The 288358-nt window shown below is 39.2% G+C and overlaps 3 protein-coding genes across 4 annotated transcripts; 1 reads left to right on the forward strand and 2 right to left on the reverse strand.

Moving 5' to 3' along the window:
- Positions 1-102002: 102002 nt before the first annotated feature.
- uchl5 (ubiquitin C-terminal hydrolase L5) lies at positions 102003-121618 on the reverse strand. Its single transcript, XM_002939086.5, has 11 exons — positions 121468-121618; positions 119523-119586; positions 118960-119065; positions 117438-117563; positions 115859-115920; positions 112981-113111; positions 111267-111330; positions 110834-110936; positions 109886-109999; positions 109029-109127; positions 102003-104888 (listed from the first exon to the last, which is right to left on the reverse strand). Exons 1-11 carry the CDS (start codon positions 121541-121543, stop codon positions 104844-104846), a joined length of 990 nt encoding a protein of 329 aa, XP_002939132.1. The 5' UTR covers positions 121544-121618; the 3' UTR covers positions 102003-104843.
- Positions 121619-121944: 326 nt separating this feature from the next.
- Positions 121945-137944, forward strand: ro60 (Ro60, Y RNA binding protein). Of its 2 annotated transcripts, none has more exons than XM_004913783.4 (9): positions 121945-122381; positions 125034-125632; positions 126201-126421; positions 126858-127004; positions 128894-129031; positions 132975-133091; positions 133359-133472; positions 133672-133818; positions 134941-137944. In XM_004913783.4, the coding sequence occupies exons 2-9, from the start codon at positions 125053-125055 to the stop codon at positions 135091-135093; spliced, it is 1617 nt and encodes a 538-aa protein (XP_004913840.2). In that variant the 5' UTR covers positions 121945-122381; positions 125034-125052; the 3' UTR covers positions 135094-137944. The 2 variants fall into 2 exon arrangements, with proteins under 2 accessions (XP_004913840.2, XP_002939107.2); XM_002939061.5 differs by having other exon boundaries at positions 125037-125632.
- Positions 137945-141492: 3548 nt separating this feature from the next.
- Positions 141493-225287, reverse strand: notch2 (notch 2). The gene is made up of 34 exons (XM_002939080.5): positions 224734-225287; positions 201599-201680; positions 181702-181961; positions 180750-181085; positions 178819-178941; positions 177513-177746; positions 175523-175678; positions 173546-173734; positions 172421-172534; positions 164883-164996; positions 164523-164756; positions 162542-162652; positions 161543-161735; positions 161237-161382; positions 160777-160890; positions 157202-157321; positions 156756-156908; positions 156008-156236; positions 155406-155607; positions 154649-154802; positions 154006-154190; positions 153705-153837; positions 153224-153469; positions 152297-152409; positions 150954-151465; positions 150187-150537; positions 149751-149893; positions 149289-149499; positions 148334-148430; positions 147950-148118; positions 147029-147330; positions 145101-145248; positions 144002-144099; positions 141493-143728 (listed from the first exon to the last, which is right to left on the reverse strand). Exons 1-34 carry the CDS (start codon positions 224792-224794, stop codon positions 142394-142396), a joined length of 7368 nt encoding a protein of 2455 aa, XP_002939126.3. The 5' UTR covers positions 224795-225287; the 3' UTR covers positions 141493-142393.
- Positions 225288-288358: the final 63071 nt, after the last annotated feature.

A 288358-nucleotide genomic window follows, 5' to 3' on the forward strand; every position in this document is an offset into this window, starting at 1 on the left:
CATAGGGCTCAATGGCACTCTGCAGCTCCAACCCGGCCCAAGGAAAGTCTCCCATAGGGCTCAATGGCACTCTGCAGCTCCAACCTGGCCCAAGGAAAGTCTCCCATAGGGCTCAATGGCACTCTGCAGCTCCAACCCGGCCCAAGGAAAGTCTCCCATAGGGCTCAATGGCACTCTGCAGCTCCAACCTGACCCAAGGAAAGTCTCCCATAGGAATCAATGGCACTCTGCAGCTCCAACCCAAGGCAAAGTCATGATAACAAAGCTTTAATGAAACCAAAACTTTCGTACTAGTGCGACAAATACAATTTTGTCACATAAAATTTGTGCAAAGTGCGAAAAAGTCGCACAAATTAACAAAAAAAAACACAGAAAATACGCACAGTACAAAAACTTAGAAAAAATACCATTTTTTTGTATTTGGAAACAATCGTACTTTGATAAATGTGCCCCCAAGTGTGAACAAATTTTACTGCGTGCATTTAAAATTTAGCAGAATAATTTTCTAATAAATATTGGAAAATGTAAATGTTTGTTTTCCATTTAAGACTTTCATGACCTTTCCCCGTAAGTGTTTTCACTTCAGTTAACAATCGCTTTTGCATCATTATATCAGTATATTTCTATACATGGGTTCATCTCTTATTACTAATATTAAAAGCCCAGGGTGGCTTGTTGTTCAAGGATTTAGTTTGCGAGCTGAATTATCTCTGAGTTACATAATCAACATTGGAATGTTTTCAGCATGTTTGTGAAAATATTCAGTGGAAAATGATGTTTAGCTAGAGATTTATTTTATAATGTTCAAATGAAATTATGCATGTGTTTTTGATTTAAGAAATTAGATTTCTCAGCAAGTGCAAACTTTTTGCATGTAAATGCTGCATTAAAGATAGCAAATTCTTCTTTAGGCCACACCTGCTTTTTGACTGTTCCCCTTTGACCACACCCATTTAAGGTCACACCATTTAAGGTCAAGTTTCAATTAACAAAAAACAGAAGATAAATATGGTGCATGTTATACACAGAATTGTGGGGTAGGTGAGCCAAAACAATTAGTTCATTTTTGAACTTATAACTGCAGGAAGGGGGGACTCTGTTTGGGGACACTTTTCCCCTGGTCCTGAAAAGCGGCCCATCCCTTGGAAATGGGACTGATGGAAACCCTATACTGCATGGTTTAACTCAATACTAGATGCAAGGTCACAGAATAATCATCATGGTGTGCAAAATACATCTAATTTCAGCACGCGTTAGCATTGCATGCTGTGGATTTAATATCAATATACTTTTATTGGGGGGGAAGTTGGCAACTCTAAATAAACACAGACTAAACACAAGAAGGCTCATTCACAATTCCTACACAATGGGTAAATTACCATTTTTTTATTGTCTTTAGAATCGATCATGGCCTGCAGTAGACCACGCTGGATTCTAAAGGGGTGGGCAGGGGGTGGGATGTATATGTCCTCCCCTCCTGCCCCTATATCGTTCTTCATTCTGAGACACAATGTAGTGGCAGGACACACTGCGGCTGCTTTCATGCAGGCAATAAGAATAGGACTAGCTGCACAATCTGACACAATATGACATTTTCAACCAGTACTTAGCGGAGTGCAATGTAGAGAGGGGGGGGGGTGCAATTTCTCTATAGATAAATACAAAGGTCCCTTAGTGCTCTTGCACTTGCACCCCCCCCCCATGTCATACATGACCCCTAACATATTCTCATAATGAATAGAATTACACCCTAAGGACTTATATGTAGGGAGTGGTACCTTTAAAATAGTGTTATATTTTGCACAATCCATGAAAGAATCCAAGAAGAAGTAAAAAAAAATTTTCACACCTAAACATTCCTTTTTTAGCTATGTTACCTGACAAATACACATCAGTTGCAGCTTCTAGTTATTGGTACGGCAGCTTGAGCAATCCTTCCATTTATCAACATCAGATTTAGCAGCAACAACACCGAAGCATCCAGTTTAGCTGTCAAAAAAAAGCTCCTAATGAGGTTTAGTCACCCTCCCAGTGCATTCTCATATTGCTTCTTAAAATTAGTAAAAGGATGGTAGTTACTCACCTGTGAATCACAGGTTTGTGACAAGATTTCTCTTTCTTAATTACACTGGGACACTTTCAGGCAGATGTATAAAATGTTTAGCAGCTCACCAGAAAAGTTCTGCCAGATAAATTAAGTTTAGATTTCCTTTAATATTTCACATAACCTGCAGGGCATATGAAGGAACAGGACAATTTACAAAAGGTAATCTGAGTGGAACTGCAGTCGAGTATGTGACTGAGTATGGCAGTGACCTCAAATGCTTTGTCCTGCCTGCACATTTCTGCTCTACTTCAACTACCTATGGCTTACTTATAAACACTGGGCAATTTGCAAATGGGCAGTAACTAATGGCAACCAATCAAATGTTTGCTTTCATTGGTCAGCCTGAAGCTGGCTGAAAAAAAACAATCAATGATTGATTGCTATGGGTTGTTGAACATTTGCAATTTTGCCCTGTGTATTTACATTAGCCCCCTTGTGTCTGAAGACTCTGTTACAGCTAAACAATGGGGATGGGTACCCCTGTATCAGTATCGATACCTTAATATGTTATTATTCAAATTGAAATCTGCCCTTCACCCTAAATCCATTATGGTTGAACAAATGTCATAAATAGTGGAACATTCGCCAGACCTATTTTGCCACTTTCTCTGGACCAACAAAGTATTGCCTTTCATGGCATTTACTGGAGCTAATAAAGTGAGGGTAAGCCATTACTGGTACTTGTGTCATTGAAAGATGATTGCTGTTGCTCAATAATAATATTTACATGAAGTATCACTTCTTAGGGTAAGGACACGGGACAGGTTGTCACCTGCACTAAATTGTCTCCCCCATGGGCAACATAATGTTCAAAAATAACTTTGTATTGCAATCAAAAGGAATTACCATTAGTAAAATACCTCTCGCACAATTGTGTTAAATTGCCTGGGGGGCATTTTTGTACAAAAATACATGTTCATGTTTCTGCCCTGAAATCCAACCCTGTGTGCAGTCACGGGGCAGAAGAAAATGGAGCACGTTTTCTAAATAATGCAATCTAGATGCCCCTTCAGAGACATTGCATCACATGCCTGTGGGTTACACCAGGTCTAGAGTGGTATAAACTAATTGTAAGAATTAAACAAAAATACACACCTTCATATATATATATATATATATATATATAAACATGTCATGTTAGCTCTTGGTGATAGATATTAATCCATCTGTGTTAATCCATCTGTAATAACACCATGCCAACTCACATAAGAATAGCAAAGATACATTTTACACACCTTTGTTAATGTAACATGAACAAAAGAAAGCATAATTTAAACAAAAATCGCTGTTCCAGAGTAATTGTGAGCACATGGTGCATCACAACAAAAAAATCAGAAGCAAGTTGGGGCTAGCATTTTCAGAGTGGGGGGTTGCATCACTTTCTGCTTGTGGTGTCATGAAAGTGTTAATGTGTGATTCTTTTGGCACAAGTAAGCTGTACCTATTGATGCAACTTGCTGTGGGAAACTTGGCATAGTAAGTTAGGTTGAAAAAAGACATACGTCCATCACGTTCAACCATAATGCCTATATATAACCTGCCTAACTTCTAGTTGATCCAGAGGAAGGCAAAAAACCCCATCTGAAGCCTCTCTAATTTGCCGCAGAGGGGAAAAAGACTCCAAGATGGCAATCAGACCCGTCCCTGGATCAGCTTGTACTAAGAGCTATCTCCCATAATCCTGTATTCCCTCACTTATACTGAAAGCTATCCCCCCTACCCCTGTATTCCCTCACTTGTACTGAGAGCTATCTCCCCTACCCCTGTATTCCCTCACTTGTACTGAGAGCTATCTCCCCTACCCCTGTATTCCCTCACTTGTACTGAGAGCTATCTCCCATAACCCTGTATTCCCTCACTTGTACTGAGAGCTATCTCCCCTACCCCTGTATTCCCTCACTTGTACTGAGAGCTATCTCCCATACCCCTGTATTCCCTCACTTGTACTGAGAGCTATCTCCCATAACCCTGTATTCCCTCACTTGTACTGAGAGCTATCTCCCCTACCCCTGTATTCCCTCACTTGTACTGAGAGCTATCTCCCCTACCCCTGTATTCCCTCACTTGTACTGAGAGCTATCTCCCCTACCCCTGTATTCCCTCACTTGTACTGAGAGCTATCTCCCATAACCCTGTATGTCCTCACTTATACTGAGAGCTATCTCCCATACCCCTGCATTCCCTCACTTGTACTAAGAGCTATCACCCATACCCCTGTATTCCCTCACTTGTACTAAGAGCTATCTCCCCTACCCCTGTATTCCCTCACTTGTACTGAGAGCTATCTCCCCTACCCCTGTATTCCCTCACTTGTACTGAGAGCTATCTCCCATAACCCTGTATTCCCTCACTTGTACTGAGAGCTATCTCCCATAACCCTGTATTCCCTCACTTGTACTGAGAGCTATCTCCCATAACCCTGTATTCCCTCACTTGTACTGAGAGCTATCTCCCATACCCCTGTATTCCCTCACTTGTACTGAGAGCTATCTCCCATACCCCTGTATTCCCTCACTTGTACTGAGAGCTATCTCCCATAACCCTGTATTCCCTCACTTATACTGAGAGCTATCTCCCATACCCCTGTATTCCCTCACTTGTACTGAGAGCTATCTCCCATAACCCTGTATTCCCTCACTTGTACTGAGAGCTATCTCCCATACCCCTGTATTCCCTCACTTGTACTGAGAGCTATCTCCCATAACCCTGTATTCCCTCACTTGTACTGAGAGCTATCTCCCCTACCCCTGTATTCCCTCACTTGTACTGAGAGCTATCTCCCATACCCCTGTATTCCCTCACTTGTACTGAGAGCTATCTCCCATAACCCTGTATTCCCTCACTTGTACTGAGAGCTATCTCCCCTACCCCTGTATTCCCTCACTTGTACTGAGAGCTATCTCCCATAACCCTGTATTCCCTCACTTGTACTGAGAGCTATCTCCCATAACCCTGTATGTCCTCACTTATACTGAGAGCTATCTCCCATAACCCCTGCATTCCCTCATTTGTACTGAGAGCTATCTCCCATAACCCTGTATTCCCTCACTTATACTGAAAGCTATCTCCCATACCCCTGTATTCCCTCACTTGTACTGAGAGCTATCTCCCATAACCCTGTATTCCCTCATTTGTACTGAGAGCTATCTCCCATAACCCTGTATTCCCTCATTTGTACTGAGAGCTATCCCCCATACCCCTGTATTCCCTCACTTATACTGAAAGCTATCTCCCATACCCCTGTATTCCCTCACTTGTACTGAGAGCTATCTCCCATAACCCTGTATTCCCTCACTTATACTGAAAGCTATCTCCCATAACCCTGTATTCCCTCATTTGTACTGAGAGCTATCTCCCATAACCCTGCATTCCCTCACTTGTACTGAGAGCTATCTCCTCTACCCCTGTATTCCCTCACTTGCTAAGAATCCATCCAGCCCCTTCTTAAAGCTATATAATGTATGAGCCAGCACGACTGATTCGGGGAGGGAATTCCATTACTGCTACATTCAGGGTGGTGGTAGCACTGGGTTCCCCAGAACTAATAGGTGCACTTACACACAATTCAGTAAAAGAGGCAAACTGAAGCGCACAAGATAGTGTCTGCATAGGAAGGGATAAGGGGGTATATAACTTATGGGGAGAAAAACATAGACATTGTAAAAATGAGCAACATTCCCTGCCTACAGGCTAAAGCTACACTACATTAGATATGAACTGCATAGCAACCAGCAATTTACTTCCAGTTCTGTCAGTCCATCAGACAGAAGAAAAAACAGTAGTAGACAAATCCCTATCTGGTGCTGTCGGAGCAATTGGACTAAGGGTGTGACAACAATACACAGGCAGGTAGGAGAATGAAAGGTAGAATCACTAGTGGTGCAAAGTTGCACCCCACCGTTGTTCTAGACTTGCACCTGCTACCCCAGGCCAGTGCTCCTTTCTGTATTGCACACACTGTTTTTGGACACATTCCAGCACCCAGACAAACCTGTTAGCCCAGCGTTTTGTTAAATGGATTGTTACCCTTGGGTGCCCTGTTTACATATTCTTTGCTCTCTCATCTATGATTAATAGTGTTTGCTGTTCTAAATATAGGATTAGGTTTCAACACCCACACTATATTTGGAATAAATTAACAATTAATTTAATATTCACTTTTTTATATATATTTTGGGAGGACTTTTGTGAATTTTGTGGATGCCATGCTTTATATTAGTTGTTCTAATATAATGTAAAGCTGGCCATACACGTGGCGATCTCACGATGTTTCGTACGACCGTCGGTCGCACGAAACATCGTCAGATCCGCCACACACCATTCAGGGCTGAATCGGCAGGTAAGGAGGTAGAAACAATAGGATTTCTACCTCCTTCTGCCGATTCAGCTCTGAAGGGAGAATTTTGGTCAGGCGCCTTCTATGGCGCCCGATCAAAATTTTCTAACTTGGCCGATCGGCGAGCCGACCGATTTCAGCAGCTTCCTGCGATATCGGTCGGCTCGCTGACATGCCATACACGCACCGATTATCGTACGAAACGAGGTTTCGTACGATAATATCGGTGCGTGTATGGCCACCTTAACTGTTGTACTACAAAGACTTTTACATCTATGGTACTGGTATGGGATCTGATATCTGGAAACCCATTATCCATAAAGCTCTGAATTATGGGAAGCCCATCCCCCGTAGATTCCATTTAAATCAAATAATGTAATTTTTTAAAAATGATTTCCCTTTTCTCTGTAATAGTAAAACTGAACTTTGTACTGGATCCCAACCAAGATATAATTAATCCTTATTGGAGGCAAAACAATCATATTAGGTCAAACTAACTGTATAGTTATGGTATTGAGATCCAAATTACGGCAAGACCCCTTATCCAGAAAACCCCAGGTCCCAAGCATTCTGGATAGCAGGTCCCATACCTGTATAGGAATACACTGGTATTAGCCTTATCATATGTTAACAAAACAGTAGTATGTGAATGGCATCCCTGCTAGCGATCATAGACCCAAGTTTATTTTTGGAGAACATAGAGCCAGTCCCTACACTCGGTGTGGGTTGTGCATTTCAGTTGTCCCCCAACATGAAGATGGGGGACAAGGGGCTTGCAAATCCCAGGACCCCACTTAGGTTTGACAGGTCTAATCTTCAGTACCAGCCAAATTCAAATTTGCATACCTTCCCCAGGCCATTCCTCATTAATGCAGGTAGCACTGTATTCATGGTGAAAGGGCCATTCTGGACTGCAAAGAACCGAGCCCATGACTGCTTGCTGCAGGATTTGGTATATAAGTAAGGGATTTTGCATTCTGCTCCCTGCCCCACCAAATATATATGACCCCTAATGTTTTTGGATTGTTGTTTTACATAAATATACAATTTTTATTTTCCTTTTCATTGCTTTTGTTTTGCGAAGCAATGTATTTATTCAATCTTTTTTGTTGAAAAAGAACTAAGAGTTGAAATACTGTGCTAGAGTTGTTTTTTTATGTGGATACACTTCACTTCAACAGTGGAACTGATTTCCTGCCTGTGACAAATGGAGCATGTACCCAGCACTGAAAGAAAACAGGGTCACACTGCTGTGATTTGATACAGATATCATCACACACTCATGGATCCATGCATTGCACTCACAGGTGAAAAGTGTAAAAAAAGACCAGTACTCTATGCTTCACCTTCCACTTCATTATAATGGTATTTGCAGCTGTATTTGTGGCCTTTGTTTAAGGGAAATTTAATAAAAATGTTGTTGTTTTTTTGTTTTTCTTAACAGATATGTGGGGTCATTTACCAGTGCCCCATTGGATGTACAAAAGCACTAAGGATTGCAAAATTACAGTTATTAGTGCACATTCATTGGGCACTTGTGTTGGGTTAAAAATCCAGAGTGAGCGGCAGAGTGCAGCCCTATTTGATGCAAGAATATGGGAAAGGCAGCCCTGTACTTACAGCCTTCCATGGGAATCTTCTGCACTATGTAACTACATGCTTCCTCTGGCCTTCCCCTGCTGAATGCAGGCAGCTGTATTCATCAGAAAGTGCATTCTGAAGAGCAGGGACCTCTCTTTGAGAGTACTCAGGATAGGACTAAATTCAAAACATGGCAACTTGGGTTTTTTGTACTTTGCACAGCTGCAACTGCATCTAAAACATATAACCTACTCATTGTAGTTTTTCTTCCTTGTTATGTGTAGAAGTAATTCCCTACAAGTCTTTGGGAGTCACGTTTTAAATGCAGGACAGGGTGAAATGGGCCACAATGTTTTCTGCACCCTTGCACTTTTAAAAATTGCTGCAGACCCCTGCGCTAAGAATTAAGGACAAAGACATGAATTGCAACTCTCCTAGCCTATGTCAGGCAGTAAGGATAGGGGTGCCTTGTGCCCACTAATGCTGGGCTCTGGAGCTCACACCAGATGTTTTTCCACTACATTGTTCAAAGTGGAGCATCACCTCAAGTCAAAAGTGAATGAGCACAGAGAGGTACACTTTTTGCATCTCTTAGTTCTCTTGCTCTGCACATGGGCAGTAACAAATGACCATTTGTATGTTCTATTTCTTCCTAATAAGTTCAAACTCACTGTAACTTTAATAGCATGGTGGGTCAGTGACACCGCTTCCCATCATCCTCCATGCCCTACCTTTACCTGAGCTGTCCTAGAACAGAGGCGTGGGAAACCACATACCAGATCAGATCATCAGAATTGTATAGTGAGTGTGTAACCATAATGTTTATTCTCATGGAATACAAAGAAGCAATTAAAACTGTTGCATCAAGGTGCCTAGCAGAATCATTTGTAATATCACTTTTGTTATTTTTAACCTTAAATGCATTCACTTTTAATTGTATTTGTTTCACTAATATGGCACAGTGCCACTTTTTCGTATACACAATGATGAAAAATGATACAGCTAGTTAATAAGTTAATGAATCAGTATAAAATTGCGCTATATATTATTACATACAAGCAGCTAGTTTTTTTGCATTTACTGGTATATATCCCTGGGTGGTAGTGTATTTGGTAATATGGGGCTATAGATCCAACCTAACTGCCTTGGAGGTTATACATGAGGCAGGGTAAGTGGGCAGGTTCGGCAAGTAAGTGAAGGTTGGGTGTGAGTTGTGACAGAGGTAGGGGTAGTGGGCCTTGAGGATGGGTACCAGTGGGCCCGGACACCATAATCCAACCCTGTCTGGTTCCTTTACCTAGCAACCTGCAGCAATCAGAATAGAATTTAAACTAATGAAAGATGTTTAATAAGAACAAACTAAATATGAACCGTCACATTTGATCTGTAAAAGTTTAAAAAAAAGGAAACTTCTCCTTTAATAGTGGATTTAATCTAATGATGAAAGTGCTTTCATAAAGAGCTAAACTGGCATTGGGTGCAAATATAGTATTCCACCATTTGCTGTAAGGCCCCGTATGTTAGGTGTAATGTAAACAATCTTTCCCCTAAAATATCCACATTTCAAATTGAGAGTTGAGACTTATTAGCTGAAAAGCTCTAGTTTCTTGAAAGGAGATAAATGATGTGTTATTGACAAATGAGCTGTACATGTCTTGAAGAATAATGCTGTTATATTACAATATGATAGCAATTAATGTTATAATGTTTTTGACAGTTTATTCTAGAGGGAATAATGAGAGGACCCGTTTCAGTGCTAAAGTTAATCATATCTATGTTTACAGAACATTTGGTTTCTTTAGGAACATTTTGAGGGAACATATACATTTCCAATTGCATTTACTAACAAAATAGGGTAGCAAAAATTGGCTATACAGTAGAGCACTGCTCAAAAAAGAGTTTATTGTCCACACAACATGTGCCTTTACGGTTAGTGCTGTTGAACTGACTGAATTCTACAGCAGTAGACCAGATACTAATTCAGTATTTTCAGAAATAATTGTCATTAGATACCTGAACTTCAATATCCCAGCACATATGTGACTAACCATAACCAGCATTAGCTTTTACAGCAAATACTAATGTATTATTAGGCACCTGGTTACAAAGCAGGTCTGACCAGGATGTGCCAGGTATTGTGCCACAATAACCCTCTTGGTGTCATGATAGCCATCCAAGTGTTACTTTGTAATCCAGGCACACTTCTGGATGCGAAGTGGGTTCAACCATACTGCATAATACTTTCAGTCCTACATGCTACTTTTGGATTGTACATTTGCCTGTTTTTCTAACCAGTGTTTACTAACATTCGCCTACATATAATCACTGTTGCACACATTCTGTTGTATGGTAAATGCAGTTTTGCTGGATTTATGAGAATTAATGTCGCTCTGCTGGTAAAAACACTATATATATTTATATTTCCTCTTAAGTGCCTTTCCCCTTCATATAAACAGTTCCAGCTTGGCCACCATGATATCCTCTATCCTTTATTTGCTATTCTTCTCTGAGTTGTCTGAAATAGACTTTTCCTGTACTGGAGACCAAACCTGCAAATATCATTGATTTATTAAGGGGAATAATTACCAGCTTTCTTAATTTATTTCTAACTTTTTTAATATTAGTCTCATAATTATTTTATGCAGTTATATTCCTAGGTCCTCCTGGGATTCAGCACCTTCTCTCTACTGATGGTGTTAGTAACCTGCATATTTTTCAACTCTACTAAATTTCATCTGCTCCTTAGATAGACAGATTGCAATTTTGGCCAGAACAACGTAGTAACATAGGAAGTACTGTTGCCAAATACATGAATAACTTAGTAGCAGGACCATAAAAAGGAAGATTTCTGTGCAGTCTATAACTATGACTATGCAATGCAGTTGCACTAAACCTAGGACTGCCTATGGGTGATAGCGCATGGCTAAGGTTATATATAAGAAGTCCAGTGTCTAGGCAATTGGCCAGCAAGCATTATCCAGCAAAAGAGTAGGTCATAAAAGGTAGGGGAAACAAGAGAATCTCTCTCATGAATAGTGGAACATCCATCCTTGCAGTATTATGTAGATCTAGATTGATGCAGATCTAGACTGATGTGTACAACTTAAAGGGGTTGTTTGCTATTAAATTAACTTTTAGTATGACATAGATATTTGTGATTGGTTTTGATTTTTGTGGTTTTTCAGATATTTAGCTTTTTGTTCAGCAGCTCTCCAGTTTGGAATTTCAGCAGCTATCTGGCTATTATGGTCTTGTTTATCTTAGCAACCAGGCAGGGGTTTGAATGAGACAGGAATATGAATAGGAAAGGGGCTGAATAAAAAGATAAGAAATAAAAAGTAACAACAATAATAATAACATTGTAAGCTTACAAAGCAATCGTTTTTTTGGCTGCCTGAGCCAGAGACCCCCATTTAAAAGATGGAAAGATTCTATAACTTACTGAAAGTCAATGTAAATGTTTATGCATCTATCATAGTACTAGACAAAAGGAAATATCCAATATGTCCAATGTCTAATATGTCTCCTGGCAAGATGTGGTTGATTTTTATCATTAGAGTATTATAATTGGGTGGGGGTTAAACAATAACCTTGCTTGTATGGGAAATCTAAAAATATTTCCAAAACAAGGTGTAACTGTGTGCTTTTCCGGATGTACGTTGTTTAATCAGACCTGTAATAAAAAAAAATTAGGTTAAATTAAAAAAAGAGGTGTGTACATAAGATTAAATATTAGAGTGTGCCTTGCTTCCTCTAGAATCCTACAAGAATAGCAAAAGAGGGAGTAACTGTGTACTCTTCTGGCAATAGGACATAGTATAATTATGTGCTGCAAATTCAGCAATAACAATGTATTAACCCATATGAAACTGAATTAACACTGTTGACTTAATGGCTAACATGCTGAAGTGACTGTGCTAAAGCTACCAAGGCAATACAAGTCAAAGTTTTTATATGTAGTATTTAAAAAATGCCAATTAGACCTATTTCATAGCTTGGCAGTGGAATACAAGAGCTAGTATTTTTTAGCCATAATATACAACATTTTACTTCTTTCTGTTTACATGATTTCTGCATCCCCTTTTTGGGATGAGGTCAGTTGCCAATAGCAAAACTGCTACCTGTAGAACAAGATATACAACTGAGCAGCAATAAGAATAATATAAAACAAACAATCCCCATATGTTTCTTTTTATATGGTAAACCTTTTTGCATTCAGCTGGAACATAGAGGCATGGGGGAAAGTGGGTGGCACATTGGCATCCCTTGCATACCCCTAGTTTGCTCGTCATTCAGAGCACACAAGCCAAGTGTGTACCAGGGAGGTAAAGCACTAAGGAGCCATGTGCTTACTCCCTGATATGATAACATTTAAGTACAGGTCTCCCTTGTACTTTCCAGTTTTGTGCTCTGCACCTTGCCCTTTTTTTTTTAATTTATTTTGGTGTTGGGCATGAGGCTCTAAAGGCACACATTTTGCAACCCTTAGCACTTATGCACTCATACCTAGCCACAGTCTGCAAGTAGTTATAGGATTTTGTATATGAACTGTGCATTTTTGTTGCAAATAAATAAACAATGTTTAAATATGTGTAAGCTAGAGGTTTTACATGATGTTGTCATGGCCTTTGTCTAACCTCACAATGAAATATGTGAAATAATAAATGCTAAAAGCGGCATTGCAACACTGGCACGGTGTAGTTGTTGGCCAAATGTATAGTTTAACACAAGAGCTAATAATGCTTGCAAGGAGACCCACATATGGTGAAATAACACAGGAAAAGGCAATTAAAGTGATATATTGACATTTTCTAAATCTTTTGTTCCTGTCCTATATAATGATGAATAAATTGCAAACCAATGATCATATTGATCAAATTAACCTATCAACTCAATCAAATCAATAGCTTACTTGATCAATCAACATTCCAGCAATGTTTGAATGACTGGAAGTCCTGGATCTGTGATAACCCGACCCTGAGAGAATGGCAACCAGATTATTTAGGGAAATTAATTAATGAAGAAATAAAATTCTATTGGGAGAGGACTACATCTGTCTGAATAGGCCCCTTTCAGAATCTGATTGTTGGGCCAAGGGCCAAAAAATCAGATTAGCAAATTAATTTGTTACTCAATGTATGTGGGAAAATCTGTGTTTATTGTACACAATTAATTTAAAATGGAGTAGTGTTTGATGTTTACTCTGGTATTATGTACATCAAGATCCACCTTGGGATATATTACCCATCATGGCTGTACAGGTGCTTATCTGAACATCTGGATATCTGACTTTAAATATTCAAGCAAAGAGGTAAAGAGATAAAGCAAAGCTTGGCAAGCAGAGCACTGTACAGAAATGTGTACAGGTTGAAGACATAAATAAAATAAAAAAGGTCACCTAAGACTATCGAGCACATACTATACATATCCTGTTTGTCATTGGTTCCCAAAATGTGTGCCCCATTACCAGGTAGCACCCAGAGCAGCAGGTGGGGGGTCCAGATTAAAGGCAAGTTAAGGCAAGGTTTAGGGAGAATGCCTATTTGCTCTCCTACATACTGTTTAAACACATATGTTTAGCTCCAGCTATTCATGGAATTAAAACAGAAAGAGAGAAGTTTTGATATCTTAAAGGAGAACTAAACCCTAAAAATATACATGGCTAGAAATGTAATATATTATATATTGTACTTACTGCGCCAGCCTAAAGTTTTAGCAACTCTGTAGTAGCAGATCTTCACTGCTAATGGGCTAAAAGGCCCAAAGCATAATGTACAACATTTCTAGCCTATTTATTTAGTAAAGCTTATTTATTATAAGCTTTATTATATGTGACCTTACTATGAACTACGGGAGCCCAGAATAAATGTTAAAATGGGAGCTTAAACTGAAAAAGTCAGAAAATCACTGCTGCATGTGGCATTGCAGACTTAAAGCAAAGACCCGTTAGTATTAAGAAATACTTTTCCTAATACAAATGCCAAAAGTCATGAGGAAATTATGACTTTCCAAAAATAACCACTGCATGAAATATTGCTTTCATCTACAAATGAACCCTTTTTATTTTGAAGACAAAATTCCTTTGAGCATAGAGTAATTTAATAAGTGTTTAGTGCTGATTTGATAATAGGACCACACAAACAGTTCTGTTACATCGCATGCAACATTTCCTTATAGCAGAAAGCAAGCATCTTAGCCAATCATCCCATCAGTTCAGCGAGGGCTATAAACAGTAAAGGGCCAATTCAAAGCAGCATTTGTTGTATAATGTGCTATAGACTGCAAACTAAATTGCCAGCAATAACTCAAGTACGGAATGCCAAAAGTATGTTTATAATCTATAACTGCAGCAGTTGTAATTTCTAAAGGTTGAGGGCTGTCTAACATGTCTGACCTTAGTATTTAAATCGCATCACTGGAAAGACACAGAGAAATAGTAGCGGTGAGAGCAGAATTGATGGAATTATTGGTGAGAGCAGAGTGAATGGAATTACTTCTTAATGAATGCATTGTTTTTATCACATTTATCTGATTTTCGGAAGAAACCTTCTCTCAGCTCCAGTCTATTCTTTCTCTTAACTTCAGTCTTCTCTTGACTTTGGTCTATAAACTCATAAAAGTGCTGAGAAAACATGTGTTTCCTCTCACATGTGCTTTGCTCTACTGCAGAGCACATTTGGAGATTGTATAATATAAACTGTGCGAGTTTTAAAGAGCTAAAGGGCCATGACAGGGTTAGAAATAGGGAAATTAAGAGATTGCAATTGTAGGGGTTGTAGTTGTAGTAGGTTGTAGTGCAGTGTTTCAAGCCTCCTTTGCTTTGGGGAGCTTCAGACAGTCCTCCCCTAGCATTGGGGCAGTGCCTCAAAGTGACTTTAGGGTTAGTATCAAGTCACAGCTGTCAGTGGTGCTCCCCTAGGGAAGAGCCGGTGATAGAGGTACAAAGTATGGGAAGGCAGGGCTCCTCCTGCAGGCAACTTCACACCACTTCAGAGAGCCAAAGTAATGCGTAGGCCTTTCCACCAACTCATATTGTTGCCCGTGGAAAGGCATTTGGGAGCAGTTAGTCGCTTGCGGTAGCAGAGATCTATCGTGGGCTACTAAGGGCATTAGCCTAAGGGTTGAGGGTCAGGGATACAGGGAACTGAGCATCCTTGCTATTTGCTAAGGTTTCTACTGCTTTCCAGCAAGACAGGAAGAGCCAAATGTGCCGTTGCCATAAACAAATGGAAAAATACATAAACAGAACTTTTTTGTGTGTACATTCCATCAGTGCATAGGTGTGCTTACAAGCAGTTTCTGACATTTTTCTTATTTTGAGCCAGGGCTAAACCTGAAATTTCTCACAGAGCCACGGGTTACCATTTACAAACAATTCCTTTACTTCTGTTTATGGAGAATGATTACTAAGAGATAATATATTAGCATGTCTCATACACATGTAAAACATATATAATTGTTATGTGGAAGCAGTAAATGCTCTGCTACTTTACATGTACAAGAGGAATATCTCGGTACTGCTCATCGAAAAGCAAAAAAATTCTAAGTGCAGTTATACTGAGCCTTCATCTGCTTTCATAACAATCCAATCTATCTTAATAGAAGAAGAGAAAGAAATTTTATATGTATATACCAAGCCCTTTTGTAAAGAAAGGGTTAATTAAAATGGCTGCTCCTGAATGCACTGAAAGGCAGTCTAAGTCACACATAGATATATAAAAACAACACCTCTATTGTTTCATGAAAGGCATAGCCTGCGTTCCATCTCTCCCAAGTGTGCTTAACATATCCTTTGCTGCAGGGAAGCATAGAGAAAGAATACAAAAAAGATTGTTATAGTTATTTCCCTGCAGGGCTTATACATATCTGGTGTCACATAATTCACTGCAGTGTCAAGGAAGTGGCTAAATATAGCATTGCTGCTTTTCTTCTTCTTTTTTTTCTGTCTGACTGGTCAGATTACTTCACTCTGTCTAAATATAGCTGTGTTTATTGGCGGCTGAGACGGCCTGGCCCAGCGTTGGAAGAGGTACATCTGGATGCCTGGTTTCAAATAAATTCAACTGATCATTTTCAGGTGGAGAAAGATATTTTTGAAGCAGTGTTTTCTGCCAGAAATATAAAAGGGAATAAAGAGGTGGATGAGAACCCAGCATCCATATCTCCTTGTTAAACAAACAGCATGAATAATCCATTAGACCATGTGAAGATACTATGCCCAGGATGTTATATACTATGGTTCCTGCAGGAAACGGCATAAGCCTTTGAGGATAGAATATCAGATATAAGTCCAGTTCCTCTATTAATTTTTTTTGCAAAGATATTAATGACTGAACATTTAAATGCATGATTGACATTCACTGGAACCATTCCTGCTTGGATAGTGATTGTAAATGGTATTTAACTAAGAGTAAAGAACATGCTGCAACCATAAAGAGTGTATTTGATATAAATCAACATTTTAGTCATAGTGTATTAAATGGTCAGACTAATAAAACACCTCACTAGTGGAGAAATTGCAGTGCCTGCCATTGTCTGCTGTCTTGGCCAAACCCATTCCATGTACAAGTCAATGGAAACAGGTAATGGCGTTACTTGTTGGACATTGGCAAAAGAACCCGAGGAACACCTGGTGCCCTTAATGGCCCCTTCAACAGCAGCTTATCTGCCAATGTATAGGACCTACTGAAGGGCTGGTCTAATTGGTATATAGCCAAAAATTAGACTGATTTGATAATTCCATCAGATGAGGAGCAATTTGGCCTGAATGGACAATCTGATAGTTGGCCCTGTGGACAACCATGAGATTAGCTGGATTTGGTCCATAATGTAGGTGACTAAATCAGGACCAGATCCATTCATTTGGTTAACTCACCAAACAACATCCTTCATTTATAAAGCACTTTCCTCCTGCTGTGGGCCTAAGCCATCCTAAATTTCCATTGGCCTTCTCTTCTATCACAAGACAGGTCCTGTACTGTACCACCATAGCAATCCATGGCACAGAAATTAGCTTTGATCAACCTACTACAGAGAAATTGAAAGTAAAAGTCTAATTTCTGTGAATAACTGCACTGGTTTGGTTGCAATGACAGGCAGTGAGGGGCATTTTGTCTTCATGGTTCACCCCAAGATGGCAACAGTGGACAATATGCCCCATGTGCCATAGCTCTTTAAAAAGGCCAATTTTTTATCTGTGTTAGTAAAGTAAACCTTTTGAGTTTAATATGTAATGGGCTAACTTTCCCACTTCAGAATAACTATAAGTCTAGGGAAAAAATGTGTAAATATGTTATTTAATGCCACTTGTAGATAAAGCAATCTTAGCATGCCTTGCTGGGAACAAACATTTGCTCTTTAGAATATAGTTATTACGGTTTGATAGTTATTTATTGTTATAGATAGTTAACAGGAGTGTATTTTAATCAGTCCTAGTTAGCCATATGCTCTCTCTAGTTATACATTGCCAGGAAAAGATTCAAAGGTAACTCTCGAGAGACTGGATTAAAAAAATAAGATATGGTTGTGTATGAAAATCAATATTTCCACTGGTAATCAAATACTGACCAGACGAAACTGAGAAGAAATTAAATATAACTACTGTGTAAAGCAAATCAGATATGCGTTAAGTAATTGTTTGCTAATAAACATAGAACAGGCTGTTAAATGGAAAGCAAATGTTTTGTGCAAAATATTCCACAAAGACAAGTGCTGACTGGTCCTGTAAATGGAATGCCATTATCTGGGGCATGGGTCAGATCTCCGATTGCTGATATCTTAGTGCTACTGTGCTGCTTAATGGCAGGTGATGGATATATAAGAATAATGCTCAGTCTAGAGCCGACCAGGTGATGAGCTGTCTCACTGTCACCACCATGTATGCCATAGGCAGAGCTTTCCCCTTACATCTCTGGGGGAAGCAGAACAGGCAGCTAGGGGCATGCCCAGTAAGTGATATACCTCAGGTACCATTGTCTCAGGAGGACTGCCAACAACATTACTTATTGTCACCCATAGTTCACCTGTTGTAGTATAAGGCTGCGGATATCCGTCGACTCATCAATCGCCCAGGTTTAAAGATTTTGATCAGGCGCCATTGAAGGCAAAAATCTATGTTCAGGGCTGAATCGGCAGGTAGAATTTCTATTGTTTCTACCTCCATATCCAACAATTCAGCCCTGAATGTCAGTGGCGGGTGGGAACGATCTTTCGTGCGACCAATGGTCGCACAAATGATGGTTATTGCTTCGTGTATGGCCGCCTTTACTGGTAAAGCATATGATTTGTTGCTACAATTTGTGCATTTTGTAAATGAGCCTTTTGGACAATTGAGATATTTTCCCAGTGTTAACATAGCACTTTACAATCCTCTTCTAACAAGGATTATTATTATTGCTGGTATGGGACCTGTTATCAAGAATGCTTGGGACCTAGGGTTTTTCAGATAAGGGATCTTTCCATAATTTGGATTACCTTAAGTCTACTAAAAAATAATTTAAACATTAAATAAACCTAATAGGATTGTTTTGCCCCCATTAAGGATTAATAATATCTTAGTTTGGATCAAGTACAAGGTACTTTTTAGTATTCACGTTTTATTACTACAGAGAAAAAGGGAATAATTTTTTAAAATGTAAATTATTTGATTATAATGGAGTCTATGGAAGATGCCCTTCCTGTAATTCAGAGCTTTCTGGATAACGGATTTCCGGATAATGGATCCCATACCAGTAGTATTAGTAGTGGTAGTAGTATAATTATTATGATTATTATTTATTATTATCATTATTATTATTGACATGTATTTATTAAGAGCCAACAAATAGCCATTTCAGTTTTGGAAAGGTTATGTTTTTCCATGTCATCTATTAACTGAGCTGTTCCTCTTGGCACAATTAGCCTATGGAGGCTTTCTTGCTTTACCATTTTAAAGCTGTAACAGCCCTTTCAGCAATGTATAACTGTATTGCCCAGTCCTCTGCAGTTTTTTTACGTAATATGTTCTAATCCCATATTTCATTGATTCTGATGTCAGTGGAACGGTGACTACACAGATGACTCTTATCTCATCAAATTATTCTTACATTATTCCATTCAACACCATTTTATGATTTCATGTAACTTATTGCCCAACTTTGGCACAGCAGAAGTAGCCTGTGGGAATCCAGTCTTGAAGTACCGTAAATAACTGAAATCCGTAGCAGATGCTTTTTCCAGTCATAAGAACAAAATCTTAAATATTAAATGGGAAAAGAGGATCACAAACCGAAATGTGTTTTTTTCGCCTAATTTTATCTTTCTTATAGTTCTGTCATCCACAGGGAATATATATATATATATAAAACAGTCCACACGACAGCACCACACTCCAAAATCCGCTGCTCTGCAGCTGCCCCTGTGCACGGGATATCATATAAATATCAAAATAAAACAGCCAGCACCAAGGGTCTTTGTATTTCAAAAAATCTCTTGTGTATTATAATTGCATGTACAACCGACGTTTCGGTCCCTTTTGAGACCAAAAGGGACCGAAACGTCGGTTGTACATGCAATTATAATATACAAGAGATTTTTTGAAACACAAAAACCCTTGGTGCTGGCTGTTTTATTTTGATATATATATATATATATATATTTTTTTTTTTTTTTTTTTTTTTTTTTAAACAGACACACCTAATTTCGCAAATTTATAGGAAACCATGAAAATCTTTGAATGTGCTCACTGGGATCCCACCCTCCTTGGTTCACAGTTCTATGCAACCTCACGTTGTTCCATTGTAAAGGGATGGATTCTGAGGCTTGAAGTGCCTCTGCTTTCCATAGTAGGGGATGCACAGATTCTGTGGAAAGAAGAGGGAATTCCTTTACAGGAAAAGGGTGATTGTAGGGATGCAAGGATGAGCTCATGTCAGAAAAAGGGTTCTCTCATCTCTGCCCCTAAAGTTAATCTCTCTCTGTCTTTCTATGGGCCAAATATTAATAGATGTTTCCAGCTATGACAGTAATATCCACAGAGTAACCAAAGTGACAGTAGGGCCCAAGGATTACGGAACTATTAGGTTGGGGTCATTTTAAGCCTTGTCATGAATTAAAGAATGTTGCCCTCTTTTGCCAACCACAGCCTGATCCAGTGATGGCAATAGCAGTGTAAAACCCTATGACACACACATTGTGAACAAAAAGTCTATGTAATACACAAGAGCCATGAATATGCTGTAAATGTATCCTTATAGTATCCTTATATTTTACCAAAGAAGATAATCTATTCACTATAAACATCACAAACCCAAACATTCTTTCATCAAAAGATGTTCGGGCATATTTATTACAAGCCAGCATCACCAGTGATGTTGCCCATAGCAATCAATCATCAATTAGAATTGAACAGTCACCTACATGTTAGAAAAAAAAAGCAAAGATCTGATTGGTTGCTATGGTCAACATCACCAGTTATGTTGGCTTACACAAACTATAATAAATATGCCCTTTAATGTAAATGTTATGTTTAGAATCTCTGCAATGTTATACTGGCACTAGGAGTATTAGAATTGACTGTACCTATGTATACCCAATTCTAAATGTGTGCATCAAGCAAGCACAATAGTAGAAAACTGTTATTGAGACACCTGCCATAAAAAACACACTATTACATATATTTGGATAAATATTGATAGAAATGTAAATACTAATTATTGAGCCTATACATGCGAGAATACATAGCACCAGTACAAAGGTGGCCATATTTGGGCCAGTCCTGTATGGTATCTGACAAAATATGGTATGGCCACCTTACTTCACTACGTTCAATCAGGCCCACAACCTAAACAAACAGACCTGAAGGAAGTAGGGGGCTGTGGCTCTTTATTTCCTCATCTTCCTTCAAGCACTGGAATACATGGTACATCATAAGATATCATTTTCAAACCTGCACAAATAATGAATCATGGTACAGCCTGGCCCAATAGACACCATTTTTTACTAAATAATTAAAATTTTCTTTTTCTCTGTAATAATAAAACAGTACCCTGTACTTGATCCTAATTAAGATATAATTAATCCTTATTAGGGCAACCCCTATTGGCTTTATTTAACGTGTAAATTATTTTTTAGCAGGTTTAAAGTATGGTGATCCAAATTACCAGGCCCCAGGCATTCTGGACAATTGGTTACATACCTGTAATTTGTCTGGTATGATTTTTATCAGCACATGTAGAGTATGGCCAGCTTAGGTTTCTTATAAGATAGATAAAATAGATTAAAACCCTTTCAAAAGCTGCATTTTTGTACAATACATATTAAGCAAAAAACAGTTTGTACAAGTAGATGGGATTTTGTCTAAATCTAAAGTGCAGCCTAATGTTCCAGAATAAAAACATACAGTAACGAGTAAGGGAGAACGGCATAACAAGTGCTATATCCTTTTTGTTCCTTGCTGACACACAGCCTAGGTGCGTTTTACATCATTAGCAGGAATCTTACTGGCGAAATCAAGGACACAACAAGAGCTGAACTAACAATACGTAAGCCTGCAGAACTGTGCACATATTGGCTTTTCCCACTGGGAATTCCTTTTGTAAAGTTATCATAAATACTCAATTTGAGTCAATGCCAGTGTTAAAACATTGCATTGATATTCAAAAACGTATTAATTTACAATTTAATATTACGTACATTCCTTTCTATAGTTTTTATGGTTTGTTTTTATATTGTTTTAGCCTTTGCCTCTCACCTCACATCACCCTACACCGCATTTAGAGATAATAAACTGAATATAAGTTCTGCAAATTAATAAAATAGTATAGTATAAAGGTGGCCATATTTGGGCCAGTCCTGTATGGTATCTGACAAAATATGGTATAACCATAAACATTACATTGATATTCAAAAATGTATTAATTTACAATTCAGTATTACTTACATTCTAGTTCTGCATTTTTCTTGAGGTTCTAGAGTAGACAAACATAATGATTGACAACAGTAAATTGATCTGCACTCCTAATCACAGTTTATATATATATATTTATTTATTTATTTTTATTATTATTATTTGTTAACATTGCATCTTTGCCTTTATGACTGTTACATTTTTATTTATTGGTAAAACTCAATAAAAAAAATTAAAACAATGTTACTGCTACTTGCAGACATGACCAAGTGAAGCAAACTTGGCTATTCAGAGTTTTCTTTTAATAAATTTTTGATAAATCACCCTTTTAGGTATAGTGATCCAAATTTCAGAAGGATACCTTTTGTGGAAAACTCCAGGTTCCAAGCATTGCAGATAACAGATCCTATACCTGTATGGTACAGTGCATTGTGAAAGCTACATATATATACAGTATATATATATATATTTCAGCTTAATTATGGTATATAATAGGATTTTTTTTATTATTTATGCTCCTTTTTTCCCAGTAAACTGCTAAAAGAAATACTTCTACACAACTACACCCGGCGGTCAATTTCCCTCTGACATCATCAGTGACATTTACATCTGAGAACAGTACATGTGCACTGCGAAGTTCATGCAGTGAAGAATGCAGGCTTACACAGGCAGAATTTACTTTGATAAAAAGTTCTGCTTCGATTGAGCACTGCAATGGTTAAGCTGAGCTCAGGAGAGGAGGTTAGGAGAAAAACATGTTTTTCCAGTAGAGTGCACAGCAGGGCAGAGTTTCTATGGAAACCAGCATTGCTATCTCTTCATTGGCTGATAAACTTGAGGGTGTGTTTAGTAACCTGAGTTGGGAAGAACTAATCGTGCTCAGTAGCCAAGAGCCAAATCAAATTCCTAAGGGAGGTGGCCAAAGGGATGCTGTAGCCTTATTATTAACATTTTAAGAACTGAAGTGGCAGGTATTTAAATATTTCAAAGAGGCTGTTCACTGATTACAGTTTTTGTGTCGGTGGGGGGCATATACAAGTCATTTAATAAATCACAGCTTTTCAAAACAGTAAATCATTATGTAATCAACCCGACAGAATTGTTTTGCCATTATTATGGATTCATGCAGTTTAGCAGTTGATTTATCAAGATCTGGCTTCTTGCCACAAATGTTTTTTTCATGTTAAAATTCACAATTCAAATTAATTGTTTAATTAAGGGTTTCCAAAACTCAAATGTTCAATATTTATTAAGTGTGAAATTTTAAATGTACAACTTAGGCATGTAAAAGCTTGCAAGTTTAAGGGCTGATTCATCAAAGTACGAGTTTGAATCCCAAAATGGGTAAAATTCGGATTAGATACAATAATTTCTGATGATCGCAAATATCACGAAAATGCTTACGAAAAAATCATATTATTCACAATAATATCGCACTGGCAATCCGAAAGTCACAAAATTTTTGTATCCGAATGATCGTAAACAGCAGGAAAACCTTTCTGACTTTGATCCTTCTGTAAATGATTTTGGAAGCCTCCCATAGGAATCAATGGCACTCTGCAGCTTCAACCTGGCCCAAGGAAAGTCTCCCATAGGACTCAATGGCACTCTGCAGCTCCAACCTGGCCCAGGGAAAGCCTCCCATAGGGCTCAATGGTACTCTGCAGCTCCAACCCGGCCCAAGGCAAGTCTCCCATAGGGCTCAATGGCACTCTGCAGCTCCAACCTGGCCCAAGGAAAGTCTCCCATAGGGCTCAATGGCACTCTGCAGCTCCAACCTGGCCCAAGGAAAGTCTCCCATAGGGCTCAATGGCACTCTGCAGCTCCAACCCGGCCCAAGGAAAGTCTCCCATAGGGCTCAATGGCACTCTGCAGCTCCAACCCGGCCCAAGGAAAGTCTCCCATAGGACTCAATGGCACTCTGCAGCTCCAACCTGGCCCAAGGAAAGTCTCCCATAGGGCTCAATGGCACTCTGCAGCTCCAACCTGGCCCAAGGCAAGTCTCCCATAGGGCTCAATGGCACTCTGCAGCTCCAACCTGGCCCAAGGAAAGTCTCCCATAGGGCTCAATGGCACTCTGCAGCTCCAACCCGGCCCAAGGAAAGTCTCCCATAGGGCTCAATGGCACTCTGCAGCTCCAACCTGGCCCAAGGCAAGTCTCCCATAGGGCTCAATGGCACTCTGCAGCTCCAACCTGGCCCAAGGAAAGTCTCCCATAGGGCTCAATGGCACTCTGCAGCTCCAACCTGGCCCAAGGCAAGTCTCCCATAGGGCTCAATGGCACTCTGCAGCTCCAACCCGGCCCAAGGAAAGTCTCCCATAGGGCTCAATGGCACTCTGCAGCTCCAACCCGGCCCAAGGAAAGTCTCCCATAGGGCTCAATGGCACTCTGCAGCTCCAACCCGGCCCAATTAAAGTCTCCCATAGGGCTCAATGGCACTCTGCAGCTCCAACCCGGCCCAAGGAAAGTCTCCCATAGGGCTCAATGGCACTCTGCAGCTCCAACCTGGCCCAAGGAAAGTCACGATACTAAAGCTTGAATGAATCCGAAACTTTTGTACTCGGCGCGACAATACGATTTTGGCGCACAAATAAACGAAAAAGTCGCAAAAAATACGCACAGTCCAAACAAATAGGATTTTTTGGTATTCCGTACCTGTTGTACTTTAATAAATAGTGTGTCAATGAGAATTGTCCTAGCAAAAGTTAAGTTGTTTTTGAGTTTTTATATTCAAGTTCTTTTTAATAAATCAGATTATTCAAGCTTGGTAAGTATTGGAGTTTATTCAAATTGGAAAAATTATTCCTCTTTTATTATTAAAGAGAAAAGGGAAATAGTTGGAATAAAAAATTTGAATTATTAGCTTAAAATGGAGTCTATGGGAAATGAACTTCCTGTAATTCAGAGCTTTGTGGATAGCAGGTTTACAGAAAAGGAATCCCATACCTGTACCTTATTCCTGAGTAAAATCACACTGTTGTTGTAAATGAAAGAGGTGAATAGTTTGCTCATTCATCTCCGTGGGATTCGGAGTGCAGTTTCCATTCTGGCCAATCTAACATGCAAACAGACCCTGCAAATGTTTGATTTGGCCACCTGCCCTTTCAGTTTCACCAGATATCGTCGTGCAATTTTAAGACGTGCGTTCCTGTTTTCAAAGAACAAATTTATCTCCCAAACTAGTTCTCTACGTGTCATATCATTTACTTGAAATCACCTCTTCTCGTAACTTGCAAAAGCTGATGGAACTTTGCAATCTGTCCTGTCAGAAGGGAGCAAGTAAATGTACGCAGCAAAGGCAGAATTCCTTTCAGCTGTAAACATAAGTAACACGATAAGGGAGCTGTGCAGAGAGGGTTTGCATCTGGTGTTGAAATAATGGAGTAATATTGGGCAAAATACATAAGAGGTAACACTTTGTACTGGTTTTCAGAAAGACATCCAAAGTGGAATTTACAATCACGTAATGGGTTTTAGATAATGTGTCAAAGAACCAGAAAGTACCTGAATTGTGTGCTCCAGACTGGCACCCAGAGAAGGTATAATCTATGTTGTACGAAATCCTCCTTCTAGTATCAAATGCAATAAGAACACTTTGTCCGGGCTATGTTTGAGCGTTTGTCTTTTTGCTTAACACATAACAAGTCTGGTCAATTTTTATTAATAGTTTTTTTCATGTATGTTTGAGCAGTATTGGCTTTTTGTACTTTGGCTATCTTCAGCTCCTGCAACCATAAACATAAAGTATAGAGAGCTTATAATCACATTCTAGGTGACAGTTTGATGAGGAATGCAGGACTTCTTTAATAATTGGCAAATTCAGTGACACCCTAGGCACCGGACCTAAATCACCCCCTAGTAGGCCGCATACCCCCTTACGCACCAACTCCATCACTGGATTTCCGCAGGAACTCTCTAGCGTGGCTGGGAGGATTTTTTAATATTTTTCCAAAAAAAGAAAATCTATATAGAAAATATGTATAGGCACTTGAGGGCCAACCCCCTAAAAGCTTCCATCCTAGGCAAAGGCCCTTAGGTAATATTATATATATAAATATGCCCCTGATAATTGGGACATTTGTGCAGGGCCCTCCAGGATAAAGAGCACATGCCCTTTCATCTACATCTTCAAACTGGTACAGGAATCTATAGTGTCTAACCCATACAGTTACAGGAGAAGGAAAGTCACAATCACTTTCATTCCTTTCAATTCCCTACTGACTAAAGAAGTCCTGATTAGCTTCAACCTATGCTCTGAGGAGAGGAAAAATTAATCCTAGAACCCATGAAGTTGGGTGCAGTCCTGGTCCAGTGGAAATGGTACACTGATGAGGTGCTAATTATTTGGAACAAATAAAAACTAAATAATAATATAATTTACCCTCATTTGTAGATTGTAAGCTCTTTTGGGCAGGGCCCTCTTCACCTTTTGTATCGGTTATTGATTGCTTTATATGTTACTCTGTATGTCCAATGTATGAAACCCACTTATTGTACAGCGCTGCGGAATATGTTGGCACTTTATAATAAATGTTATTAATAATAATAATAATACATTCAGACCAGATTCAATAGATTTTCTTGCTATTTATAAAATTTATAGATAAAGGACATATCAAGCCCCATTTTAAACCTGTAGATGTCAGCAGTTATGTATTAGCCTCAAGCAGAATTTAGAAAGGGAGGATATGCTTGAGTATAAGAGTAAAATGGCTGGAAAAAGGACATAGTGGGAAATATGGAAAGGAGAATAAGTTTGACCAGTGTTTTGTGACTCAAAATAATCCCAAAAAAAATTGACTAGGAATACTGTAGGGAAACATTGGAGTGTTCTTAATCTAGGTGAACAAATTCTCCCCCGAAAAAACAGAAGTCATTTTTCAGAGGCCCCCAATCTAAAATAAAAATTGCTACATACGTGCACCTTCGGTAAGATTTCTTTAAAAAAAGAATATGTACCAAGGTTTCTATCCATGTGGCATTTGCAAATCATTTAGATTTAGTTAAAAAGTAAATGTTACAGCACCATATAGCATAATATAGATTTTAGCCTCAGGGCATTTTTAATAGGATAAATATGTAATGTTGCACTGTTTCAAAGAACTTGAGTGCATGAAGTCATTGGAGCCACTAATAAACTTTTTGAGCTCAAATGTATGGGACATGGCAGTTTTGGATCATGGTTATCACCATGAAATGGGGCCGAATGAGAGCAACGGAGGGAAGTAAGGCATGAGAGTGTTAGGAGCCCCCCATTCTTTCTTTCTCTTGCAAGGCAGGATTGGCTGAATTATTCCTGGAACAAAGACCTAAGGGTGGGCCTAGAAGTTGAACTTACCAATTCCTTCCAGGGATGCAGGATGGTGCAGGACCTCCCTCCCTACAGGTGGCAGAGTTGGAAGTTACTATATGGATGGTGTTGTTTAACTACACCTCCCACTGCCAAGTGTAAGTGCAAAATGGATTAAAGAAACATATGGATACCAGAAGCTCTTGCAAAACAACTAAATAACTTATTGGTAAAGATACAGAATAATTTTGCAGGGTTCAGCGAAAATACTCACATCACATGAGGAGTTATAGCAAGGTAGACTCAATAGATGGTAAAATAGATTCTGCACCACTGTGGAAAGTATTGGGAAATAGTCTTTTGTCCTTAGGATGTCCACTTTATTTTACCAGATCCAAAACAGCCGACGGTGGTTCAGATATAAGCACTAGCCTGATACCTGTGTCTTAACCGTGGTCCCTACAATAAGGCTGGAGAGCCTGTAAAGAAGACTAATCCTCTACTTTCCTAGCTGGGGCCAGAAACTGCTCTTACTAAATAAGTCTAACTGTCTCACATTGCTAAATGTACTATAACAGGAGATATCCTGCGCTTACTGTTCCCTCGTTCACGGGGTCCCTGCTCCCCGACTTCTCTAAGGGTATTTATCCCCTTAGGGCCTAACCTTCTGTGCCGTGGGGATCCCAGGCTTCCTGGAGACATCAACTTAGGTCAGATGCTGCAGGCCAAGAAGGATGAACCACCCCTTTCCTAACACTATAATAAAGGGTGGTAGGGTTTGGTCTAGCCTTGGGCCAATAATACGGTATATATTAATACCAAATGGTTACATCAACCCTTGCTCAGTAACAAGGAGAAAAGGAAAGCTAGGGTTTAAAGCAATAGGGGCGCATTAACCCTATGGGTTCCTACACATGTTTTCTCTGCATCTACTTTCACTTATATAGTGTGAGTTTGTGGCACATGTGTGTGTATATATTTTAAAATGCTACACTATATTTTCATTTTTCTTTCCAAATTTGCTCTTATTTGGAGCTTTTCAGTGACAGAAAGTTTTAAATTTGGAAAAATCCTTGCCTTGCCTATAGGATTAAAAGTGATCCAGATGGCACAGCAGTCCATCTCTGGTCTGTGTTTGCTGAGGGTAACTGCTTTATGTTCTATAATTGTGGCTTCATTTAAATTTCTCATTGTAATGGGGAAACAACTTTTTCAGACGCCATCCATCCTGTCTGGTCAGTGAACTTAAACAGACACTGCATGGTTTATTTACCTAGCAACCTAGTTATGTTGAATAGAAAGTACTGGGTTATTCATATAATGTAATCTATTTCAGTTCATTGTACTTCAATACATTATTGACAAACTTTCCAATACTTTGCAACTATGGGTTACCTGTGTGTGCGTTGCTGTTCCCTATTAATATGACACGCTATGAGGATTGTTCGTTATGACAAGCCGTGATACAGTGATTCATCCTACATTCTCTCATATGATTCATACACTTGAAAACACCTTTAATGTAGGTCACTAACCATTGGTAGGGTGACGTATTATTAGATAATTCATTTAAAGATGGTCTTATTCTTCATGGATTGAGGATTAATCACAGTTAGGAACCTTATTTTGTACAAGAATGGACCGCCAGTGCTCAAAAAATCTATTACAACTATTAACTAAATATAGCACTAATAAGGTTTCTGAATGTACATACAGGTATTATTAGAGTGCCCCCCCCACCCACACACACAACCCTTAAGCAATCTTGTCCCCTACCATGCTGTCACTGCCACACGCTTGCACACGTTCTCCTCACCCTCCCGTGTGTTGACCAGGTTCCCTAGGGCGCCTGCCCGGCATGGCCCAGCACGGAGATTAGGGTGCACTGAGCAAGGCTCCTATGGTATTGTATTTGAGAGAGTACACTTAAATAGATATCAAACCAATACAATGGTTAGTGACTGTCAAATGCAATGAAAAGACCAACATCATTTATATGTGTGAAGTTCATTCATAAAGCTTATTTTGTGCAATGCAGGGTTACTAATCCTATATCTGTAACCATTTTGGTGTAAAATATTCATATCTACTCTACTCTATCAGTAATTATAGAAACACATCCCCAAATGTTCCTGCTTATTAGAGCTTTGTTTATGGAAAAACATATATGTATATAGTTGCATTGTATTACTACGCACAAGCCATAAGCAAACGCAAGTCACTTTGAAAGCAAATAGACTGTGGTATTCCATTAAGACCCTATCTGTCTGTAACCCCAATTGAAGTGGGCACACCCCACTAACTTATTTGAAGGCCATTATAACATACACTTTTCCTCAATTTATGGCAGAATTCTCCATGGGCTTAAAGGGGTTGTTCACCTTCAATGTCCACATCTTATTAAACCACCAACAATGGCTAATGTCTCGCTTTTGCAATGGCACAGGCAAACAGACTCAGCATATCACAAATCTAACATAATGTTATGTTAAATTTGCAGCACTCTGACAGGCCCAGGAAGTAATGTCAGACTGATGGGAGACACAGCCAATAGGAGTTAAGCCTGCTGCCAGTACTATGCGTGACATCATAAGGAAGTAAGAAGTGTTTATTGGGGTCACTGACCACCCCCCAGGATAGGGTCTGTGCAGAAATGAAGGATCATCAGAGGGATGATTCTGAGGTGCACATTGTTTGTTATATACAGTATGTATATGGCAAAGGTATGGTTTATGGCTATTAATGTGTATTTTCTCTCTATAACTAATCAATTCTTTTGGCTTTCAGTACCACCTCTATGCTGACGATACTCAGATCTATCTTTCCTCTTCTGATCTCAACCCAGAGCTTCTAACTCGCGTCTCTTCCTGCCTGTCTGCTATCTCCACTTGGATGTCCCAACGTTACCTTAAATTAAACCTCTCTAAAACTGAATTGGTTCTCTTTCCCCCATCCAACGCCCACATTGTTCCCGAGGTATCTATAACGGTTAACAATTCTACCATCACCCCATCTTCCCAGGCCCCGTGCCTTGGGGTTATCCTTGATTCTGCCCTGTCCTTCACTCCCCATATCCAATCACTTATCAAATCATGTCACTTTCACCTAAGAAATATCTCCAAAATCCGATCATTTATTACCCATGTTGCTGCCAAAATTCTTATTCATTCTTATTCACTCTTTTATAATATCTCGCCTGGACTACTGTAACTCCCTATTAATTGGCCTTCCCCTCCAAAGACTGTCCCCTCTCCAGTCCATAATGAATACTGCTGCCAGGCTCATACACCTCTCCAACCGCTCCTCCTCTGCCATGCCACTCTGCCAATCCCTGCACTGGCTTCCCCTACCATCCAGGATAAAATTCAAACTCCTGACTCAAAGACATTCAAAGCAGTTCATATCTCTGCCCCACCCTACATCTCTGAACTTATCTCTAGGTACCATCCAACCCGCTTGTTACCCCCCTACTGACCTGCTCCTCAACTCCTCTCTCATTCCCTCCTCACACACTCGCATTCAAGACTTTGCAAGGGCTGCCCCCCTTCTCTGGAATTCGCTCCCACAAACTATCAGACTTTCTCCCAATCTCTCTGCCTTCAAGAGATCTCTAAAAACACATTTATTCAGAAAAGCTTACCCTAATCTAGTTTAGCAATACCCTGTGCCCCACCTCTCACAACTCTGGTCATGCCCATTCCCACACCTTGTGTCTCGACCCTTTCTCCTTGTAGATTGTAAGCTCTTTTGGGCAGGGCTCTCTTCACCTCTTATATTGGTTATTGATTGCTTTATATGTTACTCTGTATGTCCAATGTATGAAACCCACTTATTGTACAGCGCTGCGGAATATGTTGGCGCTTTATAAATAAATGTTAATAATAAATAATAATAATAATACCCATTCCCTAGTTTGTATGTCATTGAGAAGAGCAAGTTAGGGAGTGCCAATGGGTGCAACCTGTAACAGAGCCCTGTCCTTAACAGCTGCCCTATGAACCCAGATCCCAAATCTGCTGCTAAGTACAGAGAGTAGCCAGACACTGGAGATAAATGCTTTTTATGAGCACTACGGGGTGCGCTTTTGTGCTTATGTGTGTCTGTATTTAAAAGAGGAAACTATCTCTTTCATATAGCAAGCTTTCCCAAGCTTTCCCAACCAGCAAGTTGGACAGTCCTGTATTTTCTATTTTTTTTTTTTCAATGTATAAGCCAATTTCTGGTACAGCGCTGTGGAATATGTTGGCACTTTATAAATACATGTTGTTCATAATAATAATAATAATAATTATTATTTTAAATGGAACATTATTATTTCTTTCATGACCTGAGAGGTGCTATAGCTAGAACACAAGGGCTGAAGTATTACTACTATTGTAGATTTACAGGCTCTAGTGGTACATATAGGTTCAGATTTACTTCTTTAAATGGAAGCAGTGAAGAAAATAAGTTTGCTGAATAGAAAGCTCGCCCATAGACTTACATTACATTGAAATTAACGTATTATTCTTTCTTTTTTTTTAAACATAATACCCCATAGGAAAGAATTTGACTAGTTAAAGCGAATTATATAATTCTATAGTTTGTCAAGCAGGAAATGCATTTTTTCAATTTAGCAAACTGGTAATGTACAAAGAAAGTACATGTTATATAATGTAGCTTTAAATTTGTTGTTATATAATAAAGGTATTATTAGAAAAAAAGGAATGCAGAACATTCTTGTTTATACTGCTACCATGTACCCTCCCCATAACAGTATAAGGTAGCGATCTGGTGAAGCTCATGTAACTGTTTCTTGGACATCAGAGAAACCCCAAATATGTAATGTCTGTCTTTAGCCTTGGGGCTTAAAACAACCCACTTCCGCAAGCAAAGATCTGTTATCGGCATATTACATAATTATGCAGTAAATACAGCAGATTTCACATAATAGCTCGCAGTGCCAAGTCCCAAAATAGCACCTATCTTTCACACAAAAACTGGTGCCTTCTTGCTGCCGTGTGAGATGAACCAGGCCCGAGTACAGAGGCCGAAGGAACAATGCAAGACTTGTTCTATGCTAATTCACATGTTGTGATGTCAGTACCTTCCCTAAAACTCTGGTCAAGGTCATGAGTTTCAAAAAAAGGAAAGTGCGCAAGACGACAGAGCTAAAATAGAAAGAATAAAAGACTTCCCTGTCCAGAGTGCACATATCTTCCCTAGCGTTATCTCTTTCTAATGTTATGGTACAGAATGCAGACAGTCGCTTTTGCCAAAGATAATGTTTCACCAACACAAGAATTTACAATTCCCGTTTTGTTCTCTTTTCCCTAAAATCAACTCACTGCATCTTGCATAAGCTTTAACTCTGGGATGCCCAACTTGCATCCCAACTACAGCTCCCAGCATCTTCAGCTCCTTTTAAGCCACTGAAAAATTTGGGGGGCTGTAGTTCAGGAACAGCTGGAGAGAGGATTAAATAAGGGGGATGCTTAACTTAAACTTAACTTAAAATGCAGGGTCTGACTTTACGAGGCAATTACTAGTTGGCTTCATTGTGTATGTGTGTTTATAATTTAACTGCAAATTGCATTTCTTAGTTAGTAGGGCTAATTTATCATAGTGCTGAACTTGGGGTTGGGATACAGGGCAGAGTTTTGTATGTGCCAAATGGAGCAAGAGCTATGGGCACAATGGAGCTCAATACTTAAGGCCTGCCATAGGCAGACATTTAGTTAGCCCAGCAGCCTACTGTATTAAGCTGGCTGTGGGTCATGGCCGGCGGACCAATAGGGATTCATTAGTTCAGGTGTAAGGCATAAGGTAATTACCTTGCTATTGGTCAGCTACCTGTCGGATGAGGTGACTAAGCGGGGACAGGTTTGAGCCAGTTTGCCTCAGGGAGGTCTGGGACTTGCAGCTTTATCCCACCCGCCCACCATTGACTCAATCTTCATTGGTGGTTATTGCTATATTATATGCTATGAATGTTAATTGATTTTTATATTACAGATTTAAATTTATTGTCACAGCTTTATTTGGCAGTTTTTGAACATGTCCAGGTCTGTGTGTGGTGGATTCACAAGCTGGTGAGTTTATTCACAGGACCACCGGTAGCCCATGGCTTCAGTGGAACTCCCGGTGGCTTATGACTCCTGTTTTAAGTTATCTTTTCATGCCTGTTGCACTTCATTAGCAGCAGTTGGCATATTGTAATAATGATATGTTAATAAATAATAAAGCTGTGGCCTTTTTCTTCCCAATATGTGTCTGTGTGCATTTGTTATTATGGGAAGATTTGGCCACAATGGTGGTCCTTTAGCGGCCAAATACAGGGCTGTGTTGCGCTTTGTAACCATTGGGGCTTCCTACCTAGCAAGCCATTCAGAGAGGGTGTCTAAGGAGATGTACAAGTGCCACTCCCAGCCTACCCCCAAGAATACAGATTTGCCAATCACAGGCAGCTATGTATTCATAGGAAACATGCAGGTTTTTCACTTGATACTGCTGCACAAAGACCTGCATCTAAGGCGCAACCTGCAGGGCAGGGATAATGTGCAAATAACAAATCCCTAGCAACTACACTGTCTACTGTAAGTTTAACTTTTCTCTCTCTTTAAACTGGATTATTCTTTCTGCATTTTTTAATTTATTTTCTCTTTTTTCATCCTTATCTTGCCCTGTGTAGTGTAAGTTTGACTTTGGTCTCACCTCTTACCTCACGCAGTGTCACTTGGTTTAATTTAGTAACATAGTTGATAATTGCACAACAAAACCATGCCTGGCAAAAAAATTTGCTCATTACTATCACTGGTGACTTTTATATTGACTTTTATATTGATTTATTTGGCTGGATAAAGTTACGGAAAGGCCATCTCCCATAGACTGCATTTTAATCCTTTTTCTCTGTAATAAAAAACAGTATCTTGTACTTGATCCCAACTAAGGTATAATTAATCTCTATTAGAGCCAAAACAATACTATTGGGTTTAAATACTGTTTAAATAATTTTCTTAGTAGACTTAGGGGCTGATTTACTAATCCACGAATCTGAATCCAAATGAGAAAAATTCGGATTGGAAAACGAACATTTTGCGACGTTTTCGTATTTTTTGCGATTTTTTCGTCGCCGTTACGACTTTCCCGTAAATTGTCGCGACTTTTTCGGAACCGGTACGACTTGCGCGAATTGTCGCGACTTTTTCATAGCCATTACGACTTTCGAGAATTGTCGCGACTTTTTCATTGCCATTATGCCTTTGGAGAATTGTCGCAACTTTTTCATAGCCATTACAACTTTCGCGAATTGTCGCAACTTTCGTATTGAGAGCTCGAAAAAGTCGTGACAATTCGCGAAAAAGTCGCAAAGTACCGATCATTACGAAAAAAACGCATTCGGACGCTTTTCGGACGTTCGTGGATTAGTAAATGTGCCCCTTAATGTAGGAGATCTGAATTACAGAAAGACCCCTTATCCGGAAAACCTCAGGTCCCGAGCATTCTGAATAACGGGTGCTATACCTGTACCAATAATATTATAACAAAGGGCATTTTAAGTACATTAACAAATAAGTAGTTATAGAATGCAGGCGATAGAATTAGAAGGTCCTGCAGTTGATTAATATATTTTGTTCCTTTTTCCTAACTCATACTAGCCCACTGACCTCCACAACTTTCAGCCTGAGTCTCAAGAACTAACTCTCCTTATACATTTTACTCTTACGGGCAGATTTATCAAAATGTGAGTTTAGAGCTTAATACATAAAAACTCACCCACGTTCTGTTCATTCCTATGGGACTTTAAGAATCACATTTATCAATGGGCGAAAGTAAGAACTCCCCATTTGATAAATATGCTTCTAAAAGAGAAATAATAATAGAAATAAATAGAACATGGGTGAGTTTTTATGTATTAAGCTCTAAACTCACATTTTGATAAAATGTATGGTTATATAACCTTAATTTATTTCTGTTCTCTATTTGGGCTGCTGGACTCACACAGAGCAAAGCAGGAAACAAATTGTTTTTTGAAGTATGTTTTTTTTGTCTGTTATGTCAGATTTTATTGAATTCCTGGCTTGTGTAATGTGTGTAAAACAGATGTTCAGATAGGGAAATAGCTCATTAAACCCCTGGGATCACACACAAAAGCCAAATCTGCTTTGCTTGCTGTGCCCCTGCCCTGTATTGCTCAGTGTCCCATTCTTTTCTCATTTGGGAAGGAGTCAGTCTGACTGAGAGTCATGTTGCCATAAGTCAGACACAAAATGTCTAGGGAAGTGTCATCAACACAGAAAAATATATACAAACACAGGTAGCATTTATAGCACTGAAGTCCTGGGCTACAAGGGTCAAGAAGTGATGCTATATATATATATATATATATATATATAAGCTGATATTGTAAACTATGTTGCATATACAAGATCACCTCACTCATAAGAATAGGTGAGTCTAGATACCATGGACTGTTAAAACCTCAAAAAAATGGCCCCTCTAAATAAAATTCAGGTTTTATTCTATTTGGATTGGATTATTCCAGTCTTGCAGAAAGAAATAAAGTACCGGCCAATTTCACCAGCAAATCCATATCCACTGTAAACACAAGTCTAAAACAAGCAGAAATTTGGAGCAAACCTGCTACAGCTGTACAAACTTCAGGAAACTTTCAATATCCTGTTTACTTGGGTAAAATTCCTTTTAACATATGCCATGGAAATTAGGTAAGGTATTTATTATCTCTGTTTGCTTTGCACCAAGTGATAATAGAGAGAAAAATGTATTTAATTTGTGCTTAGTCCGTTTTGTAAGAGTTTTAACTGCAAACAATATTCTTTTTTTTACTCTTTTGCTGCGATGCATCAAGTACTCATTACAAATGAATTAATATCCCTTTATCTGTACAATTGTTAGTACTGTTGTAATATTTTCCCCATTTAAATCCCTTTTTTTCTACACATGTTTCAATAGTTCTGTGTTTTTTTCTGTTACAATAGGCATTCATATTTTATCTATTTTAAATGTTTACCAATGTCTTTGTATGCCTTAAGCTGGTCTTACACAAAGAAACAATATTTTAGAAGATAAAGGTTATTTAAGATGGCAATACATACTCATATTTACTTGGTTATTTTGGCCTATTCATTCTGGGCATACATGGCAGGTGGGTAGCTATCTGGTTGCAACCTGCAGCATCTGCATTCATTCAGCCCAGTGAATTTAGTGTTGAGGGGTTAATTCATATTTTTTTTATTTAAGATATGGTGGGAGGTTTGGAGCCGTGAGAGATAAAACATCAAAGCATCTCTTTAAATCAGGGGTGGCAGAAACATCGATCGCAGTCTAAAAGTCGATCCCCAGTGGATTTATGGTGGACCACGTTGAAGCCGGGAAATGCGGCAGTGTGTCGGTTCCACGCATTTATTGGGTATGCCTTCGTATGCTGCATGGCGTACGTACGTGGGGAGGAGCCAAAGGTCAATCGTCAGGGGAAAAAGTCTGGGCACCCCTGCTTTAAATTGTATAGAATGGCAAATCCTCAACAACTGGCAATTCTCATGCAGGTAGAGTGGTAGAAAGATTTGCATTCAAAGATCAACCCATCAGTTCCAATGGCTCTTTGCAAGTTTGACTTTCCAAATGTTTTAATCAACAAAACAAATATGTGAGTATAACTGATAAATAGAAAATGTTAAATAGAATTTGCATTTTGACTTTTGATAAATCTTTCTTGGGATGTCCCTTTTAGGCCAATGCCAGTTTTAAAGGAAAATAACTTTCCCATATAATATGTATTGTGAGCATGTAAAGTGGTATGTGCAGAGTGGCGCTCTCTAGATAAACTAACGTACAATGTATATACATTTGAATCCCATGCATGTGCTTATCGCTGTGCCTCTCTCACACAGATAAAGCCGCGGTGAGTTCATGGCCTGTGCTGGAGCAATTGTTTTATCATTCAGCCCTGCCATCAGGTTTCATGTTGTTCCCTGCAGGTGTGTGTGTGTTTTTGTACAACTGCTAAGTGATTGCTTACGCACAATGTTGTCTTGTTGGCAACGCACCGAGCCTGTGTTTTCATCCAGATCCCAGTAGAAGAGGTGATAGTGACTCTTGTCACTTCCCAACAAAGCTGATTTGTAATTTGTTTGGCTCAGGGTTCAGAGGGAGCCGCTACATTTAAACTTGCTGCTTCATCTTTTTACTTTAGAACATTTATTTGAGATGAGTGATTACCTGATATCTGATTTACAAAAAAAAACATACACAAGCCTAGCTGTACTAAATATGCAGGGATGCACAGATATGTAGTTCAAGCTTGAAAATTTTGTTCCCCTGATAAAGTTCTTTTCAGACGAAATGCATTGGGCTGAATTCTGTAATGTTTGATGATTGTGTGTAATACACTGCAAATTGTAAGTGCATTATTTTATTCTTATAAAACTTTCTTCCAGATATGTAGTATGCCTTACATAGATTATGCTATAAAAGTACCCACAATGCCTCCTATCCCTTAGTCCAAACATACTGATAATTACTTTAAATGATTAAGTTGCCCATACACTGCCCAATATAAGCTGCCTCTACAGGTTGAGTGATATCTGTCCACAAATCAGTCAGATATATATTGGGAGGGTTTAAAACTCATATCAGGAGAGAACTGTGTTGGCAGTGTTGGCGTGTGGTACTTTCCAATGGGTCTACATAGACCCTATAATAGGATCCAATCATTGGCCCAGCACATATTGAGCAAAGATTTACTGTCTTGGTGATATCACAGTAATAGTTCATCAATGAGTTCATGGCCAGCATTACCCAGACATTCATATAAAGGAATTACAGCATAAGAGAAGACGGCTGTGCAGCAGGATATCCCAGGCATTGGCTTGGTTATTACAAGACCACATAAGCATACAGGGATATTAGGGAATAACCTTGCCATTTAGCCCCCACCTGAGTTTTCTGTGGCAAAGCATCCCAAACTGGGTAAAATAAGAAATTAATTTTAGTTACAAAAATGTAGCAGCATTCCATTTGCCATATAAAAACAGTGCATACAAGGGCTGATTTATATAGGAGCTAAGTTGCACAATTGCAGTTGCAAATAGGAATCAATCAGGTTTTAACTTTAACTACTGAAATTCTAGGCCAGAGACATGCACATTACTCCTTAATGTCTCTGTGGCCAATTATGCACCCAGAATGGCTGGTATAATACAGATACCACCTAATAATTAACAGTCATATATACAAACTTGCAGGCAGTCTGTTTTGATCTCCCTATTAAGGTGGCCACACACGTGGCGATCTGACGATGTTGTCGCACAAAACATTGTCAGATCCACCACACACCGTCAGGGCTGAAACAGCAGATAAGGAGGTAGAAACAATAGGATTTCTACCTCCTTCTGCCGATTCAGCCCTGACGGCAGATTTTGGTCAGGCGCCTTCTATGGCGCCCGATCAAAATCTTTTAACCGTTCCGATCGGCGAGTCGACCGATATCAGCAGCTTCCTGCAATATCGGTCGACTCGCCGACATGCCATACAAGCACCGAATATCGTACGAAACGAGGTTTCGTACGATAGTATCGGTGCATGTATGGCCAGCTTTAGTCTCTCTCCCTAACCAATATGGTTCTTTTGATAGTCCCACCCCCTCTTTCACTGATGACATCTAAGGAGATTGAAACTGTCTGCAAGTTTGTATATATGGCTCTTGGGCTGTATCTGTGCTATTAAACCAGTAGTTCTGGATGGAACTGGAACCAACGCTTTTATTGTTATCACATTACACCCTTGGTTTTCTGTTCTTCATCAGATGTCATAAGGCTATTAAACAGAGAAAGGACAGAGAATTAAATGTTCCATAGTAATGCTTCTATTATAACTGAAGATCCACGAAATGCTAAATGCTTGTGTGCCTTACATAAAATTGTCCTGTGTTCAATGATAAAAGCAGTAGAGATCTAGTTTCTTTTAGGTAAGAAAGGAAGTATAGAGTTATGAGTGCACATTATTTAAATGAATGCATTCTAGCAATATGTTCCACATTTAGTTTGGTTTTTATATCATAGCATGTCACTGAGATATGTGGCATTTCCCTCATAAATCAGTTTTTATATCTGTTATTATGTTTTTTTTATACAGTGCCAACATATTCCACAGCACTTTACAGAGCATATATATCATTCAGCACTCTGCCCCAGTGGAGCTTTCAATCTAATATCACAATCATATTCACACACTATGGTCAGTTTTATCAGGAACTAATTAACCTGCCTGTATGTTTCAAGAGTGTGGGAATAGACTGAAGCACAAGGAAGAAACTCACTCAAGCACCCGGAGAACATACAAAATCGTTGCACATTGAGCCCTAAACTAGAATCCAGCCTAGGATGTCCACATTGCAAGGCAGCAATGCCAACCCTTGTGCGTAACAGTAATACACGCTGGACATGCTGGACAAAATGTACAATTTATTTGTATTTTTCTAAAATAATTATTCCCCATCCCTTGTATAAAATCCTTTTTCCATGTAGGAATATCTGTTATTTAACTGAATTTCCCCTTTTAATAAAGGGGGCATTTACTAACACTTGAATTTTTCAAATCAGGTATTTTAGTGCCAAAATACAATTATGTAACAGAAAAAAACAAATACACCATCTAAAATGTGCCGAGATCATGTAGAAGTCAATGGCAGATGCCCCTTTTACAACTGGAAGATCTTTCTTTGCTTCATAGTTTTGGAGGTTTGGGGGTTTTTTGATATTGTCGTTTGTGTGACAATACAAAAAAATTGCAGTTTTTGTGCAACAATTTGAAAAAGTCACGATTTGTGCTTTTTATCTTTTGATAAATGACTGACATTTGTGTAAAGGAGTGTACTATTGGTTTAAAAAATTCTAAAACCATGAAAATCAGAATGTTGATAAATGCATTGCTACTAAATCTGTCTGGATTTTCTGGGGCCACACACACAGTGAATACAAGTTTTTTCCTTGGGCCAGTGCTGCTTTTAGGAAAACAAAATGCACAAGCCCACCACCATTTTACTTTCCTTTTACACTGCATGCACAGTAAAGTAAAACCGAAAATATTAAATTCTACTGAGAAAGCCCAAGCCTTGGAGCCCTGGGGATTAAGCAAGATGGTGGCAGGCACACTATTAGTTTTTACCCTGGGTCTATGGTTCTAAAAGGAGCATTGGAACCCAGGGAATAAAATCTAAGCAACTGCATTCACTGGGGAATCCTAACATATTCATTTTTGTGGCTATTAACCCCCTTTTTTAAAAGGTACACCATTGTTGCCAACAGCTTCTACATTCTTCATTCCAGCTGGACAACACTCATCTATTGCAATAAGGTCAGACTCATAATCCTACAGTCTCTCACTGGCTGTAGATACTGTAAATATACAACCTAACTGGAAAGCCCCAAGTACAACATACAGGTACAGTATGTGCTTTAGATAGGTATCTCTGATGGATACTTTAGTTGAGTTAAGGCCCCCATATACGGGCCGATAGAGGCTGCCGATATCAGTCCCTTGGACCGACTCGACAGCTTATCGGCCCGTGTAGGGGCAGAAACGAGGGCCTGGCCGACCGATATCTGGCCTGAAATTGGGCAGATATCGATCAGCCAGGTTAGAAAATTCAGTCGGATCGGGGACCGCATCGGCTCGTTGAGGCAGTCCCCGAACCGACTGCCCCATTGCTGCTGTTAGAATTCGATCGTTTGGCCTACATGTTACCCGATATCGCCCACCCGTAGGTAGGGTAGGGACATCGCCAAGCGAGCGGATCTGCCCGTGTATGGGCAGCTTTATTCTTTCAGTGCATTTTTTTCACAATTACAAAATATGGAAAAACAACAATTTTGGTAACTGTTCTTCACAGGATATGCACATATAAGTACTTGTTGTGCCACTGCAGATTATCCCACTAATTACATATGATTTCTGTCTCCTGTGTGAGCCCCAGACAGTGCGCAGAACAGCTGCTTAATGAGGACAATTATAGGCGTGATACCTTTGTATCTGATGTATTTTCTAACAGATCAGACAATGGCAGGGCTCTCGCTTGCGGCAGCTGACAGTCACACACAGAGCATCCTTTTTACTGAATGACTTTTGATAAAGAAAATAGGCCACTCAGAAACCTGACCTAGATCTAATTCCAGACATTTTGTCTGATACAGTTTGTTGTTCCAGATTTTGAAGTATGTTTCTGCGGAAGGTACGAGATACATGCTGGAACATGTGTAACTACTGAACATGGCAGAAATGCACTCAAAATGCAGATAACAAACCCACGGGGTTGTGCAAATATCAGTTGCATACAAGTATTAGTGTATGGAAGAGGGCCACACTCAGATGTTAATGTGTCGGTGAGCCACACAAGCAGGAAGAAAGTTCTTGGGCGTTCTTGGGGATGCCAAATAAGTGCTGTGATAGGCTATTTGGCAGCCCCATGTGGGCAACTAGCCTGCAGGAGGTGCTGCTTGGAGTAAAACTGTGTTCTGTGCTCCAAGCCAGAGATTTAAAAGTGGCCACCTACTTTTAGGACACTGGGAGCAACATCAAAGGAGGAGGTGGTGAGCTAACAAGCCACCTGTTGGGAATCATTGGTGTATGGGAAGATTGGCCCTATTACATATCTTCAACACCCCTAAGCATTCCCCCCCAAGCAGGCAGCTATGTTTCATTCCCACACTTCCCTGCTACTTGCTTTATTTACTCTGAACATTTTTTGTGAAGTTTAAATGGTTAATATTTGTATTTCAAGTTGCACTCTATAGTTTTGTAACAATTTGTTTTTTGTTGTTTGCGCTTCTGTTTGATGCAAGAAGAAGCATTTTTCATCAGAATATTTCTGTTAATTATAAGTGACTTCTCACCAGCCATTAACAAACAGTAGGCTATTTTAGGAAAGCACATGTAATGATATTTATGTCTCCTGACTACACTATTTAGATAAGATAAAGTAATTAGTATACAGATTTTTTTCATGTTTGGACGGCAGCTTGATTAATTGATAGCACAGATATTAATCAGCCCCAAGCGAGACATAACACTGTCACTTACCTTGCGCAAGAACATTTAAAACTATGTTCCTTAGATGTGGATCTGAAAAGACTAAACACCAAGGAAATAGGTAATGCATTTTACATTTAAACGGATATTACAATTATAGATCTTCCTCCTTTTTTAAATATTTATCCGGAAAGCTACGGATAGCAGTAAAGCTTGGGGGAGGGTGGCTTTACCTAGGCTCAATCCATGCAGGAGCCCAAATGTCCTTTTGATTAAGAGTTAGGGGGAGCCAAGGGGGGGTCAAGTGGCCATCTTACTGTAAGGTTAGGGTTAATTTTGCCACCATAGGGGACAGCAAGGTTCCCTACTGCCCTTCCTAGTTTGGGGTGTTTTTGTTGTTTTAGTTCTTTATTTACATAGTTGTTACTTATGTGACCTGTTGTACAATAGTTTGTTAGTCAGTAAGTGGGAAGAGGCCAGGTAAATTATTAGCCCCTCCCCCCTTTATTATGCTAATTGTCACCACATGCAGGCAGGCCCTTGTTTTCCTGGGAGGAGAGGCATATCTTGGTGGAGACCCCTAAGGTGGGTGACCATTATGGTGGATGGAGTCCATATAAATATTCTGTAATGGGACAGTGAGCTCCAGCTTTGAGCACATGCCCTGTAGCACATGGCTAGCAGAGTCCCAATGGGTGGCACATCCTCTGAGTTATTTGTGGCAGACTGGGGCTCTGGTATTGTCGTAATGTTATGTTTTATAATGTTCAATGCCTTTGTTTACTAAAATTGTGTAAAGATATGCAATGGGGCAGATTTATCAAAATATTAACCAGTGAGTAAAATTTAGAGTTTACCATTTAATACATACTCTTCTAGATAGAAATTGGGTAGGATTTTCTGTAGTGAGCTTTAATGTTACCAGTGCTGTAATCTCAATAAAGCTGCACCCAGTTTTGGAGCACTCACCCAGCACCTGATCTGGGAACCAGCACTTATATTGTAGTGTCACCCACTGTGACCTACAGCACTTATATTTGCCTATTTGTGTCTGTAAGTTATCCTCCTTTGACTCTTAAATTATTGCAGCTGTATTTATCTTGTATCTATCTGTATTTATTGTTATACTTTGTATTTATCTATTATTATCTTAATAATCCCCTGTTTGTATTAATGTATTCTACTGTACAGCGCTGTGTACATAAGTAGAGATTTATAAATAAAGATATACATACATACATACATACATTCCAGTATAATAATGTCAGTCATTTTATTAGGTAGTCAGGCTAGAGAGAGGAGGCAGAGGGCAATACCTGGGTCAAGGTATTTAATATTTGTTGCCCTTTTAATTAGCACTGGGCAGATTTTTGTTACTAAATTGTTTTGTTTCCATATTGTAAAATGGCTATGTAGATGTTTTCTTTGCCTTCCTAATTTTTTATGTAAATGACTGTGGGTACTGGATGGTTCAGGGTTTGGGTATGTAGGAAATTCATATCTGTGACCATATCTGCCTGTGTATGATGCATAAGCAGATAAGGAAGTGAACAGAAGCCGCAGATCCTTTTCCTGTTCTGGTTGTTTTGACTGTCTGTCCTAATGGTAAGAACAATGTACAGTGGTACACCACTCTCCATCTGTCCCACAGGATGTCTGTATCATGCTAGACATGCTGCTGCTGGGACTGAGTCAGATTTCTTTCAAAGCCACACACTCTCCCCATCATATCAGCTTGAGGAAAGAAATGCCCTGCTCACTGTACCAATCTGCCCAATGGATTCTGCCCAGATCTGTACAGTACACAATGTGCTTGTCTCAAAAATAGTTTTTTCCTCTTAAAAAAGCCATAACTGATGGGGAGGGAGGATCACCCTGTAAGATCAAGACAAAAATCTGGGTGCCCTATTTCCTCAAGAATATCCACTTGCCAGGGAGGAGCCAAAGGGGGTTATGTAATTAAAGGTACTATGCCCAGGAGCAGTAACCTTTAGCGACCAATCAGGAGGTAGAATTTACTTTTTACTGTTTAAAAGCAGACATCTAATTGGTTGCTATGGGTTACTGCTCCTGGGCACACAGACTGCCTTTTATTACACATGAGGGTAGGTCACTATGCACTTGATGAGTGTGGGTCACATTTTTATTTTCATTGTACCTAGATAATTTCCATCTGTAAAAGTCCAGTATAAATGTGTGCTTAGGACTTACTTTTGTCCTGGTCCTGCACCCATTGCAAAAGCACTAAAACCTGTGCCATCATGTGGATTAGTACATAGACCAGACACTTCAAACTTGATTTTAGTTTTTTCCAACACTAAAACTAAAAGATTTGAATTGTAGTTTAGAAACTTGTAATGTCTGATATTTATGAAGGGGAAAAAAAACCAAAAAATTGAATGTAAACTTCGGCATCTTAAAGCTTGTGTGTTTATGTAGTCAATGGGGGTTATCCGAGCAAAGTCATATTTTTAATTCGAGATTTTTGAGTTTTTAAAAAAAATGTGGAGATTGTAAATTTGCAAATTCAAGATATTCGAGTTTTTTCTACATGAACTTGCAGCTTCTGGCGAATCTTCTTATTCTAATTTTTATGGGTTTTGCATTTAATAAATCTTAAAAATTCATCCAAGTTTCATAAACTTGAATTTGAATTCCTGATATTTGCTGCAAAAAAACTTGAATTGTGGTGAAAACTCAAATTCAAATATTTTTTTTTCATAAATAAGTGGACATTTGAGATTTTCAAATTTGAAAGAAACTTGAAAATTTAAATGCAGAATGCAGATTTTCTCCTCATGAACAGCTGGACTGTACCAACCATGTCCTTGAATAGTTCTGTCCTAAACTGACACATTTGCTTTATGTCATTTAATGAAATGATCTGCCAGACTGGAATCAAAGGTGAGTCTTAATATGAATCCAATACATTCAGGTTAAGGCTAATCCTTATTAAGCATAAATCAATGGAGAGAGAAACAGCTTCCTATTGGATAAACCAACTGACCAGTAACTTAAGTGTTATAAAGTGTTGCACAGGAATTTCATATTCATATTCAGATGACACCTAATCCTTGGGGAACCAGAATGCCAGCTTTTGATGGCTTCAAATCAGCATGTTATCCTTTATATTACTTAGTATGAGCAGACAGAAAGACTGTAGTTGACAATGACCTGTCGCTTTTTCATATTAAATGCTATTTGAAAACATCTCTCTTTTGGAGCTACTAGTACTGGATCCAGTAAATGCTGCTCTAGAGGAATATACTGTGCTTATGATATCACCAGGCTGTCTGGCTGCAGAAGACTAAAGTCCTTAGTTCCCCAGACAGGGAATAATGCTTATTTCATGGGAAGCTCAAACAGTAGGGGCATTACCAGTTCAGTAACAAGTTAACTGGGACGCATGCACACTGGATAAAACACATTTCCACCATAACTGGATGTGCATGATCAGGCATGTGCATCAGGCATGTTGCTCGATTGAATCATTATCATGGGTATTTGACAGGAGTGGGCATGGAAACTGTCACATGAGAACCTTGTTTAACTACATCATCACTTACGTAAAGTAGATTTACGTAGGAGTCACTTACAGGAATTCACACACTATTTTATCTGTGTTTAAAAAAAGCAGTAACATCTCACTAGTGAATATCTCACATCATAATATTGATGCTTTGCTGTCAAGCTGACTTATTAAGGCCAACACTATACTATAGGCACTATACATCAAACCTTTAGATAGTAGTTCTTGTTATAAATAAGCATTACATTAAGTGCCAAAATCTGAATTCATTTTTCTCTAATTTTAATTCTGCCAGGTGTCAGCAAGGTGAGAAACCTGCAGCTTATTCCTTATTTCTGTTTTAAATCCTACTATTTTGGGAGTAAAGGCAGGATTTAACATGGGATCCATTATCTTGAAACCCATTATCAAGAAAGCTATGAATTACTGGAAAGCAATCTCCCATAGATTCCTTTATAATCAAATAATTCACATTACATAATACAATGTTCACAATAAAGCAGTACCTGTATTTGGTCCTAAATAAAATATAATTAATCCTTATTAGAGGCAAAACAATCCTACTAGGTTTATTGAATGTTTAAATTATTTTTTAGTAGACTTGAGGTATGGAGATCCAAATTATGGAAATATCCCTAATTTATCCAACCACCCTGTTGTAGTATTCGGAGCTCTTCTTCTGTGTCCAGTGGAACCAATTTAAAATAAAATGTTTATAGGTTTGATCTAATGTTTTTTCTTTGAGAAATTAAATTTAGGAATTGTAGTATCAATAATGAATTCATAATTTAGCTTTCAGATAGAAAGTCCAGTTGATTATTCTGGTGAAAAGGGATGTTTGTCCATGATGGGTACAGCTGGGTACCCATTATGGAAAGGACAATTCAAGGTTTGTTCGTGTACAAAGTGTGGGAGACAAAAACATGGTGCTTGTTAGGGTGAGGACACACAGAACTACTAGTAGCAGCTACTTGTCACAGCTACAAAAATAGATAATGCTGTTCATTTACTGATAACTGTCTCTATGTATGTTTTAGCAGAGGCAATTCTCAATATTGTCTATGGCAGGGTATTTTCTGGGGTTAGTAGCCATGAGAAGTAGTTGCTAAGTAGCTCCATGTGTCCTAAAACCTAGGGTAATGTCCCACAGAGAGAGAGTAGTCATCTGTGATAGATTTCTGCTACTGCTAGTGACTAACCTCTCTAAAATGCCTTTCCAAGGGGAACTGACAGTGGAAAGGTCTATGAATCCCTTTGGTTTTACAATGTTGCACAAAGTTGCCTGCAGGAGGAAACTTTGTGTGACTTCAGAAAAGCATAGGCCTTTCTATCAGCGATTACCTTTGTTGCTGGTGGAAATGCATTTTGGAAAGATTAGTCGCCCATAGTAGCAGACATCTATCGACTAATCTCACTGTGGGATGGCAGTGGCACATGGGGAGATTAGTCACCCTTCTTTGCAAATCGGGCACTGTTGCTCAAATAATTTGTAAGTCTGCTGGCATCATTTCTAAAGCAGAAACATAATTTCCGGGGTTTGCCCTGTGATTGATGTGCGCGCCCTATCCCTTTGGTGCATCTGACCTGCGTGATTGTTTCTCTTTTCAAAATAACCATGATCATCAATTATTGTTGAAAAGTTTCTATTAATTCAATGAACAATGTCACCTGCAGTTTGATAGTATACATATATGCGCAGAGAGTGCAGCCCTATACATACATTTTTGCATCCAGCTAGTACTGGGGTAATGGTAACTGGCTCTACAACAGCCAGAATGCAGCCGATTCTCTTTTTCTCTTCCCATGCCTCACAGCTCTCGCTTTTTTTCTCTTGTCTCTTGTATTTCCCCTTTCTGAACAGGCAATTCTTTATTACATTTGCTGATAGCTTGCCAGGAGCAAAATAAGGAAGGGTGGTTCCAGAAAGCTGGCTTTGTTTACATTTAATCAGTCATCCCAGTGGGAGTGTACAGTAATCCCCCATCAGTCAACATACACCCATCACTTGTGTGTTTAGAAAACACTGAGGTGTCCTCTGTCACACTATATAACTATGACTTTCATTTATGATCTCATCATTCTTGGCTATATATACTCAATTAAAAAGTAATTAACTGTTATGTGTAATCCCCTAGTGTTTGAATCCCTCAGACCAGATTGATAAGAGATGCATTGGCAGCATAGTGGTGAAATGGTTAGCACAGGTGCCTTGCTGGGGCCCAAGGTTCAGTTCCAGTCATGACACTATCTGCAGTTTCCTGATACAATTGAACATAGTGTGTGTGTGACAGTAACAGAGATGTTAAACTGTAAGCTCCACCAGAGCAGTTGTAAAATTCAATAAGAAATATCCAAGACTCCAAATTTTAACCAAGGTTTTTCTTTTTATTTACACAATTTCACACTTTTGATTTCTTTCCTAAACTATCCTTCACTCCTCTGCTTCTTCCCCTGTCTTCCCCTTCTTCCCCAAGGAATGAAGGATTTTTCTGAGAGAGGAAGTCTGATACTGAAGAACATGTTTATACAAAAATAGTCAAGAAATCCTGTGTTTCGTTTGATAGAGGACTGCTTATGGCTGTATTTACATAGACCTTTCTGATAAAGCTTACTTAGTTTTTACCTTTCCTTCTACATATAACATTTGTATTATTAATAATAGCAACAGTAATCACCCAACAGCTCCTTTACACAGTGAATTATGTAAAAGTGCTGGGAATATGTCACCACTATATAAATATGGAATAGTTACAATACATAACAAAATACTATAATGATGTAAGCCAGAAGCAGGTACACCTGATTTGCTATTTTCCGATTAGCCTGCAAGACATAAGTTTGATATGTAAGTTTGATAACTTTTATTTTTTTTAATTATATTTTCATGCTGTTTAGAGTTTTATTTGTTTACATATATTTTTAAAGCACACTGTAATTGATAAATATTCATGTTTAGCAACTGATTCTGCAGAGAATATACTTGCAAAATGGCAAAAGCACTTTAGCCTTGGGTGTCAGACTGGCCATCTGACTTCTTCCTCTTGCAGGGACAGCTTTCAAAGGCAAAGACAATTGTTGGGGTCAACTTTTCACGGTAATAGGGAATCTGAAACAGGGCCGGTCCCTTTAAATTGAGAACTGATGGTAACCTGAGGTTAGTCACACACAGATACAAACAAGGAACAAGGGAGAAAAACATAAAGCAAAGAACAAACAGTGCAATTATCTGTTAGTTACTCTCTTACTCATTTGAAGAGGTACATGAACTTAGTATCAGCACAGGAGTGGAACGGGGACACCATCAGAGTTAATTTCTTTTATACAAAGTAGATGCTGTACTGAGGTAATAATAAATGTTTTTTTAGGGCCAATAAGATTTTTTTTTACTTATTGGTCTGCTTGTCAAGGAGCAGACCAGAAACATGTGGTGCCTTGTTATGCCAATATGGCACATATTCCCCTCGCCTCAAGCAAAATGTCTGCATACATTGGCAACTCTGAATAAACCCTTGTGCTGGAGCGATCTAATGATAACACAAAACCAAATGAATGATCTTTTTCTATATTCCTGCACATACAAATACATTGGTTTCCATAGATGGTAAAAAAAAAAATCTGAAACAATTATGAAAAAGGTTGAAAATTTTACTGCAAAAAATAGATATACTGTACTTTTAGATTTATTGTGGCAATAGTTAACTTTTCCAAAAAAAGCCATATGAAACTGCAGTTCTAGACTCTCCACGGGGATGGGGATTTGCTAATTAATCCTAGTATGCCACAAAGAAGATTAAAAGTGATTTGGATATAAATAGATTCTCTATTACACTTTCCACAGCAGCTGCTGCTTTGGGAAATGTTGCTAAAGTCAAACAAAGATGAAGTGCGTAAGAGTGCGATGATGTACAGAAGTTGTTAAGAGCATGTGATACACAGTATATATATCCACACCAGCAGTGGGGCATTAGCATGAAACGCAGCAGGCACTTAGCTCCTTACTTGTAATGCCAGTGATTCCATCTTGCCTCTGCCTATCCCCTTTTATGTTATAAATGGCACTAAAGTTTGCCCAAGTACAGTTATCCATAGAAACCAATAAGATGTTTGCTTTTAAACAGGTGACCAGTAACTGTTACCTGCTGATTGGCTGCTATAGGTTACTGCACCTGGGCAAACTTAGTGCCTTTCATTACATCACTTCCTATATGTTTTATTATATTTGCTCCTATCATATCATCTCCCATGTAGCTGTATACTAGAAATCTCCATACCATGACTGCCCAACTAAGGGTGAAATACAACTTCTGTGGTTGTACGAGTGATCACTGCAATAAGGGTCGGACTGGCCACCGGGATACCTGGAAAAATCTTGCTGGGCCCCAATCCTTTTTGGCCATGCCACCTTCCCACAAACCGCCCACATGCATGCAACCTTGCAACTTTAAGATGGCCGTGTGTTTCACTGTGGAACATGACCGTCTTTAATTGTTTTCTCTGGTGGTGTGGAGAAGTGGGCAGGGGTAAGAGTTTTGGATGCGGCAGTGGCCAGGTGTTCGGCCCTTGATTTTGCTGCCCAGTGGGCCCTGGGTACCCCAATCTGACACTGAGTGCAATGTCAGACATAATTTCCCATCTTAATGCCGAGACAGGTGCAAAAATCTGTACTTGGCCTGATGAGAGATATTGGAAGTTCTAGCACACCACTTAGATCTTTTATAGATACTATAGTTTCTTTTGTTGGCTCTTTTGAAACACAGGCTTCAAAATTTCAATTATCTCATCAGTGACTTAAAGTGGGACTGGTTCACAAAATTGGAGAAAATGGTGCCAGCTACCATGATATTCTCATTCACACGTTGTATGAAACGCTCAAATAACAGGATTTCAATGCCAAAAACAAAATGCAAATGTGCCAAGGGAATGGATGTGTGGCCAGTGAAAGAGACCAAACTAAAAATTTGACTATTAAGTGAGCAACACAAAACTGACACCAAGAACACTAAATAGAAAACAAAACAAGGTTTATGATCAGACAAAACGTATATATCCTATAATTTGTTCACAGTTTATGATTATTAAGCATACTGAATTCCCATTTTAAGCCTTATGGAACTAGTAGCTCATTAAACTGTCTTGTACCTTGGGAACCAGTACCAACATTGCATTCCTGAGGAATTATTGATAGGCCAGCTCTGGACTGGATTTTTATGTTCTGTGCCCAGCTGCCCCTAAAGGTACAAAATTTGGTCACATGAGCATTTCATAAAGGACCTGCTTTTATTATAGCTGCTCGATATGTTTGCCTTTAGCTTTATGTCACACTGGGAGGACATTCAATGCTACTTTTACTTAGAAATAGGTTTATGGTTTCGATGACAGACTACAGATCCCAGAGAAAACAATGATATGTATTCAGCTCGTTTACAGTTAACAACTGCTAATCTCCTTGTTCAGCACAGATGATTGCTGGTACATGACAAACAATATTGTGTTTCTTTAAGTCATTTCTTCTGAGCTCTGGGGATCACTAAAGTCTGTTAAATTCAGTTCCACCTTTCTACACCTAGCAAAGCTCTATGGAAACCACTGGCAACAGACGAAGTCAGGCCGTGTTTTTTTCTCTACAGTTTGTATTAGCAATTACATGCTTAACCTTTTCATTAAGTACGGCCAGCCCAGTGTTAACCACTTACTAAGCACTAAGTGCACCTTTAGAAGGATGTGGGTGGAATGGAAAACTTGCAGACCATGTGCAAGCAAGATATTTTCAGTCATAGAAAGCCATTATTTATTGTAAGCGTATAACCTGATTTTCAGCTCAAGAAAAAATAACATTTGATGATAACATTTGCCCCTTAATCACCTAATTTAAAATTTTTTTAAATACTAAAGTTTAAGGTTACCCTGTATAAAGTTGGGCACATTTCCCCCACCCAAACAGCATCATTTGTACTGTTTGCCAGCACCTTCACATTTTTTTAAAACAAATTGCAGCTTTCACATGTTTGCACAGATTCTTATTTAATGTAAAGTCCAACTTGGATTGAGCACTGTAAGAGTTAAGCTGAGCTCAGGAAAGGAAGTTAGGACAGGGAATAGGAGCGGACAGCTAGAGCCGAGTTTCAATGGGAACCAGCAATGCCATCTCTTCATTGGTGGCTAGACTGGAGGGGCGTGTTTAGTAATCTGAGCTAAAAAGATTCACTGCCATAGCTTGGAAGTGAGCATGCCCAGTAGCCAACAGCCCAAGTAAATTCCCAAGGGAGGGGGCCAAGTCAGTTAGAGGAGGAAAAGCAATCCTAAGTGACTAGGGGATGCTGCAGTCTTACTATTAACTCTTTAACAACCAGAATGGCAGATGTTAAAGATTTTGAAGAGGCTGTTTGCAGATTAATTTTTTTGTGGGGGGTTTACATGTCCCTTAAGGCTGCCCTTTTATGATGTAAGGGAGTCCCTGAATAAATGCTGAATTAAAAGTGCTATTTTAACCCTTTAGCAGGGGTATGGACAGGATTGTCTTTAGCTTGCTTTTAAACTTTCATCAGATTTTTTTATCCAGCATGAGCGTGGGCAGACCCCCTCTTGAGGGAGGATCTAGGCAAATGGCAGCTACTGACAGACTCCTAGGGATATGTTTATAAAAGTGATAAAGTATTTTAGGCCAAAACATTGGTGTAAAATTGAATCACATACTTACAATTCTCACAATCTGAATAAAAAGCATGAATCACTGCCATTGAAATAATCCATAACAAAGTGCTAATTGGCCTATATATATATAAAGGTGTGTATCTTTTTACACCAGACTGGCATCTAAAAATATCCTATTATTTTACTAATCCAAGTTTCTAATACTAGTTAACCTATTGAAGACAAAAACACAAATTCTGGTGGCAAATAATTACTGGCATAAAAAGTGGTGTAAAATGCTATGTAAAAAGAGACGTTATTCACTTTTGTTCAAGGCCTCTTGGTGGTGCACTTCAGTTCAGTATACATACAAGGGCAAAAAGCAGGTATTTAACTTTAAGATAAGGGTGAAGCCAGTTAAAAGGTTACATGGCTGCATGCTTGTATGTATAAAGGAGTCTTTACAAAAGTGAAAGCGGCAAATATAGGCCAGCCAGGCTGGGAGTGTACTAAGGAACTGTAGAAGCAAAGAGTCAGAGTTAATCTTTTTCCTATTCTACATTGGTTTGTGAAATATTCATGATATGCAGAGCAACTTTCCCCACTCAGAATTTACTGTTCATGGGAACTTAACTTTACTAGGCAATTTACAACAATGTATTATAAGTTCAGCTCTAGATGTCCATCTCCAAAACCATAAATAGACAACAAAATAATATTCAGTACCTCCTAGGGACCTAGGCTATGCAAACTGAATATCTATATCATAACTAGATAATTTCAGCTGGCTTCACCCTCAGCTTAAAGTTGACTTTATCTCAACTGTATTTCTGTTTTAAAGGAAAAAGAAAGTCAAAGTCACTTGGGGGTGCCAAAATGTTAGGCTCCCCCAAGTGACTTTGACCACCTACCTTTTACCCGGGCTGGTGCCCCTGTGAGGAGGGAACAGCACCAGCCCGGGGTAGCTGCAGCGATTCCTGATTCGCTGCGCGCGCATGCGCAGTAGAGTGAAAAGCCGAACTTGAACATTAAAGTCAGCTTTTCACTCTACTGCGCATGCGCCCACCGCTGGCATTTCAGCAACAGAAGCCGGAAGCAGGAAGCGATCCGCTCCAGGTGCCCCGGGCTGGTGCTGTTTTCTCCTAACAGGGGCACCAGCCCGGGGTACAAGGTAAGGGATTAAAGTCACTTGGGGGTGCCTAACATTTTGGCACCCCCAAGTGATTTTGCCTTTCGTTTTCCTTTAATGTTTTATTATTTATTTCTATCATTTATTATTTTTTATTGTAAGTCAACTTATGCAATTAATGTCTAAGTTGTACAAGATAATTGTTTACATCCTCTAGAGATATGTAAGGGCCAAAAAAGCAATTTGTTGCATTTGGTGATGTCTTCAGTAATGTTTTTGTGTGCCTTTTTGCCCTTTTTTCCCTTTGGGCCTTTATTGTCTTTCTTTTGATATAATACATTTTAATCAGTTTCATTTGGAGTGTGCTATGTGTGCACCACAAAGTGTGCGCCACAAAGGAAGCGAAACGGTTGCTCTGATCATATACTGGGCTAGTATAGTATAGTATAGTAGTATAGTACTTTATTAGGATAACATTAAAATCCAAATTTGCTGGCTAACTTGTTGCAGTTAGATCCAAAAATAGTAAACAACATAAGAACTCTCCACATAAATTTTTCTGCCAAAGGACTTTACTGTAAGTCATGTTATTTGGGTGAGATCCCAGCAGACATTTTAAGGACAAGCCCTTTATCAAGTGCTTTTACAAAGTTGATGAAAGGGCTTGCCTCTGGAACGTCTGCTGGAATCTTACCCAAATAAGATAGTTACATAGTTAGTTACATAGTTACATAGGGTTGAAAAAAGACCAGTGTCCATCAAGTTCAACCCATCCAAGTAAACCCAGCACACCTAACCCACACCCACCAAACTATACACTCACGTACATAAATTATACATACAACCACTAGTACTAACTGTAGATATTAGTATCACAATAGCCTTGGATATTCTGATTGTTCAAGAACTCATCCAGGCCCCTCTTAAAGGCATTAACAGAATCTGTCATTACCACATCACTAGGAAGGGCATTCCACAACCTCACTGCCCTCACCGTGAAAAACCACCTACGCTGCTTCAAATGGAAGCTCCGTTCCTCTAATCTAAAGGGGTGACCTCTGGTGCGTTGATTGTTTTTATGGGAAAAAAGAACATCCCCCATCTGCCTATAATCCCCTCTAATGTACTTGTACAGAGTAATCATGTCCCCTCGCAAGCGCCTCTTTTCCAGAGAAAACAACCTCAACCTCGACAGTCTAACCTCATAGTTTAAATCTTCCATCCCCTTAACCAGTTTAGTTGCAGTCTCTGCACTCTCTCCAGCTCATTAATATCCTTCTTAAGGACTGGAGCCTAAAACTGCACTGCATACTCAAGGTGAGGCCTTACCAGGGACCTATAAAGGGGCAAAATTATGTTGAGTCAATGCCCTTTTTTATACAAGACAGAACTTTATTTGCTTTAGTAGCCACAGAATGACACTGCCTGGCATTAGACAACTTGTTATCTACAAAAATCCTTCTCCATTAAGGATACCCCCAACACACTACCATTCAGTAGATAGTTTGCGTTTATATTATTCCTACCAAAATGCATAACTTTGCACTTGTCAACATTGAACCTCATTTTCCATTTTGCTGCCCAGTTATCTAATTTTGTCAAATCGCTCTGCAAAGCGGCAGCATCCTGCATGGAACTTATAGTTTTGCACAATTTTGTGTCATCAGCAAAAATAGAAACAGTACTGTCTATGCCCACCTCCAGGTCATTAATAAACAAGTTAAAAAGCAAAGGCCCAAGGACTGACCCCTGCGGTACTCCACTAACCACACTGGTCCAATTAGAAAATGTTCCATTTACCACCACTCTTTGTACTCTATCCTTCAGCCAGTTCTCTATCCAATTACAAATATTATGTTCTAGGCCAATATTCCTTAATTTGATCATTAACCTTCTGTGAGGTACTGTATCAAACGCTTTAGCAAAGTCCAAGTAGATGACATCAACTGCCATTCCAGCATCGAGGTTCCTACTCACCTCCTCATAAAAGGCGACTAAATTAGTCTGGCAAGATCTGTTACACATAAAACCATGCTGGCACAAACTAATAGTATTGTGAACTGCAATGTATTCAAGTACCCTATCCCTTATTACCCCTTCCAAAAGTTTTCCTACTACTGATGTCAGACTAACAGGCCTATAGTTTTCAGGCTGAGAACGGGATCCCTTTTTAAATAACGGCACCACATTAGCAATCCGCCAGTCTCTCGGCACCATGCCAGACCTCAACGAATCCTGGAAAATTAAGTGAAGAGATTTGGCAATCACAGCGCTCAGCTCATTTAATACCCTGGGATGAATCCCATCCGGCCCTGGACCTTTGTTTACCTTTACATGTTCAAGTCTCTTTTGAATTTCCTCCCGAGTGACCCATGCGCCAGTAGCTAAAATACTAGAACTGGGCATATTAAAAGGGAAGCCTTCATTATCTGGCTCCTCAGATGTATAGACAGAAAAATAAGAGTTCAAAATTTCAGCTTTTTCCCCGTTCTCATCAACCAACTTACCCCCCCGTGTTAATAAGGTTCCCACCCCTTCTTGCTTAATTTTTTTACTATTCACATAATTAAAAAATAATTTGTGATTCTTTTTACTCCTAGCTGCAATATCCCTTTCCATCTCTATTTTAGCTTGCCATGCTTTATTTGCTTCCTTGTACCTGATGAAAGTTTCTGCTGTCCCAGCTAACTTGAATGCCCTAAAAGCACGTTTTTTCTTACCAACCTCGACAATAACACTTTTATTCAGCCATAAAGGTTTTGCTTTGCGATGCCTCTCCTTGCTTACAAGGGGGATATACTGTTGTGTATACCTGAAAAGTAATGTTTTAAAGATGTTCCATTTTCCTTCTGTGTCTAACCCTATGAAAAGCCTTTCCCAGTTGACACATTGCAGAGATGCCCTTATACTGGCAAAGTCTGCACATCTAAAATTGAGCGTTTTATGACTTAAAGGGGACGTTCACCTTTAAATAAACATTTAGTATGTTAGAATGAACAATTCTTATCAATGTTTTAGTTGGTCTTCATTTTTTATTTTTGATGGTTTTTGAATTATTTGCCTTATTCTTCTGGCTCTTTACGGATTTCAAATGGGGGTCACTGACCCCAGCAGCCAAAAAACTATAGCTCACTGAAGCTGCAACTTTATTGTTTTTGTTACTTTCTATTACTTATCTTTCTATTCAGACCTTGTCTACTGATGTCCCAGTCTCTAATTCACATTACTGTTGTTGCTAGCATAATATGGACCCTAGCAACCAGATAGCTGCTGATATTCTATGCTTGGAGAGCTGCTGAACAAATAGTTAAATAATTGAAAAAAAAACACACACATAATGAAAAATGTAGACCAAATGCAAAGTGTTTCTAAATATCACATTCTACATTATACTAATATAAAGGTGAAGTATTTATGTGCAAAGTGCTTATGTCGTTTACTATTTTTGGATTATACTTTGGCTTATTCTTGCAGTAGAGCAAGCATTGATCGCCTCCCTACAATCAATCATTTTAATAATAAAAACAAAGCTTTTTTTCATATTGTTGGACAAGTTGAGTGCATTAGATATACAGGTATAGAATCCATTATCTGGAAACACCATTTTATTCAAATAATTTAAAATTTTACAAATGATTTCCTTTTTCTCTGTAATAATAAAACAGCACCTCACACTTGAGCCCAACTAACACAGTTAATCCTTATTGGAAGCAATACAAGTCTATTTGATTTATTTAATGTTTAAATGATTTTTATGCAGATTTAAAGCATGGAGATTCAAACGACAGAAAGCTTCATTCAGGTCTTGAGCTGGATAACAGATCCCATACCTGTATTATGCTCCGGTATGATTGTGAAATCGAAGAATTTCTGTATTTATATAAACACATAGAGAAGAATAAAGTTACCTTGTGTGTTCATTAATCTCCCCCCCAGACATCTGAATGTTTATATCTATTTTTGCTTCTTTCTGTTCTCATCTCAGTGCCCAAAGGGACATTTACCCTAAATATGTGTATATATTTAGCTGCTGGATGTCCCAGGGTGTCTAAATGCCCGCATCAAAAGACCATTATGAAATTAGCTTGTGGTAAAAACATCTGTCAGTCTGCCACTTTAACACAATGCATTCTTTTCTCCAGCACACAATGAACAACTGTCTGCCTGTGGCTGCAGAATTCCAGGTAAAAATAGAAGAAGACACACTCTAATTTATTCCTTAAGAAAAAAAAAAGGAGACACAAAAAACAACTTTTGTAAAAAGGGTAAATGAAGGAAATGCTGCAAATCTGTACTTCCCCTCTGCCCAAACAGATCATATCCCACACAGGGCCTCCCAGCAGACTCTATATACAGAGGGCCAACCCTAGGTATCTGTTATTCTTATTATTATCATCACTGTTTACATAAAATAACAATTCAAACTGAAAAGAGATATCAGTCCAACTATTCCAGCGTATCCCCAAATCCCCTTTCTATAATGAAACCAGCGCCATTGTGTTTCAGACTAACTATTTATTATGGCAACTAAACACTGTGCCTGCATATTTAATTACATTAATCAAATTTCAAAATCAGTGCCCAAGCCTTTCTAAAAGGAACTTCACCAATGATTTATTTTCAGCCATATCTTTTTAGAGACATTCAGCTGATTTGTAGAAATACAAATAACTTCATTTTTGATGGTTAAAGGATTGGTTCAACTTTAAGTAAACTTTTGTATGTCATAGAATGGCCAGTTCTAAACAACTTTTCAATTGGTCGTTACTATTTATTTTTTTTATAGTTTTTGGATGATGTTCCTTTTTTCTAACTTTTTCCAACTTTCAAATGGGGTCGCTGACCCCGGCAGCCAAAATATCTATTGCTACAATTTTATTGTTATGTTACTTTTTGTTACGTATTTTTCTATTCAGGTCCTCTCCTATAACTATATCAGTCTTTCATTTAAACCACTCCCTGGTTGCTAAGGTAATTTAAACCCTGGCAACCAGAAAACTGCTAAAATTCCAAACTGGAGAGTTACTGAACAAATAGCTAAATAATTAAAAAATCAGAATAGTTTGCAATTGTTCTTTATACTAAAATTGAACTTCAAGATGAACAACAGTCCGAGCCAGTTTAAATATATACAATGTTACCTGGCAGTTATCATTGCTTCAGGGTGTAAGGGTGATATCATGGATAGTTTGGATTATGTAATTGTACACAAAGCAGTTGTTTTATTTGTTTATAAACTGTGACACATGTTATTTGTTTATAAGGAAAACGCAAACCTCAAAAAAAACAAATAACATTTTATGAGGATGTAAATTATGTTTACTATATAACATCAGTTGTTTAAAGTAAGATATTTCCTCTTCCCTTTTTATTTAAAAGTAACCCTTTTATGGAACACCCTTCAAATGCAGGATTATACACAGGGTGCCTACGTGCTGGCAATTTGGCATACATCCCTCTGCAAAACAATTATATTGTGGCTAGCTGACTGACTAGCAGTCTTAGGGCTCTGGCACACGAGGGAGATTAGTCGCCCGCGACAAATCTCCCTTGTTGCGGGCGACTAATCTCCCCGATATGACATCCCACCGTAAATCGCCGGTGGGATGGCATACGCAGTGCCGCAATTTCCCTGAAATCGCAGAAGTTTCCTCTCGAGGCAACTTCCGAGATTTTGGGAAATCGCGGCGTCGTGTTTGCTCAACATGTTTCTCTCCAATGTTGATCAATACGTCCCAAAGCATAGGGCCCACTTCTCTGTGCCTGCATTTTGTAGGCAAGCAAAGAGAAGCAGATCCACTACTATAAGCTACCTGCTCAAAAATACCTGCTTTAGTGTTTTTGGGCCGATCTCCACTCTTCGTAGCTGCACTTAGGCCGACACTGTGCCTTTCAGTGCAGCCATACACATGAGTGTATAGAATCTGCTTTTCTCTGTCTGCCTACAGAATGCAGGCACAGAGAATTGAACCTTACGCTTCGCATTCCCTTGCCCTTAAACTTTCAAGAATTTTCCCCTTGTAGATAAAGCAGCAGCAACCAAAGTTGCAAACAAAAGACCTGTCCTCATACAGGGGCCACACACTTGTTAGTGTCCTGCCAATGGTAGTCTAGTAACTGGGTATTGACATTCCTAACAGTGGGTCACTATTCACCATTTGCAGCTTTGCAGGCAACAGGTCATTCTCAATGGTAATATTAAGGCCCCAGTTTCTGGCAGCGGCAGCTCCAGCCCTGCCAGGCTCAGACTGTAAGATGCCATAGACAGTCACTATTTATTGGGTTGGTGGTGGTGTTTGAAATGCCAGGGTCTATTGTGAATCCCAGTCCACACCTGGCACCTCCTTTACTTCTTTCTTACTCCCAGCATTGCTTAGGTACGTCTTCTACCAGTGGCCAATCGGATTGCTCCCCTACTGGTGACATCACCAATGGGCAGAAACAATACATACAAGTGGAGCAGCATGGGGAGGCAGCTCTGGAAGTAATTACCCTAATAAATCATTTATTACCTGTTCTATGTTTCCATATAGGGGTCGCCCATTAGTTTCTCTATAAATTTTAATCTTCTGTTCCCATAACAGGGCCATTATCCCATAACAGGGCCATTAACACCACAGTCTAGAGTTCACATTTTCACCTTTTAGCTATAAATGATGTATTTTATGCATAAGGCTGTTGTAGCAGCCAGGGTATACAGGAGCTCTTTCTCACATCATATGTCTCTACATATATTTACAATGCTCCTTGTGGGGTGTTCATGAGTAGTGGTGGTGAAATGGCAAAAAATTTGCAAAATGCGGCTAGCTCATGACTTGTTTTATGCAACCGCAACTTAATTGATATAGGCGTAAGTTTTTGGACATTGCATGACCTATTCCTCGCTCTGCAAATTTTTGTCGCAGTGAATTTTTGCAACCGTTTCGTGAAAAAAATCATCAATGCTGAAATGCAGAATTTTGCAGCAAATCCAAACCTGCTAAAAAAATTCACTCATCTCTATTCCTGAGCTGAATAAGCCTGGAATGAGCTGATCTGCATGCTTGTATAACTGCCAGGGTACATCCAGTACACAGTGTTGCTAACTACAGGGCAAGGAATGGCTAACATGAAAAAGATGAGTAGCTATAAGGGACAATTGCAGAAACATAGATTTTCCCTACAATAGAGCAGTTGTGCCTCTGGGCAGGCCCTGTAACATTTATGTCAAAAAAATTATTATATCAGATATAGTTAACTTTAAGCAGATTGTGTTCTTTTACCTTAGGTCAATGTCACTTGAGGAACTTTCTGTGCATAACTTCATGGCATTTTGTAAAAGGGATATAAAGGAATTTGAAATGGTGCAAAATAAATGGTGTAAGGTTTATGATGAATTTGAACACGTTTTTTTATATATGTTCTTAGAAAAAAAAGCTTCCAAAGAAACATTGACCAAAATCGTATTCCCCTTAGTAAAGCAAAGTTCCAATATTTCCTCTTTTGTTTTTATGATACAGCAGCGCCATTGTCTCATGAACCTGCCATGTAAAGCAATATTACAGAAGCTTGGGGAAAATGAGATTTATATCTCTCTTACAAGAGCCTAGGAATCGGCATTACAGATAATTCCATTTTTTAATCGAAGGAGCGCTCCGGCACTTTCCTGTTGGACACCTTCCACAGAAAAAAAATCCTGGCCTTCCTGTTTTGTCCATATAATTCTCACAGCATTGGCATAACATTAAAGAGATACACTTAAATTACAGAATTGAGCCCTCATCCGGAAAACCCAAGGTCCCGAGCATTCTGGATAACAAGTCCCATACCTGTAGTCCCCAAGACAACTATTTCCATAATGGTAGTTGCCGTTGTTCCATGTGCAATGACTCCATGCTATTATTATATTTTTTTACCTACAGCAACAATTACTAGTGGTCTTCAGTCCATGTTTGTCATGCTAAAATATCCTTGAAAAGCTTTCCATACAACAGTTAGCATTGGTATCAGTCTGCATGGTTATTGTTTCCAAGACAACTCTTGGAAGTTGTCATATTGCTATGGTAAGACCTCCATGGCACCAGTTTTCTACAATGGATGATCAGTTACCTTATAAAAAGAGAGAATTATATGGCACTGGCTGTTCAGAGCCCCATTTTTGCTCAAAATGTACAGTTCTCCTTTAATTACAGATATAAAAAGAAGAACAGGTAAGTACAAATATGGGACCTGTTATCCAGAATGTTCAAGACCTGGGCTTTTTCTTTTTGTAATTTGGATCTCCATACCTTAAGTCTACTGAAAATTAATTTAAACATTAATTTAAACTAGCAGCTCATTAAAGGGCTTGTTCACCTTTAAGTTAACTCTTAGTATGTTATAGAATGTCCTATTCCCAGCAACTTTGCAATCGCTATTGATTATGTATTTTGTATACTTTTCCTGACATTTTCTTCCTAATTGTCATTTTCTTCTGCCTCTTTCCAAGTTTCAAATGGGGGTCACTGACCCCAGCAGCTAAAAGCTATTTCTTTGTGAAGCTACAGTTTTATTGTTATTGTTACTTTTTGTTGCTTATCTATCTTTTTCCAGGTCTCCTCTATTCATCCTACAATCTTTCATTCAAACCACTGCCTGGTTGCTTGAGTAACTAAACCCTAGCAACCAGATAGCCACAAAATTTTACAATGAAAAGCTGCTAAATAACTAAGAAATCACGCAAAAAAATGAAAACCAATTGCAAATAGTCTTAGAATATGAATGTCTACATCATACTAAAAGTTACTTTAAAGATAAACTACCCCTTTCAAATTACAAGCCAGAAACAGAATGCAACAGCAACACTTAAATGGATACAAACATTGCCCTTAATGTTGTTCATTAAAGGTGCTTTAATCCAAACATGCTCCTCAAACCAGATAACAGACGTGCAAACATAATACGCTGATACAAACATACAAATGCCTAAATTCTCATTGGAAACAGGTACCGTAATTTATAAAGAGATGAGAATAGCAGCAAGGAAAATAAAGCAATGATACAGAGAATACTGATAAACGAATATCACAGAATTCAAGCTCATAAATGAATACTGTATATTCTTATTAATTAAACCCAATAGGATTGTTTGGCCTCCAATAAGGATTAATTATATCTTAATTGATATCAAGTACAAGGTACTGTTTTATTATTACGGAGAAAAGGTAATCATTTGTAATATTTTAATTATTTTATTATAATGAAGTCTATGGGAGATGTCCTTTCCATAATTCAGAGCATTCTGGATAATGGGTTTCCAGACACCTGTATAATATTTAGGGCATACCTTTAATCCATGCACTACTAGTATTTGCCATTTGCTGTCCTGTTGTCTACGCTAAACACTGTTGATTATGAGAGTGTGTAGCTAATTCTAATTTGGCCCCATGTGACCAAATATCCTCATAGCTTGGGACCGAGGGGCGCCATGGTATTATGGCAGCATGCCCATCTTCTGGCCACAATATACCTGTACATAATAAGTCAACAATTTAAGCTCTGGGGAATTCTTGCTGAGGAAAACAATGGCCCAAGCATATTACAGCTAGACTACGTATTATGCAAAGGATGTGCAATGTGTTTCCTATGGAAAGAGCTAGGAGTGTGGCCAGCAGTCTCAGTCACAGTGACACATTACAATGCTCTAAATGAATAACTGCAACAATACTAGCAAAGCTTTAGTCATCTGCAAATGGGTTGCCATGATGTGATGTGCCAGTAAAGAGTAAGGGAAATATTTATATGGTGCCATGGGTCTGTAGTCTATTAGACCTATTGGTCTAAAATGATTTTCACACAGGACTTCTTATGGTTTGCTGTTCAAGTCTGGCATTGGATGCCTTCTGACAAAAGTAGGGCCATATAGCATACTTTATAAACATGTGTTTCTATACAAAGAATACAGGGTCCAGATTTCGAAAATCCATAATTGTACAACTAGAACAAATATCAACTAGGTCAAATATCAGATATTGAAAAGTTGAAAGCTGAAAAGCTTATGTTAAATGCCATGGCACCAACATTATGGGGACCAAGCAAACAAATAGCAGTGGCACTCAAGAGCTTCAAATGGGACTAGCCCTTAAAATTATTTATTGCGGAAAAAACATGCAACGTTTCGAGGCAAAACTGCCCCTTTGTCAAGCATTATGGGGCACATCTATCAATATTTGAATTCTCTAGCTTCGCCCCATTGACTTCTATGTGAGCTATTTAGGTTTTCAACTTTTTCCACTTAATAAGTTTTAAAAATTTAGTGAGTTAGTTTTGGAAATCTGGATTTGAGATTTGTTGCAAAAACCTTGTATTGCAGTAAACAAAAAAATCAAATTCGAATGTTGATAAATCTGCCCCTATGTCTGACTTTTACTACATTTGCTAGATATAAGAGAATAATAAAATGTTTTCATTAACTATGGGCTACACCAGGGATCCCCAAACTTTTTTACTCGTGACCCACACTCAGATATAAAGAGTGTTGGTGAGCTACATAAGCATGAAAAAATTCTTTGGGGATGCCAAATAAGGGCTGGGATCAGCTATTTGGTAGCCTCACGTTGGACAACTAGCCTGCAGGAGGCTCTGCATGGAGTAAAGCTCTGTGTCTGGGCTTTCAAATCTTGTCTCCGAGCCAGAAATTTTGGAGGCCGCAGGGAACAACATCAAAGGGGGTGATGGGCAACATATTGCTCATAAGCTACTGGTTGGGGATCACTGAGCTAGACGATACCAATTCTAGTTTAAGAGCATACAATTCTATATAGTGATAGCTTTATGTAGCCAAAGCACTACACATAGTATACTGGAACACTGGGATCAGCCTTATTATCACCTTGATATTTCCACTGCAAATTCTGAACTGAAGAGGTGTCTGCATGCCTAACAGAGACTATGCTCAGTTCATTCATTTCTTCCCACTCCACGCTAAAATAAGATATAGTTCTAACTATTCTGATTTTATTTTTATTGGCGCTAGTAGGGAAGGCTAAACAAACAATGAATCACATGTAGGATTTGGAATACAGCCTTAAGATTACAGCAACCAAGAAGAGATGACTGTGTGCCATTCCACAGGGACTGGGGCAAGGAGAAGTCACAGCCTCCCATTTTCTACTACATGTCACAAGCCAACTTCAGGACAGAAATAGAAGCGGGTGAGATCTCTGACGCAAGCAACACCTAAATCTGTCATTAGAAAGGGAAGTGGGTATAATTATAGAACTGGCATGTGACTTAGCTGGCGAGCTTGTACGTGTGGAACAGGGTTAGTCTCAAAGCATGAGCAGCCCCTCGTTTTCTTAATGGGGCTATTTTATCATTGCATTACGACACCATGGGTCATTAAAACGCATATTCATATGATCACAAATATATGACTCCTTTGAGCAATGGACTTCCAGGCACATTGTCATTATTCTTTCCTACCATGTTGTCAGATAACACCAATTATGGCATTTCTCAGAAGGAGCTTTACTGTGAGCCATAAAACAAAAAAGAATAGAAATATAATAAGCCTGGATTTCTAAAAGTCAAGGATGAGACTTTAGTGTTAAATCACAAAGTCAAATAAGTAGCATTTTTGTGAATCTTAACACAGACCTTATGAATTCCGGTCCCATATTGTAGTTTTCTACTCATACCAAGGTAATTTATGTATTGAAAGTTGTTATTTAAGTGAAACCGTTCTAGTTTCAGTGTTAACCAGAGCAGCAAATACGCATTCACCCCAAGTCCAACTGTAAATAGCCTTTACACTAAGCCCCCATTTTGGACTCCCTTAACAATGCATGATCTAAAGCCACACAATCTTTCGTAATGTCATGTGTATTTTTCCATATATTCATGGTATGGCCCCAATTAATTGAATGAATAAAACTGAATAAAACAAATACTTTAGAAATGTATGCAGCTGACCTGAATGAATGAGAGTTCACTCATCTCGCATTGATGCTGTAAAGGAAAATAAATCCATAAAGAATAGTATATATGCACAGATCATGTTTGCAGACAAACTCACACACATCAGGGAAAGAATCTTATGTCAGTGCCCAACACCACAAATGTGTTGCACACTAAGTAATATAAGAAATACTGTACTGATATATTATACAAGCTAGATCCATTAAATCTAAGTGCAAAGTTATGCACTTTGGTAGGAATAATATAAACGCGAACTATCTACTGAATGGTAGTGTGTTGGGGGGATCCTTAATGGAGAAGGATCTAGGGGTTTTTGTAGATCACAAGTTGTCTAATTCCAGGCAGTGTCATTCTGTGGCTACTAAAGCAAATAAAGTGCTGTATAAAAAAGGGCATTGACTCAAGGGATGAGAACATAATTTTGCCCCTTTATAGGTCCCTGGTAAGGCCTCACCTTGAGTATGCAGTGCAGTTTTGGGCTCTAGTCCTTAAGAAGGATATTAATGAGCTGGAGAGAGTGCAGAGACGTGCAGCTAAACTGGTAAAGGGGATGGAAGATTTAAACTATGAGGTTAGACTGTCGAGGTTGAGGTTGTTTTCTCTGGAAAAGAGGCGCTTGCGAGGGGACATGATTACTCTGTACAAGTACATTAGAGGGGATTATAGGCAGATGGGGGATGTTCTTTTTTCCCATAAAAACAATCAACGCACCAGAGGTCACCCCTTTAGATTAGAGGAACGGAGCTTCCATTTGAAGCAGCGTAGGTGGTTTTTCACGGTGAGGGCAGTGAGGTTGTGGAATGCCCTTCCTAGAGATGTGGTAATGGGGGATCCTGTTAATGCCTTTAAGAGGGGCCTAGATGAGTTTTTGAACAATCAGAATATCCAAGGCTATTGTGATACTAATATCTACAGTTAGTACTAGTGGTTGTATATATAGTTTATGTATGTGAATGTATAGATTGGTAGGTGTGGGTTAGGTGTGCTGGCACTGCTGGGTTTACTTGGATGGGTTGAACTTGATGGACACTAGTCTTTTTTCAACCCTATGTAACTATGTAACTATGTAACTATGTAACCCAACATCCCATGAGTGATTAAGGTGAATGTTACACTTTCTTGGCGTAAAATTAAATACAGTTGTTAAATAATTATGGCCCTAGGTAACCTATGTTACCATTATGACAATGCAAAAAAATACATTTTTGAATGTGGGCAAGGGAGGCTGGCATCACAGAAGCCACCTCTTCTTTACCCTTCAAATAACTGTTCCACTGAGACACCATCTGTATAAACAAACCCATAAAAGGAGCAGTTTGTTATACAGCGGCTATTCAGTGGACTTATTTTGGTTGTGCTCAGAAGAATTGGAACAAGTTTTGCAAAGTAGGTGTAATGGTGGCCATACACGGGCCGACTATAGCTGCCGATATCGGTCCCTTGGACCGATTCGGCAGCTAATCGGCCTGTGTATGGGGAGAGCAGATCGGCCTGGCCGACCGATATCTGGCCTGAAATTGGCCAGATCTCGATCGGCCAGGTTAGAAAATCTGGTTGGATCGGGGACCGCATCGGCTCGTTGATGCGGTCCCCGATCCGACTGCCCCATAGCCGCCCACATAATCCGATCGTCTGGCCCCAGGGCCAAACGATCGGATTATTATTTTTTTTACCTAAATGGTCCCCGATATCGCCCACCCGTAGGTGGGGATATCGGGGGAAGATCCGCTCGCTTGGCGACATCGCCAAGCGAGCGGATCTGCTCGTGTATGGCCACCTTAAGTTATAGTTAACATTTTCAACCTGGGGATTGCATAACTTCTGACACCAGGGGGTTAAACGTTATTAGAATGTAAACCTTATGCTGCAAGTCTTTTGTAGGAACCCTGGGTGGTGGTAACTGCAGGGTGCCAAGTATCAATAGTAAACTTGCCCAGGGTTCATCAAAGCTTGATGGGCACATTGGCGCTTAGCACATGAGTGCATGACGTGTGTTTGGACGCAATCACCTTTAGCAAATGCAGCAAATGCAGCTATGTTTGTAAATGTTTGTAATGTTTCAGCTTAAAGCTGCCTTTGTTCTGAATGTCCTGTACAACAGCAGACTGCACTTGTATTGCGCCATGTGGACTTACCTTGCTGCTGTAATGAATTCTGAACAATTCACTACTCCATATGCTGTCTCTATATATTGGACAGTACATTTACTTTCCAGTTGCACATGAACTAGGGTCATTGCTTCGCAGTGCTGATAATTACATTTACCATTGTTTACTATGCATTGCTGTTTATATTACTGCATAGCTGGTATGCTCTCGATCAATTATTGAGTTATTATAAAACACATTGACAAGTGACTTTGAGCCTACAATTATTTTTATCAAATTCCTGTATCTGGGTAATTTAACTTAAGTTAATGATGCTGAGTTTATTCAATTCTAAAGGTTGTAGCTGTAAAAAACAAGTACATGTAATCCCCCATACTGGGGATTAGCATCAATATATTTTTTTTCTAAATCCTGTTAATTTATCAATATCTGCCCAAAGATTAATAAATAATGTTTTATATATACTGATCATTTTGATGTACAGCTCATTTGTGTGCTGCTGAGCCAAGAGCGTAGAACGTATAAAATCTGAATGTCTCAAAAACCACTACATTTCTACTGGCACCAAAGTTCTGGCCTTATCACTAAATATAGAAAATGTATATAAGCACTCATAGTACACTTCATAATTCTTCTGTTGGGGATTTAGGTCCCTTTAATTTGTAGGGTGAAATAAAAAGCAGTGCAAATGGCTGTGTGGGTGCTGCCGGTGCCCACCTATATGAAGGTGCTACATACATACATACATACATACATAGATTCTCTTTGTTTATGATTATCACCTTGTGTAGTCATTGCTGAAGGAAAACTATACTCCTGCAAAATGTAGGTCTCTATAAAAATATATAGGATAAAACAGCTCATATCTGAAACCCTGCTTTATTTAAATAAACTGTTTTAATAAAAATATACTTTTTAGTAGTATGTGCTATTGGGTAATCCTAATAAGAAAAAGGGCCACCTCCTGGGATCATACAATTCATGGTGCACACACACAAACCAAGGACACACATATATGTTAGGTCGCATGAGCCAATTAATGGACAAAGTTCTATCTTTTACTCCCAAACTACTTCCCGTGACAGTTATAGCTGCATTATTTCTAGTCAGGTGATCTCTCTGAGGAAGATTCCAGGTTGGTGAGATTCTTTAATAGGCCACTTAGTATGATATAAACTATCTTCTGGTTAAGTATTCATTCTGGGGGTATAGTTTTCCTTTAACCACTGAACTGCAGTGTGCATCAGGCAGCTCAAGCAGAATTTCTCAGCTAGGAATTGCCAGGAAATATGACTTAGATATACAGTATGACTTGAATCATGTCTGTAATGTAAGCGGTATGGGGAAGCTTTGGGCAGAAAGCATGTGGTGGAATTTTATTCAGTAGTGGGTTGTATGGAAGGACATTTAACCGGAGCCAAAACCTGAAGTGCCGCCGGTATCAGGAAGCTCAGAATGGCATTAGCTGATTGGACATTCCCGTCTCCTGACATTTTGTAAAGAGAAATCTCCTCCTAGCAAAAACTAATGGGGTATGCAAGTTTTTACAGTACATCAGTGGATAAAGGCAAGAGACGTAGGTTTTTATTTCATTGTTCAAGCCATTATAATAATAGTGGAGCACCAAATGTGGAAAGCAAGCAGCTGTCTTGGTGCCCCCTCATGGCCACAGGAATACCAGCCAGTCACTAAGGACTACGATCTTAACCACAGGTCATGGTTCTGAAATAACAAACTCGAGCACTATTTCGTTTCTCCGAATTTAAAAAAAAAAAAGCACTTAAATACGAGTAAATCGTACTGCTTGTTGATATGATGTTTATTCATAGGAACCGTTTGTTCATTTCATTCCTTTTATGATCAGAGCTCTGGCGCATTAAACATGTTTAAACAGATGACTTTGGCGTGGCCTTTAACTCAGTAATCTCTTTTAACTGCAAACCTTAAAAATAGCAAGAATAAAAGGCTGTGTGCTGCCTGCGTAGCTTCTTCACAGAAGTCATAATATTTTATTGCGTCTATGGCTTGCAGAGCTCACTCTCACTATAATATTTACCTTAGGGTTTTGTACACAATAAGCCATATGGAAGGTTGGAAATGATTGCCCCTTCTTTCTAAACTCAGCTTATTATAAATGGTTCTTTTTCCAAAGTTTCAGCTTGAAGATGACAAAGGTAAATATATATAAACTGAGCCTGATATGAATGAGACTGAAAGGAGGGTGTTGCTACAATATTCTCACATCGGATAAATTAACCTGCTAACATCTCAGTCTAGTGTTATTCTACACAATAGCATCTTTGAATTCAGTATATACTTTACAACATAACCCTATGACATGTAAAGACGTTGTGATTTTATACCTCTAATACCACTATATAACAATATTACAGTAGACCTGTGCAATAAAATGCCTGCTGCTAAATCTTATAAGACTATGTAACAATAGCATCGCCTCATCTCTGTCTCGGCAGAGCATGGGTTACCCAGAGTACCCAGATACATCTGGTTCACCAATTCATTGCTGTCAAGATGTCAAATACCTACCAGGGTTTGATTACAGTCTGCAGTTGTCATGGATACCTACCCACTAGCAAGTCCTCTTCCTTGACTTCAGCTGAGCTTCAGTTTACTAAGGCCTCCCAAACCTTAAAGTTTTAGCAACACCCTTAGTGGAGGCCAGGACCTAAAATTGTCCCCCTACGTTTACATTGGCAGGAAAACCTTCTGATAGACTTGTATTAATGAAAAACATGTACAGGACATTCCTATAGCTGGATGAGGCTACAACCCTTCCCATGCCACTTCCCTTGCAAATGATATCAGAATCACCTTAGAGATTTGTAACTTGTGCATAGGGACACCAGGAGAGCATAATATATTTTTGTATTTATAGAATTATACATTACCAGTATATCAACATCTCCTCTCCACAGACCCTCTGACACCCACCTATGCAGCCACCCATAATTGCACTCTGAGGTGATTGGATTAGAATATAGTACAAATGTTGCTAAGGTGCAATTTTACTCTGAGGCACAAAAGGACTTTTTTTTTCAAGTTTGTATCCATGTATTTAGCAATGCATGGGGGGTTTTGTATTTTCTGACTGAAAAGCTTTCAGTAGCAGGTAATTTTTCTTTTATTTCCAAATTACTATGTGTCCTGAAGGAAAACAAAAACATTAAGCTTTCGTTATAGCAGAGAGAATATAAAAGTGGAAGGCTACTTAACAGAGAGTTTAAGGGCTTAACTGCCAATAAGTAGTGACATTGTTCTAGAATGTGAACAGATTAAGGCCAGTTGAAGTGCTTCTCCTTTGAATAAATATTACATTACAGACATTACTTTCAGCCCCTGTGGTCCTGTGGCTACAAAGTCTCACGTGTACTTCATGACTGCAAAATACAGTCTACCTCCAGCACACTGTGAGGACAAAAATAGAGCTTAAAGTTACACTAATCACAAAGGCATGGGGGCCATACTTGCTCCTGGCCACTTGAGGCAACTCCAGGGCACTCTTATGAATCAAGCCTAGCTACTTATATAAACACTAGGGAACCATGCCACCTGCCAGTAATTCCAAGATTCCCTTAGTGGTTTGCCCCAAGAAAGTGAAACCAAAGTGTTGATGCTAGTACTACTTAATTTATACTGCAAAAAATTAATAATAATAATAATCAACATATCCAACAAACATGTAATATTGATTGAGAGCCATTGTGACCCCTGCCTATTGGTAGTCAGTTTGCACCAACATGTGAATTCTGGACTAATGTTTGATGTTACCAGCATGGCTTTACATTCCTAATGTCTTGTGTACATGATACACTTATGTAATAATAGGTGCAGAGTTTGCTCCATGTCTAGTAATCCATAGTAACCAATCAGCAGTTAGCCTTTACCTGTCACCTATTTGAAAATAAACATGTGTTTGCTATGGGTTACCAGACCCTGGAGGAAATACTTTCTTAAGATCATCATTCAGCAAACCAGATATATTTGTTTTTGGATTCTTTTGAACTGGCATGAGAAAAATAAAACTTAACTTGAACTGGAAAATATTTCTGGATAAACAACATTCCATATAGGGTTTAACTTCAACATGTATTTTAAGAATGTATGCTTTTGGGCACTTTGCACAGAAAGCATGGTGGGCAGGGTTTCTGTATTCCAGCTTGGCACTATCTGCAAGGAATTTGTATGTGTCCCCAGTGTCTGTGGGAGTACCCTGGTTTCTTCCCATATTTCAGATACATACAGGCAAGTTAATTGGCCCCTGATAAAATTGGCCCTGTTGTGTGTGAATGTTATAGGGACCTTAAATTGTAAGCTCCACTGGGGCAGGGACTGATGTAAATTATGTAGAATCTCTGTAAAGCAATGCACAAATGTTTCAGTGCTATGTAAATAGCAGGAAATAAATACAATTTTAATGTATTGTTCTGTTAGTTTCCATTTATCTGTATGAAGAGTTTATAATAGTATATGTATTATTTATCATTACAGTTTTTACATTGCAAGGGCTGGTATCCTGTTAAATACAATATTGCTCAGTATATAATGTATTATTTTGTTGTTGTTTCTTTGAATCAATATACTGAATTGGTGCAATTTGACATTTAATACACATTTTTGTTAATTAATATACCTTACCTACATATATAATGGAGAAAGACAAGATACCTTATATTTAATTAACTAGAGGTCCTGAGAGTTAGGATTTTCTTTGCAATGTTGGAACATATAAGGAGTCATTTTCGACCACATGTGTAAGAAAAGTGCAATTTTCCCATTTCAGCATTGTTACTCTTGCTGGGGGGGGGCAGGTTGCACCTCACTCAATTGCAACTATATGTTAAGATTAGCATCATTGTGCGCACTTTGTTGTGAATCAAACACAATTACGCTGAATGTTTTCTAAGTCTGATTGGTCCTTCTGCATCAATAGGCACAACTGCACTTGCTTCGGAATGGAAGGCAGAAAGGACTGAGAGGTGCCAAACACAACTATATGGAAGTGCAAAGAGCCCCAAGACTAACATTAGGTTTAAGTAGCTCCTGCTCCTCTCTAGTTAGAGCAAGGTTACATAAGACTCTCTGTCTTAGCTTTGCTCCTGCTATAGTTTTGTAAGTAAAGTGTCTCCATGCTGAATCACACAAATATGACCCTACGGCAGAATAATGTGGGGCTTAAACAGGAACAAGAGCTTTATTGCTGAACAGAACATTCAATGGAAATGATGCAAATCAATAGAGTAGTGAGTAGTGATGAGTGAGTCTGTCCCTTTTCACTTCATCGAAAAAATTGTGAAACCATGGAAAAATATGCAAAATTAAGAAAAAATTGGCAAAAAAGGAGCAGGTGACTTTTTTGACACAACTGCGCCTACTTTGACGCGACTGCGCCTTTTTTTGGATGTGGCCGCAACCTTTGCGTCTTTTTTTTACAAAAAAGTAAAGAAACTATTCACCAATGGCAAAATTTGGAAATTTGCTGTGAATCCATGTCTGCCGAAAAAATTCGCTCATCACTAACTATATTCATTTAACAGTGCCATCTGCCATTTGGCTCAACTGGCAGGCCAGGCATCATAAAATTACGTTAGAGAGCAAAGAAAAGCTTTCTGATGTTGCTGTGATTAGCACTAAAGACTTTTCTCTGCTAACTAACTTAATTTTCTGACCAGTCAGTCTCCTGAAATGAACAGCAGATGGCACTGTTATTTCAAATGCATAATATTACTATTGCAAATACAGCTAGTACCTTAAAAATAAAAATAAATTGTAAACGTTCTCTCTGAGCAATGAAAGCTACTTTGTCTTGCAGGTTTTAGATCCCCCTTTAACCCCCTTGCAGATATGCTAAATAAAAAAACAGACATATTTATATTTTATAATATATATATATATATAATATCATTTTACAAGTATTTACCTAAAATTTGAACATATAAAATGAAAGACTAGAAGAAAGTAACAACATTTACACTGAACAGCATACAATGGAGACTACAGGAGGGTAACTATAGATGTGAAATCCTTATAGTCATCTATACCTCTAGGGTGTATTGGCTGTTATGGAGTTGGTGAAAATTCAGATATTTACTCTGATATATATATTTTATTCTTGATTTCAGCTTTGGGGTATTTCCTAACTTGCATCTAGTTTAATCTTAATAGTGGATTTTATCCTCCATATTTATCTAAGAATATAGTGCTGAATACAGGGAAATATGTAGAATCCTAGACTGATACCTTCCTGTGTTATACAATGGTGCCATACTGAATAAAGTACTATCCAGGAAACCTGCCACATTAAATAATACATTGGCACTGACCTTTAAATAAACCATTGTGCAGTTGGCTAGAAGAAAAACAACTTGCTATCATTGCTAAAGTACAACACAGTTACTGGGGTTAAGTTATAAAATAAGATTAGCCATAAAAAAGTTAGCCATAAAAAAAGATGTTTTTTTCTACTTCCATATCCACGTAGAAAGGGATTCTACAGTATATATTTATTAGTGATGATAAAAAATACATTTGTTGGGACCCATAGGGTTAAACTGCCCCTATGGCTTTGAACCCCTACAACTTCCTTAGTTTGTGCTGTTACTGGGCAAAGACTCATGTATCAGTGTAGAGTTATGCACTTATGCCTTATTGGTTTACAGGTTGACTCCACCCTTTGCACTCCAATATAGTGTTTAGCAAATGGGTGGGTCTTCCTCTTTAGCTGCCTCTGTGTCTCAGGTGAAGGTCCACTGTAAACAGGGCCCCAGTAAAGCCATAATTACCCTAGAGTCACCAACTACTCTAGTGAAGTCAGGGACAGGGACCCTGTGCACGAGGACCAGTTAGATAGTTACTCTTGTCGAGCACTTTCTAGAAAAGTGAGATAGAGAGGGAAGGAAGCAAGAGCAGTTTTGGCTCCACCAAGGAAAGTAGCTGGAAGTACCCTTCCATACAGGCACTGTTGCCTTAGCATAGGGCCATGGTTAAGACATAGGAGACAGGCAGTATCTAAACCCTGATCCACAGTCGGCTGTAGGACTCTTAAAGCTAAATGGTATTTAACCTGAGGACTGAGGTATTTATCCAGACTGCTTCCATAGGGGTGTCAAGCTGACCAGGTGCATTTACCCTGCCCAGTCTCCCAAAAGAGGTGGGATAAACTGGTGTGCATCCACTCTTGTTGTCCTCAGAGTGTACTATCATTTTACATCTGTACTGTGAGTATATTGAGCTTACCCTGCATCTTTATTTGTCTCCACAAAGCCACTTTATATGCAGCACTGTACATTTTTATGGTACATTAAAAGTTGACATAAAGGTGAACAACCCCTTTAATGAGCTGCTGGTACCCTTCTAAAGCTAAAATAGATAAGCCCCATCAGCACTGGCTTACCTGAGTATTCCATGCGCAAACTATCCAGGCACCTTGTCATATAACCAGTATTCCACATCCACTCCACATCCATGATATTATAATAGCATGCTCTATGCAAACAGATTGATGGGAACATACTCTAAGCCCTCAAACTGAGGCTTTTTAGGCAAGCATGCCAACTCATTTTCTACGAGGTCTGTCTGCAGTTGTTTTGATTTTCACCTTTCCATGATGCAGTTCATCTGGCATCTTGCAGAGCCAGCAAAGCCTAAGAAACCCCAAATATCATCCCTGAGTGCCTCTTTGCTTTAGCAACTGGAGAGATGCCCCTTGGCCTAAAATATATGTTCCTAGCTCTGTTTGCTTTTGCAATTTTCCAGAAACCATTAATGCAATTAGACATTCGGCTACGTCTCCAGATGAAGAGCTTAATTCCATGGGCACGAATGGAATAAACAACAGTGCCGATAGATATGGGCAGAAACATATACAAAACCAGATGAGGACATTTACCTGAACCTATTTTTGGATGCCCAAATTGTTGCCATGTTTGGACATTAAAAGCAATGAGCCTTTCATTTGCGTGGCACAGCAAATACTGGCACTTGATTACAGTGAAACAGACTTGCGTTGGATGTTCGTCTGTACATTTTTTTTGTTCATTTGTTATTTTGAATTATACGCAATTGCTTAGGGAAAATTTACTGGGATTGTAATATTGTTTTCAGAACGCAGTGCACAACATTTTTAGCTATTATGGGAAAGTGCATTGTAAGCGTGCTCTGTACCTATAAGGTAGCAGGAGCCTTGAGCCTTGAGCTAAGAAGAGCATGGGGAGTGAATGGAGTTAATTAATAGAGGCTATGGCTGGGGGAAGGAGGGCTTGTAAAGTAAGAGGAGGGACCAGTATAGGGAAACTAACAGCAGAGGAAGAGGCGGTACCATAACCTCGTAGAAAGTCAAGGAGCATTGTCCCGCCCGCCCGCCCAATATCCCTTGAATACAAGCAAGGTGGACTGGGTTGGGGAGGGGCTCATTTATGTTGTCACAGCTTGCGGTAGGAATGCTTGCTGGTGGGGGCTAAGCCCCAGTTTTGGCACATGGACAAGGGTCCCAGGAGAGTAGTGGATTCTGGTTGCCTGCTCTCACTTGCCCACTTGAAGCTGCCTCAGATGGTAGCCGGCATGGCAGGCAGCCATGGTTGGTGGTGGGCAAGCATTCCAATGGGCATAACATGGATGGTTATTGTTGAAATAATCATTTTATAAATTATTTTGTATTTATATATTTACATATTTTCTGTTAATAAAACTTTGGCCTGTTATATCCCATCCTGGATGTCATTATTGTCTCTGAGGTACTGGGGGTGGGGGAAAAGAGCTAAGATAAGGAAGCCTGCGGAATTGACACTGCACTGTCATGTGTTCTCTAACATTCTGTGAGTGCCAAATTTTATTCCTTACTGAGCCCCTGTGGGACTGATAGCAGATTATTGTAAGTAACATGGTGATTCCTTCCAATGTTTTTCTTTGTTTTAGAGAATAACTAAATCACTTTTTTACCAAAGTCATTTTAGATGTTGTTGCAACCTCTTCTGGCTTTTGATTGAAGCTTCTGGTAGAAGAATTTCAGCATTCAGTATGGGGATAACCAAGCCTGAACTGGCAATCTGTGGATTCTGGCAAATGCCAGATTGGCTCTCTGTTTGGGTCTCTGTGTACTCAAAATGCCATAGCCTATTTTGAATCTCGAATCTGGACTGAAGATATGAAAAAGCGGCCACAGAAGCAAGCAGTATTCAGCCTTACCAGACAAAACTTTTTAGTAGGTTCTACTAACTCTCAGGGGTAATTTATCAATGCTAATCAATTCTATTTTTTACACTAAAATTCACAAATTCCAAATATGATTTAAAAAAAACTCAAATGTTCAATTTTTATTAAGCTAAAAAAATCTGAAAATCTCAAATATAAACTTGCAACTTCATGTAGAAGTCAATGGTAGTTGTCCTATGCAAAATGTATGTGATTTTTCAATTCGAGTTTTATAAAAAAAAAATTCAAGTTTGTAGACCCATTAAAAATAATGGCTAGCATACAAATTCAATGCATTCAAGGTTTTTTTCACAGTCTAATTGATTAAGTTTTTTTATTTTCAAATTATGTTATATTCAAACATTCGAGCTTGGTAAAATTTTTAGTATATTTAAATTGAAGAAAAAACTCTAAGGGGCAGATTTATCAAAAGCTCACCAAAGAAAAATTCTCTCTTATCTTCTCTTCTCTTTCCAATCCTTCCTATGGGATTTTTAGAAGCATATTTATCAAATGGTGAACTCTAACTTTTACACTTGATAACCACATTTTTTTATTTTGTATTTTTCACCTCTCCCTTTGGATTACATTCAGAAGTTCTTTAGTGGTTGGTCTGAATACGACCCAGAATATATGTAATGGATATTGAAAATACTCAGTTAATGGAGCAGTTCCATAGGTATTGAGTACCTGTTATCTCAGATCTCACCTGGTTGCAATTTCAGGCTCGGCCTTCTAACAAATTGTTTTTGCCACCACTTCCACACTTCCATGAAAGCTAGCCTAATGTTTTATTAGTTTTGGCTTAAAATTAAAATAGATTTCCCGGATCATTGTTAGAGCCTGTATAAGATAAATTCTGCAGATGGAATAAATTTAGGAACATTTACCCATTATTTAATCTGCTAAAAAAAGCTGTCAGAACATAGGCCAGTTTGAGACTTTGCCTCCCCAGCATTTGTTACATTGGGAATGATATACTAAATTAGCCATGATGTGCTACACAGGCTTCAAAGTTTAGATTTTCCACTGAAAGTGATTCACGCAGAACTTGTTGTGACAGTTCAAGTAATGAAGCTACTCGAGTTTAAAATTTCCATTCTTGGTATTTAGACTTTAGACAGGCAAAGATGGGGCTTTCAGTGATAAAAGGACCAAAGGAAAAAGAGACATAAAGTTTCCACTTACTTCCAGGAAATAAGCTCCTAGGAAAATCAGTCTCAACAAAGCAGCAACGTCAGTCTGTCAGGCACCTACTCACATACTAAGCTGGAGCAAAACGCAATTTAGTGGCTGTGGGACCTGACATTGCTGTCATGTTAAAGGAAAACTTCACCCCCAAACCATGTAATTATACATAAAATAGCTCATATGTAAAACCCTCTTAATTAAATAAACCATTTTCATAAAAATGCCATTGGGTAATCTTAAATAGAATATTGACATTTTAAGTACTAAGGGCCACACGATTCACGGTGCACACAAACAAACCAAGGGCACACATATATGATAGGTCACATCAACCAGAGTTCTTCCTGTTACAGTCAGAGCTGCATTATTTCCTGTCAGCTGATCTCTGAGGGAGCACACAGCCCATCACTAAATGGTGGTTCAAGGGAAAGGATGTAAAAGGGCAATGTTTATTTAAGAAATATCTGTTGTATTCATACTGAGGGTACAGTTTTCCTTGAAAAAACCTGAACCAACCAAAGAGGAGTGGGTACATATTAGCCATTGATGTAAACACTGCCTGAATATTGTCAGGTTACTCACAATTTTTAGAGCTGAGATTAGGGAAAGCCTCTCCTGCACCTCACACAATAGAACAGCATGTGAGGGTGTAGGAGCACTGCCCATGTAAAGGAGTAGCAGAGAAGTGCTATGAAAATATGGCAGACACTTCCACTCTGGTGGTAGCATAGGTGTGAGACAAAATCCCAGTCATTGACAGACCAAAGATTCTGGCAGCAAGATTCATTAATGTCAGTGGGGAGGTCAATAAGCAGTGAGCCCATAGCAAATCTGGGAAACAAGCAGAGGTTAGCAAGTTCAATAGCAGGGAAAGGTTCAGAATCAGGTAGCAAGTAGGCAACATTTACTTTGGAAGGAAGTGAAGCCTTGGTGTCTATATAAGCACATTGCGCATGGACAGCAAACTTGATGCAAGTTGCATCCATCATGATACAAGCATGCATGAACACCTGTGTGCGAGCGTTGAAGCAGGAACTGTCTTCTCACCTTACACCTTAATAATAGCATTTTGTTCTGTGTTTAGTTTTTGGAACCTTAATTGCTAGGGAATGGTGCCTTATTGGGAGGTATACCTTAGTTCCTACCATCCCCACCAGAGGGAATATAGCTATCATAGTTCCAACCAAACTAAAATGGACAGAGTTAGGTTTTTTTACTTCTATATATATATATATATATAATTGGTCAGTTTGGTCAGGACCTAAATTAACAGTGGTGAAAATGATCTGTTTTTTGTTTTTTTTTTAGAAAATCTCCAGCCTACCTGTCACGTGGAAGGACCGGGTTAGCACTGCTATGGATGTATGGATGAAGCTTCTGCAGGGCCTATACAAATATGGTGGTTGGGCATGGACATTAGAAAACTTTTATTAATAGATGTGTAACACCAAATACAGCAGAAGCAAAAGTTTTTTAGAACAGATTAGCAACCACCAGTAAGCAAACCATTTTAAACTGCAAAGCTGTTGGCATAATCTGTGAAGCAACAATGTGCCGATGCAAGCTTCCAAGTGCATACATAGCTAGGAGAGCATGGTAACAGAGGGCTACAGGTAATACAGAAATTAAGTACTATAGTTTACTTATTGTGAGAGGCACAGCATGCAAACTATTAAAATCGTTGCCTTATCAGCAGGTTCTGCAATCAGTCTGTACCTGCAGGAGTCCAGTTGCTCCTTGCAGCCATTCGAGCCAGACTTTGGGCATTCTAACAAGGAGACACCTCTGTCACCCCCCAGTTGACCATTTATGTCAAAGGGCAGCATGCTGCAAGCTGCTAAATCAGCCCAGAAATTCTTTGCACTTTTCTGGCATTTTTGTGAACGGAACCCCAGTGGTACAAACGTTGATGGTAGTTGCTGGGGGTAGAACATATTTATGGTGGAGTATGGCCATACATTTCCAGCATCATGACCTTTATTTAGTTACTCTCTGTAGCTCTGCCACCTAGCTGGCATACACCCCAGTACAACCCTGTGGACCCTTAAATGCAAATAACTTGCATTTTTACTTTTGCCAAAGCAAAGCGTTATGGCCCCTGTGTATTTTATGCCTGACCCACATCTGCAGTAGTTCAACACTGACATATTTCCATGCAATATTTAATAAGATACAGTACAACATCACATTGTTTCTGGCTACATATTTTGTTTCTGGCACCTCTGGATTACTATCCTCCATACGTCAATTCAATTTGAATAAGTGTCAAAGAAATCCCAAAGAACTGACATTGCTTGCTTTCATGCAAAAAAAGCAGATACCTTGGAGCACAAGCTAAAAATGGAATGTCCCATAATACTAACATGAACATTTGAATTCCATAGAGTGTGATTTTTATGTACATGCAAGAATGCCCCAGAACCACAGCATTTACATTCAACAAATTTAAATCTCGCCCATAGGGAAAAGGCTAACTCTAAAGGAACTAGTTTATGAAACTAGGACATATAAGTTTGGGAACATAATAAAAGAAATAAATAAATATGCTTATGCAGTCCTGGTTGTGGCTTGCAGATCCTACACAAAACACCAATGTCTTGTTCTCAGCAACTGTCACCTACAGACCACTGAATCTTTAATTATATATCACCTGATGATATATAATACTGTTCCATATTTTGTGCTGCCTCAGCATATCTGGCACCTTTCTGTCTAGAACAATGAGCTGTACAATGGATCATTGAAGGATTGTGAACCTGTCCTTACCAGCAGCCATATTTAATCTTTCTCTATAGTCTCTGTATCCACCTGTAATTTCATTTAGACCATTTGCAGGTCATTCAGACAGTATCTCCCACTTTCTATGTCTGGGAATACACATCAGTTGTAGGAAGCAAATAATAGTATATTTACATACAATAAATTAATTTGATTTCAGTTTAAAAATGGAAAATGCTAATTACTACACATATATTGACAACATACACTTTATATTATTCATAGCTGACTATACATCAACAGAATCTGTCATGCAGTTCATCCATTATGTCAAATCAACTGATCCCTCATCTTGGCAAACGGTTCAAGAAAAACCATACAGCAGCTGTTTAAAACCTCTTCTCAGAAGACATTCTGCTGTGGCAAGGTCAGGCATGAGCATTACCAGCTGTGTCTTCTCCTGTATCTTTATCTTTACATACAGTTGCACCTGGAACAAGAATTCCAGCTCAAACTAAACATCTAGAACTGCCACACCTTCACTGAATTTTACTAAAAGATAAAATAAACATACCTAAATAAATAACTGAGATTTATTACATATTATATACATTTATTACACATTACATTATTATAAAGGTTAAGTGAAATGTTAAGGCTTCATCTAACCATCACCATAGACTGGGAAGAACAAGATCAGTATTTGATTCAAGGTTCCATATACCACTTGAAAAATGGGGTGAAGCTATGGAACAGGCAACTAAGATATTTTTCAGATAACACTAAAGGTTTTGGCCACATGCAGGTCTGGCATTTATTTTGACTGAAATGCTGCTGTTACTGCTGTTGTAGAACTTCTTTACTCTGTAAATGTGCACTGCAGTAATAAGAACCTCACAGTGATCAGATTTGATGCAATGAAACGTAAATGGACTCCAGTAATCACAGTGCAATCTGGTATTATTTCATTAGAAACAGTATTTCTGGTAAATATTTCTAATATTTCCTATAAACCACACACTGAGGACGAAGGCAGGATGTTGAAATATTTTGCTATTCGATTTTGCTAGAATAAAGAAGATTAAAGTAAATGATGGGAAATGGCAGCTGGCTATGAAGCAACAGTTTTTTAGAAGCAGCAATAACAACAGGCCAAATGTTTTGTTGAGTAATCAGTAAAATACACATGAAACAGAATATTTAAACAAAGAGTTATATAATGTATTATTGCCTTTCCCTTGCAGAGTAGCCATTGATAGTGCATCTGGTACAAGGCACAAGGTGATCTCCCATGCAAAAGTGTAATGTATTTAACACTAGCATTAGGCAGGCGCTAACTATAAATGGCTTCCACTGCACTTACCAGAGGCGGTAATAAGGTACATGGCAGGTGCAAATAAATGGAAAGAAAAGTGAAATATGGTACTTTGCATCTGTTTTTGCACCTTACACCTTGCCCAATAAAATCACCCTTTCATTCTTTATACATAGTGGAATCTATATATATATATATATAAATATATACACTTTCCATAATGTGTTCTAATGTTCTTATAGAATGTAGCATCACAAGTGCATCACAAGTGCTATTTTAATAATCTTATTCTTAATCTGTCAAGTGTTTAGACAAAGAGACAAAACAAGAGAAACATGAAACCTACTGGGGTAGGGGGAGATAGAAAGATAAATGAGATAAAAGGAATAAATATCCTCAGTGACCTCCTTCTGGGAGTCCCCTGATGTTTTCCAGTGTCATTCCATTCATTAATCCCAGAGCAGAACACCACAAGCTCTATGAACAGGTTTTTAAACTACATGGAAAGCTGAAAACAAGAACAGCACAATTTATAAAAAAAACTCTCCATCAAGGTGCACATAATTTATTCAACTGAACAGGTGGTAAATGACAAAAGTGTGACCATTGAATAGATTTCCCACCTGCCCAGCCTTTGCATGGCTCCCTCCTAAAGGCAAACATTAATGCTGCAATGGAGCATGTAATAATAAACATAAAGAAAATAACTGGACTTACTAAAGGTAAAGGGGTATGTAATAGTAAACAGAAAGAAAAAAAATGGACTTCCAAATGTAAAGGGTAGAAGAGAATAAAATAGATAAAAAAAGTTAGGAGGAGAGCAAAATGGAGAAAAAAAAGTAGTAGAAGGAAAGTGTAAAAAAAAAGTCAAAGATAGGATGCAAAGAAAAAAATAAGGTAAAGGAACAGGATGGAAGGGGGGATGCAGTAGAAAAAAACAGGGAAATGGAGAACCTTGAAAATAACTAAATTGGGTTTGGGACGGAAGGGAAGATCTGAAGAGAAAAAGCAGAGGTAAAAGTGGACAACCTGCAATAAGGTTGAAATGGGGGCTAAAATCCATCAGAGCAAGAGAATAAGAAAGACATTGACACAAAATCAGAGGTGGGAGTTAAGGGAAAAACATGAACAGAAAGAGGAAAGCAGTAAGCAAGAGAAGGAAAAGGAAGGGGGGGAAACCAGGCTGCAATAAAAGAGGATAGAGGAATGCAGAAAAAGAGGTAGAGAGGTTGGGTGCATATATGTAGGGGACTGATACATTAGTGGTTTTATTTAGGCAGTCCCCTTAAGGTTTAGACAGCTAAGTGGGTCCTTAGTTATAGATGGCAACTAGTTTCCATTTCCTGGGGTTAGAGGCCAGGAGATGTAACTGCTATAAAGTATATAACACCTGGGCACAAAGGTGTGGGCAGGTTAGGGCCTGGGTGGCAGTAGGCCCAGTAAGAGAAGCTAGTGTCAGGATAGTTCTGTAATAGCTCACTCCCGGAGTAAGAAATAGGATCAGGTTAGTTAGTAATCAGCCAGAAGCTCCACCAATAAAATTAGAAGGATTAAAAGGAGTCCTCTGTGTACCACCCATAGAGTAAGAATTTAAGGGTAGAGACTTTTTTTTTTTTTAAAGGTAAATTTTTTATTGGTTTTACAACATCACAAAACAAAAATACAAAACAGTGTATAATATATTGACATTAATATTGAAATGGTGTCGAGTCAGGTTTAGGCCAATACAGTCAAGGGTGCTATTACTAGGCGTTGTAGTTATCACAGTGTTGGTGAGTGTGTTTAGTTCTGTCGGATCAGTCACATTTAGTGTGAAGGGGTAGGTTATGTGTCCAGATTGTCTTGATTATACCAATTTTCCCAGATCTTGTCAAACTTGTCATAAGCACCCCTTGTTTCATAGGTTAATTTGATAAGGGGGAGAGCTCCATCCACCAGCCTTCTCCAGAATGTTTGGGAGGCGAGGGTGTCTCCCATCCAGTGCATAATTATTGTTTTTTTGGCGTAGAACATGAGCGTACGCAGTCTGACTCTGGCCACGTTAGTGCATATTATTCCATCTATGACTCCTAATAGGCAAGTTATTGGGTCTACTATCTGCGGCGTACCCAGTTCACTTGCTAGTGTTTCCATTATTTTGGACCAGAATTTGTGTATGGGGGGACAGGACCAAATAAGGGTAGAGACTTTTAGGGGTATATTTATCTTGCTGTGTAAAAAGTGGAGTGAAGCATTACTGGTGATATTTACCAGGGCACCTAATCAGCAATTAGATTTCAACAGTTAGAAAATCAAAGCAAAGCATCTGAATGACTGTTATGAGCAACATCACCGGTGATGTTTTACTTTTACTTTTTACACAGCTTGATAAATATACCCCATAGTGACTATTGTAGCTCAACTAGGTTCCACTTGAATGGCCTGACACTTGGGATTGGACACTTCTGAACTGACTAAAACCCACTGTTCAATTATTGCCCCCTTATGGGTAAAGCACTGGCTGAGTTCTCTGAACATGAGTAACTGCTGAATACTCTTTCACCTATTTGTGACTGTCATCCAAGTGATTGTTCTATGTTCTTGCAAATAAAGTCGTTATTGCTTATTTAAAGAGCCACTGGTGCCTATTTTATTTGCTTAAATTGAGGTTTGTAGTTCTGTGATACCCTTCCTCCAACAATACCCGAGGGCCCATCCTAGAGATTAGAGTTGCAAACATGATTTAATGGTAAAACAAATGTACAAGTACTTTCATTTAATTATACCTTACATACAAGGCTTTTTCACTTTCCCCTGGAAGAATATTTCTTGTATAGAATAATACATCTACATGTAAAAATGTTATGTTGCTTTCCCTTTATGGACTGAGACGAACATTTTCTTTTTCACACAAATATTCTACAAAGTGAAACAAATGAGAGATTCATATGTAGGTACTTGAAACACTTTATCCATCAATTAAAAGTGACACATTAAAGAATATAAAAGCCCAAGGGATTATTGAATACTTTAAAGGGATAAATATTACAGCAGTATTAATCCTAAAAGAGCTTGTCTGAAGGCAGAGAACATCAAAATACTTTACTGAGGCTATAAAAAGAACCGTTCCATCAATCTCCATCGTCCCAAGAGATACCAACTGGGGGAAATCCAGCTTTTTAATACAAACACAAGAATTTATTTTTGCTTGTAATTATTTGTTCCCCTGCGTCTAGATTAGATGTTTTTATAGCTCCAATACAGACTAAATTTAACCATCTGCACAGTGTCCCTATCTGATTACTGGGCTAAGTAAAGAGCATGGCTGGCAATAAACTACAACTCCCATCATCCCATTAGAAGTAAAAGCCAGTTATCTATCTCTGCACCCTCTATATAAGAAATGTGCCAGCATCAATTTCTTTATATCCATGCAACGCATGGTGATATCATGATAAATTGTGGCCATTGTCAGGGTGTCAGAGTGATTTTTACCTGGGCTTTAAGCAACAGAGGAGCCTTAACAATCCAACAGTCACTGGTTATTTTTAGTGTCTACCTCAAGCATATCTCACTCCCAACCCACAAACTTACTTCTGCCATTTGGCCAGATTGGACCTCACACCCTGCCTATATGTGAACATGTCTGCAGCTTCTCACACAGTGCATATCCAGGTTGTTGGTGCATTTTTTTAGGGCATGAATGTGAAATCTGTAGACCTGAAAATGAGAGCTCCCACAGTTCCCTCAGTAATGTTCAGATATGAAAGTGAGTGTAGGACTGGCCAGACCAGGGATGACTTTGATGTAGTTATATTATAATATTATATTATAACCAAGATGTTATACACATACAGCTTGTGAGATTTCAGTTGGGAAGCTCTGCCATTGAAGCAGAAATACAAGAATAAAGGGTACAAAACATTTTTTGGTACCATGAAGCCTAATTATTGTCTTCCATTTGGTAATCAAGTGATAAAGTACATGCGTGCAGTGATGAAAATGCTATGCTCTGTACTACTACCTGGAAGGACATCCTCACAGTTTGGGAACCACTCTCTGTAGGTTCTGGATGAGTTCCAGTATGCAGCACCAGTTAAATATATATTACTTATACTCTAAAATCAGCATGCTTAGGTATTATGGAGGTCAACAATGTTGTTACTACTGGTACTCTAAACCTACAAAAATATGTCATGAAATTAAGTCATGAACTGTTGCTAGTATCATGTCTGTGGGACAAATATCATGAAAACAGAAATTCACAGTTTAGCAGGTGATAAATAACTAAACAACACTAACAAGCTCTTTTCTTAGCAATTCATGCCAGACGGGGCAGAAGTTGGGATAGGACACGGACATTTTGGAAAAAAAGTCTAGGGCCCAATGTGCTGGACAGTGTTCCATTCCCATGTGACATTTTCAATCTTATTAAGCCAAAAGGTTAAATCAACCAAAAAAGTTAAAAAATAAACAAAATGCTAATTTTTCAGCCCTAATAAATTTTGCCTTTTATAAATTCTGCCAAGTCATCAAATACACTCCATCTCAATGCCCACGTTCTCTCTCTGGGTTATTTCTATCCATTACACTTCTTTTTATAGCTTCGTTCTGGGAAGAGGGCTCCTGTTAAATGTCAGGCACGTGTTGTGACATGACATTGACAAACCGACCAAAACAAAACCAGCGCCAAGAAAGGGATTAGGAAACCCCTGCAGTCTGACATGGCTCTGTTTCCAGCTGGTCCTGTCCAGAAAGAAATGGCACAAGATATATTATGCATAAACACAATGGAAGGTTTGTTGTCTGGGAAGTCAGGTGGAATTACTACTAAAATGGTAGTGAGTAGAAAACTTTCTACCATTTGCTTAAAATCACTTTCAAGAGTTAAGAGAAAGGCATAAAAATATGGAAAGATATTAGATAGATAGATAGATAGATAGATAGAATATACTTTTAACTGCTTCATAAGTGCCTGCATTAAATTTATTCAATTAGATTGTTAATTATACCATATGGATATTATTCTGTCTATATGCTATAATGAAACTTTTTGTGTAACCCAGAAATACCCCTAATCATTAAACCTAGGATGGTTAGGGTGCTAGCAGCCACAGGATGGGCTGGTAAAAGTGACTATACATGGGCTGGCATTGCAAGAAAATCAACTGACCTATATTGTACAAGTGATCATATTTGGTATGGCCACTTTTCTATTGTTCCAATAGAACCTTGGATCAACACTGAAAGCATATCACTTATCACTGAGGAGTTCTCTGCCAGGTTATGGCAATCCAAGATTGCCTCTTTTTGCTGAATCCTATATATATATATTGATAAAAGTTATATGAAGAATATTACCATTTTATAAGTTAAAATACCCTTCTTTTGCCTTACATAATGTATAACTGTCCCTGAACTGTGAGATTTGAAAACAAATCAGCTTACTAAATACATTAAAATGGAAAATGCAGCTTTTTCTAAAGATTACAATTTCTCGAGTAAATAAAATGTAGCATTTAGACTCTAGGAACCAGGCACTTGTGAGAAGTACCTTGCCAGAAGCAGCAAATTACCATTGGCTAAAGCAAAATATGGTGACAGAGGAGTTGAACTCCTGGCTTGGAAACATGGGTTTAAAGGTAGCAAGAACCAGCTCCTCTGCCCCCAAACCTGCCTCCAAGAAATGGGTCTAAACACTTGAAAGCGTTTGCAGATGGACATGAGTGGGTCTCCAAGCAAGTGAGTTGGAAGGTTAATTACAGTACTTCTCTCTCAAGACCGTAAATCCCGCAAACAGGATCACAAAATAAGTGTTCAATCAGTGTTTAATGCACCTTCCTGTCTCCATATTTAGATATATTCAGTGCAACCTTTTACTTCGGCAGAGTCATTCTGTATATCCATAAACTTAACACTGACATTGGTTATTTGCAGATGTTGTCATAGTAACATAATAACATAGTAAGTTAGGTTGAAAAAAAGATGTGTGTCCATCACGTTCAACCATAATGCCTATATATAACCTGCCTAACTTCTAGTTGATCCAGAGGAAGGCAAAAAACCCCATCTGAAGCCTCTCTAATTTGCCGCAGAGGGGAAAAAATTCCTTCCTGACTCCAAGATGGCAATCGGACCAGTTCCTGGATCAACTTGTACTAAGAGCTATCTCCCATAACCTTGTATTCCCTCACTTGTACTGAGAGCTATCTCCCCTACCCCTGTATTCCCTCACTTGTACTGAGAGCTATCTCCCATACCACTGTATTCCCTCACTTGTACTGAGAGCTATCTCCCCTACCCCTGTATTCCCTCACTTGTACTAAGAGCTATCTCCCATACCCCTGTATTCCCTCACTTGTACTGAGAGCTATCTCCCATACCCCTGTATTCCCTCACTTGTACTAAGAGCTATCTCCCATACCCCTGTATTCCCTCACTTGTACTGAGAGCTGTCTCCCCTACCCCTGTATTCCCTCACTTGTACTAAGAGCTATCTCCCATACCCCTGTATTCCCTCACTTGTACTGAGAGCTATCTCCCATACCCCTGTATTCCCTCACTTGTACTGAGAGCTATCTCCCCTACCCCTGTATTCCCTCACTTGTACTGAGAGCTATCTCCCATAACCCTGTATTCCCTCACTTGTACTGAGAGCTATCTCCCATAACCCTGTATTCCCTCACTTGTACTGAGAGCTATCTCCCATACCCCTGTATTCCCTCAGTGTACTGAGAGCTATCTCCCCTACCCCTGTATTCCCTCACTTGTACTGAGAGCTATCCCCCATACCCCTGTATTCCCTCACTTGTACTGAGAGCTATCTCCCATACCCCTGTATTCCCTCACTTGTACTGAGAGCTATCTCCCCTACCCCTGTATTCCCTCACTTGTACTGAGAGCTATCCCCCATAACCCTGTATTCCCTCACTTGTACTGAGAGCTATCTCCCCTACCCCTGTATTCCCTCACTTGTACTGAGAGCTATCTCCCATAACCCTGTATTCCCTCACTTGTACTGAGAGCTATCTCCCCTACCCCTGTATTCCCTCACTTGTACTGAGAGCTATCTCCCCTACCCCTGTATTCCCTCACTTGTACTGAGAGCTATCTCCCATACCCCTGTATTCCCTCACTTGTACTGAGAGCTATCTCCCATAACCCTGTATTCCCTCACTTGTACTGAGAGCTATCTCCCATAACCCTGCATTCCCTCACTTGCTACACACTTTGCTGGACACTGCCTCATCAAATATATATCTGCAATTAAGCTGAGAATGAATTAAATATTCTGTACTTATAATTAAACAATGGCTCGATACTATCAATTTAAGGGAAAATACATTGGCCATAAAGGCAGCTTATAAAATGGGGTTATTTCCCTTTAACCTATTTTGTTTGTAAGAATCACTGTTTCTTTTCCAAACTACACCACAAAGGACAGCATTTTCAAGTTATTTATGATTGCCAATAAATTCATAATTAACTACCGTTAGAAGCCCTTCAGTGTTTTCCATCTGCCTTGTTATTTCTAAAGTCCTTAGTACAAAAGCACAGAAGGTGCCAGCCTCCGCAGTGTTGCCCTCATCTGCAGCAGCTCACACACCCACTCTTGTGTCTCTCTTGGATTTGTTGTTTTACTGGATTTTTTTTTCATTAAAGGGGCCTAATTTAAATGCAAAATATTGGTTTTCATCAATAGAAAATATATGACTTTATAATGTGCATGATTGTTGCCTGGAAACAGACATGCTTGCACTTTATAAACGCAGGAAAAGGTGATGTACCATGTTAGCCAGTCAAAAATGTTTACAGGGTAACCCTTTTGAAATAAAAAAATAACAAAAGTGGTATAAAGGTGATACCTTTATTGGCTAACTAAGATAACCATAGCAAGCTTTCAAAACATTTTAGTTTGAAAAAGGAACTAAAATGTTCTGAAAGCTTGCTATGGTTATCTTAGTTAGCCAATAAAGGTATCATCTTTATACCACTTTTGTTATTTTTTATTTCAAAAGGGTTACCCTGTAAACACTTTATAAACCAAACACAAAAGTACATGGATATATAGAATGGATAAATTGATATATGGCTGTATCAGGCCAACTAGGCCTTTGAAGTTCACAAGGTGTAGTAAATCATGGGGCCAAGACGGGGATAAGGAAGAAGCTCATGGTCAGACCAGATGTCAAGGCAGCACAGAAATTAGTCACAGGGAAGACAGCAGGTGGAAAAATACAGATAACAGACTGAATTGAGGGCAGGCAGCAGGTTACATGTAAACAGGGACACACCGAGTTCAATGGCTAAGGAAATGATGTGATATCAGAACATGGGCAACAAGTCACAAGTATATCCACCATCATTCTGCTTTATCTAGGCCATTATGTCTGATTTTCTTAGACTCCCTTCAATCAGAATGATTTTATGGCAAACAGGATACTTCAAATAAAATGTACTTTTCTTTTATGATATAGGAAGTAGTGGTGTTGGAGTAGATGGGTGAATTTTGCCAAGGCTTTGTGCCATGCTATACATTTCCTACACTTGAATGTTTCCTTTTAAACTGAAGTCTCTTGGGCTTGATGGTACTACTTGTTCATAGATGGTGAAGTTGCTAAAGGACTTTGTATAGAGAATAGTGGTTATTAGCGTGTCCTGTAACTGAGTGGTGTGCCCCACTTCTGCAGAAAATGTAATCCATTCAGGATATGTCATTCTTGCAGGAAATCTTGACAATATGGGAGGCTTAGTGAAATAGGCTGAATCAATATATGTATTTATTTTCAGAATTAAATGTTCATGGAAAAGAACCAAGTAGTATTTATAAACTTAGCTGTAGGAAGCAAATCCAGCCAGCAGGAAGGACCAGAAACATACTTCCAACCTTCCTTTGGATCAGCTTAAAGTGGTCAACATGGTCACTATACTCCTATCCTATCTGTATGCACTGCTCCTATTACACACAGAAGTTTCATCATATTCCTATTATCCAGTTCTGTTAAGGAAGCAAACATACGAGGGACCCATTAAAATATCAAGTTACGAGCCAATCTGTTATTGATAAGATGAAATTATAGGAGCTAATACTCAATGCTATCTTCTGCCAGCAAACAGAACCCTTTTCCAAACCTACATGATCACAGCATGCAAGTCATTCTTCATTGATCTGTAAATATTTGGTTGTGATTAGGATGTTGGAAGGTCAGCTGGGTGTACAAGTACATAAAAATATCATCCTAAGGAGCCTGGAAAAAAAAGTCATCTCTATCTATTAAAGTGACACAATAAACAGTCCGTTCTCGCAAAACATTTGTTCGTCATAATAAGATTGATGCTTTTATATATATAGCAGCAAAAATGGCAAGTGCCTAAAAATACCACATATTAAATGAAATGAATAAACCAAAGGATGCTCCAAAACAGCAGGGAAGGAAATTAGATTAAGCGAATACAGAGCTCTTCAATAAAGTGATCAGTGCTGAATTGTACATAGCGCTGCATGGGGAATTGTAATGAAGGATGCTCAGCATCCTCAGAGCCCAGCTGCCCAAGCAGAAGAACAAAAGGTAATTTGAGGTTTTAGCGACAGAATTAGGTTTCAAAGAAAATGTCTCAATTTAGTTTCTTATTTTATATTAATATCAATAGCCCAGAATAGCCTAGAATGTATTCTGTGAAGAACATTTAATACGCAGTGTGCTTTTTATAGCCCTGCCAATGGATTTGTTTTAGTTGCCGCAATCTGCCATTTTATGGAATAAGGTGCATCTTAATACAGGGTCTGAAAAGTTTCCAGTTAGTCCTTACGTGGCATATTGATTCTAATGAATGCTGTATTTTTACTAATTGTCAACTAAACTGGCCCTTTGCAATCTACCTCAGCCCTGACCTTTATGTTCTACCTGTGACACAGTGCTATATATAGGTACAGGTAAACTGACATACAAGCAATAAATGAGGATGAGGATAGTACATAGCAACAGTAACAGCACTCCTTACTGTATTAAAATGCCTCTATTGTAACTCAATACAAAGACAAAGCCTTGGCATAGAGCAAATGGGCACTGGAGATTTTGACCGCAGGTTACACTATGTTGAAGGACATGTAAAGCCTACATTTGCCTACACTGTATATCAGTTGGGCATGTCTCCTTCGCCCAAATGGCATAATTTTTACTGCATATTCCCCTCAGTTTTCCAGCACCATCACACTTTCCTAAAACAAATAGCTTTCACCCGGTGGCCATTTTTCCTCTGACACATCGTCAGTTAAATTTAAATCTGCAAACAGCATACACACACACACAGACCCTTATTCAGCATACATTTCATCAAGAATACAGGCTCACACAAGCAGAACAGTCTTTGATAAAAGTTTTGCTTTGTGTGAGCACTGTAATGGTTAAGCTGAGCTCAGAAGAGGAGGTTAGGAGGAAAAAATAGGAGCAGACAGCTAGAGCTGAGTTTCTATGGGAACCAGCAATGCCATCTCTTCACTGGCTGCTAGACTGGGGGCGTGTTTAATAATCTGAGCTGAGCAAAAGTGAGCATGCCCACAAGCCAACAGTCAAAGCAAATTCCCGAGGGAGGAGGCTGAGTTGTTTAGAGGAGGAGAAAGAAATCTAAGTGATTAAGAGGATACTGCAGCCTTACTATTAACCTCTGGACAACCAGTGTGGCAGATACTGAAAGGTTTCAAAGAGGCTGTTCACTGATTAAATTTTTGTCTGTGGGGTTTACATGTCCATAAAGTAACTATAAAAGCATATTAATACAATACAAGGTATATTTATTAACACCGGAGACAAACATGAACAGTGATGTTGCCCACAGCAACCAATTAGATCTTTACTTTTGTTTTCTAACTTGTAAGTGACCATTCAAATCCAAGTGCTGATTGGTTGCTATGGGCAAAATCACCAGTAATGTTTGTTTCCAATGTAAAAAATACACTGCTCTTACTTTGTTGCTTTGGATATTAGGAACAGAGTGCAAGATCTTGCCAATGTGCACCCTGGAAAAGCTGGAAATGCTGTTTAACTGTGGTGTCTGTCCACATGCAAGTCCACACCTTTCTATTGGGAGTATTTAAGTTGTTTATTATTCAGGAATCATAAAAAATGGAAGCTTCCAGAAAGATTATTCACTATTGCACAGCTAAACAGTTCTTACTTTCCTCAAACTCAAACAGGCAGTGATGCATTCTGCCTATAGGTTGATTGATGCAATGACTGCATCCCCTGCTATTGACTTTGGCTCAGCAATTTTGAAACATAGGTTAGGCCAAGTGCTAGCTTGCTTTTGATCCTTCTAGTGTCTGGTCAGTGCTGCAACAATGGTAATATTGGCCATACACGGGCCTATAAAAGTTTCCAACTCAGCTTTTTCTAAGACTAAGGTAGTGGTTAACTGGTCCATGCAGGGGTGCTTCATGGTGTGCCTGCCTGATCATATCTATCTGAAAATCTCCTGGATATATCTCAGGTAGATTCTCATCAGCACTAAAGTTGTATCCACATTCCCACAGTATCGTGTAATCAATGGCCTGGGGCCAAACAATCTGGTCATCTTAATTTGGCTTAGTATTGGCCTCATCAAATATTCACTAATGAGGCAACCTATCCAAAAAAGCAAATCTTGCTATGTATGCCCAGCTTTAGACTGAATAATAATGCATTTTCTGTGCTTTATTAAGCTACACAGTTCAAAAAAGTCAACCAAGTAAAAAAATAATGGTGATGGTAGAAAAATTCTGGTATTGGTGTTTTCTACCATCACCTCCCCAAAGCAGCAACATCAACCAAGGAAACCGATTTTTCTTAACCCTCACTGAAGTAACTTGGTGCTGCAATTTTAAAATTGAAATCTGCAATGATGTTAGATTGACAGAACTAAAGTGGAAAAGGCAAATACCTATTCACAGAGGTGCTACATCATGTCATTTGCTTCTGCTAGCAGCATTATATTTCTCTGACATTTGTGCTTCTGATTCATCCTGTTATTCATAGATTTCCACTGAGATGCATAATTGGGTTAGAACTTGGATAAAATGTGTTACTCATTCACGTGGTGCTATTATACAATAAGCCACATTTCCCACGACAGCATAGAATTACACTGTAGTTATTCACCCAGGTCACTGTGCCCAGAGAAGTTTCTAGGCAACTTGGCTTCCATGGCAAAACTAGAGTACGATGAGTAACAAGGACACTACTATGTACTACACTACTATGGACAAGGAATGCTTTTTTTTTATTCAAGTTGATACTTAATAAATGAACCCTCAGACTATTTAACCATTGTTTTTTTAACTAATTTGCCATGATCCACCTGAATCCAATGGTCCCCCCCCCTTCCCCCCATATACACAGACATATAGTGATCTCTAGACCACCACCTCCTGTTTATTAGATATGAAAAACATGCATTGTCAGTGGCCCTGCAGCACATTGTGAAGTATTTCCCAGTACCCAATGTGCTGCATGAAACTACTTGCAGAAATCCCTGCAATGTACTGTAATTGTCTTCATGCTTCTTCCATAATATACACCTCTTTCAAAACCTCCTAGGTAGTGATGAGCAAATTATTTTGCCAGGCATGGATTTGCAGTGAATTTCCGCATTTTGCCACTGGTGAATTGTTTCACAAAACTTCCATGAAAATTTGCTGCGGAAAAATTTGTCATGCGCCAAAAAATTTAGTCTTGTGTCAAATTGGACGTCAAAAATGGGCGTAGTCACGTCGGAAAAGGGCATGGTCTATGCCTGTGATTGAAAGATCAGATTTTAGAAATACATTTACTACAGGTATGGATGATTTAATAAAAAAAAAAATTGAGGTTTAAAGCCCCTCATTGTGTGTATAGCATGAGGCATGTGAACACCTTCTGCTGTCAGAATGCTCTCACTAAATATCAGTGAGGAAAATAGAGTGTTTAAGATTTGGCTACCAGCCTTTATCCATTATAGCATTATTTCTTTTGTCAATACAGCATTTGCAGGGCGTGTATAGTTTACAGAAGCACACTGGGCTTTTATTGCAGGCTGTGGACTTTAATCTCCTTAGTCAATACTGCTGATCTGGATCCAATAGTAGATTGCATCCTGTTTATCACATCCTTTCTAGGGTTTCTATTAAATATATCAGTCTCTTTAGTCACTGTTGCTGCGCGGTCACCCAGTCACGGCTAACATTTTTTTATGACAATTATTGTCATCATCTAATTTTTAGTACACGCGTTCAATGAATAATTCAAAACATTTCCCTCCCAAACCCGGTGAACTTAAAATATATATTTTGCCTATTATATTTACTCATGTGATATTCCCCTACTGACAGAATTGCAAAAATAAATGTAAAGTAGAACTATCGAATATTTGACTGATTAAAGCTAAAGCATGCTATCGGCGTTCCTGGGCAAGCCACTATTGCATTAAAGCCATTTTGCCTTTTACTATAGTAAAAGCTCAGGAGTTGTGCAAATGCTCATAGTTACTTTAGATAGTATAGTTAAACCAACAGAACATCATTTATTATGTGATTCCATTAGATACATTTCCTTTGTTCTCAACTCCTACCCATTAAGAAGATCTCAGGTGACCTAACTCCAACTCCACATAAAGCAAAAAGCTTCTCCCCGCTGTCCCTTTAGACCTAGTTCAACTATAAGAGGTGGGCACACAGGCAAAAACTGGCTACCAAAGCAAAGCAAACTCTCTTGGCAAAGTTGTCAGGTTACTGATCTGTATATCGGCTTTAACCATCCTTATTATCAATGACCGTGGGCTCAGTCAGATACAATATGCTGCTTGGAAAGTGTCTGAGGCAAGGACTGCATCAGACTGTTAATGTATCCTGCAGTTAACTGGTTTGCATGGGCATCCAACCTTTGGCTTATAAACCCCCTGGGTGACACAACTGGCAAGCTTTAACCAACAAATGAATGAGCTCCTGTCAAAAAGGGGGTTTTATTTTCCTACTGACACCTCAAGATTTAGAACTGTGCCAAACTCATAGAAAGACCCCAGCAGATTTATACAAGGTCAGACTTTTACAGAAATCTCTCTCTCACATACAAACTAGGCTACTTCATTGATTTTGTTCGTATTTCTGTGTTAATTTCATGCTAATAATAAATATAAAATAGCATGACCTTATTTTTCAGTTGCTTTCAAAATTGTGTTCTTGACAATAGTAAAAAACTCGGTCATCCCACCGGCACATGCATTAAATACCGCCTACTTGCTCGAGATACACAATGCCACACTCCAAGGCATTATCTAGAAGCACAAAGAATTTTACTGTGGAAAACACATTATAAAGGGGAAGATCACAAAAAGAATGAGGATTCAATCTATAAGTCACGCGAGGGTTATTAAACTATCATTGATTTGTTTTTCTGCCATTGAAAGGAGAAGAATGCTTAATGGTGCCCATACAGCTCACACTCACACCTACTTTCTGTAGCAACGGTTAATGGGTTTAGCACTCTCACAACAACTGGAATTGTGTTGCTATTGTTATCCTTGTGGTGTCCTGGGGTGAGCTGTGAGCAGAGCAAAGCTAGTCTTTAAACCTTGGTCATATGGTGCTTATTGTCCCTACTTATTTACCCAGCTGTATTGCTTATGCCTGGCATACATCAATCACATGGCACAGCGTTTACTTCAGGGACAATTTAATTAACTTTCTTTCTGGTAGACCCAATAAAGTAACCGCCAATTGCTCTGTGGCATATTGAACAAACTCATTAAGGCAATTTAGAGCTAATTAAAAGGCCATCTGGTTTGCAATCATTATTACTTCAATACATTTTATTCCATGTTCTGCATTGGTCCTATCAGCTATGTCCTTTCATTTGAGATCAGTTCTAGTGATCCAGACCCTTCTAAACACCCAAAACTACAACCCAATGGCTGACAATGTCTTTTTGAATCTGGCTCTAGTACCAATCATTGTTTAGCCATGATCTGCTTTTAGACTGTAGTCTTGGTCATTCCTATGTGAATGGGATGTCAAGCTACTAATTCTAATTTCCCCCTTTCAAAGTTTTGGGGGGGTTTTGTTGTTTTTTAATTACTGACATAATAAAAAGGCAGAGAAAGACAAAATGAAAATTTAGAAAAAGAAAGGGGGTTATAGGGTGGGATGGGCTAGGTAGTGGGGGGCTCTCCCCTGACATTTGCACTGTTTACATATACAGCTACATATGAGCCAGGCCCAAAGCCAAAGGTAGCTGTTATAGGCAGGAGAGCATGCCTAGACAGGAATCCATATACTCCCCTGATGTTAGGGTTTGCCATATGTGACAACACTGTGTTCTACTCTTAAAGAATGGTCTTAGGTCTTGGCACTCCAAATACTTTCATACATCTGGAGCTTCTCACATCATTAACCAGTGGGTGTGTAATTAAAATTATTTGTGCACTCTTTAATGAAAAGAGAATAAAAGATATTTGTATGAATTTAGAAAACTAAACTATTCCCTTGCAATATCATTAGCAATCCTTAAGATAACCCAAGCCCAGATAGCCCTGACCATTGGTTATAGCACTTAAGGCAATAAAGCATGCGTTCATAACAGTTTTTTTTCAAAAACCCACAACATACCGTTAGTTGATTACCATAAGATTATTGTTTTTTGATAAGCATTTTTGCTACTACAAAAAAGCAGGGATGGTTATCTGCTATGACTTTATATCTGCTATTTCCCTATCCACCCATCCTCAGTGAATAACACAAATGTCAAGGAAGCAATAAAGTCATGGTGACTCTAGAGTTTGTTCCATAACCCTTTCCGCACAGTTACTGAAAAAATCTCCGAAATCAGAGCTCCTAACCTTGACATTTGGGCAATGAGTCAACTGAGCAGCAGTTTTAAGGCATCCTGTCTTCTGTAGTATGGGCTGTATGCGCGTCATAGTTCCTTGTAATATCTGGTTATATTGAGCACATTGGATACTGAATTAAGCCATGTTTCAATGCGTTTCCTGCGATTTATATACTTATTTGCAATACTCCCTGAGTCACGCTGCACTTTATTCATATTCAGTCAGGTCTGCCACTTGGTTGCTATAGGGAAGCCAAACATTTGCAATAGTTAGTTGCTGACACATCATTACTACTGACCATGTACATACAGTATTAGGTGCGTCACATCATGGTTACTGAGTCAAACGTATACAGAAGAAAGGGATGCTTCTGCCAAATGTAAGCTCTTCAGAACAGGGAGCTCATTCCAAATGTATTGTGAAAGACCTAGTCATTTTATAATGAATTATTCTTATTAGTTTCATTGATAAATCAGAATCATTAGTGATTGAGGACATATCATAATTATGAGTTTGCTGCATTAAAAAGAAATGGCCAAAAATCTATTTTATAGCAATAGCAGTATTGGGGAGCTCAACCCTCTGTTAACTTACCCAAATGGGTATAAGGTGCAAATACTGGAAGAACCTCACCTTGCATGGGGGTCAATATCCAACAGCAAAAAAATCCAGTAGCACACTGAAGTTGCAAGCCGTGAAAAAAAAAAAACAACAAGGCTGCTACCTACAAAGCGCTGCATGTTTCACTGCCATAAAATAGGTTTTTAACAGCAAAAAAATCCAGTAGCACACTGAAGTTGCAATCCGTGAAAAAAGTGTTTTATTTGCCCCAGTACATACAAAAAACAAGAGGAACGTTTTGGGCCGCCCCTCCGGACCCTTTCTCAAGCTTGGGCAAATAAAACACTTTTTTCACGGCTTGCAACTTCAGTGTGCTACTGGATTTTTTTGCTGTTAAAAATCTATTTTATGGCAGTGGAACATGCAGCGCTTTGCAGGTAGCAGCCATTCCTTGCAGAGCAGCAAGTACAAACCACATGAACGATGAAAGTAATTACGTGACTTCTTGGACTTGTTGAAGTATTGCAGTCTCTAAAACAACTGAACATTACAAGGCTGCCACTGGCAATCTGTTTCTATGCATACAAAACCCAGTGTGTGTATAACTTGCACCCTGAGCAATGGAAAATATATTTGCCTTATCAGGGTAAATCTATTCTCTCTACCTAAAATCCTCTGGCTGGCTCCAGAGTGGGATTAAAGTCCATATACTGGCAGATCAATTGCACATAAGAGAGATGTGGGAATCTATACTTTCTTTTTATGCCTGAAACTTCAATATTCCTCCCATTTTTAATACCACTTATGGGACCCTGACCCATAGAACCAGACTGACACCCCATGTAATGAGCTTACTGGAACAGCAGTAATGCAGGATGAGATTTGCTGTTCTCCTACCTTAGCATGCTGTTATAGTAACTACATTGGCTGCTCCCCACCACTCCTCTACCTGTGAGGGAATGGGCAGGGAGTTGGGACGTGTGGGGTGGGCAGGTGTGGATCAGGGGGGGTGGGTAGTGCTTGTGTCACGTGCCGGACCCCTCCGAAATTTTTTTTGAAGGGGGGCCTGGCTTGCAATGCAAGCACTGCCCACCATGGGCTCTGCTTCCTCTATAGTTACGCCACTGTACTATTTCTTCAACTGAGAACTGAGTAATGCCATGACGCATGGCCAAACCAGGGGTCATTAGCCTGGCATTGCGGAATTATAAATAGAGAATATGGAAACAAATTGCTTGTTGTGAAATTTAGATGAAAAAAATTGTGATGGTCAAAAGCAACCAGCAGAGAATAGAACTGAACAGATGCTGCTGCCAATAAGGATTCCATTTACAAATAAGTTTAAAACCATTGAATTTTTGTTTATTGGAATTTTGCTTTGAATTTGCTTTGGGGTTTGCAACCCCTTTAGGAATAGACAGTCAGGGTTAAGGCTCCTTGCCATGTGCTTCCAGTATGTTGTGCTGTAAAATACAAGCTGCTATTAGCAGCAATGGGCAAGGCCCTCATTATAGAATTATCAAGTGCAGCAGGGGTTTCAGTCTGAGATGCTCTTCTCTTGCACACGTGCTTCAGCTTCATTTTCCACTAAGGATAATTGTCAAGGACTAAGTGGAATTGAAATGCCGGCACAATTTCCAAGTAACCAGCATGGGTCCAGTGTGATTTTCTTTGATTGATTTTCCTAATGAACACAATAACACCATACTTAAAATGTGATTTGAACCATTAGCTATGCAAGCAGGGCCATAATTCACCTTACAGCACTCCTGACTTTTAAACTTTCTATACAAGTAGCCTTTCTCATGTAAGAAATTCAGGTTGGACAGATATCCACTTGCATTTAAGTGCACCAATCTGGTCTGAATCTCTTGCAGAGCCCTCAAAGTCCATTTGCCAATATCTACATAAAAAGCACCAATACATTCCCAATGCGATAGAATGTAATAAAACGAGTCATTTAAATGGCAGTATGGCTGAAAATTATCAATTTATTATTCTTCCAAACAGGACATAAGCACAGTATCTCATATTCTAGAGGCTCCCTCTTCAACAGCTTGTTAAGATGAAACTAAAGCTGGGTATACACTAAACTAAACACTATACACTGAAACTAAAGCGGATCATTTGTTGAGGCTGCCCAACAAGCATATCTTTCCCCCTGCTATGCTCTAAGGTGGGCAATGTTGGCAGATCTGTTTGGCTTTAGAGCTGAATAATTAGATTACAACAACGAACAAATGAGTGACCACATCAATTAGTTAATACTAGTCCTCAATCTGACAGGAAAATCAAACCTGTCCGATCGACATCTGGTTAATTTTCAGCCAGATAGGCCTGTCAGATGGCCCCATACATGGGCAGATAAGCTGCCAAATTGATCTGCAGGGCCCCAGTTGGCAGCTAACTGCCCATGTATGGCCACCTTTAGGAATTATTTAGAACACTAGTTGCTGGGAATACCCTATTGAAAGCCTCTAGTGGGCCACACGTGCCCCAGTATAACAGTTCCTTATTACAAAGAGAACCTTTTGCATTTGGTAAACATTCTAGATATGAGAATTTCATTGCCTGTTGGACAGCCAGCTTGTCCTCCCCCTTTTCTCTTCTTTTTATTGCCTTTTTCTGGTCTTACTTGGGTGTGTGCTAATATATTACACCTGTTGTGCATTGTTTGCTAGGCTTTTGCCAAGAAAGCTTGCTCCAATATTGGAACAGGTTCACGTGCAGGTGTATGAGGTGTAGTGGGTGCTAGGTCTAAAGCAAACTCCAGCCATGCTTTCACTGTGCTCTTTTTGAACCACAAAGCTTTAAATGGCACTTTTTTTAATGCCACAATACTTTACAGTATCACATGCCCATGCCTATAGTGTGTAGTGGCTGCATATGGTGGTTGGAGCATGATGGGGTTGTTTTCAGCAGAGAGGACTGGTTTGTTTGACTTTCCTCTTTGGTATGGGGAAGTAGAAGGTAAATTTAGTTTCATTTTCAAATGTTGCCCTGTTTTGAGCAAGAAATAACAAGCCCCATTCACTGAAGCGATATTGAAAAAGGAGGTATAGTGAATGTAGTACTGTATACTACTACTTATCTACACATATAGATCCTGTTGTCCAGAATACTTGGGACATGGGGCTTTCCTTAATTTGGATCTTCAAACCATAGTCTACTAAAATATAATTTAAACATTAAACCCAATAAGTTTTTTTGCCTCCAATAAGTATTAATTATATGTCAGTTAGGATACAGTACAAGGTCCTTTTTTATAATTAGTGAGAAAAAGGAAATCATTTTTAAAAATGTGAATTCTTTTATTAAAATGGGATATCTCCTTGCCATAATCTAGTGTTTCCTCTAATAGAACTGCATGATCTTTTTAAGCTCCTGTCTATTTTATGAACAAACTGCAAACATATTTCTAACAGTTTACACAGTGTAATATGTTATTGAATATTTTTATATAATGGCATATTAATAGATAATCTTGAACATTCTTGTAACCTCTTGAATGAGGGGAGCACTTTGGTTTAGACATACAGTGCTGCAGAAAGGGCACAAGAGGATATTCCATCCGTATTTATTGCATTGGGGATGCTCAGTGCCTTTATAGATTGTTAATAGAAAGTGATTGCTCACAAGAGAATGTAAACAGCTCCTTTATTCAATATATATAATTATATATGACAGACAGTTACAGACCAAGCATCGAAAACAAATATATTCTCTCCAACCTCAGCTTGACAATGGCCAAAACATTCAGATAAGTTGAAAAAGTTCATTCTTTTGTTAGTGTATATATATCTCTCTCTGTAGACTTAGATTCTATAATATCTGATATAGGGAATTGTGTTTTTTTTCTTAGTCTGTAATTGGTGTATAAAAGTATTTTTATAATTGATTTATGGAACACTGCATCATCGAGTAAATTTATCGCTCACAAAACTATAGCTTCTGTACTACATCCACTTAATGGAAATGCTGTGGGGCTCATTTACTAACAAGGGGCACTATTGCACAATTTAACTACCAAAGCGATTTTTTTTTTGCTTTCATTATACTTTCCATTATAATTTTCCATTCATCTTTTTACTGCTGTAGTTTTTCCTAATGGGACTATTTTGACCACTGCCTACGTAACATTAATCTTAGGGATTCTGCATGGGTCATAAATGTTCTTCAGAATGTTCAGAGTTCCACAGACTAAAATCTAGAAGGCATACACCTGCTTGGTCAAGTACCAATTTCATCTAGGCCAATTCATATTTTAGTACTATAGAAACGAGTGGAATATTGCCACATCTCATCAGGCTACACCTGTACAGAGCAGATTTCAGCACTGAAATGGTGCAAGTATGCATTTTGGGACCAAAATGAGCTCTGTGTGCCGGCATGCAGGCCAATGCCATGGCTCAGGGTGCAGGTGCAGGGATAGGTCGATGGCAGTGTATGAGCTGATTCTTGGATAAACACTATCCATAGGCCAAGAATCAGCCCTGTGTGGCATTAGCCTTAGAATACAAATAATCTGTTTCTGCAGCTGCAATGCCTTGTCTCCAATGTCAATAATACTTTAAATAAGCGCTATATACTCAATGTTTTCTGAATGAGCACAGGCAAAATGCTGTATTTTTAGCAAATTAACTCAAAATCCTGTTTCAAATGACTATTACAGGATGCCAGGTATTCGGCTTACAGTATGGGAGTGCTTTTGCAGTTTCCAACAGGACTTCACATCATCATATGTACAGAAAAATCTGGAGGTTGGATCCTCAAGGATTCCATCATTTCTAGCCAACATACACTATCAGATCCCTTAAAGCTACACTTTTAGATATGCTCTACAAATGCCCACATGGTTTAGAAAAGAAAAAAAAAATTGTTTAATGTAAGAACTGATGTAAAGAAAACTTTTCCACTATAAATGTAACACTAAATGACTGTGGTAAGGCAGCATAATTCATACTGAGGAATGGCATCTAAAAAACAAACAGCTGCTGCACCATGAAGGGGGGGGGGGGTAACTTGCAGTGGAGGCAGAATGTCAGGTAATGAGAGGGGCTTATAAAGAAACTACAGGGCACATGTATATAGATGAAAATATCACTGCAACAGTATGCACAGCGCCAAGTGACAGAAAAATCACTGAGTTCCAACAGTGGCTCATTCTTAGCCAAACACTGCTCAGAAGGGAACTCTCCCAGAGGAGACTTACAGCCATCATGATATGTATGCAGTTCTAAAGCCTGCTCTCCTAAAAAGCAGATTTTAAAGAGGATTTATGTCAAGCTGTGACCAAAAGCTCACAAATGGACTATATACTCCCAAAGTATGTCCATTCCTAACACAGCCTAAGGCATACAAGTTATGGCTTCAGTAGTGGAGGAGCAGGGTTTGGTTTATTTATTTGCAACTATTGCAGTTCAATACTACTGATTAAAGGGGTGGTCCACCATTAAGTTCACTTTTAGAATTTTACAGAATGACCAACTTTTTGTAACTTTTTAATTGAATGTCATTTTTTTATTTTGTATAGTTTAATTATCTGCCATCTTCTTCTCCCACTGACCCCAGCAGCCAAAAAACTACTGTAATTGTTACTTTTACTTACATATATTTCTATGCAGGCCCTCTCCTACTCATATTCCAGTTTCCCATTCAACCTACTGCCAGGCTGCGAGGATAATTTAGACCCTAGCAACCAGATGTGCTGAAATACCAAACTGGACAACTGAACAAGAAGCTAATTCAACCTATAATTCAAAAACCACAAATAAAAAAATGAAGACCAATTTCAAATTGTCTCAGAATATCACTCTCAACATTATACTAAAAGTTCATTTTATGGTGAACAACCGCTTTAATGGCTATGTATGCCAGGTGACAATAGATAGTGAATATCCTGAGCTTAATTATTAAGCAGAAGACTGCAGGAAAGTATTATGATACAAGTATTTAGGAACAACTGTGACAAGGACAAAAATATGCAGTGTATACCCTCCCTTCATGATATCTGCAAATTGACTGTAGTTAAAAAGGGAAATGGCTTGGTAATACACAGCACAGGGACAATTTACGTTGTATACACAAACATGCTCACATTTATAGCCTCTTTTTTCCATTCTTTCCATAAGTGGAACAGCTTGTACTGTAGGTCACGTGTGTTGAATCTTTTCATAAACAGAGTGTTCATTAACATTTAAGAATGTGTATAACTCTTTGCAGCCCTAGAACCAAAGACATACAAAAACGTAATATGGAATTTTTTGTTCTAAAATGATATAGGATTATGAGGCCTAATGTACTGTAAACATGCACTGTGATGCAAAGGTTAAAAACCATGCTGAACTGTGCATACAAAATGCCTGTGCTCTGCACATATAATAATGTCTAAGAGAAGCCATGGTGGATTGTCTCCACTCGCTCTGTGACATGAAAAGGAAGAAGCTTTGTTTTCTGTTCTATTTTCAAAGTAGCAGGGGTATCATTTGGCTTCCTGCGCCCGTCTTGTGTTGTGTTTCTCTTTGGCCTGAAGAGAGAAAGAGACATATGTTACCTATTAGAGTCTGTTTGGGGGAAAATTAAGCTTTTTTTTTTTCTTTTTACTTGTTTTCAAATAAAGAAATTTTAAATTAACTAACAGCCTCTTAACTGGTGTTGACTCCTTGTATGCAACAAGATATGCTATTACAACTATGGTCACAAACAGCACATTGGGGTGGAACTCGCTGGTACTGTAGGTATTGTGTTTATTTGGAGGCACACAAACAATACACAATGAAACCTACAAAGCACTGCAGATGCTACTTTTTCAGCAAATGAATAAGAGCAGCCAATCACTGCTTGTGATTGGCTGCTCTTATTCATTTGCTGAAACAGTAGCATCTGTGTTAATTCCACACGTTACTTTCCAGGGAACACAAAAGTATGTTGCATGAAAAGTAAATTGCATCACCAGGGCTGTGGAGTCTGTACATAAATCTTTCTACTATGACTCCAATTCCTTAGTTTATGGCACCACCGACTCAGACTCCAGGTACCCAAAACTGCTTCCGACCCCAGCAGGGCTGTGAAGTCTGTACATAAATCCTATGACTCAAATTGCTTGGTTTATGGGACCATTAGCTCCAACTCCAACCCTCATTTCTCCCTCTGCCTAATGCCTATATCATACTCTTCATGTAACACAAGTGGAGGAAATAAAAGGTACTCAGCATACAAGCTACCAAGACAAACTGGAACACAACTTTCTTACAAAAGCTATGTGACCTGGGACACCACCTACCAATATAGTCACATAGTTTCTTTACTAAGGGTGCTGGGAATGGTTATGGGAATAGTGTGTGCGCTTTCAGGCAGTTGTTCCTAGTGCCAGTCAGGGAGAAGGAGAGTTCTCCTAACGTTTTCTTTCTTTTGTCGCCGTGAGTACTCTCTTTAGGCACAGACATTGCTATTGGGTACAGTCTATGACTACATAGATAATTGCAGTAGACTTAGGCTGGACTGTGCAGATAATGGAGAGAAAGGCCAACCCAAACGGACAAGGGGCATAGCTGCAAAAGGTGCTCTCTCCAGTGATGCAAACTAAAGAAACCGCCAGAATAAGTAATCTCCTCCTGCCTGGAGTACTGGCACAGCTCAAGCATTTATATTCACAGCAACATGGCCGTAGTGATGGGGGGGTGGGGTGTAATGATGCAGTGAAATGATTATACATGTATTTATCAACAGGAAAATAAATACACAGAAAATGGTTTTTGGTGTACATTTCTCCTATGTGACAGTGTTCAATCCCAAAAGTAACCATTATATGAGCCAGCACTGTATGCGGGGACTACATGGAGAACTAACCGCAAGGCCAGACTGCTGCAGGACTGAAGGAAAGTAACCTTTAACATTAGTGGCTAAAAAACAAACAAAACCACACACAATAAAATGAGCATTTTTCTGCTTTCCCTAAGAGCAATTTGGAAGTCTGTAGCAGTTTATTCTAAACACATACTGTAGATTTAATGAAGCAAATCCACAACGACGCACACGGAAATGTGTTTTCATTAGCACAAGAGGAGAGGTCTCTCAATCCCCATGCCACACCAGGCAATGTAATGTTAGTGCATCAGGAAACCTGACTCACATCTACTTCAATAAGAGTCCAAATAGACTTGGATCTGAAATTCTGTTATACACAACTCATGATGGAAAAAAGCAGCACTCCAAGCCCTGAGGCCATGAAATAACTCATCTGGGCATGAGTACAGGTGAGCTCACTGACTGACTAAGCTGTCCTGGAGGTGACCTTGCCATGCCCAATCAACATTCGGGGTGTACGTGAGGCGGTACAGAAGCATAAAGCTATACACACTGCACAGGTCTGCCAAAAAGTGAACATCTAAGGTTAGTTACCTAAGGGCTCTGGCACACAGGGAGATTAGTCGCCCACGACAAATCTCCCTGTTCGCGGGAACTAATCTTCCCGGAATGCCATCCCACCGGCGAAAATGTAAATCGTTGGTGGGATGGCATACGCAGCTGCGCGATTTCCCTGAAATCGCGGAAGTTTCCTTTCAAGGCAAGCGAACAGGGAGATTTGTTGTGGCCGACTAATCTCCCCGTGTACCAGAGCCCTAATAGGGAAACTTCGGGCCCTGTCTCCAGTCCCCAAGCGCGCATGCACAGTAAGCGTTCGGTGATGTCATTTGATGCATATACACACGCGCAGGTAAACTTTTTGGCTTTAGCAGGGATTTTGTGCATGCCCATGATATCCCTCCCCGAAATGTGTGTGACATTGTAATGTAATTTCCGGTACCAAGAAAAAAGGTTGGCACGCCACTTTCTCCCCCCGAGCACTGGAGTGCGTAGGTTGAGAGCTCTGTTGAAGTGGGATAGCATTTTTAGGAGATTAGTTGCCCGTGGTAAAGCAGAGAGTGAGTAACCAACTTGTGCCATCAACCAAACAGGAGTCCAATATGCAGGGGAAATGTGTGTGTACAGGCAATGATTGCACTTGTTTTAAACAAGAAGTAATATACTGCCCTTTAGAGAGAGATGCAGCAAGCTATATGCCCTTCTGTACGTATACATGGTAGCCAGTGCCTTTAGACAAGACGTTTTTAAAGAGCCTTTAAAAGCAAACCGACAACTATAACAAGAGTAAGAAAAAGTGCACATGCTGTTTTGGCGCCATACAGAGGCAGAGGGCTGAAACTGCACTATACATACTACGCACAAATGCACGAGGGAGTAATACATTTCAGATAAATCAAATATACACACTCCATGACAGACATTCCTATTTGATCTTTTTTCCTATCTGCCTAAAAATCTTTAAAGAAAAAAATGTAAATATAACTTTGGTAACCATACAGAATAGAGTTACAATGCCGAGTAATAAATTACAATAAATTTTTCCCTAATAAAATGCCCCCATCGAGCACCAAGCCACCAGAAGTTCCCATGTTGGGTGACACACAGCCGTATAATAAGCAAGGCTCCCGATTTGCTCATTATGCGCATGACGTAGGAGCTGGGGGCAAACGCTCGTTATGTGCCCCAACAGCCGCACCAGGGTAGCACCTTCCTGCTGCCAATGGCTTACTGCTTGCAGGGGGAATTTGTTTGGAAAAAATCTCGTTTCCCCAGCCAGAGTACAGGCTCTATTAGCCCGCACCTTTAGTGGGGGAAACAATTTTGTGATGATATACACATTAAAGGGTAATGTTTTTTTAAAATTGGCTCAAAATATGTGCTTAACATTATTTAGCATATTCTTTTAATTAAGACATACCTATGGCTTTTGTTATTTCCAGTCCACAGATATCCGTCTCCCACCGAGCTGCTTCTTATCACAAAACCTAACAAAGCCTGCAGCTTAAGTTTGTTTATACCAGACTAGAGGTAAAAATGCTCATGGCTTCAGGATATTTGCAACTGTAGTAGAAAACTTGGCAGGAAAAACACTGTCCAACCTTGGGCAGTTCCACAAGAAAAAGTACTACAGAGATGTTGGCATGGAGGTTGGGCAAAAAACACACGGAATACACAAGGACCCAAAATGCCAATGTGTAGACCAAGAAATTCCTACTGGATATTTGACTAGATACATTAACAGGAATTGCCATAGTGATTGTCAATGTATTTTTCATAGAGCTTAGCGGATAACCAACACCATCTAGTGGTTGAAAATGAGACTTCCCAAAACAAGTGACCTGGATATTCTCACCAATAAAAATAAAGAACATTCATACACAGATGTGCTCATTTATACATAAGCTCACAGAGAAAAATGTGTTACTTTGGGTACTTGAAAAAAAATCAGAGATTTGACCCTCACTGGGGTTCATGTCAAACTCAAACAGAAAATTACTGTATATATTACTATTTGTTTAAATCAGGACAATCTTTCAGTTTTTGGAGTAAGTCTGGTGGTTATAAATTAGCAGACACAAAGGTGATGAAGTTTACACAATCAATACCATTCTGGGATGGAGACTAGAACGGCTCACTTGTACATTACTTAACAGCACCGAAAACATCTGTATGAAATATTTTCCTAAATGAAACCTCTCCAGTATTTTTAAAACTCATTTGTATGTTTAAATAATTTGCCAGTGCTATGACAATAGGAAGGTGTTCTCATGTCCATTCTTCATATGAGAATAACACGTACCTTTTCTACTAAGGGTATTAACTGCTGATGCTCTGCTAGAGTCTTCAACAACTCCATGATGAATGGAAGGTAGTTATGTTTTCTTCTGATATTTTCAATCTAATGGAGAAAACAAAAGAAGTTAATGCAAATGCATCATGCACCTCTGCATAACACATTCATAGAACTTTTTAAAGCGATAAAAAGAGAATATCAAGGCTCAGTTACAGAACCCCTAGGACTAAACACAGCAACACTGATCAATACAAATTCACAGGCACTGCTTATCAGGAGTGTGTGTTTTGTTCTATACATCCAGCCCATCTGCCTTAACAATCCTGTATCTGTTCTTTTCTCATGTCAAAAAAAAAAAAGTTTTAAAAATAACAGATATATTTTCCAGAAACTGGTTATGGAGAAAACAGTAAAATTTGGCACTGCCATTTCTTAGAGACCTTGTTTGACAAACAATGTTTTTTTATTTATTTATGCAATAATTACACAGCATGTGTTACTGATAACTAAAATGTTTCATAGCAGCTTAATGGGCATGTAAATTCTATTTCACTGGGGGATGCCAAAATATTAGTTACCCCATTATGTATGACAACAGTGCTATTTACATAGAGATCAGTAACTCATTACAGCTGCTGCTTTTCAACCCTCTTCATAAATATGCCCCAAGTCATTATTATGCACTTAGTTTAAATGTCATTTTCTGAACTAGACAACTAGAGCTCTTCCCAACAAGTCTAAGAACAGGCTTATCAGTCTCCAATGCTTGCAAAGGTATCCAGCTCAGCAAGGATCATTAATCTTCCATGTATTATCTTGATCTGATCAAAGAAAATCCAGGCAGGGAAAGAATAAAATCTCACCTTGTATCTTTTGATCTTTTGGTTTTCCTCTTCTATAAGAAGCTGGTATTTTGCTATTTCAGACTGCATGGAGCTCATAAGAGTGCTGCCCTGATCAGTGTCCATAGGCTCTTCCTGTATTACCAGGCAAAGGACAGAATTATTACAGGTAAGAAGGTACAATGATCTAAGATGAAGTAAACTAAGAATTTCATTGTACAGCTAAAATAAATATTCACCAGTAAAACCAGAAATCTAAATCCTACAGAATGAGGCAGGCCAACTTGTGTTGGCCAATCCTCCAGAAACCAAAAGGTCTGCTAACATGTTTTATATTTTCAGATTATGGTTATTTGTGCTGTGCCTAAAATGCCTTCATTTCTCAGTACCTATACAAAAATGGCATCAGACACCATTATTTAGTGGTCAAATAGTCCCTTAAAAGTAGAGCTAAATTTATTTTTTAACTAGTAAGCATTTAGGATTTCAACCTTCATCTTGCTCTGTAGATATTAGTATCACACCTTGGATATTCTGATTGTTCAAGAACTCATCCAGGCCCCTCTTAAAGGCATTAACAGAATCTGCCATTACCACATCTCTAGGAAGGGCATTCCACAACCTCACTGCCCTCAACGTGAAAAACCACCTACGCTGCTTCAAATGGAAGCTCCGTTCCTCTAATCTAAGAGAGAGAGAACTAAACAAAAGCTAGGACTGCTTACAAAGTAAAGGCTCTTCATCACTTAAAACCATGTAGTTTTTGCACCTCTATTCTATGAAACCATGTGTGTGAAAAAGAAAACACCAATTCTATAGCCATGTGGCTTAACATCACAAGAGTTTAAGGGTTTGGATGCAGTTCAGCCAGGCACTTGGATTGGACCAAAACACAAAGTGAACCTGGGATTCAGTGCATCCCTAACTTGGAAGACTGAATACATTAGTAAAGACGCAGTCATTTCTGACCTCTGCAAGCCGCCTCTGCAAATCCGTAATCTTCTGCTCGTAGATCTTCTTTCTGTCTGAAACAATAGCCATCAGATTGAACCGTATCTCACCTTCACAGTACCTGATGCAAAATAAAACATGCAGTGAAGTTTAAATGTATCCTGTAATACAGAGAGAACATTAAGTGTGACACTAACTGCTACACTTTGTATACAAGTCATTGAATACAATAACTGTGTTCACAATTTGAAAACCTCTTTAAAGTAAAGAATAAAGCAGATGCCACAGATAAGAGGGTTAATATGCTGTGGACCATAAAGTCAGAAGGAAGCTACATATAAAGGTGTAAGGTAAGACCTTCATATTCTCATTGTCCTGGTGCCTACAACAGTGCACATGTGAAAGCTGAAATAGCATTAGTGCTAGTTACTAATAGGTTGAAGCCACTTACTTCTGCATTCGTTTCTCTATAACAGGTCTGGCTGCACTGATCCATTCATCTTCCTTACATGGTCCTACAGGAAGAATTAAAGCAAAATGGCAAAATGAGAAATTACATGTATGTAGGTGATACACGCAAAAGCAAAATTAAGTTTTATTTTATTTTATTTTTTTTTAAATCTATGGCTGTAATCAAACTCAGTAGCCAAGTGCTAAAAGGTGCACTGAGCAACAGCAGCCACCAAAATACCCTCCAATTCGGCCATTATGATCACTCAGAGGGCCCTGTATTCTGTCTCATGTAAATTCTGTACCACAAACAGCTCAACTTCAGATCTCTCACCTACGTCCTAGAATAGAGTGAAGCTCCACCACATTTTGTTGAGCTCTCCTCCTTTCTGACTGTACAGGTGGTTGAAGACGTGCCAACTGCACATGCTTGCTGACTCTTCTCCAATGGAAAACAATCAGGCATGCACAATAGGCACCTCTTCGACCATCTTCACAGTCAGAGAGAGAAGGAAAACTTAGAAGAGAACGGAGTGGAGCTTCATACTAGACTAAGAAGTAGCTGAGAGAACTACATTTGAGGTGAGAAAGGTATGTTATTCTGGGAACAGTATAAATACAGAGTCTTTTATCATAAAAAGCTTACGCTTTATCAGAAAGCCCTAATTTAGTTCCTATTGATGACTTCTTATGACTCCTTGCAACCTGGAGAAAGCTGCATAATCTTTTAATGCTTCAGAAAAAGCAAGCCTAGATTATAAATTGTGTGTGTGTGTCACACTTTCATTTCTAAGCATTAGAATTTATTTTCCAAATATAAGACTCAGAACAGAAAACATTTTAATATCTTAGCAAAAAAATTCTGTGTGTGATAAAGTTACATTTTTAAAGTTAAAATCATTAGCTGTTTCAAAGCTCTATTCTGAGGAGTGGGCACAGTCAAATCCTTATACATTCTAATAAGTGGATCCACCCACCAGTCCAGGAAGTTCAGCTCCAAGTGATTCATCGTCAGAAAAAACAAACCAGTCATATCCCCAAGTCACAGTGACATATCAGGGCTAGCTTTTCTAAAGCCAAGAAGTCTAAATTGTATTGGAAAACCTCCTGTTCTACTCAGTTCCAAAAAAATTAGTAAGCCAGAAGGTTTTTCATGGTTTTCCCATCTAACATACTTGTGTAGAGCAGTAAATACAAGTTCTATGTATAAACTTTAGTTTGCATATTAGCACCTGTTGTTCCTATAGAACAGGGATACCCAAACTTTTTAACCCATAATTCACATTTAAATGTTGCCACAATTGGTGAGCAAAATGCTGCTCTAGAGCCACTGTTTGGGGATCACTGCTAAAAATAACATATGAAATGCAATTATTCTTTTATTAAATTCAGCTACAAAGAAAGGTCAAAATAATTTTACTGCATCTTCAAATGCTGAAGAAAGGCTTCATTTCGGGATCCATTTGCAAGAATACGGATAATGACAACCTCCCTTTTTTTCCTAGTGATATGTGACTGTTACTAAAAAGGACAAGGTGCATGGTAGCAATTCCCATTTACTTTGAATTGTGGAGGTTTCTAGTGTTTTGTCCCTCTCCCAATGAGCAACAGAATGCTAACAATCTCATGTATCATTACCCTAATAGTTCATGGGTTACTGTGACTCCTTACATTTGTGATACTGTGTCAAAGGGATGACCCAAGCGAAACCTTACCTAAATCAATTGGTCCATCCCTTAAGCCGTCCAGTTCATAAAGCCTCCCATTGACTGGAACATAGCTGACAAAGTGAAAGGCATCATCATCCTTCGTTGTGGATTTAGCATCAAACTCAAACATTTGTTGCCTGTGGGTTTTAAACAAAAGGGGGATATTAGAAAGTGTATATAGATGCATTTAAATAAAAATAAACTTTTTTTTACTATCAGCCTCTAAGTATATGTTGAAAGTTGAAATTTTAGTCAGCTTTGTCCTATAGTTTGATATTTTACCCTAACTGCTATCAATTTACCTGCAAGCAAAGAATTAAAATAAATCACCATAACTTCAGTGATCAAGATCTATGCCGTAAATTTATATAACTGCCCTGTGACCATGTTATTGTTTAAGGCTTCACTGCTCTTTTTCATAGTTTACATTGCTAATAAAGGCTTTTGTGTCATGATTTTTGCCATAAATTTACAGGTCTAGAGAAGTCACACAGCTCAGCCCCATCCGCCTCTCTCCTCTAGGGTTGGGAAGTGATTTGGAAGCTTGTTAATAATCTGATTTCTGTGCATGACTTGGACAAGACTTACTGTTCCAGGCTGCTGCCCAAACATGATGCCGGGAAACTGGTTGGCAGAGTAATGTAGGCGGAACACGACAAGTTTCTGTAAGTGTGTGTTGGGGAGGGGGTTGTTTTATTCTCACTTACGTTGCTTAGATCTATGAGAACACTGTGTTGACATATCTGTGTTTGGAGTTGTAAGAATGTATCAATGAATGGTAATTCTAAAATACATTTTGGTTATATACCTTAGGCTTTGACTACACAGAATATTTGTCTTTTCCTTAATTCTAAGCCGGAAATACAACCCCCCACTCTTTCACAAGCCACTGATGGAACCTTTTATTACTTAAATGTGGCAACAGTATTAGAACAAGGGTCAATTCTGGGAACTTTGGCACCAGTGATTTTTAGTAGTTCAGGAGGCTCTAAATCACCGCCTGATTGCATGGTAAACCAACTGCCTAAAAGCACCCTAAGCTCTTGTTAAAGGATGGACTGCCACATTTCCAAACAAGGAATGTCTGAAAATGATTGCATAAATATTTTCAGACGACTGACATAGCAGACAATGGGGAGAGGTAGACAATTATTTGGTGCTGCCTCCTGAGCTACTTAAAAGAGAATTAAACCCTAAAAATGAATATGTCTAGGAATGCAGTACAGGTATAGGACCAGTTATCCAGAATGCTCGGGACCAAGGGTCTTTCCGTAATTTGGATCTTTGTACCTTAAGTCTATTAAAAAATCAATTAAACATTAATTAAACTCAATAAGATTATTTTGCATCCAGTAAGGATTAATTATATCTTAGTTTGGATTAAATACAAAAGCACGGTTTTATTTTTACAGAGAAAAAGGAAATCAATTTTAAAAATCTGAATTATTTGATTAAAATGGAGTCTATGGGAGGCAGGCTTTCCGTAATTTGGAGCTTTCTGGATATCGGGTTTCCGGATAACGGATGCAATACCTGTATTTTTTATACTAAACTTACTGAACCAACCAAAAGGTTTAGCATCTCTATTGTTGTTTTGATTGATTTAAGCCTTTAAAGTTGTGCACAGGGGGTCACCATCTTGTATTCTGTTAGAATCACTTCTTTTGTTAAACTTAAACTTATTGACTAAGTATATTGCATAACAAATGCTGCATATCCAGCAAGACAAGAAACCATTCAAAGGATCAACCTGTCAGGTGATGTCAGATTACTTGGTGGAAGAGTGAGGGCTTGTACAGTTACTGACCAACTCATGACACCACATGTATTGCCTATAGCAGGTATAGTATCCTGTTTTGAAATATCAACACGGTTTGTAATGGGAGTTATGAAAATCAATGCATAAAAAATAATTCAAAAAAGCAAATGAAAAATAATGTCACAATTTTTTAATTATTGAGTTTATAGTATCAGAGATTGTTTTCTCCAACAAATGAATTAGCATTCTAGTACGAGAGCAGAGGAAACTCGATGACTTTCTCTGCCACTTCCAAATAACCTTGCCAGTAAGCACTCAGTAAGTCTTTTAAAAAGCATTGTGTTTACACACTGGTCTGGAAAGTACAGGCCCCTGGCCAAGTCATGCTCTGGCATAGAGGAACATTAATACTACAAACTTTTGTAAACTGAAAAAACACTGCCATCCAATTACAGAAAAGTTTTACCATAAAGGGAAGTATTTGTTTGTTTGAAGGAAAACAATGTAGGTCTCTATAAAAATATAATGCATAAACAAGCTCATATGTAAAGCCCTGCTTCATCTAAATAAACCAATTCCAAGTAGTAGTATGTGCTATTGGGTAATCCTAAATAGAAACTGCCATTTTAAGAATTAAGGGCCACCCCTGGGATCACACATACATGCTAGGCCCCATCAGCTAATAAATGGACAGAGTTCTCTCTTTTGCTCCCCTGTTACAATTAAAGCTGCATTATTTCTGGTCATGTGATCTCTGAGGAAGCGAACAGAGGTACCCTGATAACTGTACAAAATGCTGGTTTCCTGCTTATTAGCTTCCATTTCAGACAATCAGAAGTGCCAAGGGGAGGTGATGGACGTATGTCTTTTTTCAACCCAACTTACTATGTTACTATGAGCTCAGAACCACTAATTCTTATAAATGGCGTTTCACCAACAAGTGTAGATTCAGAGAAACATGCAGCACTTCCCACTGTAACACTTAAATGACATGATGCATATCCCCAAATAAATTTATACTGTGGAAATGGGAGCCCCCACAATTATTCAGTACACCCCCTCAAAACAATAAATCCCTGCTTCACTCTGCTGCAGAAGGGAAATAAACTTGCACAAACTTGTTACCTGGCAAAACTGTTGTGAACTTGTCGGATCACTTCTGAATTGCTTAGAGCCAGTCCTTTCATCTAAAACAGAGCACACACACCAAGACTGTTATCCAGCACCAAGTTAAGAGCTAATTTATTTACAGACACAAGATAAATATGCTAGTGATGCACGCAAATATTATGTTAAGGTAGGAAGGAGGGGTTAAGTGCATGTGAACCAGAAGAAACCATATAAGGTTGTAATGTCTAACACTTGGCTATTGGAGGCAGTGATAGTTAGGTCATGAGTTTTTTGATCTACACCAGACCCAGTCTCCCAGTTTGCCAATAATATCACAAATGGACAGTGATGTCATGGTTACATCACATAAGGAAAGGAGGTTAGTGAAAGTTCCAAGTATCAATGGGAAAAGGGCCTTGCTTTGTGTCTGACCTGCCATCCTGTTTCTGGTTGACCTGCCCATTAATCGATGGTGCTTAAACTGAGATACAGGTCTGCATTAGCTGGAGCACTGATGTCCAACTGGTGGCCCAAGGGCCGCATCCAGATTCAGGCTGTAAGCCGCTGCATTGTTCACACCTGAAAGACCCTGCATTGAGCACGGTTGCCTGTGTGTACCATACTCTGCCTGCCCTATGTTTCCTATGAGAGGTGAACCTGCAGTGGGTTTGTCCAGAGAGTTTGTTGGCATTTAGAAATAGTTGTTAAGGAGCCCCTAAGGTGTGTAATTATGTGCTAGGGGTGGCTGTGCTAGCCACAGGGAAGAAGGAGGGATGTGGATTTAAGGGTAGGGCTTGATATGAATTAATGAACTATAAGGACTATGAACTGGATTACTATGCTGCAGGTCATTATTGCCAGGCTCCAAGGCCATCCCTACTGGCATGGCTAGCAGTAAAAGTTGGGCTTTATTTAATATATGGGATTATGGAGTTTTTACAATGATTACTGCAAAGAGCTTGTAACAACACAAAGAATGTAAGTTCAACATTTTAAATTATATTAAGAATATATTTTTCTCTCTTTTGCTATAGTTTCTTTTGGCTGGGGGGGGGGGCCTCAGGAATCTTTTGCAGGTGTTTAGAGTTAATTGGTTAATTCAGATGATTAGGTTAATAGCTCGTTTAGAGAACCTTTTCATGATATGCAAATTTTTTGAGATAGGAGTTTTGGGTTTTCATGAGCTGTATGCCAAAGTCATCAATATTAAACTAAAAGGCTTGAACTACTTCAGTTGTGTGTGATGAATCTAAAATATATGAAGGTCTAATGTTTATCAGTACATTACAGAAAATAATGAACTTTAACACAATATGCTAATTTTTTGAGAAGGACCTGTATAGAAGGGGCAGAGACAGAAAAGGAAATTTAAAGAAATACAAGCAAAGAACATGCTCTACTGTTAATCATATAATATTCATACATGCATAAAATAGTAACATCATGATCCCTAAATATAATGTATTCTGCTAGTCTTACAAAAGGAGGGTAGAAGCATAGACTTATAGACTGAAAAAGTGAGCAAAAAATAAAGAGTAATCAGAAAAATGAAAAGGATGAGGATGACAGTACAATATGTTTCAGAATTACTTACAGCGGCATCAAAGCTTTGGGTGAATTCTTTGAATTCAGACAGAGTTTCTCCTAAATGTACATCAGTATGTGTGGTGTTCAGCAAAATACTGATGATGGCTTGTGTTGCACACGCGTTATTTATTACCTGTTTAAACAGACACAAACTTCACTACTAGAGAAAAACAAAAGTTTCTTGTAAAAAAATACCAATACAAATACCATACGTAACATAAGTAACAGCCCAAGAAATGATGTATGCAGAGAAAAGTAGGATGGCTTAGGATTATTTTAAAACAATCTAGTACAATATACTTATAAAAATAATTCCAGCTACTGGTCCTGCCATCCTTAGGGCTGTGAGGGACAAGGAGGGATGGCATTTCGCGCGGTGACTAATCTCCCCGTGTGTCACAGCCCTTAAAGATGCTTACCCAAAGTGCTACAGTATATTTCATAACAGGAATTGAACTAGCTAGAAAACAACACTGCAAAGTCATTCTCATTAAAGGTAATTACATTTTAAACTCCTAGTTTATCTCTAGATATCAATAAACATAGCTGCAAAATCAGTGCCTGCAAGGATTGATGCTATTTTTTCATGAGTTCAGATGTGTTTCATGTGTTCATTTATGACTTAAAAGGCAGCAGCTGGCTAAGTCTGGCTGAGTATTTAGTTTAGTGCTCCTGCCAATAAGTTGGAACCCAATAGTGCTCCAATCCAAAAGTAAACCACCACAGGTACGGAGTCATCCAATTCAACTATTCATTTACTAAAGGTCATTTTTTTTTGTGCAAAAAAAAATAAAAAACAAAAATTTTTTGTCATTTATTATGCACCAAAATTGCAACAAATTTTACCAATTGATAGATACGCTTCTAAAAATCCCAAAGGAATAAAGAGAAAGTGGGTAAGTTCTTATGTATTAAGTTCTAAACTCTAATTTTGATAAATCTGCTACTAAAGGTCTGTACCTACCAGGATTACAAGGGTGAAGACACACGGAGCTACTAGTAGAAGCTACTTGTCGTGGATACTAAAATAGACAATGTTGATCATTTACTGATAACTGTCTCTACATGGCAAGTCTCAGTATTGTCTACGAAAAGGTATTTTCTGGAATTTAGTAGCTGTGAAAAAGTAGCTGCATCTAGTAGCCCAGTGTGTCTTCACCTTTACTAAACAGAAAAAGGACATTAACCTTGTTTTGGCACTGTGACTTAAAATATGTGGGGTCATGCAATAAAAGGCACAGTAACCACAAGACTTCCCTATAGCATCCTAGGAACATAAACCTAAACCACTTATGGCTATTAGTAACAGCTTGGGTACACACACGGAATGATTACACTGATCCAAAAGATTGCCTTCAATGCCTTTTACGTGTATGTGTTTCCTCTACCTAGATTAATTTGTTCTTTATAATCTTTATTTCTCTGATTGGAAAGAAGTCACTACTTTGACTCTTTAAAATGGCTACAATACAAGGCAGAGGTAATGTATAAGAAATGGATTTCCTGGACTATGTTTAAAACAATGATACCTGTTTAGCAAAGAAGATTGTGTCCAACCTGGAGTCTTGAACAACAGATCCAGCTGGTTCTTCTCCTGGCTGCCACTTGAAGAGGAAGATTAATCCTTGAACTGGTCTGTAAACAACAAAAACAATTTATATTCTTGAAACAGAAATTAAGGCTTTTGTCACACAGGAGCCGCCGATTGCTCAGTCTGGATCTATATTCTACTGTCATGTAAGATATGCGGCCTGTATGTGGACATATAGCCTGCAAGTCAAAAAGACCCAGCTGACTTTTCCAAATGAACAGCAAGTGTTAATTACCATTACGTTCTAGGCTAATGACAAGGGACATTTTTTTGCCAATGCCACCCAGCACAAAGCAACATTGGTTGGCTGCAAAGTGCCCAGCAGAATCCTACATTGAAATGTTTTGTTTTTTTTTTTACATTTATTTACACACCTTGACTGATATTTTAGCCTTACTTACACAGGGGCTACAAACAGCACCCTTAGTTTTATTAAGACTAGGACCATAACTGTGTTATGTGTAAAGTAATAAATTCTTCCATAAAACGACAAGCACTTACTGCAAATCTTCAAAGTGTTCTTGTTCCAAACTCCAGATTTCTTCTACTTGTATTCCTCGACAGCCTAGGCAATAGCAACAAATTTATGATTTTAACTCAACGGTTACTAGCAGTACACTTAAAACTGGCACTAAACATACTTTCTGGTAAGTACCCATAGGAATGAACTATTGGAGCTCTTTGTGGATAATGATCGACAGAATTTACTCACCAACTCATTATCTACTAGCGTACCCCTTTTAGGGCGCCCATTTTCTAAACTGTTTAAATTTGATTAGTTCATACTGTTGTTCTTCTAAAAGGATGAAGGGATAAAAAAAAGGTGTCTCTAGTTTTTTATTACTAACCTATGGTTTATTATTAGTAGCCATTTATATTTAGGGATGTACTTTTTACCAACAGGCTCTTAAACCATAAATATGTCCTGTTTTTCTTCATTATAGAGCATAAAAGCACTGGACAGTTATATGTAGGAGACTTTAATTATTTCCACATAAGATTTTTCTGATGTGGTGGTTAAGTCAATTTAGGAAAAGAACAGATTGCTACAAGGGATGGAACACCGTCACAGTACTTCTTAACCAGCTGCCACCAGGAAAACATGTCATCACATGGAAATAAGAACTGGAACTTTTCAACACCTTCTGCCCAAACTGCTCTCAACTGGTTTGTCTATTAAAGTGAAGGAATTACCCTTTAAATTAATGTTCAGTGACCCTTTAATGAGTACTGGAGAATTCACATTTAGTTTGTATCTCAAACAGGAGTAATGTCTGCTGCTCTAACAGGAAGCACTAAATATACATGATGTATTGCATCGTCTTTACATTGTACTGGAACAGTCTCTCAAGTAAAGTTAGCACAAAGGATTACAGTAAAAATGCCCCAAATATCCTGGCTTGTTTACTAACTGGGCAAATTAGTTTTACTCCAGTAACCTATACTAACCAATAGGCAATTAGCCTAAATCATTCTAGTGTAGTACCCTGCTGAGTTTTATTATATAGCTGTAATAATAGATACAATAGTTGCTAACATGCAACAGATGCTGACATTTATCAAGTAATGTAGTAAATTGTAACAGTTCAGAGTCTGGACCTGGATTACTGAGCTGCCAGACTGCAACACCACTGAGAGAAGTTAAAAGTTTGCTGGAACTGCACTCTAGACGGCCCTGAAATACAATGACTGAATAAACTGAAAGAAAGGGTATTTTGTGTTTTAAATTAACTTTACATATTAACATACTATTCAATTTTAACTGGTCTTCACATTGTTTTTATTTAATTATCTCCCTACCTTTCTCCATCTTGCAATATAAAATGCTGTGTGGTTGTTGGGAGAGGAGGGTTACAGACCCCAACAAGCAGAAAACTGTTGCTCTGGGTGGCTACAGTTTTTATTATTATTATTATCATTAACATTTATTTATAAAGCGCCAACATATTCCGCAGCGCTGTACAATAAGTGAGTTTCATACATTGGACATACAGAGTAACATATAAAGCAATCAATAACCGATACAAGAGGTGAAGAGAGCCCTGCCCAAAAGAGCTTACAATTTTTCCATTGTATTGTTCTATTTAGGCCCTTTCCTATTCATTTCCAAGCCTTTTATTCAGACTGCTACGGCCTTGTTGCTAGGGTGAATTTGACCCTAGCAACCACACTTACGGAAATGACAAACAAGATAGCTGCTAAAAATAAGGCTAAATCATCCACAACCCGCAAAAAACCACATAGAAAACACTTGCAGATTGTGCCAGAATATCATATTAAAGTGTTAATGTGAAGCCCCTTAAGGACTCCCCCTCCGCACCGCGTGTTGTATGAATGTGGCGCTTTTAGCGCTCTATGAAGGTGCATGTGCGCTCTCCTGCGCCCAACCTGCCTCACATGCGTGTTGCTAAAGGTAAAAGCACACAAGGCCGGAAAGGCAACGCACCAAAGCCTTTGATTAGCTCGGTAAACACCCCGGGGTCGCTCTCCATCAGGCACCATTCTCCCGCACTGCCCGCCATCTCTCACAAGCACCACCGCTTTGCATCAAGCGCGGCTCCACTAGATGATCAAATGGGCGAAGGAAATAAACGTCACAGCATGGAAACGTCAAGCTGTCATTGTCATGTATCTAGGGAACTACAACTCCCAGGCTCCAATACCCCATATATCAATGGAAGTGAATTCTGGACTTTGTAGTGCACTGACAGCATGCTACACAACAGACATGACTCTGTAGTCAAAACACACACACGCACCTAACCTTTATTTACTATTCGCGTTGCGCCGTTCAGATTTAGAATGTAACACTATGCGGCGCTTTGATTGGCTCCTGACTAATCTGAGGGGCGGCACATTGTCATAATTCATAAAGCGCCCATCTTGGAGATGGGAAAAGCTTAGACTTGTTAAATAAGTAAATGTGTTAGTCCGTATTAAAAAAAAAGTTCATTTAGTTTATTTCTTGAAATGTGAAAATTAAGTACCGGGTTAAAAATATTCCATATCGCTCTGAAAAGAAAGTAACTACTCAGTTTCGTAAATGAACGTTTGTCTTTTAAAGCAGGCAATTGATAGCATCCTCCATCTCCAATTCTGGCATATTGCAAGTGAAACAGCAAGAAGTTCTGAGTGAGGACCTGTAGTTTATAACACAGAAACCAGCTACTAAGATGGCCGACAATTATTGTATAATCTCCGCTACCAAGATGGCGTCCACTTGCTTCCCACACATTAATGATTTCCTTTGACGCCAGTAAGGCTGACCCTTCTACCACCGGAATGCAGGGGCGGTTTCCAAGTTTGGAGCTTGCTCACACTGACGTCGGTCCCTGCTGAACAGAAGAAGCGCTTGAGCAGGTAGAGGAACCTGACAGGGGGCTAAGGGGCGTGGCTTCGAGCTGACAGGGACCTAGTTAGGCATCTTATAAATGACATGCCTTGTGCTGGGGGCGGATGGTGTCTGTGCCAGATGGGTGCTGTTCGATTCTGTACTTGGGCCACGGGGTTCTTACGTGACTTGACAGCATTTCCACTTGTTCTATGGCTCCAGGCTGTAGTTGTTGCACTTTCTGCGGGTTACATCACTTTCTAGCAGAAACTGAGCAAGACACCTGGGCGCTATAGTTCCTTTGAACTGTATGCCTGCTTATTTGTATTCATTTGTTTCTTGTTGCTGTACAGAAATAGTGCTCCAATTATAAAAAAAAATAGATATCATAGTAGCCAAATGGCTAATCAAAAGAGATTTGTTTTATTAATTTATGGTATTTTAAATCTTTGCTTAGCCTTAGGTACAAAACTAATTTTAAAAGTTTTCTCTCTCTCTCTCTCTCTCTCTCTATATATATATAGTTTATATCAGGGATGGGCAAACTACGGCCCGCGGGCCACATCCGGCCCGTCAGCCCTTTCAATCCGGCCCGCCGTCTCCGTCCTTTAAAAAAAATGACGGGCCCTGATTGGTTGCACCCTGTGCGTGCGCACAGCGTCAGCACGCACGGGGCGCAACCATATAAAAGAATGCACTGGGGAGCCGGGGAACAGAAGGACGGGACGGAGGAAGCAGCGGGTCGCTGGGGGGGAGCTGAGAGGCCCCATCATTTTTGATGGCAGCCCCGGGCGTAACACTATCCCGGCCCGGTCCGGCCCGTCTGATAGTCAATGTGGCCCCTGAGCCAAAAAGTTTGCCCACCCCTGGTTTATATATATACTTTTTATTTCTGTTAATTTGATACAACTGTCACATATCCAATACATGTAAAACATTACCAGATTTTCACTGCAGTGTGTTTAATATATGCTGAGGCGCTGATAAATTTTACTCCTAAATGCCACCTCAGTTCTATTGTGTACAGCGGAACTTTGCTTAATACATACCTTCCAGGTAAAAAGTTTGTCCATGTCTACTCTCATGCCCCAAATGCCATGACTAGTGAACAAAAACACTTTTTTACACAGTTGAAATGAAGGCATCAGGAGTAAAGAGGCATTAGAAGCACCAGCATTTTATGACAGACACATGTTTGTGGCCCTCTTCATATAATAATATATTTGGCCTCACTTATCAGCTTTACTTACCCTTGAAAAAGCAAGCGTAAATATAGAAATGCATAGCAGGCATAGTCCATTTCATTATTGATTAACTGAGTGCATGCAGTAGTTTGATCAGCTGTCAAAGCCACATTGTGACTTTAAGCAGTAGTTCACCTTAAAATTCAAATTTAATAAGATGTAGAGAACAATTTTATTAAAGACAAGTTGCAGCCAGTCTTTATTTTTTGTCTTTCCTTGAAATATTTAAAGCAATACTGTCAAGGGAAAACATGTTTTTTTTCAAAATGTATCAATTAATAGAGCTTCTCCAGCAGAATCCTGCATTGAAATCCATTTTTCAAAAACACAAACAGATTTTTTTATACTTAATTTTTAAATTTCACATGGGGCTAGCCATATTCTTCATTCTTCAGGGTGCCACAGCCATGTGACCTGTGCTCTGATAAACTTCAGTCACACTTTACTGCTGAGCTGCAAGTTGGAGTGATATCACCCACCTCCCAGCAGCCGATCAGCAGAACAATGGGAAGGTAGCAAGATAGCAGCTCCCAGTAGATGATATCACAATAGCACTCAATAGTAAGAAATCCAAGTCCGGCTTGGGACTCCTCCTTTACATGGGAGTAGAAAAAATAATAGGTTATCTGAAAACAGTACTAATGCGTATCGCTGGCTTTTTCTGAAAGCTCAGACACAAGTAAGATGGCTGCCTACACACCAATATTACAACTTAGAACTTATTGGTTTAAGAATAACATTTTAAATGGTAGAATTAATTATTTGCTATGTAAACAATGTAATTTAGAAATAAAAAGTACCCAATAAAAATCATGACAATCCCTTTTTTTCTATTCTATAGCTCTCAGGCTTGGAATTTCAACTGCTATTTGGTTGATAAGGCTTAATTACTCTAGTGTCCATCTAGCACTTTGGAAGCCAGAATAGAAAGTGAAAAGAAGAAGTTTTGAAAAGAAAGATAAGCATTACAAAATAAGAGTAACAGTAACATTTAATCCTCAATGTCTATGTGATTTTTGGTTGTTAGGGTCAGTAACCTCTGACAATTGGGCAGATGTTTCAGTTGCAGGCTAGTAATTCAAAAATTATACAAAATAAATAATGAAGACTAATTGAATAGTGACTTAGAATAGGTGATTATATGTACAAAAAGTTGTTTGCAATGTGAAATTCCCCTGCTTTTTAGGCCCGCTCCCCTTATTAATATGCTGTCCTTATACTATTCACTGTCCTTATACTATTATACTATTCACTCCTTAGTGACAGTTCCCTTAACAATTTATGAGGGGGATATGTGGCTGATTTGGCTATGCCACTGTTGGTCACGTGAGCATGATTTGCATGGATTTTGGTTAGAGCTGCACTGACAAAACAGTGTCTTAGTTAGATGTTTGTTTTGTGCTGCCAAATATGTATAATCAATGGTCATAATTCCAGTAGGTTCAAGAAAGTAAAAATGGATGACACAGTGGATCAAACACAGCCCTTAAGTGAGAGGCAGGTGCCCAATTCTGAAGGATGCTATGTGTGGCAAGTGTCGGATATGAACCGGTTAAGACGATTCCTGTGCTTTGGATCAGAAGGTGGGACTTATTACATTGAAGAAAAGAAACTGGGCCAGGAGAATGCAGAAGCTCTTCTAAGGCTCATAGAAGATGGCAAAGGTTGTGAAGTTGTCCAGGAGATCAAAACATTCAGCCAAGAAGGAAGAGCTGCCAAACAGGAGCCCACACTTTTTGCCCTAGCAGTCTGCTCCCAGTGCTCTGATATAAAGACCAAGCAAGCAGCTTTCAGGGCTGTGCCTGAAGTATGTCGTATCCCCACCCATCTCTTTACCTTCATCCAGTTCAAGAAAGACTTGAAAGAAGGCATGAAATGTGGCATGTGGGGGCGAGCTCTGCGGAAAGCTGTCTCTGACTGGTATACCACTAAAGATGCCCTTAATTTGGCAATGGCTGTCACAAAGTACAAGCAAAGAAATGGCTGGTCCCACAAGGATCTTCTAAGGTTGTCTCACATAAAACCTGCTAGTGAAGGTAGGTAGTCATTTTATAAGTTAAGGATCAAAATATTAGATGGATAGGTAATATAGTGCTGCTGCTTGCACTTGGAGTGTAGCTTATGCGCAGGGAACAGTGGGCTCTGATCCCACTCTAAGCTTTGTAATATTAAGTATTAAAACTGGTCACGATTAGATACACTTTTCAGTAGAAGATATAAATGTGAATTTTAATTAAAGATTTTTGTATGAGATCTGTTGACTGCAAAGTGCATGCAGAGTTAAGGATCAAAATATCAGATGGATAGGCAATATAGTGCTGCTGCTTGTAACACTTTGGAGTGTAGCTTATGTGCAGGGAACAGTGGGCTCTGAGCCCACTCTAAGCTTTGTAAAAATAAGTATTAAAACTGGTCACGATTAGATAAACCTTTCAGTAGGAGATATAAATATGAATTCTAATTAAAGATTATTGAGTTCTGAGAACTGTATTGCTCTTTTAAAAACATTGTATATATTGTTATATAATGTGTAAGAAATCATTTTTTTATAGCACAATATGGTCTAGTCAGGCATTTGCTTTCTTTCTTTTGCTTACAATGCAGGTTTAACCATGGTAGCTAAGTATGTCTCCAAAGGCTGGAAGGAGGTCCAGGAGGCATACAAAGAAAAGGAACTCTCACCTGAGACAGAGAAGGTGCTTAAGTATCTGGAAGCAACCGAGAGAGTAAAGCGTACCAAGGATGAGCTTGAGGTCATTCACTTGATTGAAGAGTACCGGTTGGTAAGAGAGCATCTCCTCACAATTCATCTTAAGTCAAAAGAGGTGAGTAAAACTTAACAAAAATATGCATCTGGTTAAACAAATAACACTCTTTCTTTGCTAAAAAATGCTAATATCACTGTTATGTCTCCTTCTGCAATATTCTTAAAAGAACAATTACACCAACAAATGAAAGTGTCACGGCACATAGCAGGTAACAGATAAAACACTATTGTAGTCTACAAAGGTTATCTGCTTTGTAACCTGTGCATTTTATCCTGCTTGAATGGCTGCCCCAGTGGCTACACAGCAGCTTATTTATATAAACTATAGTAGTGTTAGGGCTGTGACAGACAGGGAGATTATTCCCCACGCGAATAGTTTACCTGCAGTAGATACTGCTTATACACAGGCTGAAAACCGCCCATCTGCCCTAAAAACTTTGTGTAACCCTATAAGTACCATTTTATTTTAGAACAATGTTGCTTTCATTTTTCAGATCTGGAAGGCACTGCTGCAGGAAATGCCACTTACTGCATTGTTAAGGAATTTAGGGAAGATGACTGCAGACTCTGTGTTGTCACCAGCAAGCCCTGAAGTCTCCAGTGTATGTGAGCGTCTGACCAATGAGAAACTGCTGAAGAAGGTATTATAGGTTGTTTCTGATTAAACATAGTTTAATTGGTGCTCACTGCAGGGATATCACCCTTTACTTATATGTGAAAGAAGTATATTTTGTCATATTAAGCCACACCCTTAAATACATAAGGGTCAGGCAGAGTATGGCACACAGGCAGAGTAGGGAATGAGACAGGGAAACATATCATGACTACCAAGTAACTGATCATGACCACTCCTACATGAACAGTTTGTACTGTACTATCTAGAGTGAACCAATGCCGGCACTGCTCCTACAGTCTGTCTGAGGTCTTATAGGTATGAACAATGCAGCGCCTTCAAAGTGTGAACAATACAGGGGCTTACAGGTGTGAACACTGCATGGCCAGTTAAAGGAGAAGGAAAGGCAAAATCACTGGGGGCACCAAATGTTAGGCACCCCTAACGTCCTCTTCCTTCCTCCTTTTGACGAGATCTGGGGCCCGCGCATGCACAGTTGAGCAAAAAAATGTTTTTTTATGTTTTTTTAATATACTGTATATAGAACATTAAAACATTCTGTGCATTAAGCTATCAAGCAATGCCCTCCTCTTTAAGTAAAACAGTGATTATATATATATATGCATTATACTTTAAGCTGGCCAACTACATGAAAGTCGTCCTCTCTGGTCAGTCCTACACTCACTTTTATCTGATTCATTAAAGTGGACCTGTCACCCAGACATAAAAAGCTGTATAATAAAAGCACTTTTCAAATTAAACATGTAACCCAAAGTCATTTTTTTATTAACACATCTATACCCATTATATAAGCATTTAAAAGTCCCAGCTGTCAATCATATATTGCCTGACCCGCCTCTATGCCTTAGGCATAGGGGTGGGGCAGACAGTTACTTTCACTTTCAATTCAGAACTTCTTAGATGTCACTGCCCTCCTCACATTCCCCCTCCCTCCTCATCATCTAATTGTGTAACCAGTGCATGGACATGGGCATCAGGTCCCCCCATACTGGCACAGAAACAAGATTTTAGTATGATACACAGCTTGCCTTAATAACAGTGTCCACAAAATGGAGCCTGCCTGTTTTCTGCAATTATGAATTCCAGTGCAGAAGGAAATAAGTTTAAAATAATTTATATAGTGTAATTGAAGTTTATTTTGCTTGATAAACACAATAGAAAACAATTTCTAATTATTTCTTAGGGTGACAGGTCCCCTTTAAGAATTATTCTGCTTCAATATACATTTAACAAAGGGACTGAGTATTACCTGCAACTTTCAAGGTTAAAGCCCCAAAAAGGTTGCCCTTTTATTGGCTCCTTTGGAATCATCTGACTGTAGCTGGGAAGGGTGGGAGTTGCAACACGGAGCTGAGCCCTGCTCCTGTATAAACTATAGCAAACAATGAAAAGCTGTGCTCACCACTAAATTGTAAATCATTAGGAGGGGGGCAATGAGGCTGTGGGCACAAAATTCATACAGACAACAACATGAGATCCTCTGCACTCACCCATTATCAATATATAGGACATTAAGACATTCTGTGGATTAAGCTACCAAGAAATGCCCTTCCCTTTAAGTAAAACATGTTAGACCTTTGTACCATACGCAGCATAATTCCTGTTGAGGAGTGAATATTAAACTAATAATGGTAATAGTTGGGGAGTATGTCTATATGTGTGATTCTGGACTACCTTGCAACCCGTTTAGGGGGAATTTGGAGTTTCCCCTGCCATAGATGTTCTTAAAACTATAGCCAGTCTGTATTTAACAATGTATGCATTGAATCTGAGCCATTATCGTAATGTATTTTTTCAGGTTTTATGAAATTCCTGTATTTGTTTTGTTTAAATATTATCTTTAAAAATTGGAACTGTTGTATAATAAAGGTTTATTCTTTCCCTTCATTTTCATAGGCTCGAATCCACCCATTCCACACCCTAGTTGCTTTGGAGACTTACAAAAAAGGACATGGAAACAGAGGAAAACTGAGGTGGATTCCTGACCCTTCAATAGTTGAAGCACTTGACAGTGCCTTCTATAAATCTTTTAAGGTACCTTGTAATGCCAGTGCTTACATTATGCTCATTGAGGGGTTATAGCATAAACAACAATAGGGGTCATTTACGAAAAGAGATGCAGTGTGCAAAGTGCAATTTCAGATGAAAATTAATTAATTAAAAATGAATAATTCCTAACTCCGAGTTGCGGGTACAGTTGCACCTGATGCATCAAAGCAGATGCAATTGCACTTGCATTTTGATGCAAATCATGTGCAAGCTGCATTGAGCATTTTAAGTGTGGAGGGTGCATTTCATACAGTGTGTGTTTATAATGGCATTTGCATCCAATTTACTGGGTGCAACTCTTGTGCACTTATATACAGTGGTGTGAAAAACTATTTGCCCCCTTCCTGATTTCTTATTCTTTTGCATGTTTGTCACACTTAAATGTTTCTGCTCATCAAAAACCGTTAACTATTAGTCAAAGATAACATAATTGAACACAAAATGCAGTTTTTAAATGAAGGTTTACGTTATTAAGGGAGAAAAAAAAACTCCAAATCTACATGGCCCTGTGTGAAAAAGTGATTGCCCCCCTTGTTAAAAAATAACTTAACTGTGGTTTATCAATTTCAATTTTCAATTTCAATATCAATTTCTGTAGTCACCCCCAGGCCTGATTACTGCCACACCTGTTTCAATCAATAAATCACTTAAATAGGAGCTACCTGACACAGAGAAGTAGCCCAAAAGCACCTCAAAAGCTACACATCATGCCAAGATCCAAAGAAATTCAGGAACAAATGAGAACAAAAGTAATTGAGCTCTATCAGTCTGGTAAAGGTTATAAAGCCATTTCTAAAGCTTTGGGACTCCAGCGAACCACAGTGAGAGCCATTATCCACAAATGGCAAAACATGGAACAGTGGTGAACCTTCCCAGGAGTGGCCGGCCGACCAAAATTACCCCAAGAGCGCAGAGACAACTCATCCGAGAGGCCACAAAAGACCCCAGGACAACATCTAAAGAACTGCAGGCCTCACTTGCCTCAATTAAGGTCAGTGTTCACCACTCCACCATAAGAAAGAGACTGGGCAAAAACGGCCTGCATGGCAGATTTCCAAGGCGCAAACCACTTTTAAGCAAAAAGAACATTATGGCTCGTCTCAATTTTGCTAAAAAACATCTCAATGATTGCCAAGACTTTTGAGAAAATACCTTGTGGACCGACGAGACAAAAGTTGAACTTTTTGGAAGGTGCGTGTCCCGTTACATCTGGCGTAAAAGTAACACAGCATTTCAGAAAAAGAACATCATACCAACAGTAAAATATGGTGGTGGTAGTGTGATGGTCTGGGGTTGTTTTGCTGCTTCAGGACCTGGAAGGCTTGCTGTGATAGATGGAACCATGAATTCTACTGTCTACCAAAAAATCCTGAAGGAGAATATCTGGCCATCTGTTCGTCGACTCAAGCTGAAGCGATCTTGGGTGCTGCAGCAGGACAATGACCCAAAACACACCAGCAAATCCACCTCTGAATGGCTGAAGAAAAACAAAATGAAGACTTTGGAGTGGCCTAGTCAAAGTCCTGACCTGAATCCTATTGAGATGTTGTGGCATGACCTTAAAAAGGCGGTTCATGCTAGAAAACCCTCAAATAAAGCTGAATTACAACAATTCTGCAAAGATGAGTGGGCCAAAATTCCTCCAGAGCGCTGTAAAAGACTTGTTGCAAGTTATCGCAAACGCTTGATTGCAGTTATTGCTGCTAAGGGTGGCCCAACCAGTTATTAGGTTCAGGGGGCAATTACTTTTTCACACAGGGCCGTGTAGGTTTGGATTTTTTTTCTCCCTAAATAATAAAAACCCTCATTTAAAAACTGCATTTTGTGTTTACTTGTGTTATCTTTGACTAATAGTTAAATGTGTTTGATGATCAGAAATATTTTGTGTGACAAACATGCAAAAGAATAAGAAATCAGGAAGGGGGCAATTAGTTTTTCACACCACTGTATGCAACCACCTATGGAAAACCTGGAGATACTGCAATATCCAGGGTGGAGGTAGCTCCCGTTCCCCAGTGGCAGTAGTTACAGTTGCACACCATTCATCAGAAGAGGCAGGATGGGCATGTCGGTAAATATGTGAAAGTGCAGGAGCGGCTTGGGCACAAATTCCTTTATGAATTTCAATAAGCACTTCCACTGCATTCACTTTAGAGCACCAGCACTAGTGGGGTATTTATAAATAAACTCAAATGTTCGTTGAAGTTGCAGAAATTTAAAGGTGTTATTTTTTGTGTGTATTAATAACCTGCTGCAGTCAATGACACCAAGGGGCAGATTTATCAAAATGTGAGTTTAGAGCTTAATACATAAAAACTCACCCACAATCTATTTTTACCTATGGGATTTTTAGAAGTGTATTTATCAAATGGCAAGTTCTAAATTTCACACATTTATAAATACCCTTCTAAAAACCCCATAGGAATGAATAGAACATGTGTGAGTTTTAAATGTATTAAGCTCTAAACTCACATTTTGATAATTGAGTAAAACATTTTGGTGTAAAAACTGGTTTTCTATATACAACAAATGCTACACTTGGCTACGCATACCCATAGCATTATTACACAGCATTATAAATACAGGTGATTATGGTCATTCATATTGTGGTATTCATATATATATATATATATTTTTTTTTTTACAAAAATGATGCCTCTCAGTGTAACTTAAATTGTTGACTTCAAATCAGGTCTATGTTACCATAGTGCTTACATACAGTTATATGTAAGGGGGAGCTATTGCTTTATTCTAATTTTTTTTTCTATATAGTATTTAAACTTTGAAATAATTTATGAATATTGCAAGAATATGCACTCTGCCACTAGGTGGAGCATGCAGCTTTGAACAGAAAATAATTTGACAGAATCTTTGTAAGATGTCATGGTGCAAAAGCTTCAGACGTTAAAGGGGTAGTTCACCTTTAAATGAACTTTTCGTAACTTTTTGGTTGCTAGGTTACCCTAGCAACCAGACAGTGGTTTGAATGAGAGTCTGGCGAAACTGGTTCTCGCCCCGGAGTTGCCCCCTCTCACCCTCCAGCACTTATCTTTCCTGTGCCAAATGTGGTTCTGGGGGAACATGGCTAGAGCACAGAGTGCAACTGCCAAATTTCCAGATCAAGATCCAGAAATTCAGCTCTTAAAGTTACAAGGGGTGGCTTTTTGCCACCCCTGGTAATTTTGGGGGTGCCGCCACCTGAGGTGAGTTTCTTAATTTGCCTCATAGCAGCAGGATCCCTGACTGGAAGACAGATAGGAGAGGGTCTAAATAGTTTTCTATAAAAGTTAATGATAACAGTAACATTGAGGCCAATCTTTTTTTTCTTAGCTTTTGGGGTCCATGACCCCCATTTGAAAGCTGGAAAGTAGCAGAAGTGGAATGCAAATAATTGGAAAACTATAAACAAAAAAAATAATGAAGACCAGTTGAAAAATTGCTATGTAGGGGACATTCTGTTATATACTAAGGGGTATATTTATCATGCTGTGTAAAAAGTGGAGTGAAGCATTACCAGTGATGTTGCTTATAGCAGCCAATCAGCAATTAGATTTCAACAATTAGAAAACCAAAGCAAAGCATCTGATTGGCTGCTATAAGCAACATCACCAGTAATGTTTTACTGCACTTTATACACAGCATTATAAATATACCCCTAAATGTAACAATTCATGTCATGGGAAGTTTGTTACATAATGGGCACCTATGGCTTAAATTGGATTTCCTCCACCGGAGGAGAGGCTTAACAGAGCCTGCACTGGGGAAACAGTAGTATTTTTACAGGAAAAGTCTCCACAAGTGCTGTGAAAATTATTTTCATAAGCTCTAATAATGCAGGAACATGCAAATGCAAGAAACCTATTTCAGGTTGTAAATCACTTTATTGTCATATAAATTCACTGCAAAATAATTTTGTCATTTTTTTCAGTTGGTTGAACCAACAGGAAAACGTTTTCTACTTGCTATTGATGTCAGTGCGTCTATGCATCAGCGTGTTTTGGGCAGCATTCTTAATGCCAGTGCTGTGGCCGCAGCAATGTGCATGGTGAGTAGATGAATGCAAGCCACTTTCCTGTTTGTGGTTTTTAGGCAAGAAGTATATTCAGCCTTATTTATTGAACTTGTGCTGAACAAGAGGGTATTCTTTAAAGGGGAAATAATATGATGTCTGCTGCTAATTGTGCACTACAGGCATAGAAAGCATTATATCTTTATAAGGAGACCATATATGATTTGCCAGTTTAATCATTTTTTAAATTGCACTGTATACATATAGACCTTGTGCCTCACAGTTTCCCCAATCTCTTTCTAGCTTGTGGCACGCACAGAGAAGGACTCCCACATGGTCGCTTTTTCAGACACAATGCTTCCCTGTCCAATAAGCGTCAACATGCTACTACATGAAGTAATAGAGAAAATGAGTGCTGTAAGTAATGGCTAGATTTGTAATTATCAAAAGCAAGATTTGAAGCATGCATATCTGCTTTAGTTAAAGTAAGCACTGATACACATGCCAGATGATTCCCTTAATTTGTCTATTTAGTCCATGTGTTGTGATGACAAGTGTTTTGTAATTGGTCTTTAAATATGAAAATGCATGCTTTTTCCTTTTGATTCATCCTTAGATCCCAATGGGTGCTACTGATTGTGCCCTTCCAATGCTCTGGGCCCAGGAAACCAATACAGCGGCTGATATCTTCATAGTATTCACTGACTGTGAGACCAATGTTGAAGATGTTCATCCAGCAACAGCCCTAAAGCAATACAGAGAGGTAAACCATTGGCTTAATGAACTCTTGATGGTTTAAGTGTTATGAAAAGAGCAGTCATTTATTTTAAGTGAGCATTTCACTTTATGTAAGGCTCTTAATAGAAGTCAAAAAAGGGGTGTACGTAATATTAAAGAGACATCTTAAAGAGATTTTACATCTGTCATAACATTGTCTTTGCATGCTATTTATAATATAATATTATTTTATGAATAATTTTACATTTGCATCTAATCAAATGTTCCGCTATGAGGAGGCGGCCATATTTGTGCAGCAGGAATCCGTTATCATTAGAAGCTGTAACTGACATTAGAGACAGTCAGGTTGGCAAAACAGTCAGGAAGCTCAAGTAACAATTACTTACAAAAGCAGCCCTATGAGCTGAAAAGGATAAATGAGAGAATTTTTAAAGTATTACAGAATCAGGCAGGCATAGTAACAGGACAGGCAGCATTATACTATTGACTGACCCCAGGGTAAAACAGGTCGAGGGAGCGAAAATAACAAACCTATAAGTATCCCAAACCACAATATAATATATTTAACATTTTATTTAGTTTTTTATATATCTGGATGTTAAAATATATGACCATTCTCCTTAAAAAGTTCAGTAACGCACCAGTGATGGTTTAATATATGTTACTAGAATCCCACAAGCAAACCAGGGCTCTGTCCTACTTAAAGACAATTTTTGGTATTAAAGTAATTAAAATATAATGCACTGTTCCCCTGCACTGGGAAAAGTTGTGTATTTGCTTCAGAAAAACTACTATAGTTTATATAAACAAACCTGCTGTGTAGCCATGGGGGTAGCTATTTAAGCTGGGGAAAAGAAGAAACGGCAGATAGCATATGAAGTCTGTAGAATACAATAATGTTTTACAGAGCTTACCTGCTATCTGCTGTGTAACCTGAGTCTTTTCTCCGTCTTTTCTCTGAGTCTTTTCTCTGCTCCCATGACTACACAGCAGCTTTGTTTATATAATATATAGTATTGTTTTTGAACTCCGCATTTTGAATTGTTGGTATGAGTACCAGTACCATTTGTCTGTTGGTTTAATATATGCATCATTTGTGTTTGAAATATGATTTTTATAAATATACATTTTTTGTTGTCTCTCTTAGAAAATGGGCATCCCAGCAAAGCTAATAGTGTGCGCAATGACTTCCAACGGCTTCTCCATAGCAGATCCAGATGATAGAGGAATGCTGGATATATGCGGCTTTGACAGTGGAGCTCTGGATGTAATCCGCAACTTCACCCTTGATCTCATATAATCCACCAAAAGAGAACTGAGTAGAGGAAAGACACCTGCTATTTACACTCCTAACACCGATAACAAATGTTATCTTTGCAGCTGAGAACTCTTAGGCTCTCACACTAAAGAACTGCTATTAGCTACAGTAGCTTTTGTCACAGCTAGCTTGTGCTTGCGCAGAACTACCAACTGGAAGCCACTACATCCTGTGGCTTAAGGCCATTTCATTCTACATGTTATACATCCATCTACAGCTACAAGTGTGGTAAAATTACTCTTGTGTGCACATAATAGCATGGTAATATGTTAAAAAGGAGCACTGCCAGATGTTGAATTCAGACAGGCTTTGGGTGTCCTTTTAATTCCTTTGTGTATCTTGTTCTACGTTGAAGGAATTTGAGATGTTAGTACAAGTGATACTGTAATCTTCATGGAGCAGATACTTCCCTGTATTTGCCGTGTTTTTACATTACTTAAAAACATATGTATATACATACTTGTATCCCTACAGATATTGGCTAACTTAATAGGTTACAAAATGCAAGCTTGCAGGACTGATTCTTCCTACGTGGTGTTAGAGGAGACATGTGCAGTCCCAGAAGCTTGCATTTCGTAGCCTATTAAATGAACAGATATCACACACTCTACATTTTCCTGTTTTGATCAGTGGCTAACAGTACAACAGTCATAGCTCTATAGGCAGAATAGCTAGCCTTACTTACTGAAGAATTGGTGATTAAGCACCTAAAAGAACCCCTGCAACTGTTTGTTGCTCATTAAGAGCGTTGCAACAAGGTAGCAGTTTTCTGTTATACTTACTGCACACTGGACACTATACTGTTAATAAGTAAACAGGTGGCATATATGGCACCTTCTTATCCACAGACTGATAGTGACAGCAAATCTGTACAAGGATATCCCATAATGCATTGTGTGCAGGAGAAATAGTAACTAGAAATACAGCTGCAGGGACCAATATTAATTCTAATGTTGTTTTAGGGACAGTAGCCCCAGGCCAGTGGCCTAGGCAGCTTTAAGCTGGCCATACACATAACGATTTTTCTCTGCTTAAAGACCAATTGCAGTGAGATCTGACAAAACCATCACATTTCAAAGCAAAAGAAGGATCTTCCAGGGAAAGGAAGGGACACCTGCCGTTGTCAGATTTGGATTTTTAGCAGTTTGGACGCCTAGTAAATCTCAGTAGAAGATCGCAGTCAGGGAACATAGCACAGCATAAGGTCCAGTGGGGCACAGAACCCTCTTTGGTTGGCTAAGCATTTTTTCAGTAGGTGAACCACTCCTTAAATGGGTAGTTCAACTCTTAGTACATTCAGTCCTTCTCATATTCATATTCCAGTCTCTCATCCAAACCACTGGCTGGTTGCTAGGGTAAGACAGCTGCTGAAATTCCAAACTGGAGATCTGCTGAGCAAAAGCTAAATAATAAAAAAAAAGAAAACCAACTGCAAATTGTCTCTCTCAATTGTCACTCTCTACATCATTGTAAAAGTTCATTTTAAGGGGAACAACCCCTTTGATCCAGCAATGTGGCCCCCAGCAGCCCTGACCTACACTGTTCCTCCAGTGCTTTAGAGACGATCACAGATTGTAAGCACTAATGTAAATAAAAGTTAAATACAAATTTTACATAAAAAAATGTTAAATAAAAGTGCCAGTTAGAGCTTGCCTTTAGCCTAGTGCAACATGTAGATCCAAAACCAAAAACATGTTGATAAAACCTATGGAGAATGCTAGCTTTCTTACCTTATAAACATTTTTATTGAGGATTTATTAGCTGTCCCAAGGTGGGGGGCATTATTTACTGTCCCAAGCTGACTGGCTTGTGGCTATGAATTTATGTCTACAGGCTGATGGTGTTTCTAAGGGCAGTGGCACATATGGTGGTGCTGACAGGCATAGCATACGGTGGCGCTGACAGGCGTAGCATTCGGTGGCGCTGACAGGCATAGCATCCGCCTGTGGGCACAAGGGCCAGTGAAACAGCATTATCATTGTGCTGAAATTCAGTTTGAAGGTAAGTTCTGCTTCTAATGTCCTTGTGCTTCCCCACAAAGCCAAAGGATATTTCTCTCTCGCTAAAAATGTCCTAAAACACCATTGAGAATTAACCATCACACCCCATTTACAAACGCACAGCCAATATCTGGACTTTTATTTCGAAACTGCATTTTATTTTTTGTGATAAAACATGTCGTACATAAGACTTTAAACATCATAACATTTGTAAAATGTTATCATATACTTCATGCAACATAGGCTTGCTACAAACGCATAGACTGCAGAGTTTACAAAAATAGGGAATGTTATTTCTAAAAAAAAGAAAGTAACACAGGAATATGTACAGTGAGTTTAGCCACATAATAGTCTGAAAGTGTTGACTTCTGTTGCCACTTTGTGTTGAACAAGTATGAATGTTACACAACTTCAAAGTAACATTGTCTGGAAACAGTTTTTGTACACAATATGCATCATAACCACAGGACAGGAATATTTGTAGCAAATAAAGTAACATTTCATTGGCAGTGTTTCATTTTAGCTTGTCTTTCTGTAAAATCATCTATATTTAACTTGGTATTGACATTTTAAAATTCTGTCTCAGCCACACAGTATATAAGTGGGTTACGGGGTCAGAAAGTTTGGCGTTCTGACAGATCTTGTAAAGATATCCAGAAAACATGCTGTGGATGGATTGGAAGACAGACTGGAGAAACCTCACAGATCACCATAAATGTTGTTTTTGCTTCATATGCCCACTGGAAATGTGCCGCAGCCCTAAAAAAGACCCTGACAGTGACCTATGTAGCACCTCTATATGTTTGAATTAAATGTTGAAATTTTGCCAGCCACTCATCCTCATTCCATGTATTTATTGCCTTATAGTGAATAGCAAGTGGGAAGCCCTTTTGGAATGCAATGCTAAGTTCCCTGGCCTATTGCCAGCTGATACCCAAACTGCCTGCCTGTTTCCTTTCAGCATTAAATTCAAGTTGATGATGGTTTAAACAGTTCTCTACAAGGTTACCATTAAGCTCTTATGTATATTTATTGTGGGTATGGGGCTTCAATGGGAAACTTGAGGGGTCTTATAATTAAATATTTGCAGTTGTTAGTGCCCCTTGTGTGCATATTTGTAACTTCTATTTTTTGGGAGGTGCCATTCATAAAAAAGGCAGAAATACTTTTTGGAGAGCATTATAGAGTAACATAGAATTGTTGTATTTCTATCAACTCTCTCCTACCTCTACTCACAGTTCAGGCAATCATCAGCTGAAATTATTCATTTGTGGGAAAAAAACAAAGACTATTTGCACTGATTCTCACACAATTGTGAACAAAATGGCAGCGCCCACTGGTATGCAGAGAAGGAAATGTGCTGACTAGATGGCAAACAAATGCCCTGTGTATGGGGCCAAAGCTGTGATTACTGATATGGGTTCAATTAGATAATAATCGTACAGGCTGGAAAATCATGTTGGGTGAAAATTGGGCCATCATTGTGTCCCCATTACAAAGGGACAGCATGGTGCCCCATATTATTCAATCATTGCCTTAAGGGGAAAATTGTGTGATCATACAGCTAAAACCCACCAAATCAGGCAAATATCTGTAACATAGGGCCTAATTTGAAGTCTATACACAGTGCAAAACCTCTATTTTGGTCTCGGATGACCACAAAATCTTTATGCACATTACAACTAGGTCACTTGTGCTTTGTGGCTCATTCCAGATGTGATTTCCAATGGTAATGGATTCTTTAGTGCCACCCTCCTATACAGACCAATGATATGCAGCAACATTAATATGTTTTTTTTAACTTTTATGTATGGCAGTGCTAACATCATTCTGTGGGGCAAGAAAATCTGTTTAGTTCTGGTAATAAATTACAATTTGGGCGAAATGTATATTTATTAAGATAACAATACCAAAGTAAAGCATGTTACCATGAAGAGTCATGGGAGCATCTGCAGTAACAAGCAGGGTGCACAGGACAGGGCGGCACTAGGGGCTGAAACACCCCTGCCATAGGCCAAGGCAATTACTGTCTGGGGTATTAGGAAAAAGAAGCGCGGGGTTTATTTTATATCCTGTACTGTACTCCATAATACTATACATTGTTGTGTCTTGGGGGTCCTAGTTGTATTACTCTGCTTATGGAAAGATCCAGCACAAGTAGGCTGACTTTTTAACAAAAGAAAACAAAACACAATATAAAATATACATCCACGTTTTTTAAAAAAAATGCAGATTGTCAAAAAGTCATATTGTTTGATATTAAGTTACAAAATGATTAAAAAGTGCAGTTCATGACAAATAATTACATAATAAAGATTTCCACTTCAGTAACAGGGTTGCGGTATTGTTATGGAACGCAACTTTGTAAAATGTTAAAGGGGATATAGCTGATACAAAATGTGACCATGGCTCTACCCCAGGGTATCACCCTCTTGACCTGATACTGATAAAGCACAGGCCCGGCACTGCTTTTCTGGATAAAGATTTATAAGGATACATAAAACACGGCACAATCCCACAGGGCGACAATTTACATCCCCCTAAAAGGTTGTGCCATGTTTTATGCAAAAACCCATAGCGACCAATCAATGATTTACTTTTTTAGCCACCTGCAAGAATGAATGCAACATATTGAGTGGTTGCCATGGGCTACTGCCCACAGGCAAATTTATCCAGTGTTGCTAAATGACACCCAAACAAAAAATGTACTTTCTAATATGTATAATTTTAACTTGTTATAAACTTTTCTTGATTTTTATTTCATTTTTTTTTCTGTGTTTTGGCCAAGAAGTAATGCCAGACATTTGCTGTAGATACAGGGCCACAACAATAAAATATATTATAGGTCCTATGGTAGTGTCTTTGCACTAAATTGAATGATGTGCCTAGAAGTTCACCTAAGGGGGAGATGCCATTGTTTCTGATTTAAGGCACCACATTCTAGAGTTTTATCACAGTAGACCCCTTGTATGGAAGCACTAAACAATACCCTATAGAGGAAAAACCTGTCATAACCTTGACCTCCAGCTACCGGGAAATAAAAGACCCTGCATCCTGCAGAAGGCTGTGGGGGGGGGGGGGTGCAACTGTATTAAATCCTCTGGAAGGCTTCAAGTTTGATATCCCTTCCTCAAAGCAACCAACAAATAAAACAAGTCAGTCTGATGAGCTCTATTTTGATTGGTCATAACCCTAACACAATGCATCTACTAAAGAGATGAAGGCAGTTATCTGAGTAGTTCTGTACGTACACAATTTAGATTAGCAAATACCTCTATAATACTTTTTTGATACCATTGAAAATAACCCACAAAAATATTCCAGGCAGTAGGGTTTGGAAACAAATTACTCCCAGAGATAACTTGGTTTAAATTTAATGCACTTTGTGCATATGGTCTGTATTAGATGCTTTACATTGCTTATAAGAAAGGCTGATCAATCTGCTGCCTTCCAGCCTAGCAATAGCATCTGGAGGGCTACAGGTTGCCCCTTATTTTCTTACTGTATAAAAAGCCAACAGTAGAATAGATGGATCACATCCCACAAGTTATGCAAAAGAGCTATGAACATATTTACACCACGGAAATGCACAGGTCACAGACTTCAAAGCAATGGTGGAAGTGACTATTAAAGCAGCGTACAGTAGGACTTCCATCTGCAGGTGGGCTATAAACATAAAGGCCCAGACCTAGGGTGGTACAATTTGAGGGGCATTTTCATTCCTACCAACTGCCACAGCACTGGGGACTGGGTCACACAGGAGATTTTGACAATTGTTTCAATTTTTCATTGAGAGTAGATGGCTCAGGGATGTAGCCAACCTAGGGGTGCCACCATTGGAAATCTGGTTTTGGGTAGAAGGCCACAAAGCTAAATCCTATAAACAGAATGAAGAGTAGAAGCAAACTGAAAGAGAAACCATCTTGTCATCCCACTCTGTACTCCCTCATACCGCACCCACACTCCCATCTTATTCCACATGTACTCATTGTAGAATTATGGGGCTTATTAATCAAAATTCGAGAATGCTTTTTCCCAGTGATTTAAGATTTATGTTTGAAAGGAAAAATTCAGGATAGTTCCATATCAGCTAAATGATGCCACTTCTCTTCTTCCTATGATATATATATATATATATATATATATATATATATATATATATATATATATATATCTAGCAAATGCTGTATTGGGTGTTCTGGGATTAAACTGAACAATGCAGCACCATATAAAGTAAGTACAGAAAATAAAATATGCAGAAAAACAGAGTACAGCTTCCTGCACGAGGTGCTTTTGGCAGACAAACTAAAAAAGTGGAAGAACAAAAGGAGGCTTTGTTTGGCTAAGTGCTTTGCGTCCAACTGCTCAGACCGTGCCAGAGTACTGGAAAAGTTCTTTACTTTCTATAAAACACACAATAATGAGCATTTGTAACAGACAAAAAAAAGGTAGAAAAGATCAGACGTTTATATTAAATACAAGTCGATGGCTGCTCGTTAGATTCCCGCGTCACGACATGTCCGCATATACATAAACCTTCCCAAAAACATCACGTGACATTGTAACAGAATCCACTGGGCACAGAAGTTGCTAGAACATTTCTGCTGCCAAACAAAAGTCAACTTTTTCCTTTTTTTAAATACAGCATTAAAAGTGGAATGAGCTGGATAAGTTATAAAAGGAATATTGACATAAACTGGTATTAAAAGGCTGAGAGTACAAAACATTCAAATGATATTTTACATTTAAACATGTAGTTATATATATATATATACACATACATCCCTTGTAAATGGGACTGACAGGTGCTCCCCGCCTGTGGCTAATTAACAAGTTGCACATCTACTGGAATGAATGTGAATTTGCACATTGATTTGATCTTCAGATATTCCAGGTGAGCAAGAAAAGTACAGACGCGCCAGTGTGAGCAGTGCAATGTCTCCTGAAAGGCTATCTCACATTTGGACTGACCCTTGTCTCTAAATAAGGCACTAAAAATGTTCTTTGCGCCCAGATGTTGAAAAATTGATCTGAGCAGTTTCTGTTTTTACTAGACATTGTATGAATTCAGTCTCGATCCTTTGTTCAGACAGGAAGCTTTAGTACAGTCTGTACAACACTTGTGTTATATAACAAAAAAGAGCACCTGCAATTGAAATAGGTACCTGTGTGGTACAAGGAAATACATAAACAGATGCTGCAGATGAAGCAACTTCTGAAAGTATAAATTGCCTCCAATAGCCTTCATTTGTTCAACGATTAAACGTAAATTGCACCGTGTCCTATGCATAAATCTGCATGCCATTGTGTGATTGTTCAGGCATATGTGTGGCAGGCATTCTTTGATTGCCATTAGGGGTCGGACTTGTAGTTACATCTGACCAATCAGAGGCAGAGTTAGGTGAGGAGCTGGACCACTGATCTGGAGATTCTGGTGAAGGGGTCAAGTAAGGGTGCTCTCCGGGTAAATGTCCATTATGGTTTGGGGTTTTATCAGTGGAAGTGTAGCTGTGTTGTGATGGTGGGGTTGGATATTTTCCCATTGGGTTCTGAAGGGGATGGTAAGCTGTGAGCATAGTTTGAGATAACTGTCCATCATGTTGATGCATCATTGCTATAGGAACAGAAGAGCCAGTGATCCGTGCTCTATCAGGAATCTGATACATGGCAGCCACATTCTGACCATGACTAGCCTGCTGCACAAGTGTCTGGATGCCAGACTGCTGGTTCATTCCACTCTTTGGGATAAGCTGGAAAGTCATAATAGGAGGCAAAGCATCCCGAGCCACACCCATATGCAGTGTTGGCTTGATATCTGCTTGGATAATACCATTTTGTTGAGGAATACATGAGTGGTTATTTGTGTCATGGTGGACTATACCAAACATTTCATTATACTGGGTGTCATTCCTTTCCATGCGGCTCAGCCAATCAGATGACATAGTGAGCTGTCTTTGTGCTGTAAGAACATTATTTTGAGCCGAGTGTGATAACAACTGTCCAACAGAAGGCAGCATATTATTGGCTGCACAACCAACGGGCTGAAGATTAGTTAAAGACATTGTTGTGCGTGGTGGCTGCAACGTAGAGGCTGCAATCATCTGTCCAGGGGACGTATGCAGCGCTCCAGGAGATGTAATGGTAGGAGATGAAGTAGCATGGGGGGATTCAAGAGAATCCACAGGGGATAATGTTACTGAGCTTTCAGAAAGCTGCGCTTTACTGTCAGTATCTGACTTTTTCCTCCTCCTGTTTTTGGTATCTTTTGGTTCTTTGGCTAAGTTTGGAAGACTTCGAGGTGCTACACTTTTGGCACTTGGCCTTCTGGCCTTCTTTGTTTGTGCGGCATGTTTCAGGTTCAGGAAAGATCTGTTGGAGCCACACACTGCTGGCGACAGGGAATTTGAAAGCATTGTACCAGGCTGTCCTTGTGGGCTGTGCACCAAGTTATACTCGTCCAACAGGCGCACAATGTCATGATGCATTCTGTCCTTGGCAATGTCACGGGGAAGACGATCCATATGGTCAGTGATTTCTCGGTTTGCAAAGTAATCCAAAAGCATTTTGGCTGCTTCAAAACTACCCTCTCTAGCAGCAAGAAACAAGGGTGTTTCTTCCTACATCAACAAAAGAAGAAATATAGTTATCCATTGTGATACTTTCTACTAAAGGTACATTAAACAGCAGCAGGGTACATATTTCACACTTAATGATGAACACTTCTCTAAACAAACATGCAGAACGCATTTTGCCAGATTCCAAACATTCAAAATAGTTAAATCAACCAAATTTCATCTATTTTCCTTAAACTCTGGACCAGCAGAGAGCTCGGAAATACTGCAACATGTCTATATGCTTTAATATCTAACAGCACATTCCAAGATGTTTACCTTGTTGTCTTGCATATCCCTATTTGCTCCATTCTTTAGCAGAACAATTGTAGCCTCAACATTGTTTACTGCAGCAGCCCAGTGAAGTGCAGATTTACCTGTAGGTGGAAAAATCATTTAGATATGGCAAAATGGCAAACTGCAATAAAATATGTCTGATAATACTAGTCAGTCTTTGTACAATGTATAGAAACTATCATCAGTATCATGTCAGTATTGGTAAGGCTTACAAAGTTGACAGAGGCACAGTCCCTGGATAACAATAAAGAAAATATACAGGTGGTAATTATTTCCTAAGGTCTCACTTTTATGGACTTCTACTTGTCCTTTATTATTTACATGTAAAAATGGGTTTTGCAAGATATATCTTCTAAAACCACTATAGGTCAGTTCCCTACTTCGGTAATGCTCCTACCAAACACAGTAAAACTAAATTAGAATGGATATAAACATGTTTCTAGTATAAAAAAATAGAGGTCCTGTTGGAAGCTGCACAAGCTCCAAGGTTTGCTCAGGAGCCCATTGTTTCATTATAGGCATCAAGACCTCATTTACAGTTATGATCTAAGAATCCTTTGATGGAAAAGCGTAGCTGTTAGACACCAGAAACCACAACATAACAAAATATTACAGGTTGCAAAGGCCCCTTGTAGGAGAACACATCCAATGCATGTTCATACTAAAGACTTTATTCTTATATATCAATCTGTTTTGTAGGAAGCTCCTCTGGAACAGTGTTCCTGCATGATACCTAACCATAATAAGAAAAGACAAAAATGGCCAATACACAAGCCACACAGAGGTCTGTCCAATAAAATAGAGAAAGCCTGCACAGCCCATGATTTCTAGAGAGAACTGAATTTTTGAACAGCAGACAGAGCAGACACCTTGATGGTGTGGACATTAATAAAAAGTAAGCATTTTCCTTGTGTGCATATTTCCCATGTAGAGAAAAATCAGCTATAGACCCTACTTTCATGTACCCAGAAGGCTGTCCTTCAATGCGGTCTGATGATGATCCTCAAACAATTCCAGAATGCTTCCAGAGAGCTCCAGCAATATGGTTAAACTAATCTGACAGCATGATTTGACTTCTTACCATGATCATCCACTGCATTAACATCAGCCTGGCAGTTTATTAAGTCTGCAACCATCCCTTCCACAGCAAGGCGGGCAGCTAAGATGAGAGGGGTTGTACCATCATTCATCCTCGCATCGAGGTCTGTGACTCTGTTACGGATCAAAATCTATTAGAAAAAAGAGAATAAATAGGTTAGTTCCTTTGGAATGAATAAGTTGAGAACATACAGGTAAGTTATTTTCAAAATAATAATAAGTCAAAAGAACAAAAGTACAGATTTAAAGGTCCCCATACACGGGCCGATTATAGCTGCCGATATCAGTCCCTTGGACCGATTCGGCAGCTTATCGGCCCGTGTAGGGGCAGAACCGAGGGGCCTGGCCGACCTATATCTGGCCTGAAATTGGCCAGATATCGATCGGCCAGGATAGAAAATCCAGTCGGATCGGGGACCGCATCGGCTCGTTGAACCGACTGCCCCATTGCCGCGTGTAGAATTTGATCGTTTGGCCCCAGGGCCAAACAATCGAATTCGCCTACATGCCTCCCCGATATCGCCCACCCGTAGGTGGGGATATTGGGTGAAGATCCGCTTGCTTGGCGACATCGCCAAGCGAGCGGATCTGCCCGTGTAAGGCCAGCTTAAACCAGGTGGACTGGAATAATAATGAAGTGATTAGAGCCATAAAACATGGCGTTTTTGTAAACTGTCCATGAATATAAATGATTTTATACAATAGCACAGAACCAGAAACAATTGCTTTGCCTCACTCTAAACTAAAGCTCCCTTTGATCATGAAAAGGAAAATAATGGGGAAGATGTTGGGTTGTTATTAACCAAAACACACAATAAATAAAATGCTCCAGCATCCAGACATTTTCCAGAAGTTTCCCAGTCACTGTCACCTTTTTGGGCATGGATTTTCAGCCCAGGGCTTTGCAGCTGCTGTGGGATAACAGTTCCCAGTGCCCTCACACAGGCCAAGGCATGCTGGCTTGCTAACAGATGTTATTCATTAATAGCTAGAAATGTAAATGTTGGGGAACATTTGTAGCATAAGTTTATATGGCAGATGTCACCTCAGTTTCTGCTAATGTTCTGTTAATTAAACATGGAGCCTGGAGCAAACTGAGCACGTGCAGTGTCACTGACCTAAAGATGGCATTTTAGGATAAAAGATGGGGAGCTGCTGTGGACAACATTGAAGACATGGATCATTACTGTTATAGGCTACTGAACAGAAGTTCTGTGCTTAAAATACAGTATTAACAGTATTAAGTAAAGACACACCAGTAAGTTATCCTAAGTAAAGATACGCAATTACACATTCTTCTACGTATGTATTCCCTTTTTTTTATTTCAGAATGCTGCCACTCCAACTGTAACATGTTCTTACAAATGAACAGGCTGCCCATGGAATTCAGCCTCTGCTTGCACTTCTTCTATCTACTTCCAAGCCAATTCTGCAGTGACATGTTCTACCATACAGGGCCCTACACCAACAAGCTGCACTGCTTTACCCCCAAGCAACCTGTAACTCCACACTGCATGGGAATTTGAGCTTTTTCTCCTGCCGTACTAGTCCTGGATCAACCTTCTGACAACACCTAATCATACTTTCAAATGTCTATCCTGTCTATGTCTATAATGTCTGTTACTGAAGTTGAAATATCACATGCAATAAACATGTTTTTTTGACAACGATTTTTGTTATAAAATATGGAATTTGATGAAAAACCTCCCACCGCAGATTATAAAGATTCCTTTCAATTCTACCAACTGTAAACAAATGTGGTGGCTAGTTTAAGAGCAATATAGTCATGAGCAATATCTTTAGGAGTAATATTAAGAGTGATATTATTAAATGTAATATCGCGAAGGGTAATATAATTGAGAGTAATATGATAATATCTGATCTGTCTGCTGTTTTTGTTTGGAAGCATACCTGGAAAACCCCCTGTGCATCAGCAGAGACCGCTGCATGTAGAGGGGTCCGCCCCATACTGTCCTGAGAGTTGGCATCAGCTCCAGCATCCAGCAATCGCTTGGCAGCATCGGCCCTTGAGTAGCGAGCTGCCAGGTGCAGGGCAGTTTCTCCTGTGCGATCTGTCTGGGCCTGCAAACAAGCTCCCTGATAAATCAGGTCAGTAATGACGTTAGCAGATGGATCTTCTGCCTCCTCATCATCTTCCTCTATGTGAGGGCTTCCCATTCGCAGGGAGGCCAACATAAGTGGTGTGCAGCCATCTGTAATACAAAAGGAATTGCAGGATAGGAAGTTAAAGAGATGTACAGTAATGAGAGCTATGCTATGAGAGCATAGGAGTACCAGTCCAATAGAGTAGTCATGAATCACCACCATAGTGACAACATGGTTCTTAGTAAGTATTACATATGCACTGCAAAGGCTCCCAAATGTCATGTAATTAGCCAGCTTCTGCAGCCAGTATAAAAATGGCTGCTGCTTTATATTCGTTCTTGCCACTTGTAAAAATATTAGTCCTTGTTTAAATTGAAGGAAATATACACTGAATCACTTTGGTACAAAACTGTGACTTGCGTGCATCAACACATTAGGTCCTGATTTAAACACAAATTTAGTTCTTCATATTCTCTATATAAGAACAAGTTAGCAGGGCTTTCTTGTAGGAATCATCACAAACCATCATAATTAACTAGATGTGCTACTGTGATTTTGTATGTCTTTAAATTATGGCAATTGCTGCCATAACTAATTTTCTAAGCATCAGTCAAAATGAAGGTAAAATATGGCAACTATAAAAGCATTTATTCATTAAAAACTGCAGTTTAATCATGTGAACATAATAGGCTTAGTTATGTGACCAAGCAGCCAGGGGTTACTGACCTGGCCCTCGCACGTTGACATCTATGACATCCATGTCTTGCTCTGCTTGAGGAGGTGTGAGAGCCAATGATGGGGTCATCCGAATATCTGCAGCCACCAGGTGCTGCTGTGTCCACTGACGGCTATCAACTTGGTCATCTCCTCCCGACAGGAGAGCCTGACCTTCAGACTAAATAAAGGACAATAATGTAAGGGCAGTGCAGAGAAAATTCTATTTATAACACAGTGTGGGGCCAGGGAAACGGGGAAGGTCAGCTCGGTAGGGGAAAGGTCTCAGTTTTATGATTATGCAACAAGTCCCCAAGACTGTGCAGTACAATGTTAGGCTTCCCCTTACAGTGATTATTTCCCCTTACTGCTTCCCCATTTTAATTAACATGGTACCTTGGATTTCTTTGGCTGTGGTCCTCGATCATCTGACCAGTGATCATTCTGATTAGAATCCAGTAAGTTTCCATCCACTATGGGCACAGACAAATTTCTAAAAAGCAAAAAGAGTTTATAACTGTACCATATCTCAATAACTAACTTCCCCTTTCGGTTAACATGTTCTTGATTTTTTTATTGAGCCTTAAGGCTGATGCCAGACGTGGCGTAGGGCTGATATTTTCGGCAAGCGGAAAAACGCTTGGCGAAAATACAGCCCTCTACGCCTGCTACTTGTGCCTGCACCCGAATGAATGAGATACTCTTGGGTGCAGGAACATATAGCCGATATACGCAAAAAAATGCGGGATAATGCAAAGTCTCGCGGTTTTTTCCCGTATATCGGCTACATGTGCCTGCACCCGAGCGTATCTCATTCATTCGGGTTCAGGCACAAGTAGCAGGCATAGGGCTGTATTTTCGCCAAGCGTTTTTCCGCTTGCCGAAAATATCAGCCCTATGCCACATCTGGCATCACACTAAAGGTCTCAAGTATACCCCCCCCCCCACTCAATACACAGAGGTCCTAACAAACAATGTTATGGGGCAATAAACAGGGGATCTAGTACTTAAAATGACACTGACACTTATGAAGAGCATACAGACAAAGAGTAGCACCATCTTGCATTCATTATTAACAATAGCAATAACAGATCAATAATGGAGTTACGCCACTGATTTATTTGTTTGTCATACACTTTTCAGGGTATATCTTACCCTTTGAATGTATGAAAGAAAAGCCTGCCCAGAAACACTGTTAGAAAGTTTCCTAAGCAGCCCTGTCACAAAGCTGAAAGCCTGAAGATCTGTAATCCATGATTACTACTGATCTGGGGCAGCACTAGTAGCCAAGAGCTGTTTGCACCCTGCTAGTCTAATACTCCACATTGTAACAATGTCTTGTTGAACTTACTTCATTCCAACAGCATCCTGCCCAACAGGCTCTCTGCGCTTCTGGTTGCTGGTGTCCCGGTGCAGGAGGAAACCTTCAGGGAACCAAAGGGTGCCATGTTTGCGCTTCTTTTTGGCCAGTACCACAACCAGCAGCAGAATGACAATAATGATGGCCAATATAACGGGCAATATGTACATCAGTGTCTGGGACGATGGTGGCGCCTTTTCAACTATTGGAAGGTACACACAATGAGTACAGTTTAGAACATGGAAGTTATGCAGAGATTGCCTGTCCTTGGGTCAGCCAACAACCCCAACCTTCTATCATCCAAAAGCATACATGCACTTATTCCATTGCTATTACTGAACATTTAACTGTTTTTCACAGTGTATATTTGCATTGTTAAATCAATTTTATTCTCATTTTGGCCATACTTTTCTTTATACATATAATAAAGTTGGATTTAAAAGATTTACTTACCCCCCACTGAGACCAGGGGATAATTAAGTGTACCCTGTACAGCATGGGCAGCCAGCATGGCAGCAGCGGAGTCTGTAGTCTTAAAGCACTGATCTGAATCCAGGACACACTGTTGGTTGTCAATTTCTAATGAGACTTTTGAGCTGCAGAACAAGACCAGATTATTGTTATTAATCTTAATAACACATATTTAATAAGCACCAACTTATTCTGCAGTGCTCTAAAATAAATGGGTGTATACACTGAATATATAGATGTTTCTGTTTACTATAATACTATAAAATGAGTTGTGAAACGTCTTCAATGATTAACAAGTCCAGTTGCTTTTGATTTATTTATACTAGATATACCATGACCTGGATGAATAAAAATCTTCATTACTATAAAATGGTTACTGTGTATTAAGTTAACTGAGGCGAATGTAAAATGAACATACCCAATTGGCTGCTCCTCAAGCTCCCGGACTACGCGTAATTCTAAGAGAGATCTACGTGAACGCTGTGCGCTTGATTTTTCTCTAAAATATGGAAAGACCATGGGGCTCCCATCTGGATTCCTTTTGATCCTTAGGTTGGTGCGAAGAATGCTGCCTAACTCCCGGAGGAAATTTCTGGAATTTTTTAGCAGTTCCTTTGGGGGCATTAGCACTACTATGACCAAGGTACCCTCAGCAAGATTCTCAGGTTTGTCTGTAGAGCAGTCGAGTCCATCCCAGCCACATTCTTTTGTGTTACAGCTTTTGTCACAGTGACCATTTGCATAGTGATCTTCACAGTACTTATCATACCTACAGGTAAGTAAAAGATGACTGTTGAAAGACAGCATATTTTTTAACTTAAAATGTGTTACAATCCATTAGTTTCTAGAATATGCCCAATAAAGGCAAAGGTCTGCTTGTCCAAATGATCATTTCGGTGGAGGTGAGCTCATGTTGCCCATTGACCATCACCATAGGCTAACACACTCACTGGCTAAACTGATGTACCAGTATATCTGACTTTGAGCAAACTCTTTCTGACATGTTATCTCATTTTGGGCCACCAGTGGGTTCACATTGGGCCCATCCACTCAAAATGCAAAGTTCTTATATCTATGTGTGGTCAGCAAGGTAAATGGAAAGAATATATTCACAAAAACACTTAGTGCTCTTGTAAAAATCATGGCTCAACAACACCACAGGCAAAAGCAAAAAGTGGCACTTACTTGCAGATTGACTCTTTTTCTTGACACTCAAAGTTGTCAAACAGGCACTCAGGTGTATTACACAGCTCATCACATTGGCCATTAAAATATTCCCAGCATTTCAATGAGGAGGAACAGTTGGCCCATGGGTCTTCCATTGTTAAAGAGCAGTCTCCACCATCCCAAAGGCATTCATGCGTGTTACACTCCTGATCGCAGTACCCGTCTCTTGCTTTATCAGGACAGTGGTGGAGGTGACACCCATCAATCAATAGAATTTCACACTGGAGTCCAACAATTCCATTAGGGCAATTGCATGTATAATAGGGAGGCTGATCCTTTCTCTGGCAAACTCCATTGTTTTTACAGGGCTGGCTGGCACAGCCTAATTTAGATTGGCATGCATTCCCAGCTGGTCCCGTGGGACAGTAGCACCTTGGTCCCAAAGGAGTTTTAATACAGTTTTCCCCAACTTTGCACTTATAGTGTCCACATGTATTATTACTGTACTGGCATTTAGAACCAGAAAAGCCCTGGTAAAATAGAGGAAAAAGAAAAGATCAATAATGCTGGCAATAATTTCACTCGTACTGTTATTGGAAAGACACGTGTTATATAAATAATACCTGTAACATAAGTATTTTTATAGGTTTTTTTTTCTTACATTATCTAGTTAGAAGGGTAGAAGAATACTTGTCTGTAGACTAAAGGTGGCCATACACCTTCAGATCCGCTCGCTTGGTGATGTCGCCAAGTGAGCGGATCTTCTCCCGATATCCCCCACCTACGGGGGGGCGATATCAGGAGAATCCAGGCTAATTCGGTCTTTTGGCCCTGGGGCCAAACGATCAAATTACGATGACGGGTATAGGTAAAGTCGGTTTGGGGACCGCATTAACAAGCCAATGCGGTCCCCGATCTGACAAAATTTTTTAACCTCCGATTTCAGGCCAGATATCGGTCAAGCAGGCCTGTCGTTAGTGCCCCTACACGGGCCAATTAGCTGCCAAATGGGTCTAAGGGACCGATATCGGCAGCTAGAATCGCCCCGTTAATGGCCACCTTTAGACTGGATAAGTATTTAGGGCGTTGCCCTCATTAGTGCCCAAGTGAATAGCTAGGGCAGTATAGACAGGAGAGCTTGTCATTTTTGGGTGATTAGGGCGATGAAATCTTACAAACACCCCTCTGCTATCTGTGCCATTCAATAACTAAGTCCACAGTCCCACTGCTTGGATCAGTTGGCATTAGGTAAATCCACACTTATTCCCTAAGCATGGATCATGGGCTATCTGAATAAAAAGCACAAAAATAACACACATCCAAGTATATAAGGTCAATATAAGGAGTCAGATTTTACTTACTGGTGGACACTGACAGGTAAATCCTTCAGGCATATTCACAGCAACAGCGCATGTCCCACCATTCAGACAAGGTCGAGTTGGGCACAAATCTTGTATCGTCTCACAGTGGCGACCTGTAAATTAAGCCAATGAGGCATTTACATTAAAATGTCTTATCATGTTCTGCTATCTATCACTCTGGCCTTACAGGTAGTACTGACATTGCAATTTCTCCTAAACAAAAGGATCTGTAGTTCTTCCATTCTGCTATATTCTAAATGAACAGTTAAGCTGGCTATACACAGACCAATATTTCATACAATTTTCGGACCATGTGTGGGCTCCGAATAACTGTCCAGATAATTTTCGTACCATGGTGATTGGTTGTGTAGTCGATCGGCCAGGTTGCAAAATTTTAGCCGGATAATGATAAAATCTACGCGAGTATTGTGTATCTAATGATATCCTTGGGGGACCTACAATGCATTTCCAGGATGTCACTTTCGTCCGATTCTTGTCTGCCAATTATTTTATGTTCAGAGCATCCTCTGACTTGTTATTTTTAGGGCTTTATCCTACAATTTCAGTCTGAATGTTAATTTTAGATTGTTGCATTTAAACGTATTATCGATATCCAACGTTCGTTGGAAGACTAATATTGCATGCATGTATGGCCAACATAAGTCTTGAAGCATTGTCTTTATACTTGTGGTGGGCCCTATTATTTACAAAGCAACCTGCAGCTCTCCAGTTGCTACTGAAGCATGCCATCACCGCTGATGCTGGGAGTTGTAAATCAAAAACATCTGTAGGCTGCATGTTGTACAGCCAAGTGTAATGGCCCTTCCCCCGTACAGAGATAAATCTGTGGGATGCAATGGAATATGCTTAATCCCCTATGCATACATCCCACAAACAGTGGGGCCAAGAGTAGTCACCTCTCCTTACCTGTGAATCCAGGCTTGCACTTGCAAAGATAGTTGTTATCCAGCTGAATGCAGTCCAGGCTGCCCTTTGCACTACAAGGATTGGACAAGCATTCATTCACATCGCCTTCACACCTCTCCCCTGCAAACCCAGGGAGGCATTCACAGCTGTAGCCGCCAATTTTATCTAAGCACCTTCCACCATTGAAACAGTGCGGCCCTTCAGAACTTGGAGCACAGTCATCTATATTTTCTTCACAGAGGGGACCTGGTTATAAGAAGCAAGCACAATTTTAAGTCTAAATATTCAAAGACATGTACATATTATGCAGAAAACAATTCCTATTTGTTTCATTAAAGATGAAGAGTAGAAACTTTGAAACATTGCTGCAACTTGGCAGATCTTGATGATCCATATTTATACAAAGGAATATTAAGATAAGGAAGATGTAATTCAGTAGCAGCTGGATATGCACAATTTTTTATCCTAACTCTGAACAAACCTCGTGTTCCTGGAGGGCAGGAGCATCGGAATTGATTTACCAAGTCAACACATGTCCCACCATTGTGGCAAGGCTGGATCTGGCACTCGTCTATCTCATACTCGCAGTTTACTCCTTGGTACCCTGGCAAGCACTGTCACAACAAAGATAAGAGCATGGGGAAACACAGTATTAGGAATCAGTGTATCACCTGCTACCCAGGAAAGACCCCAAAATTTTAGGTAAAATACTAGCAGTGATAGTATGAACAGGGAGCTATACCATTGTGATTCCAAAGGGATGACAGATTATAAGAGTTTACCTTGCACTCGTATCCCCCATGACGATCCACACAAGTAGCGCTATTCTGGCATGGATTGGAGGCACACTCATCCAGTTCCCCCTCACAGTAACTGCCGATGTAGCCTTGTCGGCACTGGCAACGGTGACTGAAGCCAGTATTGATGCAAATGCCAGCATGCTGACATAGATCTTGCACTGCCACACCTGGAGTAATAACACTGGAATCAGTATTCCTTCTTCCCAAAAACATTCACAGATTTAATATTTAAAAAAAAAATAATTGCCTAAGCCATGGTGCTCCACAGAAAGATCGCTTACCCGTGTCCACACATTCTAGATACTAAATTACATACCATGTAGTTAAAATAAACATATATTGCTGGTTACTATACATTGGCATTCAGTGCCCAACCTTGTCCCTAAATCACAAGCGAAGATTACCAGCATTGAGTGCACTAACTGGTAAGCCTGAAGTTAAGGTTAGTGCTCATAAGAAATGTATTATAAGTTGGTTGTGTCTAAATATAAGATGCTACTAAATCAGTCCCAGGACCTCCCATAGACCATAGCCTTGACTGTTTTCCTACTCTTGAGGACACCAGGGCTATAACTGTCTGTAACTCTTATGAACTAATGATAAAAATATATAATATATAATATACCCCTCTGAGACGCAGCCACTTCACAAGAGACATCTGGGATATCACAGTAAATGCCAGTCCAACCCGTTGGACAAATGCATTTGGGTTCTGTTTTCACTTGCTTGCAGATGCCTCTGTTTTTACATGGAAAGCCACTGCACAGATCAACCAACTCCTAAGGAAATCAAAAGGGAAACAAGATGCAGTTGGTAGGGATGGAATAGGTTAAGCAATAACTACGTCTGCTCTAGCTGAATGGTAAACAAACACCATGATGCCACGAAGCAGGTGTCACTTGAGTTCACAGAAGTCAATATTCTTCATTATTAGTTTCATGCATATGTACTGTGTCTGTTCCTCATATTCCTTTCCTTCAAAGCCCTACAGAGAATTTTATCAGACAACTCCCTTTGGTTTCTTAGTAATTCAATTTATACGTGAAGAATAGATGACGTTATAGACGAAGCACTGGCAAATCCAAAGAAGATGTTGAAAAATTTGTCTTGGACAAATTTTTGAGTTGGGTTCCTTAAATGGGCCCTTAAGTTGTTTAAAGTGGGTCTCCGTGATGAACCTATAATTCAGTTCTTCTTACAAATGACAATTGTTATTAAAGAAATAATTTTTTTCTAAACCAATCTGTGGTTTGCCAGGCTGAGTCATAAGCAATTATGGGAGCTGTAATACCACTAGAATGAGAGGAACGCATGAAGGGCATTACTGATTCTATAGTTGTTTGTTGAGCAGATGCTGGTTAGAAAAGCTGTATGAAGCTCACCTCACAGTTCTTGCCTCTGTATCCGACAGGACAAGTGCAGTGATATGTTCCCATTCCATCCACACAAGTGCCTCCATTAATGCAGGGGTGGGACCCACACTCATTGATCTCAAACAGACAAAATTGTCCTGTAAATCCCTGAGGGCACTGGCAGGTGAAGGAATTAATGCCATCCACGCAGGTAGCACCATTGAAGCAGGACCTGAACAGAATAACAGCATAAGTGTTGACAAACTATACCAAAAGATCTTCTAAAGGTTCCAGTGGGGACTAATACATCAATGCAATCAAGATCACTGACTATTCTATGGGTAAACCCCACTGTGATGTTCCATTTCTGCTATAGTCATATACTTTGGGCATTGTACACAATACGTTGATATAGATAAATATGGATATACATATTATATGTTCACTTTTATTCTCTATATTATATTCTCTATATTCAACATCAAACTTAAGCATGGCGCAATTAATTATATCATCATGGAGCCTGTCCAACTGTCCAAAACCGGATCCTAAAAGGGCCAAATGTGAATGAAGAACAACAAAAAAAACCTGCAGAGCAGACTAGGAAAATATCTGCCAGAAAGTTTCCTTACGTGTCTGTGCATTCATCAATGTTGTTATCACAGTGGATTCCATCAAATCCCGGCTGACACTTGCACGTGTAGCTGTTGACGTAGTCTGTGCAGGAGCCTCCATTTTTACAAGGGTTGCTTGCACATTCATCCACATCTTTCTGGCACTTGTCCCCATGGAACCCCGCCAGGCAGTTACAAGAGAAAGTGTTGATTCCATCTACACAGGAAGCCCCATTCTGACACGGATCTGGAATATAATTATCAAGGGCCGTTACATACAAAAACTTAATTTGGCACTAGAAAAGTAGGGTGAGAACGTAACAGCAAATATACATGTATAAAGCAGATGTGGGTAAATTCTAGTTCATGATATGTAAGTACATTTTAATATAAAAAGCATGGCACACCCATGTCATATAAAAGTAGCTCTGCCTATGTAGGCCTTCCATGTCCTGTTTAATCTGGGTTTTATGCTCTGTTCTCCATATATCATTGATTTCTGCTTCTATGGGCTAGCTGAATTTACAGTGACTGCATGGTTAAAGCAGCTTGGGGAGATTACTAGATATGTACGGTGGAAGGTTAATTTAATTCCGGTTATAAGCCTGTGCATGTGTCTTTTGGGAACCTAACAACAAACTCTGAGACAAAAGAAATGTTCTGTATTGAGATGCATCTCTGTAGTGTACATTTTTCTGCACACATATCCCTTCAGTGTACTGGTGTATACACCAGTGAAAATATATATAGGCAATATAATACTTACTAGAAAGGCAATCGTCAATGTTGTTTTCACAGTTGACTCCATTAAAGCCTTCAAAGCAATGGCAAATGTATCCGCCTTTGGTATTTTGGCAGCGACCATAGTTTTTGCAGGGGTTGGTTATACATTCATCAATATCAATAGTACACCTCTGACCTGTAACATAAATCATTAACAAGCTCAGTGATCTAATACATGGTTATTCCCCCTGTTCGCATCCAGTCAAATATTTCCCACATTCACCACCAATATACAATGTATCTCATATTTTCCAACTAACAACCTATCCTCTGCCTATGCTACAGCCTTCTGTAGGCCTCTGCTTTTGCTGAGTACCTGGGTACATTGCTAGTCTGCTTCATAGATTTCAGTACATTGTCTCTTTGCTTTTCCCATAATGGTTTATCCCATTTATTCACAGACACCTGACTATTTCTGGTTATTATTACCGTGCCAGCCAGTTGCACACAGACAGCTGAAACTCTTGAAATCTTCAGATTCCTGACAAATTCCACCATTGTGGCACGGTTCAGGGCTACAGGGGGTCAGAATGTTCTGGCAGTTTGTACCTAGTCACAAGGAGGAAACTTCTTAGTATGCAGTTATTTGTAATTATATACAGTATAAACCAGTAGCGCAAAAACTGCATGAAACTAAATATATATGTGTTTTGTTTACTTGTTTAAGCAGAACTATTGCAAAAATGAAAATTTTGTTTGAACTTCATTCAATATTAAAATAATTCTTTAGCATCTTAGCTATCTGTTTCTCTTCATGCAGGAGTCAAAGTCAGATTTTGATTGACAGGTCAGACACATTACTTGTGTACAGACAATGTATTAAAGTTAGTAAATAATAACTGGAATAATTTTTAATTGGGACAGAATTTTCAATTGATTATGTATTGAAAGTTTCTTATTTCTTCTGGAAGAAGCTCAGATTAAATATGCACTTTTGCGATAGTTCCTCTTCAAAAAACCAATTCAGTGTGACCTTTGTATACAAGTAGAAATGGAGCTGCTGATCATTTTATAAGCTATGTCCATTAACCCCAAGGACATAAAGCCTGTGGGCCTCCAGCTACTGCTAAAACTCCCAGAATAATTATATTTATACAACAGCTGGAGGGCCATCATCCCTCCCCTGTGCACTAATGCTAGCCAAGCACTACAGGCTCCAACAGAAATGTCTTTGTTTTATACAACCTGAAAGCTGTTAGATGCAAAATTAAAGATAAATAATAATTATTATGGTTTGGTAAGAGCACAAGCACATCTGGAATCAAATACGTTCCCTGGAATATTAAGGTTCAGATTACCTGCCATTTTTTTCTCTTCCAAACAAATCATCCTTTCCAAAAAGAACGCAGCAATAAAGGAATACATGTGGAGTTAATAATGATTTAATAGTCAGGAGATTCAGTTATGCAAAACTCACAGACCATGAAGAAATGCTGTTCTGCCCCTCAGGCATTTACATTTGTATTTAAATGCAAATTCCCCAACAAGGCCAAATGCTTTATAAGAATTCTTTGTCATGCTTTGAGCAAGATACAGTCCCATAACCATGCCCTAGGAACGTTTCCCTTGTTTGTGGGTGCTGCAGCCCTACTGGTGTTAGACGCAAAACAGACCCCTGTGATAATAGGACCTGTTTTTCAGAATGCTCTTGACCTGTCGTTTTCCAGATAAGAGATCTTTCTGTAATTTGGATCACCTTCCCATAAGTCTACTAAAAATGAAACTGAAAAACATTAAAAACCCAATAGGATTTTTTTGCCTACAATAAGGATTAATTATATCTAAATTGGGATTAAGTACAAGGTGCTGTTTTATCATTACAAAGTAAAAGGAAATACTTTTTTAAAAACTGAATTAAGTGGGAAAGTTCCTGTTTAGAGGCAAAATGACTTACAACCCTCTGACCCCTCTACGTTCCCAGTTCCAGGGGACAATGATTTTCATCTTGAAGAAATCTTCCCCCACCCCCCAATACCAGGTGCAATTTAATATCCCATCCTTTCCCATGGCTGGCCCTGTTTCTGCCAAAGACTCCTGATTTTCAGGTGGAAGCTATTTACCATTTATAAATCATAAGACCATAATTAGCATTGAGGAGATGATGAAGGTAACAAGGCTTCTAAAAATAGAATCTGCTCTGGAAAGAGTTCAGGATACTTTATTCCCTAAGGGAAGTAATTGAAGTTAAAATGAAGTGTTACTAGGCATCCAAAGGGAGAGAAGTATTCACAGGGATTGGCAGTTTCCAACATCAACTATTGCACTGCTACAGCCCTAAGATGCTGCCGGGAGTTGTTCTGTAACTGCTAAAGCACCAAATGTTTTATATCTCTGAATTAATTCCAGAAAAAAAGCTTGTGTTCCATTTAGAGTTATAGTTATAGATAATATATATATATATATATATATATATATATATATAGGTATGGGACCCATTATCCAGAATGCTAGGGACCTGGGGTTTTCTGGATAAGGGACCTTTCCATAATTTGGATCTCCAAACCTTAAGTCTACAAATAAATCATTTTAACATTAATGAAACCCAATAGGATTGTTTTGTCTCCGATAAGGAATAATTAGTCGGGATCAAGTACAAGGTACTGTTTTATTATTACAGAGAAAAAGGAAATCATTCTTAAAAATCTGAATTATTTGGTAAAAATGGAGTCTATGGGAGATGGCCTTCCAGTAATTTGCAGCTTTCCAGATAACAGATCCCATACCTGTATATAAATTCTCACATCACTTTATTCATAGGGAAATATGCATAAACTACAGCCTAAACTCTTACATAGATGTATGGGACCTTTTATTCAGAATGCTCAAGACCTGAGTTTTCGGTATAAGAGATCTTTACGTAATTTAGATCTCCCTACCTTAAATCTACGAAAAATAATTTAAAATTACATTTAAATTAATTATATCTTAATTAGGATCAAGGTACTGTTTTATTATTACATTGAAAAGGAAATAATTTGTAAAAATTGTAAAAATGGCCTGTAATTCAAAACTTCTGTATAACAGATTTCTGGGTAATGTATCCCATACCTGTATATATTATATTTTTTATAAATGAAAAACAGGTTGGGGGTATAAACAGTGTATTAGAATGGAGTATATTCATACAGTCTCCTGATTTATTTCCTGGCCCAGGATTTGTTGGCTTCAAGTTTGTGCCCTATACAGCCACGTAAAAGAGTATATATGGAAAGTACATCCTATATATTTTTACAGCTACAATATTAACCAGAAAAAGAACAAATAAAATATAGAAATAGAAGTTTAAGGGGCAGAAGAAGCTTCAATTGGCAGGCCATCGCGTGCTTTCCAATATTAGGAAAATGTGGCCGACTGTAACTAAAGACATGGGTTATGAAATTCTGGACTGAAAAACAGAGGAAATGGCTGAGTGCAGACAGTGAAGCAATGGCCTGAATGAGTCATTCAGGAAAGCAGAAGCAAGTTCTAATCAGAACCTGGTTCCTCTGCAAAGCTACAGCAGGTGCCATGTCTACTCGGCCAGGAAGCCACAAGTGATAGCCCCAGCACAAGCTGCGTTTCTGTCTGCGACGGCTGCTGATGTTATCCCACCCCCTGTACGCTTCAACCAGATTCCCAGCATTCAGACAATTTTACACAGGCTAATTACACAATATTGGACTGAACAAAAATCAGAAAAGTAGGATAGTATGCACCTTACTGAAGGTATCAGGAACAGATGTTCAGATCAGTTATCATATGATATATCAGACTACAGGCACAGTAAAGAGATAACAACAACAGCAACTCTATACAAATATGCTGAGTCTGCTTCTTTGTTCTATTACACAGAGACATTTTAATGTCACCAAAAAATTGCTTAATAATGCAGTTTATATACTCCTTATACATATAATACATATATTATACATATTCATATATAGACATTCCTAAAAAATAATTGGTAAGAAGAGAAATATCCCTTTAGTGGAGCTTTCCCATTAAGGCAGCTGATGCACACTTACCAGTATACGGCAGCCCGCAGTGGCACGTGTAACCATTGATCCCATCTCTGCACGTCCCATGGTTTAAACATGGATTTGAAGCACATTCATCGATGTCAATCTGACAGTTGTAACCTACAGGCATTAAACAACTAATTACAGAGGGTTGGGAATATACTTCTACGTTTCCCAACATTTGAAGTATAAGCAGAACCTTGGATGATTGTAATTGCACAGGAAAACAACCCAGTATCACATTTTGTAGCATTTTCCATTCCATTCATTCCACATATGAAACTTTATGTTCCTAGCAGCTTTCTTCTGGTTCCCTGGTTCCTGTCTCAGCACCAGTAAAACCCTCTCAGTTTTCATTAAAATAATCAGCTTTAAAGGGCTCTTACCAGTAACTAAATTACTTTAATAGTATGTTCTCTGGTTCTGGATGGAAAAAAATTATCTACATTTTTCCACATTCGCTTACCCTTGAACCCTTTCTTGCAGGAGCATCTGTATCCATTCACCAGGTTATCGCATGTCCCCCCATTCTGACAGGGGTTGGAAAGACACTCGTTTTTATCCACCTCGCATTTCTTGCCTGTCCAGCCTGGTTGGCAGAGACACTTGTACCTGTACAAATAATAGTGGATATGTAAAAGCTGTAAGGACATAGGAGAAGTGTGATCAGCCAATATCATTCTATGTTTTCCAATAGCCGGGCCTATACTATATTGCACCAGGATAATTTGCTGAATGAACTCATGATAAACACAAGAAAAATGTGACCCACCCATTGACGTCATCTGTGCAGTTGCCGTGGATACATGGGTTATTGACACATTCGTCCACCTGCGAAAAACAGCTGGGCTGGCGAAATCCCTCCGGACAGATACAGCGAAATCTGTTCTGTTCATTTACGCACGTTCCTCCATTATGGCAGGGGTTTGAGGCACACTCATCAATGTCATCTTTACACTGAGGGCCTAGTAAATGCAGAATGAATGATATTATTGTGGAGCGAATAAAAGTAACTTGTTAGAGGGCAAGTCTTGTATCCTGAATTTGTGATCCCGTGATGTAACCCATACAATCATGTGAGAACGGGACAATGATTTCTGCTGTGTAATGCTTAGAGCTGAAATAATAGCAGAGAGGTGACCTTGCTTGAATGTTCATTTACATTTTTGGGATATTTCAGTAAAACCTAAATAACATATTAAAATGGGCATGTCAAATATGATAAAGGTATCACATTGACATGCCCATCAAGGCACTCTGGTTGTCACTAGAGGTCTCCCTTTCACTAGTCATGCTCAGATTGGGAAGGGCTACTTCAGCTACACAGAATAAGCCTCTAAAAATGTATCATATTAATTAAGTAAATGTAACTTGTATATATAAAATGTACTTATTTCCTAAAAAATATGATAACAATAATAACTCTAAGCCTATAGAGCAGGCGGCAGGGACAGGGCTTTTTGGCCTATGTGCCTCCCTCCCCCACCCCTTTTGAATTTAGTGCAGCCTGCGTTAGGCAAAACTTCATTCTGCAGCTCTCTGCACTCCGCAAAGGCCTGCGAATATTCACCCAATACCCCACGCAGTGCAAAAAAATATTTCTGTTTGCGGTTTTCATTTGCACTATGCACACTGCATGGGTAAGTGCCCCCTCACGAATGACTTTTTTTCAACTTTCTAATAGAAAGAAATAGATAATATCCTCATGTTTACCAGGAAATATGTTTCTCTATTAGTATGTATAAAATATTTTCAACCAAAAACACTCTACCTGTAAATCCTGGGGAGCAGACACAGTCGTAGCGGTTTATCCCATCCACACAGTTCCCATAGGTGCACGGGTTGCTTGCACAGTCATCAACATTCTTCTCACATCTTGGCCCTGCAAGACAGAAATAGGAATCAAGCCCGGGTCACCTCACAAATCCAATTTGTTTCACCAGAAAAAAAAAAAGTTGAAAAAAAAAGAATTGAGCAGACTGGTTTTGTTTGACTTCAATGCATTTGGCAAAGTTTTACCATTTCACTAACAAAACAGCCCAGTTTCATTTATAACTAGAGAAGATATACCCCATGTTTAAGAAGGATTTTTTACAATGCATTTTAATCTATAGCCTGCTGTTTGAATTAAGAAATATCTATAGTTTCTGGCACTAAACAAGAATATGTAGCCAGTTTCACTTTAGCACTTCCTGCCATCCTGATCCCAAAGAACTTCAAACCAAAAACTAATTACCAGTCCACTGATAAGCCCTTGATAATGAGCTGCTCATAGGTTGCTGCTTGGAGAAGGGAGTTTTGTTTGTTTAAAGGTAGATAGGGAGTTCAGAACAAATTGCTCAATTTATTAAAGAAGGGAGTAAGTCCAGTAAACATAGCCCAACTTTCAAATGAGTGCTTTATAAATGGCAAAAAATAGAAAAACAAAAAACATGTTTTCAAATGAAAACTATAGGCAGAATGTAATTTTATGTATCTACTCTTTTAGGTATATACTGTCCCTTTAAATATCAGACAAAATGATGTGTCTTTATCAGCAATAAATTAGAAGTAAAATTATTTGTGGCCATTGGGGGTGCTGTTGGTCTTTTATCAAGGGTGATTATTCAGGGTTAGCAGTTTAAAGACAAGCAATAAATACAGGTACATGGAGGGAAAGTAGTGAGCAAAGGTCCATATAGGGGGAGAATGATCATACATCTCCTGAGGCCATGGTTATAGGAAATATAATATGCCATACAGAGAAGGCTTTGGAGAGTGCTTTGGGCACACCAGTATAATGATCCCTTAGACACACACAAAATTACATTTGATGAAGGCTGATGGTGCAATCATATCTTATACTGTATGTATGTGAATGGGCAGTGTCTGAGCAAAGAAAGTTGGGATATGCTGTCCTGTATTGCTGTATATTTATTGTTCCAAGCCAATCCCAAGGAAGCTGCACTGTGATAAAATGCTGTTTTATCTCACTCCCCCCCTTTGTGAACACAGACACAGTCACTTTCACAGGCTGTTATCTTGACTGGTATTCTCATCAGCTTTTCCCCGCAGCCTGGAAATCCTGAAAATTGCAAAGAGCTGCGTGCAATTCATCCCTAGTAACAGTATCAGCACCACCAAGTAATGCTAACACCCACTGGGGGCATTCTGCATAAAATGGCAGCTCCTCAGTGCTTCATAAATATCATAACCATCTGCCTAATAAACATGTCCAAAATATCAAGCCATATCATGAGTATCCTGCAGTATTATAAACTTTATACTTGTATCCCACATATAAACAGAGAGAGAGATTAAACACCTGGGTAGTTTTGATATATTTACCCTAGATCAGCATGGTGTTCTGCTGCACTGAGATTTATTTTAGAAAGTATATGAAAAGTACAAAATACAGATTGGCTCCCAGAAACCTCCTTATCTTCTAGAGATTTCCAGTTCCTAGCTTCTCTAGTCAAACAGCTCCTCTGTGACTAAAGAGCAATTTATTATGCAGAGAGGAGTGCACTTGGAGGTAAAGTGAAACTAAATCAGTTCTTGCCTCTCATAGTACAAGGTCTCCAAATTCAGACCCTATCCTCCAGAGTAACAGTGTTGAGGGACAGGTGTAAAATTGTTCATGCCCCATGAGGAGTAAATTAGAACAAACAGGCCCAGACTAGCAATCTGTGGATTATAGCCAGATGGGCTTTTAGAACAAAAAAAGATTGTAAAAAGTGCTAATAATCTGGTTAGAGTATTTCTCCACTTACCAGATGTTCCAGGTAGGCAGTTACACTGATAGCCATTGACAAGGTCAACACAGCGGCCTTCATTGAGACAAGGGTTACTCAGGCATTCATCGATCTGGTCGCTGCAAATGGCACCCATATAGCCAGGCTCACAAATGCACGTATAGGAATCAATGCCATCTTGGCATGTTCCATAATGACAGGGTGGTGGTTCACAGTTGTTGATATTTTCTTCGCACAAAACACCTGTGAAGCCTGCAAAAGCATAGAATAAGATATATATATAATTGTAAAGAAACAAAATAAATGAAGATTAAGGTACATGCACTGCTAAGCTGTCTGAGCAGACCTGTAGTTAATACCTGTAGTGATAAGGCCTACCTGTTGCACATATACAGTCATAGCCAGATGGATGATCAACGCATTTGGCACCATTCTGACATGGAGTGCTAGAGCAGTCGTCTATATCAATCTGGCACACTGATCCAGTGAAACCTGGAAAAGGACATCATGAGAAAGAGATTTTAGAACATAACAGAAGTTTACAGTGATCACTATAGAACATAAAGTGTAGCCCTTACTTTAATGTTTAAACAATACACAATTTTGATCATCACACACTTTCTTTGAAGATCCTGTCATCTAATATTTAAAGCCCATCCAATGTACCTAATCCAGCACTGGCCTGTGTAGGGTTCTTTATATTTAAAGCACATCCAATGTACCTAATCCAGCACTGGCCTGTGTAGGGTTCTTTATATTTAAAGCCCATCCAATGTACCTAATCAAGCACTGGCCTGTGTAGGGTTCTTTATATTTAAAGCCCATCCAATGTACCTAATCCAGCACTGGCCTGTGTAGGGTTCTTTATATTTAAAGCCCATCCAATGTACCTAATCCAGCACTGGCCTGTGTAGGGTTCTTTATATTTAAAGCCCATCCAATGTACCTAATGCAGAACTGGCCTGTGTAGGGTTCTTTATATTCAAAGCCCATCCAATGTACCTAATGCAGCACTGGCCTGTGTAGGGTTCTTTATATTTAAAGCGCATCCAATGTACCTAATCCAGCACTGGCCTGTGTAGGGTTTACCTTATCAACAACAATCTGACTTGCCCTGCTCTGCATTTTATTGTAAATTTCAAAACAGCTCTTGGTGAAGAGCCTGCGTTCATAATGCAATAAATATATTTAAAAGCTTTCCAGCCTTTTTGAACTCAATGTGGGGCATTCACAGATGCTGTTCAGTTCAGTACTATATACCATGTGGTGGAAATTTCCAATTTAGCGAACAGGTAGTGAACCACTGAGCTTCCTAGCATTGATCAGTACTAAGCAGCAGTGGTGAACATATAACATGTGTGAATAAAATTCAGAGCAAATGAGGAACCAGTTGCTAGTCATAGCTCTCCACCAAGGATTGTTATGTTTTATTCAAAGCAATACATCTGGGTTAGGAAACCAACTATGGTCAGTCCAGGAAATTGTAAAAGATGCATTCATGAGCAGTAAAGCTGTCATTACTATTTTAAGAGGGCCAAAGAAAACTTTAGGCTAATGTCCTACGGGGATTTTTAAAAAGTGAGTTGCAGCTACAAGTCGCTCATCTTTTCCTAACAAACGCTTACTAGAGATTTCAACAATGGAGCGATTCTATTTCCCACAAATCCAGGTGTCAAATTCCTGCCCACAATTAGAAATGACACTCGGGAAAAAGGGCCTCATAGCAATTCGGAGCGATAAGCGATTTGAAGTAGTATCGTCGGTTTAGGTACTGGCGATTTATATTCTTCTCTATGTAGAGACAAAATGAGCGACTTGTCGCTGGAGCCCACTTTTTAAAAATCTCCCCGTGGGACATTAGCCTTAAATCCACCAGCTGCACCAAACTTCTACATATTCTGGTGAATAAGTAGACAGCCATCTAGTGGGAACCTTATTATTATGATATAAGACATGGAGCAAAAGCAATTGAATATGATATCATGCAGGCCCATTTAGTTACTTCAGATAAATAGACATAGTGCATACATAAAGTTGTATTGTTATAATTACTATCAACAGCTGTTTCTTCTTCTAAATCTGTCTCTGTACCAATTGTACATACACCAATTGGGACTAGAGTTTACATTTATGTGGAGCAATAAACAATTCAAAATTCAGTTCTCACAAACGCAATCTGCAATATATAAATTAGGACTTGGAAGCCATATCTTAAAGAAAATATATGACCAATAAATTAGCCAGTTCCTCTGTATGAACATCATTGCTTATTACCTGAATAGAGGCTTTCTAACACTATGCTGTCCCACGAACCATGTGTTTTGGCTTACACCATACCGACCTTTATCCTTACATACACTTTCCTTTATTATGTTTCTCCTGCCAATTTGAGCTGAATGCATTAAAAGCTCAAACTTAGCACATTACCGCCACCCTATAACCCCATTATTATGAAAGCCAATATTTTTTCCATAAGGCCATTTAGTGGTTGCATTCCATCACTGGCTAAAAACATATTTCCCTCACTTTTAACAAAGGGAGAAGCCTATGTGGGATAAATGGTGCAAAGTTTACTCAGCTCTTCTCAACTGGGAGTCTGTGTGTCTGGGACAGTTTGGGCAGCAAGCTGTGAGATTCATTATACTTAAAGCAAAACACAACCATAAACCTGTTTATAATCATCTACAGTGTGAACTTGATGCTCATTAATTCCACAGTACTAAATCTTTGCGTTGCTGGGTAGTTGGTCAGACATTAGAGCTATTCTTCCATACCCGAATAGTTTGTCAGGAGAGTGCAGTTCTGGTAATCTGGCCATTTGGTTACTCAGCTTTGGCAGGTTGCTCACCCAAACTGATTTTGAGGGTCCACATACATATAACATGAAACAGTTTGGTTGGATATGGACCAAATGTTTGAAAAGTATGTGCAAGTGTGACTATAGCCTAAATGATTAGTCTTTATGATCTGTCACTTAGCCAGCTACCAATGGGCTTTTAGTCTGGACACTTTAGGCCTGGGGTCTTCTTTATAATTTGGAGCTCCATTACGCAAAGCTACTAAAAAAAATGAAAAAAACCCAATAGGGTTGTTTTGCCAACAACATAGATTCATGCAGCTTAGTTACCATCCAGTAAAAGCTACTGTTCATTATTACAGAGAAAAGGAAAATTTGTCAAAAAATAAGAACTGTTTGCTAAAACAGGACACTGGATAATAGGTTCCACATCTGTACGAAGTCATCAGTTAAACATACACAATGGTCAGTTATACTTTAGCCATAGTTTATACTGTTGTAATATAATTTACAATGATTTTGTTAAAAAGATGGTCTACCACCTTTCAAGTGGATCTGTACAAACATATTAGAAGAAATACGATACATTTAAGTACCATGATTAGTGCTGGAGGCCATTTTTTTAGGACATTAATCAGTGACACATTGGCGAAGACTGAAAAGGACAAGACCAATGTCCATAAAACCTAGACATGTAGGAACAAGAAGGAGCAGAGTAGGACCTGTGGTGATGAGCATAAATGTGAGAAGCCCCTGGGAAAAACAGTGCATTTTTATGATGGCAAAGGAAACAGAATAAGGGATATAAAAGGCAATGTGCAGGGCCACAAGGCTAGCCTGAAGAAATAACATGTCATGGTTTGAAGTTTTAATAACTAATCAAATAATAAACAAGGCAGAGTTAGGAAGGAATTTGAAAGGTGATGTCAAATGGCAAGCAGTAGATAAGCTAAGTGCTAAAAAGGCCTCGGCTCAGGGATCACTCTGATTTGTAACTTTCAACTTGTTTATTTTACATATCTTGTTAAAAAATCAGAATAAGATAGTAGAGGAGAAAATATTCATCAGGATTCATGGAATTTTATATGTACTGCACCTACTGGTTCTCATGGTAACTGACAAAATAAACACAGATCAATGAGTGCTATAAAGTATAATAAAAATCTGCTGGCCCGACAGGGGTGTAGAAGCTGAGTCAATGGTGAAATGATGAGCTTACTGTGCTTAGATGTCATATAGGAACTTGCTTAATAAGCAGGAAGAACCCTCTGTGACTTGGGGAGATGGTTAGGGCACGTGCCAGAGGAACTACAGTGATACACTCACATGTTGGTGTTTCACAATGAAAAGTGGCAAAGGAGATACTGACATGCAAAACTAAGACAAAACATCAGCTAGGGGCAGTTAGGGTTGAAAGCACAATGCCGACAGGCAGCTCTGAGTCATCAGATGCCTACAAATATCACTGAAGGGTGTGATAAGACAGCAATGTCATCAAGTACAGGTGATTCAGCAACTAACAGACAAAAAGACTAGTGTCACCAATGCAATAAAACACTACTAGTACTAGTGCCCAGTGTTTGCCCCTCTGAGTGGAATGCTTTTTTTTGCAAGTTACCTATATATATTTCTTACGCATGCCTAAAATGCCCAGGGTGCAACCACTTTCTATGTCCTGAGAGAGAGAAAATGATCCACCGTGTTATTGTGAAAAGGAACTTTGGCTTAGTAAATATCAGGACCGGAACATTTTCTCCCTCAAGACACCGGGTTGGTTGACATCTCTGGTAATGAATCTAATTTTACTACAATAAACTTGTTTGCTTCCGCACAACTCAGCCAACAACGAACACCAGATGCGGCCGCGCCATTATACCAAGAAAAATAAGATAGCGACATTTAGGTAGGAAATACAAAGAAGGAAAGTGAATTGCCATTACTGTGCTACAAATGCTGGCACGCCTTGCAGTTAAACAGGTAATTGGACATGTGGGGCTTGAGGCAACAGACTAAATATTTGTTTCCGCGTACAACAATCTGATAGAACAATAGGTGAACATTTGACAATTTCAAGATCATTGTACTTCTGGATCTGCAGCCTTGCCTTAGGACAGTTTCTGAAGATAGCAAACATTCTTTTCTAACCCACATCTCTGTGGGCCCAGCAGAGCACTACACATTTTGCTACGTGAGTAAACCAGCTGAACTCATTTCGCATAAAGCTACTTTAGCCAACAATCACAAGTCTACAGAGCTCTGGATTATAAACGCTGAACAAACATGAAGTCTGGCAAAGTGCTTGCTATTGTTATTCTAAGCAGGGGCACCGGCAGTTCCAGTTCAGGGAGAGTCTTACAGGGAGTGGATAATCTCAGCGTCTTCCACATTAGGAACAAGTATGTCTAAGCATCTCTTGTCATGTAATGGTTTGTGGCCTTGGCACCTTACCAGCCAACAAATGTTGGCTGTTGTTGTACTTCAAGTCCAGTGTTACAGTTAAACAAGAGCTGGAGGCCTCCTGTATGGACACTGCCAATTTATGTAATTCCACCAGTCCTCAGATGGGGGAAGCGAAGCCTTCCTGCATTGTTAGGGGCCGCTGTTTTCTAATGCCTGGCCAGCCAACAATTAAGGCACTAATGATGGATTAGTAGCTCTACAAAGAAGGTAATTACAATGTCAGCAAACGTGTATTAACTATCAACAGGGAGATACAGAGGCATACCTAAAGACTTGGTCCTAGCGAGTGGTATACTGATATATTTGAGCATAAAGGCAGTGGGGGAATGACGGTCATGTATTTTGGAGGGGGGAACAAAAATCTTCTTTTTTTGGGGGGAAGCCTGGGTAAGTGCCATTACTACAGCCCCACCAGAGCCATCCACGAACAACTGAATTATACCTTTATCCTCTCTATTAGAATTAATAGGGCTCAAGCTTCTTTATACTGCTGGAAGCACCCTTCTTTTGCTGCTCACACAAATGGCACACCCTTAAAGCTGTAAATGATTTAAGTCATAGGGGCTGATTTACTAACCCACGAATCCGAATCTGAATGGGAAAAATTCTGATTGGAAAACGAACATTTTGCGACTTTTTCATATTTTTTCGATTTTTTTCGTCGCCGTTACAACTTTTCGTAAATTGTTGCGACTTTTTCGTAACCATTACGACTTGCGCGAATTGTCGCGACTTTTTCGTAGCCGTTACCATTTGCTCATATCTTGTCGCGACTTTTTCGTATTGAGCGCTCGTAAACTGCGGGCAAAACTTTCAGACTTAGCATGATTTTGGAAGCCTCCCATAGGACTCAATGGCACTCTGCAGCTCCAACCTGGCCCAAGAAAAGTCACGATACTGAAGCTTGAATGAATCCGAAACTTTCGTACTCGGCGCGAAGGCTACGAAAAACTTGTGACAATTTGCGCAAGTCGTAACGCTACGAAAAAGTCGCGACAATTTACGAAAAAATCGCAAAATACCGATCATTACGAAAAAACCGCATTCGGACTCCTTCGGACCGTTCGTGGATTAGTAAATCAGCCCCTTAGTATTGCAACTGAACTCTAATAAGAAGCAGGACTGTGTTAAGTTACAACTTTTTTTTAACTGTTCATCCCAGAATGCTTTTATGAAATGATTTTATTCCCTACTAAAAAGTGTAAATTTTCACTGCTGATGCAGAAAACAGAGTATAGAATTCTGTAATTTTGCCAAATGATTAAATCTGTTTTTGTAAAGGTTTATACTTTGTCATCACTACACAAGTTATATTTTATTGTGACTCTGCCTTGATGTATATCTGAACACACCTTACACATCTGGAAAACCAGTTTGCGAATTGCCCCAGGATGTAATAGCTGACATGGGTTTAAATGCTACTTTTGCAGGGATGATAACAATCAGTGATGGCTGTGTAATGGACATAATACATTTTGTTGGATGTTATGGGCCCCTCCAGGTTCCTTGAGTTCAAAGCAGGAATGTTGAGATGACACCACCAAAACAGGAAGATATTAGTATAAGGAACTAAAGCCCCAGGGTCTCAGATATAGTTTGATAGATTTTCCTAGAATGAGATAATTCTGGCCTTTTCAGCCTGTAACCCTCCAGCTACTGTTGGATGGCATTTCCCATAATCCCAAGAAAAAAGCTAAAGAGCCAAAGCCTGGACATCCCTAAGCAAGTTAGAAAGTCTACAACACATGAGATAACGAGACTATGAAAACCCATTTATACTCTCTGACACATAAGGGTTCATTTATGAAGAGTAAGGCACAAGTATAAAGAACTTGGGGTCATTTCTTAAATTCGTGCAGCACATATTTCTTTCACAAATGGTTGTATGCGAATGTTTTCCCCTAAACGCTTACATTTTGCACTGCTGTGCCCGTCTTTCCATTGTTTTGTGAATCACAGTTTGCAGAATTGCGGCAAAAAATTCACATAAGAGACTGCGATTTGCATGAGTACGCCCTCTATGCGCGTTCATTATGTGCGAATATAGTGCAAATTTTCTCTTTTCGGATATAAATTTTCAATTTGCAAAAACAGTTTAGCGAATATTTTTTGTGCCACTTAAGATGTGGCGTAACTCGGATGCAGAGTCTGTGCATACATATTTGCAATTTGCGAATATGCCATATTTAAAAAGCTTTATTAAAATTCTCACTGTGAATTAAAATTCTGTAATTATGTTTGAACATTAAATGCACCAGTCTTGGTGAATTTTTGTAAATGACCCCCCTTGTGCCTACTCCCTACTCCTTGTCCTAGTGCGACCTGTGCATGTTTTGTGCACTTTTTGTACTTTGTCCATCCATTAGTAAATAAGACCATTAGTATTTCAGCTTATAAACATTTGCTAAAATCAATGGATTTATTATTATCATTACTAATATTGTTCAGTTACATTGTATATTTGTTTCTTATAAATCACTCATACGTTACAGTTTATTAAAGAGACAATACATAGAAGACAATCCCTATATATATATATATATATATATATATATATATATATATATATATATATATATATATATAAAGGTTAAAAAAAAGTTTTGTTATATGGATGCACCAAATTGATCATTTGCAGCCCTGGTCTCTGGTCACTCACCTGGAGGGCAAATGCACACAAAGCGATTCACTTTGTCAACACACTCTCCATTGTTCACACAGGGGTTGCTTAGGCATTCATTGATCTCAATTTCACAGTGTATTCCCTTGTAACCTGCGGGTGAACACAAAAATGCAGATTTTATCCAGGATATATCATTGTGCTGGAGTATATATTTATCATTTGCACCAGCAACTCAGAATGCAAGTAAAATGCTATACTAATTGGGGCATATTGCAAGAAAAATATCCTTATATGTTACAAGAGGGGTTTTATTATTCCCTATTATATATAACATATTAAAAAGTGGAAAATGGCAGAAAAAAGGAATAGCATTGTCCAGGGTTGAGGCCTGAGATCCCCTGGCACTCTGGCAGGCCAGCCTGGCCCTGGGGTACAGAGGGGTACAACTACCAGTCAGATACTGCAATGAGTTGATTAACGGTAGCAGTATCATTGCCATGAAATAGTATGGATTAACATATAAAATACAAAAATTACAAGAAGGAATTTAAAAGAAAAACAGAATCTCCAGTTGTACATAGTAATGAGGAAAAGTCTGTTTCTATGCTGCTGTTCAAAATGAGGATATATTTCATACCCCCTACATGGCATTTTCATGTGATATTTTTTTATGTGACCTTAACCACAGTTTAGTGGGAGTAAGAGTAGAACCACACTGAATAAACACAATTTAAAGTAAATATGGCAGCAGTGTGTTTAATCTATGCCATGAGAAATGTTACTAAGAACACTGCAACCACAATACCCCCAGTTATGGAAGAACTGAAATGTTTGCTAAGTACTATTAAGCAGACTTCCAAAATAATATACATAAAAACACGCAGCTTCCAAGAATATAGATAAAAATCAACTCAGTGCTCATTTTTGCAATTATTTTTATATAAATCTGTTCTATTTTCTTGTGTTATTTCTGATGGGTGCTTCCTTTAATTTATTGCACCGGAGAATGCTTATGGTACCGTCCTTCCTTTCTTGGGGGTAGAGCTGGCATTCGTCCATTCATAATAGTTAATGTATATAATTATTTAATATTTTATTAGAAATATTTATTAAATCGGCCCTATTGGAATTAGCCTTGTATATTACTAAAGAAGCACCTACCTGGCATACACAAACATGTGAAGCCTCCGATTTTATCCAGACAGGTGGCATCATTCTGGCATGGCTCAGATAGGCACTCATTAATGTCCATTTCACAGCGGGGCCCGGTGAATCCTTTGGAGCATTCACAATAAAAGGAACCTTCAGTATTGACACATTTTCCTGCATGCTCACAGGGATTGCTGTTAACTGTATAAAAAAAAATAAAGGGACAATATTAATATATGTTTATACATATAGCACAACTAGCTGTCCTTGCTTAAGTGAGCCAGCACACTGCACTAGGCAGCAGCTCTAAGCCACTACTCACTATAGTCTATTAAGGAATCTTCCCTGTTCCCTTTTCCATGTTTCATTATACAAGAGCAGTCATACAGGAGCAGCATATCTTTAACAACTAATAATAAAACAGTAAGGCTACTCTGAATGATTAAACAGGCACCTACTCATTATAAACCCATTCTATCTAACATGCTTGCCTTTCACCTTTACAGTAGGTCACCATCTGAAAAGTTCAGAAAAGGTTGCAAGGGAAAAACTGAACGAAGTCTCTGTTGTTCTTCTGCAGCCGGCAGTCATTAGTAATTTAATATTTCAAATGCAGATCCAGCTAAACAAGGACTGCATCTTTTTTTTCCTCGAGCTGACTGCCTCTGCCAGGCTGGTCACTTTCACCTGATTTCCTTTCCTGATGTTATCACAAGGTCTGCTTAACACGGCAGAGAGAAAATAAGGCAGCCGACTAACCGGATCCAGCAGGAAAGGGTATGGTGAGAGGCTACATTCCACTAAAGGCAGAAACCTCGGGTTAACGATCCAACTCAAATAAAACTGTGCCCAAATACAGCTCCTTTTCCAACAGAGCTTTATTGAAGCGATTATCCAGCCGGCATGTGAAAGGTATGATTAAATGTCTTGGATCGTAATGTTAGATATGTGCTCTGAATATAATCCCACAATGACCTTATGAGTTTAGCAGAAAGTGCAGCTTTCATATTGAACCGTTATTGCCTGGATTTCAGGGATTTTAAAATAGATATAAAATACAGGGGGAAATAAAAACTCCAAGGCTCTTTTATACCTCAGCACAACTGGGTACAGGCTGAATAATACTTATTGTCTAAAATAAAAGAAAGTGGCTGATAAAGAAGTGTTACAGTTGCTATTGTGCTATGGGAGAAGAGATCAATTATACCAGTGCTTATAGAAGAAAGAGCTGTAGGTGAGTTTTTATACCAGAAAAGAAAAGGTGATTAGGTGCTTGGGAGAAGTGAAAACAATGGAGGATGGAAGAAGGCATGGATACTGGAGCTGTATAGAAAAAAGTAATATGGGACACAAGAAGGAACAATAACAAGAGGAGCTTAGAAGGGAGAATAGAACCTGGAGCCATGGTGGATAAAATGGCATGGGAGCTGGGGAGGAAGAAATGACATGGAGGTTGGGAGGATAAACTGAATAGAGAACAGAAAAGGGAATGTACGAATAGATTATGGAGCTGAGAAGGAAATGGTGATAAGGATAAGCTGGGGAAGGAACTGATTACAGGAAATGGTGAGGATCAGGTGTAACAGAATATGCTGAGGTGATACAGAATGGGTAATTAAAGCTGGTCATACACAGGCTATTGTAAGCAATGGACCAGCTTATTGGCACCTTATCGGTCCGTGTATGGGGGCCGCACAATGGCCTGTCTGACCGATACATGGCCTAAAAATTGGCCAGATAATGATTAGGCAGGTTAGAAATCCAGTTTGGCGAGGACCACATTGGCATGTTGGTACACTCCTTTACTTACAGGTTCCCCCAGTAGGATCCAATCTTTGTTCAGGAACCAAGTATTGTATCATCCTGATTTTAGCCCACTGCATTGGTGGATCAAGTAAAGATCCACCATGGGGCAATATCGCTAGCTAAGAGATTCTACATTGCTTGTATCTGTAGTGTTCATCCAGGGAAAGAAGTGAATATACTCACCCAAAGAGCATTCATCTATGTCCTCTGTGCAGGCAGTCCCTTTGTACCCAGAGGGGCAAGTGCAAATGGCTTGTCCAGTCAGAGGGTTGGTATCACACAAAGAGCCCATGTGGCAAGGATTACTAAAGCAGGCATCATTTTTGTGACACAGGAGTCCTGAAAGCAAAGAAATAAATGTTAGTGTGAAATGTTTAGTCTATAATGTGCCTCAGTGCAATGTGGTAGTTAATAAATTCCCATCAACTTACTGAGATTCATATGTATCAGATGGTACTGGAGACATCACTGTCAATCATACACTTAACTAACTAAGTGGCCATACCCCAGCAAAACTCCTTAATGATAACTGGAACCACATCTTTTCATGGAATGTTCTGTTCCTTCAAATTCAAGTTATGCCCCTTGGGCTACAATACATGCACACCTAATTGCCCAGCTAATGGCAACATCTGGAATGCACATCTTGTGTGTCTGACTGACATTTGTGATGATTCATCTGAACTAAAGCACTTACTAGAAGCATATGGTAATATGGGCAGTGATCTCAGAATGTTCATTTAGAAAAGAAAAGCCCAGTTAACACTGTACAGAACATAACAATGCATGCAGGATGCTGCCGCTTTGCAGAGCGATTTGACAAAATTAGATAACTGGGCAGCAAACTGGAAAATGAGGTTCAATGTTGATAAGTGCAAAGTTATGCACTTTGGTAGAAATAATATAAACGCAAATTATCTACTGAATGGTAGTGTGTTGGGGGTTTCCTTAATGGAGAAGGATCTAGGGGTTTTTGTTGATAACAAGTTGTCTAATGCCAGGCAGTGTCATTCTGTGGCTACTAAAGCAAATAAAGTGCTGTCTTGTATAAAAAAGGGCATTGACTCAAGGGATGAGAACATAATTTTGCCCCTTTATAGGTCCCTGGTAAGGCCTCACCTTGAGTATGCAGTGCAGTTTTGGGCTCCAGTCCTTAAGAAGGATATTAATGAGCTGGAGAAAGTGCAGAGACGTGCAACTAAACTGGTTAAGGGGATGGAAGATTTAAACTATGAGGTGAGACTGTCGAGGTTGGGGTTGTTTTCTCTGGAAAAGAGGCGCTTGCGAGGGGACATGATTACTCTGTACAAGTACATTAGAGGGGATTATAGGCAGTTGGGGGATGTTCTTTTTTCCCATAAAAACAATCAGCGCACCAGAGGTCACCCCTTTAGATTAGAGGAACGGAGCTTCCATTTGAAGCAGCGTAGGTGGTTTTTCACGGTGAGGGCAGTGAGGTTATGGAATGCCCTTCCTAGTGATGTGGTAATGGCAGATTCTGTTAATGCCTTTAAGAGGGGCCTGGATGAGTTCTTGATCAATCAGAATATCCAAGGCTATTGTGATACTAATATCTACAGTTAGTACTAGTGGTTGTGTATATATAGTGTATGTATGTGAGTGTATAGATTGGTAGGTGTGGGTTAAGTGTGCTGGGTTTACTTGGATGGGTTGAACTTGATGGACACTGGTCTTTTTTCAACCCTATGTAACTATGTAACTATGTAACTATATGATGTCTTCTGGAAACATCACATATAAAATATACAAACTGATCAGGCCTCAGACATAATTTACTCCTCTGGCTTATGTAATTACTGTAGCTCAGGTATAAATGATGTTAACAGAAAACAATAAGTAAACTGCAATGTTTAGCTATGATTCACACAACTAAAAAAAGAAAAAAAGAAGCAACAAAAAGAACAAAACAAACAGCAATATAATAGTCTGTTTAAACGCAGTGGGTAATGTAGTAACATGGGCAAGATTGCCTGGTTCCAGTTATCCTTAGAAGGGCATGATATACCAATAAGTTTTAGGAAAAATCACAGCAAGAGAAGACAATTTAACACACAAACACCCATAGTCTAAAGGATCTGCAGTCAACCAACACCTTTCAAGCAGAGAAGAGTTGGCAAAGGCAGATAAGTGTTGCATTGTTTCTGGTACTTACCAATCTTTCCTTCTGGGCAAACACATATAAAGGAAGCAACTCGATCAATACAAGTAGACCCATTGGCACAGGCAGCAGTGGCACAGTCATCGATATTCTGGCTGCAATCATCCCCACTCCATCCATTTACACAGACGCAGTTGTAGCCTCCATTGCTGTTGGTACAAGTCCCACCATTTTGGCAAGCATTGGGCTGGAGTTGGCACTCATCAACATCCTCTGTGCAAAACTGGCCTGTCAGGAGTATTAATATACTAAATATCAGCATTCTGTCTATAAACATGGTCACATTACATAACATATATTTCAAAAGCCTAGTTTCTATAAATACATTAATACAGGTTTGCTCAAAGCAGAAAACATGTTTAGGTGTCCCAATTTAAGGTTCATTTACTAGTGCTATAAACCTGTTTCCATAAAAACTATATTGCAACTGTGATATCAAATGCACAGTGCCAGGTACATTTTATAAGTGTTGCATAGTCTGTGCACACCTCTGAGATTTGGAGAGTTTATTGCTGTATTTTTACCTGACTTACAGGTCAGTAGTTGGTTTCTATTATCTGCATTCTCCTGCCAAGGACCATGGGACACGTTAAGGCCAAATTCAGACCTTATAAAACCTATGGATACGTACTGCTCCAAAGTACTGAAGTTTATCTAGAGGGGAGTGATAATGTCGGCCAATTAAAGCTTCTGACTTCTGCCATCCAAGCCCAATTCGGCAGATTGTGGTATGGTGCCCACAATAAAGCCCCTCTAACCGATATCTAGCCAAAAATTAGGCCAGTTATTTATTGGGCAAGTTTGAAAATCCACTAAGGAGAAGACTAAGTATTTGACCTAAAAAAAAATCTTGCAGTAAGTTCTGAGATTCTGCTTAATGACAAACAGAATCAAGAATCTGAGGCATGGTTAATAATTATATATTAACAGTATTTATATCAGAGATGTCCCATCCAACTGCTGCTTAGGAATAGCACTCCCAAGCACCAAATGTTGGAGCCAACATGCAGGTTAAATATCCCTGAGATTCCACAGGCTCATCCTTCTCTAAGTGTAGCTCTGTGAAGGCCAGCTTGCATTAATCCGATGATCAGCCTACACTTGTCACTATGAGGAATAATTGCCCATTCTGTTTTCATTTTCAGATTATGCCAAATTATCAGCTGTGCTATTGCACATTTTTTTTTGTCCAAAATGTTTGTTCACAGACCCTTACAAGGAGTAATAATTGGATAAATTAGTCACAAATGACCTTATTCATGTGGTCTGAAATATGGCTGCTTTATCCCCTTTATCTTACCAGTCCACTGGGGAGGACACCTGCAGTTGTAGGTGTTCACCCCATCCACACAGGTTCCACCATTCTGGCACTTATGACTGGGACAATCATCTATGTTGGTTTCACAGTTTTTCCCATCAAATCCTGCATTAAAATAAGAAATATATACAAATCTTAGGCTGATACGGAATATATACAAATAACAAATAAATATCACATACTTTATAAGATGTGTTGTATAAATTATCTAAATATAGACTAGGGGGCTGATTTACTAACCCACGAATCCGACCCGAATTGGAAAAGTTCCGACTTGAAAACGAATATTTTGCGACTTTTTCGTATTTTTTGCGATTTTTTCGGATTCTGTATGAATTTTTCGGATCCAATACGATTTTTGCGTAAAAACGCGAGTTTTTCGTATCCATTACGAAAGTTGCGTAAAAAGTTGCGCATTTTGCGTAGCATTAAAACTTACGCGAAAAGTTGCGCATTTTTCGTAGCGTTAAAACTTAACGCTACGAAAAATGCGCAACTTTTCGCGTAAGTTTTAACGCTACGCAAAATGCGCAACTTTTTACGCAACTTTCGTAATGGATAGGAAAACTCGCGTTTTTACGCAAAAATCGTATTGGATCCGAAAAATTCGTAAAGAATCCGAAAAAATCGCAAAACATACGAAAAAATCGCAAAGTACCGATCATTACGAAAAAAACGCAATCGGACTCCATTCGACCCGTTCGTGGGTAAGTAAATCAGCCCCTAGGTGTAAAAAGCATATATACATTACATATAAATTAACCAGTACAGCTTGCAATCTAAAAGAGATGGGGTGATGAGACGGAAAGTGCATAAATATTTGGCTAAAATCCAGCTTACAAAATGTGGGAAAAGTCATAACAACGAATACCATCCCTATTAAGAATCAATATTGTTTTACATGTTGCTCCAGCCTTACTGGATGTATTTTTGTGTTCTCCGCATAAGCTGCAGTCACTGTCATTTTTGTGTTGCTATATCTGATGTAACAGCAGCCTTTATTTTAACACTGGGGTTTCTTGAGAAGCTATTTTGGAATGTGTAGCTTTGTGGTTGTCAACCTCATTTAGCATCTATTACATTTTGTCTCAAACACAGTTGGAGGGCTGAAGCTGGATCAGCAAAAGGAAATTTTAAAGCACACATTTTATAGGAGTTTCATTGTTACAGTGTTTGACTAGGGCTGTCTACTGGCTTTTGGGGCCACATTATTTATATAAAGTAAAACTGGTGTTTAACTTGTATAGGGGGCTGGCAATTGTTCTCAGCAAAAACTTAAGGCTTTCAAGATGGAGTTACATTTAGGGTGAAGTCACACAGAGTTACTAGTAGCAGATACTAAAAAAGACAATGCTGATTATTTACTGATAATTTTCTCTATGTGTGTTTTAGCAGAGGCAACTGTCAGTATTATCTATGGCAAGGTATTTCCTGGCGTTTATTAGCTTTCAAAAAGTAGCTGCTACTAGTAGCCCTGTGTGTCTTCACCCTTAGGGTAAAAACACATGGAACTACTTAGTAGAAGCTACTTGTCACAACTACTACGCACCAGAAAATACCCTGCCATTGCCTCTGCTAAAACACATGTAGAGACAATTATCAGTAAATGATCATCATTGTATATTGCTGTAGCTGTGACAAGTAGCTCCTACTAGTAGCTCTGTGTGTCTTCACCCTTAAGCATTTTTTCTCTATCTAATCTTAGTATATCTGGTAACCTACAGCCCCAGTTCCTTGTCAAAAGCTTCTGACTCCTATAAACACAGGCATGTAATATTATCAAATATTATCGCACAGGAGTTTAATGAGCAAATGCAGATAAGCAAAATGTGTAAATTTTTTTATAATACTTTTGAACATAGAACAGGGAAACATAGCCTGATTATTATTATGGTCTCAGACATGACTATTACCTGGCAGGCAGTTGCATTCATAGGCAAATTCACTAGTCTGACGGCAGGTGCCACCATTCATACATGGGGAAGGAGAGCAGGGGATGAAGGGGCTCTCACAGCGCTGACCAGTGTAACCCGGGTGACACTGACACCTGTAGGACCCAGGAAAATTCTCACAAGTTCCTCCATTTTTGCACATCCCTGGCGGGCCACACTCGTTCACATCCACTTCACACTTGAGGCCGGTGTATCCAGCCTGACAAGAACAGGTATACTGGTTCTCATTGGGGATGCAGGTACTGCCGTTGGCGCATGGCTGAGAGGCACAGGCATCAATGAATTTGCAATCATTTCCTGCCGAAAGGGAAACAAAAGAACTTGAGATGGTGCCTGGGACAAACGAACTGCATGCAACCCATATTTTACGCTTCACTATTGAAATGGTGCAGCTACACAACTTAAAAGGAGAACTAAACCCTAAAAATAACTATGGCTAAAAATGCCATATTTTATATACTGAACTGTACCAGCCTAAAGTTTTAGAATCTCAATAGCAGTCATACTAAATTCACTGGTTGCTGAGCTGCCATGTAGTAATTATCTATATTTATTTCTAATCAGCCTTATATTGTGACTTTTATATTCATGTGCAGTGAATCGGCAGAAAAGAAGATGTTGAGCTACTGGGGCATCTTATTATAATAAAAATAATTACACATACGCATGGGTGTATATAATTAGTAATGCTATTTAAAAATAAACATAGAAATTAATTAATATAGAACTATTTGTGCTGTAACCCCTCCCTAAAGAAAAACTGAGTAGCACTGCTTCTTATTGTCTATGCTGGTAATAAACATTAAATAAGGTAATATATCCCCTTTACAGATCAATATTTGTTCAGAACTGTAGTATCTTACAAATGACAATAATTTTAATATAACATGGAAAATGATAAGAAACTTCCTACCTCTCCATCCAAAGGGGCAGATACAGTCATAGAGTTCCAGAGTAAGCAGGTGGCAGGTGCCCCCGTTCATACAAGGCTGAGTAAGGGAGCAGACATTGGCAACTGGCTGCTTGCAGTTCTCCCCGCCGAATCCTGGGGCGCAAGTACACACACCTTTAGACAGGTCAGAGCTGACTTTACAGGTGCCGCCATTGAGGCATATGGTTTCTTGGCAAGGGTTTTGCAGTTGGCAGTATTTTCCAACAAATGCATCTGTGCATCTAAAGGCAAGAGAGAATAGAAATTACATCACTAAGCAATGTACTGACATTTTGCAGAATACTTATGACACTTGTTAATGATATATTTATGAATTGCATTAGATAATTCTCATCAATGAAATGGGTCATCTAAAGGTGGCCATACACGCACCGATATTATCGTACGAAACCTCGTTTCGTACGATAATCGGTGCGTGTATGGCATGTCGGCGAGTCGACCGATATCGCAGGAAGCTGCTGATATCGGACGACTCGGCGATCGGACCAGTTGGAAAATTTTGATCGGGCGCCATAGAAGGCGCCTGACCAAAATTCTCCCTTCAGAGCTGAATCGGCAGAAGGAGGTAGAAATCCTATTGTTTCTACCTCCTTACCTGTCGATTCAGCCCTGAATGGTGTGTGGCGGATCTTACGATGTTTCGTGCGACCGATGGTCGTACGAAACATCGTCAGATCGCCACGTGTATGGCCACCTTAAGAGCCATCTTAGAGCAATAAGTCTGTGGTGTTCATCAGAGATACTGTGTGCCTACAGTTTATACAGTTTGGAACCGATCTGCACAACTTAATCAATTGCAGCCTCCCTGACTTCATTTATAATGTGTTTCAGCTAACACGCATGAAGCTGTGGGAAGGATATGGCTCTACCTCACACAAGTACATATTTTCTATAGCAGTTTTTCCCTAAATAGTTAACACCGCACCCAGCTAAAACCAGAAGATACAAAGGCTGCGCAGGGAATGTGGCGAGGAGGAAGCGAGCAAGAGAAATCTCATTCTTTTTATCATGTGGGCAAAGTCATTCACACAGCTGCTTCTTATTAGGTTTTTTCTCCCCAGCAGGCCGGATTCCAGAAAAAATAGAACAGGGCAAAGAGAACTCATCATCATGGCGCTGCAGTAGAACTGACTTGCTCTTATTTGACTAAGAAGGGGCTGAAACTTTGCTTCATTTTCCTCAATTTATTTAAAGGAATCTAAAGTCAAAATATCATATTTGTTTTAAATCATGTGAATAATGTTGTCACATTTTCCCATTAAAGGAAAACTACCCCCAACCAATGTATGTTTACTGCATAAAACAGCTCGCATAAAAGTCCGCCCCATCTAAAAGATGCATTTCCATGAAAATCACTTTTTTTAACATTGGGTAATCCTTAATAGAAAATTGCCTTTTAATAATTATAGGCCATCCCCTGGGATCATATGATTCATGGTGCACACAAACCAAGGGCACACATACACGTTAGGTCAGAAGAGCCAATTAATGGGAAAAGTTCTGCCTTCCACACTTCTTCCTGTTACAGTCAGAGCTGCATTATTTCCTGTCAGCTGATCTCTGAGGGAGCACACAGCCCATCACTAAATGGTGGCTCAAGGGAAAAGATGTAAAAGGGGCAATATTTACTCATATATATATAATCCAGTTTAGTTAGATAGTTGATATCATATTAGGTGGCATATTAGTGTATCTGTTGGTTAAGTATATATATTCTGGGGGTATAGCTTTCCTTTAAAGGGCAACTAAAGTGTAAATTAATCTCCATAGAATGTGCCAGAGCTACTAAGGTTCTTGCAGATTATGATGATCCTTTGCTTCTTTAGGCCTGTGACACTCTCTGGATTTTCTTTGTCTGAGTAGAAACACAAGATGGAAGACAGCGTATTTGTGTTTTCTTTGTCTGCATTTCTATGCAGGCAGCAAAAAACACTAAGGGCCCGATTCACTAAAGTCCGAAATAAGGAGTGCTATTTATAGCATGCGTTAAAAATCTTATCACTTCTTATTTTTCACTCGATTCACTAAAAGGACACTTGTCATAATTAAGAAGTGATGTTCTTGGCGTTATTTATCTTACCATGACATATTTTCAAGCAATATATTACGCAGCGCACAAGATATTACGCAGCGCGCAATATATTACGCACGTAACCATTACTTTCTGAAAACCACCATTTCCCTGAAAACTGGAGGATGCATCACTCTAGGGCCAACATATACTTGAAAAAATCCGACTGCAAACTCCATGTTGTGTTGCCAATAGCTCACGAACCGCAATTTTCTTTAAGTACTGCCTGCCCCAAGTAGGGTTAATATTCACACAGATTAACACGATATTTTGCACGTTTAACGCTTCATATGTGTTTGTGAATCATGCGTTAGTACTATTTCTATTCGCTAATTAACGCAATGCGTTTTTTTGTGCATGCGATATGCGGATTAACACATGCGAAATGACTTTGATGAATCGGTACTTAATTATCGCATGCTTTTTAATGAAAAAAACTATGCGATAAGCATTATTGACCTTTAGTGAATTGGCCCCTATAACGCTTATCGCATAGTTTTTTTTTCATTAAAATATGTCATCGTAAGATAAATAACGCCAAGAACATCGCTTCTTAATTATGACAAGTGTCCTTTTAGTGAATCGAGCGAAAAATAAGAAGTGATAAGATTTTTAACGCATGCTATAAATAGCACTCCTTATTTCGGACTTTAGTGAATCGGGCCCTAAGTTGTTTGGCCATCCGAGGGTTGCCACCTTTGGCTGTAGCAAAAACCAGACAAAAGGGAGGGGTTGATGATGTCAGGGGTTAGACAATGATTTTGGGGAGTGGAACTTTGCCATTTGGTCGGGCCAGTAATGTTCAGTGCTGGCCTTTGACATTGGGGGCTGGTTCTGAAGTCACACACCTGGAATTTTATCCACCACAACCCAAAAAACTGGACAGGAGGTTTTGAACCTTAATACCCCGTTGAAAAAACAGCCTGTCCATTTCATAACCAGACATGTGGCAACCCTAGGCCACCCCTGTCCTAGTATCATTGGTAAAATACACACGCTAAATATTCATGTATAATTCTAAGTAGGGATACACCAAATCTACTATTTTGGGATGCTGCCGAATCCCTAATCTTTCATGAAGGATTCACCCAAATTCAAAGCAATTCAGAACTCTAATTTGCATATGAAAAAATGCAAACATTTTTAGATTTTCCTGTTCACATGATTTTAAGGGGTTGGGTTTTGTTTGTTAAGGCACTTCAGCCAAATCTGAATCCTAGAGCCTGAATCTCGGACCTCGTGATTTCTAGATAAGGGATCTTTATGTAATTTGGATCTCCATACCTTAAGTCTACTAAAAATCATTTAAATATTAATTAAACCCAATCGTACTGTTTTGCCTGCAATAAAGATTAATTATGTCTTAGTTACGATCAAGAATAAGGTATTGTTTTAATAACACAGAAAAAAAAGGAAATAAGAATTATTTAATTAAAATAGAGTCTATGGGAGATGGCCTTCCGGTAATTTGGAACTTTCTGGATAATGGGTTTCCAGATAACAGATCCCACACCTGTATTAAAATATGGCCCATGTGACTTCTAGGGACAATATTCTGTGGCAGTTACAGTTCCTCAACACAAACTGGTAGTTATAGTTGCTGTAGACCCAAGGGTTTTCTATAGCTATTCTGAGCTCCATAAGCAGCCATTAAATAAATGTATTTTCAATGAACAAAGGCAAAATAAACATATGCATGCAGCTTGGGGTGGTGTCATTTAAACAATGTTCAGATCCACTTCAGCAGATTTGTATCCAAATACACAAAACAAAACACAGTCCAATCTGCGAGCTCCAAGACTCGACTTACACTGATATTTAAACAGTAATGTTGGCTGCCCTACAGGAAAAGGTCACTTTTTCAGACAAAATAGGACAGCAGATGTTTGCAGGATTTTCTCCAGGCTTTAGTGTACACAGGGAGGAGAGTGGGAAATGTGTTATAAAGGGGGAATGATAGTCAAAAGAGGAACTACATGGTATGTGTATTTTTCATATTTGATGCAGATCTGAGTGTAAAGCTGGCCATACATGATAAGATTTATAAAAGATCTTTTCATTATTGTACAACCAAGTTTATTCTGAAATGATCGTTTAAAAGTACTATTTGTCCATCAAAAACACAACCATTTCAAGCGATATCATCTAGATGAAGCTAGGAAAACTACCTGCTTGTTCCTGCAAACTACTGGACAATGGGAAAATGTCATTGCTAACAATGAAAGACTGTCAGATGAAGAATCGCTAGGTGTGCAATCGTCCAGTTCCCACTAAACTTAACATAATTTAACAGATTTTTCATATCGCACTGGGGAGAGAAAAATCTTAACATGTATGGCCACCTTAAGGATCCCTTTTTTGGTCCACGCACCTCAAGACCTCCCGGCTACCATGCATGTTCCCTCTAAGTGTAGCCAGTCAGCCTAGTCTGAAAACTTGATTCTACCTCAACCTGACATTATATGTTAACCCTGCCTTCTCAGTAAATTATGCGATTCCACCTTGCTTTGCCTACGATCATCAATATATATATATTATATTGCTATATTGTATTATTGCTATATTGTTATATATAGCTTATATTGCTATATTGTTATATATAGCTTAAGAGGTGTACATTTGGTATCCATGTTATTGACTGAGACAGAGTAACACAAATGTTACATACAGAATGAGTAACCACGAACATGGCCTGCCCAGGCAAAGACATGAGTTCCATGTCTATATCTATATCTATCTATCATCATCTAGCTATCTCGATATATCTATCTATCTATCTATCTATCTATCTATTATCTATCTATCTATCTATCATCTCTCTCTCTCTCTCTCTCTCTTTAGACAATAACAAGAGATCATCTGCACTCACCCATTATCTATATATATATATATAGGACATTAAGACATTCTGTGCACTAAGCTACTAGGAAATGCCCCTCCCTTTTTAACAAAGCATGGGTTGTATGTCCATATATTGCAATATATTTAAGTTGGCTATGTCAAAGTCAGCCTTGGTCTGGCCTGTCCTACACTCATTTACATATATATATATATATATAATTTATAATTAGTACCAAAGATATACACTGTCTAGACAGAGGTCAGGCTAAGTGGTACATGCCGAATGAGTAGAGATACACACAGGTAAGACTGTGGCCATTGTTGTCAACCACTAACAGAATGTAGCCTGTTTGAGGCAAACCTCATGTAAGGAAACACAGGGTAAATTTAGCTATCAAACACATTGTTTTCCATTTGGTGTTGTAAATTAGTGCTACTCAGGAGCACTAACACCTATTCAAATCCTAAATCATAACTGCAAATTCCAACATTACTGGCATACCAGCAGCAGGGAGAAAGTTACATGCAACATGAACTACCTGCAGTCACAGGATTTCAGTAATAATAAAGACCAGAGGTTTTAGATGCCCTTTAAGTAACAAAGCTTTATAGGGCCTATTCTAAGCAACTTTTCTACTTGTCTTTAGTTTATTTTGAATAGTTACTGAAAAGATAGCCTTCCTGCTCGGGCTCTTTCCAATCTGCTGCTGAAAACTCACTTAAGTTTTTACCATTACTCTTACTTATTTTACATTTCATGGCATGTACCTTTCAGATTCTATTTTGATTTCAAAACCACCCCTTGATTACTATTGTGATTAACCCCTAGCATCCAGATATGTGCTTGAATTCTAAGACTGAGAGCTGCAGATCAAAAAAGTGCATCATTTAAAAAAACAAAAATTAAGAATTAAAATCCTGCTGTCTCTGCCTTACTAAAAGTTACAGAGGAAGTAATGGCGAAAAAAAATATTTAAAATTGTTCAGAGTACATTTTTTCAGATTTAAAGCCTAAACAAGCTCCTGTGAGTGAGAAAAGTGCAGAGAAACGTCTGGAGTCGCTTCCTGCCTCAATCATTTAACCCTCTGGTGTCTGGCTTGTGCTGCTGTTAATAATCATGGTACTAGCAATATAATCATGGTAATATTAAAACTAAAGAGAATAACAAATTATTGCAAATGGCTAAAGTGCTGTGAAGAGCACTCACAGCAATATAACAATTTTATTTAGCTTAACTTCCCCTTTAACGAACACCCTCTTTAAGCCTTCATTTGCAGACAGAATCATATCTGAGTTATCTCAGCTCAGTCCCATGCTTCAAGCTGAAAGGTCGCCAAGCTAAAAAAATATTTTTGAGTTATATATGATAGCTTGTTCTCAGTTTCCTGTCTAATTCATTGCTGCATCTTGTCTCTGCAGAAAACTTCCAGAAACCACATTTATTCTCCAAAGTATCCTATCTCTGGTTTCCCATAGGAAAATGAACAGCGAACATAAAGTTGCTCTGTATACTTAGTCCCTACCTTCTGCTGGAGTAAACGTTTGTATTACTTTGTACCATGAGCAAAGTCTGTATTTAATCCCAGAGCAGAGAAATCACAGGTAATAAACGCAAGTTCCATTTAACTCGCTGCCCCCAAACTAAATGTGGAATCTTAAAGGGGTAGTTCACCTTTAAGTTAACTTTTTGTATGTTACAGAATGTCCTATTCCTAGCAACTTTGCTATTGGTCTGCATTATTTTTTTTTTTATAGTTTTTGAGTTCTTTGCCTTCCTCTTCTACATCTTTTCAGCTTTCAAATGGGGATCACTGACCTAGTCAGTCAATAGGAGCAATTTTGTGCCATCCTTTCATGTGTTAAGAGTTGAGGGTGCTAAAGCACCTAAAGTAATATGGGGAAAAAAATGAGGTACTGTCTATGTTTATCACTCCCTTTAGCGAATCCCTCCCTTGTCTGGTTTGTGTATTATTGTAATGTTTCAGAAGCAAAGCTGTACTGCTATGGTAACATTTGTACTTTAGAACCTCTTTAGAGCCTTGAATTTCACACCAAAATCTACAGCTAAAAAGTCAAATCTATAACCCAAAAAAAGTTGTTAAACTATGACTCCTAGTACGTTGATGTAGGTCCTGCATCCCTAATCTAGGGAATTACCTAGAATTCCATCAGATGTTCCCAAAGTATCTTTTTATTGCTCATTGAAAACTCGGCTCCTCATCAAAACATATAGCTTAACACTAATAATTAGACCATTTTCTATTGCATATCTTTTTTTCCACAAAGAATACAATCTGTTGCACTAGTTCACAATATACACTCACTACCAATAAATTAATAAACTGGAATCTCTTCCACCCAATCTGTCACCCATATACAGTAATCTACCATTCTTATATTCTCTAGGTCAGGGCTGGCTGTCCAATTGGAGTTTCAATGGCCAGATGTGGCCCTCCAAATGATTTCATCAGACCCCAAACTGCTCAAAGGTTCCACAGACTTCACTATATAACGTCATCATTTTCATTTAATCCGGCCCTCCAACATGCTGTATGAGACATAATCAGCCCACTGCATGTAATAATCTGGATAGCATTGCTCTAGGCGTTGTATTTTGGTGCACTGTATCTGTTAAGATGTTTTCCAAAAGGGTCAATGTTTTTTTAATAATTAATTGTCTTAATGTTTTGGAATTGTTATATTGTGTATTTGTGCTTTTGGAAGGAGACAGAGCAAAACAAATCAATAATCATTAACTTTCAGAGAGAGAAAAAGATCTGTGATTTCTATCAGCCACTTTTCTATGATCACCCTGGCATAACGGCCAAGAACACAATCATACTATTTTGACTGCATACATGACTATAGCATTTAGATATTGAAATTAGCCTATTAACTACTTTTATTGCAAAAGTTTCCATTAATTTGAGAGAGCAATATTAATATTTTGTTAGTGTGAGTTTTAATACTCACCTATTAGTACCTTCCAGTAGTGGGGTTTGATTTCAACAAAAAGTTTGTATGTTCCCCCCATACCTGCACGGCTTTTTTGGGTACTCGTACAGTCTTAAAACAAACAGGCAAGATAACTATACTCCAATGAGTCAATGTGACAGGGACCTTAGGTTGTAAACTCCACCCATGACATGGACATAAATAAAGAAAACCATAACCTGGAGATTAAAATATTGACCATACATGCACAAGATATGGTTATCTCTTTTTAAGGGACTTGTATACTTGTAAGGTGTTTGACTCCCATAGTAGAACTTATGCATTGCTGCCATGATGAATTATTTTGTGTAAGGCACAGCATACAATGTGTGTTATAATAATAACTGCTCATGTAACATATCTTCTTGAACTGATGGTTGTTGCTTTGTGCATGCATGTCATAAGATAAGATCAACATACAGGATATGTAGCCTTTACTATAAATGAAGTTCCTCAGTGAATGTCAAATTGCATGTTAAATAGCAAAGAGGAACCTTAGATAGGGGTTGGTTTGAGTTACTAAAGAAAGTGTATTATTAATGAATTTTTTTGGTGAAAAACATCTTTTGAGGTACAAGGTACAGTAGTTAATATTTTATCAACAACAACACAAGGCTATTAAACGGCTAGGTGCAAACATTTTCTGAACAAAACTTGCTCCAAACAATGATTTACAAGTACAGGTATAGGACCCTTTATTCAGAATGCTCGGGACCATGGGTATTCCGGATAAGGGGGTCTTTCCGTAATTTGGATCTCCATACCTTAAGTCTACTAAAAAATTAATAAAACATTAATTTAACCCAATAGGATTGTTTTGCATCCAATAAGGATTATTTATATCTTGGTTGGGATCAATTACAAGGATCTGTTTTATTACTACAGAGAAAAAGGAAATCAGTATAAAAATTCTGAATTATTTGATTAAAATGGAGTCTATGGGAGATGGGCTTTCCGTAATTCGGAGCTTTCTGGATAACGGGTTTCCGGATAAGGGATCCTATACCTGTACTAGTAACTTGATTTTGTTTTTGTCATTACACAGAATAGGGGCTGAAGTTGTGCCCATAGAGGCACACATAACCACTTTCCTATAGGGCTGAGTCTGCAAAGCCTTTTAATCAGGGTAAGATGGTGTGACCCCAGATTGCTCCCTCCTAGCAAAACAGAATCTAATTATGCTCCAATCATCCAATCTCAGAAGTCATTTGGTCTGTTACTACTTATTCCTGGCTAATTCTTCTAATCATGCATAACCTCCATAGAGGAACCCACAAGTGATGTTAGCCTATTTGTCCCTGCAGCCCCATTTATTACATTCCCTTCACTCTTTATCTAGCTCTGCGTTCCTTTTCTCAGTGATAGATTATTTCAGGCACTGCCATACCCCATAGCATTTTGTTTTTTCTCGCCTTGTCTAATCTGTTTCTGATCTCCAGATTTTTTACCTACTTTCAGGATGAGCAGACCAAATTTTTACACTTTCCAGATGTTTCAGTTGAATACGAGTCGGGGAATTCTTCCCTAAGTCCCTGTTTGCGTATTGCCAAGTTCTTGTGAAATCAGATCACTATGTGACTTATTATTTTTTGTAATGGAATCAACCAAAATTAATTAGAAGGCAAGGCAGAAAACTGTTACATTGTGGATTCGGATTAGAGCAAAAGCTTTCCGAATGGTGACCCTAAACTATAACATTTACAGAACCTGCAATGGCAAAATATCAGACATATTCTATTCTCTTTTTGTCTGTTTCAGTATATGTACTAGAGCTATCCAGCATGTGAAAGCAGTGGTATTAACCTCCTTATGTTCAAAGCAATAACAGCTATAAAATTCATTGGTGCTCAGTGGTTGAGGGAAAGTAGTGGCTCAGTAGCAAAGGTATCAGGGCACAAGGCTTGGCTATGACTCTAGGAAGCCTAAGCTGATAATCTGTGTATTTTGTGTTCCCTATGGGAATGCATAACAGAGATATGGTACTGGTATAGGATCTACTATCCAGAATGTTTGGGGGCTGCTGTTTTCTGGATATAGGATCCTTTATGTCACTTAAATCACCATACTTTAAGTCTACTAAAACATTTAAACATTAGAAAAAAAACAACAGAATTGTTCTGCCACCAATATGGATTCATGCAGCTTAGTTACCATCAAGTACACGCTACTGTTTATTATTACAGAAAAAAAGTAATCATTTAGAAAAATTTGATTTTTTTTTTTTTTTTAAATGGCCTCTGTGGGGAATGGCTTTCCTGCAATCTGGATTATGGGTTTCCAGATAAGGGATTCCATACCACTATAAATTACAGCACATTTGACTGTATACAAAAGAATCCTGTATAACCCAGTTAGTTACATAGGGTGAGGAGCCAATAGCAATTCATATATTTTGCAAACACAAGGCCAGTTATATTATAATTTGTATTCAGGAGGCCCCCATCCCAATAATTGTTGTTCAAACATCTTTAAATGCATGAAGCAAACTAATGTGAGACACCAGAAAGTATGGAAATGCAGATTGCTGCTAAGAGTAATAAGGCATGGGAATGGTTAGTATACACCAGTATACACAAGGCAGTGTTGCAGTGGAGGGAAGCACTGGGGAAGGCAGATACCCTGTGAGGGACAAAGCAAAGTATTGGGTTACATTTGATGGGATAAACATCTTGTCCTGTGCCACTCCAAACCCTCATTCCTGGAAGTAACCCTGGTGACCTCCAGGTCAGAAGGTTCTAAACTCACAGAATCCTGTTTTTGTTAGTGCCAGGGAGATTACAAGACCTGGTTTGTTCAGGGGTAAAGAGCAACTTTTGTAAATCAAACACTACATAGTTTAAGTGGAACAAATAAAAATACAGTATTTATAACCCTATATTACTTGCACATAGTCTGCTTTATAAAAAAAAGAGTAATAAAACCATAGACCACATCTCTAGAAAGCTACATAAGCCTTTTACATAAAGTTGCCAGAATAGAGGATCGGGTTATTCCAGGCCCAATAAAGGAAAACTCCTAGAACAAAGAGAATTAGAAATGATATGTTGATGGCTCATAAACATTACAATATATTTTTGACACAAAGTATATAACCAATGTATTCTGGCAGGGAATAAAGGAAAGCAATTGTACCATATGTCTCATATTATACATCATTTTACAAATAGGGAAATGGATTGGCTTTATACATATGGCACAACAAATTTGCTCTGGATTTAATAAACCTTTGCCTTGATGCATATGTCCTGTTTTATTATGAGGGGGTATATGGGGTAAAACATAATTATCACAATAATTGCAAATATATATATATATGTATATCCAAAAACAATCCCAGGCAACCTAGGTCTATTTTTATACTAGATATGTGGGAAACCAAAGTTTATTTTGTAGCTGTTAAGATCTGGACTCTCCATCTGTCAGGCAATAGGTTCTTGCAGCGTGGTGGCTCAGTGGGGCCCTAAATGCAATGCAGCGTACATTCATAAATACATAAATACAGGGACACAGCGATGGCACCTTGAAGTGCAACAAAGTAGTCACAGGGAAATACAAGGGACATATTTTGAGTTGCATGGGGTAGCTGTATATTGAAAGTGCAGCCCAATACGACAATGCACATTAAACTTATATAAAACACATTGTTCTGCTTATTTCCCCTTTAGCTGTTTGTCCTCAGTATCAGTAACACTGACTGGGACCTGTTATCCAGAATACCCAGGTCTTCGCACAAATTGGATCTCCATACCTTACGTCTACTGAATAATAATTTAAATATTATATAAAGCCAAAAGGACTGTCTGGCCTCCAATATAGATTCATTTTATCTTAAAAATTTTTTAAAAATGTGAATAATTTGGTTAAAATGCAGTCCATGGATAATGGATCCCATAGCTGTATCGTTAAAAATAAAACAACAATCTGTATGCATCTCAATTTTATGGAGCTTAGCTTTACTTCTCCTTTAATCTCCACTATGCAAATTAAAATTAACCCTTTAGATAAAAGATACATTTCAGTGCATGTCTACTGAAAGGCAGTCCCTCTCTTAGCCCTTCTGAACTGAATTTTATGCATGTTACGTGAAAGGAATAATGGTTCACATCATTTAGAGTCTTCAGCCTGAAAATGTATAATTTCAGGGTGTGACACACCCACGTGCAAACACCATCTCACTAGTACTTTCCATTCCAGTAACTTCTCATTTCCAGGATAGAGCGGAGGAATCCAGCCTTCACTCATGGAGAAATGAAGAGAGAGAGAATGAGAGCTGGTAATAATTACACTGTTTAGACATTTTGCTAGCTGATTAAAGCTGCATTTCAGGGTCAGGCAGGAGTGCTGGCAGGGCTCACAAGCAGAGGAGGTCAGAGTGTGTAGGAGGGTAAAATTCTTTTGCTCCTCTTTCAAAAAAAGAAGAGAAAAGAAAAAAAACAACTGGATTCACACCAGGGCTTTTTCGTCAGGACTAGGAGTGGCAATATCCTCCCCCTCATAATGTAAGGGGCTTATTTAACCTCTTCCCTGACAAAAACTGGGGACCCCTATGCCAACGTTATAGACATGATAAAGTAAAGATTCTATAAAACAGAGCAAATGTGGTTTCAAAGAGAAGCTCCAACATTTCCCTGTCACTTTTCCATCCAATACTGTCCTGAAGGAATTCAAGGGATGAAAATGTTAGTCTCAGGGAGGTTAAATATGATACAAGCCCTGTGTAGGGCTCAGGAGATTAGACAGACTCCAGGTAGACAGAGGATGTGCAGCTGTTGTTGAAATACATTGAATTTCCATCAAATATGGATAACTGGAAGAGCAGGATGCCTGGGGGAACAACGCAGCAAGAAACCTTTCCAGTTCCTAGTGTGCTTCATAGATTCTCATTTTCTTCCAAGACAGAAATGAGTCAGATAGGGTGAGAAAGAATTACAGGACAATGTGGGGTCAGCACACACAGCACAACCCAACCATGAATCATATTTCAAGATACAGATTTGCTTTTGCGGATATTTAGAATTTTCACAAGTTCCTTGACAAAAAAGGTATCCTTTGACCTATTACTCAGTTTTATTCCAGGCACCATGTTGGGCTCAGTTTATTAGGGCCGGGTTAAATCAGTCTGCAGTGGGACTTGCAGCATGAGCAAGTTACTTGCAGCAGGAAAAACTTAGCTCTAAAATAGCAATCGATATACATACATACATATCTCTACAAACTTTATGTACAAATGGAAATAAAGGCCCCTGGCTGTGGGGACCAGCTACTTCTTTGTACTCCACAACTTAAATTAAAACTTTAAATTGCAAAATGTAATTGTGTATATGATTTATTAAAGTGAAAATATCCTGTTCAATGTGCTTGACCATCCTACATTAAAAAAAAAAAAAAAAATTATATATATATATATATATATATATATATATATATATGAGTAATTACAGTAATTAGGGTCCCATTTGCATTCTGGTGAAGGGAGTAGCGCCTGTGGGATTTGCTTCTTATATGTATATATATGTATGTGTTCTTTGACTGAGTCCAATAAGCAAATGACATTCTGCATGTTTTTCTGTTACCCACTGCAGTGTGTATATATAGCGCCAGCTTCCCTTTTATAATGGGTGTTTCTGGGGACCCAAAAGCTGATAAAACTGGAAATAAAACACAAAAACTCTGACATTACTTACTGTCCGGGGGGTTTTCACACTTAGCAGCCATTTGGACACTATTTTTTACTCAACAGACATTGCTGATAAAAACCTACTGATTTACCAAACTTAAAGTGGTAGTTCACCTTCAAATTAACTTATAATAAGCTATAGAATGAGCCACTCATAGCAACATTTAAACTGGTCTTAATTATTTATAGTTTTTAAATTATATCTCTTCTTCTTTTAAGTCACCGACTCAAAAAAACTGTTGCTCTGTGTGACTACAACTATTTTTTATTACTTTTCGTTATATTCAGACCTCTCCTATTTATATTACAATGACTCACTCACACCATTGCTTAGTTGTTAGGGCAATTTGAACCCTAGCTACCATATAGCTTCTAAAATTCCAAACTGGAAAGTTGCTAAACAAAAAGCTATACAGGTATAGGACCCATTATCCAGAATGCTCGGGACCAAGGGTATTCTGGATAAGGGGTTTTTCCGTAATTTGGATCTCCATACCTTAAGTCTACTAAAAAATTAATAAAACATTAATTAAACCCAATAGGATTGTTTTGCATCCAATAAGGATTATATATATCTTAGTTGGGGTCAATTACAAGGTACTGTTTTATTACTACAGAGAAAAAGGAAATCAGTTTTAAAATTCTGAATTATTTGATTAAAATGGAGTCTATGGGAGACAGGCTTTCCGTAATTCGGAGATTTCTGGATAACGGGTTTCCGGATAAGGGATCCCATACCTGTATAGTTCAAAAACCACACATAATAAAAAATGATGATGACCAACTGCAAATTTTCTTAAAACATTTCTCTCTCAATCTACATCATTCTAAAAGTTAAATTAAAGGTGGAATGTAAATTTCCCTCTATTCCCTAGCTGACCCAATGTGCCCCAGCATGTTGCCTTTTTTTCTCTCAGTTTTGCAGAGTTAAGCACTACGTGCATTTTTCATTTGTCTAAAAAACATTGCCTATAGGCCCAGCAAGAGGTCAATTAGCCGGTGCATATAGTTTCAGCATTGCAAACCAAAGACCCTGAGTCTACGATTCCAGCTGCCTGCCTTTGGGCTATAAAAAACAGTTATGCACAGCCTAACCCAAAGCAGCCCTGACAGATGTTTATCTAACCCGCTCTCACAAATACTAACTAGGTGCCATACTACAACCTTCCCGGGTTGCTTATCTGTATTGTTGATACACCAGAAGACTGCTGGCCTCTCACACAAGGAAATGGTTACTCTTATTTGGTAATAAGAAACGTGCAGAATTCAACATTGGCCTTAGTCTTTTTGTGTTCTCTAATCTGTAATATTAAAATAAAGAAAAAGGTCAATAAAAAAGACAGACAGAACAGAAATGGATCATGGGAAAATCTCTATGGTTTTGGCAGCGTGATCAAATCATGACTATAAAACAAAGTCCCAGCATGCCAAGCTGCCAAAGAAACAAAAGGTAATAAAACTGTGAAATCAAATTCCTCCATTACTCAAGGTTCGGCCTCTCTTTCCACGCTTTCCAGCTAAGTATTTTCAGGTGTCGGGGGTAAGAGTTAAGTCATTTCTCATTTCTCCATAAATGATTCTGTATACCCTTGGCTTTGCTTCTAACTTGGGACGTCAATGCAAAGCAGCATGATGGTTCTTCCACCCCCGTTGCCTGAACTTGTATTTACTAAATGATGCCGCAGGCTAATTTTTAAGCACATAATAGTCAAAAACTGTTTTTTAAGAAAAATCTAGAAACAAAGTAACAATGTGATTGCTGGAATGCTAATAAACTTAAAGGAATTACTCTGCCCTGGAATTGCTATGGCGCATGGGTTTTAGCCATCATTGTGCCACCAGACAGTCGAACAGACATGGAAAGTTCTGCACATACTAGTACTGGAGCTTATTCCCGTAATATTCTACCCACCACAGTCACTTTGTGACATGCGAAAATAAATATATTTTACTAATACAGGTATGGGACCGATTATCTGGTAACCTGTTAGCCAGAAATTTCTGAATTGCGGAAAGGCCATCCCCCGTAGACTCTATTTAAATCAAATAATTCAGATTTTTGCCATCTCCCGTAGACTCTATTTAAATCAAATAATTCAGATTTTTAAAAACGATTTCCTTTTTCTGTGTAATAATAAGAAAATAACTTGATCTCAACTAAGATATAATTAATCCTTATTGGAGGCAAAACAAGCCTATTGTGTAAAATTACTTTTTAAATAATTTTTTAGTAGACAATAAGGTATGGAGATCTACGGAAAGACCTCTTATCTGGAAAACCTCAGGTCCCGAGCATTCTGAATAACAGGTCACACCTGTACTGTCAATCACAATAGCAGCTCAATGCCTCCTTTTCAAAGCTTAAAAAACCACAAGGTTTTTATGAATCTTTGAAAAAGGCGTACTGAGCTTCCTCTGAATGTCGGCATTTTTATTAAGCTCTGTTGTGTCCCAGGATCATTTTAAGACTGGTAACCAGCTGTAATTAAAGTGTGCCCAGAACCACTTTACAACACTCTCTATCTACAAGATAGTGATTATTCACTGCCTTCTCCTGGTCTGGCACCAACACAAAGAGTAAAAGAATAAAGGAAGCATGCCCCATAGTGAAATCGTGCAATGATATCACATATCAGCATAAAGTGTCCCTTCCAACACACAGGCTTCAGTGCAAGGCATCCAAACGCCATTAAATAACAACCACAAGAGCTTTCAGTTTCACTGTCAGTGCATGTTATGGTAAATGCCTAATGAAAAGAGTCATTCTGACATGCTGCCAATGCTTACACAGATATATCTATATATAGGAAATAAAGTATTGCCCACTCGATACAGTGGCAAAAAAGCCTGGGTGCACAAAAAAGTCACATGCAAAAGAGGATTCTGGGTTGTGACAAATTCTTTTCAGAGTATACTGTATGTTGTAAATATAAACCTCACTCATTTGGGATCTAGTGCAAACAAGTAATATATTGAACAAAATCCAATATATTTCAATAAATCACTTGTTTGCACTAGTTCCCAAATGAGTGCAGTACCTTTTATGTATACTGGAAATCCTGTATAGCAGGGTATTCATGGGAACTGCAGCTGGAAATTCCTGAAGCACAGCGCATATATATTTTCCAGTTCCTAAAGCACAGTACATATATATTTTCCACGCTGCATCAATGACTTAGCTGACATCAGAGATAGATGAGCCCAATCTGGCAAACTCCCAGAATGCTTTGCATGAACACACTCTCACACACACTCACACACACATCACAATAATAAAAAAAAATGACATGGAGAAGAAGCACTTAATTAAAGGTATATGAAATTCCCTCCCTATTTTAATCGCTTCCTCCTCTCCTTTGAACACAAACATTTACAGACAGCCTGCTGGGAGTTTGGCATGTCCCACATTTTTCTGAAGCCATAGCAATGGAATTAAAGTCACTCAGGCGTTTCCTATGAGACGTTCATTCTATTCATTAGCATAAGAAGGACAGGCTCTGGATACGAGAGGGTGCAGAGCTACACCCGGCATAATACATCCTTTCTTTGGCCATATTAATTCCCTTTAAAGCTGCTCTTTGAGCTGATGGAAGTTGCTTCATGAAAGTCAGCAGTAAACTTGCTGCTTAAGTTTAAATTCTTATATAGCTCAGCTTCTTTACACAGACGTGCCTTTGTGTGCCCAGATAGAAAGGCCATACATCAAACAGCTTCTTAGCCTTATGTGACCCGGAGTTACCCATATTTTAGCTTCAATGATAAAAATCCATATATGGAAGCCTCTCATATCCCCACTGAAACTGAAGCAGAGTGGCAGGAAAAGACAAAATAAGCCCTTTCCCACGGCTCAGCAGTGTATATATGGAATACAGGTGGTGGGGGCTCTGTCAGACAAGTCACTACACTACAAAATACTAAAAAGGCAGATTCTCATGTAAGTGCTGGGACTGTGCACTAATATGTCCAAAAGACTCCAGAGTATATTCTTGGTAAATATATTTGTCATCAAATTGTCCCAGTCTATATTTGATCCTGAGGCTTTTCACATCTCAACATTCAGATTTTGATTGAATTGCACTGAATGATTTTGCACTGGTCGCTCTCTTTTCTCCACTACAGTTTCCCTATCACAGCAACCTTATGCATTCTTACAGTAGCCATTCACTGGCTGATACTGGTCAAACATATGGATACAGTATGAGAGGCTACACGCACTGGCACCTTCCATTGTTCCCTTCATTAGGGCCATCAGGAGTGCAGAGAGTGAGGGGGAGCGGAGGCCCCACCGTGGGTATCTATATGGCAGCCCTGCGCAGTGCTACAGCAATGATACTTTCGTTACCTTTTATACAATTTATTGCTGAGTTTAACATACACTTACATAGCACAGCACATTTAAGCAACATTTAAGATATGTACTCAAGTATTACAAGAATATAGACGACTGTACATATGCTGATGGTTCTGTTCCAATTGTGTCCTATACTGTACCTTTACGTGCCTTGAGGTTATACAGTCCCATACATGCCCAATATACCATAATATTATCAGCATGACAGGGGGCCAGGTTTCACCCTTGCTTCTTTTCTAGCATAGTTTTTAATGATCAGCTACAGAACAGGTTTTGCAATGTAAAGTGAGATTAATTGCTAATTTTCCATGTTCAGGTTACAGGTAATTTAAGGTCGCTGGCATACATTAAGAGGTGCCATCACATAAGAAGCTTGTGCAATAGCCACGTATTGCTTAAAGCAGGGTGTCAAATTTACAGCCCTCCAAACACCAACAAAAATAACGTGGATTAGGTTATAAGCACAAACGTTTTGACATCAGGTAACAGAGCAATACCCACTTATAGGGGAAGATAAGTAGGACCCACTTATCTTCCATCTTCCCTCCCTTTACCTGCCCATCATTTCTTACATTGCCACTCTTCATTAGATAGGCTATTAGTACAGACAGTGGAATTCTGAATTGTTTGGGGGAGGCCAGGAAGCATCAAGATCACTGACATGACAAAATCTAGAGCTGGGCGGTATGACCAAAAATTTATATCACGGTATTTTCAAAATTATATCGGTATCACGGTATTTGACGGTATATAAATAAAAAAATAAATAATAAATATTGGTGGCCCCCCCCCAACCCCAGCCCCAGCCCCCCCAACCCCAGCCCCAACCCCCCCCAACCCCAGCCCCAACCCCCCCAGCCCCCCCCAACCCCAGCCCCAACCCCCCCAGCCCCCCCCAACCCCAGCCCCCCCCAACCCCAGCCCCAACCCCCCAGCCCCAACCCCCCCCAACCACAACCCCCCCCAACCGCAGCCCCAACCCCCCCCAACCACAACCCCCCCAGCCGCCACAACCCCCCAGCAGAACTTACCCAACTTGTAGTTCCTCCAGCTCCAGCGATGCGTCCTAGCGTGCGCGCTGACGTCACATGCGCGCTGACGTCACATGCGCGCCGACGTCACGTACGCACGGGCGCAACCCGGAAGTAACAGGAGAAAAAAAGCAGGAGGCGCGCATACCGGTATAGCGGTATGTTTAAAACTTATACCGTTTTTTTTTTTAAAACCGGTATACCGGTTAAACCGGTATACCGCCCAGCACTAACAAAATCCTTAAAAAATTGCCCAAACTGGCACAACCTACATGATTATGTTTTAACTTTATCATTGCTAAACTACTTTATCCCCATCTTGAATCTTTTCAGTTACTGCTTTCCAGCCTGGCAAGCACCTGTAACATAGCTAGGCAATCGCCTAGGGCAGGGGTCAGGAACCTTTTTGGCTGAGAGAGCCATAAACACCACATATTTTAAAATTAATTCTGTGAGAGCCAAACAATATGTTTGGCCGCGGATGCTTCGGGGCAAGGTAGGGTGGGTCCCAAGGATGCCAGATGCGGATGCGATGCAGAGGAGGGCGTGGCCTGCGTTCGGCGGATAGAAGACGTGTTCTAAGGCTTAGAACACGTCTTCTATCCGCCGAGCGCAGGGGCAAGGTAGGGTGGGTGCCAAGGATGCCGGATGTGGATGCGATGCGGAGGAGGGCGTAGAACACGTCTTCTATCTGCCGAGCGCAGGACACGCCCCCCGTTATTTTTTTTTTATTAAAGGTTTGGCAGCGAGCCAGATGCAGCCATCAAAAGAGCCACATTTGGCTCCCGAACCATAGGTTCCCTACCCCTGGCCTAGGGCAAGGCCATTTCCACTGAAATTATTTATATATATATATATATGGCATACAGCACAGTGCACATATCTCACTTACTTGCAGTATGCAGAGCCGTCATCATTGGTGATACATTTTCCTTCATTTAAGCATGGCTCACTGGCACCTCGACACTGTAAGCCTGCAAAATAAAAATTATTTTAATGATAATAAATACCAGTCATCTCAAAGATACATATAAAACTGCAGGTTGGCATATGCTCAGGGTCATTATCAGTATAAGAAAAGTTTCTTAAGTGTAAAGGCAACTAGGTTTTTTTTTTCACAAAATGCATTGGTATGTACCATAAAGGAATAGGAAAGAGCCCAATAAGTAATACAAATAATTGCAACAACACAAATCTAGCCTAGAATCTGCTTTCAGCTCATCTAGTGGTGATGCCACCAGATGGTAACAACAGTTGGCAAATGATTCATTAATACACATCCCCTTATATATGTGTCCCGCAGGGGTGTAAGCAACAGAAACCTCAGCAAGGACCCATGAGTTGCATGGTTCTTGCTGTGTTATTCAGAGTGCTAGAATCCCTGCCATAAGCAAAACACCAACATTATTTGCTTTTGTTTCAACAACTAAAGTCTATGCTGGCGCATGATTCCAGGATATGCAAGCTGAAACAGAAACAATATGGTTTTTTTTTTTAATGAAAACACTCAACACTACGCATCGTGTTCAGGCACAAACACAAAAATATTTTGATAACAACATACATATTGAGTTAATCCAGGGATCTGCCCCGCTGCTTTTTTAAAGTCTCAGGGGAAATATTCCGTAACCCTTTTGAGACAAATGGAAAGTTCTTCAGCAGTTTGTTGCCTTTCTATAGCTCAGCTAAAACTGAATATAAATTGATGAGAAGAGGTGGACTTGCACCCAGCATACATATACAAGCCCTTGGGTACCATGCTTTGTTCACTGATGTTATTTCTTTGGAAATAAAACTTGTGGTTTTAAGCAACATCCATTTTCTATTATTTTTTCATTTAATGTAACCCTTCTAGTCATTTTCAGGGTGGTATATTATAGGCCCCACAGAACATAGTAGCAGTGAGAGGGTTATTGTGCTACAAATGTGACCTATTGTAGGGTAGGTTGTGGGGTCCCCAGCTACAGAGAGGCCCCTTGAGGGAAGATCATTCTATACAGTATTACAATTCTGTAGTACAACACTATTCTATTGTATAATGGCCAAATAGTATTAAAAATGACTGTATATTATAGTGTAAGCCTCAGGAATGCCCAGCCTGTAAACCTCTAGTTTATGTTCTATCAATCCCAGTATCTTCTTTCTGATTCAAACCCAGGCATTCAGCAGCCTCCTAAATCTGTCAAATATATAATTTTGTATTTTCAGGACACAAAATGCACAGGGTTAATAGGCTTATTCCATACTGTGAAAGTGTTTAGCATCGGGTAGTCGTGCAAAATACTATGCACTTTATAAATACTTTCTAACACAAATAATCCAAACTGTGAGCTCCTGGGTAAATGGTTAAGCAGAGTGCTGAGGCAGCTTCTGACCAAAGGGTCACCCTGTGGCTTGGGACCACACACAATCCCAGCACGCTTCTGACACCCCGCACATTCCACAGACAAAGCCCCATGAATAACAAGCGGAGGAAGCAGAGGCAAGAAGTGGAATTTGTAACTAAGGCGGCAGCCATATCTGTGGATAAAATGATAGTTACAAAATGCGCGGCTTTATTGCTTCTTGCCAAGTACATGCCTCGTGCCAGTGTGTTGGAGAGGTCAGAGCAGTGCCCAGGATTTACAGTTCCAGTTGGAAAATGAGACAATGAGGGAGTTATTAATAAATCTAGTATGACACAGAACTCTTGTATTATGTAGAGCATTTTGGGCCGCGGTCAAGTAGGAATACAATGTATAAGCTGAATACATGAGCCTTGTCTCATACAGAACGATTTTTCACATAGAATGTATTAATGTTTCAAACAATATGGCTGCCTACAAGATCATTAAGGCCTGTCAGCTTTCTAATGCTTAGAGGTTACATGGTGGTATAGCCATTTTGGCTAACTGATTCTCTGATTGTCAATGGGGTAGTATAGCTATACCAATGTTCTTCTAAAGCTCTGATTTTCTACAGCAGTGATCCCCAACCAGTGGCTTGGGGGCAACATGCTAATACTCTGATTAGCTATAAGGTTGTATAACCATACCAATGTTCTTCTACAGCTTTGATTGGCTATAGTGTAGTCTAGCCATACCAAAAGCCATACCATATCTGGCTACACCAAAAACACTACAGTGAGGACATCAAAAGGCAACACTGCTCCCAACATTTTTTCTCATTTTTATACTCTCTGTAAGGCAGGCAATCTGTTAGATAACATGTCCTAATGTCAAAAAATACTATTTTAGAAAAAAACTATAAAGTATTATATTTGTAGTTTTAATACAAACAAAAAGTTGGCTGTGGTGTATAATTTCTGCGGCCGCTTTACTATGCTGTGCATACACACTTAGATAAATAAGCCACTAAGACATAGCGGAAAATCACATTTGATTTGGCTGCAGTGAAGCCAAGAACAGCACAAGGGGACTTTCTATTAATATCCTTCCCACTCACAATGCCCTGTGCTGCTCGTGCCATCATATTCTGCAGCGCTGTACAACAATGAGAAAAATGTAAGACATAGGGGTTGATTTATTAAAGTGTGAAATTAGAGCTCAACACAGAATAATTCACCGACTCTCCATTTACTAGTTTAGGATTTTTAGAAGCGTATTTATAAATAGGTGAAAGTTAGAGTCCACCATTTAATAAATATGCTTCTAAAAATCCCATTAGAATAAACGGAAAGTGGGTGAATTTTTCTGGGGTGAGCTCTAATTTCACACTTTGATAAATCTGCCCCTTAGTGATGCAGAGTGAGTTTTCATTTGTATTCCTCGTGTAACTTGGCTCCTCCAATTCTAGAGGCAGTACAAAGGCGTGCTAGCATAGCTGCTGCAATATAAATACAATTATAAAATACCATGTCACATTATCATTCATCTGGCTTCCTGAGCAGATGTCAGAAAAGCTGACTTTATATATTTTCACTGTAAACGTTAACATCTGCTGAAAAAAAAAATAAGTTTTGGAAATGGCAAAAGCTACAGTTACTTTGCTCAGGAATCCATAAATTAGAGCTACAAAGGAAAGAGAGAAATGGCCTTCTGCAATAAATGCAGTATGGACAGTTATTTTGTTTTGTTTAAAATAATAAGATGGAATCTAAGCCATTTGCCCCAGATGTCCCATGTTACTAACCACCTTCGGCCTAGCCTTGGACACAAACACTTGGGTTGCTAAGAATATACAATGGCCAGACCCGAGATTAAATCTATAGTATATTGCCATGCATTTTTTCCATTAATTAATTATTAAGGCTAATGCCAGACCTACCCTGGCATCAGCCCTTCCCTGTGCCTGCACCTAGAGCCACAGGGAAAGTTAGCTATTAATTTAAATACATCCTGAATGGCTGCACATTAATCAGTTCAGTCTGCAGCATGCATCTAAATAAATTCCAAATTAGCTGTGTAGGATGTGGATTCAATATGTGGCCGGTATTAAAGGGGTGAGGTAGCAGATGTTGGCTCCAAAGGGGTTGGTAATGTTGAGGTGAAAAGAAACAAATCAGACAATGTCTACTGCAGGATAGATTTGCAGAATTACTGTCAACTCTATATTCGCACAGGCAAACACCCATCTCATCTGCAAATATTTGTGCACAACGCATGGCTCACCACGGTTTGCAAAAAGGACACAGCAATATTTAAGCATTTACGGGAAAACATGTACAAAACAACCATTTGCAGAAAAATATATGTTGCACTAAATTTATAAATGACTAGTCAACTAGTCAAAACAAATGGGCAGGTATTTCTGTATCCAGCTTAGTTTATATGGGCCAGGTTGTGATTTGTGCTACAGGTGGAACAAAATAAACTCCAGTTGGCCACTGTGCAACTGAACTGATGGCTATGAATAACTATGATCCATTTATCCGTGTGTGGAACCTCTATTTTGGGCTCCCATGCATGTATTCGTATATGAAAAGCTTTCTATAGTCTACCTACTGGCTGTTGTTTGTGCATGTTAGAAGAGGTGGAAGTGCACAGATAGAATCAATAAGGTGGCCTGCTGTGAGCATGGTGAGTGTCAATAACACTGTGACATTACATTTAGCAATCCCTATGTGTGTTTTTGCCCCTGCTCATCCCTTGCACACATTCCTGAGCTAATGATTAATTGCCACTGTTACCAGATGAATCCTTTTACCTTGGAGCCACATTGAACTTCTAACTACATGTTAGTGGTTCTTTCTATAGAATATAAATCAAAATAAACCAGCTTTTCTTTCATCCACTCTAAAATTCTATTTTAAAAAAACATGCAACAAAGGATATAATTGCCCCATACAAAGCCTCTGCTTTAGTAAGAATACATTTTGTGCCAAAATAATACTTAATAATCCATCATTCATTCACCCCATTGTTCTGCCCTGCTTCCTAGCATGTGCTTTTAAGTGCCAGCAGAATATATATTTCTTCTGTTGAAGAGTTGGTTCAGGCATACCAAGCTCTGATCGGCAGAACAAGTGTGCAGTCAGCCCATACATAATGCCAGTCCAGCCTGAATTGGGGCCCTTTGCCTATGCACAGCAGCAACATAGAACCCTGTTTCTCTTATTCGCTGATAGCATCATATTGCTTTGGAATGTACTGGGCATTTCTCCAACATAAGAGTGACATTAAGGTAATATATTGGCCTGAGAAATGTGTGCAGCTTTATATTCCCAGTTTTCCACACTGCAACCAACACACCTTGTAGTTTTATGCTGTTGTTTTACTTCTGGCCTCATGGCAGGCAATGGAAATATCCGGCTAATTATATACAGATGGTTCCACGTCTAGAAAGGCAAGTGCCTTTTTACAACCGAGTCTCTCATTAATAATTTCCGCTAAAGATCTAGTGAATTTTAGGGAGCAAGTCAACCGGCAGTTCTGTTCAAATCTTCCAACTACTGATTAACTAACAGAGCAAGCTTGGTTCCCTTCTACATTCTTAGATTTGCAGAATCTTTTTTTTACTGGCAGGGAATAATTACCATCTAGATTTAACTATTACAAGTGTAGGAATATCAAGGAGAAACCAAATTCTTGTCATTTATATGAATGCCAGTATCAAATGCTGATTTTGCTGAATATTTGCAGGGGTTTAAGTCTGACAATAAAATGACAATTCCAGCTTTTGAATAAAACTGTGGCTCTGTTGTCGAATCGTTACAAAGTTACATGTTTTACCATGCAGTTTCCTGCCTTTAAGTCACTTGTTATTTTATCCACAGCGTGAGTGCTACGCAAGGCTTCCAGAATAAAATGAGCACATTTTCATGTCTGCATTCCTCATCTAAGCATTTATTGTACTATTGCTGGTATATGAGGGTGCCTGTAGGAATGAAAGGCTGACCACACTGTGTTTAGCAGAATGTCTTCAAAACAATGATCTCACACCTTGGAAAGCACTCATGTGGCCTATGGCACCACATATACAGTGCAAAGACTGCCATGTTATATAGATAAACATACGCGCTTTTTTAATTAGTCCATCAGCCTTAAAGTGGTTACAGTCCATGCTGGTTACTTTAGGAAAAATTTTAATAATTGTATCCCAAACTGGAATACCAACTGATACTTCAAACTTCAAAATTTGGCGTAAATGGGATCATACAATGCCTTAGGTCTGCTTTAAAAAAAGCATATAAACATGAAATAAACCCAATAGGATTGTTTTGCTACTAATATGGATGTATGCAGCTTAGTATCCAACAAGTAAAAAGCACTTTTAGCATTATTACAGAGGGAAAATGATATTTCTGGATATTGGATTTCCAGATAATAGATTCCATTTCTGAACTAAAAAAATCAGCCTGTGTGCAGCTTAAGGAGCACCTACATCTGCTGGACATACCTCGCAACATTTAAAAAATCATCATCATTATGTATTTATATAGCACAAGCAAATTATGCAGTGCTTCACAATAAAAAATAGAAAGGACACTAACGATCTGTACAATTAGAACAGAAAACAGATGATAAGCATATTAACCTTAGACATGCCAGTATCATCATTAGAAAAAGGGTTAACAGGCATATTAAAGCTAGTGGTGCTACAGAAAATGGATAGCGAGCATATAAATTTCACATATGCCAGTATAATTACTACAGAAAATGGGTAGCAAGCATATTAACCTCAGATGTGCCATTTTAATTACTACAGAAAATGACTAATTAGCATATCAACCCCAGACATGCCAGTGAGATCACTGTAGAAATGGCCAATAAACCCAGACATGCCAGTAAGACCACTGCAATAATGGATAGATTGAAGGCATTGCCTCACCTACACAGACAGAATACCAACACCAAAATTTTTTCCTTCTGCTCCCATGCTGCTTGTCTCTCTCCCTCTCTCTTTCTCTGCCTCCCTCTGGCTGGGATGATAGAATGATAGAATGCACAGCTACCTTGGATTTTTCTTTTCTGATAAGGAAGGAGCCAAGAGCTGGCCAAAGACAAGCAGGGCAATGAGAGATATTTAGAATATGATCCAGGACATCGTGCTGTGCACTGAAAATCAGGACTGTCACAAAAAAGTGGGACAATTGGGAGGCGCGCTGGAGGATGACAGACTTTCTATAACTGTTATGGTATTGAGACAAATTTCAATGAATAACAGTTGGCTAAATCAGGAACTACTAAGTGCTCCTTTCGAATCTACAGGCCATACAGACCAAGACAAAGCACAATGCAGGAGAGATATCAGTAAGCATCTCTCGTTATCTGTTTGACATCTTTCTTTCCCCTCCTCCTCATTTCACAAGTGACACACTGAGATAACATAGTATGGGGGTGTTCCCGGTCTGCACTACTATCTCTTTGTATCATTATTACAGGAATCCATTATTTGTACTGAAACCCAAATGACTTATGACATATATATTTAGCATTTCAAGGAACAGTGCTTCTAAATAAAGCATGATTTTTTAAAATGAAGCAGCAATCAAATATAAGAATAAGCAAAAAACTGGATTTCTTAATAGAGAGTGGTGTTTAACATTCAGTTGTATATCCTAATCACCCTTCACACTTTTACCAATAAACAATATAGGCTCATGATGCAGAATATACATTATTAAATGTATTTTTTCAAGCATATCTTTATAATAGTTACTTATATATAGTGGCATTTGGGGGATACACACCGTGGTAGCCATACCAGTAAAACTGTCTGATGTACCTGGCCAGCCTGAATATATTGAAATATATACAATTAAACAATCCCTGTTTACTCATTTCATTTCATACTCATTTCTAATATACACAATTAAAGATTGTTTAAATCAGTAAGAGACTGTAGAGTGTATCTAAGCATTGGGTAGGGTTTCACAGATATTATTTGGCTTGAAAGATGTCTCAAAGATAAAGCTAGACATACACAGGTGAAAGCTGTTGACATTGCCCATCCACACCAAGGGCAACTTTTCAGCCCATGGGATGTCCTTCCAGATATCAGGCAGATATTAATCATGCAGGTTTGAAAATCCCACCAGACGAGGACCACACTAGTACTTTGCCCAAGGACCCAACTAGTGGATCTTCCCCTTTGGCCCACTGTGTTGGTGGCCAAGTCAGTTAAAGATCCACACATTTGGTGATCTTGCCATGTATGCACATCTTTAGAGTTAATGGACTTCAGAGAAGATGAATGCTGCAAAAAATGGTGGAAAGCGGAGGACAATTCAAGGAATACTTAAGGGAAAGAGAATATCACTAACAACTTTATAAGTGAAAGGTTTTTAAATTTAGAGAAGAAGTAGGCATTGGCATCACATACAAAAAGTACATGTCTTGTCTCAAAACATACTAATTCAACACTGTGACAGAAGGGCTGTTCATTTTTGGAATAGACACAGGGTTCAGAAGATTCCAACTGTGATTGGACTATATATGATTTGCTGTAAAATGTCTCATTCCTAAACTTTTGAGGCCCAGTATAACTTGGCAATACCACTGCCTTACATTAGTTTAAATATGTTTCTGAAAAATGTATTTTCCAAACTTTAGGGGAAAAGTGGGGCCCAGTAAATTCTAGTTATCGCACTACTTTTGGTTAAAGTCTTCTGACCATTGGATGACGTTTAACTTGTGCCATACAGGAAAAGGAAAAAAACTGTATTTGCCTCATTTAATGAGTGTTTGTATAAATTTTAGATATGTCAGCACTTAGAAAAGAACCACCTGTCTGTTCTGAGTTTTGAACAGTGCGCATAGTTATTCAGTACAAACAAGAGAAGAATGTATATATATTGCATAAAGTCTTCCCAAATACCTTGAGTCATGCTGTTCTCTATACGAGTGGTCTCTACTTAGCTGTATATTTATGGAGAAATGCCAATGCACTGAAAGATCTTTGTAACCAAAATTTCACAAGCAATCCGCCCGTACTATGATATACATACACTTAATTCCTTCAGCGCTAAAATGCCTAAGGAGATGACGCTGAGATAAGTGTGACCTTCACACGTCTTGTGCTCTGCTCTATTAATAAGTTGGGGGCTCTGGGTGTGTCAAGGATTTCGACTATCCTCAATAGTCCTCCTTTCAAAATATACAACTGCAAAATATGTTCATGCTTAAAGTAATGAAGTCAGCAAAGTGAGGGCCATCCAGAGTTAAAACGGCAAGAGAGTCGTTCTTCATATTATTATTATTCCTAAAGCATAAAATATCTGAAGGCATAGAATTTATTGCATTATACTTTTTGGAGGAATTACCTTCTTACAGTGCAGTGAAAGTAAGACAGACTGGTACTACAGATTATATTGCTTGATTCATGTTCAGAAGAGCTAGACTCAAACTTTTTGCCCTCTTGTGCCTACTGTCTTGGGAGTCGGGGTGGACAGATTGATTGCCACAGATACATGCTTCAGAATCTGACCTACATACCTCAGTAGTTTCGGCCTCCTACCAAATCCTAAGGTATGCACCAAAGCAACATTTTTTTGTATTTTCAATAGAGTAAACCAAAAATAAACATACAGGGCCTCTGTCAGATAGAAAACTAACAGATACATGATTCCAGCTAAAATACACAATACTGGACACATTATACCTCTAAGTAATGTTTGTTTTCTTTGCTGCCAAAAACTGGTACAGCATACTGCATGGGTTGTAGACATTCACTGCTTGACTAGAGTAACTAGAATTTACTAAGCCCAACTACTGGATGTATAATTAACTGAATATTTTACTGCCTCTGCTTCCCTTGCCCTAGTTTTCAGATGACTGGCTGAACACAGCCTTTCTTAGCTTTTCTTATCACCTACCAAAGCCCTCCTATTATGTTCCTTCAAGAAGAAACACAGGGGGTGTGGTATGACATCTTTGGGGACCATGAACCTGCCAATTATGGAAAACACCAGCCACGGCAGCGGTAGAGACATCCCCTAAATTTTCTGTAGCCTACACAGAGATATACTATAGAAGCTACAGAAGTACCGGGGTTCCCCCTTACTAGGCATAATTTAGGAGGATCATTTCTAGGTATAGTTGCCCATAAAACATAAGGACATGATGCTAACAACCCAACACACCACTACAAACAATATGGTAGCAACAGTTTTCACTTCATTCACTTTCAGTTTCAACGTACAGCTTTGAGATAAACGATTTTCAGTTCTCCAAAAATCCCCCCCAGAGCTCGGGAACACAAGAAAGAATTTCCCCTTTACTAATGCAATTTACAGAAGGCAGTATTACAGGAATAAAGCAACAGTTGGATTTCCACATCTAATGTCTCTCTTCAGTGCTTATTTACAGGAAAAAAGGCATGTAATTCATGCCGATTGGTTTGTGTCACTCTGTTTACTCAGCCTGTCTGGTCAGAGATAATTAGTACCTCAAAGTAAAAACCAACGCCTGGGATTTAAGGCTAATCACAAATCTGAGTCAGTTGCAGTCTGTTAAGGTTCTGATTGGCTAAAGGTTGGTCTAAATGGTAACTCTATAACTTTCTACAGGATGGTTCTAGCCCCACCCATTTTAAAGTTGGTTGCGCACAAAATGTTTCTAATAAGTGCTTGCACTCCCAACACACAGATCTAAGACACACTTCATGTAATTAGGCGACAATGCCTTAATCATTTTCTACTAAAGCATCTGAAGGAAGAACAACTTTGAGATATATAATTATCATGAGTTATATATATATATATATATATATACAGTATATCCACACACATAAATATACATTGGTATTTTTTCACCTAAGAAATAATGTAATCTACATTTTAGGCACTATCTTTAGCTTGTTTTATACCTTATATTGTCCATAAATAAACACAATAACACTTTCTGGCTTTCAGCTAATTATGGCAGTCTCCTGACTTTAGACCCTAAGAACAGTGATTAGGAAAGGCCAGAGCTATGCAAGAGAGCACTGCTTTTTATTGTCCTGGGTTAAAGGTTAGCAGTATATGTCAAGACAATCAAAAAACCACAGGATACCCAAATGGTGCCAGGGCCTGTAAATCAAACTAATTTCTCAGTTTCGTTTACCCTATAGCCAGCTGCAGATCAAAGCTCAATACCAGAGCAGGCATCAAACAAATTGTTTTTGGATAGTATTATGCCAATAATTAGGAAGAATTTCATCCATCCTCCCTGCTGATAGTTATCAGTAGTGATGATCAAATTTTATTTTAATGAATACCTCTCATTAAAGTTCTGCTGAGTTCACAAGAACCAAGTGCACCATTTTAAGTCCCTTTGGCCAGGAACACATTGAATAAACAACTGCTGGGATAAAACTATGATGGCCAAAGCTCTATATCAACTGGTGGAAACAATGGCAACTTCCTGGTAACAATGACCAGTAGCTAGTTCTACCAGTCCAATTTTAGGGCAAAACTACCACCAGATAATATACTATAGTGCAAGGTTCTTTTTCTCTCACACATGGGGTGATTAGTGGGTCGGTCGTGACGACTAATCATTGCAACTGTATAAGTCGCTGTCACTGGCTGGGTGCGAGTTTTCTTTGCACAGATTAGTGATGGCAACTAATCGGTGAGTGTGTCTTCGTCCTTAAAAGAACAGGAGATTTTACTTTATACACTACAGGGGCTCAGTCCCATTTGTGAATATCCTTTCTCTGTCTGGTTTGTAGTTCTTTTTCGGGAAAGGGCACGTTCCATTGCATGAATTCCTTATTCTCACTACTGAGGAACATGTGGTGGCTGGTACCTGCTGTATACCTTAAAGGCTTTTTAATGAGAGGTGCAGGCATCTCCTGAGAATGGAAATACTTCAAAGACCTATTTTAACTTGGCCCAACTAAGGCTCAAATTTATTATCTGGAGGTTAGGAAAGTTAACACAGCTGCTACATGCTCCTTCAAAAGAAACCACAGGAAGCTGGAATTTAATTTACTGCTAAAACCTAACAACTTGTGTAATATTTATTTATATTTTTTAAATATCTAAAATACCAATTCTCCCACAATAAAGCAACAATAATATTGGCAACTAATATTGCACCCTTTTTTAAACTTGGGTGTTGTCTGATCAGCTAGAGGCCCAGGGGTTGTATGTGGTCCTACAAGACCCTATCATGCCCTTTAGCCTTCTTCCATTTTCCATAGGCTTTTCTGGGGTTTGCAATTCTGGAAATAATTCACTTGCCCTGTTTAGTGCCAGAAATACCAAAAACCATATACCCGTATATACTCGAGTATAAGCCGATCCGAATATAAGCCGAGGTACCTAATTTTACCTAAGAAAACTGGAAAAACGTATTGACTCGAGTATAAGCCTAGGGTGGGAAATGCAGCCGCTACTGCTAAGTTTCAATAATCAAAATAAATACCAATAAAATTACATTAATTGAGGCATCAGTGGGGTATATGTTTTTAAATGTATATTTCAAAGAAAAACAGTAAACTAGCTCTGTAAGTGGAGAAGAGGGTCAACAAAAACAATATGAGTACTACCCCACGCTCATTGCGCATTGGCAAACTGGCAGCAGACCCAGTCCCGGAGGGATGTAAGGGGAAATCAGTATTGCTAGTGGGAGCCTAGGCCAGGGCACTGGAGGGTCTGGTTGCAGGTGGCCTAATTTGCACACAAAGGACAGAGGGTGCTAGTCTAGAGGGACCCATGGCACCCGACTCGAGTATAAGCCGAGGGTGACTTTTTCAGCGCATTTTGGGTGCTGAAAAACTAGGCTTATACTCGAGTATATACAGTATATTTATTTTAAACAATAGGCAAAATAAATTATTAACACAAACCCTACTTATTACATTTATGTTAAAAAAAGGGGGTACCCTGCACCAGAAGGAAACAGAAAGAAAATAATTTTAAAGGTTAAGGGAACAACTGACAGATAAGGTTGTTGGAGAGAACTGACAAAATACACATAGTAAAGATGGACACCCCTCCAAACTCCTGTATTAGACACAATTAACACAAAAGTGTTCCCCACTTGGAACTGCCCATGTGTGCCAGTTACCTGCTACCTTCAGTATATTGATGGGTCCAAGGCATCAAAACTAAGGGGGCCTAGGGGCTGTGGTCTCCATGAATTTTGCACTTCATTCTAATAGCTGTACACGTAGGCATCTAGAAGGTAACCCACCCCCGCCACCCCCACACACACACAACTGTGCACCGAGTTGAATATTAAGGCGTTATATCCGCTCTTTGCAGACACAGTGCATACTTCAGATATCCAAATACTAAGCACTATGGTCTGAGTTTCCCTGGTTAGCACTGCTGATTTGCTGAGCTGGGGTCCTGAGATTGTATATCCACTCTGTGTCTGCATGGGTTGCCTCCAAGTACTTGGATTTCCTCGCTTAAAAAAAACAAGCAGGTTCTCGGGGGTAAGCTTCTCTGGGATAGGGACAATACATTACATTAACATTTATTTATAAAGCGCCAACATATTCCGCAGCACTGTAGGGACCCATGTAAATGAACAAGAGTGCTCTCCATATAGTGCTGTTTGAAATTACATATATATATATATATATATATACATACATATTTTATTAAGCATAAGATATTATTTAGATAATTTTGGGCGCATTATATTGACTTCAGGGGCCACTTGGGGGGAAGCAAAAACTGATGGGTCATGACTGGGAATTACAAAAACAGGAAGTAACCCAGGAAGGAGAAAACTTGAGATTGAGAATGGCTTGACAATAATGAGAAAATAGAGAAATGTCCCAAAGAGGCATTGGAGAGCAAGAAGGGGTTCCAAGATGAGAACACTTGCACCAGAGACTGTACAGTTCAATCAGTAACAAACATCAGTTTGGCCAACTTTAGCCTGTTCTTTGGTAGGTAACTAAGACCACCTTCACAAAATGCATCCATTCATTATACATGCAGTTGTTATGTGTATACCTTTATTATCAACCGTTGCACTGTGGATCATGAGACAGAGCATACTGTACTAATGGGAATAGTTCAAAAAATGCTTTTGGTACATTATTAACTGCCCATTAACCTGAATTCCATTAGATTTCATGTTCTGCTGTAGAAAAACACAGTATCTCTTGTCATTTTTAATGCCTACAAAAAAGGTCAAACCAAACAGATCTCTGATGTGTTTGCTCAGGTCTCACTGAAGGAGCACACATCTTTTTAAGAGCAGGGACCAGTCATCACTGGATTAGTTTAAAGATATGTGCAAATTTGCTAGAGGGACAAATGAAAGGTGACGAGCATGGGTGGCTCCTCTTTGATTAATCCAACCCAACCAGTTTAGTGACATGAGCAGCATAAGAGGCCTGGGAAAAAGCATATGACAAAAGATGAAGAACTGAACCAGAACAACTCGTTCTTGCCAATTTTATGCAGTCTAGTCAATTACTTGTCAATGATTTTAACATACAGCACCCAAGACGGGTACCATGGGTCTCTGAATGTTGCCACTGCTTTCATTCAAGGCATATGTTAGAGTTAAGGAAGTCACTGCACCCAGCAGATAAGCCTCAAGCAGAGGAAATACCTTTGTGGAATGAGGAACACCAAGGCAGACACACAATTTACTGCTTAAATACACTGACAGCCTGGGTATTTGGAAGTTTGGAAGAGCCAGATTAGTAAGACTCTATTATTCACTTTGACAAGGCATGTCTATTTGGACACCTACTGTCAACCTTAATAAACCCATAAGTGGCTAAGGATGTTTAAGGTAAAAGCAATTAAACCACACAAAACTGTCTATAAGCATCTGTATAGCAATAAAGGTGTATTTATAAGTTTATCAAGCTACATATGCACTTTGTAAAACAGAAAGGGTCCTTAATGGTGGCTGTTGCAAAATACTATCTGCAGGCCCCCATTATTTGTTATTCAAGCAGCTGCTCTCCAGCCATTTCTGAGCTATTCCTCCCCGTATCCATATGTTGCCTTCATCTGTCTGTGGGTGCTAGAACAGAGTCCACAATGGATAGTCCTAGTACACAGTGTTACTGACACCAAATCCTAATCCTACATATGACAAACTATAGATGAAGTCCCTTCCCATAACAGTGATAAATCAGACCTGCCCTCAGAGCTGCCTAGGTTCCAAAGAAGGACTTTAATCCTCTAACTTCTACCCTAATTTTTACAGTCAGCCATAAAGGCATCACTAATAAATCACTACAGTAACAACAATACAGTCAACACAACATTCAAAAATAAATCATTTCTGCTGCATTTCACTTACATTTGCCACTTTTTGATATTACTTTTGCCCACAAATACTCAGCATTGCTATATATTTATTTGACAGTAGTACAGAAATTGCCCATGTATAGAGTACAGCTAACCCACTGGGCGCCAAAGGTTTGCAGTGAACAGACTTTAACATAAAAAAAAGGTGATCTTTGAACTAATAGATTTATTTTGCAACACGGCCGAGTACCAATCTCTCTTTTACTCTTGGCTGCAGTGGCCCAGCACACAAACCCCTACAGGCCTATTTCTTTTGATTGACACTGCTGAATACAGCATTGAGCTATAACACAGGTGTAAGGGACAGAGAGGACAGAAAGGTCTGTGTTAACACACACTATGGTCATTTTTATCATGAACTAATAAGGCTGCAGGTAGGTGTTTGTGGTGTTGAAGAAAACACATGCAAGCACAGGGAGAACATACAAATTCCTGGCAGATAACACTTGAATATAGCCCTTACTATCCCCCCTTATGGGGTTTAAGCATACACTATAACTTGTTAAAGCCTGTAGCCTCCCGTATCCCTTGTGTATAGCTTTCTCTTGTGAGAATATTAAAAACACCCAAAGGAACAAGCAGCTAGCCTGTCAATCAAATAACAGCTCATCTTGACAAGGTTCCATTTACTTAAGATCTCGTTATATAGCGTTCTTGCACTATTGGTAGGTGTTGACATAAAAAGCCAATTACCCAATGTGCGGATGTGATCACAACCAAGGAAGTCACGTGATACAGATCGACAGAAGCTGGAGATGACTTGATTAACTAGGAAATGATAAAGCTTCGGAAACCATAGAGAAAATGACTCAAAAGAGTGAAATTTACAAAGCCACAAAGTCTGACGCACTTCACATATGACTTTCACCACACAACCCACATAACGCTGGGATATTCAGATCTCACTCGAACCAAAGTGAAATTGCCAGGAGATTATGGCAGGCACATTTATATAATATCTAATTGATGGTTTACAAGGCCTATATGAAATCCTGCAGCCATCAGTTGATAATAAAACCTCAAGTGACCCTCAGATTACTAATTATAGTAGCACAGAACCTTCTAGAGGCAGCCATGTTGAAATGTGAAAGCATCTGGGAGATCACTGGGAAATGAATAATGAGCCTTGCTCTAGAGAATTTAAGGAATTTTCAGCTAATCATTACATACATTTGTTCGGATGACTTTACTGTTTGTATATGTTCTAACCGAGATGGATCCTAAATCTAAACAACCCAAACATCAGTATCTCCTATGCAACAGTGCATTACATTATAGCAGAAAAGTGGGAAAGCACCCTTACAATACATTCTAATTTAACATCAATGATTTGCCAAGGGCTTCAAAGAAAGTATGCAGATGCCCCTTCCCTCTAAAGGAGTCACCATGTTTTATTAGGTGCATAAAGAAAGAAAGTCTCGACTTTAGGGACCCTTGAAAGCTATGGGCTGAGAGTTTATATAAAGAGCTCAATATGTTATTATCTAACCTTATAAGTCAACTGAACATTACAATGGTGTTGAGAGAATTCCCTTGAGTTATCCCTTTAATCAATAACCTCTCAGCTATCAAGTCTTCCAAAATCAACGATACCAGCAGATTTCAATCTAGAAATTCCGCCGCACAATTTCATTCAAAAGCAAAGTTTGCTTTATGTTATACTCGTCATTTGTTTGCAAATTCAGTTGAACAGTTTAACAAAATATTTGTCTTAAAAATTACTGTCATTCCTTAGAGAAAAATCTCTGCTTGTAGTGACGCAGAGAAGGGGATTAGCATGGGACTGCCCCGGGGTCCATCCCCAACAGCCGTTACAAAGAGGGCTAAAACATAATAACCTCCTGTTACTCATCGTGCTTCTGTACAGGTATGGGACCTGTTCTCCAGGTTCCAGAAAAATCATTTATACATTATATACATTATTGCCTCCAATAAGGATTAATTACAGCTTAGTTGGGATCAAGTAAAAGGTATTGTTTTATTTTTACAGAAAAAAATGTGATAATTTAGAATTGCTTATATGAGTCTATGGGAGATGGCTTTTCTGTTACTTTCTGGATAAGGGGTTTCCGGATAACAGATCCCATACCTGTACAGACATTAAAAACCTATTATTTGCCAGTTTGCCAGTACTTCATCTCCAAGTACCTCCCTTGATTCATGGCCATAACCTGTTCAATGTTGTTGGACAAATTGGTCAGTTTTGAATTCAAAATCAATCAATATGGGATAAAACAAATTCAATTTAGACATGCTTGCCCTTGTCTTCCAAATGGCTATCCACTGATTGGCCAGGCGGGCACAGGTTTCCACCAGAAGGCTGCTGGCTTGTCAGTGCCATGTGGCTGCACAGTAATTACCATCAAGTACTTTCTAGAAATGGAATCAAAATGTTTCAATAGAATGGCTCTACTCTACCATACACATGTAATATAGTGCAAAAGGGTAAAAAATGACCCCCTTCAGGAAAGCAAATGAGGCAAAATTACCATATTATAGCACTGGTTTGTCTTGTGGGATGAAATTATTTTTCCCTTAAGTTTCCCTTTAAAGAATATTTTCTAAGAGCCTGTTTCTCAGTATGACTCACTATATCCTACCCTGCCCCGGCCAAGCATTACACCATTTCATTATTCTACTGTTGAGAGAAATCCAGTTTATAGTTCACTTCTTATGAGAACTTTGCCGACTATCAAACCCCCTCTAAACAGCTTAACTCAATCCTCGTTGCTTTGAGAGTAAAGCCTTCTTAAGTCTGTCATGTGATGGAATTTATTCAGTCTTTTTTTTCTTAACCAGCAAGTAATGACACTTTATTACATGACATGATAGCTCACAGGGATTAATGTTTGCCTTGTCTTGTAGACTTAAAATATGGCACTAATACGGAGAACCACCCCAATACACAAAAGCATGTCGGATGCATTAGCCATATGAGCTTATTCCTACATAAAGGCTCATTACATATTATCCACTAAGGGCACTATTCATTGACATCTATAGAGACATAAGCAGTGTATGCCATCCCAACACATGGATACAAACTATATACAGCAAATAATTTACACCCTTTTGTCAAATTTTACAAGAGGGGTTACACAATTTTGTGTTCTTATATATATATAGCAGGGCAAATATGGCTTATTGTAATACCCCATAGCTACCAGTCCAAAATCTAATTATACTATACTGCTAGTCAATATACTATATATAAATATATTTGTGCTGATTAAGCCTCAACATATCCAAGTTCTTTTAGTTATCTAGACCTTTCTACCTTTCTGTTCATGTAACTGTCAACACAGACTCTCAACCCCAAAAACTATCTATCAAAGCAGCACTTATAAGCGGACGACTGCACAAAAGCTTCCGAGAGACAGACATATTGGATTCTGACCTTTGCCAGCAGTCAGGAGATCACTGGAAAGCGTATAATAATCTCTGTACTGGAGAATTTAAGGGATGCATTTGTTCTGCATACATTTGTTCTAATGACTTTTTGTATGTGTCCCACATCCCAAACCCAAATTTGTATTAGACTGATCTTATTACAAAAATATTCTGGCTGCACCTACCAAAAGCTACTAATTATTCTTTATTTCAACATGAGCCCAGACATCAAAAAAACAGTTTGCTGTGTGCAGCCCTCTGGGGATAGAGAGAGACACGCTCCCGAGAAAGCTCAGTTCTGTTAGCCACCAAGGAAACTCATTTAGTTGATGTTCCATGAATGTAGCAGTGACAAGTGCTGAGCCAAGAAAATCCACCCTCATCCCAACATTTAGTTCACACATGTTCTGGATCTTTTCACTACAGTACAATGATACTTCTAGTAAAAGTAAAGCTTGTATCAGACTTGTTGAGAGAGACACTTAAGGGCTTATTTACTAAAGCAGGGCAAATATGGCTTGCTGTAATACCCCATAGCAACCAGTCCAAAATCTAATTTTGTCATACTGCTACTCTGTTACAAGCAAACTGCCAATTGGTTGTTATGGGTTACTGCAGCTTGCCACCTGTTAATAAATGAGCCCTAGATGGTTCAATACTCTGCCATATTCTTATTCTAAACATGTCCTACAAGGCAAATGTATTAGATTTTATTTCTAAATCTCAAACATATTCTGAAATGCTGTTTATAGGCATAACAAAAAAATAGGCTTATATTCCAAGGTAAGTTGCAACATGGTGACCAGAAACTCCTCATTTTTTATGAATACCTAGAAACAATGGGGTCAACATATGCAAAAAGTTTCCAAGGAATTATGTTTAAAGGTGCAGTCATCCATTTAGGTATGTGCCCAATCTAGGATTTAGCTCAATCCTAGCATATTTAGCAGGATTCAGAGTTGTTCAGACAAAGGATATCTGAACCTTTTAATCATGTGAATTGAAATATCTGGAACTGAATGCAAGAAGTTTTTGTTGATGGAATCTTTTTTTTGCAAATTTAAAAAAGCAAATGGTTATTTGTGCAAATCTTTTGCCGCCATGAATCCAAATAAATGACTGATTCAGTGCATGTCTAGTTCCATTTTGATTCTTTTTTTCTTAAGTCTCTGTAGGATGTAGAGCAGTGATCCCAACCGGTGGCTCACAAGGGACATGTTGATTGCCACACTTTAATACTGCAGTCGATCCTATATATAGAGGCTTATTCAAATTTGTGAATTTTAGAGTTTTAATTTCAATTCAAATGAAAGTTATAATCAGCTTGAATTCATGTGTTTTAGCTCAAAAAAATCGAACCAAAAATTCAAATTTGAGCATTGCTGCCCCTTGTGTGGAAGCATGTTTTGGAGGCATAAGGTTAGTGCCACACCAGGCAGATTCACACAGGCAGAGAATGTGCCCCTACATCCCTAACTGCTTTCTGGAGCCACTGCATCGGCCTGGGTGCAAGCACACGGAGTGGATTTAGTTGTGGAAACTTTTTTGCCACTAAGTCCACTCTATGTGCCAACACAGTGGCTCCAGGTGCAGGCACGAGTGTAGAGGCAGATTGGCCCCCTGTGTTTATCCCCAGACTTTGGCAGGCTGGCAGTCCACATGGAGCTAACAAATAGCCAATGTGGGCTTCTGTTCCAAAACACAATTTTAATACCTTATTTGCTCAAAAAAATCTTTCAGAAACACATGCATTCTGAAAGATTCATTTTTTCAGCCAAAAAACCTTTTTTTTCATAATAAAATTTCTAAGCAATATCTAAGCAATTTTTTAATGCACATCAACCAATAAGATGTTTGTTTTTAATTAGGGTACCAGTAAATGCTTCCTGCTGATTGGTTGCTATGGGTTGCTGCTCATGTGCAAACCCCATTAGGGTTATGTGAAACCACTGTAGTAGTGCCATTGTGGAAATATATCATGACATTTTCCTTATACAGCATATACATTTCCAGTAAGAAGAGATGTTATTGCCTCTTATCTTTCTGCATGATGGAAAGTATTATACAGGGTGCAAATAGTGCTATGTGTGTAGGAAACTGCACCTTATCCACGCTTATTAAGGAAATCCTTCCTTCAGCATAACTTTGTCCATCAGCGAGTAATTTGTTTTTCTTGGTCATTGTGCTCCGGATGCAATAACTGCACCCTGTGAACCCACGTCTCCTACTGCTAATATTCAGCGTTGTCTCAAACTGCTTGTTAAACAAAAATTGCTCCCAAATTAATCAGGCCTGTGGGACTTCACTTGGACTTGGGGGTGCAGGTTCCAGAATGGCAAAAATTGTCATAGGATGCTGGCAAGTATAGTTCTCCTATGGCTGTCTCTTGGACATAGCCAAAGGTTATCAGGATGCCTCCTATTCAACGAAGGACCACAGAAACGGGCAGAATTTTATATTGCACCCAAAAAATGAATGATACTAATGTATTTCCATGTGCATAGCTGTTATTGAACCCCAACTCCCAGAGTACCCAGTAGCATTAGATGTTTGTGGAAGCCTAATGTTTAAGTTGTTACTTTTAGTTTCCATAGCACTTTTATATAATTCATGTTATAAATATTCAACTTTTGGAGGGAACAATCCAATTGGCTGGCACACTGACTGCAGCCATGAAAGCCATTAGGCCGTAAAGTAGTAGAAGCAAACATTCCTGAGCAGAACGCATAAACACGAAACTGCTCAAAGAGGAACTACAGCCCATCATACAAACTCCACATTGTGCAAACGCACAGAAAATGGCTCCTTTGTCTTCCCCCAAATGTCCCACCCAAGAAGGCACTTTTTGACAGCCCTGTCTGTTTCTCGGCCCTTACATTAAAGGCAAGAGTTCTGATGAAATGGCAGCGGTCAGAAAGAAAATAAAACTGCGTCTTCCTTTCATTGCCTATGCCTCGGTAACGAGAACAAGAATACAATTCACAGCTCGGCACTGTATCTCGTTTACTGGAAATGTGTCATTCTTCTTCTCATCTGGTCTGTGCCTCTTCCTCTTCCTCCTCTAATTATTCATATTTATTCATATGCTGCAAATAACCATGCAAGGGGACTCAGCGTTTAGAGATTCAGACATCCAATACCTGAGTCTTGTTCAAACAAATAACTACATGATAAAGTGCCAAAAAGCAATGGTGGTAGCACAGTAGTAATGGGGGGTATAGAGGTTGCAGCAATACTGTTTCTTGGGAGAGCCATTAGACTGAATATTTAGTCCCATATGTGGGATTCCCATGGCAATATTTAATATCACTTCTACCCTTGCAATCTGCCTCTTTGGTGCTCCAATTGTTACTAAACTACAATTCCCAGAATGCTTATTAATAATAATATTGGGACGTATTTCTAATCAAGCCATAATATCACTTCTGACTGGCTATAGCATCCTCTCTTTCCCCTGCCAGCTCTTTGTAACTAAAGGCTTTATGAAATATATGGATATTTGATAACATTATTTTTCCTACAGCCTTCTAATTTCCTTCTGTATGGATACATTGTATTAATACAAAGTCAACAATTTCTGCAGCCCATGACAAAGGCACACTCACCTGGAAACTTCCCCCAGTCTGTGACTAGTACAGATAAAAATCTAGTGGCCAAGCCAGGATCTGTGCTTTTCAATCCCTTTAACATTAAGCAGACTTATTTGGTGTCATTTTGACAGGCGACATTTCCCCTCTGATTGATGACCCTAAATTACACACGTCTCAGTGCAGTGTTTGTAGGGACGGGTGCCTGTCGGTAGTCACACATAAATAAATCTAGCTCTGCAGGGAAGCATTCCTGATTAGTTATACCAGTGCTGGTACTCCAGATGTTACTGGTCTACAATCCCCAACATCTCATCAACAGCCAAGGGCTGACAGGGGGGTCTGAGGGTTTTAGTTCACAAACATCTATAAGGCCACAAGTTGGCCTGTTGTAACTCTGATACTGCCTTGCGATCTCTGCAACTAGCAACAACCACTGCAGCTTTTCCTTGTCCAGACTAAATTCCACAGAGGTTGCCAGGGTGCCAGTCCAAAATCCACACAGCCCTATCAGAGCTTCCATAAGAACAACACAATGATTGGCAATGTTCCTGTGGCCCTCCAGCCGGTTCTAACTGAATTGTCAGGGATGCTGTCGATTGCATATTAAAACAGCTGGGGGGCCACATATCAACAGATACAAACTAAGGAACCCCCCAGCTAGACTGCACAGTAGAGATACCCCAAAGGATCCTTCAGGCTACCATGGTACATATGAGGATGCCAGACAGCGGCAAAATAGCCTCTTGTGAACAAATTACAAAAAGAACCTTATTAATCCCTGAATGCTCAGTCCCAAGAGTTTACAATCCACCAGAACAGCTCTTTTTTAACTAAAAAATACACATATTTCCCATTTCTAACATTAGAACCATCAGCCAGTCACCCTCTCGCTGTTTACTGACCTTCAGGTCACAGTCTGAGGATGCTGGGAGTTGTAGTTCGCTCCTACAAGGATACAGGCGGGACATAACTATTCTGCGCATAAAGTAATTGAAGTTGCGAGCTCAAATTCAAGATTTCAGAGAATTCTGGGAGTTGTAGTTTATAAGGTTGTAGAGCCAAGCAGAGCGCATAGTATACAGGAGCGGACAGAATGGAGGGACGGTCGGTGTAACTATAGGGAAATACATGGCCCACACAGATTCCTCTCATCTCTAGGCTCCGACTCACCGACTCACTGGCACACGTGTCCCCGACCCTTGGGCATGTGGCACTGCTGCCCGGGGAGTCCCTAACAGCAAGCTGTAAAGCTGCTATGTACTTAGCTAGACACTGGCCAGTAGCCACAGAGCCCTGAGTGCCTACCGTACTAGTGCTGACAGGCTGCCCCATCCCGTAAGAGCCAGGTATTGGCCACAAGCCCCCGGGCACCCACTACTGACTCACCGTCACAGCCCGGCATCCCCAGCAGCAGGACACACAGCCCCAGCACATACTGCGCCCCCATCTCCTCTCCAGATCCGCATAGGAACCAGCAGCCAACGGGGTTAGAAATTCCAACAAAATCCCCAATCCGATCTCAGAATGCTTTGCCCATAGGAGCCATTAGACTTGCGGCTCACTGGTACTCGGCCGCCGCTGCGATCATCAGTAATTCCAGTAGGTCCAGGATGCTCCCAGCAAGGTCAGTGCAATGAGAAGCCTCCGCCGCTCTCCCCAAACCCCCTGAGCCGCTCAGTGCGCTTCTGGCTACAGCAGGCTGCGCTGCCTTCTCTGCCCCCTCCCTTCTCAAGAAGAAGAAGATGAAACTTGGGCGCCCTCAGAAGTTTTGTCCCATAAAAAGTCGCCTATCCAGAGCGCTTCCGTGCCGCAGCAGCTGCTAGTCGGAGACGCAGGAGATCGCCCACGGGTAGTATAATAATCCACAGGCTATAATGGGCACAGGCAGAACAGCAGCAGCAGCAGAGCCAGAGCAGCGCTGGGACTGAGCTGAACTTTACTCGCTCAGGGCTGAGGGGGAGGGGGAGGAGCGAGGGGCGGGCCCACGGGAGGAGGCAGATGTGCAGACTCTTTCCTGCTGCTGCTGCTGCTGCTGCAACTTCTCAGGCGCATTTCATACACTTCTAACTCATACAGACAGATTGCACTGGCAAGCTAATGGCTTTGCCCCACAACCAGACTGCCTAATCTGACTAGTAATAGGGAAAACCAGTCAAAATCCATTCTAGGAATGACCAGATGTCTAGAGATATCTATATATAATTAACAGTGTTCAGAACTCACACTCACCAACAATACTTTTAGGGCTCTGGCACACGGGGAGATTAGTCGCCCGCGACAAAACTCCCTGTTCGCGGGCGACTAATCTCACCAGTGGGATGGCACACGCGGTGGCGCGATTTCGGCAAATCGCCGAAGTTGCCTCGCGAGGCTTGTTCGTCGATTTCCCGAAATCGTGCCGCCACGTGTGCCATCCCACCGGCGACTTACACTTTCGCCGGTGGGATGGCAGGTGATGGCAACTCGGGGAGATTTGTCGCGGATGACTAATCTCCCCATGTGCCAGAGCCCTAAGGCTAAGGGTGATGATACACTGAGCTACTAGTAGTAGCTACTTGTTGTTGCTACCAAAATAGACAATGCTGATCATTTACTGGTAATTGCCTCTATTTGTGTTTTAGCAGTGGCAATTCACATTATTGTCTATGGCAGGGTATATTCTGGAGTTTAGTAGCTGTGAAAAAGTAGCTACTACTAGTAGCTCAGTGTGTCTTGTTTTGTCTCTCAATAAAGAACAATAAACAATATGAATCTCCAGTACCTGAACTGACGATACTGCTTCCAAATCACATATCGCTCCGAATCACTATGAGAGCCTTTTTTGAGCGATGTTACAAAGAAAGCATTGCCATTTAAAACTAATGGAATCACTCAAAGGAAAACCCATTGGGCGGGAAGTCGCTGCGATTGTTTGCAAATTTCCCCATTGGAAACACTGGCAATTATGAAGCACCGACTTGAGGGAAATAGAATTGATCCCTTGTTGAAATCTCTTCTCTTTGGGAAATCGTAGCAACGCATACTCCATCCCACTGGCAATTTACATTGTTGCCGGTGGGATGTAATTGCGAGATTAGTTGCCTGCGGTAATAAAGATTTGTCGCGGGGCAAGATGAGCAACTTGTCCCTGGAACTTGCTTTTTAAAAATTGCAGCGACTAATCTCCCTGTGGGACATTTAAGTGTAGAACCCAAAAGGATTGTTTTTACCAGGGACGCAGCAAATACATAATTCTGCATAGTAGATTCTCATGAACAAGAAAAATGTGCTGGAATTCAACCAAATGTGACTCTTATATAACATAGTAGCCAGAGGGGTAACCCTATGTGTCATGCACCCCCAAAACCACCACATACCTCGCTGGGATTATTTGTATCCTGAAGGCATATAAACAATAGTTAGGCCCAGAGATTAAGCTAGCACAGATTTCCCTTGTATATTTGGTTTTTTCATTTTCTTCTGCTGATTATTTGTAATACCCACATGTTCACAGGCTGGAGCCCATTAAATAGATGAAGTCATACAAAACTTATATAGAGTGGATGGCTAGACTGGATACTATTAAACTCAGTTTAGTATATGCACCTAAGGCAGTTCCGCCACACAGACCCATGGCTGATGTCTAGGGCCTTTTCATAAGTGATAGGTAGATACCCAGGCAAAACCATGCCAGTGGTGCCCAGGGGGTCTATTGTAACCTATTAGCAGACCATAAGTTGGTGACTAGGACAACACAACAATAGCAGGTTGCACACAAACACAAATAATTCAGCGATCAGCAATTACTTTTCTTGTCAAATATTTTTTTTTTCTCATCATCATGATGCATCATATTCAAATCCTAATTGGCATTATTATGTCATAAACATCTGCGGAGCAGCTGGACAGAATGGGGCCATTAATCAACTGTCTTTTACAGGCCAGATCTAAAGACTGTCTCATATTCTCTCATGTGCTAATATATAAGCATATTCAGAAGCACACCACACGTGATTATGTCCTCCAGCCTGCAACACCCTCTGGTTATGTGCTCCCTGCTTCTGTTGGATGGTTTGTTTTTGTTACTGCTTCTTTCTGTACAGAAGTACAAACAGACTTCTAAGAAGAACACTAATGTTGCAAGCAGTCAGTTCATAGCAAGGGAAGCCCTGCTAATTTTAGGTGAATTAGAGACAGAACTAAAAGGATTCATGAAAGATGAGGATTAAGGTAATGCCGGCCAGGCAAATGGGAATTAGTATTTGTGTGTCTGGCCGGCATTATATTAAATCCTAATGGTGATGAAAAACGGATACAGTGAGGTGTCAGGCTACATCTCCTTCCTATAGCTGTTTTCTTAGCATGGGCGTATTTCATTTACTCTACAGCCTTAAAGCAAAATCCTGATTTAAGCAGGATATCATTAATGCATTGTCGGGGGGGGGGGGGGGGGGGGGGTGATGCAGTCCTTATATCAAGTCTACAACCCCATAGCAATTTAGCAGCAGAATGTAAGGGTCACTTTTGTGAAATCAAACATTTAATTAGTTGCTATAAATCACTAGGCCTGTTGAAAACTTTTATTAATTCACCCTAAAAGTGACATTATTTCCACTGCACTGCCCAGTAAGCATATATACTGTATAAATATATATATATATATACACAAAATATCTATCTAAATATATATATATATATCCAGCACAAATATAAAGCACTCACGGCTTTAGTGTCCAAAAAATCAGTTATTTATTTAAGCATACTATCTACGCATTTCAATCCACTCAGGATCGTCATCAGGAGTCATTTGGGTTAGCACCCAGCCATTGCCTCTGGATTGGTGAGTGCCGATTTTTGCAAAGTTATATATATATATATATATAGGAGAATAGAAGACCAGCACTCCACATTCTGTAAATAGGGATTATATTTTTCACCATCGTGCTGCAAATTCCAACTTTTTGGTCCCATTGGGGGACCTTTATCAAGGTTCCGACACCCAAGGCCAAGGTTGATCGAAAGAACGTGGTATAAAGGGGTCAGGTAGAGGCAAAGTCAAAAGGTTAGAGTCAAAACCAGTAAAACAGAGACAGCAAGGCTTAGCAAGGTTCTGGGAGTCACAGAACCACACCGCAAGGCAGTGCTATTTATATTTGATGTGATGTCCACACTTCCGCTGACCCATATACTGGGGCTGGAATAGAACTCAGTACCAGGTGCTGCAAGGCAGTGGCGTTAAGTTAACATATTTTATGAGGAATATGTTTTAGAGCTCCTTCAGGTTTATTAAGGGCAGCTTTGTCAGTTGAGTTCATTTATTTTCAATTACCAGTGTTACCTCTGTTGTACAAATCCGATGAGTGTTCGGTTGCAGTTGATGGGGAGTATTGTCCATGAATGAAAGTGGTAGAAACTCTGTAGGAGGCCCAGTCTGAAAGTCTGATTTACTATTTATTTACTTTCTTGTATATCCCCAGAAGTATAGAATGGCTTTTCTGACCTTGTTTCCATAAATTTGTTATCTTATTAAGAGCTAAGGGGCAGGGATCAAATGTCAAAACCCCAAACGTAGGAGCCCAAAAAAATTATTAAGACTTCTGGCTTGTGAATGAGTTCATGTTTTAGGTTTACTTTGTCTGCATGAAGCTGGGCGACAAGGGGATCTTACATAGTCCTGGGGGACTTAGCTGCTGGTGTTTAAACCATGGAACCTTTTGCAGCAGCATGGCATATATAGACTTTTGAGTAATGTAATAAAACTGGCACTAGGATTACTCAACCCATAACAATCAATCAGATGTTTGCTTTCAGACAGCTGACTCTTGTTTGCTATGGGTTACTAGATCTGGCGATACATTTATCCTCACCATTAATTCAGTTTTTGGTTGCTAGTTTACTGACTTTAACTTTAAATTCAGCGACACAGAGGGGCAGAGAACAATGGTAAATTATTTGATAGCACAAAAAAAAACAAGGGGACGTTCATAATTTGCAAAAAAAAAAGGCCACAATCATCAATTTTTTTGTATTTTGCCCACTGTTTGCCCACTTTGTGCTGAGAGGAACAACCCTGGGGGCATAAGTGCTCTTAAATGGGCACTAAGCGTTGTGCTCTTATGCCACCCTGGGTTGTAAATGACCCCTATAGTTTTCCATAAACAAGATGCAGGCTACTTTTACCCTGTCCCTATAACAAAATACATTTGGTTATGACCCTAATCCAACCAAAACACTGCCCTCCAGTTAGCAGAGTTTTCAGGGAAAGGAAAATGCTTTGTGCTCCCCTTCAGCTCACAGTGCCGGAAGGCAAGGTACAGTTAATACATTCTTAGTCCTAGAAAATGCACACATGACATTGCATGGATGAACCAAATGAATAATGGTCTCTTGTAAAAAAAATTGTTATGAACAATGTGAGATTCTCTCTACTACAAAGAATAAAATCATGGTGTTGGCTTCTGGGACGGAAATAGTACAAACTATATAAAATAACAAAGTTAGTATAACAAAAAAAGGTACTAGGAGATAGGCCCAGTATATACAGCGCTCTTTAGCTTAAGCATTAAAATGAGTGTGATAGTATGGAGTATGGTAGTATGGTGTATGGATGGTATGAATCTGAATCTCTTTTTCAGTTTGTATATGTACAAGTGTAATAATTAGGCCCCTTGTGCCATACTAAACAATTCAAGACTCTGTTCTTTGGGGCCCATATCATATACCCAGATGGCTGCCCTTGCTTCAGGGGACCCCCAATGGGATCTTTGCCATGGGACCACCTGTCTCTGTCAGGGGTAATGTAATAAAGAAAGCAAAATTTGCGCCAGGTCAAGTAACCTAATGCAACATTTATGACTTATTGGTGATAAGGCTGGTGATGGGTTATAGGGCTAAAGCTAGGTCTAATAAAACACTTTGTATTTTGGGAATTTGGTACACCTCCTAGACAATTTAGGATTTAGTAATGAAATGATTTTATTTGATCCTTTAAACTGGAAGCAAAGCATCATACAATATGGCACTCACTTTTAATCAAGTGGATAAAGCAGTGACAATAAGGCTTATGCCACAGGGGGCTGATTATCAGCTCCTACACTGGAATCAGCCTTTCCCTGTGTCTGCACCTGGAGCCAATACCTTGGCCTGCATGAAGTCACACGGAGAGGTATGCATTTGGGCTCCAAAACCCACTCCATGTGCCGGCACCAAGGCCAATGCAATGGCTCAGGGTGCAGGCACATGTCCAGCGTTGGAGCTGATTCTTGGCCTGTGTTTATCCGCAGACTGAGATTTAGCTTGTGTGGCATTAGCCTAACAGGAATGTCTGCTAATTTGCATAATGCTGTGGACACTTAGATAACATCAATATATGGATATAAATAATTAGATAGCATCAATATATGGGTATAAATATAGGTGATATTACTGGCTAAAGCTAATGCCAAGCTATGGAGAAAAATGGTGGCTTAAAGAGGAAGTGATTTGGTTGGACTTCACCTGCCCATATGCAATATAAAGAGGAGGCCATTATTTCAGCCTTCTAGGGGTCTCTAGGATATCCTATCTGCATTAAGGGATCAATAAAGAAATGGGTTGGCAGTCATAGTTCACACCATTTTGAACTACTACTCATTGTGTGAATGCCAGCCATCTGAAAAGAACTAGTCATTAATCAGTATGACCAGTCTGCATGCCTCTGAAGCACGCTTGGCAAAGGACACTCAGTTCAACCACACCCAAAGGCTACAGTCCTGCCAGGAACGATCTACAGATCTTTATAGGCATGCGTCTGTTTATATTACCTCGTGCAATGTAGCAGGGTGAAACAAAATGTAAAAGTAAATCAAAGGAAATGGGTCATAAGTTTAAGCAGGTATAAATACAAATGTATTGTAAGTTAAAGCAGGTATAAAAACAAATGTGTCAAAAGTTTAAGTTGGTATAAATACAAATGTATTATAAATTAAGGAGATTACTTTAATAAGAAAGCAGCAGTTAGATTCTGGAACTGCACCATAATATTTACCAATATAGCATAAATAAACAGATTATTGAAAACTACAATATAATTCTGCATTTTCTGCTTGGATGAACTGTATTTCTTCCATCATGTTTTATAGTACAGGTATGAGACCTGAATGCTCACATGGGGTTTTCTGGATAAGAGATCTGTAATTTGGACCACCATACTTAAAGTCTGAAATAAAATTTAAGTTTAAAATAACTAGGATTGTTTTGCCTCCAATAAGGATTAATTATATTTAAGTACAAGGTGCTGTTTTATTACAATAAAGGAAAAAGTAATATCTTTTAAAAATTTAATTATTTGATTAAAATGAAGTCCATGGGAAATGGTCTTCCCATAATTTGGAGCTTCTTGGATAAAGAGTTTCTGGATAAAGGATTTCTTCTGTTATTTGTGTTGGGAAGTACAGTCTGACACTGCATGCTCACAAGTATTAACAGATATATATTATGTCTAGGCTGGGGGCTTCCTATAGTATAGGGGATATGGGACTTGATAAAAGGCCTAGAGTTTGTAAGCAGATTAATTTTCCTTTTTTGGGGAAATTTTGTTTTACAAATAAATAAGCATAAATGCAGAAGCGTTCATGGTCTGTATGTCTGGGTGTGAAATGGTTAAACAGAGACTGCAAACAAACAGCACCACTACTATTATACATATAACGGCAAGTACTGTGAACTCTCCATGAACCGCCATGGCACACAGACCATGGGCAAGGGCAGGGATGAAAACTGGAGCCAATTTCTGCAGCCAGTCTCCTGGATATTAATATCAGGCTCATTAAAGCCATAATTATGCAATTTCCCTCTTCTGTTTTCTTCCAGATCCTCCAACTTTCAGTGGCTTGGGTCCTCAGACATCTTGAGTAAAAGGAGACAGATTGGTACAGAGCCCCGAGGTGGCAGATTTTTGGAAGGTGTGTACTCCCTGCAGAGGTAGTGCTGAATAGGTGCAAGGAATCTGCGTGCAAGTCGTGGCAGGCTGTGGAGACAAGTCAAAGGAAGATATGGAAGTAAAAGATGCCCCAGGTGTTCCAAGAAAGAAGAAATTCTTTGTGCTACGGATGTTCTAAAATGCTGAAAGTATCTCTAGTAACAGGGGAAGACGAAGCTCAGGGACTGATGTTAGGAGAGATAGAGAAGGAGTAACGTGTAGGGACACGCGCCCCTTGTCCATTAAATGCAGAAAAGAGCAATAACGGTTTTGATTGTCCTGCCATTGTAAGAGGAGAGCAGTGATGTAAAACAAGTTGCTGCCCCTCAGATTCCTAGAAAGCAGTCATTTTTAACTTTTCACTTTTACAACAGGCTGGTATTAGACAGTAATATTATATTTCCCTTGTGGGCTTATGTAGTAACATGAGCAAAAGATTCCCCTGGTCCAGTAAGTCACTATAACTTATCCACAGTTAGATTTCATCTGGCCAGTTCCAGTAATGATATTGAAAGCAAAGGCCTTGTTTGTTCCTATGGGTTGCCAAACTTGGGCAACTGTTTCCCATACAGGAATCAGACCTGTTATCCAGAATGCTCAGGACCCAGAGTATTCCGGACAAGGGGTCCTTCCATAATTTATATCTCTATACCTTAAGTCTATTAAAAAAATCAAAACATTAAATTATTTTGCCACCACTGAGCATTAATTGTATCTTAGTTGGAATCAAGTACAAGGTACCATTTTATTACTACAGAAAAAAGGAAATCATTTTAAAAAATATAATTTTATTAAAATGGAGTCTATAGGAGATTGCCTTCCTGTAATTTAGTTTTCTGGATAACAGATTTCCGGATAATGGATCCCATACCTGTACTACTAAAAATGTCAATAAGTCTAGGAATAAGTCTCTAGGAATATTTAATGTTTGAGATATAGCAGTAAATCATGACAGGTATTGCAGTCAATGAGAGTAATGATAACAATGTAAGAGCAAATGGCTTGTACTGTTCCAGTACAGAACAATGTGCACCTGAGAGCAGCACCACCTGCCAATACAAAATGGCACAATAGGGCACAACATTTTTATTGATACATAAAGTTCTTTCTTATGCATATACTTACAGACCTAAACAAACAAAAGAAACTAATAGAAAAAAGCAAGTTACATAATGAACTTAGTTAATAATGTGGAACATGCCCACATGGCTGTTTCCCCTGCTGAGCTTTGAACTAAGACTGTTCTGAAGCTCTGATTGAGTTTAGATTGGATCCAGCTCCACTGAGCAGTTACATGCTAGTATTGCTGCAAGAAAGAACTAAATTGACCCTCTGATGTTTAATATACAGCCTCTATATTAGTGATGTCCAGCCTACTACACTATTCTGCTGACTGATAATCTTTTTGTAGGGACCATAGGGTTAATATGCCCCTATGGCTTTAAACCCTACACTTCCCTGTCTCTAGCTACTAGGTAGAAGCCCTTGTATTTTTTCTTATATTTACATATCTGTTCATTATTGGCCATAAGTCTTGTGACTCCCTTGTCATGGGCGACTAATCTCCCCGAACTACCATCCCACCGGCGAAAATGTAATGTAAAATGTACATTTTCGCCGGTGGGATGGCACACGCTGCGCAGGCTATTTCAGCAAATCGCCAAAGTTGCCTCGCAAGGCATTTCCTCTGCTGTCTTAGTGATGAGACAGCAGTAGTGACAAGGGTATTATGCTTAGAGTAATTTCCCTGATCAAGTCTGCTGTTGGTATCCGGGTCATTTAAGGTAGAAACCCTAAGGACATAAGTCTACTTAACCCAGTTGGTCCTCCGCAGTGGTGCACCTCTGATTTTGCTGCAGTCTTGTGTATCTGCATACCTGCATTTCCATCTGTATTGTGAGTATTGATCACAGTGCATTGCTATTGTCTTAGACAATAAAGTTATTAGTTCGAGTTTGCTGCAAAAGAACTGCTGGTGTCCCTCTTTTACATTACTAGTTTACACCTGGCAGTGGGAGGTGTAGTTCAGAAACACCACGCATACACATAACTTTTCCACACAGCAAAGGTCCAATATACCCCATGCTCTATTACTAGCTAGATATTGGGCCTGATTCACTAAAGTGCGATAAAAATTATCGCACGATTTTTTGCGGTAGTATTATAGTATTATCGCGTGCGATAAATCGCTATTTTCGCATGCGGTATTTCTCGCGCTAGTTTTACCGCATGCGTTATTTACCGCGCTGAAAAGAATACGATCGCATGATTCACTAAAACTTTTGCGTGCTAAATATCGCATTCGGCTATGCGAAAATTAACTCCTACTACAGGCAGGCGAAAAATTATAGAAAAGTACAGTAAATGAGTTTTTGGCAATAAAATATGGACTTACAGTGTTATTTATTCAAGTATGTGTCTTTTTACTCAATTTTACTCAAAATTAACACCTACTACAGGCAGGCGATAATTATAGAAAAGTACAGTAAATGAGTTTTTTGCAATAAAATATGGACTTTGCAGTGTTATTTATTGAAGTCTGTGTTTCCCCTGATGCAGCCGCCAGTTTGCAGCGAAATGTTCATTTTTAATACAGTAATTTTCCGCAAGTATTGGCGTGTATGGCTAACATGGCGTGCGTTTATTTGCGCGACTATTTATATTTGGCTACAAGTGATGAAATGCTTCGCCAGGCATGGATTCGCAGCGAATTTTTGGACGTGCATTGAATTTTTTCGCGGCGGATTTTTTCATGCGTTTCACAAAACAATCCGCCAATGGCAAAACGCATGAAAAAATTTGCCATGCAAAAATTCAACGCACATCCAAAAATTTATACAAGCATCAAAAAATAATAGTCACGGCCAACAATTTTTTTGCCTGCACAACATTTTTGCCGTTTCGTGGATCTTTCGAAAGATTTGCTAATTTTTCACTAAAGAAACCAGAACACATTTGCTCATCACTAGTGGCTACTATTTATAAGCATCTACTATTTATATGATACCATTTATATGCTACCATTTATATGTGGCTAATATTTATATACACCATTTATATGTGGCGACAATTTTTATACACTATTTCTATGCTACCATTCATATGCGGCGACTATTCGTGTGCGTAATTTAGCACATGTACCGGCAAATACTGCATTGAAATAGTCTTCGCGAGTTAAATAACGAATGCAATATCGCGCGTAAAAAAGCGCAAGTATGCTTATAGTGAATCGTGCGAAAAATCGCCAAAATTAAGACGCGGTAAAATTTATAGCGCACGCTAAAAATAGCGCACATTTTATCGCACTTTAGTGAATCAGGCCCATTGTCTTTATTACAGCCAAAAAAGGGTTACATTTATTTGTTCTTTCCATTTATTATTTATATTATTGGACTTCCCATTATTTGTTTAAACCATGTTTACTGAAGCATGTGATGCTTTGCTAAATATGTGCACTGTCTGGACATTGGTGCTATTACTATAACAAAATTTGGTTTATGAATTTAAACCCTTTATCTACATCAGTGATCCCCAACCAGTGGCTCGCGAGCAACATGTTTCTCACCAACCCCGTGGATGTTGCTCCCAGTGGCCTCAAAGTAGGTGCTTATTTTTGAATTCCTTAAGGGCAAGCTTTAGTTGCATTAAAACTTGATGTACTGCCAAACAGAACATCCTGTAGGTCATTAGTCTACATAGGAGCTACCTATAGCCAATCACAGCCTATGTTTGGCACCCCCAGGAACCTTTTGCATGCCTGTGTTGCTCTCCACCTATTTTTACATTTGAATGTGGCTCATGAGTAAGAAAGGTTGAGGACCCCTGATCTACACCATACCGGACACTTGTTTTAGAGGTTTTCAGATTCTTTTACACTGGCTTTACTGCAACAATATGAAAAAGTCACAGTTATTGCGCAACAAGTCAAAAAGCTGCAGTTTTCGCAACTCTTCCACAACATTGTTTTGTTAGTATTTCTGCCCCTTAAGGTATGGAGATCCAAATTATGGATAACAGATTCCATACCTTTAATAACAAAATACATATACACACACATGCATATACACGCATACACACATCGATATACATAGATTATTTTTAAATGCTTGACTGGCCATAACCCATAAGGCTATTATGTGACAGTGTAACCCAGTTGAATTCTTTAAGTATTGCTCCGATGTCACCTTAACAAATACATTTAAGTTAGCCCAAAATAAAAGTAATCCCTTCTTTAAAAGGGAGCCTTCTCAGATATCAAAAAGGTAGCAATTGGAGGCTTTTAGCTTACAATTTTCATTTTAACTGTGCATGAAATTATGGAAACAGAAAACCCAAATGACAGTGCTGCTCTGAATTTTCTATTTACTCTCACCTCTCCGGACAAAAGAGGATAAAGGCAGAATGAAGAAGGCGAGACTTGGGCTATTAAGCAGACAGGGGAATGCCTATGGCAAGTTATTAAACACTTTGAAAAGCTTAAGGGAAGAAAGGAAAGAATTATAATTGTATAGAAAGCTCTTGCTTAGGAGCAGGCTGCTGGAGGAATTTAATAATGTGAAGCTTCCCAGTAGCTAAGCAATACAGGAGAGAAAATACAGATACGCAGCAGGATAAAAGAGCCGGCACTGCACTGGGGACCGTCTCATTTTATTAAAGAGGCTGAACAATAATATATTGGTTACAGCAGCATTTTATCCCATCAGTTTACACAAGCAACATTTATAATATTTGTCTTTCTAATACAGCGATTGCTGCAGTGTCTTTATTAAACTATCAGAGGTATCAGTTTCTTCATTAACATTCTCTAAGTAATATTTAATGGATAAATATCTGTTGCCAGTCAGTCTGCCTTTTTATTAGTGTAGTATCAAAGGCAACTGGTCTTTATTTTTATTTTGTGAGGTTTTTAATTATGTAACCTTTTACTCAGCAGCTCTCCAGTTAGGAATTAAACAGCTTTTTGTTGATAGGGTTCTATTCCTCCTAGCAACCAGGCAATGGTTTGAATGACAGACCGATGTATAAGAGAGGGCCTGAACAGAAATGTAATTAATACAAAGTAAAAAACAACAATTAAATGGTAGCCTCGCAGAGCAAAAGTTTATTTTGGTTGTTGGGATCAATGACAACAATCAGATAGCATTTTAAATTCCAAGCTGGTTATAGACAGAAAAGGCAAATTATTAAAAAATAAATAAATGAAGACCATAAGAAAGGTTGCTAAGAATAAGCTGATAACTAATAGATCTTTTAGATTGTAAGTTCTTTTAAACAGTCATGTATCGCCTATTGACTGTTTTCTGCTTGTAATATGTATGTTATAATAATAATAATACGGTAACTACCCCTTTAATAAGAGCATACACTGTTGTTGCATAAAATATAATGGACCAGATTCAGTTAGATGGGAAAACTGATCTCTTAATTCAATTCAAAAATTTCCCATAGTCTTTAATGGAGTTTTCAGATGATAAACAATTAGATAAGTTTTACTTATTGAATAAAAACCGGTTCAATATATAGGCAATTGGAGGCCTGCTAAAGGGAAATCCCTGATTCAGGTGACTTTTGTCCACTTCAGTTGGGGGGCCATAGTCTTTGTCTGTATATAAAGGGCCTCTCTTCTTTTATTTCTTCCCTGCTCTGACTTGACGGAGATGTAGATTGTAGATTCTTGACAAGGTTGCTTATAAAAACATATTAAAAACAACAGGCCATGTTTTTCCCAAAACACGGATTTACACTAGTTTTATATCTCTAACCTAATGTAGGAATATTTGCCTGTGTACATGCTAAAGCTTGCTCAGAATAATGAAGAAACCCCTATGCCCCTTCACTTTAGAACATTAAAGGGTTCTGAGTAAACCTATAGCCCCTTCATTATAATGCTACACTGGATTATTTATGCTTAGGTGCCTGAATACAGTGGCTGCCTGTTGCTTGACATGGTACATTGCTTTCACACAAAAAAGGCATTTTAGGGACAATGTAAATACTTCAAAGAGCCACATTTTTTAAACTAGACATCTGTATGACATTGTTGTATCAGGGATCTATCATATACATACAGGGTAATGGTTGGTGGTTGTGAAAGAAAGGCAGAGTCTGCAACAGAAAAGAGATTTGTACTATGAGGTGCATCAAATGGAATGAAGATATCTTATGTTCAAACTAGAGGTTTTATCTGTTTAGTGACTCATTGTGACTCCCACCTAGTTAGGGATCTAGTATTCATATTCATACCTTGCATTCAAACTAAGATAACATGAGGAGTTTAAAAGAATGTACCATCTGAGGCTTTACAAATTCTTTTTCATCCTAACAAACTGCTGTGCTTTGTGCAAGCGCACCTTTATAACACCTTTATTACAATCCCTATTATACATTCTATATAAATTCAATACAATTATACCTAAACATTTGTTAAGGTAGCCATACATGGGCAGATTTCAGCTGCAGATTCAGGATTCAGGTCCTTCAAACCAATTTGGCACCTTGTCTGCCTGTGTATAGGGTCCAAAAATTGGGTGGATCTCAATCGGGTAGGTTTGATTTTTCCATCGGATCGGGGACCACATCTGCTTATTGATGCAGTTGGTGCTCCAATGGGTCCTACTCCACTATAAAATCCCATGAGGTGAGGAAGACATTAGACAGTCTGCAAGAACTTCCATGAAATCTGATTGTTGGCTCAGTGGCCAAACTTTGGATGATAAGTGGACTTTTCCATTTATGACTAGCTTTCAGCTGTGAAATCACTGTTAGGCTAATGTCCCATGGATCGAGCTAGTCGTCCGCGATAGATCTGATCCGAAATGCCTTTCCACCAGGAACAGTAGGAGTCACTGGTGGAAAGGCCTACACATCCCTTTCCAAAGTCACCCAAAGTTGCCTGCAGGAAGACACTTATAATATATAAGTTAAAAAAAATGTGCCTTTTATTGAAGGGAAAGGCTACTAACTTAGTACAGTGCTAAGTACTCTTAGTACAATATTAATCAAGGAACTGGACTTTTGGAGCCAAGCAGGACTCTTTCCCCCTTTTATGGCAAAATAGTGAGTCACTTTTTTATATCTTTTCTCTGGATCAGTTAGAAGCTATGCAGGCTGTACATGAGCAAGAGGTGAAACCTAATGTATGGAAATATTTCTTCTCCCTATGTTACAATATAGCTATATCATTCTTATTGGTCCCTGTCTCTCTCACGGTTTCTCTTTTTCTCCCAACTTTGGACAACTACAGTTTCATTATCTTCACAAATCATTTGTTCTTAGTTTTTTCTCAGTTCTCTTTGGTCCCTGGTTTTCCCTATAGGTGATACTTCCTCCATATTTTTGTAATATTTATCCCTGTTCCCAACTGCTGCACCACTTTGCTATGTACATAGCAAACATAGAACATAGACTTTGCATTTTGGTCTCCATTGCATTAAAATAGTTTAAACACTTCGAGCAAGTCCTACCTATAGTTCTGAACAGCCTAAACCCCAGTAATCTATATCTCTTTATTTATTTCATTTAATTACAGGTATGGGATCAGTTATTTGGAAACCCTTAAACCAGAAAGTTCTGAATTACAGGAAAGCCATTGACAATAGACTCCATTACAAGGAAATAACTCTAATTTTTTAAAATTTCCCTTTTTACTGTAACAATAAAACAATGGCTTGTACCTGATCCCAACTAAAATATAATTAATTCTTATTGGAGGCAAAACAATCCTATTGGGTTTATTTAATGCTTAAATGATTTCTTATGGAGATCCAAATCACAGAAAGATCCCTTATCTGGAAAACCCCAGGTCCCGAGCATTCTGGATAACAGGTCCCATACCTGGTTTAGTACTTGTTGCTTCTCTGGCACTGGAGCCAAAAGGGTTAATAGTAGCACATATTTAAGCTTCTGCAGCTGCACTTTTTTCCTTGAAATATATAAAAGTATACCCACTGCTATATTAAGGGAGAGAAAAGGTTGCTTTGATGCAGTGCACCAGGATTTGATTATAGGAAATCTAAGGAACGTGTTAATGTGTTTTTCTTTTTTTTTTTTTTTTCATTTGCAGGAGATTGTATGATATTTGAGAGGTTTCCATTTCAGGTCTTGGCAGGAGCAGGAAATCATGGCATGCTGAGAAGCAGCCTCATATACATCTGAATATAATATTGGTCTTGTAATTCTTACCTCGCTATGACTCTCAAATCTCTGTGGCATATGTGATACATGGGGCATAATTTAGAGTCAGTTTTCTTTCATAATATTCTGAATTGCAAAGGGGCTTACTGACCAGTCTCCCATGTGCATGAAGGATCAGCAGCATAAGTGAGCAGACTGTTCTGCAGAACAGAATAATGCATGAAAACCATTTCCTTTGGTTAAAATGAGAGGAACAGATCTCCCATCACTAGTCTTCTTTTTTAAGAAAATAGCATTGAGCTAAATAAATGGTGCTGTCATCAGGTTAAAAATATTCAAGTCTACAAACCCAAGATCAGCTCCTGTTGCAAATAGAAAAGGCTGCTAGTTTCAGGCAAATGATAATAATGGGGGATTTTAATTATCCTAATATTGACTGGAGCAATAGTACTGCCAGGACAGTAAATGGGTAAAAGTTTTAAACTTGCTGCATGACAACTTTATGTCACAGGTTGTTGAGGAGCCAACCAGGAACCATGCTAAATTGGATCTAGTGATCTCTAACAACCCAGAACATATAACAAATGTGCAAGTGGTTGAACCCCAGGGTAATAGTGACCACAATGTTATTTCATTTCATGTTTGATGCTAAAAACAAATATACACTGGGGTAATGAAGACTCTGAATTTTAGAAAAGCAAATTGTAGCTTCTTAAAGTGATACTGACACTAAAAAGTTCAAAATATTAATGTACATTTAATTACCTATAGGTCATGTTGATCATTTTTCGCTCATAGGCCTGCTTAAAACTAAACCTGATTATTATTCCAACCTGACTGTCCCTTCTCAACCTGTCATTTATAGCTTCTAATGCTACGGACTCCTGCTGCACAGATATGGCAGCCCCCTCATAGAGTATCTTGGGGGATCAGATAGGGAATGTGAAAGTATCAGGCTACTACTTTTATGGCAAAATTATAAATAGGCCCTATCTAGAATATGCCACGCAGTTTTGGTTTCCAGTTCTTAAGGGCTCTGGCACACGGGGGAGATTAGTCGCCCGCGATAAAACTCCCTGTTCGCGGGCGACTAATCTCCCCAAGTTGCCTACCCCTGCCATCCCACCGGCGAACATGTAAGTCGCCGGCGGGATGGCAGACGCGGCGGCGCGATTTTGCGCAAATCGCCGAAAAAGACCCGTGTGATTCCCTGAAATTGCCCCGCCACGTCTGCCATCCCGCCGGCGACTTACATGTTCGCCGGTGGGATGGCAGGGGTAGGCAACTCGGGGAGATTAGTCGCCCGCGAACAGGGAGTTTTATCGCGGGCGACTAATCTCCCCCGTGTGCCAGAGCCCTAAATGAAATATTATTGAACACAGGGTACAGAGGGTACAGGGTACAGAGAAGGGCAACTAAGCTTATAAAGGGTATGGAAAGTCTTAGTTATGAAGAAAGATTTGCCAAGTTGGGTTTGTTTACACTGGAAAAGAGGTGTTTAAGGGGTGATATGAAAACTATGTATAAATATATAAGGGGATCATATAATAAAAGCCTTATTTGCCAGTAGGCACCCATTCTGATTAGAAGAAAGTGGCTCAGTCTATATATTCAGAAAGGATTTTTTACAGTGAGAGCTGTGAAGTTGTGGAATTCCCTCCCCAAATCAGTCGTACTGGCTGATACATTACATAGCTTCAAGAAGGGGCTGGATGGCTTTTTAGCAAGTGAGGGAATACAGGGTTATGGGAGATAGCTCTTAGTACAAGTGAGGGTATACAGGGTTATGGGAGATAGCTCTTAGTACAAGTGAGGGAATACAGGGTTATGGGAGATAGCTCTTAGTACAAGTTGATTCAGGGACTGGTCTGATCTTGGAGTCAGGAAAGAATTTTTCCCCCTCTGCAGCAAATTAGAGAGGCTTCAGATGGGGTTTTTTGCCTTCCTATGGATCAACTAGTAGTTAGGCAGGTTATACATAGGCATTATGGTTGAACTTGATGGCATGTGTTTTTTCAACCTAACTTACTTTGTTACCATAAGACACAAATAGGGGGCACATTTTTTTTAAAAAGTCCAACAGTAGTCAGTCAGGTAGTGAATTGTTGCTTAACATGAGTGCCTTAGATTCACCTGACGATACTAAAGAGATTAGGGTGCCTATTTGAGGTGGGGGATCTCCGATTTATGGCCTTCATTCCCTGGGAATATAGTGGAAATATCATACAGTTATATATAATTATATCTTACTGTTTTTGTCTAAAAATAAACACCAGATACCTGCCACAATTTTAACCATAGGATGGTGCATTTTTAGGTAGTGAAAAAAGGGTTGCTTAAGGGTGTGCTTAAGGCAACTCACCTCTATACTGTGTTTGCTTGAGAATAAAGAGCTCTTATATAGACCTGTAGGTATTTAACATGCCCTGGAATTCACTGTCCTAAAGTCCTTAAAGAATGTGGCCCAGGGATTTTTTAGGATTTAGTAGTAAAGCTGGTCCATTATGCCAGGATTTTAAACAATGTTAGCTAATTGGAGTCTTTCTTTCTGTTGTTCAGTAATTATGTTAAATTATTACTTCAAAGTAAAGAAGAAACAGTTTAATGATCCCTCAGTTTATATTCTTTGTATCCTAATGTTGGGGATAAGCTTTAGGTAAAAGTATAGCATTTTCAAAAGAATATTTACTGAGGAATTTGTTAACAATCTAAAATATTACTTTATCAATGCAGTCTTTTAATTAAGTGCCTACAGAAGTGTATTGGAAAAAAACTGGCTCTTCTGCAGACAACATGACCAGAACTCTAACAAAACAAACATAATAGAAGATTTCAGTCGCCCTTTATTCAATTCCATTAGCCCAGGTGATTCATGCTGGAAAACACTAAGAAAGTCCAGATAAACTGCTCCAAATTTAATTTGGTGTTACAAAAAGGGTGCACTTTCGTGTGTGCCCTTTTTGCACTAGGTGATTTGCTTTGAAACACACTCAGGCTTCAATAAAACAATAATAATATTTTTTTGAAAAACAAAAGTTGTGCATACTTCAGCAGAAAAGGCAAGACTAACACAATGGCACTTACTTTACTATTACTGCACAAGCTGTGCTAAAGATGCAGGGGAACAATACAGATACACACACCTATAACTTATATTTGGTCCTCTATTCACGGCCTAGAACTGTATCAGTGTGTTTGGCACTCTAGTCACAGTTAATATATTTCAGTGGATGAGACTTCTACTCTAGGGAATCTAGGACTGATGTAGCAGAGTCCAGAACTGACACCACAAACAAATTGTATTTCAGACACAGGGAAACACTGCATGTGTTTATTTAAACAGCTGGGAAAGTCGTGTGTTACTTGGTCGGAAAAGTATGGCCCCCCAGAGTAAACACTGCACTAAGTTACACAGAATGAAAAATACCTTCATGAAACTTTTCCGCAGAAAAACAAAACACATTTTGACTATGGTAAATAAAAGGGGGGTTACAGCATTCATTTCCACAAAAATGTTCCTCTTACGTGAGAGTTTTTCTGCTCAAAATGATATCACCAAAAAAAAAAACTCCACAACCTGAGTACATGATTCATATGTTTTCATTTATAAAAGGCTGACCTATTACTCAGCAGGGCCTTGTACAGTGGAGATGACAGTCTACAGACACACACACACACACACACTAGGGACAATTTAATGAAGAACCAATTAACCTACTAGAATAATACTGGCACATTTATAGGTAATATTGTGGTATTGTCATTTACATAGACCCTGTAAGAGGTGCAAGAACACTAAAGGATGCAAAATGTGTGCCCCTTAGTGCTCATTTAAAGACCACTTCTGCCTGGGGTCTGGCTGCATTCTCCACCACTCCCAATACAAAAATCTGATTCAAGGAGCCAGATCTCTCCCATAGGCCAGGCAGCAAGAACAGGGCTCCATTGTGACCTGCACAACTTAGGGGATGGTGGAAGGGGGGGAGAGGGGGAACATCTCTATGCCCCCCCCTGCCCTTTATTAATACCAACCTGCCCAAAACAGGCAGAGCTGTATTATGGGGCAAAGTCATATTGCACCTGTTTATTGGGCAAACATGGATTGTTTTTTTCGTCTCTGTGTTTGGAAGAGAGTTTTCAAGCCCAGTTTGCAATGATCTTGTCTAGATAACAAAGATGCACAAGGCCTATGTTACAGGCCCCCAACAGAGGAATTCACAGACAGTAAAGTAACCCACAGTAAACAGTCAGCTGTAACTGATGTAACTAATGTAGTTTGAGTTCTAAGTTAAATTTCTAATTTTTTCTCAGGGTTACTGATGAGCAATTTATGTCGTAATAATTGTCCTGTCAATTACATATCAGTAAATATTTTGGTGTTCTGTGGGTGACTCACTGATCACCTGGCAGGAAACAATTCAGGCTCATCATCATCATCATTTATTTATATAGCTTCAGCAAATTACGCAGCACTTCACAATAAATTTAAACAAACAGGGATCTTATAAAGTTTAACAAATAAGGGTGTATAGAGTAACAATAGGATCAGGGGGCCCTACACACAAGAGCTTAGGCTCTAACTGTAACAGGAAATAAAAGACACAGCTCCGTCCATTCATTGGCTGATGTGAGAAAGTAGAGGGTTATTTATGACCTCCTAGGTCAGTGAGCAAAATAGAAAAAATGGGTGCAATGTGCTAGATTTTTTTTGTACTTAGAACCTAAATCCCAAGCACTGCACATCAGCTATGCCATATATGTCAAACACAAGGCCCGGGGGCCAAATCCGGGCCACCTGGCTGTTTTATGTGGCCCTTGGTGAGTGTGTCTGACCATCCAGCCTGATCAATTTCCATTTTCCTCACATAGTAACTAAGACTAAGGGGTATATTTATCATGCTGTGTAAAGAGTGGAGTGCAGCATTACCAGTAATGTTGCCCAAGGCATCCAATCAGCAATTAGATTTCAACAGTAGCAAAGCATCTATTGGCTGCTATGAGCAACATCACCGGTAATGTCTTACTCCACTCTTTATACATTGTGATAAATATACCCTTTAGTATCTTACTAAGTATATTAATAAAAAATTTGGCCCGCGGCTTAGCCTGTGTTTTAGATTTCGGCCCCCTTATGTGAGTTTGACACTGAGCTACCTGTATGCTAACCAATGTGTCATTGTGCTGCCCCAAACATTGCAATTAGGCACAGGCAAAGCAGTCTTACTGCACATGGACTGACTGAGTTATGACTGGATATTTTGGGGGGTGAACATGACAGTTTAAGCCAAAGTAAAGAAACAAGCTGCTGCCTGTGTTTCTGTAAATAAATGACTGCCATGCATTTTTTGATAGGGTTGTTGGATTGCTTGACTCATTCTTCTTGCCAGGAGACTTTCCTTTCAATGTATAATTGATAAACAATCCTTAGAAAAACATTCTGACTGGAGTGTTATTTTTTGTCACATCATAAATCTAAACTTCTGTTACATTTGTGGAATGCAGAATCATTTTTATAACAACTTTTATACAGAACTGGTATTCATTGAGGAATGAGTGCTGCTTGTGAGGTTTTTGGAGACGGTACCACTAAGAGTGCGTCACCCCTAATAAGCTTTAAAGCAAAGTATTATATTCAGTTTCCTTGTGTGGAGCTGGGACATTATTTATTGCAGTTCATTTGTTTGGTTTTGTTTTTTACTGCTACCTTTCAGTAAAATGGTGGGTAATCGAGAGCATAATGGCTGTTATAAAATAAAACCTTATCCATAATGGGCTGTGCAGTACACTCCCAGGCAGGGGAGTTTCAGCCTCCTCTGCTGCCCTGAAATGGGCGAAGAGATGCCACCACCACCCGGCTTAAATTTTCAATGTCAGAAAGGGGCAAGGAGAGGCTGCAATACTAGTACAGAGGGTGCAAATGTCTGGACATGCACATTATTGGGCTTTTGTATGAGCATGAGTGCAGGGTGCAAAGTGTAATTTTGGATCAAAGTAACCATGTTTTTTATCCACAATGCAGAGGTTTTTTTCACACAAAATCCCAATGTAATTACAGCCAAAAGATGCTTCTGACCCAGTTACGGCTAATGTGTTAAAATATTGGATTCCTATGGGATTTGCGGCTAGTGTCAATATTACATCTGTGCTGAATTCTATATGTTCTCTGCATTAATTGTGACCTTTGAGGGTGTAGTATCTCCAGAGTTCCCCTGTGTCAGTAGGCATACTGGGGGACAGAGGCGGGAAGGAGGTATTGGTGCCAAACCTAACTATGTGGAAGTGCAAGGAGCAGCTTTAGATGCAAGTAACTTTAATGAATGACATTTTTTCACCCAATGACTGCAGCAAAATGTATGCTATAGTCCTGCGCAAGTCCCTACCCAAACCCATCTGAACAAGTGCCTTCCCATAGCTGACCTTACCCCCACTAAAGCATCTGGTGTCACTGGAACTGGAAGTGGCAGGCACATTGTGGAGCTCAGTTTTTTTTTTTAAGCTTTAAAGCTGCCCGCAGCCTACCCAATGAACATGAACTGTTTGCAAGTCTTTCAGGGCTTTTCCACCTGAAAGCTGACCAATTTGTGGGTATTTTGCAGGTTCCCTCAGGTACCTGATCCAATTCAGGACTCTAATTTACTCAACCTCAACTGCAGTACCACTTCATAAATGACCCACTTCTATTGCTGGGAGGGGCACAAAAAGATGAGTTGCTATGGTACTATGGCAAACAGGATTAATAATAATAATTACAAGTCCAATCACAGTCCATGCATGTAGATCAGGGGTGTCCAAGAGTTAGATTGCGGTCTCCCAGTAGATCACTTTAAGGTTGCTGGTAGACCGCAAGGCAGAATGCAGTGAGATGCCATCCCACCAATTTTTTTTTCCCTCAACATACCAGAACTTTTAAATGAGGCTGCTTTTGGCATCCCTCCTTGTAATTTCATCATAGAAGATTGTCCCCACCTGGCTTCTGTATACATTTGTTCCCACTTTATATATGTTTCTATGTGCAAACTACATAGTGGGCTGTGAACAAGGGAAGTAAAAAGTACTACAATCCTTTTCACATTAAATTTGAACTGCATTTGTATATTGCTATGTTAGCACATACTGTATATAATGTTATGTGGGTAATAAATGTGAATTTGGCACTGAGTTTATATATTGCTGTGTGTATTTGGGTATTAAACATCAACAGTGATCCTTTTTCTTGTGGCATATGTTAAATGATAGACGTCACACTATTTTGATTAAGGTAGATCTCGACGGAGGCCAGGTGGCAAGAGCAGATCACAGGGTGACAAAGTCTGGGCACCTCTGATGTAAGTGCTATGTTTTTTACCCAAAATTTGCGCAGTGGCAGTATCATAGCCAAAGAGGTCCAACCGAGGCATTGTTATTGCTAATTGTGCTGAAGCTGAAGCTTGATGAAAGCGGAGGAGCTGTGTTCCCATTAGGGAAGAGCTGCTGGCTTATTTTTTGTCGGGGGCTTCGCACATGCTCATTCTGCCTAATCATGCTTCACTTCCTTTGCCCCAGCCATTAGGCGGGCGGGAGGTATTTTCCTTTTTTCTTACGAGCCGCCAGCTGTAGCCTTACCAAGGTGATTAATAGCATTGCACCCATACACTTCTGCACCCTTTTAGTGTTTGATTTGTGCACCCTGGATAGGTGTCATAGTCCTCTGGGCTTGACCCTAGGCCAAGACTTGGTGGTTCTCACCCTAGCTTCGGTGAAGGTGGATCTGCCCGCACATGCTGTTCATTGGCGAAAGCCTAGGACACATGAGCATTGGAGCCCATGCCTTCGGGTAGGACTCACAGGCGATGACTCAACATCGTTTTTTACCCAAAATGCAGAATTTTTATGCCACACAATTTTTTGCATTTTATTCACTCCAGTCAGATGCGGTCATTAATGCAACCCGTTGAGTGTACCCTGGCATGTCTGAAAGATTCATTAATGCAAGCACTTGTGCCTAATTGATTAGAGCAGGATGAAGGGGTGCATTTGTGCCCACAGCAGGTTGCAAAGAAGTATATGTTAGAGATGCACTGAATCCTTTTTTGTGGGATTCGGCTGAACCCCAAATCTTTCGTAAAAGAAGGCAAATAAGGTGATGGAAGGGTTAAAAATGTAAAGTTCCGTATTTATATGACAAAAAGTCAGTGATTTTAAGGATTTGGATTTGGTTTGGCCAGGCACATGGATTCAGCTGAATCAGAATCTTGCTGAAAAAAGCAGTATCTTGGCCAAATCCCTAAGCGAATCCTGGATTCGGTGCATCCCTAGTATATATGCAGGCAAATACCTTTATCAATTCAATTTTGATTCCATTCTAGCTCTTTGTGCAAATTAGTCTTCAAATCTTTCATTCCCTAGGGCTAGTTACAATTATACATAAATAACTGTCAAGGGGTTAAATCTACCCAAGATTACTTAAGTTTTTTTTTTAACTCAACTGAATTAAAAACAAAGTTAAAGGCTGAATGATATCTCTTTCCTTTTCTTTATCTGGGAAGTTCACTGAGATTTATTAGGCTGTCACTAGTACTTATTGGTACTTAATTTCTTTTCAGTCTGGCGGAAGACAAATGGGAGAGTGAAAAATTGTATCAACAAGACAGAGAGTTGGTTTTGTTACTGACCCAAAGCAGATGCACCTGGTTCAGTGCTGCGAGCACACACGCTTGGCTTGGAAACACTTACAATTTGTTATTTATAGTAATTACACTAACTGAGTGAAATTAAATGTAATGACTGTTTGTTGTTGTAATTCCAGATGGCTGTAATCTTGTAACCAAAGGCATTTGCCATTGTTAGTTTTGCCTTCTATGTAATCTGTGGGCTGTAAATGATTATAAAGTGTGCACGACAGGTACATGTCTAGAGTGCAACATTGTGTTCCTAATACGATAATGTAATATGGCACTGCTAATGCAAGACCCATACTGGTGACTTTCTTCTATGGATTCATTACGTTAGGCTTGAAGTGTCCAATAGCACCTATATGTATTGGCTAAGATGCTCATAAATCCAGCTGAGAGCAATTTCCCAATGACACTTGCAGGCATTTGGTTGACCCTAAGCCAGGCAGTCACATAAGTGATACACATGGGCATTGTAGAGATGCCATATGGGGAGAGACTACTAGAGGTATGCTTATTATAGTGACTGGAGTGCTACTACAGTCAGTCATGGGTACCTGCATCACTCGTTGGTACCTCCAAAAACTACAGATTGATACATCTGTCTACATTTGTTGTTGACCAGTTGTCAGAAGCAGCAGCACTTTAACAGCTGTTATAAATATAGTGTTCAGTGGTTGGTCAAATACATATATACAGGTATGGGACCTGTTATCCAGAATGCTCAGGACCTGGGGTTTTCAAGATAAGGGATCTTCCTTTAATTTGGATCTCCATAAAAAAAAAATCATTTAAACATTAAATAAATCCAATAGGATTGTTTTGCCTCCAAAAAGGATTCATTAAATCTTAGGTGGGATCAAGTACAAGGTGTTGTTTTATTATTACAAAGAAAGAGAGAATCATTTTTTAAAAATGTGAATTATTTGCTTATAATAGAGTCTATAAGAGATAGTCTTCCCATAATTTGGAGTTTGGAGATAACTAGGTTTTGTACAAATTCATTGGTTTGTGTATGCCCGGCTTAAATCCATCTTATTTGCTGGAATTTAAAACAGTATCACCCTTATCCAGATTTTAGACTACTATGACACTTTTATCACACAAAGCCAACAAGTCTTATTGATTTAGTACTATATGGTAAATACTGGCTGATCTGTGGTATGATAGCAGGGCCAGCCTTTCCTTCCCAGCAGTTCAGCTCACTTTATATACTACTGGGCATGGGCATTCAGGTATAAATGTCTCAGCAATTAATAGGTATGTTCAACAGGCAATAGGATAGATATCTGGATAGTGCAAGTAGTGAGTTCTATCCACAAGGCAAGAGAAGTACTTTAGTTTCAGAGCTCTTTTCGAAATATTAATTTCCACCAATGGAATTAAGCACACATTTTGTTTATTCAAATACTGGAAAACATTTACTCAACCCATTTTCCATAAATTCAGGCCAAATTGGGTTAGCTGTGTGCCCTATTACTCTTCTTGTGCCCCCAAACCCCATCCCTGGATAAATGTTCCATTAAACATAAAATGAAATAGCCCCAAGTTCCATTAATTGTAGCTGTGCTCACAGCTGTGCTTTTCAGCTTCCCCAACAGGTTATTATTATTATCCTTTATTTATATAGTGCCGTCATACTCTTTATTTGTGTAACAGTGGAGACCACATAGGTTTGAGCTTTAGGGTAATTAATGCCTTTTGTTAAATTCTAAGAAAAAAAATCTTGATTGTAAGGTATGAGAAACGGGCTCATTTAGCTTAAAAAGGTATTTATATAGTAGTTGTCCCTTTAAGGTAAAGAAATCCATGATTTATAGAACATACAGTGCATATCAAAGCAATTATCTCCATTTCATTTATGCAACTAAAAAAAAAAAGGGTAATTTTCCGGAAATTACACCTATTTAGTAATTTATAGCTATGCATATATATATAGATTCATCCATCAAACTTAGTTTGAAAGAATGATTTATGGTAATCATGAAAATGATCTGCAATCTGGAAATGGTAGAAATACAACATTCCGCAGGAAGGTATTTTCCTTTCGACTTCTATAAACACAAACCGAGAGTGGAGTACGGAGAGAAAGGGAGCCTGTGCAAACACAGACCTGAAATACACGTCCTCAAATTAAAACAGGAAGATCTCCTATCAGGAATACATTGCTATTAAACATGCCTGCCCTGTGCATACAAACAAATGTTTCCCTGCTGTTCTTAGTTTGGAAAAAGCATTTGTCTGAGCACACACTCGGCAGGCTGCAGTCAGCTCACAAGGCACCTATCAGAGGCATATTGCATGAATAATGTGGGCATAGCATTTAATGGCTATACACGGGCTAATGTCATATGGTATTAAGGTCACTATACAAGGGCCAATGCCATACCGTATCTGACCAATCAGAGCCACAGGGACCGTATCTGACCAATCAGAGCCACAGTGACAGATACTGGTATGGGATCCCTTATCCAGAAACCCATTATCCAGAAAGTTCCTAATTACTGAAAGGCCATCTCCCATAGACTCCATTATAAGCAAATTATTCTAATTTTTAAAAATGATTTCCTTTTTCTCTGTAATAATAAAACAGTACCTTGTACTTGGTCCCAACTAAGGTATAATAAATCCTTATTGGAGGCAAAACAAGCCTATCGGGTCTATTTATATTTAATCAATATTTAAATGATTTTTAGCAGAATTAAGTTATGGAGATCCAAATTACGGAAAGATCCCTTATCCAGAAAACCCCAGGTCCTAAGAATTCTGGATAGGGATTCTGAATTCAGGTCCCATACCTGTACTATTACAAGTGAACATATACGGTATGGCCACATTACTAATGTTATGCTTGTTCTGGATATTGGCACAATTGATCTGAACATCAGGAAATAAAGGAGAGCTGCACATCCTCTCTACTCCTTTATCTACTGATGCACCATACACTGGCCACCAATGACAAACTGACCAATATGCATAGTATATATATACAAAGTAGATTTTGGTGCCACCAAACACAAAACAAAAATCATTGGGTTCATTGGTACATGTAGGGCAAGCTTTACTACATGGCACTTTAAATTTCCCATACTGCTTTCTCAGCCAAAGAAGGTGTGCATCTCAGCTACCATATGTAAATATATACCAGTAAGTGGGTCACCTCATAAATGGACATGGACATATGATCAAAATCCAGCAAAGAAATGAAGGCTTAATGGTGGCAGGTTTATTATTCATCATAAGATACTCTGTTTTATAAACTGCTTGACAACGGTTTGCTAGTCGGCTTGTCATGTTTCTTCTGGGAGTCACGTGTCTGTTATCTTCTAAGTATAATCAGGATCAGGTTTACTGTACATCCTGCAGTTATTTTGCATCTACTGGTTGAGAACTGAATGGCTAGCCAGTCTAAATTTACATTTCACACTCTGATAACAGAAATGGTTGAACTAAATAACGTTTATAAGCCCTGTCCCACATAGAGAAGAACCCTTACAATCTTGATGACAGAACAGATTAATACTTACTGGCATGGCTACACCTCCTATGTTTTTCTATCATACAGACATCCCAAGTATTTAGAGTTTTACATTAGAGTACATTAGAGTATTCAACAGCTTATATTTCCATGGAAATGAAAGAGGTAGTCCACCTTTTTAGTATGATTTAGATATTGATATTCCGAGACAATTTGCAAATGGTTTTCATTTTTTATTATTTGTGTTTTTTTCATTATTTAGCTTTTTGTTTAGCAGTTCTCCAGTTTGGCATTTTATCAGCTATGTGGTTGCTAGGGGCTTGTTTACCTTAGAAACCAGGCATTGGTTTGAATGAGAGAATGGGAGATGAGTAAGAGGGGGTCTGAGTAGAAAGATAAGGAATAAAAAGTAACAATGACAACAAAACTGTAACCTCATAGAGCAATAGTTTTTGGCTGCCTGGGGTCCATGACCCCCATTTGAAAGCTGGAAAGATGTAGAAGAGGAAAGAAAAGGCAATAATTCAAGAACTATAAAAATATAAATATAAATAATTATGCCACATGCAAAGTTGCTAGGAACAGGACATGCTACAACACAGTGCCGTCCAACTTCTGTGGTACTGAGGGCCGGAATTATTCTGGCCTACACGGTGGAGGGCCAATTAAGGAAGCCAGTTTGGCCTCTCCCTTTTATAAACCACACCCACTTCAAACCACAGCCATGATATTATTAGACCTTTTAAGACCATATCCAATGGTGGCAGCACACAACCCCCCCCCCCCCCAAATAATTGGTGCTTTCTGCAGGGATATCACTCTTCACTCTTATATGAAAGACGTTTATCATGTCATACCAAGACATACCCTTAAAGCCATATGCCTCCTCCTCACTTGTGGATAGCATAGCAATCTCCAGCACATAATTACACACCTTAAGGACCATATAATGACTATTTCCAAGAACAAACCCCTGCCAGGTTCGCCTCCCACAGGCAGCATAGGGCAGGCAGAGTATGGCACACACAGGCAGCATAGGGCAGGCAGAGTATGGCACACAGGCAGCATAGGGCAGGCAGAGTATGGCACACAGGCAGCATAGGTCAGGCAGAGTATGACACACAGGCAGCAGGCTGTTTCATTGCACTCTGCATCTGTTATAAAATCATCCCTACATCTCTTCCCTTGCTATTATGTCCCTTCCCATAGCTACAGGTGAAGGCATCAGTGCTTAGATGCAAACCCAAATACTGTAATGCTATCAGACTGTAGACAGCAAGTGCTTTCCTTTCATATCTCATTATACCATAGCCGTTACACAAAATGTTTTCTGTTCATTTACAGGATACAGGTACAACATATTTCCCACACTAAATCCTAGTGTTAATCCCTATGCTAACAGTGTGATGTGCTAGCAAATAACAGGTGCCCTGGGTGCCCTTGTATTATTGTACTGACAAAATGTGTGTACATGTCAAACTCTTCATTCATTTATTTAATGTGAAAAATAGGATTCTGGAATAATTTCATTTTTAATCTGTTCAACTAACAATGTGACACATAAAGTTATTGTCAGGGCAGCACAAAGGCTGCATTAACTAAATATTTATTTATGTAAAAAATGGGGCCAGTTCCCATAATGTAAAACCATTTGTACACCAAAAAAAAAATATATATATATAGCAGGCTCCAAGTTACTGCATGCTGTTTGTTATATAAGTCCTATAGTGTTATTAATGGGTGCCTTAATATATTCTGTGCACTTTGTAGTAGGTATGTGTTACCTATCTGGACTTCAGTAGTGGACTATTAATAAATAAAGTTATTGTCAGGGCAGCACAAAGGCTGCATTAACTAAATATTTATTTATGTAAAAAATGGGGCCAGTTCCCATAATGTAAAACCATTTCAGTTACTTTTACTGAATAAAATGTATTACACTTACAATTCTGCAAATATTATATAAGTACAGGTATGAGACCTGTTATCCAAAATGCTCAGGACCTGGGGTTTTCTGGATAAGGGTTTATTTCCACAATTTGGATCTCCATACCTAAAGTCTACTAAACAAATCAAACATCAAATAAACCCGATAGGATTGTTTTGCCTCCTATAAGGGTTAATTACTGTATATATTATCTGGGATCAAGTATAAGATACTGTTTCATTATTACAGAGAAAAAGGAAAAAGGATTTTTTAAAAATATGAATTATTTGATTGATTGATTTGATTGAGTCTATGGGAGAAGCCTTTGAGTAATTTGGAGCTTTCTGGATAATGGGTTTCCAGATAAAGGTCCCCATACCTGTATAAGGTAAATAGCCTCCTCCCACAGTATTTTTCCATATGGGTATTCAGGTATCTCCACTATGGTTCACAGGGTAAGATATATAAAGAAAAACCTATTTCTCCAGAATTACCCATAGACTTTAAAGGGTTTTGACATGATAGACAATGAGACACATGTTTCTTACCAAATTGAATCTGGCACATAATATAAAGTTCCTTATTATGGGCTAAGGTGCTAGGAGTACCAGAATGTAAAACAAAACATATTTGGTTGGTATAAACCAGTGATCCCCAATCAGTGACTCGGGGGCAACATGTTGCTCATCAACCCCTTGTATGTTGCTCCCAGTGCCCCCAAACCAGGTGGTTATTTATGAATTCCTGACTACCAAAGAAAGCCCCCTGTAAGCTGATAGTGTGCACAGAGGCTGCCTAATATTCTTAGCAGTGGATTGGTTGCTATGGGTTACTGCTCCTGGGAAAACTTAGTGCCATTAAAGGAAGTGGTATTAAAGGAAAAAGAAAGTCAAAGTCACTTGGGGGTGCCAAAATGTTAGGCACCCCCAAGTGATTTTGACCACCTACCTTTTACCCCGGGCTGGTGCCCCTGTGAGGAGAGAACAGCACCAGCCCGGGTAGCTGCCGGCGCTTACTTCTTCCTGACTCGCTGCTCGCATTAAAGTCGGCTTTTCCCTCTACTGCGCATGCGCCCACCGCTGGCATTCCAGCAACGGAAGCAGGAAGAAGGAAGCGATCCGCTCCAGGTACCCCGGGCTGGTGCTGTTTTCTCCTAACAGGGGCACCAGCCCGGGGTACGAGGTAAGCGGTTAGTCACTTGGGGGTGCCTAACATTTTGGCACCCCCAAGTGATTTTGCCTTTCGTTTTCCTTTAAAAGAAAACTATACCCCAAACAATGTAGGTCTCTATAAAAATATATTGCATAAATAAGCTCATATGTTGGTTAAGTATTCATTCTAGGGGTATAGTTTTCCTTTGAGTAGAGGTTTTAAGCAGCGGCCCACTACTGAAGCAAAATTATAGTTAGACTGAGAAAGAGAATCTAAAGTTATATCCCACTGACAGGTCCTGGATATATAGATAATTAATCAACAAATAAAACAAACAACCATTTATTGGCCCTCTGATGAAGCACCCAATATATCCAATGGCGAAATGCGTTAGGAGGGCGGATTAAGGGTACCATGAGGCACCTGTTTGTCGTTTGGTATAGTATGTTTGCAATAAACTGAGCCAATAAATGGTTGTATGTTTCACGGATTAATTTGTTGATTAATAGTCCACTACTGAAGTCCAGATAGGGAACACATACCTACTACAAAGTGCACAGAATATATTAAGGCACCCATTAATAACACTATAGGACTTATATAACAAACAGCATGCAGTAACTTGGAGCCTGCTATATATATATATATCTTTTTTTGGTGTACAAATGCCAGTCAAGAATAAATCTGTGGAATGTTTGGAATGCAGTGGGAAGCAGTTGGGTCCTGCACTTTTTCACCTGCCTTTGACCACATGGTAATTAAAGGGCTACACTGACCGTCTGCTCTCAGGCTGGTGCAAGGCAGCCCTGGAACAAGCATGTCGGAAAATAAATTAGAGCTAAACTGCACTGGAGACTTTATCTGACCCAAACTATTTTGTCATGCAACAGCATTAGATTTTGTGGGATACTACAAAATCTGATCCCCACAGCTGTAATGTAAGTGTAACATGTAACTACAACCAACTTGTAGGATGTGACCTCTCATTCCAAAACATCATTCTACAAAATCCCCAGGGAACTTTAGCTCTAAACTCTTACAGTTTGTTACTATTTAGACTAATCAGTCTGATTTACTATTGGCAGCCACAGTACTACATGCTAAAACCTTCAAAACACCATAAGACAAGTTTGTGGGCCTTGTAACTGTAACACCAGCCATTAATGCTATTTTTGCTCCTTAACACTGTTACAGGTATGGGACCTGTTATCCAGAATGTTCGGGACCTGGGGTTTTCCGATTAAGGGGTCTTTCCGTAATTCAAATCTCCTACCTTAAGTCTGCTTAAAAAAATATTTAAACAGAAATTAAACCCAATAGGATTGTTTTGGCTCTGATAAGGATTAATTATATTTTAGTTGGGATCAAGTACAGGTACTGTTTTATTATTACAGAGAAAAGGGAATCATTTAACCATTAAATAAACCCAATAGGGCTGTTCTGCCCCCAATAAGGGGTAATTATATCTTAGTTGGGATCAAGTACAGGTACTGTTTTATTATTACAGAGAAAAAGGAAATCATTTAACCATTAAATAAACCCAATAGGGCTGTTCTGCCCCCAATAAGGGGTAATTATACCTTAGCTGGGATCATTTTTAAAGATGTGAATTATTTGATTAAAATGAAGTCTATGGAAGATGGCCTTTTCGTAATTCGGAGCTTTTGGGATAATAAGTTTCCGGATAAGGGGTCCAATACCTGTACGAAGGGCAACATAATCACTTTCTACAAAAGCTTATGCACCAGACCATATTTTTAGAAAATATTACATCAAAGGGGAACCTCTGCATTTTTTTTAAATACCACAGCTTAGTAAATATGCAGTTAATTTCATCAGTTTTTGTATGTGTTTTTAGTTTTTTAAGGTATAAGATAGCATAATTTATTTAGTTCCTGCTATTTACAGAGTGCTGACTCATCTCCACAGCGCTTTACAGAGATAATACATCATTCACATCAGTTCCTGCCCCAGAGGAGCTTACAATCTAAGGTTCCTATCATATTCACACACTATGGTCAATTCGTTAAAAAGCCACTTAACCTGCCTGTATGTTTTTGGTGAGTGGGAGGAAAACAGAGTACCTGGAGGAACCCCACTCAGACAAGGGGAGAACATTCAAACTTATTGCAGATAGTACCCTGGTTGGGGTTAAACTGATGAAAATGCTGCATTGGGACTTCCTACCAGTCCTCATTTCAGGGACCTTGGTCCCAGGTAAAAATGTCCCTATACAGAGTCCCTGAAAGTAGATATTGGCTCAAAAATGTCCCTGTTTTTAGCTCATCTGCACCAGAATTCTGTTGCTTTTGCATTGATAGTGTTATAATAATGATAGCGATGTGACAGTAACAGTGACAGAAGCCAGTACAACATGCTATATTAAATGGAACTTTGTGGCTGACCTTGAGTGGGTGTCGGTGGTCAAAAAGTAGACACAAATTTTTGAGGTGCACTTTACACATTGGATACAAACAGGTACCCCAGATTTAAAAAATCTAGTAACCTTTATGTAGGCAACAAAACATGGCAGATTACACAGATTTTTGCTCCTTTTCCACTTATAACAAATGATGCTCATTGTATTTCAGAGCTATGTGATACATTGTTTTTGAGGGTTTAAATTACAGGAAGGAGTGGTACAGATGAATGAGGTTTTTATCGAAGACAGAGCTGCATCGCTGGCCTGCGTGTAAATCTACAAGTGTTTATGGGGTCCCCGGGAGAAAAACACGCTTGCCAAATATCTACATGGGAAAATGTTAAGCCTACAGTTAGAACACAGTTAATCTGCCATTTTATTATTCTGTAAAACTCCATTTTACTCTCTTAGGTCCTGGAATGTTTGTATTCAATTTAGGAAGAAGAAAAACAGTTGTTGATGTGAAAGCCTGAAACTGTGTAATGGTCCGTGGTTAATGAGACATATATAAGCTAGCAAGGAACCAGTGAGGTGTACATTCCAGTTACTATAACTATTCCAGTTACAGGTGGAAGTGGTTCTAAGGTGATTCCAGTAGTGGTGGTACCATGTACAGGTCTGCAGGTACTTCTAGGTTGAATCTTTACCTTTTGTATTGGTCAATACTTAATGTAATCAGTATTCTACACACATAAACCAACATGTAACTTGTACAGAGCTGCCGCATATGGTGACACTTTATAAATGTTATTTTTAATAATGGTAATACTTGGTGGGTTTTGTTGTGTTTTAACAAAAGGTAATATCCCATGTGAGAGGCGGTGGTGTAACTATGTACAGCAGACCCTGCAGTAGTGGGGCCCGGACCACAGGGTCTGCTGTACCTTAACTCCCCTGCCCCTCTCCTTCCTTTATACACCAGTGCAGTCAGGGCCAGGAGGCACACTGGGCCCTCTCAAAAGCTTTTTCTGCAGGGGGCCCGACACAACCAAGTTACGCCTTTTGTGAAACATCTGTATGGCATAAGAAAATTCTTCCATGAGATTCTGTTCTAAAATGCCAAAAAATGTAAATGTAAATCGGCGTGATGGTGGGTGATGGAGGGTGATGGTACACGCTGAGATTAGTTGCCAAAATTGCCTTTTGGGGAAACTTCAGAAAAACGAAGTGTCGAGTAAGTTTCCCAACCGGCGATTTACATTATTGCCAATGACAAGGCGTTTGCAGGAGATTAGTTGCCCTTAGTAAGGCAGCTTTTCAGTAAACAATCAAACACCTACAATACCATGGGTAATTCTATTAATTGCATTAAATGAGACTCATAAATATATGCAGCCAGATTAGAGGGTTCAATACTTTCATCAATTGTGACTAAATCTAAGGCTAATGCCACATGAAGAGATTAGTTGCCTACGATAAATTTCCCCTACCACAAGCAACTAATTTCTCTTAAATGCCTTTCCTCTGGCAACAAAGTGAATCACCAGTGGAAAGGCATATGCGTCAATTCTTTTCAGAAGTTGTGCAAAGTTTCCTGCAGGAGGAAAAGCAACGTGTGCCTTTCCACCGGCAATAAAGTGAATGGCTGGAGGAAAGGCACCCCTGTCGCTTCCCATTTCAGAGAGATTAGTCACCTGTGGTAGCAGAGATTTATTGTGGGCAACTAATCTCTCTGCTGGGCATTAGCCTAAAGGTGGTCATACACAGGCTGATAAAAGCTACCGGTGGTCCGAGTCTGCAGCTTATATGCCAGGGTAAGGCCCTTACACAGGCTTGCCTTACTGATATCTGGCCTAAAATTGGCCAGATGTTGATTGGACAGGTTTGAACACTCTGTTGGGGTGAGGGTTGCATAGGCTTGTTAATGCAGTTCTCACCCCAACAGCCTGCAGCCTGTTAATGTGATCTGATAGTTCTGATTGCATCAAATACTACTGTAAAGGTGGCCACACATGGGCCGATTGTAGCTGCTGATATCAGTCCCTTGGCAGCTTATCAGCCCATGTAGGGGAGACAACAACTGGCCTGCTCGACTGATATTTGGCCTGAAATCGGCCAGATATCGATCGGGCAGGTTAAAAAAATCAGTCGGAACAGACTGCACCTATTCCAGACGTTATAATTCGATTGTTTGGCCCCAGGGATCGAATTAGCCTAAATTCCCCCAATAGCGCCCACCCATAGGTGGGGATATGGGGTGAAGATCCACTCACTTGGCGACCTCGCCAGGCGAGCGGATCTTTACGTGTATGGCCACCTTTAGGTAGTATTTTATTATAGACAGCTTCAAGACGATAGAACTAGACTACATTTAAATGAAATACAGCTTCTTTGTAGATGGAAACCCCAAAAAAGTTTAATACAGTGCAGTAATGCTAATTATAAGAATATATATGGCTGTATATCAAAAGCTAGGGAGAAGCATGTATTTTAGACAGGGATAATCCCACCCTCCCCTTCCACCCCAATGCAAGAAGATTTAGAAATACTGTTAGTGGAGCAAAGCACTGAGATGCCAATGATGGGTGAGGTGAGAGTTATGGGAAATTATAATAAGCCAGATGTGGACTGGAATGTGCCTGTTGCCAACTCTGGGGAAATAGATCCATGTATATACTGGACTCCTTGTACAAGGAACACTCATAGATAAAGGATCCAATACAAAAAGAGGCAATTCTAGATTAAGGGTATAATTATAAAAAAAAAAGGGATGAGACAATTTTCAATAAGTTTAAACTGCAAAAACGTATTCACTGCTATAGGTTTCTGTAAAGTTTTTGGAGCTTTGTCTCCCGCCAATAATAAACATGATGCGCTGTAAAATGCCCATGCATGGAGATAAACTGGGCCAGATCCAAACTGATTATTTCTCTCAGGAAAGTTCCAGTACGGTCTGAAGACAAATCTGGAGCTGACTCTAGAATCAGACTGAGTCTGGCCCATTTGTACCAACCCACAGCCAAATAACATTCTTGGCTAGGCAGAAAAAACTAAACAATTACTCTGGAATTGTGGGTAAAAACATGGCTATTTGTAAGTGCACACTGCCTAAGTGAATAAGCTTTTCTGTCTCAGTTTCCCAAGACTGTTATTTACAGTGTAGCCACTGAGCACATTGGCACATTTGCTTATTAACTGTGGGGGGGTTTGAGAATTTCCCATTTATTAACATTGTCGTTCCTTGTACTGCTGTCACCCACAAGGTTAAAGCAAATGGAGCAGAAAGTTTATTTTAAGGGCTTACATCTCAGATTGAAGTGTTATTAACTGCTCGGGCCAGCTCCTCTCTGCTGAGCTTATGTTTTCATTAAACCTTCTTAAATGGGACGTGTGAATAATTGTGAAACACCGTTTGCACAAAAGCGAGCCTTGTTGGTTTGGTGATTAATCCAGGGTTTCTATGGCAACGGATAGCATGCATAGATTAGCTCCAGGTTTAAAAATGAACTAAGCGGTTCTCGTTTCAGGTTGCAATTAAAATCAATCCTTTCTCCCAAACAGCCCCACTGTGAGCATACAATATGTGGGCCAGACTTTGACTTTAGAGCTGAGCCAATAAAGTGTGTGGCTGCTACACCAAATATGAGCTTCTCTTCCTCTTTACTAGGTTAATCATTCAGGATATGGGGGGGGGGTACCACCTACAGTACATAAAGTAGTGCACATGTTTCCAGGTCTCTCTACAGATCTCTTTATGGGTAAAGGGTACAGGACCCTTTGTGGTACACTGCAATGTTCTCTACACATTTATGTCTTTTCTAAGGAGTATTGGGTTGCCACTTCAGCCCTTTGACACCAGCCACATATTAAATCCATAGCCTGCATGGCTTATCAGTAATTCATTGAAATCAGAAGTGAGCCAAGCTGGCAAGGCACCCCAGCCACACCATCCCAGCTCCCCATGCACACTAACAATTTAGTGCATGCGTGACAACATCGTGGGAGGGTGGGGGCAAAGCACAAGACGACAAGAGCTGGCAAGGGCAAAAGTGCTCAGATTAGTGGTAGGCAAGGACTAAAGAACTAAAGGGGAAGACATTAAATATTGTAATGTATAAGGTATCATAAGGTATCAACACACATGTAACCCTTACTATAAGGGCTTCTGGAATGGGCTTTTTGGTTTTGAAATAGGAAGCTCACCTGGTTGGCCAGCAACCTTGACTGGTGCTAGAAAATGCTTCAATCAGCTGGCCAGCAGCACTTCCTATTTAAATTTGCACTGAGGCAAAAGTGCAAATGTGCTGCACACAAACAATTGTGTTTAGTTTGACACAAGAGGTGCAGTTGCTCAGGAACTGGTTAGAACACGACTGCAATTACACCGTAATTCTGGAAAATCTTAAAATAAAACTAAAGCACCACTTATATGTGCACAAAACATAAACACCAGTGCCCCCAGTCTGTGTCCAGTGTTTAAGTCTAAACTTTGCTCAGTATTAAAATAGTGGTGTTCCTCTTTCCCACCACCCTTAATCACCACTCAGCCTCAAAGTTTTCTGCTTGTCTACATTGGGACTGGTTGGGCTAGTCACCACCCCTAAGTGGACTGTTATTGTGTGCCTTATGGTGGCTAGACCCACCAGTCCCAATGTAAATAGGCAGGAAAGTTCGAGGTTGGGTGGTGATGGGTGGTTAGGAAGAGGCAAACAATTTTTCTTATACTGTTCAAAGTATTTACTTGACCAATAGAACACGTCCGCCTCGTGGATTTTAATTGGTTTAAAGAGCCTGTGGGTACAGGCCTGGAGTTTATGTTTTGTGTATATATAAGTGGTTGTTTAGTTTTATATTAAACAAGCTAATTAAAAGTTACATTTTATATACCATCAAGACACTTCATAATTAATTTGGCACAATTGCCTGAACTGGTCCACTGGAGGGAAAAGGTTGAAAGCTAAACCTCTGGTCTCAATACCTCCTTATTTGTGAGTCCATTAGTAGGTTGTTCTTTGGACCTGCGAGTATTGTTGTGCATAATGCATAATTAAGACTCTGATTTTCTTTTAATTCTGTAAAAAAAAACATGGTAAAACACTTGCATCTGAAAATTACACTTTGCACACTGCACATTAATTACTACAAATTGAAGTCTGTAATAGGAAAGACAAGTTCAGCTGGTTGTTTCAAAAAATAGCTCTGATTGATTGATGATTGACAGTCCAAAGGTGAAACAGTTCCTGGGATTTCCAATTTTTGTTGAACTTCAGGTTTCAAGGCTGAAAGTCAAACACCGCTGGTATATTGGCGTCCAAGAATTTGTCTCCTTGACTAATAGATTTTATAAAAACTGACAGTATTATAGGAACTTTTAGTTTTATGATAACATTTTAGAAAGTGTTTTACATAGATAAAGTGATTGTGCCAATTTTTTCAAATTGTTTCTTAGCACTAATGTACTAGCTGTTGTGTGGATCAAGGTGAAGTGCATAGAAGTGCAAGGGGGTAAAAAGCTATATTTTACTTTAAGTGTTGCAGGCAGAGGGACCAAATTGTAAAAAACTATCAAGGGCAGTGATAGGAGCTGTGTTGAATCCTTACTGGTAATCACAAGGAGAGAGAAGCTCTGCTGATCTATTACAGGAGATAGAAGGGAAAAAGCGGCAAAATGTGAAAAACTATCAAGGGGAGTAATAGGAGCTGTGTTGAATCCTTATTGGTATTCACAAGGAGGGAGAATCTTTGCTGATCTATTACAGGAGATAGGAGGGAAAAAGCTGCAAGGAGATAAGCTGGATTGATCCGTTATAGTGGAGTGCTGAACCAAGGCACATGAATACGGTTTCCCAGCCATGGAGACTGATTATGTTGTATCGACTCAGTTCTTCATCTAAGCTGCAGAAATGAATTCATTTTAGTTGAATTTTATAGTTTGATTCTACAGTGTAAGGGAAATAAAGAAAATGATGTTTAAATGTTTTATGATTTTAGTATTTGGATGTGTTTCCTGTATCTGCTTGCTTATGATTCTTCTTCAAAACAAAAAAATGTTTCTTCTCTCAAGTTTGCCGCTTCAGGCTGTAATGTGAAATCCCCATTCATTTTGCTATGGGAACAAGTAATTGTGTAACAGACTAAAAAGAATGCAACATTGTCTAGAGCTGGTCTCATAAATTATTTTTAAAGGAGAACTGATCAGCCTAGTCATGCTATTTATCATAGTTTAGGGTTCTGTACTAGCCCAAAGGTTACTTAAGCTCTTTAGGAGTAATGATCCGCACCTCCAAATATGTTCAGCAGCCAAGAACACACTGAGCATGTGCAGTGTCACTGGCTATAAAGTTCAATATATAACATAAAGCAATTATAGTCCTTATTAGTAATTCACATTCACATTTCGTATATGACTGATTTCACAGAATTGGGGTTTTCTTTTTTACTTTTTCCTTAGGTGACATGGCCACTAAATGCTGATGGCCATCTCCAGAGTGACAAGTAGAGTGATTCATATGTCCGCGTGCTGAGAAATCTGAACCTCTGTGTCACAGAGGTTAAAAGAAGGGTCAGTGTACCTATTTACTACACACCTGTTTTGCGTGAGTGCCACACCCTACTCCAAGTGCATTACAACACTGTGAGAAAGTGAATATTCAGTCACCTACAGATATTTGTTTGGCACAAGCCCCCAGCGAAGACCTTTCTGAGTTACTTTCTCACACACTCACACACTTGAGTGTTCAAACATTCCTTTGTTAACACGAATACGCACCTAGCCATATCTCAGTCACTTGTTGACATAGCTATGCACAGTTATTATTGCAGCGATACCATTGATTGAGCCAATATAAATATTATGCAGACATGTCAATGGCCGTAATCTTTCGATGGAAACTCGAAAAATCAAAACTTACAATGAAATCTTTCAGCTCTGTAAATAACAGGTTCCTTGTTAATTTGCTTCTATATTCTGTGCTTTTAATTCATAATTTTAATGGGTCACATGGATGTGATTTACCCAAATGTGATTATAAAACCCAAGTAATTAAAATGTATTTTATTGTCATTTTTATTTAGTTGCAATATCCAAATCATGAGACTTTCCTTTTTCATTCTTTTCTCATGGCATCTGTATTTACAATGTATATTCAAAAATACTTTTGGTCCCATACGTTTTTGGTACCACAAGTAGGGCTGCTCGGGTTTGACAAAAAACAATTTTAAACTGGCAGATAGAGAGAATACTATGACCCACTACAGAGTGATCTGATCCAGGAATCCCAAATTATAATATAAGGGCTTATTTTTAAAAGAAAAAATTGTCATGTTGTTTAGCCATAATGTTACTTTCCATAATTCCTGCAACCATAACTTTCAGGAGCACATTTCTGTACCAGTCGTGGAAAGAATAGCTGGGGTTTGCAAACTGTGCTGCACGGAAGCAAGTTGTGCCTGTAAAGGAAGGGGCTCACATAAATCAGCCTTCAGTTTTGTGATATTCAAGTGGCAAGACAGCAAGCACCTTTAGGTGCAACATGTAAAGAGAGCATTATACTAATCACCAAGTCAAGACAGAGGTACAGGGCTCAATGCACCTTACACCTCACACACACATACAAAAAAGGCAAGATATAAGTGCAAGTAAGTAAAAGTCCATTGTATAGGAACCATTTTTATGGTGTCTAGTGATTGTAATAAGCCCTATCATTTGAAACGTACTTACACTTCACTCATATTGTTCATGGAATGATAAAATGCTAAAGAAAGAAAAAGTATAGTACACATTTTAGGGGGACTAATAAATTGGCCCTTGAAAAATATTGTGATGAAGGACACCCTAAGCTTGATTAAAAAAATTAATCTTGTTATGCAATATAGAGTAGCCCTGTGGAGATGATTGCTGAAGGGCAAAGGCTATTTAAAGGACATGTAAACCACAAACAAAAAAAATGTAATCAGTGAACAGTCTCTTTGAAATATTTAAATACCTGTCACTCCTGTTGGTCAAAGGTTAATAGTAAGGTGCAGCAACCCCTTAATCACTTGGGATTCCTTCTCCACCTCTAGCTCACTCAACCCCCTCCCTTAGGAACTAACTTTGGCTCTTGGCTACTGAGCATGTTCAGTTCTTCTCAACTAAGGTTACCAGTTGGCAGTCTAGCAGCCAATGAATGACACTGCTGGTTTCCATAGATACTCTAATCTAGCTGTGCACTCTGCTGGAGAAACATGTTTTTCTCCTATCCTTCTCTCCTGAGCTCAGTTTAACTGTTATAGGGCACAATCCAAGCAGAATTTTTTATATAAGTTCTGCCTATGTAAGCCTGCATTCTTCATTGCATGAACTTTACAACACACATGCACTGTTGTAGATGTAAATGTCATTGAAGATGTGTGAGAGGGGAAAATGGCTACCGGTGGAAAGCTGCTATTTGTTTTAGGAAAATGTGATGGTGAATGGAGGGGAAATATGAATACAAATGGTGTGGTTTGGGTGGGGGATATATGCCCAACCTTTAAACATGGTAGATGTATAGGACGTTTTATCCAGAATGCTTGGGACCAAGAGTATTCCGGATAAGTAATATTTCTGTAATTTGGATCTCCATACCTTAAGTCTACTAAAAAATCAATAAAACATTAATTAAACCCAATAGGATTGTTTTGCATCCAATAAGGATTATTTCTATCTAAGTTGGGATCAATTACAAGGTACTGTTTTATTACTTCAGAGAAAAAGGAAATCAGTTTTAAAATTCTGAATTATTTGATTAAAATGGAGTCTATGGGAGACAGGCTTTCCGTAATTCGGAGCTTTCTGGATAACGGGTTTCCGGATAAGGGATCCCATACCTGTGTATATATATATATATAGCATCAGTTTGCACTGTTTTTCAAATTCAGAGCAGAGAAAAGAAACATTTCATGTATTTTCCCAACACGTGTATTATGTTTAATGCATTTATCATGTTTCATGCATTAATCATTTAAGTCATACTTACCTTTTTTTATGTCTTAATAATATTGCTAAATATGGATGAGGTTTCATGAGCTTTTAGTACTAGAACTATAAGTAAATTATGAAATACAGGATTCCATAACTGTACAGTGAGAAATATAGGAAACAATTCAATGCATTATTACATTTTCACACATGGAACAATGTAATGTTTTCACAGTCAAGCCAAATATATTCTTTCCATATTCAGTATGCTGTCACACACTGGAACATTACACGTGAAAAGACAGTTGACAGTGCTTTCTCACACTGAATTGACACGTCAGTCTAGGATGGAAATAACCATTTATCCATACATTTTTACTTATAATCTGGATTTCTTTAGTTCAAACAGCTCTACGTTGAATAAACTATAGAACAAAAGGGACTCTTGAGAAAAAAGGCAAAACAGTAGCAAGAATATGAAAAGCAAATATGTATGAGGACATTTACATGGCCAGGTCATAAATCTAATAATTACACATGATAGAAGTTCTCAGACTTTCAAAAGCAAACTATGAAACCTTATCAGCAGAACAATGCCTATACACTGCAAAAAGTAACAGACACAGGTCTGAATCATTTATTTTAAGCTTAAAAAGCCTTTTTGAGTATTTGGTTTACCTAGCATTCAATGGGGAATAAATGGAAAGTAGTCCTCTTGTCTTATCGCTCCTGTGATTTGAGCAGTAAACTGGTGAGACCAAGATAAGGGATCCAATAAAGGGTTTGTATTTACTTATATTTTCCAACAAAATTGCACTTGAAGCTAGGTAGCTATCCTAGTTATGAAGAGTGGAATTTATAGCCCTGTTTGGCTGATACCTCTATTTGCACATAGCACACCCTCTCGGCTGCTACTGCTTGCCTACTTCTTGAGAAAAAAGATAGCTGATTTCTATAAAAACATGAAATAGTATCCTCTCAAACTGTACTAAATATGTTACCATAAAATATTACCCAGTCCCATCATCAACCATGTTCACAGTGTAAGTGTAGTTGAATTTGACATTATATTGAAAGGTGACGCTTGAAGGACCGAAAGTTGCAGACTTGCTATAGATGTTCCATAATAAACAATACATACATTGCAGACTGTGCCAAGAACAGGAACATGTAGGATCCATGTAGAGGGATAAAGTATTGCCACGTCTGGTAAAGCTATCACTCAGTTGAACTGTTGCTAAATTGTAGACTGGCACTGTTGGATATCCATTCATGAAGAATTAGAAAGTGCACAAAGAATAAAAATTCCAGACAGAAATTATGAATGCAACCACAGTAAACCTTGTTCTGGGGTCTTACATATAAGGAAATCAGTCAAAGGCAATTACTAAGTATCACATCTTCAAGTGGTACTAGTTTGGTAGTGGTGTGAGTTCTAATTACAGGTTCGTCTGCCAATTTATTTAGTGTTTCAAGTGGAAAAAAGTGGAGTCTTTAATGTTCATTTTTAACTTTAAATATTATGAAAATACTCTAAAGCTGGCTTGCATCTCAGGCTTGCCAATGTTCCTGTCAGACCAATATTTGTAGCCAGAAATTGGGCAGCTATCTATCATATCAAATCATTCAAATCATAATAATTCCATTAGTACTGTCCTTTTCTCTCTCAAGCAACTACTGATACACTTATTTACTGTATGTGCTTTTCCCATCCTGCATAGACTACTGCTACCTACTACTAACTACCCTTTAATTCAAAATACAATAATTACTGTGTTAATGACAGGGGTTAGGCATTGCATCATTAATGTAACACAGGGAGGCCCATTTATCAACATTCTCATTTTCGTGGTTCTAGTGGTTTTTAAAACAATGATGAAACTTACTTTCTCTAAAACCACGAATGCCAAGTGATTTATTAAAACAGCCTTTCAAAAAAAAGCTTGAATGAAAAAAAACACAAAAAACGTGACTTTTTCCTTTTATCACATGAAAGCATAACCCCCCCTGAAAACCTCTACAACCATAAAGCAAAGAAAGATTAGCTAATTGATAAAGGACAGCTGCAATTGCAATCAGGTTTTTTCCCTGAAAAAAATTATTTTTGCACAAAGTTTATGAATCGTAAAAAAAACACAACCTTTAGTAAAAGTGCCCCTCAGTGGGCAGATTGGTGACATCAGGGAGTGTTCCAGTGATGTGGGCCAGGGTGTGGGTCATGCCATTGGAGCTATGGCACCACATGCCTCACCACTGGGAAGATTTTGCCCAGTTTTTTTAACCTGCTAAAATCGGGCGGAAGATTTATAACAGGACAGCCATTTCAAAAACCGGACAGGTGGCAATGCTAGTATCACTATGGGACAGCACTTGCAAGACCTTTCTGACAGTCAGATGAACAACCTAAAGCAACAGGTATTTGTGAATGGCTGCATGAGGTGCAAACAATGGTAATGACAATTTACAGACAGAACCGTGGCAAAATATGCATCTAGTTACTAAACTAAACTAAACTTTATGTCACTAATAATAGCATTCGCAGAGGACAAACAGCCATTTTGTGGGAACATCAGGACAAAATTTTGGTGTAAAATCAGGGTATATAAAATTGAGGTTTTGCTGTATTTTAAACTGCAGCTAGAATCCTCCTGCTCTAACCATAGAAAGAACATGCTTTCCTACTTTATTATGAATCCCTTTTAAGCTTTGAATCCTTTTCTTATTTTTAAAGCACTTCACTACCCTGCACTTTACCACAACCTTTCTTACTCGTGAGCCACAGTCAAATGTAAAAAGACTTGGAGAGCAACACAAGCACCATAAAAGTTCATGGAGGTGCCAAATAAGGGCTGTGATTGGCTATTAGGCAGCCTCTATGCACACTATCCGCTTACAGGAGGCTTAATTTGGTAGTAAAACTTGTTTTTATTCAACCAAAACTTGCCTCCAAGGCAGGAATTCAAAAATAACTGGTTTGGGGGCACTGAGAGCAACATCCAAGGGGTTGGGGAGCAACATGTTGCCCCCGAGCCACTGGTTGGGGATCACTGCTCTATGTATTCTTGGTTGTGTACTCTGTTTTTCTCATTGTTTGACATTCAACACAACCCGCATCAATTGCCACTGGAACCTCCTTCCTCTTTTCTCTTAAATACTTAGCTCTTAATCTTTAATGCAACTGTACTTTGTATTTATTTGTATCTATTATCATAATGACACCTGTTTGTTCTATTAAGTTATTGTTTTGTTTAACAGCGCTGCGTACATAAGTAGTGCTATATAAATAAAAATATACATACATACTGTACATACATTTCCAACCTGAACCTCACTCTTTTTTGCTGCAGCTTACCTCTGGAATTTCAGCATTGAATTCCTCTGTAAGTAACCTACTCTTAGTGGCAAATTTATCAAAATGTGAGTTTAGAGCTAAATACATAAAAACTCACCCACATTCTATTCATTCCTATGGGATTTTTTGAAGTGTATTTATCAATGGGTGAAAGTTCATTTTTGATAAATATGCTTTTAAAAATCCAATAGGAATTAATAGAATGTGGGTGAGTTTTTATGTATTAAGCTCTAAACATACTTTTTGTATATCTGTCCCTTAGCCTCCAAATCCACTAGCCAGTACCTAAGCCTTTTCATCTTCAACCTGTATGAATTGTGTTTATGCCTCCTCTTAACATGTGACATTCAACAGCTGCAATTATTGCACTCTCTGTTCAAAATGTTTACAATATTAAAAACATACAGTGCTGCATATATAAGTTGGGCTATATACATACATAGATAACTGCATGTTTTTACCATTATGTAAACCAAAGTAACAGCCCAGCAATTAGCTTTTATCATTCTATTGCTTTGGTCAGAAGATTCACAAAGGCAAATTACTTGATGTCCAAGTTTTCCACAAAACTGTTGCAAGACTGTTCCTACATCGTATTCCTGAATTTCCTCCAATGTGAATGTGACCAGTGTAGAAGAAGTGTTTACTATTACTGTGAGGACAGAGGTGACCTACCTCTATGATATACTATGGTTTGTTTTCTTACATGTAATCATGTAATCAGCCCTGCTGTAGATTATTGTGATGGATTAATAATGATGAAACTATGTCAACATATAATTTTCCAAGCAGTGTTTGTATCTGCTTTTCAGTGATTTCCTTAACTGTGGGAAATATTATAAAATATGTGAAAAATTAGTCTGAATCTGGAAAAATACACATGCCACGTGCCTCAGGAGAGTCTGCTTGTGCCAAAGAGTCACCAGGCAGGCTTTTAAGGCTGCTATGCCGCTATAGGACAGACACTGGGGAGAGTCCTTACACTGTCGTCAGTCATGGCTAATCAATCTGTAAATGTGTAATTCCTTCCCTACAGATGAAAACAAGATAATCACATTTAGTTGGTTGGTCCTTTTTGTAACTAACGTAATTTGTGACTGTTGTAAGAGTTGTAATAAGTTCACTGTAATACAATAAATTTACTATGTAGAGAGTAGTTATCTGTGTTTTAATAAATAGATAAATGCTCCTAGAGAAGTATCTCATCTTTCTATACCCTCTATATTAAGTAATATGTTTTCAGGTATTAGCAGTGGTTGTCAGGCTTTTTTAGTTCAAGCCCTCCTTGAAGTACTAGCTTTGCTTGATAATGTGTAAGTTGTGCCCCATAGGCCCCATAGGCTTCACAGGAATAACCTATACCCTGCAGAATGAGTGTTTTTTTGGGGTAAAGCAGATGATTTACTTTTTTTTAAAAAAAATTAAATTTTTTATTAGATTTTATATTCAATCCAACATTGCACTGAATAAGACAGTAAGTGACTTTTCTTAGAAAAAGTAACAGGCATAGTAGGCGTATTGAGGTAGGTTTGAGAACATTTTTGTGTCTCCTACTGCTTTTTACATGAATGTGCAGAAAGAAAAGAATACAAAACAGAGAAGATGTAGTAAAGCTGTCCGTTGTCTGGGTTGCTTATGATTGTTGAATTGGGTTGTTATGCCGGGGCAGATGATTTACTTTTTGTAATTAGATATATTAGGTCTTCTGGATCCATCCTCAAAAGGAGAACCTGGTGCAGAAGAGAAAAATAAGCCTGGGCAAAAAGAAGATCAGCCTGTGTTAGCACTTCTGTTTCCAAGATGACAATACAACATTGCCAAGACTGTGTAGCAGAACAAGGAGAAAGTGGAACCCTTGCAATATTCACCAGCTTAGCAACCCTAGAGATGCAGATGCTAGGGTACAGTTAAATCCACATTAATTCATATGATCAAGTGCCCTTGAGTAAAATACCATTGGCAGCCACTATTTTATGGGCTTGGGGGGCTGTTTGTGTCTCTTTGTATTGAAATGCCAAAGCCTATTTTGAATCTCAGTCCAGGCCTGCAGCCAACCACATCAACCTGATTCTGATTTACTTGAGGCACTGTATTGCTCTAATGCTCAACCAGTGGCTTGTGAGCTACATGTTTCTCACCAACCCCTTTGATGTTGCTCCCAGTGGCCTCAAAGTAGGTGTTCATTTTTGAATTTCTGACTTGGTGGCAAGTTTTGGAGGCATAAAGTCTATGGGGCACATTCATGAGTTCGAATCCTGAAAAGGATCAATTCGGATTGGATCCGAAAATTTCTGAAAATCGCAAATATCACGAATATGCTTACGAAAAAATCGTATTAGTCACGAAAATATCATATTGACGATCCGAAAATCATGAAATTTTTGTATCCGAACGAAATGCAGGAAAACCTTTCCGACTTTGATCCTTCTGTGCATGATTTTGGAAGCCTCCCATAGGACTGAATGGCACTCTGCAGCTCCAACCTGGCCCAAGGAAAGTCTCCCATAGGGCTCAATGGTACTCTGCAGCTCCAACCTGGCCCAAGGAAAGTCTCCCATAGGGCTCAATGGTACTCTGCAGCTCCAACCCGGCCCAAGGAAAGTCTCCCATAGGGCTCAATGTCACTCTGGAGCTCCAACCCGGCCCAAGGAAAGTCTCCCATAGGGCTCAATGGCACTCTGCAGCTCCAACCTGGCCCAAGGAAAGTCTCCCATAGGGCTCAATGGTACTCTGCAGCTCCAACCCGGCCCAAGGAAAGTCTCCCATAGGGCTCAATGTCACTCTGGAGCTCCAACCCGGCCCAAGGAAAGTCTCCCATAGGGCTCAATGGCACTCTGCAGCTCCAACCTGGCCCAAGGAAAGTCTCCCATAGGGCTCAATGGCACTCTGCAGCTCCAACCTGGCCCAAGGAAAGTCTCCCATAGGACTCAATGGCACTCTGCAGCTCCAACCTGGCCCAAGGAAAGTCTCCCATAGGGCTCAATGGCACTCTGCAGCTCCAACCTGGCCCAAGGAAAGTCTCCCATAGGGCTCAATGGCACTCTGCAGCTCCAACCTGGCCCAAGGAAAGTCTCCCATAGGGCTCAATGGCACTCTGCAGCTCCAACCTGGCCCAAGGAAAGTCATGATAACAAAGCTTGAATGAATCCAAAACTTTCGTACTCGGCGCGACAATACGATTTTGTCACGCAAATTTTGTCAAAAAGTACGAAAAAGTTGCGAAAAATATGAAAAAGTCGCGCAAGGTATGAAATTATCACAATAAATACGCTCATTACGAAAAAACGCATTCGGGCGCATTCGGAGTGTTTGTGGATTAGTAAATGTGCTCCTATGTGTACAGCCTCCTGTAGGCTGCCAGTCCATGCTGGGTTACCATATAGCCAGCCACACACTAGGAACTGCTTGCGTTGCTTCCCAACTTTTTTTTTATATTTAAATGTTTCTCACAGGTAAAAACGGTTGGGGACCCCTGCTCTAATATCTTTCATAAACATGTCTGTAAACATGTCTGTGTAAGAACCACTGTGCTCATTATGAGTAAAGTATGTACACATTCTTAAAATATATGCAAGGCATACTGGGAGTTGTAGTTCTGCCACAGCTGGAGTGTGAAAGGTTGCTAACCTCTGTCCTGTTTAATATAAACATAACTGGTACCTTGGCAGTAGACTCCCTTTAAGCAAAGTAAAATGGAGTCATTCTGTTTTCAACAAAAGCCTTGTCCTAATTAAAATGCAATCCAAACACGACGAGCATTGTTCTGCTCAGTTCTCACTTACCTCATATAGCCCTTTCAAGAGCAGTCCTTTAGTTTTCAGCATCAAACTCTCACACTTTTCTGTAGAAAAACAATAAAACTCATTAAACACTGAGTCAGTGAGTAATATGTTTATAATCATTATCAAGGGGTTGGCCTAGAAACTTTTATTTCCACCAACATATTCTGCATTGTTCAATAATCATTTGCAGCTTCCCCTGTCCATGGAAGGGTTAAATGGATTTTCACACACTTCCCTTCTCCAGGAGGCCTCTGGCCCAATCACAAGGAAGAAATAAAATGCCAGAATTGTAGAGTCTTCAATAAGAGCTTTGTGGTATTGGGGCATCTCCAAAAACTCCAGAACTCTTCAGAAAAATAGAGCATTTCTACACTCCTCCGTGCAGCTTCAAATTACAAAACCTCTAAAGTGGCTTACAGAAAAACAGATGCAATAGCCAAGAAACACAAGCAGATTTTAGCATTCTGTAATAACAATAAACTATATTGGTACCGCTCAAGGCCAAAGCAATGCCTCAGCCATATTTGTCAGGAGGTAATGATAGAGAACTGCTGATTCCTTTTCTTTTTAATATATATAAAAAAAAATAAAGGGCCTGGAAGGAAGCGAGGTAGTGTAATAGGAGCTCAGGCATAGTCATTAATTTGACCTTACTCTTTGTTCTGAGGAACAGCAATAATCAGCAGTCTTTGGCCAAGTGGCCAGCTGGAGTCTGCTATTTAGAATTGCTGAATGCCCAACACAGCCAGAGGTAAGGAATGATCATAATGATGTGATTTCAGGTGAGGAAATAAAAGCTTTCTCTTTTTGTGATTCAATAGCTTTGAAAGTGGCAGCTCGGGATACTTCCTACAGCTATCTTCCCTTTGAAATAATGGCTTGTTTCCTGCTGGCTAATTTAACTAAAAAGGGAGAAGGCAGCAATAGATAAACCAAGGAAAACTCTCCAGCCTCTTCACTATCTCTGCTGTTATAAGAACTATAACACACAAAGCTACTTGTAGGCAGCTACTAAATGAAAAAAAATACCCAGCCATAGACAATACTGGGAATAGCCTCTGCCAGTATTGTCTATGGCTGGGTACCAGTACTGTCTATTTTGTAGCAGCGACAAATAGCTGGTTTTTGCCAGTGGTGAAAATTCGGGAGACTTTGGAAAACCGAATCATCACATATGCCATCCCACTGGTGACTCACATTCTTGCCAGCTGGAAGCTATCTCAGAGCATTTTTGGGGAGATTAGATGCCTACAGTAGCAGAGATTTATGGCGGGCACCTAATATTTCATGGGACATTACCCTAATGGTTGTTCAGCTGCTATTAAGCAGGGCTATTTACGGTCCTTTATATGACATTGCACATTGACTCAATTCCTACAAAATAGTTTAGGGGAGTGCCACAGGTTGACTATCCCTGGGATAAGCAACCGGCTCTGTAAGTGATTTGCATTCTACTACCCAGATGCAAACTGTGTATTCTTGTTTTTATAGGAAATCAACAGAATTTTCGCAAGGGAACTTGTAAATACAATTTCTATTGAAAGGCGTTTCTGTCTAGCTGTTTATATTCTACCTAAAGGTGGCCATACACGAGCAGATCCGCTTGCTTGGCGATGTCGCCAAGCGAGCGGATCTTCCCCCGATATCCCCACCTACGGGTGGGCGATATCGGGGAGCATTTAGGTAAAAAAACGATCGGATTATGTGGGCAGCAATAGGGCAGTCGGATCGGGGACCGCATCAACGAGCCGATGCGGTCCCCGATCCGACCGGATTTTCTAACTTGGCCGATCGAGATCTGGCCAATTTCAGGCCAGATATCGGTCGGCCAGGCCGCTTTGCTCTCCCCATACACGGGCCGATTAGCTGCCGAATCGGTCCAAGGGACCGATATCGGCAGCTATAGTCGGCCCGTGTATGGGGACCTTTATTCTGACTACTGAAACAATGTAGCAGGTCAGCTGATTAAAAGACCGAGATGATTCATTGTTCCAAGAGCCAGATAACAGAAATGAATAAACACTGCTTTAAAATAAAATTACATTTACAAATAGCTTTAGGGTCAGGCCCGGATTTGTGGCGAAGCCTCAAAGGCCCGGGCCTAGGGCAGCACAAACATAGGGGCAGCATGCTGCCCCGCCGCAGGCAAATTTTCAAATTGTGCTTCCATATGGAGCAATGGGGACCTCTCCCCTCTGCTCCATATGGGAGTTTTAACTTTGGCACATGTGCATGCGCAGCAAGGTAGAAATCCGGCTCTGTTTAGGGTAAGAACCCACGTAGTGGTTCAGTCACCCACAGCTATCACGGGCGACTACTACTCCGAAATGGCTTTCCACCGGCAACAATAGGAGTCACCCTTTGCATCTCTTGGGTATTCCGAAGTCACTCGAAGTTTCCTCCTGCAGGCAACTTCATGACTAAACTGTTCTTACCGTTGAGAATAACTAAAGCCTGAGTAATAAATGGGCCCCCCTCAAGAGTTCTCCTTTCCCCCAGCAAAACTACTATCACTGATCATGCACTGGTCCAACACTGGCTTCAGCTGTGCATGCTTTTGTCACAAGATTTTAAGAGGTACTTAGCAGCACAAGATGGCTTATTCCAACCCTGCTGTGCTTCTCTGCTTTTTGGGCACAGCAAATGGCTATATTTAGGGGGGTCCCTGATGGTGGGGTTTGGGAGGAGGGGCTCTGTAAAGGGATCCAATTTTTACTTAGGCTGTAGTTCTTCTTTAAAGGAGTTCTTCACCTTCAGGATAACTTTTAGTATGTCATAGAATGGAGATTTCTGAGCAACTTTTCAATTGGCCTTCATTTTTATTTTCATATAAACTATATTTTCTATATAAACTCATCATCAACTATCATATACAGTATATAAACTATTTTCTGTAAAGCTACAATTTTATTGCTATTTTTATTACGTATCTCTCTATTTAGGTCCTCTCCTATTCATATTCCAGATTCTTATTCAAAACACTGCCTGGTTGCTAGGGTAATTTGGACTCTAAGTAAAAATGAAGACCGATGGCAAATGGTCAAAAAATACCACTGTCTATATCATACTAAAGGGTAATTTACACTAAAACAACCACTTTACAAACCACTGAATTTTTTAAATGCGTGTATATTGGCAAGATGGTTAAGGCTAATGCAGACGAGGCGTATGGCGGATATTTTCGGCAAGCGGAAAAGCGCTTTCTGAAAATATCGCCCTACGCCTCCTACATGTGCCTGCACCGAATTAATGAGATACGCTCGGGTGCAGGCACATGTAGCCGAAATACGCATAAAAACACGAGACTTTGCTTTGTCTCGCATTTTTATGCGTATTTGGGCAACATGTGCCTGCACCCGAGTGTATCTCATTAATTCGGTGCAGGCACATGTAGGAGGCGTAGGGCGATATTTTCAGGAAGCGCTTTTCCGCTTGCTGAAAATATCCGCCCTGCGCCTCGTCTGACATTAGCCTGATATGCCATTTGCTTTGATTATGCTAAAAGATTTTAAATAATTGTATGAATATATTTTACAGAATTGTTTTTACTGAAGAATCTTGCTTTTGTTGATCTTTAACCCCTTCAGTGCTCATGACAAGTGCAACTTGACAGGTTTACATATGACAGTGGTGAGATGCTTCTCACATACTCATGATAAGCTGCGATTGTCATTTTCATAACTCCAGGGTCACTGTCCTGTGAATTTCATTGCATAATTAATATGCACAGCGTAAACATTAATGTGCATGGTTACAATGGCTACGTAGCACAGTGGTTAAATGTTTATTATAGCTTTTTTTGTTTAGCTGATTTAAAGCAGCTCCCATCTCAAACATAAATACTCCCCTACATTCTATGTCAGAAAAATGGTTGCTCAGCAAACACATGAGAGGTGGTTAGGCCTGTGAGGTAGCTAAGAAAACAACATTTCACCAGCAAGAACCTTTGAACCCAGAATCTTTCAGAAATCACATTGCTCTTTTTCAGTCATCCAGAAGAGTTCTGTCAGTATAGCCCGCCTTTGGGATTATTGGGGGAATGTAATAAAATGTATAGCATTTGCCTAGGTCCTGATATGTGATCCCTGGAATAACACTACAGAAGATCCATGATTGCATGTTTCTATTGTGGTGCTGCCTCTCCCTCTGTATGTTGTTTAGATGGTACTAAACCCTCAGGCCAAAACTACAAGAGTGAGATTTGCTAAAGATGGTCATACATGGGCCGATTCTAGCTGCCGGTATCGGTCCTTTAGACTGATTCGGCAGCTAATCTGCCCCTGTATGAGCATGAACAATGGGCCTGCCCGACCGACATCTGAGCAGATCTCGATCAGGCAGGTCTGATTTTTCCCTTGAATTGGGGACTGCGTTGGCTCGTTGATGCGGTCCCCAAACCAACGGCGCCTATACCCGCCATTCTAATTTGATCATTTGGCCCCATTGCCAAACGGCTCAATTAGCCTGATATTGTCCACTCGTAGGTGGTGATATGGGGAGAAGATCTGCTCGCTTGGCAACCTCGCCAAGCAAGTGGATCTTACTGTGTTTGGCCACCTTAGGTTTCACACAGGTTATAAATGCAAACAACAGCAAAATCCTGTATTATCAGATGCAGTTGCTTTATTTTTTTACATTAAAAGCATTTTCATAAAAGGCAATCCTTTATCTGTCTCCCCATACCTAAGCAGTTGCTTGTCTCATACTATACTGCCAAAATACTGAGCCTCTGTCTATTTGGCTTTGGATGCCTAAAGAATGATGCTTCATCTGCATAACGATGGTAAGTGCCATAAAAGTCAATAAAATACATGTAAAATAATAATGCTTTAATTATTTTTGCTAATCTATTAAACAACTTTAAGTCTTTCATTGAGCAGTATATACTTGCCTAGACTCTCTCTGGTTGCATCTATAATGTATTTATAAGGGGACAGCACAAACCACAGAGAATGCAGACCTCTGGTACAAAGATCTAGCTTGCACTCTTCAGTGGCTCCAGTAAAGTTGGGATTGGCTGACTGCTCCTTAGCCCTCCACTATCCACAGGCTTATTATCTAGGCCAGGGCTGGCCCATGGGCCAGATGTGGCCCTCCAAAGGATTTTAATGGCCCCCATCTGTTCAGACATTGACATTGTCATTTTATTAGAATCCAGCCCGCCAATATTCTATATGAATATTGCCCAATACATGTAATAAGTTGGACAGCACTGCTCTAGGCCATGTTCAGCAGGGCCAGGGCCCCCTTATGACATGGACCTTCAAATGATCTCAGTTGTACTCTGAGCAAGACACCTTTTAAAAACACTGTATTGCACCACATACTTGCTTTGTCACCCTTTCGACTAGTGTTACTCTATAGCTTCCACCATAGCTTCTAAGTCTCAGACCATAACAACTGGTCTAGAATATCATTGGGCACAAAGTTTGGGGTGTGTAGTGAGGAACCTGCCTTAAGGAGGATAGGTACAACATGTATATTACTGTCATCCCTTTACTGTTCCATAACAGATTTCAATTTAACTGCAAATAATGATGCTAACAAACAATTGGCATATATATATAAAGGTAAATTATATTTTTCTTCAGTTTATAATTTTATATAAGAAATGGTATTCATTTAATCAGTATCTTCTGTGGAAATATTAAGTACTGAGAAAGTTATTATATTATGCAAAGCATAATATACGCAGCAAATGAATGGCATTGCAGGTTATAACATTAGTCTAATCAGTGTTATACCAAGGGGTAACAGCTGTACAGAGCAAAGTAAAGTCTCAGTTGTACCAGAATGTACTGTGGTGTGTACTAGCCCTAATTCAGCAAAGACCTGTATAATGCACAATGATAAAATTAAACCGAAAAACAGATTTTAATTAATCTGAAACATATAGCATGGTGCCTAAATAATATATCTGAAAATTGTTCCAGTGTTTATATTGTTTCAAATTTGGATTTGGATTACTGGACTGGATTTGTTGAGCTGCTGTTAATATCGATGGAATTGGAAACCTGCAAAATATTCATAGCAACAGGGTAGAAAATAGGAGTGAAAAATAGGTAAGTAGGGTACCTTTAACATCTCAACTAACCTTACTGGGGGGGGGGGTGGGACTAAGCATATATATCCACTGAGACCTTTATTTAGGGGGACTCATCAGAGGTAGAAGATAGTTAATGTGGACACAGTCTATAATAGTAATACAGGTATGAAACCTATTATCCAGAATGCATGGGACCTGGAGTTTTCCAGCTAATGGGTCTTACCGTCATTTGGATAACTATACTATAAGTCTACTAAAAAATTGTTTAAACATTAAATAAACTCAATGGTATTGTTTTCCCTTCAATAAAGATTAATTATATCTTAGTTGGGATCAAGTACAAGCTACTGATTTACTATTACAGAGAAAATATATTTTTTTTAAATTCTAATTATTTGATTATAATGGAGTCTATAGGAGATAGCCTGTAATTCAGAGCTTTCTGGATAATGGATCCCAAACCTGTAGCCTTTAGAATGCATTGTACCAGTGGGAGGGAAGTTATAAAGGCTTATTTAACAATTTTGTCAAGGTGCAAAAAAAACTCAAAGTAACACATTTTTGCCCAAAATGCAACTTGCTTCCTGTAGGCCACACTTTTTGGGCTTGCTAGAGCAGCATACAAAAGGAAAAGCAGATATACTTGGGATGTCATTTAAGAGGTGCAAGATGGGAACAGCAGCAGATAGAAGGCACTATGCTTTAGGAATACACTTCTAGCAGTGGGCCAGAATGTAAAATAACGCATTTATCAATTTGGGTAATAATCTTGGCACACATTATCCACAGTGCTCCTGGCCTTTCAAGAAGGGAGCTCAAACAGTGTTCAAATTTCTTTGTATAACATGCCACTGTGGGTTTTTAGTTCAGCACAAAGCAATAAGTACAGCACTTTGGGAACACACAAGTGATTAATATGGGACTCTATAGAGCCCCTTAATATATGTACTGACGCCCACTAAGCCTCTTTAACCCAAAGCCTTGCTTTTATAATTGAGCTACAAAATTGGATTTTTTTGAGATGTAAGGATTTTAAATGAAAGGAAAGTATTGGATGGATTACATATCTGGACTTTTCCCTAAGGGATTTAATACAGTGCTACAACAAAGTGTGATAATAAAATGAATGGGTTTGAAAGCAGAGAGTAACATTTGGGGATAGTTAAAAACTGGCTGAAGGACAGATTTCAATTTGCTATTGTCAGCGGGGGCTTAGCATGAACAAGGCAATACTTCTGGGCTTTGTTCTGGGAGAACATATTTTCTGGATTATTAACAATCAAAAGGTTCCATGCCATGTTACTATTGTTGTGTCATCAGCATAACAACAACTTTACATTTGTTATCCTTTCCTGGTGGTATATTCAAAAGAAAGTTCTAACTTGCTGGTGGTCAGAAAGAAACTGGATACTTCCATATTAATAATGGGAGTGACTGGAAATTATCATGCATTCCATTATAAAGCAAATACTGTTCTTCTTGAGATCTACAGCCAAGCTGCGTTGTGCTTCTTTTCTTCCCGGTGCTTACCTGCATCTCCTGCAAACATCTTCTTCCATTCAACTCACAATTTTATTTACTGTCCCTTTGCAGTTTTACCTGTACACTATCTGTTTGGGAAACATTGTACATTCAAATCATGGCCCTCAGATCTCCATTCAGTATCCCCCTGCATCTCCAGCCTAAGAATCTGGTGCAAGGCACAGATCATAGAGCTATCAGGTGCAAGGGAGGGAAATTAAAGGTCTCCTCAGGAATGTACTGGGAGTCAAAATAGACCCTGGCATTTTAAGTACACAGAGGCCCAAACAGTCCTCCACCAGCCCAATAAATAGTGACTGTCTGTAGAATCTTACAGTAGCCCCTCTGGGATTTGCCAGAATCCACAGATTGCAAGTCCAGGCCTGGTCTCCCTGGCTCCTTGTGTCCCCTAGTTCTCCTCAGAATACCCCTGTACCAAGGTATTCCCATGCGTGGTCCAACTTTCCCCCCAGTTGATTTAACACATTGTCTGAGGTTAATCTTCAGCTATTTTTTCCCTTTCTAATGAAATAAATTCCACTGTCAAAATCTATTGCATTTTCCTTCAAAATATAGCTAAGATTAGTCCCTTTCTCGCAAGCAACTTTTAAAGGGGTTATTCCCCTTAAAATAAACTTTTACTGTGATGTAGAGAGTGATATTCTGAAACATTTTGCAATTTGTCTTCATTGTTTATTATTTGTGGTTTATGATTTATCTTCTTGTTCAGCTCTCTTGTTTGGATTTTCAGCACCTATCTGGCTGCTAGGGTCCAAATTACCCAGGCAGTGGTTTGAATGAGAGACTAGGATATGAATAGGAGTGGGTCTGAATAGAAAAATAAGCAATAAAATCTAACAATAACAATAATTTTTTTGGCTGCTGAAAAGAGTGAGAAGAAGATGGCAAATAATTCAAAAACTACACAAAATAAAAAATGAAGACCAATTGCAATGTTGCTATGAATTGGCCATTCTATAACATATTTAAACTTAAATTAGAGGTGAACTACCCCTTTAAAGGAGAAGGAAATGCAAAGTCACTTGGGGGTGCCAAAATGTTACGCACCCCCAAGTGAGTTTAATCGCTTACCTCGTACCCCGGGCTGGTGCCCCTGTTAGGAGAAAACAGCACCAGCCTGGGGTACCTGGAGCGATGCGCTTCCTCCTTCCTGCTTCCTTTCTGAAAATGCCAGCGGTCGGCACATGCGCAGTAGAGTTAAAAGCCGACTTTTCTGTTAAAAGTTTGGCTTTCCACTCGCGCAGGGAACCCGGAAGGAAGAAGTGATCGCTGCTACCCCGGGCTGGTGCTGTTTTCTCCATACAGGGGCACCAGCCCGGGGTACGGGGTAAGCGATTAAAGTCACTTGGGGGTGCCTAACATTTTGGCACCCCCAAATAACTTTACCTTTCTTTCTCCTTTAAAGGAGACATATAGCATAACTAAAAAAAACCTCCAATCTAGTAGGCAATAATGAATAATAAATGACACTGGTTTTACTTTGGGCCAAAAATGAATATTATCTTTAACACATGGCCCCTTTATTGTAAACCCTAAATAGGGGGTGACAAAAGTAAAGGCAGCCATCTGAAGTGGAGCTTGCATTCTACCTTCGCTGTACGCACTTCACTTTTGTTGTTTGCTACCAAGGACACAGCTGTTACTCCTTACAGAGGCTACTTTTAAACAACTTTGGAATCACAGTTTTGGAGTCATTACGGTTTCCTTTTTTGCATCAAAATTTTACTGCAGTTCTGCAAAAAAAAATTTGTTGATAGCAAAATGTGAAATTTTTGATGAGCATCCATGCCAGGTGATAAGGAATTCTGTGTGTACAGATGGTTGAATGTTGTAGCAGCACCCTTGAGCCTGTCTGTCCTGTAATTGGCCCAGCCACTTGGCTAAATGATTTGCCAGTCCTGTGCGCTTTGACCTTCTGAGAGAGTCTACTTCTCCCTCTAGTTGCCCCCACACACACACACACACACACGCACACACACATAAGCATACACTTTCATACCAGACTGGTGGTTGGCACAAAACACAAATACCTGAAATGACCTCACAGGGTCAGGCTGCTGCACAGTGCATTCTGTCCTTGATAGAGCCAAGGGAGGGATAAAGATAGGAAATTTACCTTGAGCAACTGCATCTGTCTCATCTGTCCCATCAGATGGATAGATGATGTCTGCAATCTCAAGCCTGCCTGCATTGCTAGAGCAAAACTGTTATGGAAATTCAGATACCAGGTCATTTGAGGTAAAAAAGTTAATTTTATTTGACACGTTTGTGGCGTGGGTTCTAAGCAAAGTCAAGGGTCAGAACTACAGAACAAAGACAGCACAGGGTTTTTATAGACTTTGTGACAAAAGAGCATAAAACACAAGAACATATGAGTATAGGCATTACTAGGAGAGAGCATAGAGATATCTCACAGAAAAACAAGGAGCTGCTTTTACAGCCAAACAGGTGGTGCTATCTTCAAGGCCACAGTAGTAATAACCAAGGCTAGCTTGAGAACAGAATCCATCTAGATCAGTGAGGGCTGTGGGTAAATCTGCACACACAGAATTTATTCTGTATCATAGGTAACAAAATTTCGCCAAATTGGCTAAGGGGAATAAAATAAACAAAGAACTACTTTGTGGACTCATATACAAATTCTTATATGGGGAAGACGACACATAAAACCATTAACCAGTCAAAGCCATTATGTCAGGCAAAGCTGGGGTCCTAGGTTGTCCTTAGATTGTAAGTTCCACTGGCTCTAACTGGACTCCAGATTGGGACAACACCAGCCAAGCCTCACAGTTTGAGAGCTCCAGCTCCAGAGAGAGCACCTCAGTTTGGTACTGTAGCAGCAACCATTAGTGAAACCTTACAAAGAATACAGGTACAGGTATAGGACCCATTATCCAGAATGCTCGGGACCAAGGGTATTCCGGATAAGGGGTCTTTCCGTAATTTGGATCTCCATACCTTAAGTCTGCTAAAAAATCAATAAAACATTAATTAAACCCAATAGGATTGTTTTGCATCCAATAAGGATTGATTATATCTTAGTTGGGATCAATTACAAGGTTCTGTTTTATTATTACAGAGAAAAAGGAAATCAGTTTTAAAATTCTGAATTATTTGATTAAAATGGAGTCTATGGGAGACGGGCTTTCCGTAATTCGGAGCTTTCTGGATAACGTGTCCGATACCTGTACAGGGCAAGGGCTGTTAGATTTTCATGCAGGAACTAAGGCACATGTATGTTATAAAACTTAATCGAACAGATAAGTGTATAAGAGGTGAGCAAAATATATTTTAAAACAAATAATATGGAACAGAGTCTGCCTTACAGAGCTGCCTGGCATATTCTAACCAATATAAGAAACCAAATCAGGTCCAGAACTAGGTGTAGACAGGAGATAGGAACCTTCCTAGGGTAACTTGCTCAGGGGGAACAGTTCTGAGTGAGCTGCTTGTAGGAAGTGTCAGCCGGGAAGTTTGGCTTGACTGCTTAAGGAAATGTGCATTGGCTGCCGTAGTGGTCCGGTGGGTTTTGGTAGCAATGAGCAGTCTAAAGGGTTGCCAGCCAAGTAGTATTGCCTTGGGAACCAATACAACTTGGCCTGTCTCAAAACCTAATAAAATGAGTTTGAATCAGAGACTGATTGCAGGCAACAATCTGGAAGTTTGTCTGGAAAAAATGTATAATATTGTTAAATAAAAAAGATGTTTTTGGGGAAAAGTACCACATTTATTATGATTTATTGCTACGATTCTTCCTTTATAAGAAAGCAGTCAGATGAGAGTGATCAAAATCAATGCATTATTTTGAGATATTAACAGGATTAATTAAAATGTTATTTAGCAAATCAAAGAAAATAGTTCCAAAGCATTTTTAATCATATATATTTCAAAATAGAATATATTTGGTGAAAAGCTGCCCAGCTCTATTTTAAAATACAAACAAAATCAAATAAATATATTTTAAACAAGGGAAAGGAAAGAATGCCTTTAAAGGAGAAGGAAAGGTAAAAACTAAGTAAGCTTTATCAGAAAGGTCTATGTAAATACAGCTGTAAGTACTCACAGAAAAACTGTCCTCTATCCTCTATCAAAAGAAACACAGGATTTCTTGTCTCCTTTTTTGTAAACAAGTTCTTCAGGGTATCTGACTTCCTCTCTCAGAAAAATCCTTCATTCCCAGGGCCAGAGTCTGCACAGCTCTCTCCTCTCTCCCCTCCCATAAGAATTCATAAAACTCACTCCCCCCAAAACGAATGTGTAATCTGAGCTACCAGCCTGTAAAGCTGCAGCAGAAAGCTAAGAAGACCAAGCAAAAATGGCACCTGCAATCTTAAACAAACAGAGAAAGCTTCTAGGGCTGTTTACTCAGGTATGGTAATGCTTTCTGCAGAATAAATATAGTGTTCTAGGTGGCACAAATGTGGTGAACTAGCTTGAACTATATGCAGAACCTGTAAGCCTAAAAAACCAACATAAAAAGTCTACCTTTAATACATTCTCAAAAACTCAGCTGAATTCATAGATTAAAAATAAAATTTTCACTTTAGATGTTCAGTGCACTCAATTCACATAACATCCTTCTCAACAGGCAGGGATATAATTGTATCAGTTTTGGAATGGAATAAGTTGACTAGCCTGACTACGGGTCATTTACTGGGGAAATAAATGCAAGAGCGCTATGGAACACGCTTATGCATTAAGTGCTTTGCACCGGATTAAAAGATCCACAATTTGGCATGTAGAGTTGAAAGCATATTACCAATCCAGTAATAACTTTTCACAGTTAAAATGATAATTCAAGCTTTTAACTTCCGTCTAACTCATTAAAGCGTGACTTTTTAAGGCTATAAAATAACAGCTTACCTTAATGAGTGCTCTTGACTAAATTATGAGTAGTTATGAACATGTGTCAGTATTTTCATGATGTGATCACATAAATTAGAGAAGATTGTTGTACCACCCCATAGAAAAAATTCTATCAAAGCTCCAAACATTGATGATAAAATTTACGGAGACACGTAAGAGCTTGAGAATTGCTTTAAAGATGTTTGTCTCCTTAAATTACAGGGAGGAGTAAGCATTTAGAGGCAGCAATTAATATTTAATGCTTTCATAGAACCATTTAGTTTCATGAGGGCGGTACAATGTGTCTGCTATTACTCCACTATCAGTGTTGCTAAGGCTCTGCCAAGCAATAGGTAAAAGCAACAAAAAAGTTTTATGCAATATGTTTGGGATATAATATTAAAATGTAACTGTCTAGAAACCACAGATCCTACATATTTTTTCACACACACAAATGCCCCTCTCTTTTTGTTTCAACTTGGGGTTGTGTTGTTTTAAACCATTTCTAGGTTTCAACCAGGACTAGAGATAAAGAAAACATACATTGTACAAAAGATCTATTGATTGCGTTCTCTGTCACTGAGAAGAATGTCAGGAGAGTGACAACTGTCAGATGTTTTGGTATATATATATGTATATATATATATATATACATACATACATACATATACATACACATACACGCAGTTAAGTCAACTATTTGGAGGAATCAAGCATACGATTATCAATCTGGACAGATTTTTGTAACAGATAATATCATATTTTGTTATATATGATATCATATTTTAACATAGATAGATAGATAGACAGATTGTAGATGACACTCTTTCATATTGCCTCATATTCCACTAGTATCTATTAGTCATATAAATGCTCATTAAAAAAGATTTGTTTATTTTTAGCAAAAACTTGCTTGAAAACCTTGCTTTTCAAGTAAGTCAGCCAAGAAAGTACAGAAATTAGAGAGTGACAATTCAGCATTGTGACCAGCATTAGGACAGAGCATCTGCCATGGAAATTAAAGAAGAAAGAGGAAATATATATGATTTAGGAGACATGCAATAAATCTGTTTTATGACTGATCAAGGTTTTGCATACCCCTTACACCAACACCTAAAACAAATGTACAAATCTTATAGCTGCAAAGGCTCAACCAGAAGGAGTCATGAAAACCCCTTGAGTTCTAAAAGCGTGTTACAATGTGGATACATTTTAAGACAAATATTGGCCAGTGGTCTTCACTCACAGATATCAGTGTACACAGTCCATGGATATATTCCAAGTGTTTTTATATAGGAATTCATTTTGCTGTCAGTAAAAATTGCTGTGATTTCATGTAGTAAAGGCATAAATCACTCCTCCATCTGGCACACAGCAGGCCCCCCAAGTTTTCAGTGCTAAGGTGGGTAACCAGTTAATGTTTCTCATATAGCTCTGCTAGTAGAAAAAATTGTAAATACAAATGCCATTAAACATCCCCCTAGTTGTCATCTGCATTCACATTGTCTTATTCTATGCATAGACAACAATTATTGTTTCAGAAAAACATATCCCAGCACAGTCCAGAATAGCTGAACTGATTATAAAAATCATAAAAACAGAATTAAGGTGAGAAACTGTTGTTAAGGTTCTAGCATCAATATGCACTTCTGCCAGCGGTGTTTCTGGGGCTGCTGCTGCCTGAGGGCACCCCCCCTTACCTGCTACGCACTTACCCCTTTACAGTCAAAGTGGGTCCGGGGCGGAGGCTCATTGCTAGTGCAGAGAGCACTACTGCACTTTCTGCACTTTCTGCACTAGCAGTGCTGAATTTGCACTCTTAAAGTTACCAGAGGCAGCTTTTTGCCAACCCTGGTAACTGG

This window comes from Xenopus tropicalis, chromosome 4 (genome assembly GCF_000004195.4).
Source record: "Xenopus tropicalis strain Nigerian chromosome 4, UCB_Xtro_10.0, whole genome shotgun sequence".
Classification (NCBI taxonomy): Eukaryota; Metazoa; Chordata; class Amphibia; order Anura; family Pipidae; genus Xenopus; species Xenopus tropicalis.

Excerpts from the sequence above, each read along its gene's own strand:
- uchl5 (XM_002939086.5), bottom strand. The coding sequence starts at position 121,543 with ATGGCGGGCAGTGCGGGAGAATGGTGCCTGATGGAGAGCGACCCCGGG. Across the intron at positions 119,066-119,522 it reads GAACACTTTGAAGATTTGCA|ACCAGTTCAAGGATTAATCT; the intron begins GTAAGTGCTTGT and ends TGTTGTTTACAG. Across the intron at positions 110,000-110,833 it reads TGCAGAGGCGGCTTGCAGAG|GAAGAGCCTATGGACACTGA; the intron begins GTCAGAAATGAC and ends CTGGTAATACAG.
- ro60 (XM_004913783.4), top strand. The coding sequence starts at position 125,053 with ATGGATGACACAGTGGATCAAACACAGCCCTTAAGTGAGAGGCAGGTG. Across the intron at positions 129,032-132,974 it reads CCTTCTATAAATCTTTTAAG|TTGGTTGAACCAACAGGAAA; the intron begins GTACCTTGTAAT and ends CATTTTTTTCAG. Across the intron at positions 133,092-133,358 it reads TGGCCGCAGCAATGTGCATG|CTTGTGGCACGCACAGAGAA; the intron begins GTGAGTAGATGA and ends ATCTCTTTCTAG.
- notch2 (XM_002939080.5), bottom strand. The coding sequence starts at position 224,794 with ATGGGGGCGCAGTATGTGCTGGGGCTGTGTGTCCTGCTGCTGGGGATG. Across the intron at positions 173,735-175,522 it reads CATAGATGAATGCTCTTTGG|TTAACAGCAATCCCTGTGAG; the intron begins GTGAGTATATTC and ends TTTTTTATACAG. Across the intron at positions 144,100-145,100 it reads TAATGCAGTGGATGATCATG|GTAAATCTGCACTTCACTGG; the intron begins GTAAGAAGTCAA and ends TTCCACCTACAG.